The sequence below is a fragment of the Callithrix jacchus genome, chromosome 15 (genome assembly GCF_049354715.1).
Source record: "Callithrix jacchus isolate 240 chromosome 15, calJac240_pri, whole genome shotgun sequence".
Lineage (NCBI taxonomy): Eukaryota > Metazoa > Chordata > Mammalia > Primates > Cebidae > Callithrix > Callithrix jacchus.
Window position 1 is genome coordinate 97,592,252 of NC_133516.1, and position 283,387 is coordinate 97,875,638.

Here is a 283,387-nt window from a genome sequence, read left to right on the forward strand (position 1 = left end):
GGTGTGGTGGACTTGGGGCGGGATAGCAGGGGGTGAAGGGATAGGGCAGGGATAGCATTAGGGGAAATACCTAACATAGATGACGGGGTGATGGATTCAGCAAACCACCATGGCACATGTATACTTATGTAACAAACCTGCAGGTTCTGCACATGTACCCCAGAACCTAAAGTATATTAAAAGGTCCCCCCCCCCCAAAAAAAAGGGAAAAGACTTACAGGAAGAATGCCACATGACAACTGGGGAAGAGAGGAAGTGCTGCAGCTGCAGAAGCAAAGGAATGCCAAAGGTCAATGGCCACCTTCACAAGCCAGTAAGAGGCAAGGTCAGGATTCCATGCAGAGCTGCAGAGGAAGCATGGGCCGGCTGACGCCTTGCTTTTGCAGGAGGCTCTAGAAAGTGTAAAAGAAAAAATGTCCATTGTATTAGGCCACCAGTTTGTGTTACCACATTAGAGAAACCCTAGAAAAAAAATATAACACCAAACTAAAATATTTATATTCTAAAGTGTATTTTAAGCACTGCAATTAAGAGTATTGAGTCTAATTTGAATAAACTTTTCTTTTTATAAATTTTCTGATTTTTTTGTCTTACATAACATAGAAATGCTAAAATAACAAGAAATTAAAACTGCCTACAATCTCAATATCCACAAAAGTCACTAACATTTTACAGTATTTGCTTTCAATATTTTGTGTATAAAATTTGTATATATTTTTATGAATGTGTATATGACTGCCCATTTGTGTATTCTGTATGTGAGAGAAAGAAAAGACATTGTGTAAATAACATATTACATTCCTCTCTCGCTCTTCTGTTCCTTTCTCCTGTAAATATTCAGAGAGCACTCTGAATGCCCAGGCACTCTCCTGGGTATGGGAATACAGTGCTGAATATATCAGGCAGCATGTACTGTTTTTATATGTTTTGCAATTTGACTCCTTATATAAAAGACACAGCCTAGCATTTCCAAAACTGTGTGTTAAAATGGAGCAACACAGGTTGCTATGGGAGAACATCCACTGGTACCAAGTCCCCACGGGGAAATTTGGGAAATATTTTAGGGAGGAAATCAAGCCTCAGCTGATGTCAGATGGATGAGCAGCAGTTGGCCAGGGAGAGAGAAGCAAAAGTTTTCAAGCAGAGGGAGCAGCTTAAATAGACTTGTGGGCAGCAGAGCACAGGACATATTTGACTAACACAAAGAAGCTCGGCATTTCCAGCATATGTGTAGAAGGGGGAGCAATGACAAGAGATGAGGTGTGCAAGGGCCAGGCCACGCAGGGTCTTCTAAATGCTATTTTAAAGTTGGATTCTCTTTAATTCGTTTGTTTATTTGTTTTTGAGACAGAGTCTTGCTCTCTTGCCAGGCTCCATGCTGGAGTGCAGTGGCGCCATCTGGGCTCACTGCAAACTCTGCTCCTGGGTTCAAGCAATTCTCCTGCCTCAGCCTCCCTCCCGAGTAGCTGGGACTACAGGCGCATGCCACTACATCCAGCTAATTTTTGTATTTTTAGTAGAGATGGGGTTTCACTGTGTTGGCCAGGATGGTCTCCATCTCTTGACCTCATGATCTGCCCACTTTGGCCTCCCAAATTGCTGGGATTACAGGCATGAGCCACTGCGCCCAGACTAAAGTTGGATTGTCTTCATACCGAGAGACAGAAAACAGTTCATGTAGACGAAATGAAATGATCAGATTTGCATTTTAGGAATATCTGTTGGGTAACCTGGGGAGTTACTGAAAAAGAGGAAGGCAGATGACATAACCCGAGGGAAAGATGATAGAATCCTTAAGTGGAGCATTAATAGGAGGAAAGAGAAAGTAGTTGACATTGGAATAGCAAACTTATTAGCTAAGTAAAAACACAGGGAGAGCAAGAGAATGATGGGGGTTAATCCCAGATTTCTGGCCTGGCCTACTTGCTGATGAGTGGTACCGGTCATGAGAAGGCACAGAAGACACAGGAAGAAGAGAAAGTTTGGGGTGAGTAAAACAACAGAGATGATGAATATTTGACGTTTTGAATTTGAAGTGACTTCAAGGCATCTACCTGGGTAGACATTCAGGGAATGTAGCTAACCCACAGTAAAGAATGTTGAGCCAGAGATTTGCATTTTGGACTTCTCAGTGATGTTTGACAGTGTTGAAGCTTTGAGACTAGACAAAAATGTCCATTAAGGATATGAAGACTGAAAAAACGATTGACTGAATTTGGAGGAGCACCCAGATTTCAAGGGCAGGCAGAGTAAGTGAACTTACACCAGGAACAGCAAAGCAGAAACCAGAACAGAGAAGATATCAGGAGACTTTGATGTTATGGAAGTCAAGTAGAGACTGCATGTCATGAGGGATATCATATATTTGTCATGATTCAAACAATTCGGTTCTGAAATAAGACTTAGAAGATCAGTGGAAATTTCAGAGAGTCTAGAAAGAAATATATAAATATATATGGGAATGTACTTTATGATAAAAGCAACCATTTAAATTGGTGGCAGAGAAGATGCATTATTTATAACAGTAAATGATATTGGGTCAAGTAACTATTGTATGGGAATATGTATACAGGATATAATTTTTCTTTTCTTATAGCAATACGATTTCCAGATGCACGAGAAATGTACTTAATTACAAAGTAAGGCATAAAAATACTAGTGAATTTTTTAAACAGTGTTGGGCTGGGGAAAGCCATTCTAGGCATGACATGAAGGCCAGGAGCCATGAAGGAAAAACATCCATATAGGCAAATACAAAACATCTCTACAGAAAAAAACGACACAAAATGCAGATGAACAAAATATGAGAGAAACCTTGCAATATATTTGGAAAAGGACTATCACCCCTGAGCATGAGGCTTTAAAGAGTCAGCAATAGTAGTGTTTGCCATTATTATTATTTATTATTTTCATTTTCTTTCCAGTACAGCTTAAAGTCCCCTGTCATCATTTTAACATGTCTCTCACTCAGAAGCATCTTCAATACATTTACTTTTTACTGTCCCACACTCTTGGACTTTTGAATACGTATGATAGTCTGTATTTCAAAAGCACTTTATAAACAAATGTATATATTTTTAAAGCCCTCAGAAACTAAATTTTAATATTCTGTCTATGTAATTCAAAACATGCCTGAGTTAAGAATTTTCCTACTCTGAATCACATAGTAAGATAACGGGAGGCTTTTCTAGCATGCTATGTTTTATGGACAGACACCAATATCAGTTAGTTTGCATGATTCCCCTACATGAATCATTCTCAGGGGTAACTTAGGTGCTTAAAGTGAATAAACCTCGGTTCTGAAAGAGATCATACAACTTCTTAACCTTCCCACCACGGTTTTCACATATTACTGGAATTAGACATCATTTATAATATTTATTCATTGTAAAAAGTCTCTGTCTTACAAAAGGAACATGTAATTCAAGAAACCATTTTAAACTAATATTTCATGATTCCAGTTTATTGAGTACTTAAAAATCTGTGCTTTTGAATCTCACAACAATCTTATGAGCAATGAGAATATAATTTTATAAGATCCTCATTTTACAAATGAAGCTGGTACGATTAATATAAATGATATAAATTGCCTAAGGACATTCAGCTAGAAAAACATCAAGCCTAGCACTCTAGCCTGTTTCATTATTTTTATTCTATCTTGTTTAATTACTTATATTTTTTGATCCCATGGTTACTATTACCTTTGCCTTTACAAAAGAAAGAAGCAGAGAGAGTGAACGTACATTAATTGCCACAAGATATTGTATCAGAAGACAGAATCGAATAGCATTAGAGTCATTGCTTTCTAATTATAAAATATAAACAGCAGAGAATCTCTAATTTAAAAACATATTGATTATATTTATCAAGATCCTTGTTGCTTTTAGCAAATATTACCCCTCCAAAATGGAGGAAATTCTGAAGGACAGTTCTACAGTGATCAGAGATTTTCTTGGAGGACCTAATTCCTGCTGCTAAGAAGGTAACACACTCATCTTTTCAAGCCCTTGGTTTCCTGACACATCCTAACTGTAGCTAATAATTCTTTCTCAAACATGATCATGTTGGCCTCTTTGACTATAGAAATTACAGAGGAAATTCATTATACTTTAGGAACTTGTTTTTTCTTTACATTTCTTTCTTTATTTTTTTAAAGCAAATGTACCAACCTCATGGTGTAGGTCATGTTGATGGAATAGCTAAAGAACTTTGTCTCCTCCCTGAAGAAGCTCACAGTGGAATGAAAACCATCAGGCAGCTCATTCAGTAAAGATAGCAAACACATGTATACATCAAGGAACGCAATACTAAAACAGATGGCACTAAGCAATCTCTTACAAATCCTCCCAAACCTATCAGTGTACGAAGTTTAATTATTACCGTGGACAAGACGTTCGTGCTAAAGTGGATCTAGAATTTCACCTACTTTTCTTCCTTACTTGTTTCATAATTTCCACTTTATATTTTAATTCATTCTTTTCCCCTTAGTATAAATGTATATATTAAACTGCTCGATAGATAACTGATTGAAGTAGGATTGTAGCCTTTTTTTCACAACACGTGATTTTGGGTAAATCCAAACCAATGCAACAGCAATTTTAGAAAAAAGCCACAACGGACACTATACCTACCCACATCGATAGTTATTCTTTCTCTGCCTGTGAACGTGTGTTTCTTATAATCACGTAGTGACAGGAACAACAAATGAGTCTCCCAAGGCTGCCAAGCCTAGAGCTGTCAGTGAGAGCTACAAAAACGGAGCCCCTGTGTTTGTGGCTTCCTGACTCACAGCCATGTTTTCAACACTTCTCATGATCAGTTGGGTTCAGTATCACCTATTATGTGATTTGCTGTTTAAATTCCCAAGTAATGCGAGCCTAATATTACCCTTAAACATTTCTTATTCTCCTTATTCACTTGTTTATCTACCTGTTCTTGAAAATAACTTTTCTTCCTCAAATAACCTTTTTAGCTTCACTTGAAATAAAGGTTGAGTGGTAATGAATTAGTCAGGGCTGTTTACTAACCTTCACAGCTCACTGAAGGTCTTTGGTAACAGAGGTATAGCTAAATAGCTAAATATAAGTAGAGGAGGGTGAATGTGTGTGCATGCCTGTATTTGTTTTTTAGTACTTTTTTCGCTGGTGCAGAACAAGTGCAACATGAATCAGGAAAAAAATGGAAATCACAAAGACTCTAAGATGCTAATATGCTGTGGCTGATGAGACATAAAAATCTGACCTGCCAAGCCACTGACAGCCTGCTCTCCTTTCTCCTCGGATGCTTTGCAAAGTGTCAGGACAGTGGCTGAAGCAGAGAAGCAGCAGCTGGATTCCCCTTCACGTTAATTTTACCTTCCTGAAATTTAACCACTTATCTTCTAAACTATTTTCTCTCTCACTTCCCCTCCAACACACACCAAACGCTCTAAAGCTACATCATCCTCAGAAACCCTTTCCCTTGTGTCAGGCCCAGTTTTGTCTTGATGAAATGTTTTAAGGATGGCAACCAATGGTTACGTAACAATCTCTCCAACTCAAAATTCAACCAAAAATTTCAGGATGCTTTACTCTGAAAAATAAAAATAAACTATGTAAATATTAAGACACATCTAATTTAGGCTGTGATGAACAAGACAACTGGTCGGTTAAATCAGCAAACTATATACCGTGATCATATATCTTATACAAAACAAACTACGTGTGTGTGTGCGTGTGTGTGTGCACGTGTGTGCATACTCTGAAATAACATACATAAATAGGCTAACAAAGGGTAGCATCCAATGGAGTGGGAGTATGTAAAGAATTCTTCTTTGATAATATAATAAATTTTATATTGTGCCTTAATTCTTATTATGTATGAACGTTTTGAAAGAAGCATAGATTATTTTTCTATCGAAAAATTAAGAATATGGAATTACATAACCAAAATTGAACGTATTACTAATGACACAGGAAGGCGCATAATTTTTTTAAGTTATCTGACCAGAAATCCTGACCCTCAGACATGCTACAGGCAACACTCTGAAATACAAACAGTATTTCAAAAAGAATAACAAGGATAAACATTTAGAATATGAATATTTTTATCAATTCTAATAACACATGAAATATTTAACAAAGAGTTTTGCTTCTAATATGCAGCAAACCTCTAAGTGAAGGGAAGAAAGACCGTCAAATATAAAAATTGTAGAAGATGGCACCATAAAAACCCCAGAAGGAAATCTAGGCAAGGAGTAGGCAAGGACTTCATGAACAAAACACCAAAAGCATTGGCAACAAAAGCCAAAATAGACAAATGGGACCTAATCAAACTCCACAGCTTCTGCACGGAAAAAGAAACAGTCACTAGAGTGAATCGGCAACCAACAGAATGGGAAAAAATTTTTGCAGTTAACCCATCTGACAAAGGGCTGATATCCAGAATTTACAAAGAACTCAAACAGATTTACAGGAAAAAAACAAATAAGCCCATTCAAAATTGGGCAAAGGATATGAACAGACACTTTACAAAAGAAGACATCTATGAGGCCAACAATCATATGAAAAAATGCTCATCGTCACTGGTCATCAGAGAGATGCAAATCAAAACCACATTGAGATACCCTCTCACGCCAGTTAGAATGGCGATCATTAAAAAATCTGGAGACAACAGATGCTGGAGAGGATGTGGAGAAAAAGAAACACTTTTACACTGTTGGTGGGAGTGTAAATAAGTTCAACCATTGTGGAAGACAGTGTGGTGATTCCTCAAGGCCTTAGAAATAGAAATTCCATTTGACCCAGCAATCCCATTACTGGGTATATATCCAAAGGACTATAAAACGTTCTACTATAAGGACACATGCACACGAATGTTCATTGCAGCACTGTTTACAATAGCAAAGACCTGGAATCAACCCAAATGCCCATTGATGATAGACTGGATTGGGAAAATGTGGCACATATACACCATGGAATATTATGCAGCAATCAGAAATGATGAGTTTGTGTCATTTGTAGGGACATGGATGAATCTGGAGAACATCATCCTCAGCAAACTGACACAAGAACAGAAAATGAAATACCGCATATTCTCACTCATAGGCGGGTGATGAAAAATGAGAACACATGGACACAGAGAGGGGAGTACTAAACACTGGGGTCTATTGGGGGGAAAAGGGGAGGGCCAGCGGGAGGGGGAGCTGGGGAGGAACAGCCTGGGGAAAAATGCCAAATGTGGGTGAAGGGGAGAAAGGAAGTAGAACACACTGCCATGTGTGTACCTATGCAACTGTATTGCATGCTCTGCACATGTACCCCAAAACCTAAAATGCAATAAAAATTTTAAAAAAAAATTGTAGAAGAAAGAAGTAAAGGTCTTTTAGAATTTTCAGAAATTCAGTCACTGTTAGAGATCTGAGGCCTCTGTGCAGAAGGTATTTGCTTTCTTACCCACCTAAATTGTCCTTACATTGAGCTTTAAGAAAAACTTTGACAGATAATAATTATATTTGTGGGGTACAATATGATGTTTTGAAATATGTTTACATTGTTTAGTGATTAAGCTAATTAACATACACATTGTTTAGTGATTAAGCTAATTAACTCACATATTTGTGGTGAGACCGTTTAAAATCTACTCTTTTAGCAGATTTGAAATGACGCAGTATTGCTGACTGTAGGCATCACGCTGTGCAATAGAGCTCTCGAATTGGCTCCTGCTGTCCAGCTATAAATGTTTACCCTTTGAACAACATCTCCCCTTTCCCCATCTTACCAGTCCCACATTCTCTGGCGACTACCATTCTATTCTCTATTCAAGGAGCTTGACTTTTTTAGATAACACGTAGCTTAATTCGGGGTTTTAAGCATGGAGTTCATAGTTCCCTAAAGCAGCACTTCGTAGAGAGAATTCAGGGAGTCTGTGAACTTGGGTGAGCACAGTTATTTCTCTATTTTTATCTAAATCTAACTGAAATTTAATATTCTTCCAATTACAAATGTCAACACCAACCCTGTTGCATCCGCAGTACCAGCAACTTTGGCACCATAAAAAGAAACCACAGGTATTTCTACATCATCTTACGGTTGTTGCATAGATCTCAAAATGCTATCAATACTTACGCATATTACCCCCTCAGAACTACACTAGTTGTTATGTCTGTTGCTAGATCTTATTTGTAATGCTTTAATAAAGCAGTAAAATTTGTTTTTAAAAATGTTTTGGCAACTGTATTTTATTATTCTTGATTCCCTTGAAACGCCATGTATTTTATTATATGCATCCAAAGATATTATCCTAAGAAAAGGCCTGCAAGCTTCGCCAAATTGCCAAAGAAGTCCATGGCACAAGAAAGTTAAACCCTCTTGTTGCCATTTAGTGTGAAGCAGCCCGTTCTCTTTAGATTCCTTTCCCGTTCCCACGTGGCCCTGTGGGTTCTACTGTCCAAGCCCTTATCATCACACTGTCATCTCAGTTTCTTGTCTACTGCCCTAATGACTGACATAAAACAGATGCACAAGAAAAGATTTCGCAAGTGAAAAGCAACAGCAACATGAAGGAACTGGGTACCCAAGGTAAAAAGAGAATTAATATGTGAAATAATCCGCAGCCTTTTCTGGATGCAGTCCCTATCAATACTGTTAACAGAACTGAATACTGACAGTTTGAAACTACTTTTATTGCCCTAAATATTACACTAAAGCTAGAAAATATTCATATTCTCCCAGTAAACAACATTTCTTTCTTATAGCTGTAACATATTATCCTTCTATTATATTTACAATATTATGTCTTTGGCCAGAGTTGTAAATATATGTATGTATCCACATAGACACATACATACATATCTGACTATATATGTTTATGCATTTTTCTCAATCTGCATTATAAACTCTTCTGGTGTAAGTAGTAAGGCTTGTCATGCAATTTTTTAAAAAACATGTTTTTTTTTTTTTAGTTTAACTGGAGGAGTGACAATCTGCCAGAAGCTGAGTGACGACCTCAGTTCAATTTTGTAGGTTCTCTTTATACTTAAGTATAACTGAAGATTCTTCTATCTCCCTGCTCACCCTTGACAAGAATTGCCTTTTGTCCTCCACAGGAAAGGAGGTCCTTGTAAAATACACAAACTTTAAACAATAAAGTAGCCAAACTTAAAAACACTTTTGAAGAAGAGAAGAAAAACTAATAATATAGTTCTGAAGAGACCAAATGTACGTTTGTTTGTTAAAGTAGAGGAATAGTCTTTGTTCCAAGAAGTAAATGAGATACTAACACTGGAAAGGGGGCATCAGATTTGTTCAAGGAATAAAGTGTTGATGCATGTGTTCGTTGAATTCCCAGCAATTAGAACAAAAAGTTCTATTAATGATTGAGAGGCTAGTTTCTTCAAGAGGAAAGTGTCTTTTTATTTTGAATCACTGAATTCACCACAATGTTTGATACCATATTTTACACATTGTAGGTACACAGTGTTTGTTAAAGTGAGTCAATGGTTTATTGTCTGAACCCACTTCTCATCACTGAGAAGGTATAAAACAGGACCACATAATGAAATAACCTCCAGTTACTCTTTTTGAGACTCAACTGCTGTGAGACACACTTAACACATGCAGATTCCATCCACTACTAGTAAGACTTTCTGAAGAGGCTACATGCATTAGCAAATCTATTGTAAAAATGGCGAGACCCACATGACTACATTTTTTAGACATACATTCAATTACTAACTGCTTTGCAAAAATTATTGCAATTTTTTTGTCTTAACAAGTATTGCAGAAGATCAAGTTTTTAAATTTTCCTTTGCCCGGCAATTGGTATTGTTAGCGCCATGTTTTCCCAGGCATTTGAATCAAATTTGTGTAATAAAATCTACTACTTATGCTATATTCTTCTCAAATGACCTAATTGATAAGAAAACTGAAATAAAATAACTTCCATAGTGAAAAGGGGTTTGGACCAGGACTTCAATATCTTGGGTTCTAACACTAATCAATCACGTGACAGTATTTCTGTGTATGCCATGTGTACTGTTATATCCCCTTGAATTTCTAAAATTTTTTGAAACTGAGAAGTCTGAAAGGGAAGATAAAGTTGTTACGACGGACAGTCATCTGGCTCGGTGCCGTCACAGACATCACTTCTAGCTCCTTAAGCATAACTACTTTGAGTCCCATTTGACATCACATGTCAGGACAGGATCAGTAAAGCCCCAGATTATAACCAGTTAACTCGACCTGGAAGCAATGCTCATTACCCAACAACTCAGTTAAGCTTATTAAAAGGTTCAAAGACAGCTGACACACATGCACTGATATTTCTGAATATGCACAAAAAAAACATGTAATGGAATTATCGTAAGTATAAGCAAGAGATGTGACTAAGACATACCACGAAACATTTATGTTTTAAAAATTATATATGGCCAGGCGTGGTGGCTCACACCTGTAATTCCAGCACTTTGAGTGACCAAGCTAGGTGGATCGTATGAGGTCGGGAGTTTGAGACCAGCCTGACCAACGTGGTGAATCCCCATCTCTACTAAATAAAAAAAAATTAGCCAGGCGTGGTGGCACATGCCTGTAATCTCAGCTACTTGGGAGGTGGAGGCAGGAGAATCACTTGAATCTAGGAGATGGAGGTTGCAGGGAGCCAAGGTTGTACATTGTACTCCAGCCTGGGCAACCAGAGCGATAATCCATTAAAATAAAAATCATGTATATGCTTCTGGAAAACAGAAATCTATACAGATTGAACTGGAGTACTAAAATTAAAGACATCCTGCTTTGGCTACATTTAAATCTGGGGAGCAAAGAGACATGAGGACCGTTAAGAAAAGAAATTGCAGCTGGAAGCAAACATCACTGTGTTGATCATGTGAAAACCTGACCCGCACAGGCCAGTGCGTCAGCCTACCAGCACACATGAGAGCAGCACTGCCAAGGACATCCCTTCTGTCCATTTCAAGGGCTGCTATCCTCTAACTTGGCATTTCTCAAGGTTTAGTGTGTGTAAAAATCAATCTGAGGATTCATTTTGAGTTTATATTCCTATACCCATCACCAGAGATTCTGATTGGACAAATCTAGAGATCAGGACTTTGACAAAGCTACACTTCACTACTCTCCATTAAAAATAAAAATCCTCAGCTGATCATGACATGAGAATTCTGGCGATCATATTTTGAGAAATGCCATTCAAATGTATGTTGGAAAAAGAGAGGGTCATGGTGCTGGATCCTTCTCTGTGGCTAGGGTGCCCCGTAAACCTGAGTCAAATACGCTGCCCCTTTGTCTCCAGCTACTAGGTGTGCCTTCACTTTAGTTCTGAAAGTGACTGTCTTTCAGCTCTGAAATATCCAGAACTACTACTTCTTGATGATCCCAGAGACAGATTGCTGCTCGCTCTGCAAACGCATGAATGAATGTGAGCCAAGTCACATTTGCCTCTATTGCCTCATCCCTTTGTTCTCAACATCACTCCCCTTAAGATTGTGCAAGCCTGTAATCCCAGCACTTTGGGAGGCCGAGGCGGGTGGATCACGAGGTCAAGAGATCGAGACCATCCTGGTCAACATGGTGAAACCCCATGTCTCTACTAAAAAAATAAATAAATAAATAAATAAAACACAAAAAATTAGCTGGGCATAGTGGCGCGTGCCTGTAATCCCAGCTACTCCAGAGGCTGAGGCAGGAGAATTGCCTGAACCCAGGAGGCGGAGGTTGCCGTGAGCCGAGATCGCGCCATTGCACTCCAGCCTGGGTAACAAGAGTGAAACTCCGTCTCAAAAAAAAAAAAAATTGTGCAGGTCTATTAGATTTCAGCAAAGGAGTGGTAACTAAAGGCAAATACAGCATAGAAAGGGGGACTGTCAAACCTAGGAACACGAAACTGATAAATCTTTTAGAAAAGTTGCATTTCGGATTCATCTAGATTCTTTGTTTCCCTTTCATTCATGACTGCATTTTCCAAGTGTATAGGTGCACCTCTTCCTAGGGAAACTATGGCATCTGGTCCTGCCCCTCAATATAATGCACTGGATACCACAATCCTCAAAAGTCCAAAATTTCCAAAGACCGAATTGTAACATTGGTGATGACTGTGTCTGTGGCATTTGCATACTAATTGAATTGAATTGCTTTCTAATAATTTGCAATCTCTTTGATAGCATGGATCCTACTCTTCTCCCCTTTTAAACCCTCATACTGTAGGCTTTCACATGCAATAGTCCTCATAGATGACAGTGCAATTCAGTGTCCTGGAGACCTGACAAACAGAAGCCAGGATGGGTTTATCATCACCATTATTATTTTGCCCTGAAGAACGAATGTTGTATTATTAGCCCCAGAAAGTTAATGAAGCAGACTCCTTGGGTATTTCCATCAAGGTCACTTCAACACAACAAATAAAGAGCCCAAACTACGTCACATAAAATGACAACCATTTTCTAAGGTTTCGCTTAAAGAGTAGAAATAATTGAGTGGGTTCAATGCTATTTTTAAGTGTTATATATTCACTAGGAATTTACAAGGAGTCTCGTAACTAAAAGTACAGGAAGAACAAGTAAATCCCCTTAAAGAACATTGAATCCTATGACTACCAGAGAAACCACTGATCTCAGCACATTTTAATTCCAACTGGCAGTGTTTGCAGGCCTTGTCACGCTGACACTGAAGAGCTATCGGACAGATATTTCACTCTGACCTCACTACGTAGTCATTGCGAGTCTACTCGATGAGTAGACTACTAAAAGGAGAGGAAGTAATTGCTAACTGAGGTGCATATTTCAAGATGCAATTGCATCAGAGAATATTGGAATAAAGAGTTTTACAATCTAATAAGACTTTATTGGTACACCTCTTCATAGGAAAACTATAGCATCTGGTCCTTCCCCCGCCCCCACTGGATACCACAATCTTCAAAAAGCAGTGTGAGTCTGGGCAAATACATATAAATAATAGAATTTATTTGATTAATTTTGGAGTAGGCCTTCTGCTAAATTGCTTATATGGATGATTTGAGTTGCTAAAATCTGTTTTCTTCTCAGATAATTTCCATAAATTTTTTAATGGGGACTATAAATTAGAAAGTGCTGAATATAGTGTCTGAAACATAACAGGTACTCAGTAAATCCTCAGTCCTCTACCATATTACATAATTTTGTGTCTAATCTAGTTCTGTAGGTTTATGTTTTTAAGGTATACAGATTGCCAGAATTTATTTGTGAAATCACTTTCATGCAATGAAACACAAATACTTTGCTTTAGTAAAGCTAATGAAGGTGTAGGGCTGTGTGAGTATGATGCCAACATCATTTCATTTAGAGGATTCAAATAGAGCCAGTCTCTGAAGTAGATTAAATAGATAGCAACCTGCATGGCATGTTTTTGAGGAACAAAAATGGTTTTCCAAAATAGCTTTGCTAATTTGCATTCTCAGCAACAGTGTACAAGAGTCAACTTTTCCCCCCACATCCTCACCAACACGTTATCCTTTATCGTTTTGATAGTAGTTTTGGATAGTACTTTCTACTTACCCGATATTCCCCCTACCATCCTATCTAAAATCATCGTCATCATAAATGTCTATTGTGGGACCTGATATTTACCGTGAGTCAGTAAGTCCTCTCTCCAGCACAATGCTCTCTCCTGGCTCCCTCTTCTTCCCTTTTTTAACTCTGCTCTTCATGCAGAGTGAACTGGAGGAGATTCCCGGGCAGAAGAGCACCATCAATCTTCTCGCTGCTGTTTTAGGGGGCGCAGTGGGTTGCTCGGATTCCAGTGCTGGGAATCAATAAACTGGGCGTCCACTCAGAAACCCAACTAGAAAGGTGGTAATTGTAAAGACGACAGATGGATAAATTTATAACAAAGGGAAGAAACCAGCCTAAAAAGGCTGAGAGTCCCCAAAATCAGAACCCCTCTCCGTCTACAGGGGATTACAGTTCCTCGTCAGCAACGGAACAAGCCCTGATGGAAAAGGACTGTGTGCCATTAACAGAAGTAGGCATCAGAAGGTGGATGATAAGAAACTTCTGGGAGTTAAAAGAACTTGTTCTAACCCAATGTAAAGAAACTAAGAACTTTGAAAAAAGGTTTGACGAAATGCTAACAAGAATAGACAATATAGAGAATATAAATGAACTAATGGAGTTGAAAAACGCAACACAAAAACTTAGCGAAATATGCATAAGTTTGAATAGCCGAATTGATCAAGCAGAAGAAAGGATATCAGAGGTCAAAGACCTACTTAATGAAATAAAACGAGAAGAAAAGAATAGAGAAAAAAGGATAAAAAGGAATGAGCAAAGTCTCCAAGAAATATGGGACTATGTGAAAAGACCTAATCTACGTTTGATAGGTGTACCTGAATGTGACGGAGAGAATGAATCCAAGCTGGAAAATACCCTTCAGGGTATTATTCAGGAAAACTTTCCGAATCTAGCAAAGCAGGTCACTATTCAACCCCAGGTAATACACAGAACACCACAAAGATATTCCTTAAGAAGAGCAACCCCAAGGCACATAATTGTTAGATTCACTAGGGTTGAAACGAAGGAGAAAATACTAAGGGCAGCCAGAGAGAAAGTTCAGGTTACCCGAAAAGGGAAGCCCATCAGACTTACAGCAGATCTCTCAGCAGAAACCCTACAAGCCAGAAGAGAGTGGGGGCCGATATTCAACATCCTTAAAGAACAGAACTTTCAGCCCAGAATTTCATATCCTGCCAAACTAAGCTTCACAATTGAAGGAAAAATAAAATCTTTTATGAACAAGCAAGTACTCAGAGATTTTTATTACCACCAGGCCGGCTTTACAAGAGCTTCTGAAAGAAGCAATATACACAGAAAGGAACAACCAGTATTAGCCTTTCTAAAAATATACCAAAAAGTAAAGAGCATCAACATCAACAAGCATCAACATGAAGAAGAATTTACATCAATGAATGGATAAAATAGCTAGTTAACATCAAATAGCAGTAACCCTAAATTTAAGTCGACTAAATCCCCCAATCAAAAGACACAGCCAAAACCTAACGATATGCTACATCCAGACCCATTTCACATCCAAAGATACACAAAGACTTAAAAGGATGGAGAAAGATTTACCAACCAAATGGAGAGCAAAAATAAATAAATAAAAAGCAGGAGTTGCAATTCTTGCATCTGATAAAATAGATTTCAAAGCAACAAAGATATAGTGGTAAAAGGATCAATGCAACAATAAGAGCTAACCATCCTAACACCCAGATACATAAGACCCATAAAGAGATTTAGACTCAACGAGACAGAAAATTAATAAAGATATCCAGGACTTGAACTCAGATTCGGAACAAGTAAACGCAATAAATATTTACAGAGCTTTCCATTTTAAATATACAAAATATACATTCTCCACCTTAAATACACAAAATATTGATTGGCCATTATTAATACCCATTTTTAGAATAAAGCTATATTCCCGTTCTCTCTCCTTTTCCTTCCTCTTTCTTCCTCTCCTTCACTCCTTTTTTTTCCTTTCTTAAAAAAAAAAGAAAAAATCCTTAGCCATCATCTCTTCAAACATTGTTTCCCCATTAAAAAAAAAAAGACTCTGATTTCCTTGTTGCAAAAAAGTAAAGAGAATTATGTATTGCATTTAATTGGTAGGTCTATTAAGACTCTCTTAACCTAGAATAGTGAAAAAAAAAAAGCAATGGGTTTCAAGTGCCTCACCGTTAAAGGTAAATACATACAGAAGGCCTTGCACAATGTGTCTCTGCCTGTGTATTAGAATGATCTCAAATGATTTTAAAAAATAGAAAAGAAAAAATAACTTCTTACTAGTGTTTTTGTTTCAAGATCATACACTAGCTTGGCAGGTAAAAGCAAATATAAAACATTTTAAAAGAAATATATTTTATTATATAGCTGAGTATATGTAGCCCTTATCTTAACCAGTTTCATTCATGTGTAATCTTCCTCTCAACAAATTTGTATATTTGTAATCCGATATTAAAATAGAACCTGCAATAGTGATATTTAGCCTTTCTGCTTTTGAGGAATATAAAGCACCAAGCAATTAAAGAAAAGTTGATTTAAATACCATGCAAACGTCAAGAAAATAGTAAAAATTTTGAAAAACAAAATAAAGAAAATCAGTATTTTTTAGGTAACAAATATAGCAGAGTATTTTAGAATTTAAAATGATCCAACACAGTCCAAAGGTTGTTGTTCTAAGTAATATTCAATGACAATAAATATATTTATAAAATTTATATAATATGTAAATATATGTAAATATGTATTATATTTATATATATATATATATATATATATATATATATTTTTTTTTTTTTTTTTTACTGAGACAGAGTTTTGCTCTGTTGCCAGGCTGGAGTGCAGTGATACTATCTTGGCTCACTACAACCTCTGCCTCAGGGGTTCAAGCAATTCTCCTGCCTCAGCCTCCTGAGTAGCTGGGACTACAGGCATGTGCCACCACCCCCAGCTAATTTTTGTATTTTTAGTAGAGATGGGGTTTCACCATGTTGGCCAGGATGGTCTTGATCTCTTGACCTCATGATCCTCCCAAAGTGCTGGGATTACAGGCACAAGCCACCACACCCAGCCAAAAAAAATATTTTATAAATCAACTGAAAGTTATCATTATGTGATTTACCCTGCCAATCAAATACATTTAGAAAGGAATAATTCAGTCAGTAGACTGTTACTTCCCTGCTGCTGCAGACACAGTTAGCCCCTGAGCAGCCAGGTCTGCCTTCTTCCTTTTAGCACATAACTAATTCTGAGTTTTATTCAGAAGTCTTCCTATCCAATGTGACTCATCCAAGTGTAACATTTTATTTATTTGTTTATTTTCATAGATTTTGGGGGAGCAGGTGGCATTTTGTTACATGAGTAATTTCTTTAGTGGTGACTTGTGAGATTTTGGTGCAACCATTACCCGAGGAGTATACACTGAACCCAATATGTAGTCTTTTAACCCTCATCTTCTTTCTCAGAGTCCCCAAAGTCCATTGTGTCATTCTCATGCCTTTGTATCCTCATAGCTTAGCTCCTCCCACTTATGAGTGAGAACATATGATGTTTGTTTTTCCATTCCTGAGTTACTTCACTTAGAATAATAGTCTCCAGTTCCATCACGGTTGCTGTGAATGTCATTAATTCACTCCTTTTTTATGGCCGAATAGTATTCCATCATATATATGTATACCACAGTTTCTTTATCCGCTTGTTGATTGATGGTCATTTGGGCCGGTTCCATATTTACTCACAGGAACAAAAGTCATCATAAGGAAAAGATACTTGCACATGCATAGTTATAGGTGTAACATTTTCATCTGTCTTCCAGTATTCAGGCAAAAGGTGGTCATGATGATCCACATATATCCAATGAGTTATGAGGGAAGATCTGGTGGAAGAATTCAGAGAGAACTTTCTGTGCTCTTAAAAAGAAACACACAGGAAGAAAAGGCACTCCTCTGCTGGAGGTTTTCATGGCTTTTACGATTTTAGAATTTTGACAGCCACTTTGCAACCATTGCAGGAGGTAAGGTGCCATGCTAAAATGGCCAAGTGGAAAGACGGAAAGAACTTACATTCATACTATGCCATTTAAGCGCTGAAGGAAAAAACCTTAGAAATGCTCTGGCACAGACTTTTCTGTTATCTGTAAACTTTTAGAATTATTAATAAATGAACAAATTTCTTACTGCTCAAAACGTCCTGAAACACAGCTCCCTATAGAAACTTGAGTATATACAGAAAAAAACTAAACACAAAAATATTTTTTATAGAAACTATTAATATTTCTTGTATTTATAAATTCTGTATTTTACTCTAAATTTATATAATTTTTCCTGCCAATTTTTAATTTAATATTTTAAGATTTTCCTCATGCTATTAAAAACTTAGAAATACAATTTTCAAAGCCTATTGTTATACCATAATCTACTTATTTCTCCTTTGCTGGCTGTTAAATGCCCTTCCCTGTTTTCAAATACTAATAACTCTGATTGAAGTCAAGTTGTAGTACAGCTGAATTGTTCTTATGGGTTGTCTGCTGCATTCATTTGTACATCTAACAAATGTCTATTGAGTACGTACCATACAGTGAATACACTGAAATGCAAAAATGAAAGAAATGATTCTTGCTTATAGAATAGAATAAACTATGGCATAGGAGGAAACCATTAAAGCAAACATGAAAGATTTCTAAGAGACTTTAATAGTTTAAACTGGGTAAAATCAAAATGATAACTAAATGAAAGAGTTCTATACCATTAAATTGTATAAGAAAGTGAATTTTTGCTATAAAAAATCTAGAAAAAAAACAATAACAACTTCAAACGAGATTCAAAGAGTCCTTTATGATAACTGCCAGAAGTGGGCACCATTTACTGTCCCTATTTCATTTTAGATATTCTTATTTTTATAGAGTGCTGTATCACATAATGACATTTTCATCAAAGGTGGACCACATCTACAACAGGGATCCCTTAGATGTTGCTGAAAAATTTATTGTGCCTGGCGACAGTGCAGATACTGTAACATCACAGTGTAACACATTACTCGTGTTTGTGGTGATGCTGATATAAACAAATCTACTGGGCTGCCAGTCATATAAAAGTATAGCATGTACAGTTATGTACAGTACATGATACTTGATATTTGCAATACTTGGTAATGATAATAAATAACTTACTGCTTTATATATTTACTATACTATACTTTATATCATTATTTTAGGGTATACTCCTACTTATGAAAAAAGTTAACTGTAAAACAGCCCCAGGCAGGTCCTTCAGGAGGTATTCCCGGAGACAGCACTGTTATCACAGATGGCAGCTCCCTGTGTGTTATTGCCCCTGAAGAACTTCCAATGGGATAAGATATAAAGGTGGAAGACAGTGATATGGATGACCAGTTCTAGGCTACCGTGTGTGTTTGTGTCTTAGTGTTTAACAAAAAAGTTCAGAGACTAACAGAAAATTATAAAAATTTTAAAATAAATAAATCTTCTAGAATAAGCATATAAAAAATATTTTTGTATGACTGTATACTGTGTTTCGGTTTTAAGCTAAGTGTTATTACAAATGAGTCCAAAAGTTAACAAATTAAAAAGTTATAAAGTCAAAAAGTTAGAGTAAGCTAATTTTAAAAGTTTAATTTACCATGAAGAAAGAAATTTTTAAATAAATGCTGTGTAGTCTAGGTGTACAGTGTATATGAACCCTACAATGTTGTACAGTAATGTCCTGGGCCTTCCAATTCACTTACCACTCACTCACTGACTCATCCAGAGCAACTTCCAGTCCTACAAGCTTCATTCACGGTAAGAGCCTCATATGGGTACACCATTTTTATTCTTTTTCATGTTTAAAACTTTTCAATAGAGTCAGGATCTCATGCCATTAACCAGGCTGGAGTATGGTGGTGAGATCATGGCTCAATGCAGCCTCTTCCTCCTGGGCTCAAGCAATCCTCCTACCTCACCCTTCCAAGCAGCTGGTATTACAGGCACACATTCCAATGCCTGGCTAATTTTTAAAAAGTTTTATACAGACTGGCTGTGACAATGTTGCCCAGGCTGGACTTAACTTCTGGGCTCAAGCAATTCTCCTGCCTTGGCCTCCCAAAATGCTGGGATTATAGGCATTAACCACCACAACCAGTGTCCATTTATGTTTAGATACATCAATATTTACCATTTTGTTACAACTGGCTACAGTATTTAGTACAGGAACGTACTGTACAGGTTTGTAACCTAGGAACAATGGGCCATACTGTACAGCCTAGGTATACGTAGGAATACCATCTAGGTTTGTGTAAGTAACACGCAAGATGTTGGCACAATGACAAAAGCACCTAAGAACACATTTCTCAGAACATATTTCTGTCTTTAAGTGCTGCATGACTGTATATTCTTCCCAATATATAACACCAATTTTAAGTATTTACAACTCTTCACTGACCTAAAGTGATTTAAGAAAAATGAGCCAGTATAGGACTCAAAAGTAAATTCTGACTATCTAAAACCAATAATTGTAAATCCTTTCCTGCAAACCAAGCTTACATCTAATTAGTGTACAGCATTACTCTGGTGAGTGGTTTTGGCCCAGCAGTTGGTATATGACTTCAGCTGACTGAGTTAGAATAGAGGAGAAATCATGAATACGGCGTAGTTGGTAAGTGTTAGTAGGTGGACGAGGATACACGTTGCCCCTTTTCTGCTTGCAGCTATTGTCATCCTCTGGGGAAAAATATTTAAATGAGCAAACTAGGACACCAAAGGGGATGGAGCTAAAGAATCATAGTCGGAAATAGAATTAAACATCATCCTGTGTTGTTTAATAAGCCACCTGAATTCCATCGCTTCGAAACTTGCAACTAAAAATTGATATGATTAATTTCCCAAAATATTTAGGAAGAATAAGGTAAACTTTAAATCACCAAAAAATATTTTGGAAAGTCTTCATCTAAGAAAAGCCACTTAAAGTCTAGACTCCTTGATAATAATTTATATAGTATCTATGCTGTTCATGAGATAGTAATAACAGTCAAAACACATTATTTCCATGACCTGTAATTAGAAAAATTTAAACAAGTAAAAAATAGTAAGGCATTTACTATATCTATGAATATCAAATTTTATGATTCAAGGTGTCCTATTAGGTGAAAGCAAAAAATTGTTTTGGCAATATAGGAAGCATGTGATTAAAATGGAAATAGATGCATATATGCCAAGATAGAGACAAGCAGATGAATAGGTTAGCAGATAGACAGATGAATGGGAAGATGGGAAGACGAATGAATCAGTAAGTATGCTAATGGATGGTCAGACAGACAGAAAACCAATAGAAGTAACAGATGGACAGATAGCAATTCAAAGAGACAGACAGACTTCCTGCTGGGTAGAGACTGATACACTCAACAGAAATAATGTATAATGTAGACGATAGGCAGGAAAGCATGGAGGCAAGAGTGGTGTCAATTACCCAGAATATGTGTGAGACTTTTTTTTAAATAGCATGTACATATGTATGTATTCATGTATTTAGTGAAAACACTGCAGCAGTATACATTTTAATTTCCTTTATGCACCTGAAACTAAGGCAAAATAGCCTGTAAAGCTTTACACGGTCAGGAGTGGCAGAACAGAAGTATGATGTGAAGGCAGACCAAGTCCAAACCCACATGGCTCGGCATTCCATCAGGCTTAACAACAGCACAAGACAACCCAGACAGGTTATCACAGCATAACAGCAGCAACAGAAAACCCCATACAGCAGCCAATGCTGTAAACGACTAGTTGTTGAAAATTATATTTAAATCAGGAAATTAACAGTTAAGTCTACTGCTCTGATAAAGATCTAAATCAAGTGAGGAAATGAAGCAACATCAGGCCACACTGTTTATTTTGCCTTTGGAGGTAATTTTATTAATACTAGTTGTTTATTTTTACAACTGGAATTTCATGTTTTAGAACAAGGAGAAAGGTGACACATTTAGATATGTCATATTATAAGAATTTTTATTTTAATATTGAATTACTCTAATACTGTTAGCTAACGTGGTCCATACTATTATGGCAAATATCTATTAAATTAATCTGTGTTTTGACTAAGCACTACATACACTAACACATTAAGTAATGTACTATGAAAACATTCACAGTGACTATTAAAATGTAATTAGAAACAATAGTTCCTTTGGCTACTGTGTTTTACCCCAAGTCTAATGGTACTCCAGAGGTTACGTCAGCAACAGTTACCCGTCAGCTATGGATTAACATTGGCTTTAGCTGTGAGCCAATCACCATAGAAAAGTGCTTGTTATGAAATGCACAGGGCCAGAGTTTTTATTATGGAGTCACTAATCTACAGACTGTTTGCTCGTCTGTTTGAAAATCCTAAAACAGTGGAAAGCTTACTACTGATACTACTACTACATTATGAAATATTCTAAGAACACATGTTGAGAAGTTATACAAAATTATACATAGAGCTCTGACTGGTGAACTAAAGCAGACGTAGATAGTGAGGTCCCTCCAAATAATCTTTACTGAGATTCCCAATGTTTTTTCCTAATTCAGCACACAGAACAGATTGTTCGGGGTGTGATTTAATGATTTCGTCCATCAGTGATTTACTGCACGGATACATCAACATTTTGACAAAGCCTTTTTCTTCCATATTTGAAAAGGGCTAACATATGGGATGGAATAAGGAGTAAAGTACCCAGAAACTGACATTATAGTTTTGTTTTTTGTGTGTGTTATTTTAGTTGTTACATTTATTAACCATTTACCAGTAATGATTACACGTACACACAGTGGTATGGACTAGACAGGCTGCTTGTGTGTAATTTCTAGCCTGCTAATTGTAATTCTGTTCTTTTCTCACTCAAAAAAAAAAAAACAACCTGCATATCAGGAAGTGAATAGTGGAAGTGACATTATTACATAATTAATTTGAATCCACTTTGATTTAAAAAATTGTGATACTTTAAAGCTTTAGGTCTTTAACCAAGACGTCACATTCTCCTTGCTTTTCCTTTGCCACCTTTTCTACTCCTTCTTGGTTTCCTTTGTGGGTGTTTCTTACCCCACAACATCACCTGCATCTCTTATTGTTTTTGTGTCTCAGAACCCCATCCCTGGAAAGCTTATCCTATCTATTTATACCTAATTTCTAATTCTCATCTAGTCCCTTGGCTTTAAATAATGTGTATATGTCAATGACTCTCAAATTTCTATCTCCAGCTAGACCTTTTCCCTGAGCAGTAGATTTCACCCAACACTGGTGGGTGTGTCTTATAGGAAGCTGCTTCTGCCCTGTCCCTGTTTTATCTAGTCCTCAATTTGGTCTGGTGCCCTATCCCCACCTCCAGAGTTGAGTCCTACCTTCTCCCTCACCAACTGCCAAACATGCTTATTTGGTACTATTTCACCTCTCAGTAAATGGGAATACCATTCTCCCAATTGCTTTGGTTCAAATTTCTGGAATCATTTTTCCTGTTCAGTCGGTAAACCACTATCTCCATCTACACGTCTAATAATCATTTCAAACTTAACATGTCTAAAACCGAGCTTCCAATATTCCTTGTGCCACCCTATGCATAACATTGTTGCAGGACAGGCAAGCAGCAAAACTGGGGCTTAGCTCAGGAGGCTTCTTGACTTTGTCCAGGAAAGAATTCAAGGGTGAGCTGGTGCTGTTAAACAGCAACTTTTATTGAAGTGGCACAGTACAGCAGCAGCAAACACTGCTCCTTGTGGAACAGGGCTACCCTGTAGGCAGTGTGCCCAAAATAACAGCTCAGAGCCAATTCTGCCATCATATTTAAACCCACTTTTAATTATATGCAAATTAAGGGATGGTTTGTGCAGAAATTTTGGGGAAAAAGGTAATAACTTCCATGTCATCAGGTTGTTGTGATGGAAAGGGGTAGTAACTTGTAGGTGTTGTCATGGCAAAGGCAAACTGACATGGCACATTGGTGGGTGTGTCTTATAGGAAGCTGCTTCTGCCCTGGCCCTGTTTTAGCTAGTCCTCAATTTGGTCTGGTGCCCAAGCACCACCTCCAGAGCTGAGTCCCGCCTTCTCCCTCACCACCTGCCACACACGCTTCTTTGGTGGCCTTTCACCTCTCAGTAAATGGGAGTACCATTCTCCCAATTGCTTAGGTTCAAATTTCTGGAACCATTTATTATTCCTTTCCATATCCCATTGTCGTTTAATCCTACATTTGATTATAAATCCTGTTGTCCGTGCCATCAAAGTCTATTGTATTAGTCTGTTTTCACGCCTCTATGAAGAACCACCTGGGACTGGGTAATTTATAAAGAAAAGAGGTTTCATTGACTGACGGCTCTTCATGGCTAAGGGGGCCTCAGAAAATTTACAATCATGGCAGGAGGCAAATGAGAAGCAAGGCAAGTCTTACATAGCAGAGGAGACAGGGAAGGGGGAAAGTCCACACTTTTAAAATAACCAAATCTCGTGAGAACTCACTATCATGAAAACAGCAAGTGGGAAGTCTGCCCCCATGATTCAATCACCTCCCACCAGGTACTTCCTCCAATCTGTGAAGATTACAATTTGAGATGAGATTTAGGTAGGGACAGAGAGCCAAACCATATTACCTATTAAGAACATAACCACTTACTGCTCCAGCTAGTCCTACCACCTTTAACCAAAACATTATCATTTCTTCAGGATTATTACAAAAGCCTCCTAACTGTTCTCCCTAGTTTCCTTTTAAAATGAAAGTTAGATTATAACGCTACTTTGTTTAAAAGTCTCCAAAGTCTTCCCAGAGCATTCAGAATGAAACTCAAGGTCTTCCAATGGCTTGCAAAGTGTCATATACAGGGTACTCTGTGACCTCTTGAACTGCTCCAATTACAAAGGTCATGTTTCTGTTCCTCTAACACCTCAGGTCTCTCCCACCTGAGAGGTTTTATATCGTTTCTGCTGAACATGCTACTCTCTAAGATGTTTATATGGTCATATCCCATCACTTATTAGGCCTTTATTAAAATGTAACCTTCTCAATTAAAGCCTTCCTCAATCACCCTATAGAAAAATGCAACACTCCATACATTCTAGTATCTCATTCAAACTTTTTTCTCCATTTTCTTCTTAATACTTACTGCCCTTTCATGAATTTTCCATCTTATTTATGTTGTTTATAATATCAGTTTCTTCACAGTATAAAATGATTTTTTGTGTGAAGTCTTATCTTTGATCACTGTTATCTCCAATATTAAAAAAGTGCCTGGCACATGATAGAAGTGCAAGATCTGTCAAATGAAAAATGTACTAATTAACACATTCTTGGCCTATTTCACAACTGTTGGTGGAAATTACTGTTCTATATAGAGTTTTCTCATTCATAATAATGGTTTGATTCAGGATTTATTTAGCTCTTCTATAATTTCTGCCAGCAACATATTGCAGTTTTTAGCCCTGCATATATTTTGTGTAACCTAATTATTTCATATTTATTGATATTATAAATTGTAATTTAAAAATTTAATTTCTAATTAATCAATGCTAGAACATAGATATATGTTTGACTCACGTATACTTACATTGTATCTTGCAACTTGACCAGACTCATTTATTAGTTCCACTAGCTATTTGAAAATCAGGTAACCTGCAAATTAAGTCAGCATTTTCTCATAAATATGTATGCTTTTGTCCCTCCATCCTTTTTTAAAAAAAGTAATATCTTTTTTCCCTTGTTCCAGATCTTAGGTGAAAAAAACAGTCTTTCTCTACTAAGAGCAATGGTAAGTATAGGCATTCATAAATGGCCTTTATCAGGTTAAGAGCAAATATAAATTCTGTGATTAATTTTCTGGGAGTGATTATATATAATAAATACTGGATTTTTTTCAAATGATTTTAAACATCTATTGAAATAATCATGCATTTTTTTCTTTAGTGTGTTATTATTGATTACTGTGATTGATTGTTTTAAATGTAGAACCAGACATGCATTCCTGGAATGAACGTTATTTGGGTGTTATCCTATTCATAGATTGCTGAATTTGATTTGCTAATATTTGATTAATTATTTTTGCATCAGTATTCATGAGAAATAATAGTCTTGAGTTTTCTTATAATGTCTTTGATTTTGGTAGCAGGCTGGTCCTGGCATTATATGAAAGAGTTTGCATAGTGTTGTATTATTTCTTGTTTAAATGTTTGATAACATTTATTATTAAAGCTACCTGAGCATGGATTTATATGAGGGGAGTGGGGAGATGGAGGGTGGCTTTTACTACAAATTTGACAGGTATATAGATTTATTAAGACTATTGCTTAAGTGGACTTTCGTAATTTGTATCATTCCAGGAATCACCCAGTTACCTATGTTAGTGAATTTTTGGTCATGAAGTTTTTCAGAATACTCTTATTTTTATTTTAATGTCTGCAGCATTTATTTTGATGTACCCTTTTTTATTACTGATACTAGTATTTTTTTTTTTTCTTCTGATTTCCCTGTGTATTGATCTGTTCAAAGAATATGATTATAGTTTTATGGATTATTTCCAATTTTCTTCTGATTTATACTTCATTGATTTTTGCTCTTATCTTTACTATTTATTTCCTTCTGCTTCCTTGGTGTTTGATTTATTCTTCTCTTTTTTCATTTTATAAGAATGAAAGCTTAAAACATTGATTTAATACCTTTTATAACAAATGTAAGCATTCTATAGTACTTTAAAAGTACCCCAAAAATACTATTTTAATTTTCATTCAACTTAAAATGCTGCATTTTAATCTAAAATATTTGTAATTTCCATTGTGATTTCTTCTTTGACTCATATTATTTAGGATTGCATAATTTAACTTAAAGTATGTTAGGATTTTGTAGTGGACATATTTTGCTTTACTATTATGAACTCAATATAGCTTTGTCTTTGAAATGAATTGAAACCCTTGTGATTATGTAATGTTCTTTTTTATCCCTAGCAATATTGCTGTTTCTTACTTTGCCTGAATTAAAATAGTTCCATACCTCCCCTGTCACATCTCTCTTTTTAATTTTTTACTTGGCACATTATACATCTTAATAGGGTAAAATTTGATGTTTCAATATATAAATATGTATTCAGTATATAAATAATCAAATAAAGGTTCTCCATCACCTCATGCATGTATCACTTCTTTGTGTTAAGAGCATTCAAAAGCCTTTCTTCTAGTCATTTTGTAATCTATGATATTCTACTGTTAACTACAGTCAATCAGTGCAATAGAACACAGAACTTACTCCTTTTCTTAATAGTAACTTTGACCAACCTCTTCCCATCCTACCCCCTTTACAACCACCTCCCCACTTTCTGGTAGTCATGGTTCTACTTTGTGTTTCTATAATATCAACTTTATTTATTTTTAGAATCCTCCTACAAATGAGATTGTGTGGTATTCATCTATCTCTGTTTGGCTTATTTTGCTTATTATGATGTCCTCCAGGTTTATACATGTCACAAATAACAATATTTCATTTTTTATAACCAAATAGCATTTTGTGGAATCAACTTGTATATGTAAATAGATGAATAGAAATAAATGTGCTATATATCCATTTACATATACAAGTTGATTCCAAGTTAGCTATTGTAAACAGTGCTGCAATAAACATTGCATATAGGTATCTCTTCAACATATTAATTTTTATGTTCTTTGAATCTGTTTCTAGTAGGATTTCTGGATCATAGAGTAGCTTCATTTTTAATTTTTTGAGTAACTGTCATACTATTTTCCAGAATGGTTCTACTAGTATACAATCCCACTAACATTGTGTAAGAGTTCCCTTTTCTCCATATCCTCATCAATACTTGTCTTCTTTTATCTTTACCTCAGGAAATGTTCTTGGCAACTTGGTCACAAATCAGCTAGTTGGCTGTAGGTGTGTGAATTTATTTTTGGGCTCTCTAATCTGTTCCAATGGTCTGGGTGCCTGTTTTTATGCCAGTACCATGCTGTTTTTGTTACTATGGCTTTGTGGTATATTTTTTAAGTCGGAAAGCATGATACTTCCATCCTTGTTCTTTTTTCTTAGGGTTGTTTTGGCTATTTGGTGTCTTTTGTGGCTCCACATAAATTCTAGGGTCAGGTTTTTGAAAACAGGAACAAATTTAAGTACTTCTCTTCTGTGAATATGTCTTTTATTTATTTTATCTTGCCTAACTACGCTAGCTAGAACTTTCATTATTATTTTGAATAGAAGTGATGAAAGTGAACATTCTTGTCTTATTCTTCATCTTAGAGAAAAAGCCTTCAGCTTTTCTTCACTCAGTGTGAAGTTGAGTTTGTTATATATTTTTATTGTATTGAGAAACATACCTTTTATACCTATTTGTTGAGAGATTCTATTATACCCATTTGTTGAGAGATGTTGAATTTTGCTGAATGCTTTTTTCAGTGTTTCAAAATGATTATATTGTTTTTTTCTTTCTATTCATGTGGTGTATCACATTTACTAATTTTCATACGTTAGATCATTTGTGCATCCTGGAGTAAGTCACACTTGATCACAGTGAATAATCTTTTCAATGGGCTGTTGAATTCAGGTTGTCAGTATCTTGTTTAGAATTTTTGCATCTATATTTACCAGAGATCTCAGCCTGTAGTAGTCTTCTTTTTTGTCATGTCTTTGTCAGGTTTTAGAAGGTAACACTGGCCTATCAAATGAGTTTGGAATAATATTTTTCTCTTCAACTTTCTGATATACTCTGAGGAGAATCAATATTCATTCTTCTTTAAATGTTTTATAGAACTCTGTATAGATCTCAGATCCTCAACTTTCCTTTGATGAAAGGCATTTTATTACTGACTCCATATCCTCACTCATTTTTAGTCATTTCAGATTTTCTATCTCCTCATAATTTAATCTTGGTAGACTATGTGTCCAGGAATTTATCTACTTCTTCTAAGTTATCAAATTTGTTTACATATAATTATTCAAAATAGTCTCTTATAAGCCTTTATATCTCTGTGGTATCAGTTGTAATGTGTCCTTTTTTAATCTCCGGTTTTAGAGTGTTTTGTATTATTCTACCTAAAGCTTTGCCAATCTTTTTTTTCAAAACACAAACTCTTCATTTTATTTGTCTTTTGAGTTGTTTCAGTCTCTATTTCAATTATTTTTGCTCTAGTTTTTATTATTTCCTTCCTTCTACCAATTTTGGTTTTAGTTTGTTTTTGTTTTTCCAGTTACTTGGAATACAATGTTAGGTGGTTTATTACAAATCTTTCTTTTTTATTGATATTGGCATTTGTTGCTATAAATTTTGCTCTTAGAAATGCTCTTGCTCTGTCTTGGTATAATGTTTTCCCATTCTTATTTGTCTCAAGAAATTTTTAAATTTTTATTTCAATTTCCTTATCATGATGCCTCTGGCTTTGTTCCTTTTGCTTAGAATTGCTTTGGCAATTCAGGCTTCTTTTTTATTCCATGTGAATTTTAGACCTTTAAATTCTGTGAAAAATGATTTTGGTGGTTTTATATGAATAGCATTGAATGTTTAAATTGCTTTGGGCACTATGGACTTTTAAACAATATTGATTTTTCCTATTCATGAGCATGGAATCTGATATATTTCAGTAGTGTTTTGTAAGTCTTGTTGCAGAGATCTTTTCTCATTCTAAGCTGTATTTCCAGGTTTTTTATTCTTTTTGTGGCTACTGGAAGTGGGATCACATTCTTGATTTGGCTCTAAGTTTGGACATTGTTTGTGTATAGAAATGCTACTGATGTGGGTACACTGGTTTTGTTTCATGAAACTATACTGAAGTTGTTTATTGGTTCTAGAAGCCTTCTGTTAGTTTAGAGGTTTTCTAGTCATAGATTCATATTGTCTATAAAGAGATTGTTTGACTTCCTCTCTGTTCGAATGGCTTTTATCTCTTTCTCCTGCATGATTGTTTTGGCTAGGGCTTCCAGTAATATGCTGAATAGGAATGGTGAGAATGAGTATCCTTCTCTTGTTCCACTTTTCAAGGGGAATACTTCCAGATTTTGCCCATTCAGTATGATGTTGGCTGTGGATTTGTTTTAAATGGCTCTTACCATTTTGAGGTATGTTCCTTTGATGTCTAATTTATTGAAAGTTTCTAACATGAGGGAATGCTGAATTTTATCAAAGACCTCTTCTGAATGTGTTGAGATGATTATACAGATTTTGTTGTTAATTCTGTTTATGTGGGAAATTACATTAAATAATTTGCATATGTTAAAACAACCTTGCATCTGAGAAATAAAGCCTACCTGAATGGGGCTAATTTGCTTTTGTCTAACTTCAAACTATATTACAAGTCTATAGTAACCAAACAGTGGTACTGCTACAGAACACACATAGACCAATGAAACTTAATAGAGAACACAGAAATAAAGGCACACATCTACAACCACTTGATCTTTGATAAAGTCAACAGTTATAAACAATAGAAGAAGGACTTTCTATTCAATATATAGGGTTGGAATAACTAGCTAACCATGTGTCGAAGATTGAAACTGGACTCCCTTCTTAAACTACAAACAAAAATTAACTCTAGGTATATTAAAGATTAAATGTAAGACCCCAAACGATAAAATCCCTAGAATAAAATCTAGGAAATACAATTCTAGACATGGACTTTGCCAAAGAATTTATTACTAAGTTCCCAAAAGCAATTGCAACAACAAAAATCAACAAGTGGGACCAAATTAAGCCAAAGAGTTTCTTCAAAGCAAAAGAAACTATCAACAGAGAAAACACAACCTACAGAATGGGAGAAAGTATTTGCAAACTATGCATCCAACAAAGTTCTAACACCCAGAACCTATGTGGAACTTTTCAACCAGCAAAAAGATAAAATAGCCACATTAAAAAAAAAAATAGACACGGGACATTAACAGAGACTTCTCAAAAGAAGATATACATACAGCCAACAAGCAATATGCACTTATTATTACTATCATTAGAGAAATGCAAAGCAAAACCATGATTAGAAACTATGTCACACCAGTCAGAATGGCGATTATTAAAAAGTCAAAAAACAACAGATGCTGGCAAGGTTGCAGAGAAAAGGAAACACTTATACGCTGCTGGTGGGAATATTAAATTAGCCACTGTGGAAAACAGTGTGGAGATTTTGCAAAGAACTCAGATAAGTTCAAAGCTACCATTTGACCCAGCTCTCCCACTATTGGGTATGTACTCAAAAGAAAATAAATTCTATTAAAAATACATATGTAATTTTATGTGCATTGCAGAATTATTTACTATAGCGAATACATGGAATAAGCCAACATACTTATCAATGGTGTACTGGATTAAGAATATGTGGATACATGCAACATGGAACGTCACATAGTAATGGAAAAAGGATAAATTCATGTCCTTTGCAGAAACAAGGACGTAGCTGAAGACCCTTATTCTAAGTGAAGTAATGCAGGAACAGAAAACCAAATACCACATGTCCTCACTTATAAGTAGGAGCTAAACACTGAATATACATGGATATGCAAAAAGAAACAATAGACACTGGAGAGTGCTTTAGGAAGAATGATAGGAAAGCAGAGTGTGGGTTAGAAGGGTACCTATCAGGTACTATGTTCACTTCCTTGATGATGGAATCATTTGCACACCAAAACTTCAGCAATATGCAATATACACATGTAGCAAACCTGTACATGTATCACAACCTAAAATGCTTTAAAAACTGTTTTCATTGATCTATTGGCTCTTTAGAAGCACATTGTTTATAGCTATGTATTTTTACACTTTCCACATTGTTACTGTTGTTGTTTTCTAGTTTTATACCACTGTGGTTAGAAAAGATAATTATAGAACCTCTGTCTTCTTAAATTTTGTTCAAGACTTGTTTTGTGGTATAATATAGGATCTACTCTTGAGCAAGTTCAGAAGAATATGTATTTCACAGTTGTTGGATGGAATGTTCTGTAAATATGTTAGGTTCATTTGGTCTATGGTGGAGTTTAAATTCCAAGTTTCTTTGTTGTTTTTCTGCCTGGATAATCTAACCATTGTTAAAAGTGTGGTATTGAAGATCTCCACTTTTATTGTATTGTGATCCATTTCTCCCTTTAATTCTAGTAATACTTTATATATCTGGGTGCTCCAGTATTTGGTGCAGATATATTTATAATTATTATACTCTCTTGCTGAATCAATTCCTTTATCGTTATGTAATGACCTTCTTTATCTCTTTTTGCTGTTTTTAACTTAAAGTCTATTGCTACTTCTGCTTACTTTTTATTTCAACTTACACGATCTATCTTTTTCCATTCCTTCACTTTATGTTTGTGTGTAATAATGAAGTGAGTCTCTCATAAGAACAATATAATTAAGTCTTTTTATTTTCATCCAGCCACTCTCTATCTTTAAATGGAAGATTTAATCCATTTTCATTCAAGGTTATTATTGATAGGTAAGGATTTATTCTTCCCATTTTGTTAACTGTTTTCTGGTTTTTTGAAGGTCTTTTGTTTCTTTCTTCCTCTCTTGTTTACCTCTGTGGTTCGGTGGTTTTCTATGGTGCTAAGCATTGTTTCATTTCTATGTATCCTTTATGTGTCTGCAATAGGTTTATTTTGTTGTGATTACCATGGGCTAATATAACAAGTTTTATAGTTAAAATAGACTATTTTAAGTGGACGGCAACTTAACTTTGGTTGTGTAAAAGTGCTAGACATTTTCCTTCCCCTCTCACAATTTATATTTTGTTGCTTTATTTCTTTATCTATTGTATTTCCAATAGCTATATATTGTACTGTGATTGTTTTTGACCATACTGAGTTTAAACTTTTATACTAGAATACAGAAAGATTTACCAGTGCATCAGTACACTAGTGCATCACTGGGGTATATTCTGAGTTTGATTTACGAATTTCACATATTTTTATAATAGTAATTACTGTCCTTTCATTTTCAGTTATAGCACTGTCTTAAGTATTTCTGGTAGAGCTGCTCTGGTAATGATGAATGCTTTCAGCTTTTGCTTATGTGTAAAAATCTTATTTCTCCTTTGTTTTTGAAGGATAGCTTTGCTTAATATCGTATTCTCGACTGTCGGGGTTTTTGTTTCTTTTTGCTCTGTGCACTTACATATTAAATTTTCTTCTGTCCTGACCTGCAAGCTTTCTTCTGAGAAATATGTTGACAGTCTAATGAAGAGTCTCTTATTGTGACCTGATGATTTTCTCTTGCAGCTTATATCATTCTCTTTGTCTTTCACTTTTTATAATTTGATTATAATGTGCCTCAATGAGAACCTCTGTGAGTTAAATCTATTTTGGAACTTTTGAGCTTCCTCAATTTGATGTCACATCTCTAAATCTTGAAAGGTTTTCAGCTGTTATATTGTTACATAATTTTTCTATGCTGCTTCCCATCTTTTCTTATTCCTAAACTCCTATAATGCAAATATTTGTTCTCTCAATGGTTTTTCAATGTTTTTTAGGCTTTCTTTATTCTTTATATTGTTTTTGATGATTATTTTCCCTGACTACATTGTTCTAAAAGACCTGTGTTGGCATTCAGAAATTTTTATTTCTACTGAATCTAGTCAATTGTTAAGGCTCTTTATTGCATTTTTTATCTTACTCATTACATTTATCAGCTCTAAGAATTCTGTTTGGTTCTTTTTGTGATATCTATCTTTATTGAATTCCTTATTCAGATTATGGATACTTTTCCTGATTTTTTTAGTTGCTTTTCTGAGTTCTCTCACATCTCACTGAATTTCCTTAAAATCATAATTTTAAATTTCCTTTGAGGCATTTTGTAAATGCCCTTTTTTTGGGGCAACTGAAAACTTATTGTTTCTATGGGGCTATCATCTTTCCTTGCTTTTTGTGTTTCTTGTGTTCCTAGATTGATATCTGTGCATTTAGTAGAACAATCACTTTTCAAGTTACCCAGAGTACGTTTCTTAGAGGCTTTTTTCTATAGATGGGTTTTAGGGTATCAGTTCAATTTGGTGCATTGGCTTTCATTCTGAGTAAACTCAGTAGCATGGTCCTTGTGCAGTTTCTTCATCTGTAATCTTCATCACCAGTGTCTACAATTAGTTCAGTTACCTTAAATGCAGAAGTTTTTGAAGGCAGTGGTGTGCTTTTGCTGGGGACATGGGTGCTGATTTTTTATGGGCTAGGTATGTGAGCAGGCAAAGGGCCAATAGGCTACCCAGTGGGCTCTCTGGGGAGGTAGGAATTGCTGCACACATGGACACAGTTGCCTAGGAGGCTTTGTAGGAGTCTTCTATGGAAAGACAGAGCTGCCGCCAAACACAAGCTGAGCATGACAGTGCAGATGCAGCTGGGCCAGATACCTCTGTGGCGGTCTCCCTGGGGATGTTGGGCTGCCTCTAGAACAGCTATCAGGCCAGACATGAGTATGTATGGGTACAATGGAGTTGTATGCTTAAGAAGGTGAGCCACTGCCAAATCAGCTGTCAGGCTGAGTGTAGGTGTGCATGGGTTGGGTGAGGCTGGGTGGCTGTGTGGCAGTTTTCTCAGGGAGGTGGGACTGCCACTGGGCAAGCTGTTTGGCCATGCATGGGTGCATGTGAGCTTAGTGGGCCAGCTGTTGTTCAATAGCTTCTCTGCTGTGCAGGTCTGCCTGTTCTCTGAAAGGGTGCGGTGCTGCATGGGTTTGGACATTTTGGTCTCAGTTGTTTCATCTTGCCTAAGTTCTGGTCATGGTGCTACAGGCACGTGCATGAACATGATGGAATAATAGTAGGGTCTCAGGGATGGAGGGAGTCAGTTGCCACTGGCTCCTAGAGCAGGGCACATCCTAGCAGGGAGTTTGGTTTCAAGATGGTCCCATGCCACAGTGGCTCAGGTTGTGAGGATGGGGATGCTCAAGGTGGGCTTCTACTCTGATGCAATGCAGCTACCTGTACTCCCAACTACTCTCTAAGGTGGAATCAAGGTCTACTAGGACTTGGAGCCTCTCCTGTAGCAAGAATTTCTGGCATTTGTGGCAGCAATGGGGATCTCCAGTTTATCTCTTCTTTGTGAGAAGTCATCTCTGACTCAACCTGACTTTGGTAGAGAGACAGTTTGTCAGAGGCAGGATACCTTGCTCCTTTTCTATCGTTTTACTCTGAGATATTGTGCTCTGCAGGAATTTTGCCACTCCCCTGTGCTCTGTAGTGTGTTTTCCCAGTCACTCCAGTCAAATATAGTCGGTCATCTTGCTGACATCACTCCTCTGTCTCCATCTTTTAAAAAAAATATAGTATTGCACGGTAGAAGAGAGAAGATATACATTCTTTAAAGTTTAGCTTAGGGCTAACTATGCCTCTATAACTTACAGTCACATTCACTTTAAGCCTTAATAATGCACTTATTGGAAATGTTTTACGTGTTATAATAGTTGTTTGAAAATGGCGAATTATCCTCTTTGGTTAATCCATCACTTTCAAACCATTGCAATGCATAATTTGCCAATGTTAAACAAAGTTCAGCTGAACCTTTTAATTAGCATAAGAATGCTTATCATATAACAATAAGTCACAATGTCTATCACATCATAATAAGCAAATTACTTATTTAACTGAATACTTTCAATATGTTTTTGTTAGAGAGTGTATGAAGATGCTTACATTTTTTAAATTATATAGATAAAATATAGTTTATAGTCTTCTGTTATTCAGTTCCTCATAAGTACAATAACTGAAGTGGTTAAGATAGTGGCTATATATACAAAAAGAGGAATATATTGTCAGCAGAATTTACGTCTTTTGGAAAAGCATGTTTAGGCCTCATACATTCTGTAACTCTCAGAGCACCTAGCAGTCCATGTCATCCTGGCAATTGTAAATGAACAAGTTGACTTTGAAGACATAAACTATGGCTGATATTCCTTATCATCTATGGCACCACCTAGCGTTTGTGTATGTGGCAAGCGTTCATTGAATCTTTGTTGATGTGAGTGAATGAATGAGGAAGAGGAGTGTGGTAGGACCGCAGAGTGAGATCTCTGCGATTTAAATTACTAAATATCAATTTTCATGAATCCTGTGTCATAGACTAAAAATTCCCATATACAATAAAGATGATCTTAATAAAAAAAAACAATTCGGGCTGGGCGCAGTGGCTCACACCTGTTATCCCAGCACTTTGGGAGGCTGAGGCAGACGGATCACAAGGTCAAGACACCGAGACCATCCTGGCCATGGTGAAACGCCATCTCTACTAAAAATACAAAAATTAGCCCGGCGTGTTGGCACACACCTGTGGTCCCAGCTACTTGGGCAGCTGAGGTGGAAGAATCGCTTGAACCCAGGAGGCGGAGACTGCAGTGAGCTGAAATTGCGCCATTGCACTCTAGCCTGGAGACAGAGCAAAACTCCGTCTCAAAAAAAAAAAAAAAAAAAAAATTCAAATTCATCTGCAGAATGAAAGTAAACAGGTTTTTTTTTTTTTCCGACTATATGTAGGCAAGGAAGTCCGTCAGCATTTAAACTGTCTTCCTTGCAACAGAAATTGATTTAAATGCTGTTGGTTCTGTGATGTAGTGGAATTAAAAATATTTAACCATTAGTAGGAAATATTTTGGTGGATACAATTTTCAACAAGTGGCCACATGTAATAAAAGACCATATGAGGATATCCCCTGGGGAAGTATCTACCTATTGGAGGAAGCCAGACCTCAGGGTGCCAACAGGGTATTAATCATTAGCCTGTTTCCCTTTTCAAAGTTGAGGCCTGCTCTAGGCAGAGGAATTACTTCTAGTGATGGTGGTCATTTCACAGGGGTCATGTCTGGTAGGTCCTTTGGCTGGAGAGTACCAGGACAGCTCACTAAAAGTATTCCCCTATGAGAAAAAGGAACACTTTTACACTGTTGGTGGGAGTGTAAATTAGTTCAACCATTGTGGAAGACAGTGTGGCGATTCCTCAAGGCCTTAGAAATAGAAATTCCATTTGACCCAGCAATCCCATTACTGGGTATATATCCAAGAGACTATAAATCGTTCTACTATAAGGACACATGTACACGAATGTTCATTGCAGCACTGTTTACAATAGCAAAGACCTGGAATCAACCCAAATGCCCATTGACAATAGACTGGATTGGAAAAATGTGGCACATATACACCATGGAATATTATGCAGCAATCAGAAATGATGAGTTTGTGTCGTTTGTAGGGACATGGATGAATCTGGAGAACATCATCCTCAGCAAACTGACACAAGAACAGAAAATGAAACACCGCATATTCTCACTCATAGGTGGGTGATGAAAAATGAGAACACATGGACACAGAAAGGGGAGTACTAAACACTGGGGTCTATTGGGGGGAAAAGGGGAGGGCCAGTGGGAGGGGGAGGTGGGGAGGGATAGCCTGGGGAGAAATGCCAAATGTGGGTGAAGGGGAGAAGAAAAGCAAAGCACACTGCCATGTGTGTACCTACGCAACTGTCTCGCATGCTCTGCTCATGTACCCCAAAACCTATAATCAAATAAAAATTTAAAAAAAAAAAAAAAAAAAAAGTATTCCCCTAAGTTACTGTAGGGCTAGGCCAGTGGAGGGAGGGATATTTGAAGGGCTTGGTCCATGTTTATTTACCAACCAGAATAAAACCATTTCAGTATTTTGAACAATCAATATAAATGATATCATTATGTATCAGTTTAATATCAGTCATATGATCGGTTTGTGTGATTATGTATACTTGACAAGTGTTTAGTTAAACATGTTTTTACTACAGAAATTTTGAGAGCTTTAAATTTACTAGTGCACATCGCAACTCTTGAAGAAAAAATATGAGTTATCTGGTTGTTTTCTGACTTACTTGGACACGGAACCCTTTTTTTGTTTAAAATTGTGTTAATAAATTGTGCACAGAGTCTATGAAAAATTTAAAGTAATTCGTGTCATAACACTGAAATTTCAGTGATTTAACACAAACCTTTACTTCTGCCTCTCATCACAGTCTGAGAGTGTTGGGTGCTCTTCTGGGTAGTATTCTTTCAAACAGTTATTCAGGAATCTGGACCTTTCTGTCTTATGTTTTTCTTTACATTGCAGCAGCCTTCACCGAAGATGGAGTCATGTCCTGAATGTGCCCTAAAAGTCCCTCATAGTAAACAGAAAAATTTAAAGTCAATTTGGCCCTCATTCCTAGTTATTCCCGGGGGAAACAATCCTCTTTTTTATCTATAAAACACATGTACAAAACATATATTATTAAAATGTTTAAGAACAGAGAATTTTTTTTTTTTAATTTTTTATTGGATTATAGGTTTTGGGGTACATGAGCAGAGCATGCAAGACAGTTGCGTAGGTACACACATGGCAGTGTGCTTTGCTTTTCTTCTCCCCTTCACCCACATTTGGCATTTCTCCCCAGGCTATCCCTCCCCACCTCCCCCTCCCACTGGCCCTCCCCTTTTCCCCCCAACAGACCCCACTGTTTAGTACTCCCCTTTCTGTGTCCATGTGTTCTCATTTTTCATCACCCACCTATGAGTGAGAATATGCGGTGTTTCATTTTCTGAAGAACAGAGAATTTCAAGAAAGAAGTCAGCTTCTTGTATGTCCTATTCTGCCTTTTCTTATAACAAATTAAGCTCAAGATATTTTACAAGCACAAATAGCTCAAAATGTATCATTTGTTATAAAGAAATAAAAAGGTTCTCATCGTTAATATTTATATATATGTTTGTATATACATATGTCTTTGAGCATGAAAGTGTAAAGAATATGCAGAGGCTTGCAAAACAGTTATGAGGATTTTCATTTTATACAAGAAAAGCATAAACACTTTTTGGAAAAGAAATGTAAAACCCTATAAGTCAAAAACATAATTATCTTATTACCTCCATATCTCCTTTGATCTTTGTACCCTAAATAACATTCTTTCCCAGGTTTCACATTCTAAAACCTAAACCCACTTCAAAGAAATGTTCTACCAACAAAACCATTACATATTTCAGATTTAATCTGTATGCATGTTAATAATGTTGTACTCTCTATCAAGCTACCCTTCAAAGAATAATTTGTTTGCAGTGAAAAGAAAGGCAAAATTTTTCTGCTAATAAAATCATGTAGTGTAAATTGCGCCATCCTCCTTCCAAACTGTGAGATCCTCTAGGTGGTTAAACTACTCTAAAGATATTTTTTGGTAAACAACTATTATCTCCTCAAGCTGACTCCAAAGGACTCTTGAAGTCAGCAAACAATCTAGTCACCTGGTTGGGAAGCAGAAACCGGTCAGCAAAAGAAATAAGTTCTCCGGTCAAAGGAAGCTCACTGGGATTAGAAGAAACTAATTTACTTGAAAGCAAGAAGGTGACACCTGAGTCAGGAGGAGATTAAACTGGGAGTTGGAACTGAGTTGGTTATTATACGGGACAAATACTCTTCCTAATGTAACTCTGCTTAACAAACTCTATCATCACGTACCTCCAAGGCACGTGTTGTATACAAAAACACTATCGTGCTGTAGATGACTTATTTTTTCCTGTGACACATGAGAGAAAGAGGTGGGAGTCAGACAGACTTTCAGGGCTGCAATGGGCCTAGTTCTTCAGGGAGTCACATGAGGCAGGAAGAAAACTGACCTTGGCCACTCTTAGGCTATTCTTCCTTAGTTATCTGAGAACATGTGATGCCTGCCTTCGCAAGTGTGACTCCATGCAGAGTGTAATGACTGACATATTTGAGTAAAAGATTCTGACCGGAAAACAGGTTTCCCTCCCTAAATTCTTTAGCTGTATGCTTTGGGGAAATATGGAATAGATTTTTTAAAAGCCACCAAAAGACCAGGCATGCCTGTAATCTCAACACTTTGGGAGGCCGGGACAGGTGGATCACTTGACATCAGGAGTTCAACACCAGCTTGGCCAACATGACGAAACCCTGTCCCTACTAAAAATACAAAAAAAAAAAAAAAAAAAAAAAAAAAAAATTAGCCAGGTGTGATGGCACATGTCTGTAATCTCAGCTACTTGGGAGGCTGAGGCAAGAGAATCACCTGAACCCAGGTAGGTGGAGATTGCAGTGAGCCCAGATCAGGACACTGCACTCCAGTCTGGGTGACAGAGTGAGACTCCGTCTCAAAAACAAAAACAAAACAAAACAAAAACAGAACAAAACAAAAAACCCACCAAATAATGGAAAAAAAATCATGCACCAAGCGTATTGTACATGCTGATTTGTTGTCAATGCTTTTAATGGATAGCTTCTTTTTACTTGAATGCTTCATATTAAATATTGATATATCTCTTTAATTTTTTGTTGTTTTGACATTTGCTTGCTATTTCTCCATCCTGCCTCAAAGCAACTGGAGCATAGATTATACCGATAAGTAGGGTTTTGCTCCATATTTTAATTTCGACTTAAGAAGGTAGCTTCTATTCTCCCTGTCACTGCTTTGTTTAATCACATTTGTCTCCCCCACGTACGTCCAAATGAACACACTCCATTTAATCAGTGCTTGTGAACCAGAATGTGTTTTCAATAGTTAGACACCGGTGTCATCACTAGTTTCAGCAAAAACAAGCATGAAAAAGAAAACAGTGTGTTCAAATTTACAAAATTCACTTCTGGCATTAGCTTTTACAAATTACTAAGTTTGAACCCACTGCAACTTCTGGATGAGGACCGATAACCAGGACGGGACAGAGATGAGTTACTTCTCCTCTTTCTTCTGGTGGGTTCTACAGAGAATATTTTTAACCTCTCTCTGAAAATATGAACTTTTGAACAGTTATTTTTCCACTCCATTCCTGCCCATTTTGAAAGTTGAAAAGTTGTGGATAACACACTGAATTTTTTAAACCCGAGAACTGAGAGGCGTTACGTAAATCACCAGTGCCCCCTAGTGTCCGAAATAAACAACCTCTTAGAAATCACAGCTGCAGTAGCCTTGCTCATGCAGCTGCTAGAGTCTTTTGTTAGAAGAAATGTGATTTGTTTTCGTTATATCTTGGTATCCAAAGAGTTTAAGCTTTTCTCATAAATTCTTTGGAAACAGAAATGCTGCATTTTTCAGTACAGGCGATATTTATTTCATAGTTATCTCTAAAAGCACAATGAAATGCAACTATATTCTTGAAGGGAGTGAGAATAGAAATATTTTTAAAAAAAATAGAAACAATTTCAGCAAGTTTATTTCTATATTTAAAGTGTAATGCCACAAAGTTGATACAGACCTACTCTTTGTATCTGTGTATGTGTGTGTGTGTGTGTATATGTGTGTGTGTGTACATACATATATTATATATTATATATATGTGTATGTATGTGGGTGTGTGTTTTAAATTAGTCTCTAGGAAGATGTGAATGTGACCTGTTTTTACTAATAGGATAATTAATTCAATCTCTAAAAATCTACAGAAGAGGAGACAAGTTATACTTCTTGTCCTGGAGGGAAAATAAATACGACAGTTTCAAGAGATTCTACAGGCAAAACCATCTGTTTAAAATCATTCTGACTGTAGAAGCTGGCAATTCTTGATCTCAAGGGATATAGGCTAAAGGATGGAGATGGACTCTTTTTAAAAGTGATACCTCTTCCTAGAGGTTCCTAAAGACCTGAAGCATGGTACATTCCTGCTTCCTACCAGGCGTCCCTCACCCACCCATGGACTGAATCTCAAGGGGCTCTGCTGATTCTGTGAGAGTCAACAACACGTGGACTGCTGCAGAGGAAGCAATAGTCCTTGAGGTGTTGTGTTCTGAGGACAGCAATAAGAATGAAAAAATCGCAGGAGGAGGATGACTCATAATCTCAATGAAAACATTAAAATTTGTTTAGTTTGGCCAGAGAGAAGATAATACTAGTGAGCCAATATGTGAAGCATAGAGAAGTTGTTTTAAATGGTATAAATAAAGGATGAAGGGGACAATGAACCAATAAATGTAGAGTGATTTTCTGAAAATATTTTCTAACCTGAAATTTAGGCAACTATGAAAGTGTTAACAAGGAGGAAAGGAAGTGTAAATTCCAGGATTGAAATGCTAAGTCAGAAGGTAGCAAGAATCATTGTCTTCAAAGGTGCTTTGCAAATGCTTGAGGATGCAACAAGACTGTCTAGAATGGACTGAGTTTTAACAGCAAAATTAAACAAGTAGTCTTCATTTACAATTTTTACATTAATCCTTCTGTCTGCACTGGAGTTTCTATCTGCTATTTTTTCCTTTTTCTCTTTACATATTTTACCTTTCTGGAATACCCTGTCCTTCTCCAAATTATTCATTCTACATATTTATTTTTTCCACAGAAATTTTTCTTTCTGCCCTACGTCCATGGTCCTCTATGCAGGTGTTTTCAGTGTCCTTAGAGAGTTGCACAGTTAGCTTATAGGTTATGACAGCAGCATATGCAGCCAACTGCTCAGGTTTCAGTGGTTCTGTCAAGTCACACACGTCACTCAACTTTGCTGCGTTTCAGTGAGTAAAGTGGGAAAATGATTGAGAAGTTGTGCGAATTAAATGACTTAACACAGCCACTTAGAACAATGTGTTGAATAAGAGAAGTACCATTAAAATGAAAACTATTTTTTATTTAATCTTTACTGTAATACATTGTGATTAAATATGTGTGTATAAAATTAAGCAAAAAGGTCTTTGTATAATTACCTTATAATGTCTAACACATCCTATGTTATTCTCATATATTTCCTAAAAAGCCTGTGGTCATGACCCACTAAATAATTGTTATGTGTTTTTATTGTTTCTTGACCTAAAGTTTGATAAACAAGTCTTAGGATATAAGTCTTAGGCTAACGTTTCTGGGATGTAAAAGGGAAATAAGGTGCCCGGATATCATACTGGGCACGTCTAACAAATATCGTGGCTCTGGAATTTCTTTTTAACATTTTAAGTTCACTATGTAACACTAAGTCTTGTTGTGGACCCAGAATGTTTTTATTTTACTATTGATAGTAGCAATAACAGCAACAATAAAACTGTCATCTTACCAGAGTTTCCACATCCAAAGATAAGCAAATGACGGAAGGTTCTACTATCCTGTAAAAGGTTATTTTAGAAGAAGTAAGCCTGTGGCTCCAGAACATCAGCAATGCCAAGCAGATTTAGTTAACTTAAGAGCACTTGGTTCCTCCTCAAGGGGTAGGTTGTCATTTCTTTCCCTTCTTTCCTCCAAAACAATAAGACGATCAACTGAAAGGAAGATCCCTATGACTTTGTGTGTATGTGTGATATTAGAGTTATAAAATTCAGTAAAGATAAACATTTGCTTAATAAAACTTACATTTTTGTTTTAAATATATGTTTATATATAAGCAATAAAAATTTATTTCTTTATGGGTGGATCTCAGGATGGCTACTCAGGGGTTAAATTCAACTAGTAACAAAGCTGTCTTTTCTTTCTCATGAATTTCTCTTATTCTTTCCAAATTAACAAAAAAATAAAGATTCAACAGTAGGCCGGGCGCGGTGGCTCACGCCTGTAATCCCAGCACTTTGGGAGGCCGAGGCGGGCGGATCACAAGGTCAACAGATCAAGACCATCCTGGTCAACATGGTGAAACCCTGTCTCTACTAAAAATACAAAACATTAGCTGGGCATGGTGGCACGTGCCTGTAATCCCAGCTACTCAGGAGGCTGAGGCAGGAGAATTGCCTGAACCCAGGAGGCGGAGATTGTGGTGAGCCAAGATCGCGCCATTGCACTCCAGCCTGGGTAACAAGAGTGAAACTCCGTCTCAAAACAAACAAACAAACAAACAAACAAGATTCAACAGTAATATTCTAAAAGATTGGGGGTGTGCCTACAATCAAACGAGGAAGACTCAGTGTGATGGTAATGCTAACAAACAAAACCTAGGCCTGGCCAATGTGGCTACTGGTACCCTGCAGAAGCTTTCCCCAGCCTGCGGGATTTCCTGGGATTCGCGAGGGAGACTACTCTTAGCGAAGCCACATTCTGAAAAAGCCTAAGTTATAGGCTGCCAACTCTGGACAAAGCCCCTGCTCTCAACGATTCACCATCAGGTCCACAAAGCTCTGGACAAGAATAGAACAAGATGAGTAAGAGACAACTGATGTAGGAATGAGCTAACTACAAAACATGCTCCTCGATAGCTCTCTCTATTTTCACTGTCCCCTGCCCTGCAGACACTGTATAATTAAATTCCATATATGCAACTCTCTGCTGACTGGATACCTCAATGACTATCATTTTCCAGTCAGAATGGGGCATCTTTCTGTCCTTTCCTAGAAAGTGTTAATGTACCTCCTTTGCTATTGCAGACTCCAATAAGATGTGATTTTCAGATGTGATCCCATTGGCTCTTAAAGATCTGTCTGATATGCTAATTTCTACTGTGTTATTCAAATATTCTCTTGCCAGTGACTGTGACTGATATATTTTGCTTTGTAACTGAAAAAAATGGCTTTCATCTTCTAAGATAACCTAATAAAACCCTAAAAAGCAGCTAACCTGCAAGAAATGATATGTAGATGTCATGATATGTTCAAATTCTAAATTGAAGCATGGGATTGGGGTTTAAATAATAAATTTGTGAATTTACCCAGGCCAAATAGGTATTGATGAATTAATTTTGTATTTTGAAACGTTGGACAGCATGTTTCTTGGTTAAATTGTTCCTTGATAAATAACAATAGCCAGGTATCGATGGCTTAACACACCAAAACTTGATTTCTTTTTATGCAATATGTTCAACATGGGTTTTTCAGGGATTTCTGCTCATCATAGTTGTTTGGGAATCAACTGTCTCAACAGACATTCCCATCATTATCAGAGCCATAGGAAAGAGACCATATCAAATTGCTTAACAAAGGGACACCTAGAAGTAACATATGCCAATTCTGCTCATATCTATTAACCAAAGAAAGTCCAAGTGTCACGCCTCACCTCGGAGGATGAGACAGTGCCAAAACTACTATCTGTCTAGAGGGAGAATGGGAAATATTTAGCAAATAACCCTAATGCTTTTCTTATTCATTTGGTGACCAAGAATATTAATGCATGCTCACATTGCTATAAAGAACTATCTAAGACTGGGTAATTTATAAAGAAAAGAGGTTAATTTATCTCAGAGATCTGCAAACTGTTGAGAAGTCATGGCTGGGGAAGCCTCAGGAACCATGGTGGAAGGCAAAGCGGAAGCAAGTACATCTTCACATGGCCAGCAGGAGAGAGAGAAAAGAGGGAGGTGCTGCACATTTTAAACTACTACATCTCACTCACTATCACAGAGAAAGCAACGGGAAAATCTGCTCCCACGATCCAGTCCCCCCAGGTTCCCCTCCTAACACTGGAGATCACAATTCAGCATAAGACTTGGGTGGAGACACACGGCCAATCCGTATCACCAAGACTTGTTCAGTGACATCTCATTTCAGTTTCTACTTTCCATTCACTGGTTGACATAGTTTATGATCTCATTTCCATTTTTGTTTGTTTTTTTGAACAAGAATCTTGCTCTGTCACCCAGGTTGGAGTGCAGTGGCATGATCCTGGCTCACTGCAATCTCCACCTCTTGGGTACAAGTGATTCTTCTTCCTCAGCTTCCCAAGTAGCTGGGACTACAAAAATGCACCACCATACCTGGAGAATTTTTTGTATTTTTAGTAAAGACAGAATTTCACCATGTTGGTTTTGAACTCCTGATCTCAAATTATCTGCCCGCCTCAGCCTCCCAAAATGCTGGGAATAGAGGCATAAACCACTGTGCCCGGCCCTCATTCTCATTCAAACAGAATATAGAAAAGAATTTAATTTTACCAACAACTCTGTACCTTGTACCCAGCTATACTGTCTCACTTACAACCCAGTGTATTTTATTTTATATCTTCATGCTTCTCACATTTCTCCTTCTGTAATCTTCTCTAGTTGAACACCCCACTCTCTCATAGCCATCTCAAATTTTACATTCTTTAAAAGGCTTCTTAGAAAGCCACACATACTTCCAGCTCATGTATAATAATGCCTTGCTGATGATACTTTATATATATTTAACAAGAACTTTGTGTAGAAGAACTAATATGTAGTTGCCCCTAATTTCAAATCCCAAATACAGTCATATATAAACATACATTGATTTCTAAATATTTATATAAAGGTCTTGTTAAATATCTATCTATCTATCTATCTATCTATCTATCTATCTATCTATCTATCTATCTATCATCTATCTATCTATCTCCATTAGTGTCATTATTGATATCTAATTATTTAATTTTTATAAAAATATAAGCTCCATAAATGGAAGAATAATTCTTGTAGAATAGTCTTGACTGTATACTACCATTCACATTTCTATGCTTGTATTTCTATATTTTTGGTCTCACGGCCAGAATACTATCTGAACTCAATAAAAGCCAAGCAAATCTATTAATTTGTCCCAAGAAATGTAACTAACAGGCATTCCTGATAGTCCATATTAGAAAGAAAATCTATTTTAAAAGAATGAAGATACAAAATTTGTTGTTAATATTGACTTGAAGAAAAATGGAGTCAAGAGCATTATGATCATTGCATCCTTTTTCAACACTCCCTTTCCCAAAGCTGATGGCATCTTTCTTGGGTGGTGCATGACACAGCCTGAGAGCTGTACTCTTTGCTAAAACTCTTCCAGAATGTGATTTTCTTATTACTTACCATTCAACAATTCCTATCACTCAGTTCCCTGCTTTTACCACTTGATAGAGTCTCCAAGTTTACGGTTGTTATTTGTAATCGGTGAGGCTCCTTGTTTTCTATTGTTTTCCAGAAATACCATCTCAGTCTCACCTGAGATGACAGAGACAGGGCGCCTACCCCTAATGGCAACTGTAAGAATTCTATTATCAGGGATCAAAACCAATAACTTTACTCTCACTGTTCATGGGGGGATGTATTCTCAACACTAAGGGCTAATGTCTTGATAGACAAGAGTTCTCAAAAGTATGCATGTGTGTGCAATGATGAATGGAAGATGAGAATGTGTCCACTTGCTTTTAATCACTTATTTGCATTAGCACCACAGGGCCATGAACACAGCCCATGTTTTGTACAACATTCATTTCCTGGGAGTCCTGCACACTTGTAATGCGAGGAATTTTAATATAGAGCTAAAGAAAAATGCAAGGACAGTTCACTTATATATCAAACTAATTGCAGTCACCCCTACTATTCCAAGTTCCAAATATAGTCATTCAGCTCATATAAATTAGAAATTTCTACCGTATAAGTGTATAATTTCCTCAGTCTATCCTGTCTTAATTTACAGTCTTATTATGATTAAGTGTAACTATTAATGACATAATATCTCCTTGTCTTTTTTTTTTTTAATCACAGAATGCACATGCTCAGTAAACAGGAACTAAAATCTCACCAGAGATAACTCAATTGTTTTCAATCTGGTCTTGAAATAAATTGAATTCCCTGTAGCTCTGTGTTTATCTTTGAAATAAGATCAGAAACAATAAGCTCAGGTCCACTCTAGAGGAATATGAAAGATCTCTTAGACTTCTAACAGGAGAAGAGTTTCGGTTGCTTTTTCTTCCCCCTTCACTAAAACCATATCTTTTTTGTATAGCTGTTATTCAGGAATGAGCTCAATTCTTTAGCATCATTTCCTTCTTGTCAGGATCCCCTGGAGATACCCAATGAAATGGAAAATATTTGAACTTTCTGTAAGACTGGCTGGTGCATATGCTGCTAGAGTAAGAGAGTTCCCCTGTGTAAATTAGAGTATGGGTTTTGTGTACCGCAAGAAACTAAGAGAACATATTGGTTCTATCTTCTTACCATCTTCTTCCTTTCTAATATCAACTAATTCTTTCAAATATGCTTTTTCCTCCATGTACCTCATGAGGAACTAACCTCATGATACCTTAGCAGGAGTATCATGATGAGATGACAGTCATGTTCTTGCCTGTGACCCTTGAATATGACAGATCTGGGGGAGAGGAGGAAGGGGATGTATAATCATTAAGATGGGTCTTCCTACAGCTTCTAAGGAAGGTTTCCTAGCTCTTAGGAAAACACGCTGAAAGAAAGGGTTTCTTTTTGCCTTTGGGCAGCGCTGCTTCTTGATGTGACCCAGGAACTGCTGCAGCATCCTGTACACAGGAAAGGAAACCTGAGGGTGGCTGGACCCAGAAACCAAAACAATCAGACCCTTGAGACCCTATTGAATGGTTAGTCATATTGATCCTGGGCTGGGCCTGTCCTCTTATTCCAGCTTTCAGCTATGCAGGGGAATAATTCCCTTGTCCAAGTATTTAACATCAGATTTAGGAACACTTTATTTCTGTCTCAGTGTCTTTGCTCTTACTTTTGGTTCTTGCTCACATGACTCAATGACAAAATCATTTCACTGTCTCATTGGTTCTACTAATGGTTGCCAGATAAAATACAGGGCATTCCAGTAAACTTACATTTTAGATCGACAATGAATCATTATTTTACAATAATTATGTTCCATGCAGTGTTAGGGACACATGAATATGAATAATTATTTGTCATCAATCTGAAATTCAAATTTAACTAGGATGAAACTCAAATTTAGAATATCCTATAATTCTGTCACAATTTAGCAATTCTAGTTCTATTAGAACAATGTTGGAAAGATTTTAAAAATTACTTCTCAACGCCACACATCTACAACCATCTGATCTTTGACAAACCTGACAAAAGCAAGCCATGGGGAAAGGATCCCCTGTTTAATAAATGGTGTTGGGAAAACTGGCTAGCCATGTGCAGAAAGCAGAAACTGGACCCCTTCCTGATAACTTACACTAAAATTAACTCCAGATGGATTAGAGTTGTTTTTTTTTTTTAATTTTACTTTGGGATCTGGGGAACGTGTGCACATCCTGCATCCCGCAGGATTGTTGCATAGTTACATACACGCCATGGTTGTTTGCTGTTTCCATCCCCCCATCGTCTGCATCAGGCATTTTCCCAGTGTTGTCCCTCCCCAATCTCCCCACCCACTGCTGTTCCTCTCCTCTCTTCCCCTCCATTGCCCCACCTGCCCCAGTGAATGTTGTTCCCTTTCCTGTGTCCAAGTGCTCTCTCTGTTCGTCACTCACCCCATATAAATACCATTTGACCCAGCAATCCCATTATGGGGTATATACCCAAATGATTGTGAGTAATTCTATTATAAAGGCACATCCACATGGATGTTCATCGCAGCACTGTTTACATTAGCAAAGACTTGGAACCAACCCAAATACCCATCAATGATAGACTGCTTAAAGGAAATGTGGCACATATATACTATGGAATACTACACAGCCATAAAAAGGATGAGTTCATGTCCTTTGCAGGGGTATGGAAGAATCTGAAAACCATCATTCTCAGCAAACTGACACAAGAACAGAAAAACCAAACACCACATGTTCTCACTCATAGGCGGGTGTTGAACACATGGACACAAAGAGGGGAGCATCACACACTGGGATCTTTTGGGGGCTAGGGGAGGGATAGCAGGGTGGGAAGACTGGGGAGGGATAACATCGGGAGAAATACCTAATGTAGGTGACCGGGGAATGGAGGTAGCAAACCACCATGGCATGTGTGTACCTATGTAACAATCCTGCAAGATCTGTGTATGTATCCCTGAACTTAAAGTATAATAATAAAAAAAGGAAATATATAAAGGGAAGAAAGGGAAGTAAGGAAAGATGGGAGGAAGAGAGAGAGAGAAAAAGTTACTTCTCAATAGCTAGTGGGGAGTAACATAAAAGTGTCTGTGATTTGATTAATAGGCTTCTGATCTGATTCACAAGGCATTTGGGGCTGAAGGGAAAAGAAGCTAACTCAGATTTTTATTCAAAAATATAGATATAGTAGTCAAAATGCATGTATGCAAAACCAAATACATAATCACCTATTATTTTGGAAATAAGCTAAAAAGGGGGGATTTCCTTTAACACCAATCTTGCATTACTACTCCTAAAACACGCTTATGAAAGGCATTGCAGTGGTCCCCCGTTATCCATAAGGAATATGCTCCAAGACCCGCAGTCATGGAAAGGTGTCCCTAAAACTACAGATAATACTGACCCCTCCAGATGCTGTTTTTCCCTATACATACATATCTATGATAAAAGTTCAATTTATAAATTAGGTACAGCAAGAGATTAATAGTAATAACTAATAACAAAATGGAACAATTAGAGCAATATTCTTACATCACGACTCTTGAGCTGTGAGGCCATTACTAAGTAAACTGAGGCTTACTTGAACACAAGCATTGCTGCGCTGTGACAGGTGATAGGTTAACAAAGACAGCTACTAAGCAGGCTGATAAAGGGGACAGCTACGAAGTGACCATGAGGCAGCAGGTAGCATGCATGACTTGGATGCTCTGGACCAAGGGCTGATCCACAGCCTGGATAGAACCAAGCCAGACGGCACAAGAGTTCATCAAGCTACTCAGAATGGCATGCAATTTAAAACGTACACATTTTTGTTTCTGGCATTCTTAATGTTTCTGAACAATTTGACCACAGGTAACTAAAAGTGCTAAATGCAAAACCACAGGTATGGGGCCTGTACTTATAAACTAACTCCTACTGTTTTTTCAAGCCAGGCTCACATCTGTTCAGATAGATCCCTGGGTTGGAGATCTCCAGACATGTCATTCAGCCTCTGCGTCGGTGAAAAATAATTTGTCACATTTAATGAAGAGAGATTAGGGAAGGAGTTAACTAGTTTACTCCATTAGTAAAGGTGCATGAGAATGCGATAAAGTTCTGTGTTTGAGGCCCAGAAAATATAAACAGAAAAAAGAAAATTAAAAAATGGGCATGGATTTTCTTACTTTTGCAAGTGTTTTTAAAGTTTTAAGCAATGTTCTTAACCTTAAATTTTTAATGTCTAAAGTGAGAAAACAACTTGTTATATAAGATTTTTTTGGTGGATGTAAAAGCACTTCATAAATAATAAGCCCCAGTGAAATTACAAGTTAGCCTTATGAGTACCACAGTTAAAACAGGTTCCATTAACATTGTTAAGTAAAGCACTCAAATTCTGGAAATACTGTCAGTGCACAGAACAAGTTTATTTCAACTTTTCTTGCAAAGAATCCATTTTATATCATGACTTCCCTCTTAAAGGTCAATTTCTTTTGTGCAGATTGTATTAGCAAATTATCCTGTGATGCAGATGCTCCCAACAGCAGGAGTAGGTCCTATTAACTCTGCAAATGTTTTTCCAAAGAACAAATATGGAACTTATTTCTTCTATATTAATGACATTTGAAATTTTTTTCTTAACTTTGCAAGTAAAGATTATTCGACTTATTACATTTGAAACTTTGACCTTCTAATTTGATATTGACTTTCAGCATTTACCTGTAGAACTATAGATACATTGGAATCCTTTATTAAAAGCAATTCTCCTGTCATGGGAGAAATAAATGGAATGAGTTATTAAGTTCATTGTAAACCCTGGATTATTTTAGAACTAAAAATGCACATTACCTGCAAGAGCGTGTGGAAGCTAAACTGTTTTTGAGATCTCAGAGGTTTACAGAAAGAAATGTTTGTAAATTGTTAATCAGGATAAACACATTTCAATCAAACACATAGAAATTGTAATTGTTCTTTAAAACTCTTAGTTTCAAGATATTGCCAAAGTAAGTGATTATCTTCTAATTACACAATTTTTCTTGCAACATTTCAGTTCCAATCAACATTGTTATGGGACGAGGATACAGAACAAAATGAAATACGTTTATGAACATAAACAAATCTAGACTATAACCACACCTGCATCATTTCTAGGACCTTTCCCGCTCTTTGCGCAAAGGAGAAAAGTTGATCAATTTCAAGTTTTTGAGTTGAAATGTGTTTTTCCTAATAGTGCAATGGTATTGTTTGAGGAAAAACGTTAATGCAAACTTAAAATACATTTGTGAGCATGAAAAACTCAATAGCAACTTACTTTATTCGATTTCATTTACAGCAGAAGGAAGGAAAGATAAGTTCAAAGATGATATTTCTAGATATTAATACATACAAAACTAAAATTAAAAGTTCTCTAATTCATAACAAAACAATTCGTTGAGAAAAATAATTTAAAACTGTTTGCCAATGTCAGCCATAAAATCTTCAGTTTAAAGGCTTAGATATGTGATATTTGGACATGCTTTTGAAAAAAGAAATAGAAAAGAAAAGCCATAGAAAAAGAAAGTACTGGTTTTGTAAGTACAGGGTCGTAAGAAATGTCCTTCTTGAAGAAAAGGTTTTTGTACAGAGGATGGAGATAATGTATGTATCTCACAATCTCAGTATTGAGAGAGAGAGAGATGTGAGAGAGGAAGGAAGGACGGACGGACGGATGGATGGGAGGGAAGGAGTGGGGAAGGAAGGGGGGGAGGGAGGGATTTAGTTAATCACAAGTAGGCAATTTAATCATTGACCACAGAGATGCTAATGACTGGTGTGAGTTTACTGTGACCAATGTGATTGGCTTGTACATCTAAGTGGGAAATCCCTAAAAGCAGTCAGTAAGCCTCTATAGAACTGAGATTTTCAAATTCTTAGATTTCAGCAAGTAAGATCCTTTGACATCCCAGTAGCAATTCTATGACATGGCATTCACACTGCATTGCACTGACACTGCCTTCATGTTGCATTCTGTGACATCCAAGTAGCAATAAGCAATAAAACTAGACCTTAGTTCCTAAACCACAATGTATTAAAAGAACGTACAGTTACTTGGAGAAACTGTTGACTCCATGGTTAGGTAAGAGATAATACAAAATTAGCTTGAACAATTTTCTTATTTTGGAAAGTAATATAGTATTCAAAACATGATAGGGGCATGTCAAAAGGACATGGGAGGCTGCTTGGAGGCTTCCAATGGCCAAATCTTTTTTTCTTGAGATGGAGTCTTGCTCTGTCACCAGGTTGGAGTGCAGTGGCACAATCTCAGCTCACTGCGGTTCAAGTGATTCTCCTGCCTCTGCGGACCAAGTAGCTGGGACTATAGGTGTGTGCCACCATGGCCAGCTAATTTTTGTATTTTCAGTAGAGACAGTGTTTCACCATGCTGTCCAGGCTGGTTTCAAACTCCTAACATTGTGATCTGCTCGTCTCAGCCTCCCAAAGTGCCGGGATTATAGGCGTGAGCTACCGCACCCGGCCCCAATGGCCAAATATAAAAAAAATTTTAAATAAATAGTAAACATAGTCTAATATAATCTATAAAATGACAACAACAAAAAAGAATTCACCAGTTTATGCTGAAAGAATAAACAGTGTTGAAAGAAAACGCCATGCTCACAGTAGAATGCTAACGAGTAAGTATAGAAAGAAGGCAGGCTACAGAAAAATCATCTCCCTGTAGTAATGTTTGACCTAAGCAAGTATCATCATGAAGAGTAAAACGAGCATGGGAAGATTTTGAGTAATAGAATATTTATGTTCTCGAGGTATCTCTCTGCAAATTTATTATTAATTACAAGGGAAATAAGGTAACATTTCAGCAAAGCAGCCTTGACTACACCACCTTAACCATTTATCAACTTAATATAAGAGTTCAAATAGACCTCATTTTCTCACCATGCACTGAGAAGGAGAAATCAATTCTAGAATATTCCTGCCTAAAAGGCATGATCTGAGCCTAACTATGAAGAAACATTATACAAACCTAAATTGAAGAATATTCTACCAAAGAATTGACCTGTACACCTCACAAAGTCATGGCCATGAAGACAAAGGGGAACTCAGGAAGCGTTCCAGGTTAAAGGAGACGGAAGAGACGTGACACCCAAATGCGACGTATTCACCTGCAGTGGATGTTGGACTTGCAAAAAATGACTGTAAAGAACATTATTGAGATAATTAAGTTTGATTATAGATTACAAATGAGATATGCAATCTGTGTGAAATGTTTCCGATTTTAATAATTGTACTGTGATTATAGTCTTAATCTATTTGGGGCTGCTATAACAGAATACCTAAGAGTGGGTAATTTATAATAAACAGAAATTTGTTGGTTCCCAGTTCTAGAGCCTGGGAAGTCCAAGATCAAGGCACAAACATCTGGTGAGGGCCTAAGAGAATGAACCCAGTCCTATGTGCCCTTTCTGTAAGGATATTCATCTATTCATAAAAGCAGAGTCCTCATGACCTAAACACCTCTCATTAGAATCTACCTCCCAATACTGTCTCATGGGGGATTATATTCTCAACACACAAATTCTGAAGGATCAATTCATCCCAAAGCATTCTGTTCTGACCCTTCAAATTTATTTCCTTCTAACATGCAAAATGCATTTATTTTCAAAGGTAGAAATAGACAAAAACAAAGTAGTAACAGGTCCCAAGCATGTTCATAGTACAACAGGGTGAACAACACTGAATTCTAAGGCTTGTGAGTAATCTTCTTTGACTCTGTGTTATACCATCCAAACACTCCGGGGAAGGGTTTTGGCCCCTTCGGCCTCAGTGATCCCTGAAAACTACTGTTAGAATGACATGGCAATTGTTAGCAATACCCCACTCCTGGTCCCAGCCCCTGTGACTTTGCTGGGCTCAGCCCACATAGCAACTGTCACAGCTTGGACTCATGCTTGCAGCTCTCCCAGGCTGGTATTGCACCGTGGTAGCTCTGCAGTTCTGGGGTCTTTAAGGTGGCTCCATGCACATGGCTTCATCAAGCATTGCCCTGGCAGGACTCTCTGGGGTGACACTGCCCCCGTGGCCAATATCTGCATCATTCATTAAATCTAGATGGAGAAAACCATGTCTCCAATTGCCATGCATTCTGCATGATTATAAAACTAGCACTCCATGAATGCCACTAATGTTTATGGCTTGTACCTCTAAAGTGGTGGCTAGAGTTACATCTGGGCCTGCTTGAACCACAGCTGCGGTGGCTGAGGAGGGAAGGAGAGGTGGCTTTGGGCAGTGAGCACTGAGGTCCCATGGGCAAAATGGATCTTTCCCTCAAAACCTATCTGGCCTTAAGGCCCTGGTAATCTGGGCCCATAATGGGAGTAGACCCTCGCCACTCTGAAATGCCTGCAGGTTCACACCCATTTGTCATGATGAATGGCACCTGGCTTCCACCTATACTAGTCTTCTGATCAAACAGTCCTTTAGCCACACCCCTGTTTTGTTTTCCTCCTAAACAGGACATTTTATTCTTTACAAGGCCAAGTTGGGATTCTTCCAAATCTCAGCATTCTTCTACTCTTTGGATCATAAATTTAAAGTCACTTATCTCTTTTGCATTTTACTATATATAGTTAAGAGAAGCAACAAAAATCCCTCAATGTTTTGCAGCTTACAGATTTCTTCAGGCATATATCCTAGTTCATGGCTCTTAAATTCTGCCTTTCATAAAGCCCTAGGGCATGGATACAATTGAGCCAAGTTCTTTGCCACTTTAGGATAAGTGAAAAACTTATTCTAACAAATTTAGAAAAGCCACTGCCTTTCCTCCAGTTTCCAATATCTTATTCCACATTTCCTTCTTCAGTATAGCCTTTACTTTCTGTATTTGTTAGTATTCTGTTCATGACTATGAACAGCTTTTATCTCCCTTTCATCTCTCACTAGCATTTCCCTTAATGCTCAGCTCACAGAAATGCAGGACTTTTAAAGCCTGCTGCTTCATATTCTTTCAGCTTCTACTCATTACCAAGTTCCAAAACTGCTTTCACATCATCAAGTATTTGTTAGCAATGCCCCACTCCTGGTACCAATTCCCTGCATAGCTCATTTTGTACTGCTATGACAAAACACAAAATAATGAGTAATTTATAATGAACAGAAATTTATTGTCTCATGTTTCTGGAGTCTGGGAAGTCCAAAATCAAAGCACTGGCATCCTGTGTCTACCGAGGGTCTTCTTTCTGTGTCTTTACATCAAGAAAGGTAGAAAGAAAAGAAGAAATAAACGTTGGGTCCTTACATGGCAGAGTGAAAGAGCGTGAACTGACTCCCAACAGCCTTTTATTGTAACAGCATTGGACTATTAATGAAGGCAGAGTCTTCATGATCTAAACACTTCCCATCAGGTCTGATCTTTCAATACTGTTGCCTTCAGGATTAACTTTCAACATGAGGAATGGAGGGGACAAAAACATTGGAACCACAGCAAGTATGAAACAACGTTGCTTTTCTTAAAAAACGGACAATGAATGACTCAGGGTAAAGTGGCATTATCTGACATTTACTCTCATATGATTCGGGGGAAAATACAACACAGACAAGGAAAGTGAGAGAATTATGCAAAAAATGAAAACAATGTTAATAAATCTGAGTGAAGAGTAAATGTAAGTTCTTTGTAGCATACTCAGACTTTTTAAAATAAGTTTTAAGTCAAAATTTAAATTTACCAAAATTCAGTTTCTATCTAGCTCAATAAGTGCTGGCTTCATGGATGTGTAACCTACACTGTCATACAGGGCTCATGTGCAGAAACTCCCCACACTTGACTTAATGCTGCCTTGTTGCTGTCTTAAATTTCTTAATCATCTTATCTTTGAATTGTATTTTGTAAGCCAAGTCGTTTGGAACAGTGGGACATGTACAGGAACAAAGAAGGTAAGCACAATATGTACAGACATCCCTGCTGCCATATAAGCATACAGTGTTCACGGTGTCCCGAGAGAGCCTAATTCCAGTAGACCCACCATGCATGAAAATTCAGTGAATTGCAAAGCAAGTACAAGTGAGGGAGTGACTTCTTCAATGACGTAAGTGTGCTAACAACCCTGAGATGCCAGGTTTTCCTTCTGAACCAGGGCTTGGTTCAAACACAGGGAGAAGGCAATGACATTCTAAGAAACAGAATGGACCAAGGAACCCTGTTATATTTCTCTTATTTATGATATTCCTATACTAACCAAACACCAAAGCTGAAAGTAACGCCATGGAAGGAAAAGGAAAGATAGGGAACTCATTGATCCTTGTTTTTTTCAGTCCTTTCTTACTTAGCAAGATAAAGGTAAAGCATGTTAGTAGACAGTGCACATTTCAAGGAGCTAAAAACATTTGAGTCAGGTTTGTGTAGTATTTCTACTGTTTTAGTAACAACAAAATTAATATGTGCATATGAGCTACTAAATATGAATTATGTAACTTTGGTTATTCTGGATATGACTTAAATGCTCTTACTTTTGCATTTAAAATTTGCATTGTACGCCACAAATATAAACAATAAAAGCTATGCTAAAATTTTAAAGGCTAACTTTTCTTAATTTAGAAAAACATTAAATAGCAAATATAACCCCTGGAAAATCAAGAAAGAAACTGCAGCAGCAGAAAAAAAAACTTTACATTTGAATACCTTTTATTTTTCTTGCTTTTTGAAGAAGTGACCTCACATTTTTAATGTTGCACTGATCTAGAAATGTGCACACTCAAACCCTCTCCTCTAAAGGTGACATGGATGCATTGTGTCAGGATCTCATTGTGACTTCTCTATCACTAACAGCATCTGTTTAATGTTTTCCCATAAAAACGTACGCAGTTCTCACTGCTCTGACTGCAGAGACAACCTTATTCATCTGATTCAGCTTCAAACACGGCACAAAGATATGGGTCTTTGGTATTTATAAAAATTCATAAAACACATTCATTTTTAGAGTCCACCATTTGTGGAACAATTCTTAAAACCTGGATCAAATCCAGAGAAGAAAAACCAAGGAAGTGAATGATTTAACCATTTGTTGCCAGAGGAACCACTGAAATAATTATTTTGTGTCACAAGTGGAAAAATCTGGGTTGGGAAGGAACATGCAAAGCTATCCCCAGTTATAATACATGACTGCAGTAAGAGTAGCTGCTGCCTATTACTGAGTGTTTGCTAGCTGCTGGACTTTCTGCCAGGTGCTTCACTAATCTTTTATTTCCTCCTTGAAACAATTTTTTGATGTAGATATTTTTTACCTAGTTTTGTAGATAAGAAAGGGGCATGGAGAAATGGAAGGTCACACAACTCGTAAGACGTACAGCTGATAATTAAACTTCCATCTGCCCGAATACCAAATCTTGGCTATTCATCTCTACCCTACAGCCTAAGGGCATTTGGTTAGAAGTTGAAGAAGCAAATTGACAATAATCAGAGTAGAGATTATTGGGAGAAATATTTGATTTCAAGATAAAAGCGTGGATCATTTTTATAATCCTGGTTTATGGAACAACACTGAAACCCTGGATCAAATCTAAGGGAGAAAACCCAGATAAGCGGGAGACTTCGCTACCTGTTTCATGAAGAACCACTGAAAGACCATGGAAACACCAAAGCATTCTTCAAGGTGCCAGTAAATAGCATGCATTGCCTCTCAAAGTTACGGGCTCACTGACACTACTAGAAACAGCTTGACTGAACCTTGCAAGAACATTTGTTAGAAAAGGCAATAGAGTTTTAAAGACATAATCAAGGGTGACTGTAGGCAAAGAACTTGAACTTGATTTCTCTTTTATCATTAAACCATTGTGAGATTTTAGAAAATGATTTAACTTCTCGAAGACGAGGTTTCTTCACCTGTGAAATAGGAATAATAATGCAACATGAGTTGCTGTGAAGATTGCACATACAGTGACGATTTTGGTGCTCATGTATGTGACAAGGGCAGTGGTGGGAAAGGATTTCTACTTTGATTGAGGAATGGGACGAGATAATGTTAGAACTTTTTTCAATTACGAATTTTTATAGAAAATGGGTCAACATCTAAAACTGAATTTGGCAGAAAGTTAAAGGCAGAAGTTAGAGATAGACATGAAGATAGGAACTGGGATTTAAACAGAAACCCCAGGCACGGGAGGAGAATAAAGGCAGGATATAAATACCACACACAGTATTTCAGCATGAGGGAAGTGACTGTCCCTGAGGAAGGCGAAGAAGGGCTGAAGTTACACATTGGTCTCTAGCTATGTTCTCTAATGTGACTCTGGAGTCACATGGCTATATAAATTTAAATTGTTTAAAAGTAAAAATTTAAAGATGAGTTTTTCAGCTTGCTTGTCACATTTCTAATTTTTAATAGATGCGTGGACCTATTGGTTGCTATATCGCACACAGAAGACGGAGAACGTTTGCATCCTTGCAGAAAGTTCTATTGGACAGCATGGTCTTCAGAAAAAGGCCAAGTGCTACTAGAGCCTCAGACTAGATACCTATTTTCTCTTCTTATTACATCTACTCACTTAATTTCCCCTTCCTTTGCTAACTATTGAGAAGAAAACCAAGACAAGCTCTGTGGTTAGCAGAATTTTAAGAGAGCTTACTAAATTTCCACCACAGGTATGCCATCCTATGTACCCTTAGTACATAGGCGTGTGAGTGGGTCTAACCTACTCAGAGAGGCCCCTTTCAAGGAGGATCAAGAAGTAAGAGAAAGGAGAAGCCAGTAATTCAAAGCAGCAGGGACATTCTCTTGCCTTCAAGGAGAAAATGGCAATATCATGGAGAAAGCTGCACAGCAGGGAATACCAGGCAGATTCTAGAAACTCAGAGCAGCCCCCTGGTCAACAGTAGGCAAGAAAACTGGGGTCTTGGTCCTACAATCAAAGGGAAATGAATTCTGTCAACAACTTGAATGGCCTTAGAAGAGGACTCTGACCCTCAAATGAAAACCCAGCCATGATTAACACCTTGATATCAACTTTGTGGGACGCTAAGCAAAGAACCCACCTGAGCCCTGCCTGGGCTTTGGACTTAAATTTTAAATGGGTATTGTTTCAAGCCTCTAAATGTGTGATGCATTTGTTAAACTGCAATAGAAAGCTAACACAAGCCACCTGTAAACACAGTAACATACAAACACATATGTGAAGCCCGTTCATCATGCACTGGTTATCAACTTGTCTGAGGATGGTGAGACCGAACACTCATGCATGTAAGTTACAGGAAGCAGATGTATTACCTACAGATAGGCAGCAAGGGCAGCAGAAACCCAGGACTCACTGTGAGTCAGTTCCCCCAGGCTCAGGAGAGCTGCCTATGCATGCCACCTGCACCACAGTGGGGGGAGCCTGAAGGGACCTCAGGGACAACATAAAATGCTGGGCAAAAGTGTTGAAGTTTCTAGGGCAGAGAGCGCCAGTCCCTTCCTTATCTCAGGATATAATATTATCAAAACACGCTATAGTTTTTCTTGAGAACTGCAAATGAAAAAGGGGAGAGAAATGGGTCAACCTAAGGCCACCCAGAGAACTGTCCCGTAACAAACCAGACACAGAGATAAACTAACCCACACTCATACACGCTCACACTCACACACGCACACACACACACACACACACACACAGACACACTTTTTCTCCTTTAAAGCACACAAAAATATAAATTTTAAAAACATAATGTGCTTTTGTTTTAGGATAAAAGTTTGAATGAAAGTATGTTCAAAGTTTTGCTGCTGGCATTGGCAGAGGAACAGAGAAGAGGAACTCCAGGATTTTTACATTTTCTTCAAATAGTCAAATGTACTCGATTCTCAACAATTCTGAAAAAGAAAAGAATAATTTTTTTACTGTGACAAAGAGAAGCTTTCAAAAGAGTTTACTGGTTGCTTAAGATACCAAGTTATCCCACATCAGGGTTGAAATTGTTCTATTTTCAGGTTAGATATCTGTACTCCTAGAGCCCCTTTTGATGTGTATTGTGTTATGTCACAGGAGGGTGAGAAGGGAAGGGGTCTCATGAAAATCTACTAACTTAACACAAGCTGATCTCTCACTTTTTAATACAAAACAGACCTGAAGAGAATGAGCTTGTTATGAGACAAGTTTGGACAGGAAGGAGAGAAGACGGAAAAATCAGTTAAGTGTTTGCAGAGCAGGTAGATCAGGACGGGCCCCTTGGGGAACAGCCTCCCCCTGAGAGAGAACAGCTGGAACACACGCCAGGCATCCAGGGGCAAGGATGAAGCTTCCGAAAGGGGAAGTGAAGAAGACTGAGACGAATTTTACCTGCTTGGGAATTTTGCTCACTGCCACCTGTTGTGTAAACACCACCTTTTGGTCACATACACAGTATCCCGCCTTAGAAAGAAAACATCTAAAGATGTCTTGCTGCCCTAAGTGGTTCCTGACAGGAACCTGACGAAACCTTGAGGAGAGGAGATATTTTGAAGAGAGCACAAGAACCCAGTTGACTTTGCCATTGAATGAACTCTGCACAGCTCTTTGTCAGGGGAAAGATGGAAGACGGATTCAGAATCTATACATGAAACACGGTTGCTGGGAGAAACCAGCTTCTAATGGTTTCCTGCCATCCCTTTTGTAAAGAAAAAATATCTCTGAAGGGAATAACTTCTCAACAATAGTATCATTGTCATCTAAGCAATTACAGCAGACAGAAGAGGACAAGTGTGAAATATGACTGACCAGTCCTTTGAAATAAGCTTCTGAAATTCTAGAATAGGCACACTGGGTAGCCTATTAGTTTATTTTAGTTTAATTTTAGTTTACTATAATTAAATTTAGTTTACTATACTTTAAATAAATTTAAATTTAGTTTACTATACTTTAAATAGAACACAACATTAGAAATGGGCTGTTCTCTAATTTTTCCTCAGGTGGGTTAGCCTTGCCTGGCCATGTGCACCTTGCAGTCAGAGGTTTATTTTCTCTTGAATCCATCTTAAAACTATCATGCTGGGCAGGAGATCGAGGGCCAGTGGAAAGCAGCAGCTGATCATGATGATGATGATGATGATGATCATCATCATCATCATTGTGTCACCCAGGGCTGGAGTTCAGTGGTGCGATCTTAGCTCACTGCAGCCTCCGCCTCCCAGATTCAAGCAATTCTCCTGTCTCAGCCTCCCGAGTAGCTGGGACTACAGGCGCATGTCACCATGCCCGGCTATTTTTTGTATTTTTTAGTAGAGATGGGGTTTCACCATACTGGCCAGGCTAGTCTCAAACTCCTGACCTTGTGATTCACCTGCCTCAGCCTCCCAAAGTGCTGGGATTACAGGTGTGAGCCACCGCACACCTGGCCACGGCTGATTATTTATTCATAAACACTGATGTCAAGGGTCAAGACTAATAACTCGTTAGGGGCAAATGACACAAGGTCATCTTTATACTGACATACCCACCATGACACCCACATACTACTCAAATGGAGAACTAGCCTATGGGGAACGTGATAAATGTTTCTGGTCTTCCCTATTCCCGGAAGAAAAGAAAAAAACCCAAAAGACAAAAAGCAGCATTTTTTTTCTCCTCAAGCCTCATCTTGATTCTACCTTCAAACAATGTGACATCTAATTATGCTATTAGAAGAGGAGCATTTCACCAAGAGTGAGAATGCAAGACTGGCATAATATTTGCTTTGTAAACTGGGGGTTACTTGTTCAACCCTGTATATGCATTGCTTCCTGGTAACTGTGTCACATGCTTCAGTCAAAAGTAGCCGCAGCATACACTTTAAAGAACATACATCGTCATACATCCGCCAAACAGCTTCTATACGACAACTTACAATTTTCAGACTAACTATGAGATTCCTGGGAACATGCAGATCAAAATAAAGAAGCAGAAAATCAGATAGGTGGACAAAACTAAGGCAGATGGAGGAATTCTTGGCTGCAATATCATTCATAAAACAAAAGAATGACTACAGAATGCCATTTCAACGGGAGTATTCTTCCTTCCCCAGAATACACATTCCTGGGTGCATTTACAGGAGGTAGAATTATATTTTCCCTGCACAGCTGAACCCATCCTGGAGATCAGACATATTACAACTATTTTGACCATGAAACATAACTTAAATGTTTTTTCTTCTAGATACCTACAAATAAGTTATTATAGATGGCACCATTTTAATATACTTGCAGGATACACTTAGAGTTTTCGGAAACTATCGATAATAGAAAGAATGAAAGCTTGAAATTTCGGAGTACCAGACCTTATTGCCTTCAACATAAAGCCTAAAAGAAATAGCATAATCCTCTTCCCGCTCTTCTGTTCGACACTGTATTTTACTGTATCAGTTTGTTTTGCTGCGTAACATATTAACCCAAACTTTGTGACTTATGCAACAATGATTTATACTGCTCAATTTCGTGATTTGGAGTGGGTTCAGCTGGGTAGTATTTCTGGTGTCAACGGGGTTCACTTAAATATCTATGATCAGCTGCCAGATTGGCTTGGAGAAGGCTGTGTGGGGATGCCCTCAGCTGGAAAGGTTGTCTTTCCTCCACATGGTTTTTCATTCTCCAGCAGTTCAACTCATGCTTGTTCACCCAGTGGCTGGGCAGGTTTCCAGGTGGGTGAAGAGAAACATCAGGATCTTTTATGTCTACACTCAGAACTGGCACCTTTCTTCTGCCACTTTCTGTTGGCCAAGTAAGTTACCAACTCACTCCTGATTCAAGGGGTGAATAAATAGACTCAACCTCTTGAAGGGAATATCTAAAAATAATGTTAATTTGATGGATCTAGGGTGGGGAATACTTACAGCCATTTTTGCAAATAATTTACTACACACCCTGGATTCTGGATTATTTACCGTAATACTCTGAGTGAGTGATATTCTCCCTTACCGCCATGCTTTTACATACATGGTGACCTCGTCTATATTTTCACTGCTTCTATTCTCCAATGCCTTTGACATATACATCAAGATGAGGCCAATATTACTTCCATTAGGAAGACTCCTCTGAACTACATGTTTCCCTCCTCTGAGCTCTTGTAATCCTTAGTTTGTGCATTCTTACAAAGAGGTAGGAAACTTTTTCTAGCATTAAAATGCCTCTCATAGTTAAGAGAAAAATTAAGAAATTAAAAAAATTTATTTTCATAACACAGAGAAAGTCTCATACATAGTATTTAATACATGTTTATAAGCCAATCAGAATGTATTAGATATTCATGCACAGTTACCAGCGGTAGTGAATCGGTATGTATTTTGTAGGTATGAACTTTAAAGTCTCTCTCAGCCAAGACTAAAACGTGAAATTTCATAAAATTAGTCCAAATAGTCACTACTTTAAAAAAAAATCAGAGCAACTGAACTGTTCTAACCAATAATTTCTTCTCCAAAAGATAAAATTGGCTCCTTAATGTTATCAACTAATTCAGACACCATAACTTATACAGTGTGTTAAATAAGTAACGGGCCTGGCAATCAGTCCTGAAGGACTCCATTTCCCACTTCTCCCTGAGAATTTGCTACAATTTACTGCTATCCTACATATTTTAGGCTACGACCAGTTTTCTAGCTAGGCTGGCACTTAGACTGAAGTCTAGCATTTTGCTCATTAACTTCTTGTATGATAGACTGTCAAAAGTCCCATCTGAACTCCTGTTAAATTACATCTACTTCTCTCCCCTAATACAATTACTTGGTCGCTGCCATGGCAAGCTATAAATTGTCTGATAAAACCCATTTTTCCTTTCAGTGACCTAAAATACAAGTTTCTGGTTTTTTACTTAAAATCGCTTGTTTCTCATAAAGGAGTTCAATATTTTGGTGGTTTTAATTCAGGTATTTACCCTCTTAACTTTCATAGGTAATACAGATGCATAATATACATGCTTACACTACCTCTCTCCCCAAATTGCCTGACACTCACTTATTAATGGTTTAATATTTTTAATTAGAGACAAAAAAGTTTAATAAAATCATACTTCCTGAAAGGTTCAAACATTACATCACTACAATTGATGTATGGGACAAAAAATCAATTTTTTCTATGATTTGATGAAGTTTCTCACTGTAAATTTATCGGAAAAGTACAATTTCAATGAGCAGTGGAAGATTTGATGTCCCAACAAATTTTTTTTTACAACTTCCCTTTTTGCTTATTTTTGGCCAATTTTTGTATTTTTAAAAAATGTTTTAATTCTTATACATGTAGAAGTTACAAGTACAGATTTCTGACATGCATCTACATAGTCGGGAAGTCTGGGCTTTTAGTGTACCTATTACTCAAACACTGAACATTGTACCCAATAGGTAATTCCTCAAGCCTCATTTTCCTCTCACCATCCCACCTTTCGTATTCTCCGATGTCTATCATTCCACTTTGTGTGATACTGTGTACCTATCGTTTAGCACCCGCTTATACGTGAGAACGTGGTAATTCATTTTCTGGTTTTGAGTTATTTAACCTAGGATAACAGTCTCCAGTTCCATTCATGTTGTGGCAAAATACATGCTTTCATTCTATTTCATGGCTGAGTAGAATTTCATTGTATACGTATCTCGCATTTTCTTTATCCAATCCTCTGTTGATGAACACTTAGTCTGATACTCTATCTTTGCTATTGTGAATAGTTATGCTTGACTAATTTTAGTATTTATTAATGACTTATTATTTTTTATTGTAAATATATTTAAAATATATATATATATATTTTATTGCATTTTAGGTTCTGGAGTACATGTGAAGAACATGCAGGATTGTTGCATAGGTGCACACATGGCAATATGGTTTGCTGCCTCCATCCCCATCACCTATATCTGGCATTTCTCCCCATGTTATCCCTCCCCAACTCTATACCCCCCACTTTCCCCCCCAGTCCCCCCCCACAGACCTCAGTGTGTGATGCTCTCCTCCCTATGTCCATATGTTCTCATTGTTCAACACCTGCCTATGAGTGAGAACATGTGGTGTTTGATTTTCTGTTCTTGTGTCAGTTTGCCAAGAATGATGGTTTCTAGATTCATCCATGTCCCTACAAAGGACAAGAACTCATTGTTTTTATGGCTGCATAGTATTCCATGGTGTATATGTGCCACATTTTCCCCGTCCAGTCTATCATTGATGGGCATCTGAGTTGGTTCCAAGTCTTTGCTATTGTAAACAGTGCTGCAATGAACATACATGTGCATGTGTTCTTATAGTAGAATGATTTATAGTCCTTTGGATATATACACAGTAATGGGATTGCTGGGTCAAATGGAATTTCTATTTCTAGGTCCTTGAGGCATCGCCACACTGTCTTCCACAATGGTTGAACTAATTTACACTCCCACCAACAGTGTAAAAGTGTTCCTATTTCTCCACATCCTCTCCAGCATCTGTTGTCTCCAGATTTTTTAATGATCGCCATTCTACATGATGGTAGAGATGGTATCTCAATGTAGTTCTGATTTGCATTTCTCTAATGACCAGTGATGATGAGCATTTTTTCATTTGTTTTTTGTCCTTATATATGTCTTCTTTTGAAAAGTGTCTTTTCACATCCTTTGCCCACTTTTGAATGGGTTTGTTTTTTTTCTTGTAAATCTGTTTTAGTTCTTTGTAGGTTCTGGACATAAGTCCTTTGTCAGATGGGTAGATTGCAAAAATTTTTTCCCATTCTGTTGGTTGCCAGTTCACTCTAATGATTGTTTCTTTTGCTGTGCAGAAGCTCTGGAGTTAAATTAGGTCCCAATTGTCTATTTTGTCTTTTGTTGCCAATGCTTTTGGTGTTTTAGTCATGAAGTCCTTGCCTATGCCTATGTCCTGAATGGTTTTGCCTAGTTTTTCTTCTAAGGTTTTTATGGTGTTAGGTCTTATATTTAAGCCTTTAATCCATCTGGAGTTAATTTTATTGTAAGGTATCAGGAAGGGGTTCAGTTTCTGCTTTCTGCACATGGCTAGCCAGTTTACCCAACACAATTTATTAAACAGGGAATCCTTTCCCCATTGCTTTTGTCAGGTTTGTCAAAGATCAGATGGTTGTAGATGTGTGGTGTTGCCTCTGAGGCCTCTGTTCTGTTCCGTTGGTCTATATCTCTATTTTGGTCCCAGTACCATGCTGTTTTGATTACTGTAGCCTGTAGCTTTGTTCTTTTTGCTTAGAATTGACTTGGCTATGTGGGCTCTCTTTTGGTTCCATATGAAGTTTAACGTTTTTTTTTCCCAGTTCTGTGAAGAAGGTAATTGGTAGTTTGATGGGGATAGCATTGAATCTATGAGTTACTTTGGCAGTATGGACATTTTCACGATTTTGATTCTTTTTAACCCTGAGCATACTAATGACTTTTTAAATGTACTATCATATTGTCCCTTAAATTATTTATTGTTAAAATATAACTTATAGATAAAAATCACCTAAGCATGTTATCTACTTCCTAGGTTTGTCTTAAGGGGTAAACACAACACAGGTAACGCATAAGCACATAACCTGGTGCATCATAAGCATTCAATGAATGCTATTTATTAAAATTAATTCCTACTTTATATGATAATTTCTTACAATAGCTATACAGCATTTTCCATCTCATTTAATTTGAAATGACAAAATTATCTTCATGAAACCCTTGTAAAGCACTATTTATTTTATAATTCTTCATGACCTTAAAGTACCAACTTTTTTCTCCTTTGGCTAAATATTTATTCTTTAATCTCTCTAGATGTATATTCTAATGCCACAGCATTTTTTATTTTATTTTACTAATTTATTTTTGAGAGAGAGTCTCTCTGTTGCCCAGGCTGGAGTGCGGTGGCACAATCTCAGCTCAATGCAACCTCCACCTTCCTGGGTTCAAGTGATGCTCCTGACTAAGCCTCTCAAGTAGCTGAGATTATGGGCATGTGCCACCATGCCCAGCTAAATTTTAGTATTTTCAGTAGAGATGGGGTTTTACTGGGTCAGCCAGGATGGTCTCAATCTCCTGACCTCGTGATCCACCTGTCTTGCCCTCATAAAGTGCTGGGATTACAGGCATGAGCCACCATGCCCAGCCCATTTTTTCAATCTCAAAGCTAAGGTGCATGGCAAGTTAGCCAAGTGGCACATTATAAAGATGGCATTGACCAGGCGCGGTGGCTCGCACTGTAATCCCAGCGCTTTGGGAGGCCAAGGTGGGTGGATCGTGAAGTCAAGAGATCAAGACCATCCTGGCCAACATGGTGAAATCCTGTCTCTACTAAAAATACAAAAATATTAGCCAGGCATGTTGGCATGGGCATGTGGTCCCAGCTACTTGGTAGGCTAAGACACAAGAATCGCTTGAACCTAGGAGGCAGAGGTTGCAGTGAGCTAAGATCTGGCCACTGCACTCCAGCCTGGTGACAGAGTGAGACTCCATCTCAAATAAATAAATAATAATAAAATAAAGATGGCATCAAATACCCTCTATATTCACAGAATTGGATGTTCCCATATTCATGAGAAATACAGGCCAGGGTTTAAGCCAGCTCCTGTTTCTGAGTCCTGAATTAGACCCACCTTGTACCATGATGACTGGTATTGCTTCCTGTACATGGCCTTGAGCTGGTTTCCTGAAGCATAAGCTTTATCATGCTTTAAAATTATGTTTTAAGAAGAAAATCTTTGGAATTTTATTAGGTTTAAAATTTGACATGGTTATTTGTAGCTATGTGACGCTGGGCAAGTTACACAACCTTTCAGTGTTCCTTTTCTCATTGGTATAAATGGACGGCTAGTCATTTTGGAGAGGGCAAAGACAAAGTTATAGTGAGGAAGATATAATCCAGACTGGGTGAGATTGAAATACAAAGGAAATATTTGGGAGGAGACGGCGGAAGTACAGGCCACTATTTTAATAATTGAAGAAAAGTATCAAAATAGATAAAATAGAAGAAAGCATGAAGCTGAATACGTTGGGATTGTTTTTGCATGTGTGGTGGTGGTTTTGTTTTTGATTTTCTTAACACTGAGTCTTGCTCTGTCTGCGGGTTGGAATACAGTGGTGTGATACCGGCTTATGGCAACCTCTGTCTGCAGGGTTCAAATGATTCCTCTGCCTCAGCCTCCCGAATGGCTGGAACTACAGGTGCGCCCCACCATGGTGGTGGTTTCCTTTCTCTCAGAGGCCAAGATGACGAATGTATGTATAATCTGCACGCACATAGCATTGTCCCCCCTTGTTGGCAGTCTTGCTTTCCAGGGTTTCAGTTACCTCACAGTCATCCTCAGTCTAAATATATTAAATGCAAAAATCCAGAAGCAAACAATTCATAAGTTTTAAAGTGTGCGTGTTTTTTGAGTAGCAGGATGAAATCTCTGGCCATCCCATCCTGCTCCCTTGGGGCGTGAACCGTCCCTTTGCCAGTGTACTCACGCTTTGCATACTCCTGTCCATTAGTCACTTAAGAGTTGTTAGGGAATCAGATCCACTGTCACACTATTGTAGCCCTTGTGTTCCAGAAACCCTTACTGTATTTAATAATAATCCAAAGTACAATAGTATTCATGCTGATTATTTAGATATGCCCAAGTGAAGCCATAAAATGCTTCCTTTAACTAAAAAGGTAAAAATTCTTAATTAAATAAGAAAAAAAGTTTGCTGAAGTTGCTAAGATCTATGGCAAGAACAAATCTCATATTCTTGAAATTGTCAAGAATGAAAAAAATTCACTTGAATTTTAAAAGTTACAGGTACAGTGAGTCATTAGTGCTTAGTTAAGATGGAAAAGGCCTTAAATTTGGGGATAGGAGGCATCAACAGAAACTTGTTCTAATTGGTGCAATCTGGTTCAGTATATCTGATATTTCAGGCATCCACTGGGGGCGTTACAGAATATATCCCGTGGGTAAGGAGGAAATACTGTATACATGAATGTATGTGCAGTTAGAAAAGCGAAAATAAACAGAAGAGAGAAAGTAGAAAATACAAAAGCAAAAGACTGTTCCTAGCGGGAAGAACAAATGGAATGAGGAGCAATGGTGTGTGAACTAGTTCAGGGAGAAGGAATTCCTCTAGTGTAAGTGTAGACGTATAGTCCTGAACTGTGAAAGGTTCAATTTATAATTTTCCAATTTGACAGTGCTGCAGAATCAGCACGCATTCAGTAAAAGCCACACCTCAAGTATCCACACAACCATTCCGGTTTTCACCTCCAGCACGGTATTCAGTAAGTTACAAGAGGTACTCGACGCTTCATTATAAAATCAGCTTTGTGTTTATACGACTGTGCCCATTCCTAGGCTAATGTAAGTATTCTGAGCATGTTTAGGGTAAGCTAGGCAAAACTATGATGCTCAGTAGATTAGGTGTATTAATTGCATCTTTGACATACAACCATAATAAATACCATAGACTGGGTGGTGTAAACCACAGAAATTTAGTTTCTCTCAATTCTGGAGGTGAGGATTCTGATATCAAGGTGTTGGAAGCGCTGGTTTCTTCTGAGCTCTCTCTCATTGGCTTGTTGGTGGCTATCTTCTCCTTCGATCTTCACGTAGTCTTTTTTTTTTTTTTCTGTGCATGTCTGTGTCCCAATCTCCTCAAGTATAAAGACATTAGTTATACTGAATGGAGACCCACCCATATGATTCCTATTACTTTAATTATCTTCTGAAAGGTCTTATCACATCCTGAGGCACTGTGGGTTATGACTTCAACATATAAATTTTGTTGGTACACAGTTCAGTCCATAACAACGTGTAAAGGCTGAAAGGATGGTGGAGATAATAAAAGGTTATTGTGGATTAAGTCGAAAGGTGAGAAGTTTCTGCTTACTAACTTCCATCTTCTTTCTATTAAGGGCAGCTGTTGTCTGTGGAAGATGAGCTGAATTTAGAGACCAAGTATAGGAGATTTTGAATTGCCCAGGCCTATATACCTGCAATGCTTTCTTTCCAGAATGGTCGTTCCCTGATGTACAATGGCTTGTTACATCAAATAATTAAGTTTTTACTTAAATGCTACCTCTTCAGGGAGGACTTCCTATTTTATCTAAAATTATCCCCTCAATCTTCCAAACCTTTAATCTAGAATAGATTTGATTTGGCATAGTAATGAATTCCAGAAATGATACAATTTGTTTACTTGGTTAAAAATATACAATATATTGGGATATATTATATTTGGTCTTAACGTTTCTCTTCATGCAAGTTTAATGATGGGAGATCTATGTCTTATTTATTTCTGCATCAAATGGTACCTAGACTATTTTAGGAATGCAGTAATTATTATTGTAAGGTAATCAACCAATCCATTGAGCTAAAAGATACGGAAGTTCACAATGTTATCAAATGGTATGGATGAATCAATATTTTCTTTTTTTAAGATGGAGTCTTGCTTGGTCACCCGGGCTGGAGTGCAGTGGCATGATCTTGACTCATTGCAGCCTCTGCCGACCAGGTTCAAGTGATTCTTCTGCTCCAGCCTCCTGAGTAGCTGAGATAACAGACGCATGCTACCACGCCTGGTTAATTTTTGTATTTTCAGTAGAGATGAGGTATCACCATGTTGGCCAGGCTGGTCTTGAACTCCTGACCTCGTGATCCACCCACCTTAGACTCCCAAAGTGCTGGGATTACAGGTGAGACCCATCACGCCCAGCCAAATCAATATCTTTTACCTACATAAGTTTAATAGAAAAAAATCTGTAATTTCACCTTAATGAAGTATGTTCTTCCTGGTTTTTCTTTTGAACCTTAGAGACAGCTACAACAACTTCATTGTTTTATTAAGATTCTGATTACATGTTGGCGATATAGATAATTTTGGTGTTTTTAATATCTATTCATTAGCAAAAATAGACAATTATATGTATATAAAAGAAACTTTAAAGAGTGGGGCTTAGCTCTGAAGGAATATATCTGCAAAGCAAATCATTCTTCCTAAACACTCACACATATTCACAGATACGCATAATGAATAATTATAAAGAACATGGAAGACAAGCTTTCTTTGTATTAAAATCAAAGTTAACTCTTAATATAGACCTTTGTATGAATTATAGCTTTTCTGAGAAAAAAGTTTAAAATAAATATATTTAACATTGTAATAAATAGCAGAGCTTGGTGGTGGTTTCATAAAAATGTAACATTACCTGTACATTTTCCTATATGTTTAAACATTTTTTTGAGATGGAGTTTTGCTCTTTTGCCCAAGCTGGAGTGCAATGGCACAACGTCAGCTCACTGCAACCTTCCCCTCACAGGTTCAAGGATTCTCCTGCCTCAGTCTCCTGAGTAGCTGGGATTACAGGCACTTGCCACCACATCCAGCTAATTTTTGTGTTTTCAGTAAGGATGGGGTTTCACCAAGTTGGCCAGTTTGGTCTTGAACTCCTGACCTCAGGTGATCTCCCCACCTTGGCCTCCCAAAGTGTTGGGATTATAGGCATGAGCCACCATGCCCAGCCTAAAATATATTTCAGGACAAATAATTAAGTTTATGATACTTTTAAGTTCTAACTTTATGGGATGAAAGACTTGGATTATATTGTAGAGATGTGTCAATTTCTCAAGACCAATACCTAAAAAATTTAAACTATCCAGCCCAGATTTGCCTCATTTAACTATAGTTGTGATATCCCAAAGAAAAAAGAAAGCTCTTAGGAAATATTAAGAACAAGAATGATGACAACTCTGCCCATTCTTTAACCTTACAGCCAACTCCTCTCTCATCAATTTCAAATGCACCTTCCTACACACATGGACTCTAGTTTCCCCTATAGGGAACCATGTTGCATGGTTAAACCAATGACAGGTCAGCTTCTGATAGTAACCAATTCTAGTAAAGACCATGGGATTTTTGAGTCAAGAAATTCAGCTTCCCCTGGCTAGCTATGTAACCTCAGTCACTTTATTTAGTCTCCCCATGCCTCAGTTCTCTCGACCCAGTAATTTTTTTTCCATGAGTCAGCATGAATTGAGGCTCACAGTTTGTAAAGTGCTATTCTACTCTTATGTTTTAACATTTTATATTTTTAGGTTTTTACTATAAAAACATTTGATAAACATGACTATTCATAATAAAACATGCATACAATTATAAATGGATATGATTATACATAAGTATGGGACTCTGGTTTCCTTATGTATATAAGGATTCTATAACACAGTGGATACCAACATGGTTATGTTATCAAGTTTCTTGATAAACATTGCCATAATATTTATAAAGGTATGTAGCACATTCACTAAATAATTATTTTTTACAATTGCACATATTTGTGGGATACACAGTGATCTTTTAATACATATACGTAATATGTAGTAATCGAATCAGGGTAATTAGCATATATATCTATCCCCTCAGACATTTTTCATTTGTTTATATTGGAATGTATATATACAGAGGTCTATATATATACAGAGCTAACGAACACTAGAATGTAATACTCCTGTCTAGTTGTAACTTGTATCTATTAATCAACTATACCTATTCTCTCTCTCCCCTTTCTCCTTCTCAGTCTCTACAAACCACCCTTCTACTCTCCATCTCTATGAGCTCAATTATTTTAGCCCCCTCAGAGTGAGAACTTGCAATAAGAGTCTTTTTGTTCTTGTATTTCCATGTCTCTTGAGTTAAAACATGTAAATCCTCATCTTTGAGTCTGACTTCTGGATTACCATTAAGATCAATATTTTGTACCTAAAAGATTAAGGACCACACTCTGGGTTTCTGCAAACTGCCAAAACAAAAGCCTCCTTGTCATTCTTCCTGACAACCAATCAGTCTCCACACATTTCTGGGAACTTAGGCTATCACCAGGCACCATCAGTAGAAATAGGAAAAGAGCATATACACACGTTTTTACTAACTTGATAATAGAGTTGTTGTGAGCCTTAAGATTGTCACTTAATATGATTACTCCAATTGTTTTTCAGTTATCCACCTATAAAAAATGCCCAAAAAAATTCAGTCAAAGTGGATTGCCATGAGCATAGCAGCTTTATTGGACTTTACTTTTTACAGTAAGAAAGATCACCATAAGTATCGAGTATGTGACTGGATCTTTGGTAGGACTAAACTTGTGATAAATTAAGATACTTTTGTGTGTGTGTTGCTGTATCCCTTATACTACACAAACAGGAATTTGAAAATTAATGAGAATCCATCCATGAACTGTTTTTTTTCTCCGAGACAGTCTCACTCTGTCACCAGGCTGGAGTGCAGTGGCACGATCTCAGCTCACTGCAACCACCACCTCCCTAGTGCAAGTGATTCTCCTGCCTCAGCCTCCCCAGCAGCTGGGACTACAGGTGTGCGCCACCAGGCCCAGCTAATTTTTTTTATTTTAGTAGAGACATGGTTTCACCATGTTGGCCAGGATGGTCTCAATCTCTAGATCTTGTGATCCATTCACCTTGGCCTCCCAAAGTGCTGGGATTACAGGCATGAGCCACTATGCCCAGCCATCCATAAACTATTATTCCAAGTTGCATGGCAAGAGATAATAGGAAAAACGTCAATAAAAAAAATGCCCTTTTTTGTTTGTTAGTTGCTTTTGTTTTCTGCTGTTAAGATCGGGCATCATTTGAATAACCAAGTTCATAGAGGAGACTTAGGCATTATGGATGACTTCCCTGTGTCACGCCCCTTTTTACACAGTTCTTCATTTCATTCTAATAGCATTTCTAGGAAGCTGGTATTATCATGCCTTCTTTATAGATAAAAAAACTGACTGACAACATATTAATTTATTTTTCTGTGACCATACAGCTAACCAATGGTTATATAACATTCAAACTCTATTCTGTTGAACTGCAAAATCTACATTCTGCTCGTTAAACAAGTGAGCCAATTAAAATATCCAAAACGCAATACATATTACTGTTTCTCTTACACAAGTTTCAAAGATATGACCAAGAATGAGGTTGAAATAAATGTTATCTCCAAATTCCATTTCAATGTTTCCATTTTGTTTCCCTAGTGGAAAACATCACCTATCCTATTGTATAATTCCCCAGTCTAGATAATTGAGGGTTCTATTAAATGCTCTATTGAACAGCAAATCTTTTCTTACATAAAATTTATTTTCTCTTTCACTTAATTGTACTTGGTGATAAAATTTACATTCGATTTATGTATCTTTAGTGCCTAGTCAATTATTATGGTGTTGTCAGAGCATCTCTATTCTTATAATAATTTCCCAAATGCAGCATTTAGCAGTGTAGTGGGTTAAATAGTGATTCCAATAGTATATGTCCTAGTGCTAATCCTGGTAACTATAAATATGATTTTATTTGCAAATAGTATATTTGCAGATATAATTAAGTTTAGGATATCACAATAAGAGCATCTTCATTTGAAGTGAGCCCTAAAGTCAATGACCAGTCCTTATGAAAGAAAGAAGAGGGATATTGGTCACAGAGAAAGGATGAGGTGAAGAAAGATGGAGACAAGTGTTAGAGTGATGCGTCTGCATGCACAGGAATGTCAAGGATTTTCAGCAACCACAGAAGCTGTGACATCGTCATGGAATGGACTTTCTTGGGGCTTCCAGAAAAAAAATCAACCCTGGTGACAACGTGATTTTAGACTTCTAGGCTTTGAACTAAGAGAAAATAAATGTCTGTTGTTTTAAACTGTAGGAGTTCAGTCAGGGTGGCGGGAGAAATTGTAGGAAAAGGATGCAAACCTTGGAAGGCCAGGAGGGTTTTGCAAAAGCCTCAGAGGAGTTTATGGCTGAAGGCAGCCTAATCCTTTTACCTTAAACTAACAGTACAGAGCAGATAACAAAGGAATGTAAGAGAGTTTATCGAAAGAGCTTGTTTACTCATATGCTCCTAAGACTGATCTTTGAATATTCATAGGTGTATGACTGCTCTGTACTCCGGGGAGTCAGCAAACTTGATCACCCACAAATGCTGTTTGCTTTAGGCCTTTGTCATTAAATCTGTACTAAATAAAGGCCCTTGGGACCAGCTGGTGGGGCATGGCTGCTGACTCTTTACAGCACCCACCTGAGCAACTGTAAGTGGCCTGGTCCCCTAGCCTGCACTTTCGCTGGATTTTTGGGTCTGAGTGTACTTGTACATCCATGGCTGGGTCAGGGTCTGCGGGTCAGACCTGACATTAAACTACCAACTCTGCGGTCATTTGTTTTGGCTTCTCTAGGAAATACAGGCAGATTTAAATTACCTTTTTTAAGGCAGAAAAAATACATTTATCTTAGCTACTGCCTCAATTCATTCAAGAGTGCAAATGAAATGATTTATTTATATGAATTGCAAGTTCATATTAGTAAAAGTTTCATTCTTGTTGAGAAAAGTAGATCTCAGAGAAATAGAACAAATCTTATGATGTCATTATAGGCTCTTATGAACCTGCAACTAGAAATTTTCAATAACAAAATCAGGAAATCCAAAACTTGGTGATAAATTCATAATAAACCTAGTATCTCTTTGTAAATTTTAAAGAAAATGAGAAACATTGGAAACAATGATATTAGGACATTTGTTATGTTTGTAGTTCTTTGCATTTATTATCTAATTAATCCTTGCAAAAGCCTTATAAGATAGTCCTCTTATTATCCCTGATGTTTCTATGAAGAGACTAAAGTGAGATTAAGAAATTAGTTCAAGCTATACAGCTAAAAGAAATGAATCTCAAATGCAAACTTAGGCAGTTTTTTCTTAACCTCAATTATTTTATCCATTTTGTCATCTGAGCCACCTAATTTCTGAGAATGTGGAAAGTCCAAACATCCATTAACCAACAAAATATTCTGAAAATAATCATTCAAAGATGGAACTGAATAAATAAAAGAATGCCAAATACACAAAATGCTGTATGCATTTATACTTATATGAACTGAAACAAGGATCCAATACATCTTGTGAGCAGACTGGAACTAAGTGTATGACTTAAAACATTTCCTAAATGTTTCATTTGGCTTTTTTATGCCATGTTAAATTTTCTTCCTACTGTGTAAAATGCTGGGAGTCTATGCCAATACAGTCTGAAAATAGAGTCATTGGAGGCTTTACAACAAACCCCTCCAGTGGTGGAGACTGGCACTTAGCCTGCCTCTAAATGCATCTTTTATGTGTGATTACTAAAGATGAGAAAGATAATGGAAGAAGCAGACCAAAAGCTAATCTGAAACAAACTGAGAATAAAGAAGTTATCTTCAGTCATCTATGTTAACCGGAATGTTCCCTAATTTAACTTAGGTCGTGTTTTACAAAATGTGCTGGGAGAAAGGGAGAGATAATGGCAAAGTTTGAAAACTCTCAATTGTTGTAAGATTGTTTTAAATTTTAAAACATACGAATTTTCTGGCCCGATCTTCCATCTTTTTGACTCCTTCATTTCTCTCTTAACCATTAAGTGGAGAAAATCTTGAACCTGTGGAACAGCTATGAACTGCTAGGTAATTTGAATGTGTTAAGTATAGAATTCACTTTAGAATTAACTTTCTTCTATTATCTTTTTTTTTCTTTTTCTTTTTTTTTTTTGAGATGGAGTTTTGTTGTTGTTACCCAGACTGGAGTGCAATGGCATGAGCTCGGCTCACGGCAACCTCCGCCTCCTGGGTTCAAGCAATTCTCCTGCCTCAGCCTCCCAAGTAGCTGGGATTACAGGCACGCACCACCATGCCCAGCTAATTTTTGTATTTTTAGTAGAGACGGGGGTTTCACCTTTTTGACCAGGATGTTCTCGATCTCTTAACCTGGTGATCCACCCGCCTCGGCCTCCCAAAGTGCTGGGATTATAGACATGAGCCACTGCGCCTGGCCTGTCTTTTTTTCTCTATAATCTCCCATACTTCCACAAAGCTAAATTTTCTAGAATTTAGATCTCATTTAAATCATTCATTTTTTTCATATTTATATATGAGATCATTTATGTATGAACTCCTGACACATCTCTTTAGAGGAATGGTAACGAATGCAAGATCTGACATCAGAGACAGTATGTTTGAATCACAGCTCCAAAGTCACCAACTGGGCAGCCTCATGCAAATCAACCTGTTTAAGCCTCAGTATCTTTATCTGAAAAATGGGAGTCTGAATAATACGTTTGTGTTTATAATCAATAGAGTAATAACATGCTCACTTCTTAGCTTAAGTACTTGTGTAGTCAATACTCAAGAAGTTAGTGGTAGTTTTTAATTATTTATTGTTTTTAATATTACACATTATTCATCATCTGTCCTTTTCACATCTTTACAACTAAACTTTATTATTCATCCTTTGCAATTTCAAGACAAGCCATCCCATTTCATTGTTTTTTGTTTTGTATATGCTACCTTTGCCTAAAACTCTCTTCCTCATACCTTTCATACGCTCACATATGTTTACACAGTGAACTCCCGACACATCTTTCAAGATTCAATTCAGTTATTCTTTCCTCTGGGAAAACTTGAGGAAGTAGAGTTCCTGGCTCCTGAGTTGTGCTAGTGCAGCACTTGGAAGCATTTCTGTTTGTGCACTTCTCTTGCAGAATCATACACATTTTGTGGGGGTCTGTTTCTTCCAATATTGAAGAGTCTATTCTTCTTGCTAAAGAAGACTATTTTTCTAAAGAATAGAGTCTTCTTTAGCAAGTAATTAGTCATATTAATCTTTTCCAATACCTGGAACATTTCCTAGAACATTGGGTCATAAGTAAACATTTCGTTAATGAAAATAAATAATTTATGCTATGTAAAAGTCCATTTTGGTACTAGTTTTGACTCCAATAATGAAGGAGTAGTTTTTATCAGACTAATTCTCCTAGTAAGAACACCTATAAAAATTGAACCAAACATTTAAAAAAACATTAACCAAGTGAAGGCACTAGAAAATGCCCAAAAGCAGCGAAGAATTGGAGGCAATTCAATCTAGAAAGAAATCACATTGGGAGAAGATCTATGTTTATATGGCTTTTTCCCTGGGGCATGTCCCTGTCTGTGTGGTAAGGGGCACTTTAAACCCAAGCAGAAAACGAAGTCTTATTGGCTTGAAGTCTTAGAGGACAGCTTTAAAGGCTGCTAGTACAGCTGGAAATTGAAGAGAAAGATGCCATGCAGGCGGTAAGAACAGAGGGGCAAGCCCTGACATCTCAAACTTTGACTAACCTCTACATTGTACAAGCATAGGATAGACTATAACAACCCAGCAAAAAAGAACATCTGTCATCTGGAAAAAAAAATGAGCAGATAGAGAAAAAGAGTTTGAAGTTTAAGTACTGTTATGTGTGAGGGGGCTGAGAAGCAGCTTGGGCATTCTATTAAAGTCCCAGGATAATTTTAAGATGACATATTTGAGAGAAAAGATGAAGCACAGGAATAAGAATATCCTTAAGGCTAACAGCAAACTCCAAACAGATCATGCTAATAAAACATAAAATAAATCTTTCACATGTTCAGCATGATCTACCTTTAATTTAACTGCCAACCAGAGCAAAATTATCATTCTTTGGAGGAAGGTAATACAATACAAACTGTCTATAAAACATATAATCTCAATACTCAATATACAATAAAATATTACTGGACATGCAAAAAAAGCAGAAAAATGTGACCCATAGTTAAAATGAGTAATAATCAAAATAGACCTCAAAATGAAGGCAAGCTGCTATATATTTTATTTGTAGGTAAATTTATATCTTAAGCCAGGGAATAAATATTATCAGAGGTACAAAGAGATGCTTGATAATAATAAAAGGTCAATCTCAATGGGAAGACATAACAATCCTAAATGGTTATGCACCAGTCACAGGGCATTAAGATACCTACAACAAAAACTGTGAGGTCTACAGGGAGAAATAAACATAACTATACTATAAATGAGGTATTTTAACATTTTAAGTAATTGATAAAGTACTACAAAAATATCAGTAAGAATAAAGAAGATTTGATTAACACTATTAACTGTCTTTATCTAACTGACATTTAGAGACCATTACACCCAACAACCACAGAATACACATTATTTCCATGTGTTGATGGCACATTTGTCAAGATAGTTCATGTGTAGAACTATATGTCTTAATATTATTTCAAGATAATAAGTCTCATAGACTATGTAATGGGATGGCAAGATAATTAACTCAGAAGTCTAGAACATAAGAAATCTGGAAAGCTTCTAAATATTTAGAAATTAATCAACATACTTTAAAATAACCAAAAATCAAAGAATAAATCACAAGATAAATTAGAAATTATTTTGAATGAAATGCAATTAAAAGAAACATTGAACTACATAGAATGTAGCTAAAGCAGTAAAAAGATGGAAAATTATACTTTTAAGTGTGAAGATTAGAAAAAAAGAAAGGTTTAGACCAAAGTACATTATAACCACTCTCTTCTCAACATATTCAACAAATTTGCTTCCTTCTGATTTCATTGTACTTTCCATGATAAACTCTATCTCAATTGAACCTAGAGTTCTAAAATTCCTAGTTTCTTAAACTCAGTTTTAAGCATAAACCACATTGAAATTGATAAATGTGCTACAGAAACACATATTCACACCCGTTCCTCTTCATACCACCCATCTGTAATATTACTTACACACACAAACACACATATACATGTATATTTTTTAGGATAAGGAATACATGTTTTTACCATTGTGGCTAATATGAAATTCCTTATCATGGTTAATGTTTCTTGTCTTATACTTGAATATTTTTATATCACTTGCAATTTGGAAGCTCCACTTTCTCCTATATCTTGTGTGACTAGTTCAGGGAAAGAGTGACTTTAGTATCTGGATCTTCCCTCAGTTGGGTATTCTGTTTTTACTTTCTTAAAAAAAAGGTACCAGCTAAAAGAAATGTAATTATTCATTTATTCTGTTTTTAGAGTCCATCTGACTCATGCTTTGCAATATTCACAAACGCAGGCTGAATTCCATAAAATCACAACAGCACAGCAATGGAGTTGATAACTCAATTACCTATTAGACAGAAATCTCAAGATAGTGGGTGAAAATGTTCACTCATTTATTTCTAACATCTCCTTTTCAAATAGCCAAAATCAATGCTAGTAGCTTTAAATTTAGACAAATATTTTCTAATAGACTGAGTCATTTATAAAGATAGTTGCATATTTGTAACAGGAAGCTATGTACTCATTCACGTCTGGGGAGTCATGATATATCTATTATAAATCTATGAAAAAATATGATTTTAAAGTTGGGAGTGAAATGTTCTTTATGAATTTAGAGCTCAATAAATCTATTTTTCCTTTGTTACTCTAGTTGTGCTGTAAGAAAGATTCTAGTTTATAAAATTTTGTTTGAAAATTGCTTTATTATCACAGAGCAATAAAAAAGTAATTTATTAATTTACCAGATATTTGCTTCATTTGGATATATATGTGTATATAGTCAGGTAGCTTCTTAGTTAAAGGTAGTATTCAAATTATGCAGGATTATATGCTGTTTACTGTCTTACATGTGCATCTCTGGGCTGGTGTTTGATGAGCATCACTGTTGTTTTGTAAAAAATCAACTAAATTTTTAAAATTTCATTGTGATCTTGATTAAATATCCATTCTCACAGAGTACTGCCACCTATTTTTCCAAGTCCTTAATACTTGTCTTCCAACTTCAATTTCATCAGTATCTACAAACTACTGGCCCAATTGTGTCTACTAACTCTTGCCCGTCAATGTTGTTTCTTCATTCCTTACTCTGCTACCAGCCAGTGGTCCATAATGATAATCACAACTCTGAATATAACCTTCATCCCTTTTTTCTTCTGTCTCCTTTGAATACACTTGACAAAACCTGACAACTCAAGTTAAACCCCAAATACAATCTAATCTATGCCTGGACTCCAATACATAAATACAAATGGAGGAAAAAGACCTTACTACCTGGATTCATGTCAAATTTTTGACCATACAGCTAGAGAGAAAGATCAGGTAACCTATGAGGTGAAGCCCATCAGATTAACAGCACACTTCTCAGCAGAAATCACATAACCCAGAAGAGACTAGGGAGTAATTCAACATTCTTAAAGAAATGAAATTCCAATCCAGAATTTCATATCTGGCCAAACCAAGCTTCATAAGCAAACAAAGAAGTTACATCCTTTTCAGAGAAGCAAATGCTGATGGAATTTGTTACCACTGGACCTACCTTACAAAAGCTCTTGAAAGAAGCACTAAATATGAAAAGGAAAGACTGTTTCCAGGCATTACAAAACCACACTTAAGTACACAGACCAGTGACACTATAAAGCAATAAAAAACCCAAGTCAGCATAATAACGATCATTATATGATGACTGGATCAAATCCATACATATGAATACTAAACTTGAATGTAAATGGGCTAAATGCCTCAATTAAAAGGTACAGAGTGGTAAGCTGAATAAAGAAGCAGACCCAATAGCATGCTGTGTTTGAGCCACCCTTCTCACATGAGATGATACCCATGGACTCAAAATAGAGAGATGAAAAACAAATCTATCAAGCAAATGAAAAACAAATAAAAGCAGTATTGAAATCCTAATTTCAGACAAAACAGACTTTAAACCAACAAAGATCAGGAAAGACAAATAAAGGTATTACAGAATGGTAATAAATTCTGTTCAACCAGAAGACCTAACTATCCTAAATATACATGTGCCCAACACAGGTGCACCCTGATTCAAAAAGCAAGTTCTTAGTGACCTTCAAAGAGATTTAGATTCCCACATAATAAGGGTGGAAGACTTCAACACCCCACTGACAATATTAGATCACCAAGGCAGAAAATTAACAAAGATATTCAGAACCTGCATTCAACATTGGACTAAATGTACCTGATAGACATCTACAGAACACTTCACCCCAAAACAACACAATATACATTCTTCTCAGCACCACATGGCACATACCCTAAAATCAATCATCCAATGGAACAATCCTTAGTAAATCCCAAAGAATCAAAATCATATGAACCACTCTCTCAAGACATGGCACAATCAAAACAGAATTCAAGACTAAGAAAATCACTGAAAACCATACGAATTTCTCTACATGGAAATTAAACAACCTGCTCTTGAACGACTTTTGGGTACATCAGAAAATGAAGGCATAAATCAAGGAGTTATTTGAAACTAATGAGAATAAGTTACAACAGACAAGAATTTCTGGGACACAGCTAAAGCAGTGGTATTAGGGATCTCTGAAGGGCTAGGACTAATAAGATATATGTATATGTAAATATCAAAGGGAGTTTGTTAATAATTAGTTCACACGATCACAAGTTGTAATCCCATGATAGGCCATCTGCAAGGGGAGGAGCAAGGAACCCAGTAGTGGTTCAGTCTCAGTCCCAAAGCCTCAAAAGTAGGGCGGCCAACAGTACAGCCTTCAGCCTGTCGCCAAAGGCCCAGGAACCCCTGATAAACAACTGGTGTAAGTCCAAGTGTCCCAAAGCCAAAGAACCTGGAGTTTGATATTCAAGGGCAGGAAGCATTCAGCACGGGAGAAAGATGGAAACGGAAAGACTCAGTACACCAGCTTTTTCTACCTTCTTCCATCTGCTTTTTTCAGTGGCACTGGCAGCAAATTGGTTGGCGCACACCCACACTGAGGGTGAGTCTTCTCCTAGTTCATTGAATCGAATGTCGACCTCCTCTGGCAACACCCTCACAGACACACCCAGAAACAATGCCTTGCATCTTTCAATCCAATCGAGTTGACATTTAACATTAACCATCACAGAAATGTTGAAGCAGAAATGTATATAACTAAACAACCACATCAAAAAGTTAGAAAGATCACAAATTAACAATCTAACATCACAACTAAAAGAACTAGAGTAGTGAGAGAAAACCAATTCCAAGTTAGAAGACAATAAGTAACCCAAATCAGAGCTGAACTGAAGAAAACTCAGACATGAGAAACCATTCAAAAGATTAACAAAGCCAGGTGCTTGGTGTTTTTTTTTTAAATTAATAAGATAGACCACTAGCTAGACTAATAAAGAAGAGAAAAAAAAGATCCAAATAAACAGAATTAGAAATGACAAAGGGGATATTACCACTGACCCCACAAAAATACAAATAATCACCAGACTGCTATGAACACCTCTATGTGTAGAAACTAGACATTCTAGAAGAAATGGATAAATTCCTGTACAAATACACCCTCCCAATACTGAACCAGGAGGAAATTAGATCCTGAACAGACCAATAATGAGCTCTGAAATGGAATCAGTAATAAATAGCCTACTACCAACCAAAAAAAGCCCAGGACTAGACTGATTCACGGCTGAATTCTACCAGATGTACAAAGAATAGCTGGTACCATTTCTCCTGAAACTATTCAAAGAAACTGAGGAGGAGGAGACTCCTCCCCAACTCATTCTATGAGGCCGGCATCACACAAAATATGGCAGAGCCACAACGACAGAAAAGAAAACTTCAGGCCAGTATCTTTGATGAATATTGATGCAAAATCCTCAACAAAATACTAGCTAACTGAACCCAGCAGCACATCAAAAAGTTAATTAACTATGATCAAGTAGACTTTACTCCTGAGATGTAAGGTTGGTTCGACATATGCAAATCAATAAACGCAATTCATCACATACACAGGACTAAAGACAAAAACCACATGTTCATCTCAATAGATACAGAACAGGCTTTGATAAAATTCAACGTCCTTAATGTTAAAATCTCAGTATTAAACAAACTTCAAAATAATAGGAGCCACCTATGGCAAACCCACAGCCAACATCATGGGCAACAGAATGAGCAAAAGCTAGAGTGTCCCTTCTGAAAACCAGAAAAAGACAAGGATGCGTTCTCTCACCACTCTTATTCAATACAGTGTTAGAAATCCTGGCCAGGGAAATCAGGCAAGAGTTAAAAACAAAGGGCATCCAAGTAAGAAGAGAGGACTCAAAGGATCCCTGTTTGCAGATGACGGAATTCTATAGGTAGAAAACCCTATAGTCTCAACACAAAAGCTTCTTAAGCTGTTAAACAACTTCAGCAAAGCTTTGGAATACAAAATCAATGTACAAAAATCACTGTCATACCTATAAACCAACATCAGCCAAGTCGAGAGCCAAATATGAAATGCAATCCCATTCACAATTGCCATAAAAAGAATAAAATACTTAGTAATACATCTAACCAGTTAAAGTTCTCTATAGTGAAAATTTAAAAATACTGCTCAAAGAAATCAGAGATGACACAAATAAATAGAAAAGCATTCCAGGCTTATGGACAGAAATAATTGATACTATTACAATGGCCATACTACCCAAAGCAATTTACAGATTCAATGCTATTCCTACCAACTACAAATGCCATTTTTCACAGAACTAGAAGAAACTATTGTAAAATTCATATAGAAACCAAAAAGAGCCTGAATAGCTGAGGCAATTCTAAGCAAAAGAAATAAAGCAGGAGGCATCACCCTATCCAACTTCAAACTATACTACAGAGTTACAAAACCAAAGAGCATGGTATCAGCGCACACACACACACACACACACACACACACACACACACACAGACACAGACACATAGACCAATGGAACAGACTAGAAAACCCAGAAATAAGGCCACACACCTATAGCCATCTGATCTTTGACAAAGCTGACAAAAACAAGTAATGGGGAAAGGATTCCCTATTCAATATTAGGGCTAGCCAGTTATGCTGGGATAACTGGCTAGCCATATGCAGAAGATTGAAACTGGACCACTTTCTTACACCATATACAAAACTCAACTCAAGATAGATTAAAAATACAAACGTAAAACCTGAAACTTTAAAAACCCTCGAAGACAACCCAGGCTATACAATTCTGGACATAGAAACTGGCAAAGATTCATGATGAAGATGCCAAAAGGAATTGCAATAAAAGCAAAAGCTGACAACTGGGATCTAATTAAACAAAAGAGTACAGTGAAAGAAACTACCCACAGAGTGAACACACAACTTACAGAATGGGAGAAAATATTTGCAAATTATACCTCTGATGAAAGTCTAATATCCGCACTTATAATGAACTTAACCAAGTTTACAAGAAAAAGCCAAAAAACTCCACTAAAAAGTGGGCAAAGGACATGGACAGATGCTTTTCAAAGGAAGACACACATGCAACCAACAAACATATGAAAAGAAGCTCAATATAACCGATCATTTGGCAAATGCACATCTAAACTATAATGAGATACCGTCTCACACCAGTCAGAGTGGTTATTACTAAAAATTTTTAAAAATGACAGATCCTGGCAAGGTTGAGGAGAAAAGGAAATACTTACACAGTGTTGTTTGAAGTGTAAATTAGTTCAACCATTGTGAAAGCAATGTGGTGATTCCTCAAACAGCTAAAAACAGAACTAGTTTTTGACCTGACTATCCCATCACTCAGTATATATGTAAAGGAATATAAATCATTCTATCATGACAGATGTACCCCTATGTCCACAGCAGCACTATTCATAGTAGCAAAGACATGGAATCAATCTAAATGCTCATCAACAGTAGACTAGATAAAGCAAATGTGGTATATATACACCATGAAATACTATGTGGCCACAAAAAGGAACAAGATCGGCCAGGCATGGTGGTTCATGCCTGTAATTTCAGCACTTTGGGAGGCCGAGGGGGTTGGATCATGAGGTCAAGAGATCAAGACCATTCTGGCCAACATGATGAAACCTGTCTCTACTAAAAATACAAAAATTAGCCGACTGTGGTGGCATGTGTCTGTAGTCCCAGCTACCTGGGAGGCTGAAGCAGAATAGCTTGAACCTGGGAAAAGCAGGTTGCAGTGAGCCAAGATCACCCCCCCAAAAAAGGAACAAGATCATGTCCTTTACAGGAACATGGATGTAGCCAGAGGCCATCATCGTAAGCAAATTAATGCAGGAGGACAAAACAATGCACATTCTCACTCACAAGTGGAAGCCTAAGGGTGAGAACACAGACACAAAGCGGGGAGCAATAGACACGGGGGCATATCTGAGGGTAGAAGATGGGAGAAAGGAGAGGGTCAGAAAAATAACTATAGAGTACTAGGCTTTGTACCTGGGTAATGAAATGATTTATAGAACAAACCCCCATGACTGAGTTTACCTATGTAACAAAACTGCGTGTGTACTTCTGAACCTCAAATAAAGTTAAAAGAAGAAAATGTTAATTTCAAATTTTGTTTCTTGACCATAGATTTCAAGAGAGCACCTAGGCTTTATTCTACCTCGCCATTATTCTACCTCTCACCATTAAATTTCTCACTATTCAAAATAAAAATGTAACATTAAACCTCCAAAAACCTGTTTCTTTTTCAGCCTGTGACCTCAATTTCTGTTTACTGAGGAAAAGTGATCAAATTTCACCTCATTTTACAGCACCAAATATGTAATATTTAGTATTTATATATTCTTTTTACTTCTAGTTTGATTAATAAATGACCCTATTTAAAGTTAACTCCTATTTGGACACTAGATCTTATGTCCTCTAATTTTCTTAAGGACTTTATTTCCTCTATTTTTGCAACATCAATGCAGTTATTTTTTTCTTTTGAGATGGAGTTTCACTGTTGTTACCCAGGCTGGAGTGCAATGGCGCGATCTCGGCTCACCGCCACCTTCGCCTTCTGGGTTCAAGCAATTCTCCTGCCTCAGCCTCCCGAGTAGCTGGGACTACCGGCACGCGCTACCATGCCCAGCTAAATTTTTTTGTATTTTTAGTAGAGACGGGGTTTCACCTTGTTGACCAGGATGGTCTCGATCTCTTGACCTCATGATCACCCGCCTCGGCCTCCCAAAGTGCTGGGATTAGAGGCTTGAGCCACCACGCCTGGCCTGCAGTTATTCTTAAGCGTATATTCTCCTCTGTTACTCCACAGGTTTCTCTCTCTGTAAGAAGCTCTTTTTAAAAATGTCTTCTCTATACTACTAGTATATCTCCCATTTACTCTTCAAATTACTCCAACTTTGCTCTTCCGCTCAAGTCTCCACTGATGTTACCCCAGTGATCAGTAAATACTTCCTTATTGCCAATCCAGTGGAAATGTCTCTGTTCCCATTTTACCTTCTGTTAAAGGCAACAGAGATGATGAGGTTGCTCCTGCTTAGGCTTTTAAAGCTTCTTCCTTCCCTTTGGTCATGTGATCTTTTACCGGATGACCTTCCTCTCCCTTACTCCAATTACTGGAATGCTTTAGGGTTTGGTTTTGAACTTTGTTCTCTTCTCAAACAATATTTTCTTCCTGGGTGGTTAAATTTTCATGAATTTAAGCAGCACTATATACTATAACTCTAAAATGTATGTCTCTGCTTTTTGTTTTTTTAATCCTCAACACCAGATTCATACTTCTGCCTATTTGACCTTCCCACTATGATATAGTTGGCTCTTGCTTATTTTTAAGATTCATTGTAAATGTTAATTTTTTAGAGAAGTTATTCTCTGTAAAATACTTTTTTTATCTTATCATCCTACTTTATTTATGAAAAGGTACTTATCCCAATTTAAAATAAGTTTATTTATATGTTCTTTTCTTTCATTGCTTACTATCCTATCCTCTTGAAAGAATATATTCTTCTTGAGAGCAAATGTTTTTGTCAACAGGTTTGCCACCGTACCTTCAGAATCTGTGAGTATCTAAGATACAGAAGGAACTCAGAAATGCTTGTTCAAGGAACACTTTGGATAGTATGTGCATGAGTTAAGTTCTAGTATTCATCAATTCATCAATTCTAGTGAAAGTTCTAATGATTTCATAAACTAGAACATCTGCAGATTTTAAATATTATAAAAACACAACTTGCTCATTTAGCAGTATATGCCATTGTTTTCAAAGTCCTAACTTGCTCTGTCTGATGTGGTATCATGGTCTCTGTGGAGGCATAAATACAGGTAATTTTACACCGTTTCCGATATTTGTTTATTCATTTAGGAATCATTGCTTTATTTGTCAAGACAACTATATTCTGTAAATTTTAACCTCTATTTTTATAGTGAAAGTAATTCTTTTCATGTCTAGTTTAAGAGGGACTGTATTCGATATCCGCCAGTAAATGTGACTGAGGTAAAAGCTTCTGGAAACACTTTTAAATTTATATGTGAAGACTGCATAACAAATAAACATAAAAATTTTCTGGAAATTCACTTCTATTTGAATACATATTTTTATATAGATTAATAAGTAAACAAATGTTGCCAAACATACTCCCAAAAATATACATCTGCAGTATGTAGAAATGGGTTTTTTAACTTAAAGTGACCGGCTTTAAAAATTAAAAAGACAATACAAGGTCATTAATGGTCCTAAACCATAATCTTCTCTCAAAGTTTTAGGTATTTCATTCCTCTATTTAATTAAACAAAGTGTATATTCCAGTTGAAGTAGATGATTTTAATATTATTTATGAGTCTAAATAAAATTAAGCAGAATCTAAGCAAATGTGCCAATTATACAGAAAACAATAACTAAACCTTCTGTGTTAATCACAGAGCATATTTTATAGGGTTTTAGGTATCATCTTCTTTTGTTTCATTTTCACTCGCTAACAACTTACTTGGTATCTACAAACTAAACTGCTAGGGGGGTAATCACAATCTAAAAGTCAAGTGGTCATTGCTTACTACAGAAAAATTAAAATGTGTTTAAAAGTATGAGATTCACAATATTGTCAAAATAATCATACTGTCCAAAGAAAACTGCCAATTCAATGCAATTCCCAACAAAAAAATCATCAAAATTCTTCATGGAACTAGAAAAAAACTGTCCTAAATTCATATGGAACCAAAAAAAAACCCCACATACCAAAAGCAAGACTAAGAAAAAAGAAAAAATCTGAAAACACCACATTACCTGACTTTGAATTATACTACAAGGCTGTAGTTAACAAAACAGCATGGTACTGATATAAAAATAGGCACATAGACTGATGGAGCACAATAGAGAACCCAGAAATAAAGCTATATACTTACAGCTAACTGATCTTTGACAAAGCAAACAAAAACATGAACTGAGGAAAGGACACTCTATTCAATAAATGGTTCTGGGAAAACTGGCAAGCCATAGAAGAATGAAACCGGATCCTCATCTCTCACTTTATACAAAAATTAACTCAAGATGAATCCAAGATTTAAGTCTAAAACCTGAGACCATAAAAATTCTAGAAGATAACATTGGAAAAGCTCTTCTAGATGCTGGCTTAGGTAAAGAATTCATGACCAAGACTCCAAAAGCAAATGTAAAAAAACAAAAATAAATAAATGAGACCTAATTAAACTAAAAGGCTTCAGCACAGCAAAAGAAATAATCAGCAGAGTCAACAAACAACCCATAGAGTGGGAGAAAATTTTCAAAACTCTGCATCTGAAAAAAAAAAACCTAATATCTAGGATCTACAAGGAACTGAAATAAATCAACAAGAAAAAAGTAAGTAATCCCATCAAAAAGCAGGCATAGGGCATAAATATACAATTATCAAAAGAAGACATACAGCTAACAAACATATGAAAAATTGTGCATCACTAATTATCAGAGAAATGCAAATTGAAACCACAATGTGATACCACTTTACTCCTGCAAGAATGGCAATAATTAAACAGTAAAAAAATAATAATGTTGGCATTGATGTGGTGAAAAGGGAACACTTTTATACTGTTGGTGGGAATGTAAAGTAATTCAACCACTATAGAAAACAGTGTATTAGTCTGTTCTCCCACTGCTATAACGATACTACCTGAGACTGGGTGATTTATAAACAAAAGAGGTTTAATTCACTCACAGCTCTGCATAGCTGGGGAGGCCTCAGGAAACTTACAATTATGGCAGAAGGCAAAGAGGAAGCAGACACCATCTTCATAAGGCAGAAGGAGAGAGACTGAGCAAAGGGGAAGTGCCACACTTTTAAACCATCAAATCTTATGAGAACAGCAAGGGGGAAACTGTCCCATAATCTAATCAACTCCTACAAGGTCCCTCCCTGGACACATGGGGATTGCAATTCAAGGTGAGATTTGGGTAGGGACACAGAGCCAGATCATATCAACCAGTATGGAGATTCCTTAAAGAACTAAAAGCAGAACTACCACTTGATCCAGCAATATCACTGCTAGGTATCTAACCAAAAGAAAATGAGTCATTATATGAAAAAGACACATGCACACGTTTTATAGCAGCACAATTCACAATTGTAAAAATATTAAACCAACCTAAGTGCCCATCAACCAACAAGTGGATAAACAAAACTTGGTATGTACACACACACACCATGGGATACAACTCAGCCATAAAAGGAATGAAATAGTATTTTTGCAGCAACTTGGATGGAGCTGGAAGCCATTATTTTAAGTGAAGTAACTCAGGAATGGAAAACCGAATACTCTATGTTTTCAGTTATAAGTGGGAGCTATGTTATGAGGATCCTAAGGCGTAAGAATAATATTATGAACTTTGTGGACTCCAGGGAAAAGGTAGGAGGGTACTGAGGGATAAAAGACTATGTATTGAGCACAGTGTATACTGCTTAGATGACAGGTTCACCAAAATCTCAGAAATCACTACTAAAGAACTTATCCATGTAACCAAAATCCACCTGCATCCCCAAAACTATTGAAATAAAAAAAGAATGAATAAAAGTAAAAGAAACAAACTATCCATTCATTTTCTATTTAATATTTTTATTTCTAAACATTATTTCAGAGTCTTTAATAGCCTACATAACTCCTTATTTCCAAATTTCTATTACCCATGAAAACCTGTGATACAATTAATCATGTAAACAGTCAAACTTGAAACATTAAAAAAATCACTGGACATACTAGGGAGGCAGGCATTGAGATATGAAGGAAGTCTGAAACAAAAATAAAATACAGTGCAAGCCAACTTCAAAGTTTTTGCTCATGAGTATAGTACAATGAAATATTTCTTTATTTCATTAACGTCTTCATTCGTATGGGTTAAAATGAGCAGAAATTGTAACACTTTGTAGCAAATTCAATTCTATGGAAAGAAGGCATGACTGTGGCTTCTGTGTAAAATAGAATAGTCTTTCTGAAATAGACATATAAAGTAAAATATTGAAGAAATAAAGATTTACCACATAGCTAACCTTAGAATCTGACCTCTGCTCATCTTTCTAGATTGATTTTTATTGTTATATTCTTTCACACTCAATGCCTTGGTCTTATTGACATAATTTTTGTACCTGAGCCTCTTTATTCTTCTGTCAGTTTTCTGGCTATTACTTCTACAACCTTCCTCCTAACCCAACTTTTCCTGGGTTAATAAGTAACGAGTAAGTGTTAGTTACCCTTACTTCTCAGCTCAGGCGTGATTTACTTCTCTGTCCCACCCACTGCCCAGTCTGGATCAGGTGTTCCTCAAGATACTTTTATTTCAACCTGGACTTACCTTTCTCATGGCACTAAGAATGTTATTTTAATCATCTAGTTACTGTTTCTCAGGATCAGAAGACAGAGAATATTTGACATTGTTTTTATTCTGAGCTCCAAACTCTTATGTAACCGCCTCGTACATGACAATACGCATGCAGCAAATGATTATTTAATGAATGTTTTGTGCATAGGTGCCAACACAAGTGGCAATAAGACAAAAATGGGATTAGCCAATTCATCCAACAGGAAGTGAAATTAAATATATCTTGTTTACTACACAGACTGAAAAAGTGAAAATTAAGACAAATTTGTACTTAGTTTATTCAAAGAGAAAATATATTAATAACTTTATTCACTAACAATTATGAGATGAAAATGTTATCATGCATGACTAGTAGGAATGTAAATGAAAATCTATTTTTGTAAAAATTACTGTAAATATCAAGAACCCCAAAAACCATAAAAATGTTCATGACCATTTGACCCTTTCAGAGAATTTATTGTCCAGAAACAAGCCAAAGGATGGAAAACCTTTTATCTGCAACGTAGGGCTCATTCCTGAGCTACAGGCACGTCTACCTTGCTGACAATTAGACAGCTCTACAAGCGCATTTGGCAGGTATTCAAATTCGACATGCCTGAAATTAAACCTGTTCCTCTCTGGAAACGTGGCTCCTGGTTATGTAACTAGATTGATTATCTTTCTAGATTGCCGGAGTACATTCCTTCTTACCTAACACAACCACCATCCACTCAACTGTCTACATGAGAAACCTGGGAATTAGCTTCAAATCCCTCCTCTCTACTTCATTGGACTCATCAATTAAATACAAAGCTCCTTTCATTTTACCAATTCCAATTGTTTCTTTCCCTCTCCTCTTTCATTATCTTTGCCCAAGGGTCTAGTATCCCTCACTTGAATTGTTTCCACTGCCTGCACTTTTCGCCTATCAGTTCTGTATTGTATAAACCAAAAGATCCTTCTACAAGACAAATTTGTCATGTCATTCTCCTGAATGAACCTTTCCAGCATTTTCTTATCACTATTTCTTACTGCTTCTTTTTTTTTTTTTTTTTTTTTTGAGACGGAGTTTTGCTCTTGTTACCCAGGCTGGAGTGCAATGGTGCCATCTTGGCTCACCGCAACCTCCGCCTCCTGGGTTCAGGCAATTCTCCTGCCTTAGCCTCCTGAGTAGCTGGGATTACAGGCATGTGCCACCATGCCCAGCTAATTTTTTGTATCTTTAGTAGAGACGGGGTTTCCCCATGTTGACCAGGATGGTCTCGATCTCTTGACCTCGTGACACTCGCCTCGGCCTCCCAAAGTGCTGGGATTACAGGCTTGAGCCACCGCGCCCGGCCTCTTACTGCTTCTTAACTTGGTTTAAAAGGCAAGAGAGTCCACTCTAGGACTCTTCCATACTTTTTATTCTATGTGCTAGACAGGTTCTGCATTTCTTCTTGGTTTTGCCACTTAATTTACCTACAATTTGGAAGGGTATACTCATCCCATCTGTCCATCTGGCTGATTCCTACCCATTTGTAAGGTCCCTGTTTAAGTATTACTTCCTCTGGAAAGCCTTAGTAGACAATATTCCTTAGCACAATGTACCTCTTCTCTTATATTATTTGTAATAATAAATGTTTTAATTAATCATAAATTAACTTTTTGAACTTCTAGACTCTAGGAAGGCTAGCATCATTTATATGATGTCTGTTAATGGATGCTTAATGCCTAGAGCATTAAGAGCATGGGAAATATTTGCGGAATAAAAGAATAATGCAGTCATCAAAACATAATATATACATATATATGCAAATCTCAAGTATAAGTTATGTATAAGATTAAGATATCTATATCTTATTCTTACGTAAGCTATACATATATGTATATATGCTTATATAAGATATATACATGCATATGTTATATATATACATATAATATATATATTGGGAATTGTAATGTAAATCCCATTATATATACTGATACTTACACTTAAGATACACATATGTATATTTAAGATCAAGTGTATATGTACATATATGTATATCTTAAATATGCATATGTTAATCTTAAATATATGTATATATATTTAAGATATACATATATGTACATATACATTTGTCTTTTGACAATAAAAGCAATCACAGTCAATATCAGAAATGATACAGAAAAGCAAGTATTCATATTTTGGAGGAAATGTGAATCACTTCAAATTTTAGATTAAGTAACCTAGCAATGTCTATTAAAATTTAAAAAACGCTCACTCTCTTTGAAGTAGTAATTTTAGTTTTGGAAATATATCCTGCAGACATGTAAGCTCCAATACATGAGAACCTATACAAAGCATTTATGAAAGCATTGTTTGTAGTGGACAACAAAATAAAAAGAAAAATAACAAATAAAAAATGCTATTCCTTGTAACACACATATATTCATCATTGAAGATATGGTTAAATTATTTTTTAAGTTTTGTTTTTAATTGAACCATAATAATTGCACAGCCAAGCACAGTGGCACACTCCTATAAAGCACCTACTCAGGAGGCTGAGACAGGATGATTGCTTGAGCTCAGGAGTTCCAGACTAGCCCCGGAAACACAGCAAAATGCCATTTCAAAATACAGGCAAACAATAACAAAAAATTCTTCATATTTACGGCATATGTCATGTTTTGATACAGGCATATACTGTGTATTAACTAAATCAGGATATAGCATATCAATCACCTCACATATTTATCATTTTTCTTCAGTGAGCACATTCAAAATCATCTCTTCTAGCTATTTAAAAATACACAGAGCATTATTATTATTATTATTGCTTTTATTATTATTTTTAAGTCAGGGTCTCGCTCTGTAGCCAGCCTGGAGTGCAATGGCATGATCTTTGTTCACTGCAATCCACTTCCCAGGTTCAAGCGATCCCCCTGCCTTAGCCTCTGGAGTAGCTGGGACTACAGGCATGCATCACCACGCCCGGTTAATTTTTTGTATTTCAGTAGAGACAGGGTTTAACCATGTTGGCCAGGATGGTCTTGATCTCCTAACCTTGTGATCCACTTGCCTTGGCCTCCCAAAGTCCTGGGATTACAGGTGTGAGCCACCGTGCCTGGCCACATTATTCTTAACTATAGTTCTCTACTGTGAACTGGAACAACAGAACTTATTTCTACTATCTAATAGTAGATAGCTTTCTATCCACTAACCAACCTTTCCCCATCCATCTCTCTACTCTCCCTAACCTCTAGTATCTACTCAATAGGTCTATGAGATCAATGGTTTTAAATTCCACATATAAGCTACATCATGCAATACTTGTCCTTCTGTGCTTGGCTCACTTCATGTAACAAAATACCCTCTAGGATCATTTCTATTGCTGTAAATGAAAGAACTTTGACTCTTTCTAATGCCGAATCGTATTCCAGTGTTTATAAATACAACACTTAGAGATAGGAGACTATTTTAACTCTTTTTCATGTGGATATCCAGTTTCCTAGCTGAAAAGACCATCCTTTCTCCAACATGTGTTTTTGGCAATTTTGTAAAAAATAAAAGTAAAAAAATAAATAAATAAGTTGGCTGTAAATGCTGAAGTTTATTTCTGAATTCTCTACTATGTTCCACTGGTGTAGTGTCTGTTCTCAGGTCAGTACTTTGATGTCTTGATTTCTATACCTCTGTAATACATTTTGAAGTGAGGTTGTGGGATGATGCCTCCAGTTTTACTCTGTTTGTTCTAGATTGCTTTGGATATTCATGGTCTTTTGTGGTTCCATACAAATTTTAGGATTCTTAATCTATTTCTGTGAAGAGTGTCACTGGTATTTTTTTTTTTTTAATTTCTGAAGGTATATTTTATTTATTTATTTTTTTTAAATTTTTTATTGGATTATAGGTTTTGGGGTACATGAGCAGAGCATGCAAGACAGTTGCGTAGGTACACACATGGCAGTGTGCTTTGCTTTTCTTCTCCCCTTCACCCACATTTGGCATTTCTCCCCAGGCTATCCCTCCCCACCTCCCCCTCCCACTGGCCCTCCCCTTTTCCCCCCAATAGACCCCAGTGTTTAGTACTCCCCTTTCTGTGTCCATGTGTTCTCATTTTTCATCACCCACCTATGAGTGAGAATATGCGGTGTTTCATTTTCTGTTCTTGTGTCAGTTTGCTGAGGATGATGTTTTCCAGATTCATCCATGTCCCTACAAACGACACGAACTCATCATTTCTGATTGCTGCATAATATTCCATGGTGTATATGTGCCACATTTTTCCAATCCAGTCTATTATCAATGGGCATTTGGGTGATTTCCAGGTCTTTGCTATTGTAAACAGTGCTGCAATGAACATTTGTGTACGTGTCCTTATAGTAGAACGATTTATAGTCTCTTGGATATATACCCAGTAATGGGATTGCTGGGTCAAATGGAATTTCTATTTCTAAGGCCTTGAGGAATCGCCACACTGTCTTCCACAATGGTTGAACTAATTTACACTCCCACCAACAGTGTAAAAGTGTTCCTTTTTCTCCACATCCTCTCCAGCATCTGTTGTCTCCAGATTTTTTAATGATCGCCATTCTAACTGGCGTGAGATGGTATCTCAATGTGGTTTTGATTTGCATCTCTCTGATGACCAGTGACGATGAGCATTTTTTCATATGATTGTTGGCCTCATATATGTCTTCTTTCGTAAAGTATCTGTTCATATCCTTTGCCCACTTTTGAATGGGCTTGTTTGTTTTTTTCCTGTAAATCTGTTTGAGTTCTTTGTAAATTCTGGATATCAGCCCTTTGTCAGATGGGTAGACTGCAAAAATTTTTTCCCATTCTGTTGGTTGCCGATCCACTCTAGTGACTGTTTCTTTTGCCATGCAGAAGCTGTGGAGTTTCATTAGGTCCCATTTGTCTATTTTGGCTTTTGTTGCCAATGCTTTTGGTGTTTTGCTCATGAAGTCCTTGCCTACTCCTATGTCCTGGATGGTTTTGCCTAGATTTCCTTCTAGGGTTTTTATGGTGCTAGGTCTTATGTTTAAGTCTTTAATCCATCTGGAGTTAATTTTAGTGTAAGGTGTCAGGAAGGGGTCCAGTTTCTGCTTTCTGCACATGGCTAGCCAGTTTTCCCAACACCATTTGTTAAACATGGAATCCTTTCCCCATTGCTTGTTTTTATCGGGTTTATCAAAGATTGTATAGTTGTATGTATGTTGTGTTGCCTCCGGTGCCTCTGTTTTGTTCCATTGGTCTATATCTCTATTTTGGTACCAGTACCATGCTGTTTTGATTACTGTAGCCTTGTAGTATAGTTTGAAATCCGGTAGTGTGATGCCCCCCGCTGTGTTCTTTTTGCTTAGAATTGACTTGGCTATGCGGGCTCTCTTTTGGTTCCATATGAAGTTCATGGTGGTTTCTTCCAGTCTGTGAAGAAAGTCAATGGTAGCTTGATGGGGATAGCGTTGATTCTGTAAATTACTTTGGGCAGTATAGCCATTTTCACGATGTTAATTCTTCCTAACCATGAACATGGAATGTTTTTCCATCTGTTTGTGGCCTCTCTGATTTCGTTGAATAGTGGTTTGTAGTTCTCCTTGAAGAGGTCTCTTACGTTCCTTGTGAGTTGTATTCCAAGGTATTTTATTCTTTTTGTAGCAATTGCGAATGGCAATTCGCTCTTGATTTGGCTTTCTTTAAGTCTGTTATTGGTGTAGACAAATGCTTGTGATTTTTGCACATTGATTTTATATCCTGAGACTTTGCTGAAGTTGCTTATCAGTTTCAGGAGTTTTTGGGCTGAGGTGATGGGGTCTTCTAGGTATACTATCATGTCGTCTGCAAATAGAGACAATTTGGCTTCCACCTTTCCTATTTGAATACCCTTTATTTCTTTTTCTTGCCTGATCACTGGTATTTTGATAAGGATTGCATTGACTCTACGGATTGCCAAAGAATCAAAACATTCTACTAGAGAAAATCACTTAACCACAAAGGATGACACTAAGGAAAAAAGGGAGAAATGATCTACAAAACAAGTAGCAGAAATGTAAGAAAATAACAGTATGTGTCTCTGCTTATCAATACGTACCTTGATTGTAAATGGTTTAAATTAACCAATTACATATTCTCACTCATAGGTGGGTGATGAAAAATGAGAACACATGGACACAGAAAGGGGAGTACTAAACACTGGGGTCTATTGGGGGGAAAAGGGGAGGGCCAATGGGAGGGGGAGGTGGGGAGGGATAGCCTGGGGAGAAAAGCCAAATGTGGGTGAAGGGGAGAAGAAAAGAAAGCACACTGCCATGTGTGTACCTACGCAACTGTCTTGCATGCTCTGCTCATGTACCCCAAAACCTATAATCCAATAAAAAATTGAAAAAAAAATAAATAAATAAATTAACCAATTAAAAGACAAAGTGGCTGAATGGATTTTAAAAATGACTTAATTATCTGCTAGCTACAAGAGGCTCACTTCACCTGTAGGGACAGACATACACTGAAGGTGAAGTGATAGAAAATATATTCCATGCAAATGGAAAGCAATGAGGAGCAGGAGTGGCTACACTTATATCAGATAAAATAGACCTTTTTAGCAAAAACTGCAAAAAGAGAAAAAGAAGGTCATTATATAATGATAAAGTAGTAAACGCAGCCAGAATATATAATAAGTTATAAATATATACACAGCCTACCTCCGAGCTCACCTAAACATATAAAGGAAGTATTAAAAGACCTAAAAGGAGAGATCAATTGCAATACAATAATAGTAGTGGATGGAGTTCAACAACCCACTTTCAATAAGGGACAGATCATCTAGATAGAAAATCAACAAGGAAATATCAGAACGAAACCAGATTCAAGAGCAAATGGCCCTAACAGATATTAACAGAGCATTTCATCTAATAGCTGCGGAATATACATTCTTAACAAGACATGGAACATTCTGAAGGACAGGTCATTTGTCAGGCCACAAAATAAGCCTTAACAATTTTCTTAAAGTCCCTCCTGCCCCACCCCGTGCTCTTCCTCCTTAGGAGAAATACCTAATGTAGATGACAGGGGGATGGATGCAGTAAACCACCATGGCATGTGGATACCTACGTAACAATCCTGCACCATCTGCACATGTACCCCAGAACTTAAAGTATAATAAAAAAATAAATAAGGATTTAAAAAATATTTTAATAAAAATCATAGCAAGTATTTATTACCACAACAAAATAAAACTAGAAATCACTAACAGAAGGAACTTCAGGAACTAAGAACTATACAAATACATGAAAATTAAACAATATGTTTCTTCACAATGAATGGGTCAATGAATAAAATTAAAAAGTTTCTCAAGAAAAATGAAAACAGAATCACAACATACCAAAACCTGTGGTACAGAGTAAAGGAGTTCTAAAAGGGAAGTTTATAGTAATAGATATCTACACCAAAGAAGGAGATAATCTGAACTACACTACTTAATGTCGCATCTCAAGGAACCATAGAACAAGAGCAACTAAGCCCAAAATTAGCACAAGAAAAAATAATAATGAAAACCAGGGCAGAAATATAATAGAGATTAAAAGTAATTTAGAAGACCAACAAAATGAAGAGGTGGTTTTTAAAAAAAGATAAACAAAAGTGACCAACCATTAGATAAACTAAGGAAAAGAACATGAGACCCAAAAGATGAAATCAGAGGCGAAAAAGGAAATACTACAACTAACACCACACAGACACAAAGGATCGTTAGAGGTGTTTATGCACAACTATATGCTCACAGATTTGAAAACCTACAAGAAGTGGGTATATTCCTGAACACATACAACCTATCAAAGTTGAATCAAAAAGAAATAGAAAACTTGAACAGACCGATAAAGAGTAATGAGATTGAATCAGTAATAAAAGTACCTCCCCCCACAGCACACACAAAAAGCCCAGGACCTGATGACTTCAAAGCCAAATTATAGCAAAAAACTAATACAAATTCTCAAACAACTCTGAAAAAAGTGAAGATGATGAAATTATTCCAAACTTGTTCTTTGAGGCTAGCACTCTCCTTATACCAAAACCATACAAGAATACAACAAATACAACTACAGAATAATATTCCTGATGAACAACGATGGAAAAAAAAATCTCAGAAAAATACCAGTAATCTGAATACAATAACACATTAAAAAGATCATCCACTACAACCAAATGAGATTAATCCCAGGCCTGAAGAATGGATCAACATATGCAAATCCAGAAACAGTATATCACATTAATAGAATCAAGAATAAAAACCATATAATCTATTCAGTAGACATAGAAAAAGCATTTGATAAGTTTAACACTCCTTTATGATTAACTTAGCAAGTTAGATATACAAGAACTGCATCTCAACATAAATATAATAAGGCCCATATATGACAAATTCACACCTAGCATCATGCTGAATGGGGAAAAGTTAAAGGTTTTTCTCTAAGATCTGAAAATAGACCTGAATGCCCACTTTCACCTTTCTTTTTCAGCATTGTACTGGTTGAATTAATTTACGCACAAATTACATTATCATTATGTAGCCATCACAAACAAAAGGATGGATCAACTTAGAGACTTAGAATCATGTTTCAAGAAATGAAGTGAATAAAGCAAGATCATATGGAAAAGAAAGTAATGACAATATAAATAACCACATAGATAAGTATACATATATATACATAAGAAATGAAAATAATATTCAAATTGCTGGCATTAGTTTTCACAAAATGTTAGGATTAAGAGGCATAAGGAATGATTATTAAATTTCCCATTATACATCTCTGTATTGATTTATTACAAAAATCTAAGGAGGGAAATATGCATGTGAAAACAATAAATGGTATTAATAAAATAAAAATCATGGTCAAATAGGAACAGCTCTGGAGTGCAGTTCCCAGTGAGAAGAACTCAGAGGGTGAGTGGTCACCACATTTCCAAATGAGTTTTTACTGCCCACAGACCAGGAGATTCCTGGGCTAAAAAGCACCATGAGTTTCCAGCATGGCTGTTTCAGCCCACTGCAGGTCTCTGCACAAAAACTCGCACCAAATCCTGGCGGCTGTTTCAACAGGTGCCTGGAATACCTGGGATACAGAGCCACCCATTCCACTGAAGAAAAGGTGACTGAAACAGGGATTCAGGTGATCTGGCTCAGCAAGTTTTACCCCAAACAAAGACCAGCAATCTGAAACACTGGATAGAGAGTTTTGCGACAAGTGCAGCTAGACCCGGGACAGTCCAGCTTGGTGGGGGGAAGGGTATCAGCAATTTCCAGGCAGTCTACCACTACCGAGGCAGTCTGCCTTTACTGAGGCAGATCGTCATTATCGAGCTAGCCAGCCATTACTGAGGCAGTTCTAATAGGAAGTTAACACAGCAGCTGGGCAGAGCCCACAGCAGCTCAGTAACGCCTCTGCTGGCAGACTGTGGCTAGACTACCACCTTGCCAGGCAGGGCATCTATGAAAAAAGGCAGCAGCATATCAGGATCTTATAAGTAAAGCCCTACCTTCCCATGACATTTATCAGTTCTGCAGCAGCAGAATTAAATGTACCAGCCAGAAGCTCTGACCAGAACAATGGAGCTCCCAGCTCAGCACTTGAGTTCCTATAAGGGACAGACTATCTCCTCAAGCACCTCCCTAACCCCTGTATATCCAAAGAGACATCTTGTAAAGGAGAGCTCAGGCTGACATCTGGTGGGTACCCTTCTGGTATGAAGATAATAGAAGAAGCAACTGGGAGCAACCCTTACTGTTCTGCAGCCTGTGTGGGTGATCCCCAGGCAAGCGGGGTCTGGAGTGGACCTCCAGCAGGCCTAGAGCAGAGGGGACGACAGTTAGAAGGAAAACTTAAAAAACAGAAAGAAATAACTTCAACATCAACAAAAAGGAAGTCCACTCAGAGACCCCATCTGAAAGTCACCAACTACAAAGACCACAGTTAGATAAATCCATAAAGACAAGAAGAAACCAGCACAAAAAGGATGAAAACACCAAAATCCGGAACACCTCTCCTCCTCCAAGAGATCACAACTCCAGACTAGGAAGGGAACAAAGCTGGATGGAGCATTAGTCTGATGAATTGACAGAAACAGACTTCAGAAGGTGAGTAGTAACAAACTTCTTTGAGCTAAAAGAATATGTTCCAATCCAATGCAAAGAAACTAAGACCCTTGAAAAAACATTAGCCGAAATGCTAACAGGAATCAACAGCTTAGAGAAGAATATAAATGCCCTGATGGAGCTGAAAAACACAAGAGAACTTTGTGAAGCATACACAAGTTTCAATAGCTGAATTGACCAAGCAGAAGAAAGGGTATCAGAGATTGTAGATCAACTCAATGAAATAAAATGAGAAGGCAAGATTAGAGAAAACAGAGTGACAAGAAATGAATAAAGCCTCCAAGAAATATGGGATTATGTGAAAAGACCTAATCTATGTTTGATAGGTGTATCTGAATTTGACAATGAGAATGAATCCAAGCTGGAAAACACTCTTCAGGATATTATCCAGGAGAACTTCCCCAAACTAGCAAGGCAGGCCAATATTCAAGTCCAGGAAATACAGAGAACACCACAAAGATATTCCTCAAGAAGAGCAACCCCAAGACATATAATCATCAGATTCACCAGGGTTAAAATGAAGGAAAAATTGCTACAGGTACTCATAGAGAAAGGCTGGGTTACCCACAGAGGGAAACCCATCAGATTCACAGTGGATCTCTTGGGACAAACCCTACAAGCCAGAAGAGAGTGGGAACCAATGTTTAACATCCTTAAAGAAATGAACTTTCAACCTAGAATTTCTTATCCAGCCAAACTAAGCTTCATAAGTGAAGGAGAAATAAAATCCTTTATGAGCAAGCAATTGCTGAAAGATTTTGTCACCACCAGGCCTGCCTTACAAGAGCTCCTGAAAGAAGAACTAAACATAGAAGGGAACAACCAGTACCAGCCACTCCAAAAATGTACCAAATGGTAAAGAGCATCAACATAATGAAGAAACTGCATCAACTAACTGGCAAAACATCCAGCTAGCATCAAAATGGGATCAAATTCTCACATAACAATATTAACCCTAAATGTAAATGGGCTAAATGCTGCAATCAGAAGACACAGACTGGCAAATTGGACAAAAAGTCAAGACCGATCGGTGTGCTGTATCCAGGAAACCCATCCCACATGCAAGGACACACATAGCTCAAAAGAAAGGGATGGAGGAAGATTTACCAAGCAAACGGAGAGCAAAAAAAAGCAGGAGTTGCAATCCTAGTCCCTGATAAAATAGACTTTAAAGCAACAAAGATCAAAAGAGACAAAGGCCATTACATAAGGGTAAAAGGATCCATGCAACAAGAAGAGCTAATGATCCTAAATATATACTCACCCGATACAGGAGCACCCAGATACATAAAGCAAGTTCTTAATGACCTTCAAAGAGACTTAGACTCCCACACAATAATAGTGGGAGATTTTAACACTCTGCTGTCAATATTAGACAGATCAATGAGACAGAAAATTAACAAGGATATTCAGGACTTGAACTCAGATCTGGATCAAGCAGACCTAATAGAAATCTACAGAACTCTACACCATAAATAGACAGCATATACATTCTTCTCAGCACCACATCGCACCTAATCTAAAATTGACCACATAATTGGAAGTAAATCACACCTCAGCAAATGCAAAAGTACAGAAATCATAACAAACAGTCTCTCAGAACACAGGGCAATCAAATTAGAACTCAGAATTCAGAAACTAACTCAGAACCACACAACTTAATGGAAAATGAACAACTGGCTCTTAAATGTTCACGAGATAAACAATGAAATGAAGGAAGAAATAAAGATGTTCTTCAAAACTGAAGAGAATGAACACACAACATACCAGAATCTCTGGGACACATTTAAAGTAGTGTCTAGAGGAAAATGTATAGCAATAAATGCCCACATGAGAAGCAAGGAAAGATCTAAAATCGACACCCTATCATCAAAATTGAAAGAGCTAGAGGAGCAAGAATCAAAAACCCTCAAAAGCTATCAGAAGACAAGAAATAACTAAGATCAGAGCAGAACTGAAGGAGAGAGAGACACAAAGAAACTCTTCAAAAAATCAATAAATCCAGGAGCTGGTTTTTTGAAAACATCAACAAAATAGGCCACTAGCCAGATTAATAAAAAAGAAAAGAGAGAATAGATGCAATAAAAAATGATAAAGGGGATATCACCACTGATTCCACAGAAATACAAACTAACATCAGAGATGACTACAAACAACTCTATGCACATTAACCAGTAAACCTGGAAGAAATGGATAAATTCCTAAATACTTGCATCCTCCCAAGCATAAACCAGGAAGAATTTGAAACCCTGAATAGACCAATAACAAGGGCTGAAGTTGAGGCAGCAATTAATAGCCTACCTACCAAAAAGAGCCCAGGTCCAGATGAGTTCACAGCTGAATTTTACCAGACATACAAAGGGGAGCTGGTACCACTCCTTCTGAAACTATTCCAAACAATACAAAAAGAGGGAGTCCTTCCCAAATCATTTCATGAGACCAACGTCATCCTGATACCAAAACCCGGCAGAGACTCAACAAAAGAATAAAACTTCAGGCCGATATCCATGATGAACATAGATACAAAATCTTCAATAAAATACTGGTAAACGGATTGCAACAGTACATCAAAACACTTATCTATCACGATCAAGTAGGCTGCATCCCAAGGATGCAAGACTGGTTCAACATACACAAGTCTATAAATGTAATCCATCAAATAAGTAGAACCAAAGAAAAAAGACACATGATCATCTCAATAGATGCAGGGAAGGCCTTTGACAAAATTCAACAGCCCTCTATGCTAAAAACTCTCAATAAACTAGGTACAGATGGAACATATCTCAAAATGACGAAAGCTATTTACAACAAACCCACAGCCAATAACCATTGTATGGGCAAAAACTGGAAGCATTCCCTTTGAAATCTGGCACTAGACAAGGATGCCCTCTCTCACCACTCCTATTCAATATAATATTGGAAGTTCTAGCCAGAGCAATCAGGCAAGAAAAAGAAATAAAACGTATTTCATTAGAAAAGGAAGAAGTCAAATTGTCCTCTATTTGCAGATGACATGATCGTATATGTAGAAGACCCCATCATCTCAGCCCCAAATCTCCTTAAACTGATAAGCAACTTCAACAAAGTCTCAGGATACAAAATCAATGTGCACAAATCACAGGCATTCCTATACATGAATAACAGACTAAAAGAGAGCCAAATCAAGAGCAAACTGCCATTTGCAATTGCTACAAAGAGAATACAACACCTAGGACTACAACTAACAAAGGATGTAAAGGACCTCTTCAAGGAGAACTACTAACCACCGCTCAAGGAAATAAAAGAGGACACAAACAAATGGAAATATATTCTATGCTCATGGTTAGGAAGAATCAACATTGTGAAAATGACCATACTGCCCAAAGGCATTTACAGATTCAATGCTATCCCCATCAAGCTACCTAGTATCCTCTTCACAGAACTGGAATAACCACCTAAAACTTCATATGGAACCAAAAGAGAGCCCACATAGCCAAGACAATCTAAGCAACAAGAACGAAGCTGGAGGCACCATGCTACCTGACTTCAAACTATACTACTAGGCTACAGTAATCAAAACAGCATGGTACTGGTACCAAAAGAGAGATATAAACCAATGGAACAGAACAGAGACATTGAAGGCAACACCACACATCTGCCACCACCTGATCTTTGACAAACCCGCCCAAAACAAGCAATGGGGAAAGGATTCCCTGTTTAATAAATGACATTGGGATAACTGGCTACTCATGTGCAGAAAACAGAAACTGGACCCCTTCCCGACACCTTACACTAAAATTAACTCCAGATGGATTAAAGACTTAAACATAAGACCTAGCAACATAAAAACCTTAGAAGAAAACCTAGGCAAAACCATTCAGGACATAGGCATAGGCAAGGACTTCATGACTGAAACACCAAAAGCATTGGCAACAAAAGACAAAATAGATAAATGGGATCTAATTAAATTGCAGAGCTCTGTACAATAAAAGAAACTCATTAGAGTGAACCAGCAACCAACAGAATAGGAAAAACATTTTGCAATCTACTCATCTGTCAAAGGTCTAATATCCAGAATCTACAAAGAACTAAAACAGATTTACAAGGAAAAAACAAACACATTCAAAAGTGGGCAAAGGACATGAATAGACACTTTTCGAAAGAAGACATATATGAGGCCAACAAACATGAAAAAATGCTCATTATCACTTGTCATTAGAGAAATGCAAATCAAAACCACACTGAGATGCCATCTCATGCCAGTTAGAATGGCGATCATTAAAAAATCTGGAGACAAGAGATGCTGGAGAGGATTTGGAGAAATAGGAACACTTTTACACTGTTGATGAGAGTGCAAATTAGTTCAACCATTGTGGAAGACAGTGTGGCAATTCCTCAAGGACCTAGAAATAGAAATTCCATGTGATCCAGCAATCTTATTACTGGGTTTATACCCAAAGGATTATAAATCATTCTATTATGAAGACACATACACATGTATGTTCATTGTGGTACAGTTTACAACAGCAAAGACTTGGAACCAACCCAAATGCCCATCAATGATAGACTGGACAAGGAAAATGTGGCACATATGCACCATGGAATACTACACAACCATAAAAAACGACGAGTTTGTGTCCCTTGTAGGGACATGGATGAATCTGGAAACCATCATTCTCAGCAAACTGACACAAGAACAGAAAATCAAACACACCATGTTCTCACTCATAGGAGGGTGTTGAACAGTGAGAACATATGGACACAGGGAGGAGCATCGTATATTGGAGTCTGTTGGGGGTGACTAGGGGAGGGACAGTGGGGGCCATGTATGTACCTATGCAATAATTCTGCATGATCTGCACTTGTATCCCAGAATCTTAATTACACACACACACACACACACACATCATATTATTTTCTAAGTATCTTGAAATATGCTACTTTTACAATATGTATTTTAGAAGTAGAAAACATAACTAAAACAATGATATCTTACATCTAAGTTTGTTGAAACGGAATCTCTAAGTCTCTCTGGTCATTTGTTTGTCAAAATTTAATTTCATCTTGCTCTATATATCTTTTCATCGATCAAAATCTCAGTCCTCTGTAATCGTTCCCTGACCCTTTAAGCCTCCTGCTTGACTGTCTGCCTCCTGAGTACATGTCTTCCCCTAAAGTCTCTCTCTATTCGGCATTTATTCTCTTACATGGCACATATCTCAGGGGGCAGGGGTGGGGTGCAAGTTTTTGTTTTTTTTTTTTTCCATTTTCCCCATTGTAGCTTTCTACAGCTCTACTCTCCCTTATTCACATAAAACAAGCAACAGGAAAAAGGGAAAGGAAAGGAAGGAAGGAAGGGAGGGAAGGAGAGAAAGACCACACATACACACTTATCCTATCCCTCCTGCTTATGACTTACCAAATTTCTGTAAATTTGTCTTTATTTAACTGAAAACTTGAAATCTGTCTTATATTTTCTTTTTCATTCCATTCATATAATCATTCTCCATTACTTCAATACCAAAGGGTGCTGGGTGGATTATCAGATTCTTGACTGAACTGTTTCAAAATTTTTATTTTTTGCTCTGTCTCTGCTACCTACTCTCCATACTAGAATCTTTACCCCTGCTGAAATTAGAAATCACATAAAATCTGTATCCTGATTACCACTTCTTATTCCTCAGGCTCACTTACTCTTATTGTCACCATGACCATGGTTCATCTTTCAGTTCACTAACTCTAGCACTTTTTATTAACCATCGTTCCTTTCTTCTTCTAACTTTCCTCACTTAGCTTAGACAACAAGGTTTATCATTACAAAACTGGCCTTGAAAATAGCTTCAGTTTCCTTGCCACTATCTTCTACTTCCCCGATCTGAGTAAAAGGCGTACTCTGGGTGACCCTCCTACTAGCTTTCTTCTTTCTACCTTCCTTAACCCAATGAACACTGTAGGAGAAAATTTACTCTTCAACCTACACCGATCTTGCTTACCTTTCACCAGCGGGTTCAAGAAAATACTTTTCCTGAAATCAGCAGCAGCTTTTATGTCGCTGAACTGAACATACACTCTTCAGTCTTCATCAGATATTTTAGTAAAATTCAATGCTACTGATTGTTACTTCCATCTCAAAAATCTTTTTCTCCTTTTTTTCCCCACTGCTTCACTGGCTTTACCCTCTCAGTCACCTTTTCCAGAAACTTCCTTACAACCTCTAACTGCTTCAGTGTCTTGGGATTCGGGTCTTGGCTCTCTTCTTGCTCCAAATTGTGTTCCTAGATGATATCCTTTTAGATGTCATTGAGATGCCCCAAACCCACTGGAATCTAGTTCTAATCACTTTTCACTCAAACATAAATACTCAGTTACCAAGTTCGGTATCGTTTGTTTCTTTTTTGGATACATCCCATCCTGAAATAGTCATCTTTTTTTAAATCCCTAACTTGCTTTTACTCTAATCTCCTTCTACAGTTAAATTGCTCTTGTATCTAATCAGTTTTTCAATGCCACACCTAAGTAAGGAAAGGACCAGAGGCTACTCCCTTTCTAACCCCACCCTCCCACCTTTTCTGCGAGGTAGATGGAAAATTGAAAGTACTTCTGAGTGGTTGCTTTCCACAATCAGACATTTGCATAGGAGTGTAACTTTGTAACTTCACTTCCGCCTCTGATTGGTTGTGGAAAGCAACCAATCAGACTGATTGTAGGTCACTACTTCATTTGCATGGGGTGTATACCAAGTGGCCAGTGGAAAACCTCTAGATGGTATTTGGACCCCAGAAGATCCTGCAACCAGGACACTTGAGCCGCTGCTCTTGCCGGCTCCCACCCTTTGGAGTGTACTTTCATTTTCAATAAATCTCTGCTTTCATTGCTTCATTCTTTCCTTGCTTTGCTGCATTTTTTAACCAGTTCTTCATTCAAAACATCAAGAACCTGGACAACCTGCAGACAAGACCCTCCAACAGCAACAACATACTCATTTGTTCTTCTAAAATATTGAAAACTTTATAAAAGTAGAGTCTTCGTTTTGTTTATCCACATATGTACCCTGTAAATCAATTCAATGTTTAGGTTCAAGTTCCTGAGAGTATATTCATTTCGTTGAGTTCTTGATAGTATTTTGTCTGTTGAATTCCTATAACTATATCCAATACTGATTAAGGATGAATGGCATTAATTTAGTTAACAGCCAAAAGAAGAACTTGATTTTTTAAAATTTCTCTAGAGGCTAGTTGAAGAAATGAAAATGATAAGATATTTAAGGGGAGACAAACAAGATATATTTAACGTGTTAAAATATTAAAACCTAAGTAAAAGATATGTTGCACCAGAATATAATCTAACCCGATAAGATCCCAATTATCTATTACAGAAATACATTTCAGATTGCATGTATGAATGCTAATTTTAGAAAAGAAACATTTCTTCCATCTTTCTACTCACTAAATTCTAAGCATAGGAAGTGTTCATATATGTTTCGTTTCCTTAATTATGCAGAGGTATTTTACATTAGGTCTCTAATAAAAGCCAAAGCTCTACCTTGATCTTTTAGTTATTCATACTAATATATTCATATTAGTATATTATGTTATTTGAACTAATATGTTAGTATATTATTCATATTAGTATAACATACTAATATGAATATTAGTATATTAGTATGAATAATAACTAAAATTGTAAAATGTGTCTAGTGATTTTAACACATATCTTGAAAATATAAAGTAGTCATCATTTATACATTCAAGGAAAGGAACAAGCCTTGAGCATAAACATCTTACTTATATGATTTTATGATTTCCTATCATGAAAGTGATGATCGTGCCTCACATACTTTCTGGGAAAGCTAAAAATGAAAATGCACCAGTCATGGTTTATTTGGAAATTCATCTAGAAGTCTTTCATGACTGAAGAAAATCAGCAGGGGAAATACTCAGATTTTTATTAAGTGCCTGATGGCCGTTAGTGCTGGTGAACGTGTTACAGACCTACTCATGAATCTAGCCCATCCCACAAGGAAACTACTATTTTTTTGTTATTATTTCATCATAGCACACTGGGATGCTATTCAACTTAATTCTAGACTACAGGTAACTATGTTACAATCTTCTCTCTCAAGAGAATGACTTACTGTAGAATTCCTGGTCACAAGGATAAGTGACCCAAGGTTCATATTTTCAAATTAACTATAAACTATGGTAAAAAAAAATTCCTGAATTAGAAACCAAAATGAATTTTATTTTTCTATTTCCTATCTCCTCTGCTACTTCCACATTGGGAAGGAAGTTCCTTTACTTTTTTAAGACTCCTTTTTTTTTTTTTTACTAAAAAGAATGTCTACTCTATCTCTTTATTATTTTTCATTTATTCAAAAAAGCAAATAAACACATAACATACATAATGTAGAGAAGACATATGAAAGTACCTTGCAAAATGTAAACACTACTATTCACACAGCACATTATTATTATTTTTTTTTAATTTTTTATTGGATTATAGGTTTTGGGGTACATGAGCAGAGCATGCAAGACAGTTGCGTAGGTACACACATGGCAGTGTGCTTTGCTTTTCTTCTCCCCTTCACCCACATTTGGCATTTCTCCCCAGGCTATCCCTCCCCACCTCCCCCTCCCACTGGCCCTCCCCTTTTCCCCCCAATAGACCCCAGTGTTTAGTACTCCCCTTTCTGTGTCCATGTGTTCTCATTTTTCATCACCCACCTATGAGTGAGAATATGCGGTGTTTCATTTTCTGTTCTTGTGTCAGTTTGCTGAGGATGATGTTTTCTAGATTCATCCATGTCCCTACAAACGACACGAACTCATCATTTCTGATTGCTGCATAATATTCCATGGTGTATATGTGCCACATTTTTCCAATCCAGTCTATTATCAATGGGCATTTGGGTTGATTCCAGGTCTTTGCTATTGTAAACAGTGCTGCAATGAACATTCGTGTACATGTGTCCTTATAGTAGAACGATTTATAGTCTTTTGGATATATACCCAGTAATGGGATTGCTGGGTCAAATGGAATTTCTATTTCTAAGGCCTTGAGGAATCGCCACACTGTCTTCCACAATGGTTGGACTAATTTACACTCCCACCAACAGTGTAAAGTGTTCCTTTTTCTCCACATCCTCTCCAGCATCTGTTGTCTCCAGATTTTTTAATGATCGCCATTCTAACTGGCGTGAGATGGTATCTCAATGTGGTTTTGATTTGCATCTCTCTGATGACCAGTGACGATGAGCATTTCTTCATATGATTGTTGGCCTCATATATGTCTTCTTTCGTAAAGTATCTGTTCATATCCTTTGCCCACTTTTGAATGGGCTTGTTTGTTTTTTTCCTGTAAATCTGCTTGAGTTGTTTGTAAATTCTGGATATCAGCCCTTTGTCAGATGGGTAGACTGCGAAAATTTTTTCCCATTCTGTTGGTTGCCGATCCACTCTAGTGACTGTTTCTTTTGCCGTGCAGAAGCTGTGGAGTTTCATTAGGTCCCATTTGTCTATTTTGGCTTTTGTTGCCAATGCTCTTGGTGTTTTGTTCATGAAGTCCTTGCCTACTCCTATGTCCTGGATAGTTTTGCCTAGATTTCCTTCTAGGGTTTTTATGGTGCCAGGTCTTATGTTTAAGTCTTTAATCCATCTGGAGTTAATTTTAGTGTAAGGTGTCAGGAAGGGGTCCAGTTTCTGCTTTCTGCACATGGCTAGCCAGTTTTCCCGACACCATTTGTTAAACATGGAATCCTTGCCCCATTGCTTGTTTTTGTCAGGTTTATCAAAGATTGTATAGTTGTATGTATGTTGTGTTGCCTCCGGTGCCTCTGTTTTGTTCCATTGGTCTATATCTCTGTTTTGGTACCAGTACCATGCTGTTTTGATTACTGTAGCCTTGTAGTATAGTTTGAAATCCGGTAGTGTGATGCCCCCCGCTGTGTTCTTTTTGCTTAGAATTGACTTGGCTATGCGGGCTCTCTTTTGGTTCTATATGAAGTTCATGGTGGTTTTTTCCAGTTCTGTGAAGAAAGTCAATGGTAGCTTGATGGGGATAGCGTTGATTCTGTAAATTACTTTGGGCAGTATAGCCATTTTCACGATATTAATTCTTCCCAACCATGAACATGGAATGTTTCTCCATCTGTTTGTGTCCTCTCTGATTTCGTTGAGCAGTGGTTTGTAGTTCTCCTTGAAGAGGTCCCTTACGTTCCTTGTGAGTTGTATTCCAAGGTATTTTATTCTTTTTGTAGCAATTGCTAATGGCAGTTCGCTCTTGATTTGGCTTTCTTTAAGTCTGTTATTGGTGTAGACGAATGCTTGTGATTTTTGCACATTGATTTTATATCCTGAGACTTTGCTGAAGTTGCTTATCAGTTTCAGGAGTTTTTGGGCTGAGGCGATGGGGTCTTCTAGGTATACTATCATGTCGTCTGCAAATAGAGACAATTTGGCTTCCACCTTTCCTATTTGAATACCCTTTATTTCTTTTTCTTGCCTGATTGCTCTGGCTAGAACTTCCAGTACTATATTGAATAGGAGTGATGAGAGAGGGCATCCTTGTCTAGTGCCAGATTTCAAAGGGAATGCTTCCAGTTTTTGCCCATTCAGTATGATATTGGCTGTTGGTTTGTCATAAATAGCTTTTATTACTTTGAGATACGTTCCATCGATACCGAGTTTATTGAGGGTTTTTAGCATAAAGGGCTGTTGAATTTTGTCAAATGCCTTCTCTGCGTCAATTGAGATTATCATGTGGTTTTTGTTTTTGGTTCTGTTTATGCACACAGCACATTATTGTATGCTTCCTTACTCTGTCTGTCTTGGCTAGGTTGCTGCCCAGATATGTTAACAGAATGTAGACTATTGAAGATACATACTTTGAGAATCAATATTTCTGAATTTTCATGATGTTAACATGATGGATCAAAATTTGAGCCACTTTAATAAAAAAGTTCTGAGTTGACTAAAACCTTTTTTTGTACATTTTATTTTTTGAAATGACATTTATATGTTTCAAAACTGAAAACTACACAAAAATATAAGAAATCATGGTCTCACATCAAGAAGCATTTATTGTCTCCCCATCACCATTATATTGAGTTTCTCTAGTCAAACAGAATAGGATAGATATATGCATATGAGATTTATTATGAGAATTGGCTCATGTGATTATGGAAGCCGAGAAGTCCCACAACTTGTGTTCTGCAAGCTGAAGAACTAATAAACCAAGTTGTACAATTCCAGCAGAATCTGAATGCCTTAGAACCAGGAGACCCAATGTCTAAGGGCAGAAGAACATGGATGTTTCAGTTCAAGCAGGAAGGGTAAATCTGCCCCTCTTCTGTCTTCTTATTCTACATGGGCCCTCAACAGATTGGATGATGCTCTTTCACAATGATGAAGGCCATCTTTACTCAGTCTACTGATTCAAATCCTAATCTTTCCTGGAAACATTTTCATAGGCAAACCCTAAAATGAGGTTTTATCAGACAAAAACACCCAAAATTAAGCATCACAACCACCATTCCCCGAGGTAGACTAATTTATTAGTTTCTATCATAAAATCCCAGGCTTTCTTTGTATAAACACAAACAAATATATATTATTTGCTCTCTTTTTTATGCAAAGGTAGCAATGCTTTGGGCTTAGATTCCATTGAGACTGAGATCACTACCCCTTATTTTACTTAGTTTGGATTTGTCTGACTCACCTGGCCATCACCTTCTCTTGATGTTTAATAGTTCTGAAACCATTTGCTTTAGGGATAGCACTTCTAGGGCAGAAAGTTGATTTTGCTTTTCAACCCACATTAACAATCTTTTAATAGTTAAGTCCATTTGTATTTATTGAAAAAGATATATGAGTCTTTCAAATTTTATGTTATAAAACAGATGGCATACAAAATAGAACATTCATGCAAATGATTACATACTTACGTGAATGTGTATATGTGAAGTTACATATATAAAGTGTATATGTCCATATGTATGTGTGTGTGCGCATGTGTGTATGTACCTGTGAGGCCTGTTTGTCTCTTTTTGCAGTTCCTCTGAAATTTTGAAAGTTTTGCATTTTTTTAGTGGTTAATTTTATACTTATACTTCAATATAACACCCTTAAACCTTCCCCCTTTAGATGCCATCTATTTGTTATTTCTCACGACAGACAGTAAAATCAGCTCCAATCCTCTTTCCGTTATCTCATCTCCTTTGTCATATAATTACTTTTCTCAATGATTATGTTTGTTCTCTTAAATGTGCTGAAACTTACGCTACTCAGTTTAAGCTACATTCTTTAACCCAATCCTTACTGGTAGATAATCAGTTGGTTTATGTTATTTCCAGTATTTGCTCTCCTTTTCCCTCAATTCTTGTTAGTATTTCAATCATTTCTACATCTCAGAGCACATAAAACTTACATTCCATTTTCTAATCTTTTAGCTTCACTTTGTTTACTTAGATTTGCAATTAAATATATTCAATGCTTACTACTAGTTTTTTTTTGTGTGTCTTTTTTTGTTTTGTTTTTGCTAAACTATCCTTGATTCACAGGAGCACTTTAGAACTTTTCTCAAAGAGAGCTTCTGAAAACAATATTCCCAGAGTTTTGCATTAAAATTCTCTAATTGTAGACTTTACATTTAAAGAACAACTTGCTTGTGTATAAATCCATATGGGACTCACATGTCCTGTGAATACCATAGTATATATAAAAGGAATTACTGAATCAAATATTAAAAACAAATTTGACATGCAGTTTTTAGTACCTATATGTGAAGTACTGAGTTAGGTGCTGAGATTATTTAAAATAAAAAAACGAAACCAAAAAACAAACCTGGAGGAGACATGTCAACAAATAATCATAATATCTAAGAAATACTACTAGTAAAGGAAAACAAAGTATTTGGGGAGTAAAAATACAGGAACAAATAGTACAAATAAAGGCAATATTTATTCTACTTAAGAGAAAAGGCAAATACATGCATCTTATCAAACTTAATTGCAATGTGCAATATTCTGATTTTAAATATCTATTTAATATTTAGGTATCTATTAAGTTGAAAGAGCTGGAGTACAAAGAATACAGCAGAACACAACTTTATTCTTCCCACTCCTACTTGGTGCCCTTTCAAACTAGCTTTGTGGAGCCTGTTCTTCCTTTCCTCTCGGGTGAACTCCCTGACAGATCCCATGATTGTTCCAATTACTCTCATTCATTCATTTTAATATCTCTTGAGAATCTTTTATTTTCCAGGTGTAGGTGATACAGCAGGAAACAAAGCATGAAGTATAAACAAATAACAAAAATTCTTTATAGCATGTAAGACGGTAACAGGTGCTCTACAATAATGAAGATAAAAAAACGAGTTGTATGGTCAGATGTGGCCTCCCAAAGTGCTGGGATTACACACCCAGCACTTTGGGAGGCCAAGGTGGGTGGATCACGAGGTCAAAAGTTAGAGACCAGTCTGGCCAACACAGTGAAACCGTGTGTTTACTAAAAAACAAAATACAAAAAATTAGCTGGGTGTGGTGGTGTGCTCCTGTAATCCCAGCTACTTGGGAGGTTGAGGCAGGAGAACTGTGTGAACCCAGGAGGCAGAGGTTCCAGTGAACCGAGATCAGGCCATTGCATTCCAGCCTGGGCAATAGTGTGAGACTCCATCTCTAAAAAAACAAAATAAGTTGTATATAGACCTATTTTAAATGGACTGGTCTAGGAAGATATCTCCGAAAAGAGGTATCTGAGACTTGGAAGAGTGAGTTAGTGAAGAACTCCGAGAATATGAGTGGGTGAAAATCATTCAGGACAAAGGAATCTGCCAGTGCAAGTCTCATGGAACAGGTGTGGTGTGTTACTGAGGAGCTCAGGGAAGCTGCAGCTGCCTGAGTAGAGAAAAATGATGTCAAAACAGCATCAGGATCACAGAGGACTTTACAGGTTATGTTATAAAATTTGGATTTTACTGTGAAAGAAGAGGGAAGCGTTTGTAAGATTTTGAGTAAACGGCTGACATGATCTGATATATTTTAAAAGGATCATCCTGGCTACTGTGTTGAAAAGTAGACAGGAGATAAGAATTTAAATAAGGAGAAGACAATTAGGAGGCTTTTAAATTAATGCAGAAGAGAAATAATGGTGATTCAGATGAACACATCAGTGGTGTCTATGTTGAGAAATAGATTCTTGATATTATTTGCAGGTAAAGCCCACATGATTTCCTAATAAACTAGATGTGAGATGTCAGAGAAAAACATTAAGAATGACTAGGATTTCCTGACCCAAACTCCTGAAGAACTGCAGATACTATATACTGAGACAGAAGAAGACCAAGAAAGAAACAGGTTTAGTGAGATCACAAGAGTTAAGTTCTGGTCATGTGAAGTTGAGAAGCAGTGAACATTCAAGTGACTAGGTTGAATCCACGTGGAGTCCAGAGGAGTGGGCTAGAATAGTATAGTTGTCAATCGTAATTATAAATTAGATTTAAAGTCATGGGACTGGATAAACTCTTAAGAAGTGAGTACAATTAGAGAAGGTAGTTAAGACTCAAACCCTGAATCCCTTCAGAACTTAGACGTAAAGAATTCGGGAAAGCTACAGAGACTAGGAAGAAATAGCTAATGCTGTAGAGAGAAAACCAAAAGGGAGTTACGTTTTGGAAGTCCAATGAAGAAAGAATTCGAGGAGGAATGTGGTGTATCATATGCTGGCTTTGGATAAAGTAAGATACCAAGATGAGCACAGTAGATCTGTGAATGTTTGGAAGTTATTCGTGACATTGGTAAGAACAATTTTGTAGAATGATACGGGTAAAAGCTTGGCTGATCTAGAACTCTAAAAAGAGAATAAGTGAACAGATACTGAAAACTCTTGGTTTGTCTGTAAAAGGAAGTAAAGTGCTCCAATCAATTTAGTTGTTAAAAAAAGGGCAATTTCAATTATTAAAACGTCATTCTAGGTATATAAATACTTCCAGTTCTAACCCACAGTGCTTCAGTGGCACAAGGGGGATGTGGGTGGGGGGACTTCTCTGTTTCCTTGACTCTCTTCTACTATGCTACTCCACTAACTGGGGGCAGGGGTGAGAAAACCAAAATATTTCTCTGTAACAAAGAAAGTGGGACTAAAAGCCAGGCAACTTGTAACTGACAGGAAAAGGAACATTCTGATTATAGGTTCTGTATTTGTTACATTGTACGACGGTATTAGTTTAAAAAAGGCTCTGGTCTTTAGTATTACAGTGGTGCAAAAGTAATCATGGTTTTCACCATCACTTTTAATGGCAAAAATTGCAATTACTTTTGCACCGACCGAATGCCAGTCTTACCATTTGATAGCTCTCTTCAGGGCTATCTGTCGTTCTTCTGTAGCAGAACAACATGGGAGGAACATCAGAAAGCGGAAACTATTCTTGACATTTTCCATAGTGGGCGGAACGAACATCAGAAAGCGGAAACTATTCTTGACATTTTCCATAGTGGGCGGAACGAACATCAGAAAGCGGAAACTATTCTTGACATTTTCCATAGTGGGCGGAACGAACATCAGAAAGCGGAAACTATTCTTGACATTTTCCATAGTGGGCTATATGATGGGAACATCATGAAGGTAATGAACTTTCCCCACATCTACACATTTTGAAGATTCAGGATCTCGCTATGGAAGAACCTGCTATGAAGTCAATATTCTGGAAGGCACTGAGTTTCATGATACAAAGTACAGGGAGAAAAATGAGTTGTACTAGGGAGAGCATTCAAGGGAAGCATTTTCTTTATTTTCTTCTCATAATAAAGAAGAAAGCAAATGCTAGAGGGAAAAACAGTACATAAGAATATGGATTATATATACATATATTCTCTTAAAACCAGAAGAAATTCTCCAGCTTTGTTTGGTTGATTTCCTAGATTTTTAACTCTGATATTTCAGGCGAACTACCACTAATATTGAGAGTACACATATAATAAGCAAGATGTTTATCCCTTAAAACCATTTTTATTTTGAAATTCTAAGATATCATGTCTATTTTACCAAATTCAGAAAAAAATATACATTAGAGAAATATTGAAATATACCACTTTTATATGGAACCGAAATTCGAAAAATCAAAATGTCACGGGTCATCTCAAAGACTAGCATTATATTGAAAGCTTACATGCTTTAGCAAAAACACCGCTTGGCATTAAACCATTTACTGTAGGGGTGTGAGATGGTCCTTCTGTAGGAAATGGTGCCAATGTTATTAATGACCTATCCCAAAACATAAGCAAGAAGAAATAAAGTGAATTCAGTTACCTTCATTCAAACCTTACAAGTTTATGTTAAAAATACCAAACCATAAATGATTTTCCAAAGAGGAAAAATGTGGACATTCCCAGTAGCAAAAATGAAAGATAGTGTAACCCTTTCTTTTTTTTCTTTTTTTTTTTTTTTGAGACGGAGTCTCGCTCTGTTGCCAGGCTGGAGTGCAGTGATGCAGTCTTGGCTCAATGCAACTTCCGTCTCTCGGGTTCAAGTAATTCTCCTCCCTCTGCCTCCCAAGTAGCTGGGACTGCAGGTGCACACTGCCATGCCAGGCCAATTTTTATATTATTTAGTAGGGATGGAGTTTCACCATGTTGACCAGGATGATCTCAGTCTCTTGACCCCATGATCCGCCTGCCTTGGCCTCTCAGAATGCTGGGATTACATGTGTGAGCCACTGTGCCTGGCCTATCTTTTCTTATAGAAAATCTCTCTAGATTAACATCACTGTATGAGTCACCAGGATAGCTAATTCAAAATGTAGGAGGTCATTACCCATTCCTAGAGAATCTGATTCTAGAGGTCTATAGTGGAATCAAGCTGCTTCCTAGTTGATTCTTATTTCTAGTGAAGCCATCTAGTAACTAGAACACATACTCCCTAACCTCAGTCTTTGTATTGTGTACATGGATACCATGCAAGGATTTAATAACATAATTTACCTTATAGTTAAATAATTCTTAGATATATGGATAGATAAACAGAAAAACAAACAGAGAGGAGGCACAATCTTACATACCAAGCTTATGATAAATGGAAATATTTCATTAGTGATTTCATAATTTTACATGTATATATTCACAATTTTGGATTGCAAACTAAAACACCATTAGAATTCAGCATGTGCTTCTCCCATAAAGCATTGCTGTATAAATGATTTATATTTAACAATTGAAAAATAATGCTTCAGAGCATAAATATTTCCAATGAGATGTTATCAAAGGGCATGCCGCTAACTACAGGAATACAGCAATGAAACTTAATATGCATAGTGAGTAAGATTTGTTTTTCCTATGAAGCCGTAAGTAGACAGAGGGAATGTGGAGACTAAGAAATCAACCCGGTATTTGAAATTTACAATGAGTCTGGAATAATGAAAATTGATTTCAAAATTTGGAGATCTGATCAGGATGCTGGAGAGAGGGGGGCATTTTAGCAGATGGCAAGTATAAATTAAAATGTAATCTCAGTACCTGAACTTTTGTGGAATCACCTATTAGCTAAAACTCAACTATAAAATCTAATTACATTTCTTTTTTTAAAATGTTGATCAGTTATTAAAAATTTAGTGTGTAACTACTAGGAATAGTAGATAAAGACTCAGTGCAGTAAAACTAACCATAAATCGTGTGTGGCTCATCTGTTCAATCATCACGCTTCATGATTATGAAGAAAATGTGCACAGGTTCATTTGTGACTAACTGGCAAAGTTCTCATTACAAAAAAAAAGCTCTAAACTGAAAAATGTTCTTAACTGTCTCTTAACTGGACTCAATTGCTTCTCTGCCATGAAATTATTTTTTTAAGCAAAAAGTTGATTGAACACTTTCTTTTACTGTTATGCTTAAAATAAAAACACACAAAACTGATCAAGATGGCAATCAAGTTAATTCAAAAAGACACTTTCTTATTTGTTTGCCACCTGTAACTGCCACAGAGACTACCTCTATCGGAGAAGACAATAGAGGAGGAAGATCTAAGGTAAGGTTTGAGTTAATTGGCTATTTTTAAAGTTTCTTTAGACAAATGCCCTTTGGTTTGCAAACACAGTTTAAAGTACCATTAGTTGAAGCTGTGCAGAGTTATACAGGGAGAAGATGTTTCCTTTTAAGGTGAACGTGGTTTTAAACTTACACTGTGACTTTATTTGAAATGTGGCTAGTTTCATCCAGTCTAAATTGGAGATACGCATCATTGTCTCTTTTTGCCTCAGGGCAGTACTGGAAATGAGATGTTTCATTCCAATGAATTTTCCCAGTTGAAATTGTGTAAATAAATGGATTGGGAAAGATTTAATGAAATCATCAATAGCCTGAAGCCAGCAAGTGGCCCAGTGCTAACCATTTGGCATAATCAACTGTCTAAGAGATTGAAAGTCATAGGTACTGAGATTTAAGGTTACCCTCAGCTAAACAGATGGGCATTTAGAAAGGGGTCGGCATAGAATCTTCATCTACACAAGCTAGGTCAAATGAATTGATAAGTGATCCGGGGCATTTTAATCAATACAAATAAGCCATTAGGATAATTCAGATATTTCAATTTATATTTTCACAGTGGAAAAAATATATTCGAATTCAAGAGAACTTAGTTTTCCTTCTGATTATATTATAACTCACCGGTTGTCCTTATACAAACCCAATACTTTATGCCTCACTTCCCTAGCAGGGAAAATTTGTACTTGGAAAAGAACAGTAGTTCCCTTACTCTTTTACTGATAATGTTAAGGTTTCTCAAAACACAAAAGAGAAGCCACAAAAGATGAATCTGGGAAGTTTATCTCTGAATCAGCTGGCGCAGTAGTGCATTTGTGTATCGTACCTTACATTTCCCTATGAAGGAGAGCTGCCGCTATTAAATATTTAAAACAGGAGCAGTCTAAATGAGGATTTCTAAAATAACTTCCACATCTGATGATAGCATGGGTGTCATGTAAATATATATGACATAAAATATACAATTTATATAAAATATATATTTATATGAATTCAATATGAATATAACAATATATGCTTATATAAATATACTTTTATATATTTATATGAATTAATTTGAGATATATTTTTATAAAATATATATTTATATTTTAAATATATTGATATAAAATATAAAATTCTCAATTCTACCATGAATAATCTTTATAGACAATTCTTCTGTAACATAAAATTTTCATCAATGCCAATAAACATCAAAGACTGAGCATCACCAAAAGAGGAACAAAATGAGAGAATAGAGTGTAGATAAACTATGAAGGACCTCCATTTTGTTTGGAGGAAAATCAATATGAACATTTGTACGCATTCAAGAGCAAGTAGGAAATGATGCTGCTATCTGATACCTTTTGCATCGGATGGGATGCAAACAGAAATGTATATATGAAAGTGACAAAACATATCCGTGGTGCCAATTAATGCTTCAAATTATTTCTAAAGCAATGTTTTAAATTTACCGTGACTGTTTACAAGGATGTTAAGAAATGCTTGACCTAAATGTTTTGGGCTGATGGACTGTTTTATTGAATGCTGTTTGAAATGAATGAGCTTTGTCAGAAACATTTTGTTGTTGTACAAAGACTTTCACTGCATAAAATTTTATATATATTCAAAGAAAATCTAAAATCCAGAGTGTGATTCTTTTTCTAAATGTGATAAGAAACTAAAATGACATTCTATCGGAAGACATCTCATTTTATGGCAATTCAACTAGGTGCAGAAAACTGGGATGACGCTGTAACTTCATGTAGTCAAATTCCAATTGTTATTTAGTGGGAAGTTAGTTTTTAAAACCCCACAATCTAATCATTAACTGGAATGTTGAAAATAAGATTCTCCCAAAGAATTTTGTTTTTATTAGAGGATATAAAATAAATGTAGTATAATTTTAGGCATTAAGAAATTATGCCCCAAATTTTGTTCATCCTCACATATCTTCAATATCTAAAATGGTGGAGGAGTCCTTTCAACACTGCCAGTTTGTTATCAGTGATGGCAACAGTTCATGTGGTTTTAACAAGACAATCACATAGGCACAAAGAATTGTGTTTTGCTAAAAATAATTAAAAAGAGTAAAAGTATTGATTTATTGATTTGTTTAACTGACTCAACTGAACTTCGGGATATTTCACAAACTAACTGGAAAGGAAATTGTGTTTGAGTCCATGCCCTTTGAAAGAGCCCACTCCACTTTGTGACAAATAATTTTCATTTTGCCAATTCCTTAAGATAAATGTGGGTGGGCAGAGCCCCATCAAAAAGTGGGCAAAAGATATGGACACTTTTCAAAAGAAGACATTTATGCAGCCAACAAACATATCAAAAACGGCTCATTATCAATGGTCATTAGAGAAATGCAAATCAAAACCACACTGAGATACCATCTCATGCCAGTTAGAATGGCAATCATTAAAAAATCTGGAGATGGCAAATGCTGGAGAGGATGTAGAGCAATAGAAATGCTTTTACACTGATGGGAGTAAAAATTAGTTAAACCATTGTGGAAGAAAGTGTGGCAATTCCTCAAGGATCTAGAAATAGAAATACCATTTGACCCAGCAATCCCATTACTGGGTATATACCCAAAGGACTATAAATTGATTTATTATAAAGACACATGCACATGTATGTTCATTGTGGTACTGTTTACAATAGCAAGGACTTGGAACCAAACCAAATGCCCATCAACGATTGACTGTATAAAGAAAATTTGGCACATATACACCATGGAATACCATGCAGCCATAAAAAAGGATGAGTTCATGTCCTTCGCAGGGACATGGATGAAGGTGGAAACCATCATTCTCGGCCAACTGACACAAGAACAGAAAACCAAACACGACATGTTCTCATTCATAAGTGGGTGTTTAACAATGAGAACACATGGACACAGGGAGAGGAATATCACACACTAGGGTCTGTTCGGGGGTGGGGACCAGGGGAGGGATAGCAGGGGGTGGGGAGATGGGGAGGGATAACATTAGGAGAAATATATAATGTAGGTGGGAGGGGGGAATGGAGGCAGCAAACCATGGCATGTGTATACCTATGCAACAGTCCTCAAGATCTGCACATGTACCCCAGAACTTAAAGTAAAATAAAAAGAAAGAAAAATCTCTAATCAGAACAAATTACAGGATTCTGTGAATCAGACAGGTGACTTTTACTATAGGTGAGAATATATTACTTAGGATATGGAAATACATTGTCAGCTGGAACTCTTAAATATTTAAGATTCATTAAAAGGTAGGCTTCATAAACGAAACAATAGATAAAATGTAGATTCAGTTAGTTATGGGGGAGAAAAATGAAGTGTTGACCTTAAGACAAAGAAGTGTATTCAGACTAAATTAACCTAACATTTTCCACCTGGTCATCCAATGCAGATTGCAAATCCTAGTTAACAAGAGCTTCATTTTAGCTTCTTGGGACCAGGAGATTGCAACAATCCAGGAAATAAAGAAAGGCTTTGCCTCTTTAGGAAGGCTCTGACTCACCACAGCTGAGCAACCAGAAAGTCAGCTGGTTAAGGAGCAGGTTTGGGCAGGTCCTCGTGCAGCGGTGTTTGCAGCTAATCGATCACAACCGGTTACAGATGTCTTTGTTCCTTTTCCACTCCTACTGCTTCATTTGCCTAGCCTTTAAAAGGAAAAAAGGTTTGAGCTTCAGGATTGTGACATATCAATAGATTAATGTCATCATTCTTCAGAAAATTTTTAAAATAAGATTTAGATCAGGAAAAAATGGCTAGAAAACCTGAACCTACACCGAGAGACTACATCAAATGCACTCATGCAAACCTAAACCTCCCTGTGAGGTTTCAGTATTTAGCTATCTTCCAATTTTTTTTTACTTTGAAATATGTCTAAAAGATTATTGCTAAAAATTAATAAACCTGAGTCTCAATCATAACTCTATCATATTCTTCTAATTACTGAATGAAATTTCTTTTCATTTTGCTTATCTCGCTCTACCCACCACACGATAGACAAATTCCACGTCAGAATCACATCTCACTAGAATCCAGTATTGATGAGCTCCCAAAGCGGCAGCAAGGAAAGGGATTTTCCTTTCCTCTTACTCGATCTCTAAGGCAGATGGTTGATTCATTGCACCTGTAACCAATTATCCATTCAAAACAACTGATTCTTCACAGTAAATTGTGGCCTTGCCAATCTGAGAAGCAGGTGCATAGTCAATGGCTAAATTGCAAAGTGGTTGGATACACAAGATGAAATCATCCAAATACAAAATTCTGTCAGATAAACGTGTGGAAAAATATGATCAGTTATAATAATTCCATTCTAAATTAAGAATTTAATTATTTCAAGTTTTGAATCACAGCTCTGAGAATTTTATTTTTTTGATTCTACTATTTGGCTACTGAATTAAGCAGATGTGTTTTCAATGAAAATTAAAAAACAAGACTTCGAATTTTATTTTTCTTTCTAGAAATAATAGGTTTGATTACAATAAATATATTAACACATATTTCATTATATAGGAATCCATTTAATGCATCTGCTTTAAAACAGACACCCTTATGTGAAAGATTTAACTTCCAGCCAAGGCACCTAATTAATTTTATTGAACTGGGTATAGTAATAGCCACTCTCATTTTATAGAATGAAAATCTATGTGGTTTATTTTATTACTATAGTGCTAGAATTGTAGACTTCATAGACCTGGACCATTTTATCACAGAAAATTACTCAGTTAAAAAAAAATTTCACCTTTCTCAGGTATGTCTTTTGAATACAGGGTAAGGGTCCATAGACACTTTTTCTGGGCAGCAACCTGTCTACACAATCCAATCTAAATTTCCCAAATTCTGTCTATATTTTCCATCAGAATTGTTTGGTGGTATGTGTATTAGTCCATTTTCACACTACCTGAGACTGGGTAATTTATAAACAAAGAAGGTTTAATTGACTCACAGTTCCTCATGGCTGCGAATGCCTCAGGAAACTTATAATCATGGTAGAAATCAAAAGAGAAGCAGATACCTTCTTCACAGGGCAGCAGGAAAGGGAGAGAAGGCGGGCAAACTGCCTCTTACATAATCATCAGATCTCGTGAGAACTCACTCAATATAATGAGAACAGCATGGGGAAAACAACTCCTATGAGCCAATCACCTCCCACCAGGACCCTCCCTCAACATGTGGGGATTATCATTCAAAATGAGATTTGGGTGGGAACATAAGAGCCAAAACATATCAGAAAGGAATGACTTTCAAGAAGAGTATCAGACCCTGTTTAGTTGCCACCAGGATCTTATTCATACCTTCCCATCCCTGAGGTTGGCCTGGAGGGTATTTATATGAGTACACCATGGTCACATTCCTGTAACAAATGCAGAATCGTCAAACAGCTCAACCAAAACCCTGTTTGTAGGAGGAGATACTATATGAAAGGTAACCAAACTCTAACGGGTAATTCAAGTAGCATCACTATCCTACTATTCTAGCCCAAAACCCAGGATAGACACGTGGGAGGCATCTTTAAAGTCATCTCTCCCTTTCCACAGCTCACATAGCTCCAATCCTTTAGATACTATTTTCCACATTTCTAGTGTTTTCATTCTTACACCCATTTTCCTTATGCTTTTTTCTCCCAACTAATTTATTCACAATATTCACACATCTCTTTACTTATTTACCCAATAGATACGGACCAAGTATCCAGCAGGGGCCAGGAATGAGAAAGAAAATAGAGAATGCCGAATAAAGCAAACATGTTAAATGTTTTAATGGAGTGGCTACTCCAAGGCAGATGTGGACAAACGCCTCAATAATGATAATTTCATCCTGATCCACACCTGAGAAGTAGGAAGGCTTCCTAGGATAGGTGAATGTCAAAACCAAGACCTGATGCTGAGTCCCTTCTCTAATTAAGCACAGAGATGGGAAATAATTCTCAGGTGGTGGGAATTCTGTTTCTTGTCTCTTCACTTTCAATGCCAACCTTCATAGTGCTTACAGAATTATGTCTTTAAGAATACTTCAGGTCACCATCATCCTCCATGTAAATATTCCCCATTGTCTACTGAAGAAATTACAAACCTGAGCTTAATTTCCAGTCTCATTCTTTTTCAACAAAGACACTATACTTCAATTTCCCTGTCGTATAAACTCTTTGCTGCAGCAAAAACAGCCTTTTTTTTTTTTTTTTTTGGTTGCTGTTGCTTATTCTAGCAACTTATACTGGAAAGTTCCTACTTATCACCTATATTTCTGTTAAAATATTATCTTCTCTGAAAGTTTTCCTTTACCCCTCCATTCAGGCTTAGTTGCTCATTTTTCTGATATTCCCCAGCCCATCCTTTGCTCCTTTATTATATATTTTATTCTGCTTCCTATATGAGTTTTTCTTTGTAAGTGAAACCTAGGCTGTGCTAGCCACATAAATACCCCATTCCACTTCTCCAAGCTTCCTAGTTTCACATCCCAATCTACAAAGACTTCTTCCCTTAGACGGTGAAAATGGAATTGCCCGCAATTTCCTGTCTCTCTCCAAGTAGCAGGGAAAACTTGAAACCAGACACCTGCAATGATATTTCTCACTAAGCTCCCCTTCAGCATCGAGAATCTGACCTTGCAGATACTTTATTTCTCTTCTCTCCCCCAGTGCCCTGAGTCTCCTATCATCCCGTTTCATCCCTACTCTCTAGTGCTTCCGATGAACTCCCATCAAGAATTGCAGCTCCTCTGCCAGAAATCTAAGAAAACTTTCCAGCCTGGGTAACAAGAGCGAAACTCCATCTCAAAAAAAAAAAAAAAGAAAAAAAAAAAGAAAACTTTTCTCCAAATATAATAGTTTTCACAAAGATGAACTTGCCTATAAGAGATTATAGATTTTTTAAAACATTCCTTAAAAATGTATTTGCTTTGTGGGGTTTAAAGCTCCCTTAGATAAGAAACTCATACCAGGTTAAGGGAAACGGGGCTTTTTCTAACATTCTTCTGCTCTTAGAAGAACGGTCCCTTAGGAATTCCTTGACATTTAGGATTGTTAGAGAACCCTCCCCAAGGATTGCATGGATGCCCTTCACCTCAGCCTAGGATCAGGGTGTTAATATTTGAAAATAGCTAACTCTTAGTCAAATTATCCCTTTTACGGTTGCCCTAAGGAATATGACATGTCTTTTTGCAGCTCAAACCCCTGGGAATTCTGTGACTGTTGATACCCCAAAATCATGGGCATAGGCTCTGATTACACACATCTTCCTCTGCAACCTGATTATGCCTAATTCTATTTTGCCAGTGCCTCTACCCTATGGAAATCATGTCTATGATGATGCTTTGTGCACAGCAGACATCTAATAAATGCGTAATGAATTGAAATGCCCAGGAAAAAGGCATATGGCACAGATGACTAAAAAGTGAAAATCCTCTACAGCATACTACATTGCCATTTAAGGGGGAAAAACCTTGTTAATGTACACGGTGACAAGTTTATGTCCTGAAACATGAGATCTGATTCGCTTTTTATATTGTAGTTCTCATAACTACCAGTTTTATTGCTGGTCATAAAATTATCCAGCTCATTTTGAAATTTAGCTGCAAAGCAGGATCCTTCAATCTCCTGTGATTATACCAGTTTATATGAACGTATGACTCCATGTTAGGGGGCTTCCTTAAATTAGGATTTGGGAACTTTAGGAGGTACAATGAAGAAGTCTCATTTGAGATTTTAGGGCTGGGAACACACTGGGCATACCTGGCAGTGAGCAAAAGGCTGGGTGTTTTGCCTGGATGGTATCCTGTTGGTTGAGATTTTTTAGTCCTGATAGCAAATCATAAATTCAGGTTTTATATCTTAGTCTTAGTATCAGTTCTGTTATTTTTCTTTCTTTCTTTCTTTTTTTTTGAGACAGAGTCTTGATCTGTCACCCCAGCTGGAGTGAAGTGGCAGGATCTCGGCTCACTGCAACGTCCGCCTCCTGAATTCAAGTGATTCTCCTGCCTCAGCCTCCTGAGTAGCTGGGATTACAGGCATGCACCACCATGCCTGACTAATTTTTTTTTCGTATTTTTAGTAGAGATGGGGTTTCACCGTGTTATCCAGGGTGGTCTCGATTTTCTGACCTCGTGATCCACCTGCCCCGGCCTCCCAAAGTACTGTTATTACAGGTGTGAGCCACTGCACCTGGCCAGTATACGTTTTGTATCTCATTCTTCATAGTCTTGGGCTGTGCCCCTGACCAGGTGTTCACAAATACCTGTCAGTCACTAAAAACACGGGGGAACAACTTGAAGCAATTTTTTTGATAGAAAGGCGTTGAGCCTTACAAGAAGTTCCAGGGTTATTCTGTAGATGAGAAACTAGCAGCAACACCCTAGTATTGAAAAGACAGAGACTTTTAACAGACTGTGGAAGGGCTGACATAGCTCAGATCCTCCTCTTGCCTCATTTGCTGCTACGAGATCTGTGATCCATTTGAGAGAAAATTAAGCACTGAAAGATATTCATAGCCGGGGAACTTCTAAGCAAATGACCTAGTCCTGATGTTCCTACGCTGCACAAATATGATTTTATTTGTGTCTTTGCTTATCTACATCTTCAGCATCACTTCTGCTCAAGATAACAAAGCTCCAGTTATATGAAAGATAATATGGACCTTGGGCATTTTTCCCTCATATAAAGGTAATTACTTTAGATGTGTTTTTATTTTAACTTAGACATCTTTCATTCCTGTATTATATTTTTAGGTACATGAAGAATCTCATGGGTAGATCACCAACAACTCAGATTACAGAGCAGACACACATGCACACCTGTATGTGCACACACACACAAGCATCTTTTGTTTTATCATTGCAAATAGCTCTTCTTTATGCACAACGTCTTCTCCTCCTCATTTTTTCAATTACGCAGGCTTCCCTGCCCCATACTTGTTAGAAACATTTAGAAATACAAGGGGTTTGATTGGCTCTATGAGATTATCCCCTACCATTGATCTGATCAATGACTGGAGGAGAATGCAGAGTGTCAGGGGTCAGGATCATGGAGGAGTCTGCAGCTGTTGGAATGTTGGGATTTGTGGTTAAGGCTAATGTAAATTCCAGGACTTCTAGGGATTGGCGCAAAGGACAGAGAGTCTTCATTGGACTGGTCCGCCTACCGACACATAAAGTCACATGGTAGAAAATTTTTCCCATTAGCTTAGGTTAGAAAAAAAACTGCAGCCTTCTTACAGACATAACATGAAAGGAAATCTCCAATATGTGTCTTTTCAAAATTCTGCCTGCCCTTCCTTCCTTATTGCACAATCTCTTAAATAAGATTGAGTCAGAGCCTGGTTTTATTCCTAAGTCCAGTTGCAGTAGAATGATGGCTAATTGGGGGAAATGATATTTATGTAACATTTGCTGCATCTGTGAAACAGACCTAACTGCCATCTTTATGGTGAAATGGTACAAAAGCAGTGTCACACGCTGGTCATGTGTCATTGCATCTGGGTTCTTGTCTCTTCTAAATTCTTCCACCCTCTAGGATTCTGCCTTTCTGAGCTTCAAAAAAAATCTCACCAATTGTTATAATTAGAGGACTTCGGGTAGGCCGGGATCTTTATAAATATACCGAAGTGGACTTATCTCAGGTTTCCCTTATTTTTTTAATTTTCAGACTTCTTGGGCATAACACAAAAAAAGACAGGAAGCCTCACAGATTTTGTATCAGACAAAATTTTTTTTTGAAATACAAACTAGATCAACTCTTTTTCCCAAAACGAGGAATGTCTTGCTACCTCTCTTTTATTTGTTGATTTTCCAGTTCGCAGTAGTTGGGACACCTCCTTCTATTTCGAGTCCCCCTGGATTTTTCCTGCTGGTTGAAGAAACTCACATCAAAACAGACATTGCCTAATAGCAGAGCACTGAACTGTCTATGCAAACACAGATTATAGCTCTGTATTTACTGTTAGCATAAAAGCATGCTTAATGGAGAACCGTGAATTTACACGGAAAGAGAAGACTACAGAGTTTCCATAAAGTTTTTTTTTTTTTTTTTTTTTGCACTTACCTCCCTTTACCTTTGTAAAGTAGAAAACTAAGCTCCTTTTATATCAACTGGGTATTTATTGGCATATTAATACTTAAATTAATTACTAAGAATTATTACTAAAATGGAGAGATGGAGAATCAAAATCTTTTCTACCCAGGTATATTAATCAAAATATGCAAGTTGTGGTAACAAACAATAATCTCGTGGTTTTACGCAGCAATGATGAATTTATCGTGCTCACAGCTTCTGCTATGTGTCCAGCGTAGTCTCTCCCTACTTGCAGTGAGGAGCGTCACCATCCTGTAGCTGCACCATCTGCAATATTGAGCTTCCTTGATCAATAAACAAGAACAGACTGTTGGAGGCCTCATCCTGGCAATTCAACACCATGGCCTGTACGTGACAAAACCTACCTCTGCTGGCAGCCTTTGGCAGAAATTGGCCACATGGATAAGATTAGATGCAAGAATAAATTATGTGTATCGTCTTATTTGCCCGGAAAGAGAAGGAAAAGCAATATGGGTAAGCACTCCCTGCCTCTGTGATCTGCCTCTGTGTTTCTCAGACTCCATTTTCCTGTTCAGAGCCAATGTTCTGTGGTTAGTAAGATCCAGGTGGGGAAGTGGAGATATTACCAGGGGAGAGAGCCAGCTGGGGTGATCTCAAGCAGTTTTTTGATATCTCAGAAATGGTGGTAGAATTAAAGTCACCAAAAAAAACCAAGCCCTCATCTCCATTGCTGTTCTATTTCATTCCCTGCTGCACATATGCCTCATAATCTGAAGCTACAAAGGAAACTCCTTAATATGCTTCATGGGACTACAGGATTAATAGCATTTGCATATAAAAATATTGTTTAATATTTGCATTTTAATATGTAATATGTAATCCTCAATTGTTTCTTGAGTAATTATTCTAATATTGTCTCTACTATTTTTATTACCATTTCTACTGTTATAATTACTACTACTATTAGTGAATATTTATTGATGGCCTACTGAGCTAAACAATTTAAATATGCATAATTTTTAGAAGAAACATACAAAGTAATTGTAATTTTCCCCGTTTACTGCAAACAAATTGGACAACAAAGAAATGTATAATTTTTTAAATAATCAGTCCAGATCCATCTGACTCAAAAGTCCAGGCTGTTCAACAGTATGGGGAATATCGAGGGTGAAAGGGACTTTTTCTGGTCATCCTGTGTAATCAGCTATCTTAATACCTAAGATTCTAGGGTAGGAGGGTAGCCGTGCGAGTTGCTGAAAAAGTTTCACACGGAACTTAACACGTTTTGGGGATTTGAGTGTTTAGTAATGCCAACATACAACACTATTTTTTTTTTTTTTTTTTTTGAGATGAAGTCTTGTTTTGTCACCTAGGCTGAAGTACAGTGGCTCGATTTAGGCTCACTGCAACCTCCGTCTCCTGGGTTCAAGCAATTCTCCCACCTCAGCCTCCCAAGAAGCTGGGATTACAGGCAAACTCCATCATGCCCAGCTAATTTTTATATTTTTAGTAGAGACAGGGTTTCACCATGTTGACCAGACTGGTCTCAAGCTCCTGACCTCTGGTGTCAATTACTTTTCATTGCAAAAACTGCATTTATGTTTGAACCAATCTAATATCTCTAGTTTGTTCACTGCTAATCTCTAGAATCTAGCAAATCAATGTTTGTTGTTGACTATTATGTGGGACTTTTACTCAATCCATTATAAAGTGCAAAGAAATTTTAGAGTCTATTTATTATTAAGTGAAATTTCATGGAGTGTATAAACTGTCTTTACTTTCACTGATCTTTTCCTGAACAATCTCTCAATTATCCTAACTTCTCTGTGGCTTGCTTAAAATAAAAATATGCAACTCTAAATAAATTATTCATAAATTATTATGATAGGTGCCTATAAAGAAAAAATTGACGTTTAGAAGAATACATGTATTTATACTCAGGTTTTTTTCTGAATACATTTGAAATAATATATAAAACATATACACTATAACAGGATAGAGACATAATAAGAACAAATAAAAGGGAAAATAAGGTAAATAGAAAATCAAACTCAGGGCAAAGTTACCCAAGAATATACTGGGATTTTTAAAACAGAAGTTTTGAATTTGACCGTGAGCTTCCTAATAGACAAAACAAAGTAGAAGATACGATCATTTTATAATTCACTAAGTTTATAAGGAGATGAAATATAATTGGCCAAATAAAACTGGGTTGACACAGGAATAAAAGTGCTCACTCAGAGATCATGTACTTATTTAAACCATGTTCTCAATTGGTTAAATATTTTTTAAATTATCAGGCCGAGGGGACTCAAGATGGCGCTGTGAGAACAACCCAGGATTGGAGCCCGCGTTGAATTCGCAAACGGTGAGTCAGTGCTGCATTTCCAGACTGATCTTTGTTGCCCACAGAACGGGGAAACTCCCAAGTATAAAAAGACACGGGACGCCAGGCAGTAGGTCTGCCTGGCGAAGCCGGCTGCCGGGGCGGCGGCGGCCGGCCCTACCCAGCAATCCCCACAGGGCGCGCTTGTCCGGGTGCCTTGTTGAACCGGCGACCTGAGACTTGAGAGGGCTGGACTTGAGACTGAACGAGACTTGCACAGTAGCCCAGCCCAGGGGATTGCAGGGACAGATCGCTTGGGATACCCAGTGGGACGAACAAAACCGCGATTTCAAACTATCCCGGGCAGACGGTCCGAGACGCTCTGTGGGGGAGGGGCGTCCACCACTACGGAGGCAACCTGCCCCAACTGATATACACGCCCACTGCTGAGGCAGCCAGCCGTTGCCGAGGCAACCCGCCCCAACTGAGATACACGCCCACTGCTGAGGCAGACAGCCGTTGCCGAGGCAACACGTCCCTACTGAGATACACGCCCACTGCTGACGCAGCCTGCCGTTGCCGAGGCAACACGTCCCTACTGAGATACACGCCCACTGCTGACGCAGCCAGCCGTTGCCGAGGCAACACGTCCCTACTGAGATACACGCCCACTGCTGACGCAGCCTGCCGTTGCTGAGGCAACACGCTACAACGAAGAGACTCCGCCGCAGGGCGTGGCGGAGACCACAGCAGAGCCGGCAGGAACAGCGCGAATCACACAACAGCAGGGCGGAGCCTCGGCAGCCAAACAGTGGCTAGTCTGCCTTTGAGCTGGGCAGGACACCTGATCGGACATCCAAAAATAAAGCCCAAACCCCTCAACACAGAGCATTTGAGAAAAAAAAAAAGGGTTGTTTAATGAGCTGTGTTGCAGCAGAATCAAACATAGCAGCCTAACAGCCCTGAATGAACAACAGAGTGCACAGCTCAGCAATTAAACCCCTATAAAGTACAAACTGTCCCCTCAAGCAGCTCCCTGACCCCTCTATATCCAAAAGACTGTCATTAGGCAGGCATCATCCTGGGACAAAGAGAGCAGAAAAAGAAACTGGTAGCATCCCTCGCTGTGCCACGGCTACTAGAGGTGCACCCCAGACAAGCAGGGTCTGGAGCGGACCTCAACAGTCGTACAGCGAAGGGGCTAGACTGGTAGAAGGAAAACCAAGCAACAGAAATACTTCATCATCAACATTCTGGGTGTCCACTCAGAGACCCAAACGAAAAGTCAGCAACTACGCAGACGACCAGCGGACAAATCCACAAAGATGGGAAGAAACCAGCGCAAAAAGGAGGAAAACACCCGAAACCAGAACACATCGCCTCCTAGAAAGGACCAAAACTCCTCACCAGCAAGGGAACAAAGCTGGACGGAGAATGACTGTGACGAAATGACGGAATTAGACTTCAGAAGATGGATAATGAGAAACTTTTGTGAGCTAAAAGATCATGTATTAAATCAATGCAAAGAAACTAAGAACCTAGAAAAAAGATTTGAAAAAAGATTCGAGGAAATGATAACAAGAATGGATACCTTAGAGAGGAATATGAATGAATTAAAGGAGCTGAAAAACACAATACGAGAACTTCGCGAAGCAAACGCAAGTTTCAATAGCCGAATTGACCAAGCAGAAGAAAGAATATCTGAAGTCGAAGACCAACTCAATGAAATAAAACGAGAAACCAAGATCAGAGAAAAAAGCGCAAAAAGGAATGAACAAAGTCTCCAAGAAATGTGGGACTATGTGAAAAGACCTAACCTACGTTTGATAGGTGTACCAGAATGTGACGAAGAGAATGAATCCCAGCTGGAAAATACTCTTCAGGACATCATCCAGGAAAATTTCCCCCACCTAGCAAGACAAGCCAACACTCAATTGCAGGAAATACAGAGAACACCACAAATATATTCTGCAAGAAGAGCAACCCCAAGGCACATAATCGTCAGATTCAACAGGGTTGAAATAAAGGAGAGAATACTAAGGGCAGCCAGAGAGAAAGGTCGGGTCACCCACAAAGGGAAGCCCATCAGACTCACAGCAGATCTCTCGGCAGAAACACTACAAGCCAGAAGAGAGTGGGGGCCAATATTCAACATTCTTAAAGAAAAGAACTTTCAACCCAGAATTTCATATCCAGCCAAACTGAGCTTCAGAAGTGAAGGAAGAATAAAATCCTTTGCGAACAAGCAAGTACTCAGAGATTTTGTCACCACCAGGCCTGCTTTACAAGAGCTCCTAAAAGAGGCACTACACATAGAAAGGATCAATCAGTACCAGCCATTCCAAAATCACACTGAATGCTAAAGAGCTTCAACATAATGAAGAATCTACAACAACTAACAGGCAAAACAGCCACTTAGAATCAAAATGGCAGTATCAAATTCACACATAACAATATTAACCCTAAATGTAAATGGACTAAATGCACCAATCAAAAGACACAGACTGGCAAATTGGATAAAAATCCAAAACCCATCAGTGTGCTGTATCCAGGAAACCCATCTCACATGCAAGGATACACAAAGGCTCAAAATAAAGGGATGGAGGAAGATTTACCAAGCTAATGGAAAGCAAAAAAAAGCAGGAGTTGCAATTCTCATCTCTGATAAAATAGACTTTAAAGCAACAAAGATCAAAAGAGACAAAGAAGGCCATTACATAATGGTAAAAGAATCGATACAACAAGAAGAGCTAACGATCCTAAACATATATGGACCCAACACAGGAGCACCCAGATACATAAGGCAAGTTCTTAATGACTTACAGAAGGACTTAGACTCCCACACAATAATAGTGGGAGACTTTAACACTCCACTGTCAATACTAGACAGATCAACCAGACAGAAAATCAACAAGGATACCCAGGGCTTGAACTCAGACCTGGAGCAAGCAAACCTGGTGGACATTTACAGAACTCTCCACCCCAAATCCACAGAATACACATTCTTCTCAGCACCACATCACACCTACTCTAAAATTGACCACATAATTGGAAGTAAAGCACTGCTCAACAAATGCAAAACAACTGAAATCATAACAAACAGCCTCTCAGACCATAGTGCAATCAAGTTAGAACTCAGAATTCAGAAACCGACCCAGAACCGCACAGCTTCATGGAAACTGAACAACTGGCTCTTGAATGTTGACTGGGTAAACAATGAAATGAAGGCAGAAATAAAGAAGTTCTTCGAAACCAATGAGAATGAAGACACAACGTGCCAGAACCTCTGGGACACATTTAAAGCAGTCTCTAGAGGAAAGTATATAGCAATAAGTGCCCATATGAGGAGAATGGAGAGATCCAAAATTGACACCCTATCGTCAAAATTGAAAGAGCTAGAGGAGCAAGATCAAAAAAACTCAAAACCCAGCAGAAGACAAGAAATTACTAAGATCAGAGCTGAGCTGAAGGAGATTGAGACACGAAAAACCCTTCAAAAAATCAATAAATCCAAGAGCTGGTTTTTTGAAAAGATCAACTAAATAGACAGACCACTAGCCAGATTGATTAAAAATAAAAGAGAGAACAACCAAATAGATGCAATAAAAAATGATAAAGGGGAAATCACCACAGATTCCACAGAAATTCAAACCATCATCAGAGAATATTACAAACAACTCTATGCACATAAACTAGTAAACCTGGAAGAAATGGATAAATTCCTGGACTCCTGTGTCCTCCCAAGCCTAAACCAGGAGGAAGCTGAAACTATGAATAGACCAATAACAAGGTCTGAAGTTGAGGCAGCAATTAAGAGCCTACCTCACAAAAAAAGCCCAGGTCCAGATGGGTTCACAGCCGAATTCTACCAGACACACAAGGAGGAGCTGGTACCATTCCTTCTAAAACTATTTCAAACAATCCAAAAAGAGGGAATCCTTCCCAAATCATTTTATGAGACCAACATCATCCTGATACCAAAACCCGGCAGAGACCCAACGAGAAAAGAAAACTTCAGGCCAATATCCATGATGAACATAGATGCAAAAATCTTCAATAAAATACTGGCAAGCCGATTGCAACAGCAAATCAAAAAACTTATTCATCATGATCAAGTAGGATTCATCCCAGGGATGCAAGGCTGGTTCAACATACGCAAGTCTATCAACGTAATTCACCACATAAACAGAACCAAAAACAAAAACCACATGATTATCTCAATTGACGCAGAGAAGGCATTTGACAAAATTCAACAGCCCTTTATGCTAAAAACCCTCAATAAACTCGGTATCGATGGAACGTATCTCAAAGTAATAAAAGCTATTTATGACAAACCAACAGCCAATATCATACTGAATGGGCAAAAACTGGAAGCATTCCCTTTGAAATCTGGTACTAGACAAGGATGCCCTCTCTCACCACTCCTATTCAATATAGTACTGGAAGTTCTAGCCAGAGCAATCAGGCAAGAAAAAGAAATAAAGGGTATTCAAATAGGAAAGGTGGAAGCCAAATTGTCTCTATTTGCAGACGACATGATAGTATACCTAGAAGACCCCATCGCCTCAGCCCAAAAACTCCTGAAACTGATAAACAACTTCAGCAAAGTCTCAGGATATAAAATCAATGTGCAAAAATCACAAGCATTCGTCTACACCAATAACAGACTTAAAGAAAGCCAAATCAAGAGCGAACTGCCATTCGCAATTGCTACAAAAAGAATAAAATACCTTGGAATACAACTCACAAGGAACGTAAGGGACCTCTTCAAGGAGAACTACAAACCACTGCTCAACGAAATCAGAGAGGACACAAACAGATGGAGAAACATTCCATGTTCATGGTTAGGAAGAATCAATATCGTGAAAATGGCTATACTGCCCAAAGTAATTTACAGAATCAACGCTATCCCCATCAAGCTACCATTGACTTTCTTCACAGAACTGGAAAAAACCACCATGAACTTCATATGGAACCAAAAGAGAGCCCGCATAGCCAACTCAATTCTAAGCAAAAAGAACACAGTGGGGGGCATCACACTACCGGATTTCAAACTATACTACAAGGCTACAGTAATCAAAACAGCATGGTACTGGTACCAAAACAGAGATATAGACCAATGGAACAAAACAGAGGCACCGGAGGCAACACAACATACATACAACTATACAATCTTTGATAAACCTGACAAAAACAAGCAATGGGGCAAGGATTCCATGTTTAACAAATGGTGTTGGGAAAAATGGCTAGCCATGTGCAGAAAGCAGAAACTGGACCCCTTCCTGACACCTTACACTAAAATTAACTCCAGATGGATTAAAGACTTAAACATAAGACCTGGCACCATAAAAACCCTAGAAGGAAATCTAGGCAAAACTATCCAGGACATAGGAGTAGGCAAGGACTTCATGAACAAAACACCAAGAGCATTGGCAACAAAAGCCAAAATAGACAAATGGGACCTAATGAAACTCCACAGCTTCTGCACGGCAAAAGAAACAGTCACTAGAGTGGATCGGCAACCAACAGAATGGGAAAAAATTTTCGCAGTCTACCCATCTGACAAAGGGCTGATATCCAGAATTTACAAACAACTCAAGCAGATTTACAGGAAAAAAACAAACAAGCCCATTCAAAAGTGGGCAAAGGATATGAACAGATACTTTACGAAAGAAGACATATATGAGGCCAACAATCATATGAAGAAATGCTCATCGTCACTGGTCATCAGAGAGATGCAAATCAAAACCACATTGAGATACCATCTCACGCCAGTTAGAATGGCGATCATTAAAAAATCTGGAGACAACAGATGCTGGAGAGGATGTGGAGAAAAAGGAATGCTTTTACACTGTTGGTGGGAGTGTAAATTAGTTCAACCATTGTGGAAGACAGTGTGGCGATTCCTCAAGGCCTTAGAAATAGAAATTCCATTTGACCCAGCAATCCCATTACTGGGTATATATCCAAAGGACTATAAATCATTCTACTATAAGGACACATGCACACGAGTGTTCATTGCAGCACTGTTTACAATAGCAAAGACCTGGAATCAACCCAAATGCCCATTGATAATAGACTGGATTGGAAAAATGTGGCACATATACACCATGGAATATTATGCAGCAATCAGAAATGATGAGTTCGTGTCGTTTGTAGGGACATGGATGAATCTGGAAAACATCATCCTCAGCAAACTGACACAAGAACAGAAAATGAAACACCGCATATTCTCACTCATAGGTGGGTGATGAAAAATGAGAACACATGGACACAGAAAGGGGAGTACTAAATACTGGGGTCTATTGGGGGGAAAAGGGGAGGGCCAGTGGGAGGGGGAGGTGGGGAGGGATAGCCTGGGGAGAAATGCCAAATGTGGGTGAAGGGGAGAAAAGCAAAGCACACTGCCATGTGTGTACCTACGCAACTGTCTTGCATGCTCTGTTCATGTACCCCAAAACCTATAATCCAATAAAAAATTAAAAAAAAAAAAAAAAATTATCTTTTGTAGAAGAGATTGCTTTCCAGGACATAGAAGAAAATTCTTAGCATCTCGTTCTTTTAAAATCACATCTCAGTTTTGAAATAAAACCATATTCAAAAATTACCCATAATGAACACCAGACTCATTTTTAAATGGCATTTGATGACTTCCAACACCCAAATCCATCTTCAGTGTCTCTATAGATGATAGAGCATATTCAAAAAGTGAGAGACAGACTTCGAAGGCCATTTTCAAGGAAGTGTTCAGAAATACTTTGAGTGATGTTGATATCATAGGAAGACACACATAGGCTCTTAAGCTGAATACTTGAGGGAGATAATGCTTATTGTTGTTACTCATGTGACCAAACAATTATATTAGATTATGATTGTACAATATATGGCAGACTAGAGTAAGCACTGTGATTGCATAGTTTCTTAAGTGGCTTGAGGGTAGAAATAATCAGTCCTAGCCTTCAATAAATATATTCTTAGGTTTTTGCATGCTTCTGTGTACAGATATTTATTCTCCTTAATGAAATAAAAATTCCTTTAGCGAAGAAAACATAGTTCTTATTTATTTTTACCCTTTGCACTAGCAAAGTTCCTATTAGGTGCCAGCAAATACTTGTAGATAAACAAACTCTTGCTCTGATTGCCTTAAACACTAGCAAACAGCCTGGCTCTCCTGTCACATGTCACATGTCACATGTAGACGTGGCCTCACAACGTATTTTCACATATTTTTTTCTTGAAAAGGCAGCAAGTTAATAAAAAAGAGATGAAAAATATATTAAATGTTTTTATAATGTCCTTCTTCCATGCCTTGGGTAAATGCTAATCTGAGATTCTGTAATCTGCATGACTAGTATAAATGATGGAACACATAATTTTCTGATATTATTTTCTCAGGCCATTAAGCTCTGCCCAACCTTTTAAGTATAGTGAATTGGAAGATAGTATTCCCACCATTTCAGGAAATTGGTAGTGTCACAGCCCAACAACTTGAGAAAATAATGTTATTTTAGATGGGAGGTAAAAACAAGAAATGGCAACACAGACACTATGTAAAGGCTCAGACAGGAAATCATAAACACTTGCCCCTATGATGTAAAATTTTGTCGATGTGGGAAAAGCAGAATAAAGAATGTCATTGTGATTTAATTAACTAATGAGCTTTCTTTTTAGGTCTCTTATGTATATGAGCAACTGTAAATGTTAACTCTGTTTTTTTTTTCATAAATGAACACTTTCCTCTGATGGCAGGGGTTGGGGGCTGGAACTGCTCTGTTGACAATGGAAGTCTACATTGAGATTATTTAGAAAATAAGTGCAACGAGAGAGGTAAAGGCCTGTTTAATGAAGACGATTTAACAAAAACCACAAAGGAATGTATTACACAAACAGATTTTAATATAGAAAAACGGAATGTGCTGGAAGAGTGATTTTTAGACTTGATGATCTTTCAGAGGGAAAAAGAGTGAGTACAAACTCTGCAACCTGTTGGTTCTTCCTAATTAGATGTATGACAAGAAGGGAGATGATAAAGCAGTCTCCAAGTGAGCGCTGGTTTCCTAGCAACCATGGCTCTAGTGGCTTAACCAGGTTTTAAATACAAACAACCAACCTCAGTACTAAGCCTGAAAGGAACATTAAATAAATATCATGGGGCAAACAGTGCAATTCTTTCAAAGAAATGCTCTTCTGAGGCTGTGGGCTGCACTACCAGTCTTTAAAGCCCGCCTCTGTGCTCAGGTCCCTGCAATCAGCTCTAAGTCAGCATTAAGTTACATAATGCCTAGACTGTCCCTGCTGCGCTGATGACCCTACTCATTTCCTGCCTGAACACAGGCTACGTGTGGCACAAACAGTCTTATTTGATTGTGAGTATATTCTTTATAAGCTATTTTTCATAAACTTTCAGTCTCGTTCAGTAGTATCTTTTCCATTTTCCAAAACACTATCTCAAGAGAGTCACTCAATCTAATATTCTATATAATGTCTTAAAATAGCACAACCCTTAAACACAGCATATGTTTTCAAAACAGGTCTCATTCATACAATTGTTCAATAGAAGGATTTGAGCAGAAATTTAAAATGGGTCAATATGCCCCAATACCCTATGGGCAACTATTTCTAGAAACATGACTAGAAATAGCTTTCTAGAAATAAACTATTTCTAGATTTTCTAAATTCTAGAAACAAATTATTTCTAGAATTTCTAGACAAATTATTTCTAATTTGGGATCAAAACCTGTGGAAAGGAAGGGTAGCGAGGGAGGAAGGAAAAGAAGCAGTATTGGAAAATGAAGAAAATTGGGCTGTATCAAGATCTAGCAAAGACCACAGCCAATATGAAGGGCGCCATTAAAGTTGTTTTGCCTGCACCAAGGATGCCAGAACTTTATGTTTATGCACTGAGCCTCCATTGGATGAAAGCTGTTAGGTAGCAACGTGATCTTGGACAAAACGGCTCTTTCCAGGCCAAGACAATTTGCAGAAAGAATCAAGAGCTGAAGTCTGTCAGGTAGTATTGCTCCCAGAAGCTATATAAAATAATACCTCACTTCTAAAGGAGAATCCAGGCAATACATAACAGCCCCCACGGTATTTCATCCACTGTACTGCTCAGATATATTCCTTTACATATGTTCCGGCTTGGAACAACAAGGCTTACAGTTATGATGAGCTTTTTTTCTTAACTGTGTTGACTTATAGGAAGATTTATGGGATGAATTAAGCCCATGTAACTACAGCCAATGTTAGGGCTGTAATTAATCCTCGGCATCGCTCTCCTTTATCCAGGAGGAACAAAAATCAAACCAGTGTATGTTTTAAAATTTTCCTTATCTTCAACTAGCACCTCACCTGGTCCTGGGTCTGCAGTCACCGTGTGTCTCCAAGACTGTGGCTGCTGTACTTCTCCATTTATTGTGGAAATTGGGTAAGGGATTCTGAGGTATGCAAGTGGATCGCCTGGGAGACAAACCCAGAATTCTGTTTTGTAACAGGAAACGTCAGCCTTACTTCCCTCTGATGATCAGAGTCCATTCCTTGCCGGGATTGTGACTCTGTGTGTTTCGTGCTCGTCCCTTATCCAAAAGAGTTCAAGACGACCAGGAGAAAACCACAGCTTATATGCAGTAGGACTCTTGCTGTGTGCATGGTAAAAGAGGTTTCCCTTTGGGTATCAGAAGTTTTAATCTGCAAAACACAATTGTGTACACAGCACAAAATTCCCATAAAGAACAATTAGGAGTGATTAAAAAAATGTGTGCCGACAGAAACACAAATAGAAGTGACATCAAATATGGCCACCCTTGCTTCAATCCCTTGATTCTCCAACTCATGTATTCCACCTGTTAGGGACGGGAACCTATGCAAAGGCTGTCTACTCATATAGAGATGGGCGAACTATGGCTTTCAGGCCAAATCCATCTTGTTGCCTGTTTATATAAAGTTTTACTGAAACACAGTTAAAACCATTCATTTATATATTATTTAAAGCCGTTCTTACACTACAATTGCAGAGTTGAGTAGCCGCCACAGAAATCATATGGCCTGAAAACCTCAAATAATTTTTATCTCACTCAGTGTGCCACCTCTTGATTTTGTGTGTATATCGCATCCTGGAGAGTGGTGCCCTTCTTTGGAAGGAATCGTCTCCAAGCTAGCACCTCAGTTTACCTTCACCCGTCCATTGTGTTGCTCTATCACACTGACAGCTTCGGGGTGGTATAGTGTGGAGCGCGGCCAGTGGATTCCATGGTCATGTGCCCACTCCCACCCTCTATTTCTGTAAAGTGGGTGTCTTGAACTGACATGATGTTGAGTGACACCCTCTTCCGGTGAATCACTTTGTAAACCCTTGGTTAGTGGTGCAGGTTGGCATCCTGCAGTCAGAAAAGGCAAACTCATACCCAGAACATATACCTACTGATGGGAAAATGAATCACTGACATTGGAGGGGAGAAGGGGTCAAATGTAGTCACCTTGCCATAAGGTGTCCGGTTGGTTTTCTTGCGGATGGTGCTACATTAGGGATAGATTATTTGTCTCTGTGGCTGACAGGCTGAAGGTTCGTTAGTGGCAGTACAAAGATAAGCCCTGATGAATTTGAGCCCATGTTCTTGAGTCCATGCATAGCCCGCATCCCTGTCACATGGCTATTTCCTTTCTGTGCCCTTTGTGCAAGCAATGGAGTGGCCAATGACAGAGGCTGGCTGACATTAATTGGCTAAGTCATTTTGTCTATTTGGCTGTTTAGTGCCTCTTTCATAAAGCCAGCTTATTGGTGGTATTAGCATGCAATATAAAAATGCTGACATTTTATGTCCACTACCCAAGGGATATCTGTGTGCCTCTATTCCATTACTCATTGTCCCCTGTATTCCATTTTCCATATTTTTCTTCTTTCAGCCCCTGGCCATCTAGCCAAGCCATTTATTCCTGCTTATAAATCTCTGCATATTCCAGCTTTGGGCCGCTTCTCTTTCCTCATAAAATGGTTGGACAGGTATAACAAATGCAGCTTGCCCATCAACTTTCTGTCACCATTGTGTCTTTGATGCCTCATCCTCCCTCCCCCACCGCTTGAGTAAGACAGTAGCATAATCTTGGCCTATTTTTGGCTTGACCATCAATTAAGACAACATATTTGTAAATAAAGCTTTGCTTTATTCCTCCTCAAAATTCCAGTGTGGCCATAAATGAAAGCAGAGTAACAGGTTCTGGTACAAAAGTGAATGACACGGTGGTGGAGTCAATGGTTCGGGGGGAGATAGAAGGGTTATCTTAGTCATCTGCTTAAGATTCAAGCTTAAATCATGTCTTCTGGCATTGCTTATACATTATGACAGATATTCTACTTCTATATTAAAATAGATTTCTGATGGATGTACTTCTCTTAATTCCAGATCTAGTTTCTGAGGAAAACTCTGACTACATGATCATTTGATGAACCATAGTGAAGCATTCTATCTCTACCAATGTCCAGTGACAAAAAGGAGAAATGTTCAAAAGGCATATAATTCTTTGTAGAGCATTGCTCCAGAATAAACTATTATGTTTCTTCTACTGAGACACACCAAATGCTCCGTATGTTTTTTCCTACCACAGGTATCTCCAAGACAGTATAAGGCCTAAGAGGCAAAGAGGCTTGTGCTGCAGTCTGGCCCCACTACAGACCTTTCCTTCTCTGAAACCACTCACATCATACTTTAAATGGGCTGAACCATTTGTGTGTGTGCATCTTTTGTAATTGTCTCAGGGTTATTGTGAAAATTGAGATGTGTAAATACGTAAAAGTGTTTTATTTTGAGGTATAAATTAGCATATAAACATAATAATTTAGTAACTTTTTTTTGAGAAGGAGTCCAGCTCTGTCACCCAGGCTGGAGTGCAGTGGCATGAGCGTGGCTCACTGCAACCTCCATCTCCGACGTTCAAGTGAGTCTACTGCCTCAGCCTCCCGAGGAGCTGGGATTACAGGTGCCTGCCACCACGCCTAGCTAATTTTTTTTAGTAGAGATGGGGTTTCAATGTGTTGGCCAGGCTGGTCTCGAATTTCTGACCTCGTAATCCTCCCACCTTGGCCTCCCAAAGTGCTCAGATTCTAAGCGTGAGCCACTGTGCCCAAGCATAATTTAGTAATATGTTTTAATTCAAACATATTGTACCTAATTATTACTATTTATTTTTCTGATTTTGATGTGACATGTGAAGTTTTATCCTTCATTATAATTGTGAGATGATGCTACGTTACATGAACATAGATTCTTTATTCAACTGCTTCCCGTGGCTTGATGGGGATAGCATTGAATCTGTAAATTACTTTGGGCAGTATGGCCATTTTCACAATATTGATTCTTCCTAACCATGAGCATGGAATGTTTTTCCATCTGTTTGTGTCCTCTCTTATTTCATTGAGCAGTGGTTTGTAGTTCTCCTTGAAGAGGTCCTTTACATCCCTTGTTAGTTGTATTCCTAAGTATTTTTTTCTCTTTGTAGTAACTGTGAATGGGAGTTCCCTCATGATTTGGCTCTCTGTCTGTTATTGGTATATAGGAATGCTTGCGATTTTTGCATATTGATTTTGTATCCTGAGACTTTGCTGAAGTTGCTTATCATCCTAAGAAGATTTTTTACTGAGGTGATGGGGTCTTCTAAATATACAATCATGTCATCTGTAAATAGAGACAGTTTGACTTCCTCTTTTCCTAATTGAATACTATTTATTTCTTTTTCTTGCCTGGTTGCTCTGGCCAGAACTTTCAATACTATGTTGAATAAGAATGGTGAGAGAGGGCACACTTGTCTAGTACTAGTTTACCAAGGGAATGCTTCCAGCTTTTGCCCATTCAGTATGATATTGGCTGTGGGTTTGTCAAAAATAGCGCTTATTATTTTGAGATGCAATCCATCGATGCTTCGTTTATTGAGAGTTTTTAGCATAAAGGGCTACTGAATTTTGTCGAAGGCCTTCTCTGCATCTATTGAGATAATCATGTGGTTTTTGTCTTTGGTTCTGTTTATGTGATGGATTATATTTATAGATTTGTGGATGTTTTCTTAAAAAACTTTGACCAAAGATTTGATGAAAGTTAAGTTAATGAAGGTCTTAAAATAATAATTACAGTGGGAGAGATTTTAGAGATATCTCCTCCCCAGAATGATTTTTTTTTTCACCATTTCAAGTGGTAAAAAAAAAAAAAATTGGGGGATGGGAAAAAATAGAACCTAGCCATAGAATTCTCCACATAGGGATGTCACAAAACTGCTCCAAAACATGTCAAATATATCTTGGCTTATGTTCCAGAATTTTTAAGATCATTAACTTAATGTGCTTAAGTGCCTTAAAAAAGAAATTGATTATTTTCTACATTTCCTTTTAAGGTTATATTCTGATTTCAGTCTTTTCAGATTGATGAAAACCTATTTGCTATATACTGTGGATGCCATTGAACATCATAAAGTAATATATCCAGCATTAATAAGGAATTTATGAAAGTGGAATAGGGTCATATATTTTATTAAAATGAAGGGATTTCACTTCTAAATGCTAACCATTAGGAGCATAACCAATGTGTTGGGCAGAGCGTGCTTTAATTTATACTCAAATAGAATTGGTCTTTTTTTTTAAAAATAAATTGCATTTGTGACACAGAGACCTCTTCTCTTACTCAGAGAAATTGGAAAAAGTTTGAGATCTTTGTGTTCTGCCCAAGCATTCTAAGAGATTTGGCAATTTCCATCAGTATCCAAGCTACTTAAAAAAAATTCACCATCCTTTCTATCTCCACACCTAATTATTAAGTGTCAATCAAAACTGACAGTAGGACAACAAAGCCACACAATTACATGGAAGGATGTACTTTCAAATGTCATTCTAAATTTATGAAATTGTACAGTTTTCCAGTCCTCTTATGAAAATGTCAAAAAGCACTGAACACAATTTTTTTCTCTAAGTGGTAAATACAACAAATTCACATCCTTAATGCATTCATTAGTTATTCTTACAAACAGTGATAAAAATCCTAGAGTCAAGTTCCTGTCTTTTCACTTGTTGAGGTGAAGATGCTCATTTCATATCTATCGGACATCTCAACACCTATGAAAAGTGACAAGTGTTAAATCATATTAATGTTGTTGACTTATCTAAATAATTTATTATCTTAACAAAACATTAAAATGTCATAGAAGAAATTAAAGATAAAAATCTAGCCCATTCCCAAGCTTAGGTGTCTAATTCCTATCCTCAAAAGTGATTTGGATAAACTGACTAAAAGATAAATGTATTATTAATCATTTTGGCTAATTCTTTCAGACATAGTCTGAGAATTTATATGTGTGTGTATATATATATATATATAATTTATGGGTGTGTTTATATATAAATATATATAAACATATATGAACACACTAGATCAAAAACTAAATCCTGCTCTGCAGTGTTTTCTGATTTTAACATTTACATATAATTTTACTTGCTCATCAATGATAGACTGGACAAAGAAAATGTGGCACATATATACCATGGAGTACGATACAGCCATGAAAAGCAATGAGTTATGTCCTTTGTAGGGACATAGATGAATCTGGGAACCATCATTCTCAGCAAACTGACACAAGAACAGAAAATCAGATACAGGATGTTCTCACTCACTGGCGGGTGTTGAACAATGAGAACACATGGACACAGGGAGGGGAGCATCACACACTGGGGTCTGTTGTGGGGGAGGGCTGGGGAGGGAGAGCAGGGAGTGGAAAAGTTGGGGAGGGATAACATGGGGAGAAATGCCAAATGTAGGTGACGAGGGTATGGAGGCAGCAAACCACCTTGCCTTGTATGTACCTATGCAACAATCCTGCATGATCTATGCATGTACCCCAGAACCTAAAGTACAATAAAAAAATATATATATATATATATTTTATTTTTACATATAATGCTGACTCATTCTTCTAAATAGCTGCATAATAATCTAATGTATGTTAGTTTCTCAGTTTGTTTTATGAGTCACTTAGGTGTATTTCAAGTTTTTATATTAGAAACAATATTCCATATTTTTTGATCTGTACCTTTGATCCTGTATCTTTCTTCTCATGCCTCTGTGAAGGGATGTGGAGGATAATTTCTTAGTTGGAAATTTCTGTGTCTAAGCATTTATTTGTTTATAATTTACATTAGTTAATTTAACATTATATTAGTTAAATATGACATATTTTTAATATAGTTTACCTATTATACTTTTTTTGGGGGGGTCAGAGTCTTGCTCAGTAACCTATGCTGGAGTGCAATGGTGTGATCTTGACTCACTGTACCCTCTGCTTCCTGGGTTCCAGCAATTCTCCCGTCTGAGCTTCCCAAGGAGCTGGGATTACAAGCATGGCCCACCACACCTGGCTAAGTTTTATATTTTTAGTGAAACGTGGTTCCCCCCCATGTTGGCCAGGCTGGTCTTGAATTCCTGACCTCAGATGACCCACACGCCTCAGCCTCACAGATTGCTGGGATTACAGGTGTAAGCCACCATGAGCAGCCATATTATACATTTTAAAAGTTTAAAGTTAATCAACAATGGAATGCAAGATAAATAATCATGTTTTAAAGAAAACCTAAACAGAGAAAATGATTTGGGAAAATAGTTGATAGGCAAACATTGTAATTAACTTTTTTAGAGAGCACAAACTAATGAGAATAGCAATCACTATTTTGTAAAATCTAAAATGAAAATAAACTAGAACTTGAGTTGTATCAAGATAACAAATTGTTAGAAAAACATCTATAATGGATGCGGTAATTTCTTGAGTTTTCAGCATTTGGAAAGCAACCAAAATTATTTGATGCCAAATGAAATAACATATATGTCATCCATGTAGATAGTAATTAGCCAAACATTTGAATGATTCAGGTTCAAAGCCGTTGAAACGGAAACATTTCTTGAACATGTGAATTATTTTTTCCATTTCAGTGGTTTTGACATGATAATGTGAAGTAAACCTGGAACAAAGCTGATAGAGACCTCTTAATTTCAAACCATTTTTGTTGATATAGAAGAAACGTATTTCAGTAACATATTGTTTTCTCCTTCACCATTTTTTTTTTTCCTGAGACGGAGGCTCACTCTGTCACCCAGGCTGGAGTGCAGTGGCGGGATCTTGGCTCACCGCAAACCCCACCTCCTGGGTTCAAGCAATTCTCCTGCCTCAGCCTCCCAAGTAGCTGGGATTATGTGTGGGTGCCATAACATTCGGCTAATTTTTTTTTTTTTTTATTTTTAGTAGAGACGGGGTTTCACCATGTTGACCAGGATGGTCTCCATCTCTTTACCTCGTGATCCACCCGCCTCAGCCTCCCAAAATGCTGGGATTACATTATATGTATTTATTATCATAAGCACATAATTAAGGAAGAACCACGTAAAGCTCTCTCTCCTGTGTGCACATATATTCAGCAAGTTTCTAACATTGATAATGATTTCATTTATCATGAAGATTAAGATCATCTTAGATGATCAGCATCTGCCTGGTTCTAAATAAAGTTTCAGCAATAATACCTAAAACAGTATTCATAAAGGAGATTACTATCTCTTTAACAAAACATAAAACATTTTTTCCAGGGCTTTCATTATCAGTTCCTGAATGATTTAGTGTTCTTGCTTTTCATTCTGACACATATCTGCACTGCTTTTATTCTGACACATATCTGCACTGCTTTTATTCTGACACATATCTGCATTGCATTGCAAGTGATAAGAAGAATTCACTTATCACTTCACTAAGATTAAATTGAATGCACTTACTACATGGAACATTGTATATTAGGAAGAATACATTGGTCAACATTTGAGTCTGATTCTGTGCCTAGCATTGTGCCAGGTTCTACAGTATATAGATATAGCATATTGGCCCATCATTTCTAGGAGCTTCCAAACTATCTTGGGATAATGACCAACAAAGGAAAAGGTAGACAGCAATAATAAATGACATATGACAAATGAAAGGTTATAGATGCACTATAGATTGTAAGGGAAGGGGTAGCACCGTTTCACAGAGTAATTTATCTAGAACCGACCCTTGAAAATGAATGGGATTCAGACTTGCAGAGGAAAAAGAAAACATTTTAGGTGTGGGTAATTGTGTGAATAACGAAAGGCAGACTCTATAAGGCACATTGTAGGGGATTGGTTTAGGAAGATTGAACAGATCCATCTGACTGAAATAGACCTTTATAAAACTTGTATGGTATGTCCTTGGAAAATTGTGGGAGTCTAGGTCATTTTGGATTACAGGGACATTCTAGCCCATAGGGACTTCTAATACAAGTCGAAGGAAAAAGTACCCTAACTTAAGGGAAGAGGTAAAATCTTGAAAGGACTTTATTTTAGGTGTTAATGCATAGAATCCTTTAAAAAATTAATCTAGGTATGTGAGGTAATATGGATTGTGTGATGCATAATACTTATACCTAAAATTTAATCAGCACTTACCGCATAATGGGCACTGTGCTGGACCAACATGGATAGTTTCATCTTCACATTACCCTTAAAGACTTCTAACAATCCCCTTTTACTGGGGAGAAGCTAAAGCTAAGATAGATTCAAAATGGATCCCCAAGGTAGCCCATTTCTGAGCTAGAATTTAAATATAGGCAGTAAGTATTTAACTCAGAGTTCTGGAGTCAAAAGAGGGAGTTAGTAGGTCATTAAAAGTAGTCTTTTGTGACAAATTGCTGCACCGTGTAGCTATAGCAGAAATAAAGAGGAATGAAAGGGTGTTGAAGACAATGTGAAGGAAAGATTAGTTCAAATTGTGCTGTGAAAGTGCAACACATTAAAGGAATCGTATTTTTTCACGCTGAGGATGCATTAGCATCACATGCATTTTCTCTGTCAAAACTTGCCTCCTCCTTTTCTTGAATTACGGGGTCACGCTAACAATAGCCAGTTATCCTAGGCTGGTTTGAAAGGAAATTCAAAATGAAAACAATTTGCAGATAGCTAAGAATAAGCTCATTTTGTCAGATTGCTCTGTTGGTAATGGTTTGGTTCTGCATGAATAATTTCTCTCCAATATGTATTTGGTAGAAACAATACAAACCAGTTTTGCAAATAGGCCCCTTAAGAAAATGTTAGCATGTTCACCTATGTTCCTAAAGGTACCTTTCCATCTGATTATTTTTCTTCCGTTTCTTTCGGAGTAAGGAAAACTGCCCAGGTAAATCTGCAATTTCATCTGAAACAGTTTCCTATGGAAAAGTAACAATAACAGTGAGCTCATTGTCTAATTTTTGTGAGCTCTCACCTGTTATTTTAAGAGACATACTTATTGAATAACTTAAATAAGACTTAATTAGAAATGCGAATATGTAAACTTGAAGTAGACATTTGAAAATCATTAAACATGGCAAAACATTTTCTGCCCTGAAGTCTCTGCGAGGGCATATAGAGTGTGTTTGATAAATATTTATTGTTGAATGAGCAATGTGATATTAACTTGGATGTAAGTTCCAACTCTTTTCCATGCATATATATATATACTTTTTTTTTTTTTTTTTTTTTTTTTTTTTTTTGAGACGGAGTTTCGCTCTTGTTACCCAGGCTGGAGTGCAATGGCGTGATCTCGGCTCACCGCTACCTCCGCCTCCTGGGTTCAGGCAATTCTCCTGCCTCAGCCTCCTGAGTAGCTGGGATTACAGGCACGCGCCACCGTGCCCAGCTAATTTTTTGTAATTTTTAGTAGAGACGGGGTTTCACCATGTTGACCAGGATGGTCTCGATCTGTTGACCTCGTGATCCACCCGCCTCGGCCTCCCAAAGTGCTGGGATTACAGGCTTGAGCCACCACGCCCGGCCTCCATACATATTTTAAGTGACTTTATGTAAAATTTATTTTAGATAATCAGATAAAAATAATTCTGTCCAACAACATTTAATTAGAAATGTGAGTCAGGAACACGTACTCATCTGCTTCACACCTTGAAACAGCTTTGCATTTCACCGTAAGATTAATCTTTCAGAATAATCTTACGTGAGCTGGCATCTGTTACCTCTATGATCTCACCTCTCTCCCTCTCACTCACTTTGCTCCAGTTTCACTGGCCTCTTTGCTGTTCCTCAAACAAAGCACCATCTTATGTTCAGATGTTAATACCGACCAGAATTTTTATCGAAACTTCCACATTCATTTTCTCTTCTTCAAGCATCCTCCAGAAGGCATTGATGACGCCAACTCTGACCATTCTTTTTACATATGATCCCCCAAACTGTTCCCAATACTTCTTCTATTGCTTTACTTATTTATGCTTTGACAATATTGTCTTCTAACATAGTAGAAGCTTATATACTATATCTTAATAAAATTGTATGATGCTACTAAAATGGCAGCGAGAATGCTTGTTGGCTTTGTTCAGTGTCGAATCCCAAACATCTAGTAGGCTTTGAATTAATATTGGTTGAATGAATTAATGAAAGCACTTTTACATTCTCCAACCATAATTAATCTCTAACTAGCCACCTTGTGTGTCAGACCTGCAGGGTAAAGACACAATAACTTTTTCTAATTTGACAATCTTTTACCAGTGAAACATTAATAAATATAGTTCTGCAAGGTAATATTTCTGCTAAGTAGTTAAAACAATTATGAAGGAAGTACTGTTTTATTTTTGAAGCCTGATGTGTTGCTTTATAAAGTGGTCATTAAATAAGATGAAGTAGTCACCCTTTTGAGTCATCCACAATCCTATTATCTTTGCCAAGAGTAGATGCCGAAGAGTGTATCTCTGAGACAGAGAGGACCAACATAATTATCTGAACTTCAATGATCTTTGAAACTATATCGGTCTCTACTTTGAATAAAGCTCCTCAATGGCTGGACACTAATAAATTCTCAATAAATATTTGTTGATACAAGAAAGCATTTCAGAAGCGCCTTTTCTCTAGCATTCATATAAATACCAAACATTTACACTTGAGCTTCTGAGATTGAGAAATATCTCTGATGACTTTATTTTTCTCTTCTAACCAATGATGAATTTTGGCTACATGACATCTGAGCTTCTTTTCTACCAACTCTCTATGATTTTACCATTTCTGCTAGATTAGACAATTCATTAGATAAAATAACACTGGGAGAGAGATTGATGAGTTGTGGTTTTTATTTTTCCAGCTTGTCATGCTTCAGTTATGCTCCTCTTTAGTCTGTGGCTTAAGAAGTTGTTGCTTTCAGTTCAGTTGAAACTACAAGCACCATATTGAAAGAATTTTAGCAGTTTCTCCTCCTTGTTTTAATATACCTGCTCCCCAAAATAGTTCTATATAATGAACAGATACTAAACACCTGAATGGATTTCATCAATAACAAGGAAACAACACGTTCTACTATTTTGACATCTATGGCCAGTGCAAAATATTTTGATTTAGAGAATTGTATTATGTCTAAGGAAGGCATTGTGAACCAGAGACATAGCAAGAGCCCTAATTTGGATCGTTTCCTTTAGAGAATCTAATGAAAAACTTCCAGAATGAGAGAGAGTTAATGAAAGAATATTTCATCAAAAAACATTTCCATAACATTATTTTTCTGTCACCCCTTTGCTATGATCTTAAATATGCAGACTTGATTCAAAACTTTTCCTTCATTCATTTCATCAAAAAAGTTGTCATGATGAAATTGAAACATCAGATTGTTTTATTACTGAGTTATTTCAATAGAGTTCAGTGAGAAATAGAATTTATTGGAGGTCTCCATACTCCCACCATGAGTATCTATTGATGTTCACAATGACTCACGAGAGTTCATTCTTAGAATATGATCATTCTTAGCTGCATTTTGGCATAGATAGTAGATTATAGGGGGAAAGAATGGCATTAAGCCTCCTCTCACAAAAGCAAGCACAGAAAAAGAACAGCAGCAAAACCCCTGGAAGTACACATATTCCTTCATTGGCTCTCAAAATCCACTTTCCCTGATGAAGGCAAAATAAATAGGATTTCTGCTTTCTAATAAACTAGTTCAGTTTATATTTATTTATTTTTCCAAAAACAATGCTAGTCTCTAAAACTGTGGTGTCCAGTAGAAATTTCAGCAATGATGTAACTGTTCTAAATCTCCACTATCCCATATGGTAGTCAGTCACCACATGTGGCCATGGAGGACTTGATGTATAATTAGCATGACTGAGAAACTGAATTTATAATTCAATTTTAATTAATTTGAATATAAATTTATACAGCTACAAGTGGCTAATGATTACTGTATTGGACAATGAGGTTATAGAGATATATCTCTGAGTGGGATCAATGAGAAAAAGCTTAAAGACAATTAAAAGGCAATTAATAGGTAACTAAAATAGCAAAGAATAAGAGAGTCACCTTTCCAATGTTACTGTTTTAAATGAAGTGAAAGTGATTGGCAGTGGTAAATACCCAAATCTTAGTGATAAGACGGGAGCAATACTTGTGTTAAAATACTTCTAACCAGTATCACTTGTGATGCACAGTTGACCCATGAACAACACAGGAGGCATGGGTGCCAAACCCCACTGCAAGTGAAAAATCCACATATAACTTTCACACCCCACAAACTTAACCACTAATAGCTGACTGTTGCCCAAAAGCCTTACAGATAATATAAACTGTTGATTAATACATATTTTGTATTTTATATGTATTATATGGTAGATTCTACAATAAAGTAAGCTAGAGAAAAGAAAATGTAAAAAAATCATTAGGAAGAGAAACTATCTTAACTATTCATCAGGTGGAAGTGGATCATCATAAAGGTCTTCATCTTTGTCATCCTCACATGGAATAGGCTGAGGAGGAGGAAGAGGAAAGGCTGATCTTGCTGTCTTAGGGATGGCAAAGGCAGAAGAGGAAAAGGTGGAAGGGAGGTAAAAGAGCAGGCACACTCAGTGTGACTTTACAGAAATACATCATCATTTCTGATGGTTTGTGTTTTTCATTTCTCTGCATTAAAAATGTTTCTATACAGTAGCAATTCTTCCACAATTTGCTTTTGTCTACACCCATGGGTGCATAAAGGGTCCCTGTCATAAAAAAGTCAAAAGTAGACTTAAATAATCAGAACTGTTCTGCCAGGTTGTCTAATGTCAATTAGTTTTCTTACATTGCTTCTTTTTCATCTTCCTCATCATCTAGCACTGGTCTTGAAGCACTCATCTCCATCAAGTTGTCTTCTTCTAATTCCTCTGGTGTGTGGTCTATTAGCTCTTCAATATCCCCAACATCTGTATCTTGAAACCCTTCACTCTTCACTATTTTGCCATATCCACAGTACCTCTCATGATTTCCTTGATTGGTTGTATGTAAATCCTGTGAAGTCACGCACAACATCTGGACACAGTTTTCTCCAGCAGGAAGTTGTTTTGGGCTCGATGGCTTTCACAGCTTTTTTTATAACAATGATGGCATCTTCGATAGGGTCATTCTTCCCAACTTTCATTATTTTCTCTCCATTGAGATTCTCTTTTGTAGAACTGGCAATCTTTTCCATAGGGTACTGTGTTTAATGAGCCTTAAAAGTCCTTATAACCTCTGACCTAGAGGCGGAATCAAAAACATTGTGTTTGGGGCCAGTAGCCCACATTAGTTCCTACGGTGTTGAATTCACTTGGTTCTGGATGGCCAGGGGCATTGTCCAATACACACACAAAAAAAACTTTAAAGAGTGGTACCTTACTGGCAAGGTACTTCCTGACGTCAGGGACAAACCACTGATAAAATCCAGAAAAAGGGCTTTTGTTGTCCAGGCCTTCTTGTTATATAGTAAAAAACAAAAATCAAAAAACAAAAAAAACCTGGCAGCCAGTGTTTATCTTTTCCCTTTAAATCTCATGGGTTAGCAGCTTTACAGACAAGGGCGGTTTTATCATAAAACCAACTGCATTTACAAAAAACAGTAGAGTTAGCCTATCCCTTCCTGCCTTAATTCTTGGGCTCACTGCTCTTTCTTACTAATAAATGCCCTTTGTGGATTTTTTTTTTCCAGCTTAAGACAGTTTTGTCTGCACTAAAACCTCTTCAGGAAAACATTGTTTCTTTTCAATGTTATTCTTAATGGCAGCTGGGAACTCACTTGCTGCCTCTTGGTCAGCAGATGCTGCTTCTCTTGATACCTTGACACTGTAAAACAAAAACTCTTTCTAAAATTATCAAGCCATCCTTTGTTGAAATTAAATTCTTCAGCTTTAGAGTCTTCACTTTCCTTTTCATTTAAGTTATCATATAATCGCGGTGGCTCAAGCCTGTAATCCCAGCACTTTGGGAGGCCGAGGCGGGTGGATCACGAGGTCAAGAGATCGAGACCATCCCGGTCAACATGGTGAAACCCCGTCTCTACTAAAATTACAAAAAATTAGCTGGGCATGCTGGCACGTGCCTGTAATCCCAGCTACTCAGGAGGCTGAGGCAGGAGAATTGCTTGAACCCAGGAGGCGGAGGTTGCGGTGAGCCGAGATTGCGCCATTGCACTCCAGCCTGGGTAACAAGAGCGAAACTCCGTCTCAAAAAAAAAAAAAAAATAATAATAAGTTAAGTTTTTCTCAAATCCTAGCAGAATCTATTAGTATGCCTTTTCTATAGCAATCTTGTGCTTATGTGAAATCTGCAATTGTAATACAAGATAAAAAGGTATTTTGCAAAATGGGCTCCTGCTAGCATAGATGCATCCATGTCTTCACAAATTTTCTTTTCTCAAATAATGGTCCTTAAGCTGAATTTATTTATATTGAAATGGCAAATATAGCAGCAGACCTCAATCCATAGTACACATCGAGCAATTTAACTTTTTCTCCTCATGTCATGACTTTTGTCCGCTTCAGAGAACTTCCAGCATCACTAGTGGCAAGGCATATGGGTCCCATGGGATTATTATTCAAGGGTTACAGTATTGCACTAAACATGATGAAAAATAGAGAACCAGAATAGATCACCTTTTACAGCCATACACAATCTACTGGAAAATGAACTGCTCACATAGAGATGATTAGCTTGACACAGCGTTTTAAGTGAATATTTGTGATATGATTTGGCTGTGTCCGCACTCATAATCCCCATGTGTCATGGGAGGGACCTTGTGGGAGGTAACTGAATCATGGAGGTGGATTTTTCCTATACTGTTCTCATGACAGTAAATAAGTCTCACTAGATCTGATGGTTTCATAAAGGACAGTTCCCCTGTACACACTCCTGCCTTTGCTTCTCCTTTGCCTTCCGCCATGACTGTGAGGCCTCCCAAGCCATATGGAACTCTGAGTCCATTAAACCTCTTTTTCTTTATAAATTACCCTGTCTCAGGTATTTCTTCATAGAGGTATGAAAATGGACCAATACAACTTGTAACACTGGAGCTCACCACGATAGCAACAGGAGATGGTTACAAAATTGTAATACACTGTGTATGACAATTCATTTTATGCAGTTGTGATTTGATGTTGCATCTTTACATTTGCTTACATTTCTCTCCACTTGGTCCTTAAGCGTTTGTGTACATAAGTTTTAATAAATATTAATTTTTATAATCAATTTGTATATAATTTTATGGCAGTAAGTGATACAAGGTTTACAGTATTACACTAAACACGATGAAAAATAGAGAAACACAATAGATCACTTTTTACAGCCACACGATCTGCTGGAAAATGAACTGCTCACATAGAGATGATTAGCTTGACACAGCATTTTAAGTCAATATTTGTAATATGATTTGGCTGTGTCCCCATATGTAGACTAGTACCTACATATATTTCATGCATTTGTGACATGCATTTCTCCTAAATTTTTTCAGTATTTCTAGAATATGCAGTTTATCTGTGAGTGTTCATAAATTGTCATAAATCTCCAAAATATTGTCTAATATATTTATTTCTTAAAATCTGCATATGAATGGACCCATGCACTTCAAACCCATGTTCAAGGATTAATTGTATATGTTCATCCCTTTAAGAAACATATTAAAGTGTATCAGAAAGTGCTCTCCATGAGAAATCTCCTCAGCACCTTTAAAAAACAATCCCTCAGGTTTGGGCACATCTAGTTTTGGCACCATGAGTGGCATCACCAGGAATTTGAGGGAAGTTAATTTTAGTCAATGTAAAGAAGACATTTCTAATAATTATGTAATTTTTAAATGGTATTATAATTTCTTCAGCTCACTAAATTGTTAAAGCAGAGATTACATGATAGATTTGAGGAACAGTTGAGGATGACCCATGTATCATGAAAAAGTGGGTTAGAAATGGAGCCAGTGTATGCTTTCTACCCACTTAGGGCTTAGTTGCCTCATATATAAAATGATCATAGTAATGTTATCAAAAGGCAGAGGACTAGAATGTTCATTTTAAGAACCATGACTATTAACCTCCCCTGGTCAATGAATTCATCTCATAAATTATCATGAATTAAACTTAGTTTGCTTTTTCTACTGATGTAAATGATACCACGTTACATAGTTGTTATAGATTAAATGAGGTACTAAAACTTCATTTGAAAATGAAGAGTAAAACTATTAAACTGAAGTGAAATAGAAAGCTCTTAGCCCTTCATTGTAATTTTCCACCTTTTAATGACACAAACTCACTAAATAAATTGATTTTTGAACATAAAAGTGATAGATAGGTTATTTTTATTTTTATATCCCTTCACACCTTACCTGCTTGTAGCCTCCAGCTATGCATAATCTCCATGGCTGTTTGTATTGTTGTCATTATTGTTCAGGAGAAGTTCTTATTCCAAAGAGTAGGACGAGAAGGACAGGAAGGACAGGAAGGATGGAAGGACAGAAGGAAGGAAGGAAGGAAGGAAGGAAGGAAGGAAGGAAGGAAGGAAGGAAGGAAGGAAGGAAGGAAGGAAAGGGAGGGAGGGAAAGAGGGAGGGAGGGAGGAAGGGAAAGGGAATTTGCTAATGTTCAAGAAATAATGTGGTTTAGAAACTATAAATGTTGAATTTGCTTTTAATGGTATAAGAGAAATTATTAAACCAAAGTGACTGATTATATTTGTAGGAATTCTGAAATCTTACAACAGACAGAAAGCCACATTTGCGTGCAGATCATTGTATTTGTGTCATCTCATTTTACCTTACATCATTTTATGTCTCAGTTAAGGTCATTTGCAGTGCGCTGTATTTCAAAGTGGAAAATCAACTTTATCAAATGGAAGAAGTAACTGAGCTTATCCAAGATACCAATTTAGCTGCAATATGCTTTATTTTAGAGCGATCTGAGGGAGAAGATGGTGTGGTTGTACAAGGATGGTCTGGCTCTTCAGGAAATGAAAATTTATAAAGAAAGAGAAGCTTGATTATCTAATTAGAGAGAAAAAAGGAGCAAGCTGAGGAGGAAAGTCAGAAAGTGTGGCAGCAATAAGTAAGGAATCCTCTAAGTAAAATGGTCTAATAGCAGATATTTCAAATACATTGAGGAAAAACACTGAAGGAAGACAGACAGTAAATTTAATTTATTTGGATGGTACTGAAATTCAAAGGCATGCAGGAACATGGTGACAAACATGTCAAGAGCTAATCAACAGTCTTAACATCAGGAAAATTGACCTATTTTTCCTTCCATTGAATTTAAATGTGAATAACTGTTTTCTGGCACTTGCATTATTTCCTTTGAGAGAAGATCAGGGAAAACTGCTTAACTAAACTCAACAGAATTTGGTTAGTATCACGTTCTCCTTCCACTAATAAAGCATTCTGAACATTCAAGAAAATATAAAAATATATTTGGCTTATTTTAAATATTTTGGGGTAGTTTCCAAATAAATTGAAATAATGCTGATGTATTTAAATAATTCTTTATTTCATACTATCAATGTTCCATGAGGTAAACAGGGTGAATACATTATCATGATTTCATTTTAAAGAGACTTAAGGCACAATTAGGATAAATGAATGAGGTAATAATAAATGTTCATGATCACCTATCAATAATAAAAGAGTTCCTTTTATTCCTTTCAAAAGGGGAAAATAGAGTTTTCTTTAAGCATTTCACCTATACCTTCAAATCCCATTTTCTAATATTCTCTCAGAAATGTGTGCCTGCCATAGAACTCAGATACCATTTGATGTAAATATTATTACTATTTGGGAAATTCAAACAAACAAACAGGAAAAGAAATATGGAGGCAGGGAAATTATTTTATGTTTTCCCTTCCCAATATTCTCTACTTTCTTTTTTTCCTTGGTGTGTTGTTTTATTGTTTTCTCCTGCCAATGGAAATTGCAGGGGAAGGGTCAGTGTGTGTGTGTGTGTGTGTGTGTGTGTGTGTGTGTCTTCCTTGGGTTGATAAAACCAAACCAAACAGATTTCTGTTATCCACAGTACTGCTAAGTCAAAATTCACATTTTCATTAGGTTACAGGAAATGTAATAGACCATGACCTGTAATCAATAATAAAATTAGATGAAGGGGCTTTAATAATTATATGTTCAGTTTTAGAGAGGCAGCCAAGGCTGTTTTCATGGTAAGGCATTACTAAATGTCACTATTTCTCTTTCTGTCCTAATTCTCTGTAAATTTGTATTTGAAAAGCTTCAATTATCTAATGAAATTATTTGGAAATTATTCATTGAAATAAGTAGTTTTCCAAAAAGCACTCTAGTTTTCCCTTTCATACTGTCAGTGAAAATCTGTTCTTCAGCAAGGTTCAATGTACATCCGTGAATAGCCCTGGAGACAATTCTTCACCCTTTGGGCAATTTTTCACAGCAGAGGACAGTACTGTTTGAATTTAAATGATGTTGCACTTGAGGCCAATGGTAATAAGCTAGCTCTCAACTAGACATTCATTAGATATTTTTATCATCTGAATATAACCCTAGTACTTGATGCTTGCTACCACAGCCTTCATGTGAATTATAAATATAACATTACAGTTTCTTTTTAGAGGAGAAACAATATTTCTGATGTGAATGCAGAAATAGATAGAGTTAAATGCTATGATCTGTTTACCAAAGTGCCTGCCATCAGAAGAAAGCAAAATGTTTGCAAAATGAGAATTGGCCTGACCACTTGTTTAAAAAAAATCATTGTTTACACTATGAGATGCATTTCTGAATAGAGAATTAACCTATTAGCCCAATGTCAGATAAAGCTTCCAACTAAATACCCAATTACTCACTCAGGAGACCACTGCCAAAATCATCTGGGCAAAGGCCTCTTTGAATAGACCAGCCCGAAGGTCAGCAGTGGAGGTCTATGATGCAATAAGGGAAAAAAGAAATTTACAGAGAGTTCAAAGCCCTCTCATTATTTCCCTAACATCAAACAACAACAAAGAAACTTTTCAGTCTACAATTAACCACACATCTACCACAGCAGATTATAACTCCACCAGTGGGATTGTATAGAGAACATGTCTACTACCAGTAGAATGTACTTACCCTAAGACAGTAAATTAAGTCAAGGGTAAATACGTCTCCCGTGCTAAGGTATCCTGCCCTAGATGTAGGTGATTGTCCACGTGTTGATATCACTACCTGCTGTATGTACATGACCGATTCTCTGTGCTGGCCAATTTTTTTAGTAGAGGAAAAAGCCAGTGGGATGCATCTAATTTTGGTAATGAAAGCCCTGACTATGCCCTCTGCTCACTTGATGCATATATGCATAAATGTGTCATTGCAAAAAATGTGTTTAAGTAAAGGTTATCAGCCTTTAAGAATTGTAATGAGACCACCAGGTAAAGGAAAATGTCACAACTTATATGCTATGCAAAGTTCCCCTTTCTGGAGGCATCACCCTAAATCATCTCTGCTCTGTAAAGACTTGCACAGATCTGCTGTTTTCTGTACTTTGAAATATTCCTCAGATTCCCCAAGCTTCCATTTTTTCCTATTAAACTTCAACCTGCCTGGCTTTATGTTATTTCATAGTAAATCAAATGCTGAGGGAAACATGAGAATTAATTTTAAAAGAGGTGTAAACCTCAACGACAATGATAATCCACAGGAGTTCCATTCTAGTCACAAATTGACATTCAGGCCAGAAGACTGACACAGGAATTTTTGGTGCGGCTTTGCCAGCCAGAGGTCTCCATGGCCTGATAACCCTGCCTTGGCCTCTCTCAGCCCTGGGATCACTGTAGGAGGCACCCCGCTCACTTGGCCTCCCAGGTGGCTCCTAGCTTACACTCTGCCCTGGATCCGGTGCTTACTGTAGGATCTGTACTCAGCTTGTAGCTGGGCCAAGCATGCTGCAACCTGCCTTCACCTTGGGTCCTGCATCTGGATGAGAGGAACATGCTGGCACTGAACAGAGATGCCAGTGGCCCCAAAGCCCCCAAAGGGGTGTTACAGCATGCTAACAGCTCTTTCAGTCCCACCGTCCACAGCCTAACAAACAAGAGTGTGTTAATAGCTTTTTCGGTCCTGTTGCCCCACTCCAGCCTGTGGCTCCCAGGCTGGCCTGGCCCCACTACTGGGGTCATGTGGGGCGGCCATTGGCTGCCCACAGGGGGCAGAGGGTCACAGTGTTACAGTACTTTTTGTACCTGCATTCAGCAGGTCCCAAGTTTTTGTCCCACATCTAAGAAGAATGAAGCTATGCTGAAAACCAAAAGGTGACTAGGGCTGAGAGTTTTATTGACCAACAGCTCTCAGTAGAGAGGAGATCCAGAGAGGGCAACATCCCTACCCAGAGTTGCATAGTCTCCCCGTCCAAAGGTAGGACTGTTCCCAAAATGTGTCCGAGTTCTGGGCTTCTATGGGCTTAGAATCGGGGAGTGCATACTGATTGATTTCTGAGTATGCAAGAAAGGCTAAAACAAAAGCATTACTTAAAGGTGGGCATGACAGTCTAAAACCAACTAGGGAAGATTAGGTATATGTAAAATAGGTGAAAGGTGGGATCAATCAGAGGAAAACACACCAAACCGGAAGAGAGGTTCTTAATCCTCTCTTAGATAAGTCCATGGATTTATCTAAGACTCGTAGCTTGGATTTCAGGCTTTAAACTGTCGTTGTTTTGAAGGTTGGATTTCACCAGGAACCTGCCCCATCTGCCTACTCATTTGACTGCCTCCTGCTGCTTTCAAAAAGATCATGAGTGAATGCATAGTTCCCCACATGCAGATTACCTGATGATCTATACATTGAAAATATCAGAAAATTGATACTATCCTTGCAAGCTCTTGGCGAGTTCTATTATATAGTTAGAACTTTGATCTCAAGGATCAAATTGTTCAAATTTTGACTTTGCTATGTGTAGGTTAGATGACACTGGGCAGATTATTTAACCTAAGTCTCAACTACTTGTGTCCAAAATGAGATAACAATAGTGTTTATTTCAAATGGTAATTGAGAGTCATGAAATGATCCCAGTTGACTCGTTGTAACAGGGACCTTAAGGCCCACAGAGTACTTAGCACTGTGCCTGGTAAACAGTGAGCATGCATTAGTGTTGATTTTTATAAAAATTGTTGTTATATTGCGAACTAGACAAGATGCAGATATTCTAATCAATTTCCCTATTTCTTCCACATACCACTTCCTTGGCGGTCAATCTTCTTAGCTGCTTTAACTAATTAATCAATGCTAGGCATAATCCAGTTTTAGTGAAGTCCATAGATATAAATCATGGGACATTTATGCTCTAGCCTAGGGGTTGCTAATGTTTTTTTCTGTCACTAAGTGGATAGTAAATACTTCAGGCTTTGAGAGTCAAATAGTCTCTGTTGTAACTAATCAATTATACCACTGTAAGGCAAAGTAGCCATAGATGATACAGATGACACAAAAATGAATAGGTGTGGCTAGTCTAACAAAGGTTAATTAATGGAAATTGAAATTTGAATGTTATATTATTTTTGTGTCACAAAACATTATTCATCTTTTTTTTTTTTTTTGCAAAAAAAAATTTATTTTTTGAGAAGGAGTTTCACTCTTGTTGCCCAGGCTGGAGTGCAGTGGCACGATCTTGGCTCATTATAACCTTTGCCTCCCAGGTTCAAGTGATTCTCCTGCCTCAGCCACCCGAGTAGCTGGGATTACAGGAGCCCGCCACCATACCCGGCTAATTTTTTGTATTTTTAATAGAGATGGGGTTTCACTATGTTGGCCAGGCTGGTCTTGAACTCCTGACCTCGGGTGATCCACCTGTCTCAACCTCCAAAAGTGTTGTGCTTACAGGCCTGAGCCCCAGGCCTGGCCACAAAAATTAAAAAAAAAAAAACAGGATTAGCTTGCTGGCTACACACATGGCACAGGTGAGATATATTTGACTCTCAGGCTATGGTTTATCTAATTCAGTTTTAACCCATTATTTGTGTTAACACTTTACCTGACATATCTTGTATTTCAAGAAGAAGTTATATATAAATGCTTTCAAAATGATTGACTATTTAGTCGTCAAATTAATAAAAATGCCATAATAATTGCCTAGTGTTTTGTGGTTATATTAACATTCCTAAGAGTTAACAATGTTAAATATTCAAAATTTGGCACATTCCTTAATTTTATTTTCCCTGAAAAGCAGAAATAAAGTAAAAAGCACTTTAAACATCGGTACTGTGGCTGCTCAGTGTTGTATAGAGAACGTGAACCTACTTGATGGGTTTAATGAAATATCAACTCTGGAGTTGTCAAGTGAACTCCAGAACTGAGCTAGATAATTGGAAAAATAAAAACATCTGTCCAGAAGAAGGAACTTGATCTTGACCCAGACAGGGGAAAGCACTGAACATGGATAATCTGATAATATATTTCAATTTTGATTTCCAACATCATCTGCTTGATTGATTATGTGGCTTCATTTGAGGATATGAAATATTTGATGTTGAAAAATTAACAAGGGAGAGATTTGCCCAATGAATAAAGGAACTCTATTGTTCTGCAGCTCTGATCTTTGAGGAGTATCCTGAGGGTTTCATGAATATATTTTATCAAATGTTTATATTTCCTAGAAGCTCTTTAAATTGGAGAATGAGGAAAGGAAATGAAGATACCTGGGAGAAAAGGAAGGAAGCATAATAAATGTAAATTTGACCTATATAAATTTATATTTAGAAAGTCCAGAGGCTGACAGTCATTGATCATTCAAGAATTTGATCTCTGCCATATTAATTTTGAAGAGATGCAAGTTTTGAGAATAGATTCGTTGACTAGAAGAACACCCGTAGTTCCCTAAAGCAGGTGTTAGCAAATTACAGCTCGAGAGCCAAATTCACTTTCATCCTGTTTTTGTAAACATAGTTTGATGATAATACAGTCATCTTCACTTATTTGCGTATCAACTATCACTGTTTTTGTGCTACAATGACAGAACTGACTAGTTCTGACAGAAATCACATGACCCACAAACCTTAGGAGTATCTAGATCTTTACAGAAAACGTTTGCAGATCCCTGCCCTAAAATCTTACCACAAGCCTGGTTTGGAGATAAGAGCACTGCACCACAAGAAAGATTACTAGAAATGCAAAATTCCAGGCTCCACTTCAAGCCTATTCAATCAGAATCCATCCTTTAACCAGCTCTTCAAATGATATAATGACACACACATGATTGAGTAGTACTGTCTTGAAATAATTTCTTTTTATTTACAAATACATAGAACATGGGTTCAAAAGGGGATATAATGTTTGACATTTTCTGGCATATATTTGTGAGGTGATAGGGTTTGGCTGTGTCCCGCCCAAATCTCATCTTGAATTGTAATTCCCATAATCCCCACGTATTGAGCAAGGGACTTAGTGGGTGGTGATTGAATCATGGATGTGGTTTCTCCCATGATGTTGTCATGATAGGGAGTTCTGACGAGATCTGATGGTTTTGTAGGTGTTTGACAATTCCTCCTTCACACACACTTTCTACTGCTGCCTTGCAAAGGTCCTTGCTTCCCCTTTGCCTTCTGCCATGATTGCGTGTCTCCTAAGGCCTTCCCAGCCATGTGTAACTGTGAGTCAATTAAACCTCTTTCCTTTATAAATTACCCCATTTGGGGCAGTTCTGTACAGCAGTATGAAAATGGAAAAATACATGAAGATTAGACCCTACTTGTTGTCCATGAGTTTTAAATCTTGGTCCTCATAAAGATTACTTTGCATAGTACACAACCCAAACTTTTTTTGTTTTTGAGATGGAGTCTTACTCTGTCACCCAGGCTAGAGTTTAGTGGCACAATCCTGGCTTACTGCAACCTCTGCCTCCCAGGCTCAAGGATTTCTCCTGCCTCAGCCTCCTGAATAGCTGGGATTACAGGAATATACCACCACGCCTGGCTAATTTTTGTATTTTTAGTAGAGACAAGGTTTCACCATGTTGGCCAGGCTGGTCTTGAACTCCTGACCTCAGGTGATCTGCCCACCTCAGCCTTCCAAAGCGCTGGGATTACAGGTGTGAGCCACCGTGCCCAGCCCACAACCCAAACTTTTTATGTGGAGATTATGTTGAGAAGTCCAAATGAAGGTTGAAATATCTATAGGAACAGAATATTCTGAAAATATATAAATTAGAATCTCTATGAGTCTTGAAAGAAGGTGTTCTTTAAATTGTCAACAGACAATGCATGTACTAAAACTAGTGTGTGGTTCACATTCAAAGACTATCTAATTGAAATGCTACTAAGCTACAATAATAATAGTTTTTAAAACTGTCTATAGTTTATACTTTAATCAGTCTGAAGAATTTCTTTATTCTCTTAATCAGATATAAAGACAGATCTTGCATCTCATTAGCATACATACTGTTTAAAATGGAAAATAGAGAAGTATACTTATTGGATGATGGAAGTATAGCTCTATTTAATAGACATTTCACATTTAGTATTTTATTATTAAACTCAGTTCAGTATAAGTGCACATTTTCAATGTCATGAATATATGGCATGAATGATGTGAGAAGCAATTTGCATTTATATAGCACCTTTCAAAGGCTTAGGAGAGCAAAGCAAGCATAAATGCTTGTGTAACTCTGCAATTAAGAATTCACTTCTAATTACTCCTGCTTAAATGTACAGTCTCTTTTTAATCACAACATTTTTACACCTGTGGTTAAGTGCTCTGACAGAGCCTGAACCTTATCTCTAAAGTATGCAGATTGCATGGCTGGGTTTTGTAATGAAGGCTTACTTTGCCCGTGGGGAAAAGATCACAGACATGTAACACCAATAACAATATTAAAGACATGGTTAAATGTAAAATCATCATTCTCTTGGATAATCTTATCATCCAGATTAAAATACACACAAGCTAATGACCGTCCAGCTCCGGAGCATACTTAGATTCAGGCCCAGGTGTATTTCTGCAGGAAGTTAAGAGATGAGATCTGTAAACCACCTTGTAAACGTATGCTTGCCTGTAGTAAATCTTTAGCTGCTGGAGCTACAGTTGCTAACGTGTGAGATTCCTAGTTCTCTTGTATAACCAAGGGACTAGTAAATAACATGGTGTTAAAAAAAATTGATATCCTACTACTGGGGGAAAGCACAATTCAGCTGCAACATATGTTTCTGGAAAGCTGTAGCCTTGTAAATGGAGCTGAGGAAAGGAAAGCAATTCTGGAAAGGTGGTTGTTCCTAAAGAGCAGGCCCTGGTGACAGCCATCTACATACCTGACTGCAGTAAAGCCTGAAGCCTCATTTTCCGAAGCTGATTGGAGAGAAGATTTATTAACAACCTATGGCGATCTGGGGACCGGCGTAACACAAATAGACAGGGTTTTGTTCCTGAACCTTGAAAGGCTGCCAATATACAGCAAAATTGGGTATACCTAGAAGCAAGCAAATCTCAACAATTCATAGTCAACTGTGAAGAATTAGAAGTCAGAAGTTTTTGGATTTTTTTATAAAGTATTTAATTACGTGAAAAATGACTTGGAAATAGACCATCTATTTCAAAATCGGGTATTGAGCTAGTCCAAAATCGCACGTATTGTGCATCTCTCCACTGATTAAAATAATAGCAATAGCAGTAACAACAGTGATAATTACGTAGGTGTGCTGGGAATAAAAGAACACTTTCTGTACTCAGGAAAATCACAGGATAGGGAAAAATGGGAGAAAGAAGTAAACAGAGTGATGTGGGCTTCTATAAAGCTTCTGCAGCGTGCTACGAAAGTAAACAGGAGATATTTCATTCTGTTACTCTTTGGAAAAAAACTTCAGAGCAGAAAGGCAATTTCAAATATCAGTACAATTCTACCAGCCATAATACTGGTGGAGAAGGAGTAAATATCAAAGAGTAAGAATATTCACACAAATTCTTTATGTGACCCTGGGCTTTATACAAAAGCATTGCAGGTATAGCATATTAATTAGGAATACCACCTCAAAAGTCAAATTATCTCTATTTCTAACGGTGTTACTCTGAACAACTTACTTAACCTGCTTGAGTCTCAGTTTCTTTATCTATAATGAGGAAAAATATAATATGCTTTAGAGAAATGTTGTGAGGACTCAATACTTGAAGTGTCTAGAATTTTGACACATGACTAATATTCAGTAAATGTTAGCTGTGGTTTCTTTTTTAAATTTTTGTTTCCTTTAAGCAATGTTCCTTTTAAGTAATTTCCAATATATGGTGAATGAAGCAGAAAAATAAAGCTCCCTGTACTTTAGGAAGTCTGTCTGTTTCTAGCATTAGGAGCAAAAGGTAGTGGCACTGCCATTTGAGATAAATAAAATGTAACATCAACCACCATCTTTAAGCCTGCTTTATTTCCCATCACATTTTTCATCATACATATCTTGTCTTTACAATAATCCTATGAAGCACGATTATTATTATTCCTATTTTACAAATGAGGAAACTAAAGCCCAAAGATAAAACAATTCTCCAGTTCCAAGAGCCATTGAGGCCATTATTAAAATTTGGGTATTCTAGCCAACACCTGGATGAGTAAGAACCCTTTAAGAGACACCAATTCTTAATCACTTTACTGAAATGTTCTTAGATAGAGTTTGGTCCAAAATAATCATTCTTCAAAAGCTGAAGCCTAAGGGGAAACTAGCTTACATGTCCAGCACAGTTCGTGGTCTCAGAATTATGAAAGGCTCACCGAACTAAAATTCTAAAATGCTAAGAGAAAAGCATATTTTTAATCACATGGGTCTACAAAAAGTCAACAATTATGTGAAAGCAGAAATTCTGGGAGATGAATGATCAACAATACCAATTTTCAACAAGACATTCTCTATTGACTCTTGGAGACTTGGCGGTACCATAGTAACAGCCAAATGGTGTAGGAAACTCCAGGAGTTAACATCAATTCTGAGGAGACAGACGCTGAAGCCTAGAGCTAACCAAACCTGGGTGACTTTATACATGACTTCCACATACAACTCAGACTTTCAAAGGTAATCAGAAAAGAAGTGAGAGGAGCCCACGTGCCATGGCTGTGGCATCTCTCATAGTCCACAGCACAAAGAGCCAAAACAGATGGAAAAAACATTATATTAAAATGGTAGTGAGTTAAAGGCTAATTTGCTCGTTTATTTCATGCTGCCAACCAGTGGAGCTATAGATTCATGCAGTAGTGTGCCTTTATTTGCCCCGTTTAAAATCTTACTACGTGAATAGTAGATTGCAATTGCACGGGAAGTAACTTGGGCTTCCAGAGTCGGCTTGTTGACTAAATGATACTAATTCGAGTCTCACCTATCATTTCTCTGACCTAGATTTGGAAATGCTTACCTGGACCCAATAATTTTGTTTCAGAACTGACATTCTTCATTTAAAGAAACTCCAGGAGTTAACATCAATTCTGAGTCAAATTTGTGCTTTATTTTTCTTGAGTAGACAGCACCTTACTCTCACTGCAACGTTAGGGAGATACAGCAAGTAGGTAAAAGTTGGTCAGAAAACCCATGTTTTTCTTACAGATTAACAAGGCACAGACATATCACTCAGGGAGTTAGAAACAATCACACATGACTCACACCAAGCATTTTAAAGCCGAAAAATTTTCACAATAGTATTCTACTGTTTCTCTTCCCTTCTATTCACATTCAAATATTCCCCCTTTAGCTGGCTGGTTATGGTAGGTTCGATTATTAAAGACTTTGGAAGCTAAGAAAAAGTGTTTATATATGAGACGTTAGGCAAAAGACAGCCTTTGCAGATTTCTGAACAAAGGAATAGCTGAGGAGTGTGGAACTAAGGGGAACTTCAGAGTGGCAGGAATCTGTTAGATGAACTGGAATTCAGACGGGAAGTCAAAATTGTAATCCAGATCACATAGGGATTCTTAAATATTTTCCTGTATCAAATAGATTGACTACTGGTTATTAAGAGGTAGAGATTTGTGTTCAGTTCAATCTAACTAACACTGATACTGTGCCGTCTGTGGGTCTGAGTGTTTTGCCAGCCATTTAAAACATGGAGACGGTCAACTACTGGGCCTTTCTTCAGGTTTTCTCAGTTTAAAAAACAAAATCAACAGCTATATGGGTAGTTTTCTATGTAGAACACTTTGGCCAAGAAATTCTGTAGAAATGTTTCATAAAACTTCTTTTCATCTGAAGTTGCTCATATTCTCAGAATGGCAACTAGAAGGCTGAAGAGAAGATAAATTGAGGGAGAGTCAGATTATGAATCCACAGAAATTTCCACATGGCTAATAATTTAAAATTCCAAAATCAGAAAGACATACACTGGATTCCTGGTTCTGTCATACTTTAGCTGCAGAATGTTGTATTTATCAGGGTAAAATGGGGATAGCAAGGCGATTCACAAAAGATTTTCTGGGTACAGCAAACTAGAAACTTCTATGAAAATTATCTAGAGTAGTATTTGGCCCAGAAAACTCTCAGTATGTATCCGTTTACTTCCTCTCTCAATATTCAAAGAAAAAAATGGAAGCATAAATTAGAATTTCCAGACCTAATGATCTTCCTTACAATTTCACACATCAACAGCTGATGTAGCCACTATTTTATTCTCACTCACAGCCACCAGCTTCCTACATGCATAGACAACTCTCTTACTGTTTTTGCATATTTTACAAATCACTTCGGTTCACCAAGAACCAAATTTTTATCCACCTAAAGGATAAAAATCACTTTAAACAAAAAAACACAATATAAAACCATGTCTCCAGGGACAGAGAGCCCAGACTAGTTCTCCACATTAATGCAAAGAGAAATCATTAATGCTCACTACAGGATAACACTGTAAGGAAGCATATGTTCTTCTGCTTGATTCTGTTCTTTAAAATGGAATAAAACGAGACTTGCACTTACAAAGTCTCCCCCAACTTTAAAGGAACTTTCTACATTGCTATGTAGGTTTTTATAATGTTAAATGTTCTGTTTTTCCTTCCTTTTTTCTTATCTTTTCACCATGCATGCCGGCGCATGGATTCCAGTGTTTAGCAGGCCAGTTGCTGTCTCCCCTGAGACAGTGACCTCACTTCTCCTAGGCTGGGTGTATTTATATGAGAATGGACAACGCTAGGCTATGGCATAGTTGTGAAGATTAAGTGAGATAAAATCCTAAAATTTCTTTGCATAGTTGTCTGACATAGGTAAAAATGCTCAATAAATATTAGCAGCGATTCTTAGCTATTATTACCAGGCAGAGGGAATGGATGTAGTAACACCTATGTGAATTCACACAACGTTTGAGCTCTCGGCAGTTCTTTCATGCGTTATATTGATAGAACGCTAAGAATCTCGAGGCTCAAGTCCACTCAGAGTTCCTGAAATTTGGACCTAAAATTGAGTATTTTACCTAAAATTGGATGAATATTTAGACGAAAACTGAAAAGCCGGAGACATTAGGATATATACATGGGAAAATACTGGTCAAGATAGTGTAAAGAAGGCTGGGCACAGTGGCTCACACCTGTAATCCCAGCACTTTGGGAGGCCGAGGTGGTTGGATCATGAGGTCAGGAGTTTGAGACTAGCCTGGCCAAGATGGTGAAATCCCATCTCTACTAAAAGTACAAACATTAGCCAGGCACAGTGGCGGGCACCTGTAATTCTAGCTACTCAGATGGCTGAGGCAGGAGAATCGCTTGAACCCGGGAGGCAGAGATTGCAGTGAGCCAAGATCCTACCACTGCACCCTAGCCTGGGCTAGAGAGCAAGACTCCATCTCATTAGAAAAAACAAAACAAAAAAGAGATAGTGTACAGAAAAGAGATGTGAACACATATCTTTAGTGGAGATAAACGGATTGTTTAATGCATTCGTAAAAATATGTTATTCTGTACCGACTATAAGCAGCGTGATATCTGCTATAAAATGCTCACAGATATTTCCAATCACAGTTTCTAACTTATTGCCTAGCCAGCCAGCCTCAGGAAGGTGACAGGCCTGACACATACTGAGGTACGTTTCCTAAAAATGCCTCACAAAGCAAGATTTTAAAAATTGAGCTTTTTTATAAATAACAATTACAGATAACTTTCAGTGGAAGAGAAGCGCTTATCACAAAAAAGGAAAACTCCAGACTGAGTAGTAGGTGTCAAATCAGAAGACTTGGGTTTTCAGGTGTGTGTGTATGTGTGTGTGTGTGTGTGTGTGTGTGTGTGTGTGTGTGTGTGTTTAATCTGGGCAACCTTTGACAAGTCATCCAGCCTCTCTGAGCTTCAGTTCCTTCCCTGTCTTGACAGGTTACTGTGAGAAGCAAAATGAGATGGTGAGGGTGAAAAGACTCTGTTAACAGCGTTCATAACATCACTACTCCTTTGTATGCGACAGATACCTGCACCCAGTTGCCATAGACATACAGAAAGTGGCTCCTGCTGTATTCTAAGATTTCTTCTGATCCTCTTATTTTTGAATTTCTAATATCCACACTTATATCTGGTCTTGACTTTGTACCTCTAATTCCCTACTGTTTCCCATGCCCCCATATCATTTAGTAGCAGACATTAAATGGCATACTACCAAGCTCAGACCCACAATCCCAGAAGAGATGGTGTTTAGAGGCTGACCTTTGCCTCCATGAACACTCTGCTAGCCAACACTTTGGCTCCAAGCTCACTCTGTTAGCCCCACCTCTGGGTCACTCCTCTGGCTGTCTATTAGTAACCACTAACCCAACCCAGCCCCACTGGCTAGGAAAATCCTACGGAAAATAAACCGATACTGTTATCTCGATATGTCCATGAGGTTAAATGCAGGAGAGCTGGTAGCCAAAAGTCAAGTTCATATGCATTGGTCTTCACAGTGAAGAATGTCTTTAGCCGAATACACGCCTGGAGTCAATACCAACTGTCTCAGTTTTATCTCCCTTAGCTGTCGTATTCTACATCATTCCAGTTCACAGAACGCTCCACAGCACAGGGAAGAGCATTCAGAATACATTTCTCCTGGGACTTAAGTCTTAGACCTAAAGGTATGTGCTCAAAAGGCACAGGTAGGAGTGGAGTAAGCAGCTTACAGGTGGATTACTGATTCTTAGAAGGATCTCACATACTAGAAATGGTACAGACCATCCTGAGGACAGAACACCTAGCTGGGTCACAGTGACAGTCTTTGTCACACTGCCTGTGGCTCATAAATTCCAGTTACATCAGGTTGGAAGGTAATGAAGAAAGCTCAGTTTAGCAAGAATTTCCCTTCCAAATATGTGTTAAAAGTCTCTATTATAGGTCAGGTGCAGTGGCTCACACCTGTAATTCCAACACTTTGGGAGGCTGAGGCAGGCAGATATGAGGTCAAGAGATCGAGACCATCCTGGCCAACATGTTGAAACCCTGTCTCTACTAAAACTACATAAAAATAGCTGGGAGTGGTGGATTGTGCCTGTAGTCCCAGCTACTCAGGAGGTTGAGACAGGAGAATGCTTGAACCTGGGAGGCGGAGGTTGCAGTGTGCAGAGATCGTACCACTGCACTCTAGCCTGGGCAAAGAGAGAGACTCCATCTCTAAAAAAAAAGTCTCTACTACAAAAGACCACTCTGCATGTCTACAGGGCTCTTGTTTAGGATTGGATTGGGCATCCTTTTCACACATAGCAATCTTTCTCACCTCTCCTTCAGGAAATCCTGGGAATCACTGGAGTTACATTATGTACCCCAGCTAAGCATTAACTTGTGAAATATTGATCTAGTCACTTTATCTTCACTTCAGTTTGCCCTTTTGTAAAATGAAGAGTTTCCTTCGATCTAAATGTCTGTGATGATATTCGGCCTTATGATAGCACTAAGAATTAAACTATTCTTATCTTTCAATGAATGATTTCATGTTTGGAGTGAATGAACCTATTCTGCTCAAGAGAATTGCACATCTCAGATTTTGAGTGCTCTGCAAAAGCATTTTACGGATCAGTGACTGCCAAACTTTTCCCAAACCAGCACACTAAGAAATGAAACATATTCCCATTAGTAGCAGTGGCTCACCATAGTATTCATGCATATGGGTTAGGCTGGTTAGGTAACAAATGTATGTGTGGGCTGAAATTCCCCAGGTAATTCCTATATGTTCCTTTCATGGCATATTGAGAATCACTCTTACAGACTAAATTTATTACAGAAACACATAGACTGCAAAACTTTCAAAAGAAAAGAACTTCCAAGTGGCTAATCTTTGACTAAAAGAATTAAAAATGAATCTATTCCAGGTTGCTGACTGGACCTTCTCACATAAAGTCATTAGACAGCATCCGCGCAGCAGACTAAGGTACGAGTATAAATCCAAAGAAATAAAAATGTGAATGCAGAAGGCTTTACATTTTAAGCTTTGTTTCTTTTTTTTGAATTAATTAGAAAGTCAATCATACTTGATTTAACAAATTCATTAATACAGATATGTGGAAGCAAAAAACTTGGCAGCCTCCACTTATACTTCCCTGCTTTACTGAAGGTAATATTTCCAGCGTGGGATGTGTATGTCTTCATCATTTTGTATGTTCGCACAAGCACACGGATTTGGTTTTGACAAAAATTGGCTAATACTATTATATATTTACTACTACGTGCTTTGTGCTTTTAATATGGCTTCCCTTTCAGGTTATTGTGTACATAGTGATAGAGGTAAAGATGTAGGTACAGATAGAGAGGTAGAGAGAGATGAGAGAAACAGAGAGAGAGTATAGAATATATTCATTAGAGAACCATTTCCTCCTGATGGATACTCAGGCATTTTCAGCTTTATTTGTTAACAACAAAAATTACTAACCCGGCGTGGTAGCTCAGCTCTTTGGGAGGGCGAGGAAAGATCATCACTTAAGCCCTGGAGGCAGAGGATGAATTGAGCCATGACTGTGCCTCTGCACTCCAGCCTGGGTGACAGAGAGACTCTGTCTCAAAAAGAAATTACTTAAAGAAATATCTTTATACATCTCTCTCATAGCCTTATAAAATGAAATTACTTAAATAAATATCTTGATATATTTCTCTCATATCCTTATATACTTTTCTTTTATTTCTGTAGGTCAGAGTCCCAAAAGTGGTATTGTTGGGTGAGATGTTATGATAGTTTAAATTTTAAATAATTTAATTTATTTAATGTATTAAAGAAAGCCAGATTTTTTCCCAGAGAAATTTGTGCTGACTCATAGTTTCACAAATAACATATGAGAGGAAACATTCTATTTTTTTTTTTTTTTTTGAGACAGAGTCTTGCTCCGTCGCCAGGTGGATCACGAGGTCAAGAGATCGAGACTATCTTGGCCAACATGGTGAAACCCGTCTCTACTAAAAATACAAAAATTAGCTGTGCATGGTGGCACAGGCCTGTAGTCCCAGCTACTCGGGAGGAAACATTCTTTTATATCCTCCCAGCAATGGATACAATAATTTCTATAATTTTTGCTTAAGAGTGAAAATGGCAGCATCATCGCTGCCTACTTGCGATATTTGACAAGTTTATTTGCAATTATTTTTCTCTAAATTACCGGTTTGTGCTTATTTTTACACTTAGTAGCATATTCTTTCCTTTACAATTTGTGAAAAATTTTTGTATACTGAACACATTTCACTTTTGTCTAAATTAGTAACAAAAATTTATTTTGAGACAGATTTTTTAAAACTTACAATAACAAAGCTTTCTATGTCTACTTGTAATTCAAAATCTTGATTTTTTTTCTTAATTATATTGAGGATCATCTTCATATGTAAATGAGCATTCACATAATTTGACTATTCACCACCTGTAAATATAAAGACCTTGCTAATTATTATGTGATTGCACAGATTAACAACACGTTTGAAATAAAATAATGTTTTTCTTCTCAGCCTGCAAATGTAACATATTAAAAATAGTTTCAAAGAGCTAATATGACACCCAATAAAAAAAATAATGAATGGATCTTCCTTGGGCAATCTTCCTTACCTATTCAATCAGAATATTTTTAAAAACAACAGTACTTTCATTTTCTTTTTCATTAATGTTGTAATTTAATGCTCTATTTCAGTGAAGTTTTATTCCTTCTCCCATTCTTCCTTTCCCCTTTCTCTCACTACTTTCTTCTTTCCTTTTTTAACAATGTTACTCTTTTTATGGAATATTTCAGTTTCAGTTATTTTCTTCTATTTTTCCTGTCTTTATTTTTTAAATCACTTAATAAACATTCCTTCAAAAGAAGAAAAGCTAAGAATATATATTCTGTCCTTTTAGAAAAAAAGTATTAATATCATCCACATTCAAAAGACAGGTAAGTGACAAACTTTAAAGTATCTTAGACACATTGGAGACACATAGATTAACTTGATAAGATATCACTTCATTGTTTTCTAAATGTATGAGTTAAAGCAGGAAGTATTATTTCAGAGAAAAGAAGAAAGATTAATGAGGGTAACAGCAATGATGAATTGCATGTGCCTGTGATAAAGTCTGTTTGCAAAGAAGTCTAGATCCTATCAATCTAATGAAGACACATTAAAACAAAATCCAAGGACTTGCTTTAAAAACATAAATTTTTCAAAGTTTTGTTCCATTAGATATATTTTATTTTAGATTCCCATCATTTTTAACTTACCAGAGTTTGAATTATGAAATATTGGGTAATCTTTCTCTTGTCACATTTTCATGACCTAGATATAAAAACTATATTTATTATTATATTATTCAAAGAAGGAGAGATTTTTCACAGAGAGACACCCGTAAGATTCTTAGGTATTTATCACCATAGCAGATTGACCCTAAAAATGACATTATTCTGGAACAAGGCACTTAAGACGGGTCATAAAAATAAATAAAATGATACCTCAATTAAAGGTCAGGACATGAATCTACAGAAAAGTTGGTGCTTTATACAATCGGCCATCACAGAAAGGACAACCAAAATATCAAGAACCAACTCTACTGGGTAAGTACATTGTGAAGTTCTGCGCAGCAATATTTGCCATTCAACACATTTAAAGGAACTTAGTATCACTCGTAAAATTTTGCAGGCATATAGACAAGGATTGTGATCCTCCATTAAGTGTAATGATACCTATTATTGTTGTTGACAGTGACTGAGCACTTACTAAGTGCCTAGCACCTAAGGAATATATGAGATTTTCCAGCGGGCACCCTAAGAAGGCCACTGTAATGAATCTGACTCTGTTCATTTTATAGGGAGGAGAAGCATAGAGAAATTGACAGACCTCCATACAGAAACAATACCTTGGGCTCATAAGAGACAACATCTACGTCTTTGGGCTAGTCTAATGATGGAAAGCTGTAACGCCTGATTCATTGTGCTTCAAAAAGTTATGATGACTGGTACCCTAGGAAAGTAATGGATCCTCCCCATTCTAATAAAGATAGGAGTCATCTTCAGGCTTTTTCCTCAGTAGCCTCAGTGTTACATAACTTGGGCATCATGAAATGAGAATGAATAAGAAGAGAGAAGAGAGAAGAATAGGGAAGGAAAAAAAAAGACCTATTTGAATTTTCCTGAAATTTTACCTGCTGTTATAATCAGTGTCAGTACACATGCGTCCCGAGCAATAGACAGAGGCAAGTCTGAAATAGTCAATGCTTGATGGTAAGACCTATTGAAAGACTGGGGCCATAGTTTCAAGGATTTCCTGATCAATAATCAATAGCTAACAGTATTGTTAGGAAGGCCAGGCAAGATAATAATGAATTTCTTGAACATGTGATGGAAAAATTAAAAGTATTAGTTGATGGTCACAGAGATATTTACTAATGAAGGGTTAGAGGACTGTATCATGTGTAAACAATATAATATATATACATATACACATACAATACCTGCCTCCCCTCCCCCACCACACACACACATAGGTAAAAAGTACATTCAGCTCTCTACTCTGGCCTCATATTGAAAGTGACAACATTGTGTATTAAATCAAATATAAATTTAATTAAATCCAAATTTACTATCTTTATGAGGCTGATGAGTTGCAACTTAATTTAATTCAATTAAAGCCAAATTTACTATCTTTATGAGGCTGCTAAGTTGCAACTTCTGAGTATCATGAAGACAGATGACAAAGCTCCACCATAGGCTGTTTTGGAAAAAAATATAACCCAAGAAGCAATGCTATAGACATAGAATTATTACACTGTTCTCTGCAAGAGATAGTCAGATTTCTTTGTATAATTCTAAAATATATTTGAATTTATCACAGCTCAAGGGGCCATTTTCAGAATTAAATCAGGTTCTTTCTTTTTCATTTCAGATTGGCTTTTATCCTAGCTTCAAGGAGAATTATCACGTAATTTTGATGAAATATTACCTGCACAGTTGTAACTTATATAAATAACATGTGCAACTGCCTAGGTAAAAATCTTTCCTATATTTGTGACAAGCTTAATGGCAAGAGTTATTAAGCTATAGCTAGGCCCAATTTTCTATATTTGGAAATATTTATGGTATGATGAGATGCAAACACCATTAGAGTTGAAAATAAAACTTTTTTTTTTTTTACTTTTTATTTTGAAATACTGAGCTTACAAAAAGTTTCAAATTTAGTAGAGTACAGCTGTATAGGTTTAACTCCACTTCTCCTAATGCTAACATCTTATATAGCCACAGTAGAATGATCAAAAGCTGGAAACTAATATGGATGAAATCATGTTAACTAACTACAGACCTTATTCAAATGTCACCAACTTTTTTACTGACGTCCTTTCCGTCTGTTGCAGGATCCAGTCTAGGACCTCCACATTGTATTTAGTTGTGACTCTTTAGTTTCCCCCAATGCAACAGTCTTTCCTGTCACTCATGAAGTGCGCCATTCAGTTATTTTATTGAATTTGTATTTGTTTGTGTCTCCTGTGATTCGATTGAGGTCATGTATGTTGACAAAAATAGCACAGAAATGGTACGATATGCCCTTCTCCTTAAGTTATACCAATTAAGGGGTACATTATGTTGATATATCTCGTGATATGGTGATGTTAGCCTTTGTCATTGGATTGTCACATCTGTCACATACGTCTACTGTCAAAGTTAAATCACATCTTATAAGTATGTTATAAATACTGTCATACTGGCTTTTTGTTGCACAAATTATTAGTTTTGACATTTGGTATTTCTTTACCACGTCCCCACTCTTCTATCTTTTTCAACTCCTCTTTATTTTCTGGCACCAAAACGTAATCCAGGAGCCTCATAAATGTTTGCCCCGGTTCTAGAATCAATCATTCTTCAAAGAGCTCTGACTTCCATTATTTAAGGATAGACTTTTGAAACTATAATCTCAACATTAAGTGCCATCCTTATCACAGAGTTTTCATGGCAAAAATTAGGAAACATATGTATATATACTAACGAACCCATGCTTATATATACATTTACATTTAATCCATATCTATGCATCTGTGTATGTATGAATGCATGCATCTATCTGGCATCTATCTATCCATCATATCCCATGAGTTGATATTCCCACCTCGTATTCCAATCCAACAGTTTTTTTAAGCCTTCCCCTTGGTCTCATTTATATTGTTTCGCCACCAGTGAGAAAGCTAGTTCTCATGATCCATAATACATTTGCTTATTTGTTTAATCTTGGTATACACAAAGTATTTTCAGAATTGATAACCCATGCCCTTGCAAAGAAATCATGCAAGAACTAGAGGACTGTACTGGAGTAACTAATTTCTTTAGCCTAACAGTATAAAGTCAAAATACTGTTTTACGAAGTTTTTAGGTTAGTTCGTTTCTTCCCAACTCTCTTCAGTCTGGTTATGTGTGATGGAAGACCTAAAACTTAACCCCAGTGTTACACGCTACTCTAGCATCTAGTAAAATTGGGAATGCTCAAATTCCCAGCATCCGGTTCCCTGCTCACTCTTCCCTGAAAAATAAGTCCTGTAGTCAAATCATCTTATCAAAGGGAGCAGGTGCAGTTCCTGCTGATCCCTGAGTGGGGGATTTCAGTTGTCTGCCAGGCCTCAGAATAAGTCAAAAAAGCCAATCCCATCCTTGCATGGGAACCAGGGATTTCTACATGAGTTGGTCCATTTTACCTTTGAAAAATTTTTTTGCTTGTTTTTAATGTTCTTATTTTATTAAAGTCCGGATATTTTAGTAAGTTTTATGTTTGATTGGTTGTGAAGAAAGGCTGCTAAGTCTTCTTTGTCATGTAGAACCCTACGTTTTCTTTCTCCCTTTACCACCTGATTGCTAAAAAGTCCTTCTGTCTTCCTTTATAGCTTTCTGGTTCTCCCCTAGAAGCTATGTCTGTTGAGGATACCCCCACCTTTTTTTTTTTTTTGAGATGGAGGCTCACTTTGTCACCAGGCTGGAGTGTGTGGCACGATCTCGGCTCACTGCAGCCTCCCTCTCAGGGTTCAAGCAACTCTCCTGCCTCAGCCTCCCGTGTAGCTGAGAAGATAGGCACATACTACCAAGCCCGGCTAAGTTTTGTAATGTTTTTTAGTACAGATGGAGTTTCACCAGGTTGGTCAGGCTGGTCTCGAACTTCTGACCTTGTGATCCACCCACCTCAGCCTCCTGAAGATACCCCTTTATTCATGTGTATGTTGCCCATATCCTGTAGCTCACAGGTTTTTGTTTTTTGGATTTTTTTTTTTTTCTGAGACAGATTCTCGCTCTGTCATTCAGACTGGAGTGCAGTGGTCCAATCTCAGCTCACTACAACCTCCGCCCCCTGGGCTCAAGCGATTCTCCCTCAGCCTCCTGAGTAGTTGGCATTACAGGCACCCACCACCATGCCTGGCTAATTTCTGTATTTTTAGTAGAGACAGAGTTTCACCATGTTGGCCAGGCTGCTTTGCAAGTCCTGACCTCAAGTGATCCTCCCACCTTGGCCTCCCAAAGTACTGGGATGACAAGCATGAGCCACTGCACCCAGCCTGTAGCTCTTGCTCTAACTTACACAGATGCTTTTGTAGTATTTTCAGGCCTATGCTGGGCGTAGTCTTTATACAACAATTTTACGTTAACATTAAGTCCCTCCATTCTCTAGTTTCCCATTAGTCTTCCCCACAAGATTTTATGGTCTATCTTTCATGCACCGAGACTCTGGAGGAACACCAAGGATGGGGTCAGAAATATGAAAGCTCATACATGAGAATGTGGTATTGTTTTTCTTTTCATTCATAATAATTTGAACATTCCAGGATTCTCTATCTTCAAGTTGTTCTGAGGTGAATATTTCTGTGCAGCTTCCTTTTTCCCTGCTTGTATTTTTTGTATAATTAATAAAAGACAGCTAGCTATAGGTGGCCACCATTGCCTTCAGGCCTCAGTCACGCTTTACAAGATGTCTAAGATTATATAATTTTCTATAACTAATGTTTCCTGTGCTGACTATTTAATATCCCCACCTCTGTCTAAGTCATTAGGGAGGAGAGAAATCCTGCTACTGACGATTTTCCAGAAAAGCTGAATCAGAAATGACTTCATGTAGATATGCCTAAGAAAAAAAACAGTAGCGATATATTGGAGAGTTAACCCAACCAGTTCTCTCTGCAAAAGTTAAATATTAATCCTGCCTGACAGCATTTGGAGAAGAGAAGAAGGCAAAACAAGTAATGAATAAAAAGAATGTCTTCTCATGCATCCATTCCTTCTACTTGTGTGCTTCTGAATATTCCGTTTCATGAAGCACGCAGAAATGAATATTGAAGTAAGGATCCATTACAGCAACTGACATGCAGCAGCAGATGACTTGTTAACCCAAGTGAGCTTGCCGTGGAATTGTTTCAGGGCAGTAATTGTTCATTTTCTGAAATCAAAGAGTCTGATGATTTTGACAGATTTCCCATTTGTAGATGTTATCCGCTCCCAGCTGACAGTAGCACTAGTGAAGAGTACATCTCCTTAAATTCAGATTTGTCAGTAATAGGGGCTGATAAGGCCTTTCTTCTCTTTGTCCTTTGGCTATGGAAGGCAGCTCTGATGTCAGATTGCCCTGCACTCAGTGCACCAGTTAAACAAGGGTACAAATTTTAAAATATGTGTTTCATCCTTCATCCATCAACCTCTGGGAAAATTCATCACGTATTCTCTACTGAAAATGATTTATAAAAATGATTTATGTGCTTCACATGTTTGTAAGTCTGACATCATGCAGTGCAGAACATTTTGCAGATGTACAAATTGTTACACAGGCAGCCTAAAATGCTATTAGCAATCTGGTTGAATAGGAGCGAAGATGGGATAAATTTATTACAACTCAAAGTTGATTACAGAAGTTAAGGATCAAGAATTCTCCGTATTCTGTTATCAGCTTCTACTCACAAACAGCAAATGGGAAAAGGTAAAAGTGAATACCTGAAACGTTTGGGGGTCGGTATTAGGTAACCAAGAGAAAATGGAGTCTTTACTATATATCTTCATTATTTTATCAAAATGATGTCTAATTTCTTGACTCTAACTAAATTAATGATATACTTGGAAAATTATTTCTGCAATATTTAAAGTAATACAACTGCTCCTAGGTATCACTCTTCAAGACACTAAAATGAAACTTGGAGCCAGTTTAGTCAAAGACATCAGCCAGCCATTGTGAAATAGCAAAAAGAAAAGGTTTTCTCAACTGATTCAAAGAATTGTTCATGGAGCAATTAAAATATTTGACTGACAGCCCAGAGTATCAAAATGACCAATGTACCTGTAACCTGACACACCAAAGCCCATAAAAGTGACATAAGAAAAAACTTGTCATTTTAAGAATATCTTATGAGGCAGTTGGATTCTGGAGGAATTGTAAGAAGATGTAACACAGGCTCAGAAAATGGTGTTTTCTATTCTCACATTAAGCTTTGGAAGCCAAATTGACATTGCCTACTTGGGATAATGCTAAAATGTACAGTTTATCTGTACCCTTCAAGAAAAGTCCAGTAATATAAAAATTATCAGTTCACGGAAAAGAATGCTTGGGAATTGTTTTATCAGTTTTGCTTGGTATTTCAATAGATCGTTTAGTTCTTTTTTTTTTTTTTTTCCTGAAACCATTTCTTTTCAGGATAAGATGACAGCTATGTGCTTGTGAAGAGGATGCATTTTAACCTATTTGTTACCAGTCAAACTTATGGGAAACAGATGACTACAGTGAACACTTCTGCTTGCAAGTTTCTTAGAAAGAAGTATACATTTTACCTGTCTCACAGCCTCCTTTATCACACTCTTACTAAGTGTATTCTTATCCAAATAAAACCTCATTTCACTATTTTTGTATACCATAATTTTGAGCAATAATCTCCTTTAATTGATCTGTGAATACCCAGTTGCTTACAAACTTCTGCTGTCCCGAACTATGAGAGAGTAAATTTCTGTTGTTTTTAGCCCCCAAGTTAAAAATAATATGTTACAGCAGCCTTAAGAAACTAATACAGTGTGAAACCATTTTGTCTTTCACCGTTAAGTGTGATATGAGCTATAGATTTTTAAAAAATAAATATAGGGCCTGAGTTTTAAAAGGAAATATGCCAGGGAAAAGGAAAGAAGTCTCAAGCCCACTGGGGAGAGAGATTCCCCACATACAGTAGGTCTACCAAAGGCTGCTTTCAATTCGGTTAACTAGGACAAAAGCACAACCTGTGGAAAGTTAGTGAGAATATTTTCCAGGAGCAGAAAACTTTTTAGAAGCATATGTTCCCACAGACACAGTAGCCAAAGTTGGAAGAGTCACGCTCTCAACTTCGCAACTTACCACAGTGCTATAGTAATCAAGACAGTGGTACTTGCCATGTAGAGCAATGGAATAAAAATGAGAAACCAGAAGGGAGTTGAGACAATATGTTCTATTAATTTTCAGTGAGGGCAAAACCCTCAATGACAACCATTCAGTGGGTAAACAGTCTTTTCAGCAAATGGTACTGGAACAACTGGTATAGCCATGACAAAGAGTGAAGTTGGACCCCAATCTCAAACCACATATAAAAGATAACTGAAAATAGATCAAAGACCTATATGTGAGAACGAAAACCATGAAACTCTTTGCATCAAATGTAGGTGAAAATCTGTGACTCTCAATTGGGCAACAGATTTTTAGATATGACACAAAAACCACAAACAACAACAACAACAAAAGATAAATTGGACTTTATCAAAATTAAAATCTTTCATGTGTCAAAAGACACTATCGAGGAAATGAAAAGACATAAACCAAGAAAAAGTACTTGCAACCCATATTTGATAAAAGTCTAATATCCAAAACATATAAATAACTATTATAATGCAAAAGCAAAAAGACATGTAACCCAACTAAAAATAACAAAGTACTTGAATAAACATTTCTTCAAGCACATACAGATGACCATGAAGCACATAAAAAGAGTCTCACCATTATTAGTAATTAGGGAAATGCCAACCAAAACCACAATGAGGTACGACTTCACATCCAATAGGATGGCTATTAGGAAAAAACAGACAATAGTAAGTGTTTGTGAGAACGTGAACAAAACTGGAACTGTTATACATTATGGATAAGGATGTAAAATGGTACAGCCACTGTAGAAAATAGTTTGTCTAAGTCTTCAAAACGTTGAATGTAGAATTACCATGTGACCCAGTGGAATTCCACTACTAGTTATATCCTCAAAAGTACTGAGAATATAGTCACCTAAAGCTTGTACATAGATGTCATAACATCATTAATTATAATGGCCAAAATGGAAAATAATCCAAAAATCCATCATCTGATGAATGTATATAAACAAATCATGGTATATTCATATAATAGATATTATTTAATAATAAAATGGAATGAATTATTATTATATACTACAACATAGATGAATCTTAACAAAGTTATACTATAATAAGAAAGCCAGGGCTGGGCATCATAGCTCACACCTGTAATCCCAGAACTTTGGAAGGCTGAGGCAGTAGGATGACCTGAGGTCAGGAGTTCAAGACCAGCCTGGCCAACATGGTGAAATCCTGTCTATACTAAAAATACAAAAATTAGCCAGCCAAGCTGGCGGGTGCCTGTAATCCCAGCTACTTGGGAGGCTGAAGCAGGAGAACTGCTTGAACCTGGGAGGTGGAGGCTGCAGTGAGCCGAGATAGTGCCACTGCACTCCAGCCTGGGTGACACAGCAAGACTCTGTCTTAAAAAGAAAAAAAAAAATAAAGCCAGACACCAAAGTCCTGGCATATTGTATCATTCCTCTTATACAAAGTGTCCAGAACAGACAAATATGTGGAGACAGAAAGTAGATTAGTGGTTGCCAGGGCTTGGGAGTGCTGAGGGGAGAATTGGAACTACTTTCTAATACATACAAAGTTTCTCCTGGGATGATATAAATATTCTAAAATTAGTAATGATGCATGTACTACATAATGAATATACTAAAAATCACTGTAGTATTAAAGAAAGCATATGCCTTCTTTGAGAATTTCTACTAGTAAAATTTAATTCACATTGGGATTAAAACTATAGTACCGATCATCCATGCCAAAACAGAAAAACTTTAATTTAATGTAAGTAATAGGAAGCCTTTCTTAGACTTACTTTCTTACACAAATTTTGGTGTAAACATTAATTTTTAGCAAGGAAAAGAAATAAAAAGCATAAACCTGAAAATAATATTAAAGGCACAAAAATGCCTTTACTCATAGATGAAATACTGTGCTTTATACCTAAATATTTCTTAGTAATTTACAGAAAAATCTAGTAGAATAAATAAATTAACATAGTAAAATAACATAATACAGGACAATATAAAATTCATAGTAATCCGATAATGCTGAAAACAAACATCCCAAAAATGAAATTAAATTACACATACAATTTACAATGGCTTCAAAGAATAAAAAGTTCTTAGAAAAATAAAATTAGTACACCACCTGCAAGACAACTATGCTAGATTAATGAAGCCCAGTGGTGTGCTGGAGTCCACGTCACTGGCTTTCCCAACTTCATGCTCAGTCACATCACACTGGTAACCAGAAATGGTCAATGTAAAAGAATTTACACCATGGTAGTGGGAAAATGCTACACATGAGAATGCTGTATTCTGGAAAGCAAGTTGTTAAACATTCACCAGCATATGACTGAGAATACTTAAATGAAGACATATACGATGTGCATAGATTAGAAGTATAATATTATTAAGGAGCTCACCATTTACAAATTATAGATTCAATGACCATACATATCAAAATTCTAACAGGTTTGTTTGTAAAAAAGCAAAGTTGTTCAAAAATGTATGTAGAAATACAAAACACCTAGAAAAGCCACAACAGAATGATAACAGGAGAATAAAAATGAAGGACTTATGTGTCTTATTTTAAGGTTTTTATAGAGTTATAGTAACTGAAATAACAGAACAGAATACAGAGTCCAGAAGCACACATATATGATCAACTGTTTTACAACAAAAGTGTCATCATTCAATTGGGTAAAAAACATATATTTTCCCCAAATGCTGCACTGAATATTGATATGGATATTTAAAACTTGAGTACTATCTCTCAATATAAAAATAATAAGAATTCAAGATATAATATAGATCTAATGATAGAACCTGGAAGAAAAAACATGAGAAAGTCTTTGTGACATTTGGGTAGGCAAAGATTTCTTAGAGCCAAAAATGAAGTAATTATTTTAAAAAAATAGACCTTTTTAAAACTAAAAAACAAACTCTGCTTTCCAGAAGACAATGTAAACAAAAAGAGTAATATCTTTACGTGTTCTGATATTACTCACATAATTTCAGAACATACAAAGAACACCAATAATGCAATGATGAAAGATATAAAAAGCAATAAAAATGAGCAAATGATTTCAACAGGTACTTATCAAAGTATGATAAAACAGTAATCAATATGCATAAGAAAAGGTATTTAATATCATAAGCCATCAGATAATCATATATTGAAATCACCATGAAATATAATTTTTTTTTTGAGACAGTCTTTCTCTGTCACCCAGGCTGCAATGCAGCAGGGCAAACTCGGCTCACTGCAACCTCTGCCTCCTGGGTTCAAGCAATCTCCTGCCTCAGCCTCCCAAGTAGCTAGGATTACAGGCACCTGCCACTACGTCCAGCTAATTTTTGCATTTTTAGTAGAAACAGGAGTCTCACCATGTTGGCCAGGCTGGTCTCAAACTCTTGACCTCAGATGATCTGCCTGTCTTGGCCTCTCAAATTGCAGGGATTACAGGCATGAGCCACCACGCCTGACCAAAATGCAATATTAAATTATTGAAATGGCTGTATTAAAAAACACTGACAAACTAAATGTTGTGAGGTAGTAGAGCCACTGAAACTCTCAGACATTACTTATGGAAATGTTAGTACAAACACTTGGGAAAACAATTAGGCAGTTTCTCAATTAGTTAAATATTTAACTCTGATGTCACAATTCCACCCCTAGCCACTTACCAAAGAGAAATAATAACATATATATTCACAGAAATATGTCTCATGGCATATTAAAACATAGGAGAACATGAAACCAAAAAGTTGGAAGAAAGACCTAAAGGTTTTATGAAAAAAATAACACACCAAAAATATATCAACATATATATATGAAAGTGAGGTTAAGGAAAACAGGAAATTATTAGAAGATCCAGCATAGACCTAATAAGATGTCACATTAAAAAAATAATAGCTAAGAATATTCCAAAACTGAGGAAAAAATCAATGATCAGATTTAAGATTTCTATGTCCTATGCAGGACAAATAAAGAAAAAGCTACCATCAGACACTGCAGTGAACATGCAGGTGACTGAAAGCAGAGCTAAGATTTAGAGGCAACCTGAGGAAACTGCAGTTTGGTGAGACTTAAATATTAATATTAATGATGACAGCAAAAGCAAGAAATGGTATCTTCAAAGTGTGAGAGAAGAAAGCATATGATGTTTTTCAACAATGAGAGTGAAACAATAACAATTATTGACAAAATTTGGAGTTTACCTCCAGAAAACCTTTATTATTCATTCTTGAATCACCTCTAGTGATGAATGAATGAATGAATGAATAATAATGAGCAAAAATCACAATATGTGAACACAAATAAAAAATGTGAAACAATAATGTATAATTTGTGGGCCCTCCAAAGAAAAGCAAGAAATATATTTGGACAAAAATAGCATGCAAACTGGAAGGAATTAAATGATGGCAAAGGTCCAGATGCAGTGGCTCACGCCTGTAATCCCAGCACTTTGGGAGGCCGAGGTGGGTGGACTACAAGATTGAGAGCATCCTGGCCAATATAGACAAGTGAAACCTGTCTCTACTAAAATACAAAAAGTTAGCTGGGCATGGCAGTGGGTGCCTGTAGTTCCAGCTACTCAGGAGGCTGAGGCAGGAGAATCACTTGAACCCAGGAGGCAGAGATTGCAGTGAGCCAAGATTGTGCCATTGCACTCCAGCCTGGCAATAGAGCGAGATTCCATCTCAACAAAAAAGAAAAGGATGGTAAAATATTCTGAGATAAAATATTGAGATGTCTGTTTTGTTCAAGAAGATTGTAAAGATAGTAATCAATTTTAGATTTTCTTAAAATTTCCAGAATAACTACTAGATGAATATAGATTAAATGATACTAGAACAAAACTAGGATACTACACTAAAAGAAAGCACAAAACTTTCAAATTAGTAATGGGAAACAGAATTTGTAAAATTCACCATGAAGTAAGCCATAATCATGAACCAGAAACTAAGCAAATTCCATCATTTAAAAAAGAAAAATAGTTTCATGCAGACCATTCTCTGAAGTTGAATCCCTGAACAGACCAATAAAAAGGTCTGAAGTAGAGGCAGCAATTAATAGCCTACCAACCAAAAAAAGTCCAGGTCCAGATGGGTTCACAGCTGAATTCTACCAGACATACAAAGAGGAGCTGGTACCATACCTTCAGAAATTATTTCAAGCAACACAAATAGAGGGAATCTTCCCTAACTCATTTTATGAGACCAACAACATCCTGATACCAAAATCCGGTAGCAATACAACTAAAAAAGAAACTTTCAGGTCAACATCCATGATGAACATCAATGCAAAAATCTTCAATAAAATACTGGCAAACTGAATGCAACAGCATATCAAAAAATATTTCCATCATGATCAAGTAGGCTTCATCCTGGGGATGCAAGACTGGTTCAACATCTGCAAATCTATAAATTTAATCCATAAATAGAACCAAAGACAAAAACCACATGATTATCTCAATAGATGCAGAGAAGGCCTTCAACAAAATTCAACAGCCCTTCATGCTAAAAACTCTTAATAAACTAGGAATCGATGGAATGTATCTCAAAATAACAAACAACAAACCCACAGCCAGTATCATACTGAATGGACAAAAACTGGAAGCATTCTCTTTGTAAACTAGTACTAGACAAGGGTGTCCTCTCTCACCATTCCTATTCAACATAGTACTGGAAGTTCTAGCCATAGCAATCAGGCAAGAAAAAGAAATAAAGGTTATTCAATCAGGAAAAGAGGAAGTCAAACTGTCTCTATTTGCAGATGACATGATTGCATATTTAGAAGACCCACTATCTCAGCCAAAAATCTCCTTGAGATGATAATCAACTTTAGCAAAGTCTCGGGATGCCAAAATCAATGCGCAAAAATCACATGTACTCCTATACACCAATAACAGACACACAGAGAGCCAAATCATGGTGAACTCCCATTCACAATTGCTACAAAGAGAATAAAATACCTAGGAAGACAACTAACAAAGGACATGAAGGAACTCTTCAAGGAGAACTACAAATCACTGATCAAGGAAATAAGAGAGGACACAAACAGATGGAGAAACATTCCATGCTCATGGTTAGGAAGAATCAATATGGTGAAAATGACCATACTGCCCAAAGTAATTTGGAAAAAATTACTTCTTCACATAACTGGAAAAAAACACTTTAAACTTCATATGGAACCAAAACAGAGCCCTTGTAGCCAAGATAATCCTAAGCAAAAAGAACAAAGCTGGAGGCATCATGCTACCTGACTTCAAACTATAATACAAGGCTACAGTAATCAAAACAGCATGGTACTGGTACCAAAACAGAAGTATAGACCAAATGAAACAGAACAGAGGCCTTGGTAGTAGAGCCCCACATCTACAACCATCTGATCTTTGACAAACCTGACAAAAACAAGCAATGGGGAAAGGATTCCCTGTTTAATAAATGGTGTTGGAAAAACTGGCTAGCCATGTGCAGAAAGCTGAAACTGGAACCCTTTCTTACACCTTATACAAAAATTAATTCCAGATGGAATAAAGATTTAAGCATAAGAACTAACACCATAAAAATCCTAGAAGAAAACCTAGGCAATACCATTCAAGACATAGGCCTAGGCAAGAACTTCAAGACTGAAACACCAAAAATAATGACAAGAAAAGCCAAAATAGACAAATGGGATCTAATTAAACTTAAGAGCTTCTGCACACACACACACACAAAAATCATTAAAGTGAACCTGCGACCAACAGAATGGGAAAAAATTTTTGCAAGCTACCCATTTGACAAAGGCTAATATCCAGAATTTACAAAAAACGAAAATAAATTTACAATAAAAAAAAACAACCTTATTAAAATGTGGGTGAAGGATATGAACAGACACTTTTCAAAAGAAGACATTTATGTGGCCAACAAACATATAAGAATATGCTCATCATCACTGGTTATTAGAGAAATGCAAATCAAAACCACATTAAGATACCATCTCACACCAGTTAGAATGGCTATCAGTAAAAAATCTGGAGACAACAAATGCTGGAGAGAATGTGGAAAAATAGGAACACTTTTACACTGTTGGTGGGAGTGTAAATTAGTTCAAACATTGTGGAAGACAGTGTGGTGATTCCTCAAGGACCTAGAAATAGAAATTCTATTTGACCCAGCAATCCCATTACTGGGTATATACCCAAAGGATTATAAATCGATATTATAAAGATACATGCACATGTATGTTCACTTTGGCACTGTTTACAATAGCAAAGACTTGGAACCAACCCAAATGCCCATCAAAGATAGACTGGATAAAGAAAATGTGGCACATATACACCATGGAATACTATGCAGCCATAAAAAAGGATGAGTTCATACCCTTTGCAGGGACATGGATGAATCTGGAAACCATCATTCTCAGCAAACTGACACAAGAACAGAAAGTCAAACACTGCATGTTCTCACTCATAAGTAGGTGTTGAACAATGAGAAGACATGGAGCCAAGGAGGGGAACATCACATAATGGGGTCTGTTAGGGTTTGGCGGACTAGGAGAGGGATAGCAGGGGGTGGGGATATTGGGGAGGGATAACATTAGGAGAAATACCTAATGTAGGTGATGGGGGATGGACTCGGCAAACCACCATGGCATGTGTGTACCTATGTAACAGTCCTGCAAGATCTGCACATGAACCCCAGAAGTTAAAGTACAGTTAAAAAAAAAAGAAATTGACAACTGAAAGGTAATTAGAATAAATACATTGTTTAGAAAATGAGATACTTCTAAATGCTAACAAGTCAAGGAATAATATTATAGATCATATCCTATAGACAGCAGCTTAACCTAAAAATGCTCATATTAGAAAAGAAAAGGATTGAATATAAATGACTTAAACAACCAGCTTAAGAAACGGGAAAAGGAGCAGAATACGTTCAGATATAAGAGCAGGAAGAAACACTAAGTGTAAATATCAGCGAAATAAAACACTGTGTCCATTAATAACAAGAGGTGTTGGAAGTGTTGCTCTGGACTGACAGCTGAGGCTGGGATACCACACCCCAAGGTAGTGCAGAGGCGGATGATGCTGAGCACCATTTCTGGTCATGGAGACGGTGCTCAGCATGATCAACTGTACAGGTCATTGCTTTCTCATATCTGGAGCTGCTGGGAATAGGTGTCCACAGACTGAACAAGGCTGAAGGTGGTGAGAGAACAGACAGAACCTAGAGTTGAGCTCAAGATGCTTCCTTGTGCCTCTGTGGCTGAAAATAAAGAAGCACTAGGTGCCACCTGCGACTGTGCTTTTCCACCTGCCTAGGAAAACAAAGTACTCCACAGACCTTGCACCAGGTCTGACTTACAGCACTGCGCATTGCCCATCTTTACCCAGGCTTTCAGCGGAGTGTTCTCAGCCATTGCTAACTGCTTGAAATATTTATAGCTGAACAGCGGTGTTTTATGATGTATATGCTCCCACAGGCCTGGTGAGTAGCATGGCTTCTAAATTTATTGAATTTCAAAATAGATTTATATATTTTCTTCTGGCTATGCTTTATTGGATGCTTACTTCTAAACCAACACACAGAAGATGGTGCCCTGTCTGGAGGGTAACTTGCCAATCACTGCAGGCTAACAAGCTAAGTGAGAAACAGCAAAGCATTTCAAGCTGAATAGAAATTTATCTTCAGATAAGCACTTCTTTACAACCGAGAAATGTCGAACGCTTGCTTATGAGCGAAGTGTGCTTATAAATGAGACGTTTGCTTAAAGCTACCTAGTAAATAGAGGTGGTGATTCACAATGTATGACCAACATATAGAAAAAGAATTTAAATTGTGAAGTGTTATGCAAAATATTCCAGTCTGCTAAAAATATTGATGCTGGCTTTTAAAAAAATAGATATTCAAAAGAAAACAAAAAAAGAAGAAAGAAAACAGAAGGATTTTTGAAACTCACTATTTCTGAGATGCCTCCTTGATGGGTAAACCCTTCAGCTATATTGTAGCCATTTCTGTGAATTCAGCCCGCATTTCTGACTACAGAGGAGCCGAAGTCAGATATGTTTTCAAAGACCCTTTCAAAGTATTCCAGTCTGCTACCAGTCTACCACCAGTCTGATGAAAGGCAGCAAACTACTATACTGTGTTATATCCTAGAAGTTTGAAACAACATAGAGGTTTATAAAAGGGCTTTCGGGAACACTTGTCTGCACACTTTAAACCACCAAAAATCTTGCATGCCCCTGCATGTATGTGTATACGAATATACACATGTGTATGCATGTATATACTCATAGACATATTCATAGATATTCTTTTCACAGTAACAAGGAAGAAAACCATCTTTGCCATTGTTATTCATAAAAACTCTTATTGTGGTTGATGTCTCTTTATAATAGAAGTATTTCTATTTCACCTGGAGATTGAAAGTTATATTTTCTTCGAAATCTTGAATTACTGGAACAGGGAAATAGGGATTTTGTTGCTTGAGTCTTTTTTTAGTCGGGCATTTGATTATTTCCTTCTAAAAAAGAACATTTCAGAGAGTAGAAAATAGTTAAACATATGGGGTCCAAGGTCTTTGAAAGCGTATCTGTAGTCACAAATGCAGGCTGAATTCACTGAAATGGCAACGACATAGCTAGGGCTTTACCCACCAAGGAGATATCTCAGAAATACTGAGTTTCAAAAATCCTTCTGTTTTCTTTTTGTATATCTTTTTTGAAAAAGCCAGCATCACTTTTTTAGTAGTTTTAAATTTGAAGAAAAAAATTGAATGAATGAATCAAGTCATTTTCAAAGGCCAATTGTATCTTCAGAACAGGAAGACTTTATAACTCACTCATTTCTGGGAATTATGACATGTTTTCTAAATGTATGAGGGGAAATAATAGCTCAAGGGCCAATTTTTGTATGAATTTAAAGTTTTATAAATATCTATTTTATTTTATCCTCTGACAGTACTGTAAGACTGTTTCAGAATTTCTTTACTGTCATAGAATAATCAAACTTTAATTTGATAAGCCATCAGCTAGCCAGGCGCAGTGGCTCACGCCTGTAATCCCAGCACTTTGGGAGGCCAAGGTGGGTGAATCACAAGGTCAGGAGTTTGAGACATGGTGAAACCCCATCTCTACTAAAAATACAAAAATTAGCCAGCTGGGGTGGTGCGCACCTGTAATCCCAGATATTCAGGAGGCTAAGGCAGGAGAATGGCTTGAACCTGGGAGACAGAGGTTGCAGTGAGCTGAGATTGTGCCACTGTACTCCAGCCTGGGGGACAGAGTGAGATTCTGTCTCAAAAGAAAAGAAAAGAAAAGAAAAGAAAAGTCATCAGCTATTTATTTCATTGGCATGTGTATTATTTCTTCTCAGTCGTCACCTGAGATGGATGTGATAGGTAAATGCCTTTGGGCACTATATGTTATCTATAATTTTTTTGTGTGTATATCTGGACTCTAACAGACCTCATTGTTCTTTTTTCATTAATTTAATAGATTTCTTTTGTTCTCTGACTCTGAATTCCATTAGATCACCATTCCTCCATTCTACAACTCAGAGGCGAAGGAGAAGAGTGTATCTTCACCCTCATGGCATATTTTGGCGGCTCCTTCAATTGATATCCAAGGCATACCAGATAATAGCCAACCAGCATATGATACTAGTTTTCTATTGCTGTATAACAAATTACCACACACGCAATGACTTCGACAGTACTCATTAGTTCACAGCTCTGGAGGTCAGAAGTCTGTTCTGGAGTGACTGGGTGTCAGCTCAGGGAATCAGAAGGCTGAAATCAAAGTATTAGCCTGTCTGAGTCCTCATTTGGGGATTGGGAAGTCTCCTTTGAAGCTCATTCTCCTTGTGAGCAGAACGCAGTTCAGTGTATCTGGAGGACTGAGCCTCTAATTTTTGCTGTTGCTATGCATCTGCACGGGCTTCTCTTAGTTCCTAGAGGCTACCTACATTTCTTGCCATATGGCTCTCTCTAACTTCAAGTCAGAAATGCTGTGTCAAATCTCCTTAGTGCTTTGAATATCTCCCTCCAAGGAGAGCCCAGTCTCTTTTAACAGCTTGTCTGAGGCTGGGCATGGTGGCTCACACCTGTAATCCCAGCACTTTGGGAGGCCAAGGTGGGCAGATCTTGAGGTCAGGAGTTTGAGGCCAGCCTGACCAATATGGTGAAACCCCGTCTCTACTAAAAATACAAAAATTAGCCAGGCATGGTGGTGCTGCCTGTAGTCCCAGCTGCCTGGGAAGCTGAGGCAGTAGAATCACATGAATCCAGGGTGCGGAGGTTGCAGTGAGCCAAGATCTGGCCATTGCAGTTCAGCCTGGCAACAGAGAGAAACTCTGTCTCAAAAGAAAAACAAACAAACAAACCTCACCTGATTAGGTTAGGCTCACCCTAGGTAAATTTTTTTTAAAGTCAACTGATATGGCTCCTTAATTACAGCTGCAAAATACCTACCCAAGGGGTCCCAGATTTGTGCTTGATTAAACAACTGATATGTACAGGACCATCTTAGTATTAACAATTGGGGATCTGGGGGTCTATCTTAGAATTCTGTCTGCCACACACATATTTGAACATTTTCTTAACAGCTGCTATCACCTCCAGAAGCAACTTGTGCCATCTTCGGATAAACATAAAACCAGTTTCTGCCTTGATTATTAACTCATTGAAGGCAGCAAGCATGTTTCACTTAGTGTGGCATGCCAGGAACTCACACCAATCTTTGCACAATAAATGATAGTTCGATAGATACATAGAAACTCACATTGTTTAAAAACAATGTTTGCTAATTTAGATTGTTTCCGTTTGTTGACTTGAAACCATTCTGCCATTTGGAGCTAATTTCTAATCTGTCTTTGAGATTTTTTATATCTCCAGACTACACATTTCTAATGTCATCAGGTTTTCAACACAGATATTGCTCAATCGCCAATGCCATCTTGGTGATTTGATTTAGTTTTACTGCTTGCAACTGGACACAATACTCTGGATGATTTTTGCAATGTTGTGATTGTTTTATTTGTATAGTTGTATATGTGTTTCATTTGTGCATATTATAATAGACCTATCATCAACTGGGCTTGAACTCCACACCTCTATAAAGCAGTACAAGATGATAATAGCATCTTTAGAAATCACATTAAAGGTTGACTTATTGAGCCTATAATCTATTAGATTTCTTAACTTTCTGAAAACATGTACTGCTATGAATCATGGCCTCTCAAAAGTATTTTTAGATACAAAGTGTACTGATCCTTATTAAATAGATCAGTACACTTTGTATAAGTGTACATTATTAAATGTCATCATTAAATATGACCTTCCATTTCAAATCCTTTAAGAGTGCTTGAGATCCTGATTGTGTCACTGAATGTATCACTGGTGCATTCGCTCTTTTGTTCCTTTTGCCTCGTGGCCCTACTGGCTGCATATCATGTGGCATCTACATCTTCCACTTACTCACATATGCCATAAACTAAAATGTGAACTCAAACAGAACCAAGGAGAACAGTGCTCTGGACTTTATGTTGGCGTTAACTCAACAAGCATCACTCAGCTAGTTGCCGATATACTGGATTATACTATGTCCCAACAGACCTTTCCATATTTTAGTAACCTTAACTTTTAAACACATATCCAATTCAGATAAATTCAGATAGCAGTTCTCTCACCAGTCAATTAAGTTATTTCAACATACCTCATCAAAGACAAAATTATTATAAAACATGTATTAAGGAATTTATTTATTTAACTTCAGTTCTGAACTGATCATTGAATTAGGAGTTTATTATGTCTTTGTTCTTGTACTTTGAAACAGATAAGAACTGCCTATAAAAGGCATATTTGAGATATAACTTTAAAATGTGAATTTGACCATAAGATGAGATAGGAAGAACTAATTCATTTGGTAAAAATTATATAACAAATATAGACAAATATAATTTACAGATCTTTTCTAAAGCATCCATATATGATTTTTGCTGAAATTTACATACCTATTATTTAGCAATTAACCCAAAATTTATATTTTATTCTTACTAGCATTCTATTACACATATTTAGTTGATGGATTGACTTAATAACTCATTCAGTCATCAACTATTTATAAGGCCCTAGTATAAGTAGTATACCATGCTCGGAAATTTATAGTTAATTTAATGAACATTAATTATAATTTGTAATAATTAAAATATGTAACTATAAACTTGTAATTGATATCTAGCCTGGGCATCAGGCTACTAAAAAATGTCTTTGCAGAACTGGCAACTTTTGAGTTATAATTTAGACCATAGTATGTGTGACAAATATGGAACAGAGAAATAATGAAGGTGAAGAGACAATTTAAAGGTAGACAGAATTTTTCAGGCAAGAGACAATGAGAGTATGAATTTAAGTGTGTGCTAGAGAATCCATCTTTAGAAGCCAGATGTGAGACGTTTGATTGGAGTAAATACTCACTGAATATGAGGGATAAGGAAATGGAATAAATCAAATATCCTCCAGGTTAAGCAGCATGTCTAGGAGAAGGAGTCCTTTGATAGAAACATGGGAATTAGGAAGACAGACTTAAGTGGAAAAGACAATTATTTTCAATTATTTGAATTGAAATGATAGAATATGTATGTTATCATTACATTTTTAATTTCCTTCTTATGCATGGATGATTCTTTCCATGCATAAGAGATCCTGACATTGGAGAAACAGTACTGTATGATGTTTAAAAGCATGGGCTCTGGGCTGGGCGCAGTGGCTCACTCCTGTAATCCCAGCACTTTGGGAGCCCGAGGTAGGCGGATCATGAGGTCAAGAGATCCAGACCGTCCTGGCCAACATGATGAAACCCCATCTCTACTAAAAGAACAAAAAAGTAACTGGGTGTGGTGGTGCATGCCTGTAGTCCCAGCTACTTGGGAGGCTGAGGCAGGAGAATTGATTGAAACCAGAAAATGGAAGTTGCAGTGAGCTGGGATCGCACCACTGCACTCCAGCCTGGAGATAGAGCGAGACTCTGTCTCAAAAAAAAAAAAAAAAAAAAAAAAGCATGGGCTCTGAAATCCAACTGTACTGGAATTCTGACTCTGTTCTAACTAGCTAAGGAATGTTGAGCAATTGCTTCATAACATGTACCTGCTTCCTCATCTGTAAAACGGAGATTATTGCAAAAGTGTCTATCTCATATTCCTCTCATGAAGAATACATGAAATAATGCAATTTAAAACAAAGCTTGGTCTATAACGCATCCAGTCAGTTTATAGCTCCACCTCGACTAGACTCTTGAATGCCAGACTTAAATGTCCCGCTATCTGACGTCTAGCATAAACACAACAGGAACAAAAATGAACGTATTAGTACAATCCTTCTTCATTTACCTAAAACTAAAACAAACTTGCTCCTTCTGCTGCATTCCCTTCTGGAGAAGAAAACCTGAAAGTCTTCTCCCCGTGCATCAATCAATGAGCATATCCTGAAGACTTTATCTCCTTAATCAATCTCTGATCTGTCCTGACTATTCTTAGCCAAGGTCACTCTTTTTGTTCAGGTCACATTAACTCCCCTGTGAGCACTACAGTAAGCTCCCCATTTGTCTGTGGTCTTCGTATCCACTAAACATTTGAAATCTCTAAAATCCAAACCTCATCATAACATTTCTCTGAATAGAAAAGCTTGCCACTAGCCAAGAGAAAGGTCCTCTGTTTGTTCTGCGTGCTCGGACCCCTGTGTGTCATTACGCTACCAATGCAGTCACCATCTCCAGCCACAGCACAGCCGGTAGTCCTTAGACCACAACAATCTGTCATCTGCCGCCTATCACAGTTGAGCCTATTTCCCTTGCTAGTAATATCCCTTTCTTTTTTCTCCTCAGTCCTTTTACCTAGGAATTCATAGGCCTTTGTCAAAACTCATGTTAAGGGTCACATTTTATCTGAAACCTTACCAATTAATCCTTCTGTCCTCTGTCCAGCACTTTCTATGATCTGTCTTCTCTACAGCCTTCCTTATATCCTTCCTATTTGCCTATGGGAGCACATGTTACCCTAATTAAATTAACACATTTAAATGTCTGTTTCACTTTATTAGACACTAACCCTCTCAGATACACTTACATTAACTTGTAACACAGCGGGGTACATGGGACACCTAATACATGTTCATTGAATAAATGTTTGATACTTAAGGGGACTTTGTAGCTAATTCAAGATAAAGTACAGTAAGGATCATAGCTATAGTTTTCATAAAAGAAAAAAATTGAACTAGAAAGATTAGGAATGGGTTTGAGTTTCCAGTTACTTTATAGATTACTAAGATTAAAGCCATACAGCACACTGCTAGAAAGAACACATTTTAATACAGAAACACAAATGGGTTCGTTTTTAAGTTAAAATAATTTGATGATTGTTATAAACGCCAACCAAATGTTTTTGTACCAATTATTTTCTTCAAATTTTTATCACTGCTTTTTGAAGTAAAAATGTCAACAATAGAATTTCACATGCTCTTATGTTTCTCCTCAATGTAAATTTCTACTGGTAAATTCTGCCTGATTAAACACCTAATAGCTTCCCATTAAGTAAGTTTTCGGGGAGAGAAAGAATTCGTTATAAGGATTTTTCTCCCTCAATTATGCCCTTCTTTCCATAATAGCTGAAGAGACAAAAATTGTCATGAACTTTGAGATCTTATCTCAAAATATACACACTATATTTACTGCCTATAAAGTTTCAGCTCAGCCAAAATATTTCCTCCTCTTCTCCCTTTCATTTTGAAAAATTTTGTTTTATTCCAACTCAGTCAATATTTTAATCAGAGGAAATGTAGATGTACTGACTTTCTCTAAAAATAAAGGCAAAATTTAAAAAATATCATGATAGTAGTACAATACAAACATTACATAACAATGAAAATACCTCTACACAAGAATATTCATGGCCAGGTACGGTGGCTCACCCTTGTAATCCCAACACTTTGGGAGGCTGAGGCGGGCAGATTACCTGAGGTCAGAAGTTTGAGAGCAGCCTGGCCAACATGGCAAAAACCCCATCTCTACTAAAAATGCAAAAAAAAAAAAAAATTAGCCAGACGTTGTGGTGGGCACCTGTAATCCCAGCTACTTGGGAAGCTGAGGCAAGAGAATTGCTTGAACCCAGGAGACAGAGATTGCAGTGAGCCAGGATCGTGCCATTGCACTCCAGCCTAGCAACAGAGTGAGACTCCATCCCCCGCCCCCACCAAAAAAAAAAAAAAAAGCCAGGTGAGGTGGTTCACATCTGAAATTCCAGCACTTTGGGAGGCTGAGGCTGGCAGATCACAAGGTCAAGAGTTTGAGACCAGAATGCCAACATGGTGATGCCATCTCTACTAAAAATACAAAAATTAGCCAGGCGTGTGGTGGGCACCTGTAAACCCAGCTACTTGGGAGACTGAGGTAAGAGAATCACTTCAACCCGGGAGGCAGAGGCTGAAATGAGCCAAGATCGCACCACTGCCCTCCAGCCTGGATAACAGAGAAAGACTCCATCTAAAAAATAAATTCACTAATTAGGCCAGTAACAGAAAAGAGTCTTTCAGACCATTTAAATCTTTCTAATACAGATTCTTGATTATTCTGTGGCTCTGAGTCATAGAGATCCAAATTAATTTGTAGGTAAACACAATCAGTATCTTGGTCCTTTTTTAAAGGTCAAATAAGTCATTGCCAATGTTGTACATTTCTTGGTTAATGGCATAGAATTAAATTAAAATACATCACATTAATGGTATTATCATGCTCTGTGATTGAATCACTTTTAAAAAATGGTATTGTTAATTAAAGTTATGCACTATTGGTTATGAAAATGCCCAGACTGACATAGAAAGCTCAGGAAATCTTTTTTCTCTCCACAAATTACATTGGGAGTAAGTGGTAGTATTCAAGAGATTTAAAAAAAATCTGCAAGATGAGTGCCTTAATAGTTTGCAAAACTACGACATCAGATAACAAGAAACAGGTTTATAATAAAGAGTGAAGCTGTATCCCATGTCCTAAAGACTGCCCTACTTTTGGCCTTATTTTCAATGTTGAACATCTCAAAAGAGTTCTCTAAATTGTTTACTTCACTCAGTATCTACTCCTCAGCCCACTTCAATCTGGATTTTCTCTGTTCTGTAACAAAGGACCACTTGTTAAAGTGGTAGATAACTATCTTCATGTTATGAATCAAATGGACCTTCCCACAGTATACTGTTGAACGGTTCTTTCCTAAGTTTCTGAGACACTGCATTTCCCAAAGTTTCTTATTCAATGTGGGCTACTCTATTTGAGTTTCTTCTGCAGACTTTATCTTTACTGCTTGGACACCCCATGTTAAAATTTTTAACATGTGGTCATAGGATACTCTCTTTCCTTTGTTGTTTGCCTATGAAATTTAACTCTATGGCTTCATTAATCACTGGTCCTAATACAGTGTTTATATATATATATATATAATTGTACTTTAGGTTCTGGGGTACATGTGAAGAACACGCAGGATTGTTGCATAGGTACATACATGATGGCAATATGGTTTGTTGCCTCCATCCCCATCACCTATATCTGGCATTTCTCCCCATGTTATCCCATCCCAACTACCTACCCCCCACTGTCCCTCCCTAGTCCCCCCACCACAGACCTCAGTGTTTGATGCTCCCCTCCCTGTGTCCATGTGTTCTCAATGTTCAACACCCACCTATGAGTGAGAATATGCAATGTTTGATTTTCTATTCTTGTGTCAGTTTGCTGAGAATGATGGTTTCCAGGTTCATCCATGTCTCTACAAAGGACAGAAACTCATCATTTTTTTGTGGCTGCATAGTATTCCATGGTGTCTATGTGCCACATTTTCCCTGTCCAGTCTACCATTGATGGGCATTTGGGTTGGTTCCAAGTCTTTGCTATCGTAAACTGTGCTGCCATGATAGTGTCTTAAGCATGGTACCACCAGCCATCCTGTCCATTTTAACCACTACCTTTCTCTAAGATCTGTCTCTTCTTTTCCATTGTAACCACAGTCACCAGAGTCCAAGCCACCAGTGTATCTTATTCCTAGTAATGCAAGATACATTCTAATTGGCCTCCCTGCCTTCTTGATTTTCCCTAATGAGTTTTCTACACCACATCTAGAGTGATCTTTTCAAAATGTAAATGAATACCATCACGACCAAACCTTGAAACTTAGAAAAAACTTTCTACTGATTTTAGGATTACAATAGTATTTTACCTTGCCCTTCAAGCTATAAAGTCTTGCTCTTACTAACCTCTTTAATTTTATCCCACACCAAGACTCCACCTCAGTCTCTGTGTTCCAGCCACACTTTCCTTCATGTCTGTGAAATCACCCTGCTCCGGCTCCCACAGAACATTGCAGGGCTCCCCTCCCCACTCTTCGGCCTGTTGATTCTTCCCCATTCTTTAGATGACAGCTCACTCATCACTTACTAGGAAACTCCTATAACTACTCAGATATCCCTACATGTTTTTGGGGCAAGTTGCAAACTTACTTAAAGGAATTTTAGAAACGAAAACTGACAAAATGCAAGCGAATGTGCCAATTTACCAAGTCTGCTTTGTTTCACCACCTCTCTCTCACATGACCCTATTTTTTTTTCAGTATTTGCCTATTTTAAGTATCTAACCATTGCTAGGCTTAATTAATTTCTTGTAGACTCAATAATCTAAATTTCAATTATAGCATATTATGTTGCAAAGTTATCTATGTCATATCAAATAATGAATTTGGAAGGGAATTCTCATAGTAATCTTTTTATACAAATAGTATTTCTCTGTTTCTAATCAGTCCACTCTTTTTTTGAGTGCTCTAACCTTTTTTCTCCCACTTGGTTAAGTCCATTCAGGTAGAAACCCTAGTAATTGACTAAGCTAGCGAAGTGGATTTGCAAGGACAAATTTTCATTGTTTTTTTTTAATTGTTATCATAATTATGTATTACAAATTTTAATCTTCACAATATTACACTGTCCCCCAGATGCCATATCAAGTTGAGGAAAATATGTTTTTAAAAATAAAATATTTGAGTCTTATCACCAGAAAAATGTCTACTAGTATAATCCAAAAAAAATTTATCTTATACAGACAAAAAAGCTTTTTTAGTTTCACCTTGTATTTGCAATGCCTAGCTGAATGGTAATGTGGCAGGCAAGCTCTCCCCTACAATTACAGGGTATGCCGGCTGACAGTCTCACAGAAAGGCCTGCATTGCACCCCAGTTACACAGACAAATTTCCACAACACTGCCTTAACACTGAGCAGATAGTTAAACCTGGGGAAATCGGTGCCCAGGCATCAGAACTAGAAATGAAACACATGGTCAGTATGAGCCTTGCATGAGTTTCTTCCTTACTGGAGCAAGCCAAAATAATAGAAACAGTTTTACATTTCTACTGTGAGGACTTGTCCTGTTGACAGAATCTGAGACAAGTCAAGGTAACAGAGGCAGTTGTTTGAATAGATTCATTGGCGAGTCTAAGGCAGCTCTCCAGACAAAGCTGTGAAGGAGATAAGATAGAAATAATCACTCTGGTACCACAGTAAACAGGCCTTGAAGGAACTGAGGCCCTTTTAATCAAACTTAGCAAGGATTTTTTTGCCTCTGACCTTCTAGTTGAAACAAAATTAGTTACCAATAGGCTTAGGCAAACGCTACACTGCAGGTGGCATATAACACCAACCTATATAAGCACTAACAAAATTGTGACATTTTGAGTTGGTCTGGTGGAATTATCTCTGGCTTTCTCCCTGTCTCTGGTTACAATAATAAATTCTTTTCTTTCCTAGTTTGTCTGCTTCTCACTATTGGGCCTTGGGAAAATGCATCCAGACCTGGTTTAATTCCAAGAACAGTAAGGACAGTATTCAACTTTAAAAAATTTTTCTCATGATGTTATCAGAATACCAGCACTTCGGTCTAGGCCCTGCTGCTCCCCACATAGAAAGCCAATCACTGAGACAAGAATTGTCAATGAAGAAGGCTTTAATCACATGCTGCGGCAAAGGAAATAGGAAAACAATGTTGAATCTATCTCTCTGACTAAAATTAGGGGTTCATACATAGCAGGGAAGAAACGTCACCATGTGTGGCAAAATAGGAATTGGGGGAGGTAAGAGAGAGGAGTTGGTCAATAGTAATCAGATGGTCACTTGAGCAACCATGATGAGTGAGGGGTCTGACATCTCATTGTCCACATGCAATCTAGTAAGTTTCAGTTCCTTGATATGGCAGGGGAGTCCTGATGGTTGGCTTTCTGAGAAAGGAACTCAGATAAAACTAATGTAACTTTCTCAAGTTTAAAAACTAGGAGGGTTAGTTTCCATGTTTTTTCAAGAGAAATCGTAACACCAGTTCTATGGGACTATTGGATGTTTTATTAATGTATGTGTAATATTTTATGAGACTGGTGTTCTATGGAATATACTCCAGGGAAGTTTGTTCAAAATATATTAGAAGAATGCCTTTACATCTTTGGCATGTATAAAGACTTAGCACATAGTAAATCATTTTAAGAATCAACTAAGACTTTTTCATAAAAAAGTTACAATTAAACAACACACCCAGCTAGTTTTGCAGAAAGTGATTTATTTAGGCAGAGAGAGAGAAAAAGGAGAAAGAAATAGAAAAGAGAAAGAGCAGCTTCCACGAGGTCGTGGAAGAGGATCCAGACACAGAGTCTGCCGGGATATGGGGGACAGGGATGTTTAGCCTGAGAGGAATTCCTGCCCCATTTAAAGTTTTTGGGCCTATGAGAGGAGTTCCTGTAAACTTCCACTGGAGTGACTGATCTTTTGATTCTTCCTTGCACAGGCGTGAAAGTTAAACAAAGACCTCTAAGATCCGGGATGAAGAGTTGGGGGGAGGTATGGCGCCGGGAAGTTCTTGCCTTTGAAACTATGCCCCCTTATGGACCCAGGAAGAGAATACCTTCTCTCAACATCATCGTGTACATAAAAAATTCAAATTAATTTTTAAACATCTCCTAAATTAATGAGTTAAACATGAATGCAGAAGAGAACCTAAGCATACAGAAACAAATTGTATCTCTATATAGCAGCAATGAACACATGGACATCGAAATTAAAATACCTTACTACTTACTGCAGTCTGAACAAATGAACTACTTAGGGGTAAATCTAACAAAATATATACAAGATTTCTATGGTGAATACTACAAAATGCTGACAAAAAAATTTAAAGAAGACAAACTAAATTGAGAGACATACAAACTTCACAGACTGGAAGAGTCAACATACTAAAGATGCCAATTCTCCCCAAATTTAACATAATTTTAATACAAGTTATATCAGAACCCCAACATTTTAAAATAAATATCTACAAGCTCACTCTAAAATTTATATGGAATGGTAAAATAACTAGAACAACTAAAAAGAATTTTGTAAAAGAAGAATAAATTGGGAGGAATCAGTCTATCCAATTTCAAACCTGTAGATAAAAATTAACTCAAGTCAAAACTCAAAAGATGCTTAAATGTAAAATAAGACTTTTAGTTAAGATTGAGGGAATGTATTCTCTACTTGGGTCCACAAGGGGACGTGCTTTTAAAGACAAGAACTTCCCAGGGCCATGCCTCTACCCATCTCTCCATGCAGGAGACTAGAGGTCTTCGTTTAACTTTCTCTTGCGTGGGAAGACAGACTACCCAGGTGAGCTCCCTTTGTTTAGAAAAGCCCGTGAGAAGCTATGGGAGGACTAGCGGCCAAACAACAAATCAGATGTCAGAAATCAAAGGTCAGTCATTCCAGCGGAAGTTTAAAGGAACTCCTTTCATACGACAGAAAACTTGAATGGGGAATAACCCCCAGGTTAAAAATCCCCTTCTTCCACATCTGGGTGGACTCCGTTTCTGGATCCCCTCTCGCCACAGTGTGGGAGCTTGCTCTATTTATTTCTCCTTCTTCTCTCTCTCTCTGACTAAATAAATCACTTTCTGTAAAACTCCTCGGGATCTGATATTTACTTAAACGAGCTTCACCACCTGGCGGGGCCCTCTCCCCCATTCTTGGATGAAGAAGGCACCAAGGGCCTGTAAGAACACATCATATTGGGGAGCGACCTGAGCCCATCGTGTGCAATTCGGTCATAAGATCATGGGAGAAAAGCTTCAGTATCTAGGGCTAAGCACAAAGTTCTCGGGATTTTGTGATTTATACCAAAAGCATAATCCACAAAAGGAAAAGTTGATCAACTGCAGTTCATCGAATTTAAAACATTAGCTCTGCCACAGCTCCTATGAAGAGGCAGAGAAAACAGCTACAGAATGGGGGAAAGTATTTGCAAACCAATTAAAGGCTGTTATCTAGACTGTATAAATAACCCTCAAAACTTAGTCAACAAAATAAGTAATTCAACTAGAAAATGGACTTAAGATATAAAAAAAATCACCAAAGATAATATGTAAATTGAAAACGAATACACGGACCAATGTTCAACAATTTATAGATTAGGAAAATATGATTGAAATTAATGACCTATTACTATACACCTATCAGAACGGCTAAGATAAAATGTGACAATACCAATTGCAAAAATACAGAGAAACTGGATCCCTCAGACATGCTGGTGAAAATGCAAACAGTCACTCTAGAAGAAAGCTTTTCAGTTTCTTAAAAACTAAACACACTACTACCACATAACTGGTGATTGCCTGATATCCTATATTCAAGAGAAATGAAGACTTGTATCCATACAAAAACATGTACGTGAATGTTTATAGCAGTTTTATTTGTAATAGTTAAAACCTGAAAACAATTCAGATGACCTGCAACAAGTATATGGTTAAACGAACTGTGATGCATTCATACCATAGAAAACCACCGAGCAAGGAAAAGCAACAAACCATAGATACGTGGAATAATCTGAATAAATCACCAGATAATTATGCTAAAGGAAGAAAGCCAATCCCAAAAGTTTGCATACCATTTAAATTCACTTACATAACATTCTTGGAATGACAAACTATAAAAAGGAGTAGATTAGGTTGGGCACGGTGGCTCACGCCTGTAATCCCAGTACTTTGGGAGGGAGGCCAAGGTGGGTGGATCACAAGGTCAAGAGATCGAGACCATCCTGGCCAACATGGTGATACCCCATCTCTACAAAAAATACAAAAATTAGCTAGGCATGGTGGCACACACCTGTAGTGCCAGCTACTTTGGAGGCTGATACAGGAGAATTGCCTGAACCCAGGAGGTGGAGGTTACAGCAAGCTGAGATTGGGCCACTGCACTCCAGCCTGGTGACAGAGCAAGACTCTGTCTCAACAAAATAAAAAAATTTAAAAAATTTTTTTAAAGGAGCAGATTAATTATTGACAGGAATTAAAAGGAAACAATGGGGACAAAAGACGAATGTGGCTATAACAAAGTGCTATGAGGGGCGGTTGTGATGAGGACAGTGGACTATATCTTGGCTGTGTTCATGTCTATAGCCTGCTTTCAGGGTTTGTCAATACTTCCACTTGGGGAACCTGATCAAAGAGTATATGACGTTATATTTTTAACTCCATATGAATCTATAATCTATATCTAAAATATACAAATCTATATCTAAATATATAATCTATATCTAAAAATATAATTTAAAAATACTATTAAAAGAGTAGGCAAATAATGTCTAAAAACAAGAAAATATTTTTGAATGCTATTAGTAATAAAAATGCTACAAATTCAAATGACAGTGAGCCACTATTTTTTCCTATTCATTTTGAGATTTTTTTTTTTGAGACAGAGTCTTGCTCTGTCACCCAGGCTAACGTGCAGTGGTGAGATCTCAGCTCAATGCAACTTCCATCACCTGGGTTTAAGCAATTCTCCTGCCTTAGCCTCCCAAATAGCTTGGATTACAGGCTCTCGCCAAGATGCCCGGCTAAGTTTTTTATTTTTAGCATAATAAAAAACTTTAAAAAAAATTTTTAGTATAATAATAAAGATGGTTTCACCATGTTGGTCAGGCTGGTCTTGAACTCCTGACCTCAAGTGATCTGCTCACCTCAGCCTCCCAAAGTGCTGGGATTACAGGCATGAGCCACCACACTTGGCCTTTAATTTTGAGAAAGTTTTTAAAGGGGGTGAGACTTGTACTTTTCAAAATCATTAACATATTATAATTTAATTTTATTTTCTCTTTATCAGCAAAGCATTAATTAATAGTACAATGCACGTCCTTTTAGACTCATTGAAACATGGTAAATATGATCTTTGACAATTTAAACATTCACACCTTTGTTCATTCTTTTATTTAATAAACATTTATCCAGAACACACTATAATCCACAGTACTTGGCCTTAGAAACTCACGAAAAATTTTTATACTGAAGTTTAAAATCATTTAAAAATGGGGGAGTAACACTGTGTACCTACTTTCTCATCGGTAAAATAATAAGTTCAAATGGACACCCTCTAACATTGGCCTTAACATTTTATAGTATTTAAAACTTACATTACCTGAAAGGACTTCGGAACATCTTTTGTTCCTAAACAGGTGGGACCTGTACTTTTATACAGTGCTGGTAGCAATGAAAAATCATGACAGATCTTCTGGAAAGCAATTTGTCAAGAATATTAAATGTGATGTTTTTTCTTTTAATCTGTCAATCTGATCCAAAGCTCAAAACGTTTTCTCTTAGTTCTTTCCTAAGATTCTATATGAATGAAATTACAATACTAAAAAATTATAAATCTCTTCTATAATTATGAAAAGATTTTTACGGAGAATAAATTAAAGAAAAAAAAAATAAGGCTGAATTCATCAGTAAAGCTCATCTTAATGTCAACCAAAGAGTAAGATAAAGTCCCCAGAGGGACCGAGACAAATTCATATACACAAGTAACTGACACATATCATAGTCAATAACTGGAAAAACAAAACAATGGTTAAACCGTTGCACGTTCATATAATGACAAACTATGTAGCCAATAAATATGTTCTTTCAAGAATCTATAATGAGAAAATGTTAATCCCATAATTGTATAATGAGAATATTAGTAATGATTTTTCTGATGAATTTTTGTTAAAAATGTAAAACCAATAAATGATTATACCTCCAAAAAATAAGGTAAACCAAGCTTATTAGCAGTTTCGGTAGCCCTGAAGGTCATCACAGAAACAGATTCACTACACACACACACACACACACACACACACACACACACACACACACACACAAGTATTCTGACTCGCTCAGAGTATTTTCACATTATTTTTTTTCCATTTTATTGCAAAAGGACCAAGAGAGAATATGTGGAGAGTAGAATCAATCATACATCCCAATATTCCTTGGATGGTTTTTTATTTCTCCTCTTTAATACCTTTCTTCCACAACAGACGGTTGACCCTTGGAGTGCCTTCTAGGGACTGTTATGACCTCTTCATAGAAGACTATCACTCAATGTTTTTTAAATTAAAATATTAATGAATGGGAGCTTAAGACATATTAGTTTTAAAAGCATATTAAATTTGGATAACACTTAAGAACCAAAAGAATGTATCACTGTTGGTGGAATTGCTGGCACCCTGGTGCATAAGATTACTTAGAAGGTATAGCTGTGCAGTATTTCTTTAAAATTGCACCACATAGACCATTCCATTCTGGAAGATGTGTAGATGTTTCACATACTGATAAACAATGTGTGGCTGGATCAGCACAATCAATTCCCATTACTGGGGAAGTAATTCAAATCAATTTCAATGTGATGGTGAGTCAGGATTATTATAAGGTATATAAAGGGATGTACAAAAAGTAGCATCCATAAGGCCAATAAAATGTATTTTAATACAACCTGATAATAAAGGCATTATAAAGTAACTGATTCACCTTGAAAAGATTTTTATGGAGAATAAATTAAAGAAAAAAAATAAGGCTGAATTCATCAGTAAAGCTCATCTTAATGTCAGTCAACCAAAGAGTAAGATAAGGTCCCCAGACGGACCGAGACAAATGCAGAACTTTTTGAAAAAAATCATGTATTTAAGCAGAGTCAATTCTAATAGCTACATCTGTACTGGTCTCATGGGGTTTCGTTCACCAAACAAAATTAAAACTTTGTTTGATCAGCATTATGAAATCAGTCAAACTCCACGGTGGTTTGAGAACTATTCAAATCCGCCGGGTAAAAAGGGAACTTACCAGGAGCTCTGTGAGCTTCCTTTATCTCCTTAACTCCTTCATTCCAAATGGAACGCTACTCTTTTGTTAACTTGAGAAAATGACGAGACTAGAATGAAAATAGCACCAGGTAATTCTTGGCTATTTTCCCATTTCTCCAAGTCCTGTAACTCATCACAACTTTCCTTGTCTATTACAGAGGTTCGGGAAGGGGTTTTGTAAGCTGTTGTCCTAGGAGACCAGGCATCATTTAACATGCAGGTACTTAAACCTGTTCCCGGCTGAACAGGAAGAGACAGATTCTGAGACTCTACGGTGGGTGGTATTTGTTTTGCTTAAAATGCTTCGAGCGTTCAGTCTCTGGAAAAACACAGGAGAAAAGATCATCTTCAACATTTTCTCTTTTCTTTCCGGCAATGCCATTCTTAACTCAGTGAGTTAGAGATGGGCAAGCACAAATAACGTCTCAGCTTTCTCAAAATGCGAACAGAAGATAAAAATGTTATTCAGTGAAGCTTAAAATTTAATGTCATTTTACAAAACAAAACCCATGAGTTTCTAAGCGGAAAAAATTGCTCTGCATGAAAATGCTGTAAATGTAATGCAGATAAAGAGAGACATTGAAATGTAAGTGATCCACTCCCTAACAGACTCCCCTCATCGACTCATCCCTCCTCCGCACCTGCTTTACACAGAGAACAAACAGAGATTTGTTTAAGACGCTTGTATTATTTTCCTTCTAGAGTATTCTTTCGGTAGCGTGCTTAAGCAAGAATATGCATAAGGAGAAACGATAAATCGGAAGGAAGGTTAGAAGAATTACGCAAGATAAATAGCATGAAGGAAAGATAATAACTTTAGGAAAAAGAAAATGAAAACATTTTCTAAATGACTTTAACTCATTCTGAAACCTATAAACTACCATTCATCCATAAAACAGTGAAGTAATGTACTTAGAGATCTCTAGTAAATATATACTGTATGCTCCATTTGTGTCATTTTAAATATCAACTTTTTTTTTTTTTTTGAGATGGAGTTTTGCTCTTGTTACCCAGGCTGGAGTGCAATGGCGCAATCTCGGCTCACCGCAACCTCCACCTCCTGGGTTCAGGCGATTCTCCTGCCTCAGCCTCCCGAGTAGCGGGGATTACAGGCACGCGCCACCACGCCCAGCTAATAAATATCAACTTTTAAAGCAAAACTGAAAAATTCCCAGTTCCAGAAGAGTCATCTTCCCTCAAGATACAAATGATCCTTGAAGAGGCGCACAAACGTTTTGTAGTAAGTCACCTCCATTTTAAATTCAAATCACCAAATTTCTGATCTGCTGCTCTCAGTCCCTGCACTTTCATCATCTTTATCCCACCTTCCAAGAGAGAAACCAGTGGCTGGTGCTTATTAGCACAATTTGAAGACTCTAGATAGATACTTTTGAAGAATTGGCCTGGCGTTAAATCCACCTCCCTCCTCCTCAGCGCCCCCCCCCAACACACAATTAGAAGGACAGATGATGTAGTGATAAACAAATTTTCCTGGGGAAAAATTAAAAGTGCTTTTTAAAACACAGGTATAATTTGCCAACTCTTTCTCATCAGAAACTAGTCATGGCACTACTATTAGAATTATTATTTTTTGCTGCTTGAGAAATCCCTACTGTCTCTAGCTTGCCTTTAGTTCTCAAGAGAGGCCCAAATTATTAAATGACTCTAATTTTGGTGATTTATTTAAAAAAGGAGATATTTTCATTGGTTTCTTATTTTTATAAACTATTTCCATTGAGATTAACTGCAAAAGAACTTGGGAGCTGATAAATAGAGGGATTTTTCCTCCTTTAGGGGAAGTAGCAGTATGTTGAAAGGGGGATTATTTTTAAAGTTTGATGTGTTTTTTGTAGATATTCTTTAATAGTTACAATTTAGAGACTATTTTCATCTACAGTAAGTCCCATTGGTGAAATCCTAAATCACAGTTATCAGTTCCAAAACAAGTTAGGAATTAAGACACAAATAATTATTTTTTCAAAGTATAATTTGTTGAGTTGGCGTCTGAGCTCAAACAATAATTTCAAACAATTTGAAAGCAGCTTTTATATAATTTCATGCTCTATGAAAAATCCATTTGGAAAGTCATGTGTAGCATTTGTTTTATAAGTAGTGCATTCAATGGGTACATCCCTGTTTTTTTCCATTATTCAACTGCTGCCTAGCGTATTTCTAGGAGGAACAAAAAGCTGTCATCATAGTAACCACTAGGATGTGGTTTCAATGGGAGACTATCATTCAGGCATCTGTAACTATGTTATATCAGAGAATCTAAACAATATACAGAAAGAGCCTACTGGAAATCAGAAGATGTGCTTCATTACGGCAGAGACCGCATATAAAAATCTGGCTTTCTCTGTACTTCTTTCAGAAGATATTCACACGTGTATTTAATGGAAAATGTGCTAAACGCTAGGAACGGGAATTAGCCTTTGGTCAGGTTACCATGCTGTTTTATTTGCTCTTTAACTCAGATACATTAACGATAAAGTTTGAAGAAAAACCTATATTAGCCAACTATGGAGGTTAATTGTTCTTTAAGCAAGACTGAAAGAAAATGAGAATGCTGAATGTTTTTCTTCTATTTCTTGTTAATCGTGTAATTTTAAGTATTTATTGCTACACCGCTCTAAGATTGTCCTATCCTATCTATAGTTTTCAACATTAGCATAAACATGTAAGAGTGAGTAATGTATGAATTTTTCTTGAAGGATAGCAATCACCAGAATAAGAGTTATTTAGTTAGTTTTCCTGGCTAGTATGCCCTGATACGTAAGCCCCATCCAGACTATAACCTCTATAGCTCATGGGTTACATGTATTGCTTTGTTCTGAGGTTTCACAGTTTACATGAAAGACACTGAGTGTATATGTTTGTGTATGTTAACATGCTGCTGACCACGATCAATAAAAATGCATCAGTGGAAACAGAAAAGTCAGTTATAACTACTAATTGGAAGTCAAAAGCCTTCACTTTGTATATAATCAAAATTATTGAAATTGACAAAAGCCAGAAAAAAATATGGTATGCCTTTCTCTAAGAATTTAAAACATGATACAGGATAAGTGTGAGGATTACCAACTTATACAGAAATAACCAGAGCAGAAATTGGACATACATAGTCAACACTGGCTCTCACGTACAGAGCTGTGAGTAGAGCCAAGGCCATTGCTCTCTGGATATTCTGGCCTTCCTCTGCATTCTTTGGTGACTACATATCAGTACTTTATCCATCAGGAACACATGTATTACATATTATATTCATTACATAGCATGTCTGAGGAGGACATAGTTTCAAGTATTAACATAGGACAATAAATCCTTTTCAACACACGTAGATTATCCAAAAATTACTTTATCTGTAAGTTTCTGACATCGTAATAATTTTATTTTGCTTTTAACCTTACAGACATGGATGTGGCTTTTAGAGATTGGAGTATAAAAATAGGGTTAGGAAGGGGATGATATTCATTAATTAATTATACTGGGATTACTAACCACAAATCTCTTTTTAACAAAGGAGGAGTTTAGAATTATCCGTGCATTTCTCTCTGATATTATATGCAAAGCAGCTGACTCCTTGCCTGGCACATTGTTACATTATATTGATGATTTCTAGTAAGAACTAGAAATTTATTTCTGTCTTCATAAATATTTGTAGGATTGAAATATCTTACTGGGCTTTTAAAAATAATAAATAAGATCTGCAGCATTTTAAAACATTTATTTCTAACTGGAAGTCTTTCTACAAGTATTTCTGGAGTTTTTTCATTATGTGCCAATTCTTTTCTTTTTCTCTTTTTTTTGAGATGAAGTCTCACCCTGTCACCTAGGCTGGTGTGCAATGGCATGATCTTGGCTCACTGCAACTTCCACCTCCTGGGTTCAAGTGATTCTCTTGCCTCAGCCTCCAGAGCAGCTGGGATTACAGGCACGTGCCACCATTCCCAGCTAATTTTTTGTATCTTCAGTAGAGATGGGGTCTCACTATGTTGGCCAGGCTGGTCTCAAACTCCTGACCTAGGGATCTGTGTGCCTCAGCCTCCTAAAGTGCTGGGATTACAGGCATGAGCCACCATGCCCAGCCTATGTGTCAGCTCTTATTACATTAGCGTAATCTATACAGCTCAGTCCAGAAGTAAAACAGAAATAAGGCATTGCAATGTGACACTGATGGTAAAGGGATGCTACGATTACTTTAAAACAGCCTAATAAGAAGACTGAGGCAGGGGAGACTCAAGTCAAGAGAAAGCAATAATATAAAGTTCCCACAGAAAAGAACAGAAAGCGTGACCATTCAGAGAACTGCAAACAGTGCAGGGATTTCAGAAACTAAATGAATGATGAAAAGCTACATTTCAATGATATACATGTAAAGATCAATCAAGGCTCAAAATTACTGAAATCTGGAAAGCTAGATTAGCTATGGCAATATAATTTTCTACATGACAAAGAAGGAATATGGTTTAAACTTGAATAAACTTGTGCCAACCAAATATTTGGTTGTCAACTGATCTTCAACAAAGCTGATAAAATTAAACAATGGGGAAAGGACTTTCTATTCAATAAATGGTGCTGAAATAATTAGCTAGCCATATGCAGAAAATTGAAACTAAACCCCTTCCTTACACCATATACAAAATATATAAACATACAAAAATCGACTCGATGGATTGAAGACTTCAGTGTAAAACTCAAAGCTATAAAAACATTAAAAGATAACCCAGGCAGTACCATTCTGGACATAGGAACAGGCAAAGATTTCATGATAAATATGCCAAAAGCAATCGCAACAAAAACAAAAATTGGCAAATGAGATCTAATTAAACTAAAAAACTTCTGCACAGCAAAATAAATAAATAAATAAAATCAACAGAATAAACAGACAACCTACAGAATAGGAGAAAATATTTACAAAGTATGCCTCTGACAAGAGTCTAATACCCAGTGTCTAGAATTAAGTTAAACAAATTTACAGCAAAACCCCACTAAAAAGTGGGCAAAGGACATGAAAAGGTACTTCTTGAAAGAAGCCGTACATGGGGCCAACAAGCATATGAAGAAAAGCTCAAATCACTGATCATTAAGAAACACAAATCAAAACCACAATGAGATACCATCTCATACCCATTAGAATGGCTATTTTTAAAAAGTCAAAAAACAACAGATGGGGTAAGATTTCTGAGCAAAGGGAATGCTTTTATACTGCTGATTGGAGTGTAAATTAGTTCAACCATTGTGAAAAGTAGTGTGGCAATTCCTCAAATAACTAAAACAGAACTACCATTTGACCCAGCAATTCCATTACTAGGTATATGCCCAAAGGAATATAAATCATTCTACCATCAATATACATGAACACATATGTTCATTGCAGCACTATTCACAGTAGCAAATACATGGAATCAACCTAAATGCCCATCCATGGTAGAGAGTATAAAGAAAATGTGGTACATATACACAATGGAATACTACGCAGCTGTAAAAAAGAATGAGGTTATATCCTTTCTAGGTGTATGGATAAAGCTGGAGGTCATTATCATCAGCAAGCTAATGCAGGAACAGAAAATCAAATACTGCATGTTCTCATTTATAAGTGGAAGCTAAATTATGAGAATTCATGAAAACAAAGAGGAGAACAGCAGACACTGGGACCTACTTGAGGGTGGAGGGTGGGAGGAAGGAGAAGATCAGAAAAAATAACTATTGGGCATTAGGCTTAGTGCCTGGGTAATGAAATAATCTGCACACCAAACCCCTGTGACGTGAGGTTTGCCTATATAACAAATCTGTACATCTATCCCTGAATTTAAAAGTTAAAAAACTAATAACAAACAAAGAAATACTTGTGATAAAACTAAACAAATTGCTTATGAAGTAAATTTAAAACTGCACAATATATTTTTAAAATTGTGCTTCTTATGTCATTACTGTTCTTATGCCATTATGATTGAATTATCATTTGTTGTATCAGTTTATAATTTTTCTTACTGAAAATAAATATTTTTTTTTTTTTGAGATGGAGTCTTGCTTTGTCACCCAGGCTGGGATGCAGTGGTGTGATCTTGACTTACTGCAACCTCTGCCTCCCAGGTTCAAGAGATTCTCCTGCCTCGGCTTCCTGAGTACCTGGCTATACAGGTGAGCACCACCATACCCGGCTAATTGAAAATAAACTTTTAACAAAAAAAAAATTTCAAACCTATATGATTACATCAATTCATCATTTTAGAGTATTTAATCACTAATATGATGTATTCTTCACCAAACTTGTAATAACCATCATATTAAATTATTCTTGGTATGATTTAATTTGTCATTCTAATGCTAAAAGATAATTGTTAGTGGCTGAAACTGCAGATTCGACACTAAATAAGCAGAGTGGGTTAATGCCATTTTCTACAATGCACACAAACAAAGTGTGTGTACAGGTTTAAAATACTTTTGTTTGTACATAGGAATACATATTCTCCTTAAAAGCATATTTGCCTAGGTCTAATTGAACTTGTTGACATTTAGCTTGTACCGAAAATACTGCCACGCAGAATATCACAAAATTATTTTAGCACAATTTCTTTGGGATCTTTTTTTGTGTGTTCCTAATATTTCCCGAAGATAAAGGGCACATTAATTATCTTTATAACTAGGGAAAAAATACCTGCTAAAAAGTAATCAGATTTCATATTAATTGGAGAGCTTACACTGTGGTCCATTGAACAACACTGAGCTCATGAGACTTTCTGAGCACAGCCAAAACAATTCTCTTTTGTATCCTTTAATTTTTCTACCTTGATGGAGAATTGTTAAACTTCAAATTATTTTTCTGATTGACATCTTTTTTATTTTTCTTATTTCACTTACAGGAAATTCTAGCCTCTTGCTATTGTTAGCAAAATTGGACAAGCAGAATTAAAGAAAATGGTTGTGCTTTGAAAATTGCTTTTATTTCAATAAATGGATTTCACCTCCAACGAACTAAAATGAAGAATGATGATTTTCTGGAACACTTAAAAGACTAAGTATCCAGGGAGAAATTTAAAATCCTGGAGGATGGCTAATATAATTTATCATATGTATCTTAAAACACAGAAGATTTGTGATACAAAAAAAAAAAAAAAAAACAGAGTTGACAAATCTAAGTAAAAAAGGTTTCTTTTTTTTTTTTTTTTGAGATGAAGTCTCGCCCTGTTGCCCAGGTTGGAGTACAAAGACACAATCTAGGCTCACTGCAACCTTAGCCTCCCGAGTTCAAATGATTCTCCTGCCTCAGTCTCTTGAGTAGCTGGGATTACAGGCACTGGCCACCACACCAAGCTAATTGTTGTACTTTTAGTAGAGATGGGGTTTCACCAGATTGGCCAGGTTGGCCTTGAACTCCTGACCTCATGATCCGCCCGCCTCAGCCTCCCAAAGGATAAAAAGGTTTCTAACCAAGTAGCTAACTTGCAAAGATACCAAAATATGTCATAGAACAACAAAAACAGTTTTTTTAAAATTTCTCATTACTTGTCTTATAAATTAATTGCATTCTTTGCAAATAAAATATTAATGAAGCAATCCTGCCAAGTAAAATTAAATGTAGCAATATGCAAGTTGCTCTGCATTTAAAAAACATTGACTAGTGGCTGGTGGAATTGGATGGTGGAGAGTAAGATAATATTTGTACAAATGCCAAAATCATTTCCCCCCCTTTTTTTTTTTAACTCAAGCCATTAGTGCATGCAATGAAGATACCAGATTCTTCATTCAAATACCCTGCTAAACTTTCACAGGAGGGAGTAGAATGATACCTAAGCGCACCATTGGACCAGAGGAACTTGATGGCTATCCAACATGTTTGTGAGTAGGAAGAGTGGCATAGAGACAAAGGCAGGTACAACCAGTGCTCCCTCAATACAGGATGTGCATATATCCAGGTAAAATGTTTATTGCCTAAAATGCTCGGCCCCAAGACTAGTCCTTGTTCTGGAGAAGCAGGACTAGTCTGCAGTAACTGTCCTTGTAAAGGAAGAAAGTAAATATAAGTTGTCTACAACTCATGTTTTTCCCTTATTTATAGATGTGCAAAAGAAAACTCGTATCACAATGCCTTCTATAAATATTTTTACCAAAACAATTATTAGTGTAAAAGTAAAAGTAACCATGACTTTTTATTTTTTTCTGAAATGGAGCCTTGCTCTGCTCTCCAGGTTGGAGTGCAGTGGTGTAATCTTGGCTCACTGCAGCCTCTGCCTCCCAGGTTCAAGCAATTCTCCTGCCTCAGCCTCCCGAGTAGCTGAGACTACAGGTGTGTGCTGCCACGCTCAGCTAATTTTTGTATTTTTAGTAGAGACGGGTTTTCACCATGTTGGCCAGGATGGTCTTGATCTCCTGACCTCGTGATCTGCCTGCTTCAGCCTCCCAAAGTGCTGGGATTACAGGCATGAGCCACTGCACCTGGCCTATGACTCTTTCATGTGGAAATATATAAATAAAATTTTTAAATTTGGGCTTTGATTCGGAGTTTGGAATAACAGTAGCAATTTGAATTAGTTTATTTTTAAATAAATATTAGAGAAAGTTCTGAAGACGAGTGCACTATGGTGGAAATTACGGTAGAACTAACAGGAGCCCAAACTTTTAGTCCTAACTCTATTGTGTGACCATAAGCTAGTGACGTCAACTTTTTGTGCAACAAGTTCATTATCTTCATTAACTCTAGAGATTTGTATATATTAGGCCATCAAAAAATAGTTAAATAAAAGCCCTTTCTAAACAACTCTGTTTAGCAAGTGTAAACAATACCAATACTTTGAAAAGATAAATATCAGCAAACTTAAACAAATTTCAAACAATGCTCTAGAAACACTTTGCCTTTAAACAAAGCATGTCCCAATGGATAATTATATAAATATACAAATAATATTTTGTATGCTCTTTCATATCAATTGCCCCTGTAAGCATTTGCATATGAAGAATAAAACTGAAATTATAAAATGTTTTTGTATACTCACTAAATTATACTCTATTGAAAGCAGGTTACTAGTTTGGATAGTAAATAATGATGTGTATTTGTTTTAGTCAACATTGGTAATGATATAGATCAAGATAGCTTGGGAATATTATTATGTATTTCTGATGATAACCATTGGTAGGTTTAAAACAATCTGTTCAAAATGAAAGAATATATATTTAAATCCTGTAGAGAAAGCATGAATTAAAAGGAAAATGAAATACAATACTTCATTTAGTTGAATATAATTAAAATCTTGTCTATTTGAATTCAAACTTCACTCTCTTCTAGGAGTGCTCTGGATCCCAAATAAACAAAATAAGAAATGGGGGGTGAGGGAACTTTTGCAATAGCAGAAAAATGCTTTCTAACCATCTAGCAATAGGAAACCGTGTTAAAAGCATGCCACACAGAGAAGTTCAGCGATCTGAGAGCAGGGAATATTTACTGAAATCTATGTAAGAAAACATCGCTAGCTGAACCATGAATAAAGCACAGCATTCCTATTGTAATAGCTAAGTGTTAGGTGATGATTCACCCACTGAGGAACATCTGGGCTGTTTCCAGGTTTGGCTCCTGTGAATAGAACTGTGTTGCACAATTATGTACAGGGTTTCCTGTGAGCACAACTTTTTCTTTCTCTGGAATAAATGCCTGGTCATGCAATTGCTAGGTCACGTGGTACTTGTACGTTTAGTTCTTTTTTTTTTTTTGAGACGGAGTTTCGCTCTTGTTACCCAGGCTGGAGTGCAATGGCACGATCTCGGCTCACCACAACCTCAGCCTCCTGGGTTCAGGCAATTCTCCTGCCTCAGCCTCCCGAGTAGCTGGGATTACAGGCACACGCCACCATGCCCAGCTAATTTTTCGTATTTTAATAGAGATGGGGTTTCACCATGTTGACCAGGATGGTTTCGATCTCTCGACCTCGTGATCCACCCGCCTCGGCCTCCCAAAGTGCTGGGATTACAGGCTTGAGCCACCGTGCCCGGCCATGATGAGTTCTTAAAGAAGGCATAAGTTGTCTGGTAGTTTGTCTTTCGTGCTCTTCATTTGGGTTTCCTCAGGGTAATTTTTAATTTTGATCAGCTCCAATTTATTGGCTCATGTATATATCATGCTTTTATGTCACATCTAAGAATTCTCCTAGCCCAAGATCCTGGATATGTTTATCTTACTTTTATTTTTTAGGTTTTATAGTTTTACATTTTCTTGGAAGTTTGTGATCCATTTTGAATTAATTTTTAGGTAAAGTATGAGGTTAACGTCAACATCCATGCTTGCCTACAGATACTGAATTGCTCTAGCACCGTTTGTTGAAAAGGCTATTTTTTTTATTGAATTGCTTTTTCATTTTGTCAAAATTCAGTTGAGAATTTTTGTGTAGGTCCATTTCTGGGTCCTGCATTCTGTTCTGTTGATAAATGTTTCTGTTCTTCTATTTTGATACAGTGTGATATTGGATATATCACACACACAAGAAGGCTAATAGATATCTTTCCAATATCACACTACATAGCCCTTATGTTGTCTTAACCCTGGCAGAGAAGGATAGTGCCTCCACCTCATTGGTTTTTCTGGCAGAAGTCCCAATCAATTCTCCTTGTTTGCAGTGTCAGGTTCCCCTGGTATGGTCAGAGGGACTCCCATTAGACCCAAGGACAGGTAAATGGGTTGCCTGAGCTGTCTTCACTTATTATTTCGAGTGTCCAGAAATGCCATATCTGAGTGAGCTTCCTCTGGGAGGTGGGAGTGTTCAGGGTGCTCTGGTGCTGTGTCACTTCTTTAGCTCTGGGGTCTCAGGCCAGCTCACTTTCCTCTAGCATCTTTTAGAGTAATCCTTTGGATGTTTCTTCTGCTTTATAGCTGTGCTTAACAGGGAAGAACAGGGAAAAACGGGCACACTATTTCGTTCTGACTGAAAGTTACGACACTATGTATTTTAAGAAGTTAATCTATATTGCGATGCAGGCAAAGGCGAGACGCGGCTCTAAACGATGGCAGCTGCTTTCCCGGAGAGGAACCGGAACCAGCTGGCTAGCGTGACTCTTCTCTGCTCACTACTAGCACGAGGCTTCCCCAGAGCTCACCTTCTCCAGAAGAGTGGAACATCAAGGACTCTGATCGCATTATTTCCTCCACATTTCCATTCCATTTCAGAACACATAGCCCATTCTCAACAGTGTTTGAAAAATGGAAATCTACTGTTGATCAACTGCACAGTCTGAGAATTATTTTTAAATCATTTTTCTCTTAATATGACATCACTGACTTAATATATGGACAAGAATGCAAGCCATCATAATAATTGTTATCCCACATTGATTTATTATTCAACCATTTATCATAGTTTTAAACCTTATCAAAAAGACACAAGTTTTACTATCATTTACACCTGGACTTTGCTCAACCGTCAATAAATCTCATGCCACATCTGATGAGTTGTCAACAGTTGTTTTGACTGAGACCAACGTGTGTGATTGGAAATAAGCTACTTCCAAGTTGTTCATATACCTGTTCTTTTTTTTTGAGATGGAGTTTCGCTCTTGTTACCCAGGCTGGAGTGCAATGGCTCTACCTCGGCTCACCGCAACCTTCACCTCCTGGGTTCAGGCAATTCTCCGGCCTCAGCCTCCTGGGTAGCTGGGATTACAGGCACGTGCCACCACGCCCAGCTAATTTTTTGTATTTTTAGTAGAGACGGGGTTTCACCATGTTGACCAGGATGGTCTCGATCTCCTGACCTCGTGATCCACCCGCCTTGGCCTCCCAAAGTGCCGGGATTACAGGCTTGAGTCACCGCGCCCGGCCCATATACCTGTTCTTAAAACAGCAAGGACTAACTTCTTTGCCCTCCATTAACCTCGCATACAATGAATATGTTCAAGTGAGTATGCGGGTCGGTGGTCTGCGGAGTCACTAGTACATAAATTAGAACTAGTGTTCTCAGCGGTGTTCAGTCAGAGAACACGGATCACAGTAGGAGAGAACATGGGTTTCTTGGGACCAAGCATGAGCAGAAAGAAAAATGCTAGATCCATAGGCTTTCAAATTAATTTGACAGAAAAGCAGATACGTTATTGTGTTCTGGTGTAAAGTTATATATGCGTCTTTTAGTAGTCAAAGAAAAAATGTGACTTCTAGGACCATTTTAAATAAAATAAGTGGCAGGACAAGCCCTACAGGGCTTCACCACATAGTCATTCCTGTGCCTCACAAGATCAACCACATGTCTGTATCTTCATCTTGGTCTCCCATAACAAAACGCCAAGGACTGGGTGGCTTAACCAATAGAAGTTTACATTCTCATGGTTCTGGAGGCTGGAGGTCAAAGACGAGGGGGCCATGGTCAGTTTCTGGTGAGGTCCCTCTTCCTGACTTGCAGGTAGTTGCCTCTTTCTGTGTTCATACATGGCAGAGAGACTGAGGGAGAGACCATGCTGCTTTCTTAAAAAGGTAATAATACCATCATGAGGCTCCCGCCCTCATGAGTTTATCTAAACCTAACTACCTCGCAAAGGCTCCATCTTCAAATACCAGCACATTAGGGTTTAGCCCTCAAATATGTGAACTTTGGGAGACAAAATTCATCCCATAGTATTCTGCAGATTTACAGGTGCTGTCATCAAAACAGTCTGCGACATTAACGCTAGACGGATTAGTATTACTAGTCCTACACTGAGGGGTCTGTAAATTATAATTTATTATATAGAATATATAATGGTATATGGATAGTAAAACCTTATAGGAAAACTACACACACTACCAAAAAATGTAATGATAAATGATTTGCTACATGAAGAGGAACTTTCATTATTTAATAAACTCAGAGTACACGTTTTAATAATGTCAGCTTGTACTAAAGCAAAGTTTTCCTTCCTTTGGCACTCACCACTCCTCCCTAACTATAAGCATATCCAACAAACCCCTTCCAAGTATGGAATCTCTTCTCAATCCCGCTCTCTCTTGTAGCTACTAATTTCTCCACTGCTGGGGCTCTCATCTGCAGGGACGGTCCTTCTTTCACTTTTCTCCCCTAAAACCTCTATAACAAGACCACCTGATTCCAAAGCCGGAAAACTCAGCTTTTCAGGTTTACATATGCACATCACTGATCCTTTTGTGTGTGAAGTTCTCCTTTTTCTTTTTCTTTTTTTTTTTTATGAGACGGAGTCTTGCTCTGTAGCCAGGCTGGAGTGTAGTGGCGTGATCTCGGCTGACTGCAACCTCTGCCTCCCGGGTTCAAGCATTCCTTCTGCCTCAGCCTCCAGAGTAGCTGAGACTATAGGCACCTGCCACCACGCCTGGATAATTTTTTTTTTTTGTGGTTTTAACAGAGGTAGGGTTTCACCATATTTGCCAGGCTGGTCTTGAACTCCTGACATTGTGATCTGCCTGACTCGGCCTCCCAAAGTGCTGGGATTACAGGCGTGAGCCACTGCGCCCCACCTGTGTGTGAATTTTCTTGAGTGAATCCAGGCCTAGACAGCCTAAGCCCTAGGAACATAAGCAAAGAGCTGATTAGACATCCTTCCCCTTCATTCTCTGATAACCTCCAGGCTCACACAGGACCAATTCCAGATTAATGTGTGTTATGAACAAGCATGGTCAGGCTGTCCTAACATTTTCCAGGCATGGGCAAGAGTATGAATGGACATCCTGCTTGGATCTAGAGGAACATGCATGGGGATAACTGGATGGATGGGAGTGGGGAAGAGCTTTGTGTAGGCACTGGACATGAAGTGATGGCTTCTACGATTGCTGGGTATGGTTTGCAAGGAGAGCCCTGGGTGGAAACATCCCCTTAGACCCAGAAAATGCTTGGACCTAGAGGAGGAGCGCAGTCAGAAGACAGAAGAGTGGTACCCTCCACCACATGCAGACCCAGTGCAGGAGCCCTGGTTCGTGGTGGCACTTGCCATGGTTGTCTCTTCGTTATTCTACCTTCTTAACCTATTGCATTAAATGTCTTGATACATAACCTTAGTCTGCAATATTACCACCCTTCTTGTAATTTAGGGGCCATTTAATTTCCCTTCCTCATAACTTTCATCTTTTACTGACAGCATCTCCATTCTCTGCCTGAAGCAGCTAACAGCTAAGCATGGAAATGAGAGTGTATCATGCAGCGCTGCACAGTGAGGTCCAGGGTAACCTGTGGATACCTAATGACATAAGGGTTCTAAGTGGAACCTAATACTATAAAGGTATTCAGAAACCCTGGAGAGCCTCTTCCGTATCTGAAGTAATATTGCCACTTCCAATTCTCCAGCATGCCCTTCTTAATTCCCAAAGAAAATGCGTCTCTAAGGGGGGAATGTCAGTTCCCATGGATGGGCAAGACACTGCTCTCAGGATGACGAGCTTGGCGCACGCTCCCCAAATCCCATACCACAAACAAGCTTCTATTTTTACCATGTTTGATCACAACAGAAAGTGTTTGGAATCATGAGAATGTTGGAAAGGAAAAAAGAAATCATTAGCTGCTACTATTTTCTGTTTTAATTTTAAAGTAATATAGGTCGTTCTACCAATCTTTTTTTAAAAATACTGTATTAGCAGTCAAATATATTATAGATTATCTAAGAAACATGTAACCTCTATCTAGAAAAATCAGTGTTTTAAGAAATCTTTGCCTGGTGTAGTTAATGCAACAAAAAGAGGCAAGTGGAATTCTGCCCCTCACCACTCTTCGTTTGGTGTGGAAGAGGCATTGTCACTGATTTTGATGGCAGGAAACTGCGATAGAACTTGATCTGTGGATCGTAGGCAAATTTAGAAATCCGTCCATTTGTTAAGCTATCGGTTAACAGACCCATTCTCCATACTAATCTTATTTATAAAAGGCACATTTTAAAATCCACCAGCCAGAGAAACAGCTGAAAACTTCAGACGTGAGTAAGCTTGACATGCTGCTGGAAGAGAGCAAAAGCGGAAACCAATAACTTCCTCTTTACCCTCTCCCACAAGAGGAAAACTACCTTGTCAAACAAGTGCACCAGGAAAGTGAGAAACCACGACGTGTTACTTAATGCTTCCGAGGAGTATTATTCCAAACTCCGCAGACCTGCTGTTGCACAAGGCATGCGGAAACTCTTCGGATTTCAATCAAATTCTCTACTGCAATTCTAACGAAGTCCCACTGAGTCCTAGTCCGGGCTAAGGTTTTTAATTTGGATCTGAAAGTAGCTATGAATATTTTCTTTCTGTTACTTTTCTTCTTTGCAGAAAAAAACTAATGTTGGGGTTTCTAGTGCAGCAGATGTCTGCTAGAAGATAAGAATACATTATGCGTAATCAATTTATTTTATTATAATCACTGAATTTAAGTTGTGTTTTTTTTCTGTGTCCTAAAGAATATTAATCAGTGAAATTTATCATACGTAAAAATTTAATACAGAAAACTCTTTGTATTCATAAGCATGAAGTGATTGAAATCATGGGAAATAAGTAGAAACTATAAACCATATATCATGGGAGTCTACCATGATATATGGTAGTCTACCAATAAACCATGGCGTCTGGGTGTGGTGGCTCATGCCTGTAATCCCAGCACTTTGGGAGACCAAGGCGGGTGGATTACATGAGGTCAGGAGTTCGAGACCAGCCTGGCCAATGTGGTGAATGAAACACCACCTCTACTAAAAATACAAAAATAAGCTGGGTGTGATAGCACATGCCTGTAATCCCAGGTACTTGGCAGGCTGAGGCAGGAGAATTTCTTGAGCCTGGAGAGACAGAGGTTGCGGTGAGCCAAGACAGTGCCACTGCACTCCAGCCTAGCTGACAGAGTGAGCTCTGTCTGCTCACTGTCTTTTGTTTGTTTCTGTCTCAAGAAACAAACAAATCATGGCATGAAAACAGTTTAATAGGCTATTAAAAGGAAACTGAAAGGAGACTTGGAAATTTCTTTGTCAGGCATTCAAACATTACACATTTCCTTATTCAGCATCAACCTTTCACAGCATATGAGAACTCCAGTTTTTCCTATAAAATAAGCTTGTATACAGCTCTATGCCTTTCTCAAAATTGTTCCCATGGTTTATCCTTGTAAAAAACCTACTCTAGAATGCAAACGAATGGTTAAAAATGTTTATTTTATTTCAACTCTTTATTTTATTATTTAGGATTTTTGGTTCTGTAATTCCAAAACTTTTACCTACCTCTGACTCAGCTGTTCCACCTTGATCTATCACCACTAGGACTCAGAAAAAAAGCAAAGAACCTGTACGCAAAAGGAACCAGGAAAATTATTCCTAGAGAAAGGAAGCCCAGCAGGAGTTTGACCGAGTAACAAAGTCTTAGTAATAAGAGAGTAAAGGAGGCAAACCTAAATAGTAGTGTTTTTTTCTTGCCTAAGCTTCTGGTGAACTCATATCTTAAATCTTGAAATTGGCATGTGACAACCTAGCTGGCGGGTTGATAGGTGCAGCAAACCACCATGGCATGTGTACACCTATGTAACAACCCTGCACATGCAGCACATGTATCTCGGAACTTAAAGTAAAATAAAAATAAAAGAAATTGGCATGTGACTAAAAACTGAAGGCACAGTGTGCTAGTGGCAAGAAACCAGTGAAAGTGACAGCAGAGGCATTCTTGGGTGGTAGTACCCAGTAAATGCGGCTTGGCAAACGAAGTACTGGACGGAAGAAACCGTGCTAGAACCAGGAAAACCAGCCAGCTGCAGACTGGTTTATAAATACATAGAAGATACTGCTTAGGGACTTTAGCAACTCTTGATAGAACTTATGTTATTATATGGGGTTGAAGTCCTACATTAGCATGTAGGGCAAAAACTAGGAAAACGTTTACAGATTTTCTCATTAGAAAGAGAAGGTAACACTTCTGTACTTAACCTCAAAGATTCCTACAAAGATGACATGAGATTATAGATGAAAGCGATTTACACATGAAAATGTCATCAACTGCTCTATGACACATAGTAGTTATACAGCAAATAGAAGACGGCAAGGAAGAAAAGGAGAGGGAGGGGAGAAAGTAATAAAAGCAAAGATATTTATTTGTACGGTTATTATTAAGCTTTTAAGAAACTAGTCAAATTCCCCATGGAATCTTCCTGCAGGTGCTGTTTCATCTTAACCAAACCTTCTCTAACCTTGTCCTTACTTGGTGCTGCCTTCCTCAATCAGCACTTAAGTGGGACCGTCCTAACTCTGGTCATCTATGAACCACAGAATTTATGATAGCTGCATTAAAGTATCCACGTCTCTCTGTTTTGTATTTTAGAGCTTCAAGCATTGGCAATGCCTGGTAAAGCGCTACAGTCAATTCTCAATAACTTACCGCACAATCACTGGATGAAGGTTAAAGGATTTTATCTTAGTTTGTTTGAGCTGATACAACAAAATTTCTAAGACTGGGTGATCTATGAACAGAAACTAATTGCCCACACTTCTGGAAGCTGAGAAATCCAAGATCAAGGTCCCATCAGATTCAGTCTTTGGTAAGGGCCTGCTCCTCACGTATGGCACCTTCTATGTGTCCTCAGATGGAAGAAGGGGTGGACAAGCTCCCTCAGGCCTTTTTTATAAAAGCAATAATCCCACTAATGAGAGCTCCACCCTCCTGATCTAATCAGGAGCAATACTACACACACACACACACACACACCCCATCTTGACCCACACAACCCTAGGCAGCTTGTTTACATATGTAGAAAGCAAAATAAAGGTTCCCATTCAAATTCTCTTAGCCTATTAAGAATAGATAGTAGTCTCTTTCTCTAGGTTAATCTACTCACAGGCCTTTGTTACATCTGCTAGCTAAAATAAACATCATGGCATTGAGGATTCTGTGTAAGCAGACAAATTCTGGGGGGGGACACAAACATCACGTAGACAGTAAGAAGACTACTGACGTGTGCACGAGAAAGACTGACTTTCGAATCTCAACACTGACACTTAGTAGATGTGTAAATTTGGCCACATTACCTAACTTCTCGGAGCCATTTCTTATATAAAAAATAAGGAAAATGAACAGTGCTGAAATTGTAGTTTGTGTTAATATATAAAAAAGAATGCACAACATATAATTGAAAATATGTTAGGTAAATTTGAATTTAACAATTTTTTTAACTAGCATTCTTTGACTTGTATGTATACCAAATATGCCCCAAAAGACAAAGATAATAGTGTCAGAATACAACATACTCCCAGGTAAGAATTTACCTTCAAAATATATTTTAAAGTTGGATCTCCACAAGCACAGTAAGAGCAGGACCTGCCTGCGTATAATATGTAAATATGTCTCATCCATGAATTATTTTATGTATATGAGTTTTGTGTCCTCAAATAAATTATGAGTTTTCGTGGGCAGCAGTTACATCTTATACTCTCATATATTATTTGATAAATTACGTATTTCTGGGAGCAGATTTTCAATACTATGAATTCATTCCTTCATGGATACAAGCAACTGTCTAGGAAGAGACAAATTGGAACCCACAGCATTAAACTCTGTAATTATATGGATAGGCAAGTTTAGGTTCAGTTTCTCGATTACTTTGTCATTTCTCTCTTTTTCCCCTTTAACATGGACATAGGACAAAACTTTGAACTAGAGTCACTATGTGGCAAAATAATGATCAACGACATGCGTTATATCCTTCTAACTGGAGGGGGAGAATATTATAATCACATAATCATTTCAAGAGAAAAGCCACAAGATAGCCACAGCATGCACGTATGTGTGTGTGTATGCAAAACTTTTCACTTAACTCAAAATAACACTGTCTCTAAAGACTAGGATTTTAGAAAAGTTTAGTTTTACAATTCTTCCAGAATAAAGAGACATTTTAAAAATAATCTCTTTTAGAATTACAATTAGGGTTAGGCTAGGGGCAGGCTGAAATGTAAGTATCTTCTGTCTACACTTACAATGACACTTTTTCTATTTCCTGGCCTATCACATCTAACTCCTCCAGTGTTACATATTTTTCTTTTCTTTTTTTTTTTTTTTGAGACGGAGTTTTGCTCTTGTTACCCAGGCTGGAGTGCAATGGCGCGATCTCGGCTCACCGCAACCTCCGCCTCCTGGGTTCAGGCAATTCTCCTGCCTCAGCCTCCTGAGTAGCTGGGATTACAGGCATGCGCCACCGTGCCCAGCTAATTTTTTGTATTTTTAGTAGAGACGGGGTTTCACCATGTTGACCAGGATGGTCTCGCTCTCTTGACCTCACGATCCACCCACATCCAAAAGTGCTGGGATTACAGACGTGAGCCATCGCACCCGGCCCTGTTACGTATTTTTCTAAGTGAAAGGAATATAAACTCTTCCCGTAGTCAAACATGTCCTGAGTTTCTCTCTTACCAATCAAAATGAAAGGCAAATTAAAAAAAAAAAAAATGCTTTTTAAAAAGAATAGTTTCAGAACCCCTATCCAGTTGTTTAATTGACACATGGGACAACTATATTCCCTTAACTATTGTTCCTTACGTTATGGACTCAAGAACAATCAGTCTAAAGTCTTGGCATGCTTTAGAGAGCTTCTGCTTCCTGTTCTCACCCTCCCTAAGCAGAAGTGTTTCCACTACTGCTCTGAGCAAGCTTTCTCCCTAGATAAAGCAGATCTCTCTGAGACCTGTCCTCTCTGTGTTCATCAGCATATCTGGTTTTCTCCAAATGTTCCTTCAATCCTTATCTTTGTCTTTTCAATTTTTTAAATTCCCTACTTTGAAAATTTAACAGCAAATTAGGACACTTGCTATATCTTATCTCATTCCAAAGGAAACTGCCTGGACCACAGTTTCTGTTGTAGAAGAAGCCATTATGAGTAAGTCTAAATTGGATGCGTATTGGCTTCTGACCCTAGCATTGGCTTGGGACCTATGACATAATATGGTATGCAGATGGGTGGGGATAATCAGAAATTCCTTCTCTGGAATTTAAATTGAGAAATTTTATAAGACGGTGGCTGGCAAAAGCAGGAAATAAAAGAATGCATTTAGGAGATACAAGAGGTAAAACTGAGGTTTTGACAGGTAAAACGTTGTAAAAAGAAATTATGAGTAAGGAGAAACTCAGATATAGGAACAACAAACAAGGAAAAACCAACCCAACAAAAAGAGAAAAAAGGAATAATCTGATGAAAATACGATTATTTTCAGGGTGGGGTTCCAGAGTAGAGGGGGCCACTACAAGGAACAGAGCTATATTACTGTGAAACACGAGAGTTAAAGACAAGAAATCCTGTTTAGACATCTATCTGTGTTCTTGCCCAACCAGGATTTGTTTCCCTTGAGGAAACACAAGGGAAACAAGAAGTTGCTTACCAGCCTCTAATTCATTAAATGACCTTTACCACCAGATTATAAGCATCTTGAGTTCTGATATCACGTCTTGTTCTTTCTCTTTTTTTCACTTTTACCCAAAACCTATCACTAAACAATATTTCTCACATAGAAAACGTCCCTTATGAGATTCAAAACAAGTGAAAGGCCTTAAAAATTAATTATGTGCAGAAATCTACAAGGTAATGATTCCAAGTCTTGTTATTTCAGTTTATAAAGTAACAAGGAATGCAATTTAACTTCTAACATGTTTATTTCCCCCTTTTGTCATTAGTATTCAGGCTTGACAATAATAACTCACAACATAGCTGGAGCCAAGTAACAGAAGACTTCAGTCCACAGATATTTTAGTCGGATAAGTGGCAAGAACAAGTCAAAGATTGTTTATGCCAAGAAAAACAATACCCTCATTTCAGATACAAGAAGAAGAAAACGAGAGTAATACTACTTGATTATCTCTTCCTACCATTTATTCTTTCAAATGGAAGAATGCCGAATACAAGTTAAGAATTTTTAGGTGGAAAAAAATTGTAATAGTATAATATGAGTAAATTTGCTAGTTACAGAAAGATTTCAGAATAATTCCTTAGTAGTTTCGTACTCTACAGAAACGGATAAAACAGAAGTAGCAGTCCTGTGGAAAGCTGAAGACAGTTATTCAGTTCCCATTCAGCTTCCTCTTCTTTCAAGTAATACTGGGTTCTATAGAGTTTTCAAGCAGGTCATCTTTATCATCCCTTTACTCACTGTGGTTGGTTGAAAAAAAAAAAACCAAATTTTCCCCATCCTTCTCAGGTAATTTTCATGACTTTACAATGGCTTGTGTTTAATGGCAGAGTGAGCCAAAGGATCGAAGATTTATTTGGCTCTTGTTAGCTTGTATCACAATAGTGAGAGAATGTTCTGGCTTACAGACAAGGAGGAAGCAATAAATATAGCCATGTCTGACCTTCAAGAAAGGTTTTGATTCTATTATGAGTGCCATTTTACTTAGCAAGCCAGAAAGTTAATCATCTTCATTATATAACAAATGGGGGCTATTGGAAGCTCACCCTTCTAATTCATATAATGCTGGACCAAACAGAGTGGCCCCTTGTGCTCATTTACATATCTTTAAGGGAGTGGGGGCAATCTAATTGATGTCCTATTTTGATGCTCTCTTGAAGTAGAGCCTCTAAGCTCCTGAGCTCCTCTGGCTTATCAGTCAGTGAACCAGGGTGTACCTTTCCAGACTGAACCTTTCTGCTGCTCTTCCTTATACTAGTATAACATTTTTATAGGATTTGTATAAGCTTTGCCCATAAAAATACAGGAAGTAAAATAAGAGAATATAAAAATACAGGAAGAAAAATCAGAGAATATAACAAACAGAGGCATTTTAAAATCACAGAGACTTACCGTTCTTAGTGTCCCTGGAAATTCGCTCACTGATTTAAGTTCCTAACTTGATTATCCTAAGTTTTAGTTGCTAACTTGATCTGCATCTAAAACACTCCCTTTTGGTGTCATTCATTTTCCAAGATTAACTACTGAGAAGCAACATAGGTGAGGTAACGAATAGCAAAAGAGGGTGGGAGGAAACACTGAATAAACTGTGGGTTGTATGTCTGCATTTTGACTGAGACTCATCACATAAGGTCACATGTGGAATTTTCCACTTTTGTCTTGTCGGTGTTCAAACACTTTCAGATTTTGGAGGATTTCCGATTTTAGATTTTCAGATTAGGGATGCTCAACCTATACTTCTAAAAGCTTAGCTAATTACATGGATCCTCTACAATTTAAAACATGGATTATATGTCCTTCAGCATGGTCCATTCCACCTCACGTAAGTAATGCTCTGGGAGGTGTACAAGTTTATATTTCATGTTTTTTGGTTTTTGTTTTCTGTTTTTTTGAGACCGAGTCTCACTCTGTCCCCCAGGCTGAAGTGCAGTGGCGAGATCTCCACTCACTGCAACCTCCACTTCCCAGGTTCAAGTGATTCTCCTGCCTCAGCCTCTGAGTAGCTGGGGACTACAGGCACGCGCCACCATGCCCAGCTAATTTTTTGTGTCTTTAGTAGAGACAGCGTTTCACCGTGTTAGCCAGGTTGGTCTCCATCTGCTGGCCTCGTGAACCACCCACTTCTGCCTCCCAGAGTGCTGGGATTACAGGCATAATCCCTCCCGCCTGGCCAGGTCTCACACCGCTTTATAGCCCTCTTTGTGCCTGGCATTGTTCATTTTACCCTGACCTTACTCAATAATTTAGGGACAGAGAAGGATTTATACTCAGGATGCTGAGCTCAGAGTTTATATGAGGGTCACTGCCCACATATGCTGGGATGGAGCCAGGTTTCCCCGCCAGTCTAGACAATGAATGTGTCTCATCTATAGCTATAGTGAAACCCCTTTGCCCTACCATAAGCTAATTAGTGAAATGAAACTTTTTGAAAATTAATAGGATTTAGACTCTATATGCAATACCAGAATTTATAGTATAAATAAATAGGATAAAAAAACATAACTTTTTAACTCACTAAGGGCAAATGGTATGGCAGAGATTGCTCAGCAAGCTTGGACTGGAGACTATTTGCTATTTCACTTGTCTTTGCTTCCTAAAGATAAATTTAGTAGCATGGAAGAAATGCACATTACACCCTTTCAGTGCAACGATATTTCACATAAATTTGATTTGCATGAAGCCAATACTGTAAATAAAGCAAACTTATTCTGTGTTTCATTTTTTTTTTTTTAAAGAGTGATGAATGCACTTCCTGGGCTTATTTAAGCTTCCTGCATTTTATAACGTTTTCAGTAGGATGAATTAGCATGATGTGGTGAAATGGGATAGCAGATGCCAGAGAGAATTAAGACTTCATGGCCATACAAGTAAGAGAACTCTACATATAGCACAGAAATAAGAAAATCTGATCTTCCAAGCAGTTGCTAATCTTATTTTCTGCTCATATCTACTCTAGATGTTTATCCTGATATGAAACTTTTATGAAGTTTGAGTTTTAGGGTTCACTAAAGAAAAGACTGCCAATAAGGCTGAACCCTGCCCTATTTTATCAAAGCTTAGACAGACAAATGGTTATTAAAAAGCTGAAATAAAAGGAACGCAGTATCTCAGTGAACTGCCATAAGTAGGATTCCCAACCCAAAGACCAAATATTGAAAAGTCAAACCTAAATATGTAGATGTTTGCATGCATGTGCCTATGTGCACATGCAAATACATGTATGTGAAGAGAGGAAGAAAAGAAGAAAGAATGAGAGAGAGGTGGGAGAGCTTCCGAGACAAAATTGGGAAGAGTAAAAGTGGAAGAGTAGCTTCAGATAGATTTGGTCTGGAGGTTACTTTGTGAAAGTACAATTAGAGAAAGACAATGACTGCAATCACGAACTTCATTATCTTTAACAGTTAAGCAATTGTGGAAAAACACAGAAAGTATTTTAAGTTTTATGCCCTATAAACCATGCAAAGGTTATGAAATTCAGAATTTGTACTTATGTAGAAATATAGACATATGTTAATGCCTTATATTTAAGACTATGTTGAGCAGATATATATTCTATAGTAAATTAAAATATAATGAAAAATAGATATAGAGACTCATGATTGAACGACTTTGTAAAACAAACAAAGGAAACAAGCAGCCCCTCTCTTTCTCCAGCTAATACTCTCATCGTCACTGGTAGGTTAGCATCACAGTAAAAATGTCAGCAATTATTTTAAACCGAGAAGCAATATAATTCCGTTTATTCTAGCCAAGAAAATAAATCACTATATTTAAAGGTATAATGAAAGAATGATTAAAATTGATGGCTGGTAATGCTTTGTATTCATTACACTATAAATTCCACTTAATCCCATTTGCTTGGAGAGGAGAGTAAGGCTTCAAGACATTGAGTAACTTATCCAGTCAAAAGCAAATGACAGAAATGGGATGTGAATTCAGTTTCCTGCCGTTCTAGAGCAGGAGTCTCACACAAATTACCCTACAGCAAATTCATTAGGAAAACAGGCTGTCATTGGCCAGTCAAATGTTTAAAAGAATGAAAAGCCTTTTAGCAGGGCAGGTACGTATGCTCTGTCGACCCTATTCTGATTATCGAGTACTACATTTCAAACTACGTTGGCCGGGTGCGGTGGCTCACGCCTGTAATCCCAACACTTTGGGAGGCCGAAGCAGGTGGGTCACAAGGTCAGGAGACTGAGACCGTCCTGGCCAACATGGTGAAACTGTCTCTATTAAAATACAAAAAAATTAGCCAGGCATGGTGGCACACGCCTATAGTCCCAGGTACTCGGGAGGCTGAGGCAGGAAAATCTCTTGAACTCAGGAGATGGAGGTTGCAGTAAGCCTGCCCCTGCACTCCAGCCAGGTGACAGCGTGAGATTACATCTCAAAACAAACAAACAAACAAACAAAAAATGAAAACAAAAACAAGAAAACATACCTCCACATATCATGGCTTAAAACCACTACTCCTTTATTGGGCTCACATTTTTATATGTCAGAAAGTCAGAAGTACTCAGGTGGGTGGTTCTTCTCTACCTCATCTGCTATTAACTGGGGTCAGCTGGCGCTGAAAGAGCAACTTCCAACATGGCTTCTTCATTCCCAAGTCTGGAACTTTAATTCTCCCTGGCCTTTCTGTTTCTATCACAGCCTCTCTCCTCCAAGCCCTCTCCACATGGGCTTGGGTGTGAGCAGTCACACTTATTAAATGTTGGCTAGTTTCCAACAGGCTTCCAGGCCAGTTAAGAGCTGTGCCTGTTACTGGAAATGTCAGTTCTGCATCCTCTATTGGTCAAAGCGGTCTGGGACTGTCTCAGATTCAGTAGGTGGAAAAGTAAACTCTACCTCTTGATGGAAGAGTTACAACAGCTCAATGCAGATGACAGATGTTGTGTTCCTCTTTGGAAAAGATAATCTGTCGCAAGCCCTGTAACTTCAAATTGCCTTAAATGTAATACCTTCAGATATCAAAAATACTTGCCAACCACACAAGGACTAGTGTATATGACCACACAGTAGAGATGATTTTTCTATCTACTATTAAATCATCTTCTCCTAATCTTAAATACTAGTTATATACACATAAGAAAAGAAAGTAAATATTGAAAATAAATATAAAACAAATATGCACAAAATTACAAGAAGAATTTAAAATATTTTTATGGAAAATTATATTAAAGTAAATAAAAAGTAATGAGTCAGGAATAGTGGCTCACACCCGTATTCCCATTATTTTGGGAAGCTGAGGAAGGTGGATCATTTGAGCCCAGGAGTTCGAGACCAGTCTCTGCAGCATGGTAAAACCCCATCTCTATAAAAAATACAAAAATTAACCAGGTGTGAGGGTATGTACCTGTAGTCCCAGCTCCTCAGTGAGGTGGGGGCAAGGGGTGGCGTGGGAGGATCCCGTGGACCTGGGAGATTGAGGCTGCAAGGAGCTGTGATTGCACCACTACACTCCAGCCTGTGTGATTAGAGTGAGACCCTGTCTCAAAATAAAATAAAAATAACAAAAACTATTAAAAGTAATTTGTTTTAATTGGGGACACAGTACTCCCTACTAATTAAAAATAACAATTCAGAAAGACCAGGAATTTTGTATTCTAATTTGGCACTTAATAGAGGTATGCACTTGAATATATTAACTTGCCACACTGAGACTCCATAAACAAGATAGTATACATAACATTCTTAGTATAGTGGCTGGCACAAATTGAATCAGGACTCAACAAATTTCAGGTATATTTATTTGGAGGATGGCCTGAGAATTTTGTGTTTTTACACAATTCTTTTTATTTATATATATAAAGTTATATCACCTAATACAGACTTGACAATCATAGGCCTATTTTAAAGACTTTTCTATCCAAGCAAAAGACGGACACATTGCATTAATTCAATATGTATCTCTGTGTAGATATTTTATTAGAAACTAAGGAAAGTGCCTGAACACTGAAACAGCATAGTCAATCCTCATGATTTACAGACTGCGCAGATTTTGTCTACTTTGAAATTTATTGGCAGCCCCCAAATTTGTACACCATTTCTGTGGCCATTCTTGGACATGTGCAAAGCAGAAAAATATTTGAGCCACCTGGCATGCACATTCCCAGCTGCAGACCATGTCTACCTTCTTATCTCAGGTCTCGTCGTGTAAACAAGTGTCCTTTGGGGGCCGAATTAGTGCCATTCTTTTTTAATTTCTGTGCCGTTTACTGGTGCTTTGCTATTTAAAATGGTTCTCACCATTTTAGGGTAGTGCCAGAGGACTGCCTAGTGCTCCTAAGCACAAAAAGGCTGTAATGTGCTTTATAGAAAAGTATTTGTGTTAGATAAGCTTGGTTCAGGCATGAGTTTTCATACTGTTGGCAGTAAATTCAATGTTAATGAATCAACAATATGTATTAAGTAAGGCATCTTTAAACAGAAAGACACATAAAATAAGGTTATGTACTGATTGGTTGAGCAAAATGTGAACATAAGCTCCCAGGAGCCTAACCCTAGCTTTCTCCCAGAAATGATGCTTTAGTACTCACTAATTGAGCATTTGTGGTAACTTTATAGAATATGAGCACCCCAAATAATGAGAATTGACTGTACTTGATATTTCAATACTCACAATTTATCTGGATTGGTATATGTAATATAATGTAAACAGAGCATTGGAAAGAATAACTGATAGATATAGGTACAAGACAATATACAAGAAGTCAATTATCCGGAACTGATTTATGGTAGGTATTTGGAACATGGCCTGGAGGCTGAAATTCAGGACAGGAGGCCCTATTCAACAAATGGGGATGGGAAAATTCGATAGCCATGTGTAACCATATGTAAAGAATGAAACTGAACTCCTGTCTTTCACCATATAGAAAAACTAGCTCAAGATGAATTAAAAACTTAAATGTAAGGTCTGTCTGAAACTATGGAAAGAAAATCTAGAAAAAAAAATACTGAGGACATTGGCCTAGGCAAAAAATTTATAATTAATATCTCAAAAGGAACTGCAACAAAAATAGAACTGGAAAAATGAGACAATTAAACTAAAGCATTTCTGAACAGCAAAATAATCCACAGAGTAAACAGACAACCTACAGACTGGGAGAAAATATTGGCAGATTATACATCTGAGAAAGGACTAATATCCAGAATCTACAATAAACATAACTCTAAAAGAAAAAAACAAATCACACAAATAGAAAGTGGGTAAAGGACATGAGCAGACATTTCTTAAAATATGACATACATTTTTGCAGCCAATGTTAAGTTGTCATTGGTTTAAAGTAATGGGTTATAAGATGCTATTTGCAAGCCTCATGGTAACCACAAATAAGAAAACCTACAACAGATATACAAAAAAATAAAAAGCCAGAAATTAAAACATACCACCAGAGAATATCACCATTACAAAAGGGAAGACAGGAAAAAGGAAGTAAGGAAGAGAAGACCACAAAACAACCAGAAAACAAAAAACAAAATATCAGGAGTAAGTAATTGCTTATCCATAATAACATTGAATGTAAATGAACTAAACTCTCCAGTCAAAAGTAATAGAGTACCTGGATTAACAACAACAACAAAGATCTGTTATCTACAAGAAACACACTTCACCTATAAAGATATAGAAATGAAATGAAAGGATTAAAAAAGATATTCCATGCGAATAAAAAATAAAAAAAGAGCAGGAATAGCTATACCTATATCGGACAAAATAGATTTCAAAACAAAAATATATAAAAAGAGATGAATTAGGTTATTATATAATGATAAGGAGTCAATAGGCTATTGGTTATAGTCTTATTTCCTACCAGTCAATAGATGAATGGCACTAGAAAGCAAATGAACCTAATAGATATTTACAGAACATTTCATTCAATGACTGCAGAATACACTCTCTTCTCCTTAGCACATAGATCAATTTCAAGAATAGGCCATATGTTAGACCACAAAACAAGTCTTTTCAAATTCGAAAGAATTTAAATTAGATCAAGTATCTTCTCTGACCATAACGGAATAAAACTAGAAATCTGTAGCAAGAGGAACTTTGCAAACTATGCAAATGGATACAAATGGGGGAAAAAATGCTCCTAAATAATAGGGGGGTCAATAAATAAATTAGGAAGAAAATTTTAAATTTTGTTGAAACAATTGATAATGGTAACGGCATTCCAAAACCTATGGGATACAGTAAAAGCACTACTAAGAGGAATGTTTATAGCAATAACTGCCTACATTGAAAAAGCAGGAAACTTCAAATAACCTCCCAATGCACCTTAAAGAACTAGAAAATGAAGAGTGAATCAAACACCAAATTACTGTAGGAAAACAAATCATAAAGATCAGAGCAGAAATGAATGAAATTGAAGCCAAAAAATATATAAAAGATCAAAAAATACAAAAAGTTCATTTTTTGAAAAGATAAACAAAATTGACCGACCGCTAGCCAGACTAAAAAAGAGAGAGACAAGGCCCAGATAAATAAAATCAGAGACAGAAAAAAAGGAGACGTTACAACTGACACTATAGTAATAATCCAAAGTACTATTAGGGCCTACAATGAGAAACTACATGTCAATAAATTGAAAAATCTAGAATAAATGAATAAATTCCCAGACACATTCAACCTACCAAGATTGAAACATAAAGAAATCCAAAACCTAAACAAAACAATAACAAGTAATGAGATTGAAGGCATCACAAAAATTAAAATGTCTCCCAGCAAAGAAAAGCCTGGAACCTGATGGTTTCATTGCTAAATTTTACCAGTTAAAGAACTAATACCAACACTACTCAAACTATTCTGAACAACAGAGGAGTAGGAAATATTTACAGATTCATTTTATGAAACCAGCATTATCCTGATATCAAAACCAGACAAATATGTATCAAAAAAAAAAAAATAAAACTGTAGGCAAATATCTTTGGTCGCTATCAATGCAAAAATTTTGACAAAATGCTAGCAAACAAAAATTCAACAACACATTAAAAAGATCATTCATCATGTTCTGTTGGGATTTATCCCAGGGACGCAAGCATGGTTCAACCTATGCAAATCAATCAATGTGATATATATTATATCACAGATTGAAGAACGAAAACCATATGATATTTCAATTGATGCTGAAAAGCATTTGATACAATTCAACATCCCTTCATGACACAAACTCTAAAAAAACCTGTATAAAAGGAATATTCCTCAACACAGTAAAAACCGTATACAAAAGACCCATAGCTAATATCATACTGAACCTGGAAAAACTAAAAGCCTTTCCTCTAAGACTTGGAACATCTTAGAGGATGCCCACTTTTACCACTGTTATTCAACGTAGTACTGGAAGTCCTAGCTAGAGTAATCAGACAAGAGAAAAAAATAAAGGGCATCCAAACTGGAAGGAAGTAGTCAAAGCATCCATTTGCAGATTATATAATCTTATATTGGGAGAAACTTAAAGACTCCACCAAAAAAACTACTTGAACTAATAAACAAATTCAGTAAAGTTGTGGGATACCACAATATCAACACAAAAATCAGTAGCATTTCTATTTGCCAACAGCAAACAATCTAAAAAAGAAGTCAAGAAAGCAATCCCATTTACAATTATGAACTTAAATACCTAGGAAGACACTTAAGTGAAAGATCTCTACAATGAAAATTATAAAACATTGATGCAAGAAATGTAAGAGAACACAATGAAGGAAGAGATATTCCATTTTCACCAGCTGGTAGAATTGATATTGTTAAAATACACACACTACCCAAAGCAATCTGGAGATTACATGTAATCTCTATCAAAATACTGATGACATTCTTCACATAAACTGAAAAGAGGATTCTAAAATTTACATGGAACAACAAAAGATCCAGAATAGCCAAAACCATCCTAAGGAAAAAGAAGAAAACTGGAGGAATCACATTACCTGACTCCAAAGTATGCTACAGAGCTATAGTAACCAACGCAGCATGGTACTGGCATAAAAACAGACAGACCAATGGAACAGAATACAGGACCCAGAAATAGATCCATACATTTACAACGAACTCATTTTTAGCAAAGGTGCCACAAACATTCACTGGGGAAAGGTCAATCTCTTCAACAAATGATGCAAGGAAACCTGGATACCTATATACAGAAGAATGAATTTAGACCCCCATCTCTCACCATACACAATAACATATATAAAAATCAAATAAAATGAAATAAATACTTAAATCTAAGACCTCCAATTATGAAAGTACTAAAATAAAACATTGGGAAAACTCTCCAGGACATTGATCTTTGCAAAGATTTCTTGATTAATACTCCACAAGCATATGCAACCAAAGCAAAAATGGACAAATGGGATCCCATCAAGTCAAAAAGCTTCTCGCATAGAAAAGGAAACAATCCACAAAGAGACAGCCCACAGAATGGGAGAAAATGTTTGCAAACTATCAATGTAATATATAAGAACATCGAACAACTCTATCAGAAAAAGTCTAATTTGATTTTTAAATGGCAAGAGCTGAATAGATATTTCTCAAAAGAAAACATTCAAATGGCAAATAGGTAAATAATAAGGTCCTCATCACTGATCATCAGAGAAGTGCAAATCAAAACTGCAATGATATATTATCTCACACTAGTTAAGAGGGATTTTATTCAAACAGAAAATAACTAATGCTGATGAAGATGTGGAGTAAAGGAAACCCTTATACACTGTTGATGTGAATGTAAATTAGTATGACCATCATGAAGATCATGAAGAACTCTGTGGAGGTTTGTCAAATAACCAAAAATACGACTACCATATGATCTATTGATCCCACTGCTATGTATATGCCCTAATGAAAGGAAATCGGTATGTTAAAGAAATGCCTGCACTTCCATGTTTATTATAGTACTATTCACAATAGGCAAGATTTGGAAGCAACCTGTGTCCATCAACAGATGAATGGATAAAGAAAATATGGTACATATATACAATGGAGTACTATCCACCCGTAAGACAGAATTAGATCCTGTCATTTGCAACATGTCTGGAACTGGAGGACATTATGTTAAGTGAAATAAACCAGCACAGCAAGGCAAACTTGGCATGTTTTCACTCATATGTGGGAGCTAAAACTAAAACAATTGAACAATAGAGAGTAGTATGACTTCCATGATGATTACCAGAGGCCAGTAAGTGCAGTGGGGAAGGGGGATGTAGGGATGGTTAATATATAAAAACTTTAGTTAGGTAGAATAAATACAATAGTATTTGATATCACAGCATGGAGATGAGTCAACAATAATTTATTGTATATTTAAAAAAAACTAAAGAGTATAATTGTGTAGTGCAAAGAAATGATAAATGCTTGAGGTGATGAATACCCCAATGACCTTGTGATTATTACATATTATATGCCTATTTCAAAATGTCCCATGTACTCCACAAATATATATATATATATATAAGATGTACCTATAAATATTTAAAAATAAAAAGAACACATACAAGTGTCCAACGAGCATCTGAGAAAATGCTCAATATCTTGAATCAGAGAAACGCAAATTCAAACCACAATGTGATACCATCTTACACCAATCAGAATGGCTACTATTAAAAAGTCAAAAAACAACCAATGTTGTCAAATGTGTCAGTCTGTTTGCACTGCTGTAAAGGAATATGTGAGGCTGAGTAAATCATAGATAAAAGAGGTTTACTTGGGCTCACAGTTGAGCAGGCTGTGCAGGACACATGGTACCAGCATGTGCTTCTGGTGAGGGTCTCAGGAAGCTTCTAATCATGACAGAAGGCAAAGGGATACCAGGAAGCCTCGTGGCCAGAGATGGAGCAAGAGACAGAAGAGGGAGTTCAGGTTCATTTATACAGCCAGACTTTGAATGAATTCATAGAGTGAGAACTCAGTCATTACCATGAAGACAGTACCAAGCCACTCATGAGAGATCCACCCCCATGACCCAAACATCTTCCACCAGATCACACCTCCAAACACTGGGGATTACATTTCAGCATGAGATTTGAAGGGGACAAACATTCAAACCATATCATCAAGGATGTAGAGAAAAGGGAATACTTATACACTGCCGATGGGAGGAATGTAAATTAGCACAACCTCTATGGAAAACAGTAAAACTAAAAATAAAACTACCATTTGATCCAGGCACCCAACTACTGGGTATTTACCCAAAGGAAAAAAAATTATTATGTCAAAAAGATATCTACACTTATATGTGTATTGCAGTACAATTCCCAATAGCAGAGTCATGGAATCAACCTAAATGTCCATGAAAAGATGACTGAATAAAGAAAATGTCATATATATACACCACGGAAGAGCATACAGCCATAAAAAAGAATGAAATTGTGTACTTTTTAAGCAACATAGAGGAGCTGGAGGCCATTATTCTAAGCAAATTAATGCAGGAACAGAAAACCAAATACTACAGATTCTCACTTAGGTAGCAGCTAAACAGTAGGTACACATTGACATACAGAGGGAAATAATAGACACTGGGGATTCCCAAGGGACAGGGTGGGAGATGGGTGAGGACTGAAAAATTACCTGTTACATAAATGCTCATTAAGGTGATGGTTGCACAAGAAGCCAAACTCCACTACTATGCAATATATCCATGTAACAAATCTGCTTACGTGCCCTTTAAGTCTATAAAATATTAAAGAGAGAGGGCCTCTACACAGCAGAGCTTTGTCGACCCCGCGCTTCCCCCAGCCTGTGCCTGCTCACCACCTTGAGCCCGGCCTCATATATTCATAGTTACTGAGACATTCGAATTACGGCTATTGAGGTAGGGGCTGAGGATTGTAATTGGTGAGGCACAGAAAAGCAAGAGCTAGCTAAACGTAATGAGAAGTTAGCTCTGTGAGGTTGGAAATCAGCCAGAGCTAATTTGTGCTATCTGAACCTGGAAACGTTGATGATTGGTGATGTGGTTAGACCATTTTATCGTAGAGTCACAAAAACCATTGTGACATGTCCATTACAGCCAATTTATGCATCAACAGGAAACAAGGCAAAAATCAGAATTGCAGCTATTAACTCCTTAAACATATTCTTACTTTTCTCCCTATTTTGACACGTGTGTCTCCCCCAGTCTGAGAGCAGTTTCCAGTTATTCATGCAACATTAATTACTTGCTTTTTGTAAACATTAACTGTTGGAGGTTAAAAGATAAAAGGTTCTGCTGCTGCTGACTTGGAACCCACAGTCTAGTGAGAAAGACAATTCTAACATAATCTCATAACACATGCTTATGAGAGCAGGTTTGAAAAATAAGTCCATTTTTACCATTTCAGCAGAAAATGGCAGAGTGGAAATGTGTCATAATAACAGAAACTGACAAATGGATGTGAGTCAATTTATAATTTAAGATGGTAGTGATCATTCTGAAACATCACTGCAATGATTTTTAAATTCTAAAGTGCATTTTAATCTCCTGAAATCTTGTTAAAATACAGATTCAGATTCCAGAGCTCTGGAGTGGGACCTAAGACTGTGCATTTCAGCAAGGTCCTAGGTACTGTTAATGCTGCTTCTCTGCACACCACACCTTGAAAGCCCATTGGTTCATGAGCCCTACCTTTATATATTCCATTTCAGTAGTCCCAGAGCGGGCTGAGGTATCTTCATTTTAACCAGCACAGCGAGTTATTCCAGTGCAGATGGTGCTCAGATAACACTTTCATAAAGCATTGATTTATGAGCTCATAAGACTTCTTCATTAGCAGTCTCTCCTTCCAAGATTAACACATGTTTTCTAATTCCTGCCACCTGGACATTTTTAAGACACCTTGTTAATTTAGGGAGATGCAAAATAAAGCTGAAAAATAACACATTATGCTCAAAATTAAAGTGGAATTTAGGAGACATGGTCAGATTTACTTTTTCCAAAACAAATATTTACTCAGAATTCATTACTAGTTCATGCCTCAGGTGTTGTACCAGGTGCTAGGGTTACAAAGAGCGAGAAGAAACTATCCATGCTCTTTTAAATAAGCTTGTTTCAAAGGAACAAATATGTACTGAATGCCATGCCAGACATAACGCTAGGCACAGAGGCACTGCACAGTCTGGCAGGAAGTAGTCTTCTTCGTTTGGAAAATATTGCTTAAATAACGGAAATTTTCTCCTTGGTTTCCTATGATTAGCTCTAAAGTTATTCTGAAGACTTCAAATACTGTGCCATATATAACTTCTTATATGCCCATCTGAACTGTGGCCACCTAGTATGCAAAATAAATAAGCATGTATTCAACAAATCTTGGTTGCATTTAATATAACTAAATTTCTAAATTTCAAAAATTACTGAAATGCTTATCAAAGATAAAATAGCAATTCAAGCTTGATACTGTATTACAAGACTTGTCTTTACATGCAAGCAGCCAATAAGCTATTAAAAATGCTCAGCATCCTTCATCATTGGAAAAATGCAAATCAAAACCACAATGAGATACCATCTCACACCAGTCAAAATGGCCATTAAAAAATTCAAAAATAACAGATACTGGCAAAGTTGCAGAGAAAAAGGAATGCTTAGACACCGTTGGTGGTAATGCTGTGGACAGCTCTTCAGAGGTTTCTCAAAGAGCTAAGAATTGAACTAACATTCCACCCAGTCATCTCATTACAGGTTATATACCCAAAGGAAAATAAATCATTCTACGAAACAGACACATGCAGTAGTATGTTCATCACAGTGCTATTCACAGTAGCAAAAATGTGGAATCGACAGTGGATTAAAGAGAATGTAGTATATACACACCATGGAATACTACACAGCCATAAAAAAAGAATAAAATTATGTTCTTTCCAGCAACATAGATACAACTGGAGGTATCCTAGGTGAATTAACACAGGAACGGAAAACCAAATACAGCATGTTCTCACTTATAAGTGGGAGCTAAATATTGAATACACATGAACATAAAGATGGGAACGATAGACACTGAAACTACTAGAGAAAAGAAAGAGTGATGAGAGGGATGAGGGCAAGAGCTGAAAAACTATCTACTGGGTACTATGCTCACTACCTGAGTGACAGGACCATTCCGACCCCAAACCTCAGCATCATGCATTATTCCCATGTAACAAATCTGAACATGTATTCCCTGAATCTAAACTAAAAGTTGAAATTACTTTTTTTTAAAACAAGAAATGTCTTTATGTGGCCTGTTTTATTCCTGATATTCAAATTTCTACAATAGTCTTGATTTTTTCTCTTCCATGTTAATAGAAGAATAATTAATTAAAAGAATGCAAAACATATAAAGCCATGCTTTTCTTCCCCTCCCTGATTTTACTTCTAAATCATCTCTATTAGATTAGAGCAAAGGAGACTCTACATTTAAAATTGCTTTATATTTCGTAATGGTGCTATACCCAAACAGTAAGTTTTTTGTCAGATGGCTGTGTCAAATATTGGAAACAGGGCAAAAAATCCCAATAAAAATCATTTTAGTTGCAAATAAAGAACATAGTTTCTCCTGGGCAAAGTCTGTGATCTGTGACATTACTAGCTCAAGAAAGGTATACTATTCTGTTTTCATTTATGTTCCAGACACGATCAGTTAACCTTAAAAACACCAAATAAATGCCACCAAAAAGAGCTCAACCTCAAGTTCCTACAGGAAATGATTTCAGGTCCATTTCTGTAGTTATTACCAAAATAAGAAATATGGGTGGTTATGGGTAAAAAAGTCACTGCAGAGAGGCTGGACTGACGAGAATGGGAAAGCAACACACAGGAAGAAAGCTGCAGCCATACTCAGAAGCGTGACTTGTAAATGCTGCCCAAGGCAGCCAACTAACTTTTATTTTCACTCTGACTTCGGCCTTACAGGTCTATAAATTCTTCCAGCCACAGGATCTCTAATCTTAAAATGATTTCCTAGATATGAGTAGAGAACAAAGTTTTCTCTTCAAACAAGGTTAGATATAGCATGATTTCTTATTTTTGTTCAAACTGATATATTAGGAGACTCAGCCTTGACCCAGGAAATAACAAGGGGGTTGGAGGGGCATAACGTTTCCGTGTTCTTATCCTATGTCAGCCAATAGTTATTTCATTTCACGGCCAGTTAAGTAATGAAAGACCTATATATATATCCCATCCCATCCAAAAAAAATTAAAATTTTATTTACATCATTCAGTTTTTAAAGATCACATTAGAAGGGGACCATTTTTATCATTCGCAAACAAAAGAGAGACTATCTCAATGCATGCATACAGCTCTACAAAATAATGGAAAATAATGACCTGCAAATGATGGGGATTAGGGCCAGGTGCAGTAGCTCACACCTGTAATCCCAGCACTTTGGGAGGCCGAGGCGGGTGGATCACTTGAGGTCAGGATTTTAAGACCTGCCTAGCCAACATGGCGAAACCCCATCTCTACTATTATAAAACACAAAAATTCGCTGGGCATGGTGGTGCACGCCTGTAATCCCAGATAGTCAGGAGGCTGAGGCAGGAAAATCTCATGAACCATGGAGATGGAGGTTGCAGTGAGCCAAGGACTGCACTGTACTCCAGCCTGGGTGACAGAGAGAACGTCTCAAAAAAAAAAAAAAAAAAAAAAAAAGAGAGAGATGATGATTAGTTTTCATATAGGTATGCCAATCTATCAATTCGAATTTTCAAAATTCTCTTCTATATTACACTCAGAATTATGTGTCCTTCTGTGCAACTCCCCACCTCAATTTGTAGTAACAGTTAATTGTACCTCAGATATTTTTACCATTATGTTCACTGCATATTAAGATGAAGAATGGCTAATAAAATCCCCAAGATTTATTATTTAACCTTCTGCGTTTTGTTTTTAATATAAAAATTATTATAGAGAATGTTACTTGATTATTTCCCACATTTTAGGGGAGAATATAACAACCTTGCATTTTAACACTGAAATATGTTTAAAAGTAAAATTTGAAATACGCTAATGTAATTATACTGACATCTTTTGTAAGTGATAACACATAATTGAATGGCTCCTGGTACCAGAAGAATCACAACTATGGAAAAAGACAAAGAGCCTAATTTATCCTGACTAATCAGGATTGATGTTAATTAAGGAAGAGTGTAGGATAATGACTTCTCATTACTACCTGATAGATGGAAACAGATCATTCTTCTAGGTAAAATAGCAATTAAATAACGTTTGAAAAAGGATTTATTTTCTGAAGACTTTCTTCTATAAATGGTGAAGTATTCACATAAAGGTCTTTTTGAGACATCAACTAGAAAAAAATAGATTTCATCAAAGGCTGTTTATTCTTAAGTAGTTTGTCACAATTCAATGGATATGCACAAGAAAAAAGCGTCTGAACAGGTGGTAATCAGAACGAAATTGACTTGCATTATTCTGTGGACTGTTTTGCATTAAGAACAGAGTCCAGTGAAGTGATTAAAGCACAAGTTCAAATCCTAATCCCTTCATCAGCCAGCTCTGTGACCTGCAGCCAAGTGTTATAACCTCACTAAGGCTTAATTTTCTCACCTGTAAAAATTTTAAAATAATAGAAGCTGCTTCACAGAGCTGTTTCAGGATGAAATAAAATTATCTGTGCAGCATTCCTAGCACAGAGTGAGGCATGTAGAAAGAGCTAAATAAATATTAGCTACTGTATAAGTTTTCTCTTGGCATGTAACAAATCACCAGTAACTTAGTGGCTGAAAACAGCACTGTTATTATATCACCGGCTCCATGTGTCAGTAGGGCTTGGGTTTGCTAGGTCCTCTGCTCAGGAACTTTCCAGAGGAAATTAAGATATTAGCTGGGGCTGCAATCTCATGTGGGGCTCAGGGCTTCTTCCCAGTTTGCCAGTTGTCAGCAGAATTCAGTCCCTTGCACTTTGGACACCAAGGCCTCTAGCAACTGAGGTGTCCCCCGTTCTCTGCCAAATGGCTCTTCTGTGGCATGGGGGCTTGTTTTTCAAAGCCAGCGAGTGTGCATCTACACTGCATTCTTCTACTAATCTTCTTCCATCTCTGACTTCTCATTTTTTTAAATCTTTTTATTTGGAGGGGTGGAGTCTTGCTTTGTCACCCAGGCTGGAGTGCAGTGACGTATTCTCAGCTCATTGCAACCTCCGCCTTCAGAGTTCCAGTGATTCTCCTGCCTCAGCCTCCCAAGTAGCTGGGATTACATATCCGCCACCATGCCCAGCCAATTTTTCTATTTTTAGTAGAGACAAGGTTTTGCCATCTTGTCCAGGCTGGTCATGAATTCCTGACCTAAGGTGATCTGCTCACCTCTGCCTCCCAATGTGCTGGGGCTACAGGTGTGAGCCACCATGCCCGGCCCTAAATTATTTTTTAAAAAACCTCACCTCGTTGGTTCAGGCCCTCACAGGATCTTTTGATCAATTTAAAGTAGCTGATTGGGAACCTTACATCTGCTAAAGGCCTTCATCTTTGCCATTTAATCCTGAGAATGATATTCCATTATAGTCAGAGTTCTCCCCTGCACTCAATGGAAGGGGATTCCTATCAGGGAGTACGACTTAGAGGTTCATCTTAGAATTCTGCCTACCAAAGCTATAATTGTATTATAATTTTATAATTATTACTAAATATTAACTAGAGTGTTTATTTAAAATGAATCCGAGCCAGGTGAGGTGACCCATGTCTGTAATCCCCCCACTGTGGGAGCAGAAGCAGGTGGATGACTTGAACCCAGGAGTTCAAGGCCAGCCTTGGCAACATGACAATACCCTATCTCTTCAAAACATACCAGAGTTAGCTGAGTGTGGTGAGGTGCACCTGTACTCCCAACTACTTAGGCTGAGGTGGAAGGGTCATTTGAGCCTGATAAGTTGAGGCTGTAGTGAGCCGAGATGACACCACTGCCCTCCAGCTTGGGTGACAGAGACCCTGTCTCAAAATAAAATAACATAAGTGTCTGAGATTATGATTAGATGGACCTTAACAATTCTTCAAGCACCTGCATTTTAAACTTTCATTGAGTATACCATTTGGAAAACAATAATTTCTTAAGGATTTAGCACATCATCTCAACAATTTATTCAAGGTTGCTTCTACCAGGTGTTTACATCACGGTGAAAAATAATAGTAGTAGTGAAAATCCAAATAACCATAAAATTATAAAATATCCAAATATAGGCCTAAAAGGCACTGCTTTTTATATAGTTATAAGCTAAGTTGCAGAAGCATCTCTGAAAACTGTAACTCAACAGTTATGGAGAAATTTTAGAAAAATAATAATTACTAGAAATCCTAGATGATCAACACACCTAGATTGCCAAAGGCGATTATTACCTACAAAATAATAAGATTTTTCATGTATACATATACACACAAACTGATCTGGAAAAAAACACTATTTGCAAAACAAAACAAAAAAACTGCAGAAGAATGTTTGTAATGCGTAGCTTTGATTTTGAAAGAAATAAAAAGCCTTTGCATGATTAGCAAGATTAAGCAAAATTAAAATAAGAAATGACATAATGGTTAATTTATGGCTTAAGCTATAGTTAGGGAACAAACTATAGTAGTATTTTGAGAGAATATAATTGTAAGGGAAATGGCTGCATGTTAGGAGTAGACGGAGACAGCCTTCTGGCGTAGCAGGACTCAGTGGGTTTGGAGCGCAGGCACACCACTGCATACATTGTGTAATCATTTCATGTGAGGCACATTAGGAAACCACTCGGGCGAGCTCCTGCTTGGCTCGAAGCCATTATTGTCTGTAAAAAGTATAATTACCCTGCTGCTGATGTACATATGGCTTGCACCCAGGCTTGCCTCCAAATAGAGAATAAACCATGTCAAAACTGCTTACCATTCCTCAACTGTTTCTCCAGCTACCTGCCACTCACCCACCCACCCTGCTTGGACCTTAGCCTGGGCTGGAACCTGACACTTGGCATAAGAATAATTTTCAAAAATAATTATCAAAACTATTGAATAATGGAATCCTTAGATTTCTGGTTGGTCCATAATAGGTGTGGCAATTAGTTCCCTGCAGGGAAAAAAATTTAGGCCAAGAAAAACAACAGTTATTTCAGAAACTCCGACAGGCATAGGTATATAGCAGAATCGATTGGATGAGAATCTATTTAACTGCATGGAGAGAAAGAATCAAATTATAGAAGTTAAATGTGTCAAGGTAAGAAGTTTAGGAAAGTATATTCAGGTCAAAAAGTCCTTGTAGAAAAACAGAGCAAATAAGGAGAAAGAGACAGGAGAGCTACAAAATAATTTACATTTTTGCTTCTACAAAATGAAATGGAATCTGGCCAAGTAGAACTCAAGTCTTAAGAGCTGCACATTCACCTCTCCTAATAAACTTGGTAGAAAGTTCTTCATTTCATGGGAGTGATTTATAATGAGGGAAAATCTCAGGCAAATTGACTAACCCTTAATGCTAGAACCTGGTCAAACTAGGCTCATGTTGGAGGAAAAACTCAGAAGTCTTCAGGGGCTTTGTGAATCATATTAAAAGTGAGATCATTTAAATATGAGATCAAAAATATGATTTATGGTATAATATAAAAGAACTTGATTAAGCATACATGGCTGTGATATTCCAGATATTGAGTGTGCCTATAATTGATGACATTGATTTAGTTATGATCAGTACTATTGAATTAAATAGTCTAATTGCATATTATTTCACTGGGTCTTCCATTGGGCTTTCCTTCCTTAAGGAACACTGTCCAGGGAAAACATGAGAGAGAGATCATTCTGTCGGTCACTGTTGTAAACAGGTTTGGATTGTCACGAATTCTGTTCCCAATATCTGCCAGGGAGAGGTTAGAGTAGCATAAGAAACACTAGGAAATCATTAGAAGAGGCAAAAAAAAAAAAAAAAAAAAGATCCTTCTCATAATCCGGTCTCTTTATTTTGTAAAACTTTTTTTTTTTTTTTGAGATAGAGTTTCACCCTAATCCCTTAGGTTGGAGTACAGTGGTGGAATCTCAGCTCACTGCAACCTGTCTCCTGGGTTCAAGCAATTCTCCTGCTTCAGCCTCCCAAGTAGCTGAGATTTCAAGCATGTGCCACCATGCCCAGCTAGTTTTTGTATGTTTAGTAAAAATGGGATTTTGCCATGTTGGGCAGGCTGGTCTGAAATTCCTGACCTTGGGTGATCCACCCACCTTGGCCTCCCAAAGTGCTGGGATTACAGATGTGAGCCACCGTGCCTGGCCCTATTTTGTAAGACTTCACACTGATTACATTGTTGATGCATCTTTATCACTGAGGTTGGCAGAATAATATCCTTCCTCCAAAGATGTCCACACCCTAATCACTCAAACTTGTGACTATGTTATCTTACATGGCAAAGGGGATTTTGCAGCTGTAATTAAGGTCACGGCCTTTCAGATGGAGAGATTAACCTGTGGGTGGCACACAGATTATATTGTGGATGGCAATTAACCTAATCACATGAGTCTTTAAAATATTATTTCCCTGGCTGTGGTAAGAGAAAGAGATGTGATAATAAAAGCAGAGTTGGCTGGATGTGACACTGTTGACATTGAATCTGGAGGAAGGGGACATCCGTTGAGGAGTGTGTGGAGCCTCCGGGTCTGGAAGAAGCAAGCACAGAGGCTCTTCTAGATGCTCCAGAGAAAAAGTCCTGCCAACCCTTCCATTTTATCCCAAATAAGACCCATATCAGACCTGTAACCTACAAAACTGCAGGATAATGCATGCAGGTTGTTTTAGACATTAATCTTGTGGTGATTTGTTAGAGCAGCAATAGAATATACTACTTCCTAAGAAATTTAGCAAAAACCATTCTACCTGAGTAAAAAGTAGTTCTTTCAGCAGAGGATCAAACGAAATGGTAGGAAATAAGGAAGAGGGAAAGAAAGCCAGTTATTTCTCCCATCTGTTCTTCCTTTCGACCAGTTCCAACTACAACGCCTCCATTAGGCTAACTGCGCTCTCAGGGCACTTGGAAGAATAGAACTGTAAGGTGTGACAGTGAAGAAATCCCAAGCTGAAGAATTCAAAAAATCTGAGTTTGAATTCTTCCTCTCTCACATAGAGGACTTATGGCATCGAGCAGAGTATTTAAAGAGCCTGATCCTGAGTTTCTTTATCTCCATGATGAAGATAATTACCTCCATAAGGGTTGTCAAAATAATCAAATGAGTTCATATTTAAATAATGTCCAGTGCATAATATATCCTGAGTGAATTTTAGCTACTCATTATTACTACTTTTTCTGGTGAGTTACATAAACTATAAATAAGTTATATGAGTAGGGTCAAGTTCACATTAAGAAAACCTCAGGAGAAAGGCTAAATTTCCAGAACTCTAGCGTCTACTTATTTTTTCACTATTGCTTGCAGCCTCTATTAGTCAAGATATGTGTTATTACATAAGAGAGTTCCTGCTGGGCACGGTGGCTTACCCCTGTAATCCCAGCACCTTGGGAGGCTGAGGCCGGCTGATCACCCAAAGTCAGGAGTTTGAGACCAGCCTGGCCAACATGGAGAAACCCTGTCTCTACTAAAAATACAAAAATTAGCCAAGTGTGGTGGTGCACACCTGTGATCCCAGCTACTTGGGAGGTTGAGGCAGAAAAATTACTTGAACTTGGGAGGCGGAGTTTGCAGTGAGCTGAGATCGCACCACTGCACTGTACCCTGGGCAACAGAGCAAGACTGTTTCAAAAAAACAAACAAAAAATGAGAGTTTCTCAAATTGCCATCTTAAGCGTAAAAATTCACAAAATATTTCAGCACATTTTTATGCTCTTATTATGGCAAGATTTCAATAGTATTCATAAAGTGTGTTCCTAAAGGACTCTAGAAAATGACGTTTAAAATACTGTTCATTACTACTGTCAAATGCAGTATTTATGGGTTACCATGATGTGTATCTGGGTGACAAATTTTTAAACTCTATATCTTATCTAGAGTGTCCCCAGTTGGGTTCCCTAAAAGCAGGGCATAAATTAGGCTTCTAGTGGAAGTGATTTAGTGGAGGTGTGCTTTCAGGAGTCGAGTGATGCAGGCAAGCCAGGGCAGCGGGAGAAGCTAAATGCAGACGTGGTCTGTCCCGGAGATAAGTTTCAGCTTGGTCCCACGGAGAGTTACAGAGGAAGAACTGCATGACAGACGTGGGCTCATCTTGAGGCATGGAGACCATCTTTGTACTCCAGCTTCATTTAGTCAAAAGGGGGGCTCAGGTGAGTCTCTAAAAGTTAACAGGTTCAACACTAGAAGTGAACGCCCTAGGATAAGGAAATTGGGGCATTCACAACACCATCTTCTATAGAGGATTATCCCAAACGTCTGGATCAGAATTAGATTTGAAATTCATGGTTAAACTACCAGTCTCTAGAAGTGACCTTAGTTTTAAATCACACTTTTCCCAGAAGAATACAGATGTATCAATCTTAAAAATTAGGGGCTAGGGTTGTGGGCAGATTTTTGAAGGAAGACAACCTTAGAACAAACCAATATGTAACCTAGGAAAAAGTCATTGCTAATTATGATAGAAACCTCAGTATTGATTACATGCTCTTTCAGGATACACAATAATTTCAAGTAGCTGATAGATCATTACACCCTGAAAAATGTGAAAAATATTGATTTTAATTTGCCTTTTAGCAAATATGTAATACAAAGAGACTTCTAGACCTATTATGCATTATGTATCACTTTTTATGATTGCATGGTGTGTGTGTATATATACATACACATTAAATAACCAGGTGTCCCATGTGAAGCCTGAGAGGGAGCCCTTCAACACCACATCTGATTATTCAGTAATATATAACACACGGTGACCACAGTGAGGAATGTCAGTGTTACTCAAATACCTCCTTCTTGATAAGGAGGGTTAAAAAAAAAAAAAACACAACTAACCATTGCGGACATAGTTGATTTTTATTTTGTAAAGGATAATAACCCTCTTTCTGATATAACTATTAACTTCTTTTAAAACTCTGTCATCATCCACTAGAATCTTCCTCCAGCTTCTTATCAACCTTTATCTCTTCTGATCAACCTTTATATTTACAGGAACAAAATAAACTTGTCTTTATCTATGGGCATACCTTAAAATTATCTTTTACTAGCTAGGCCACTGGCTCAAAGAGTAAAACACTATAAGTCAATTTTCCTAAGTATTAATCTCATCTTTGCATAATTACAGAAACATAATTAAAATAAGGTGATTTTTATTTTTTAGATCCTTGTTCTTTTTAATGGGATATCATCAATAAATACAGACTTAGAAATGAGTCAGTGATGGCCGGGCACAGTGGCTCACATCTGTGATCCCAGCACTTTGGGAGGCCGAGGTGGGCTGATCACCTGAGGTCGGGAGTTCAAGACCAGTCTGACCAATATGGAGAAACCCAGTCTCTACTAAAAATACAACAAATTAGCTGGGCATGGTGGTGCATGCCTGTAATCCCAGCTGCTCAGGAGGCTGAGGCAGGAGAATCGCTTGAACCTGGGAGGCAGAGTTTGCAGTGAGCTGAGACAGCACCACTGCACTCCAACCTGGGCAACAAGAGTGAAACTCTGTCTCAGGAAAAGAAAAGAAAGAAAGAAAGAAAGGAGTCATTTGTAAAATCATATATATTATCACTGATCTTTGAAAATAACATTTATTTATGAATTCGTAAACCACAAATATTCATTCATTGACATATATATTAATGCAATCTCAGTATGCTGGATAGTCTGTTTCCAGGTAGAAACATGTGGCAAATAACCAGGACGTTTTCTACAACACAGACTAGATTCTAAAATCAACATGTAAAGCAAAATAGAGGGAGTTGCTGAGTAACATCAAAAGTGCAAGACCTGCCCTGGGAGTCTCCCTAGTTCATCATCTCATCCCATACTCTTTGTTAAAACTTTAAATGAATTAAGTGTTTGGCACACTGATATGTGGGATGCACCGAAAGTAACTGAATGTGGTCATCGGAAATTTGTAACACCTGTCACTGTACATGATTATCAGCTTTAAATCCAACACAGAACAATTAGCTTACAATAGTTATAGTTGACTCGAGTCCACTTTATGGTTGACTGAGTAACGCACATTCATCAGTAAATTAGACTCCAAGTAGATGAACAAGATAAAGGTTGCATGTCCGAGTGCTGATAAATAAAGTAAAAACATAGGATTTATGGAATGCCAAACCTATTTCTGGAAGCAATGTGGGCCAAATAGCCTTCATTACTGTCTCTTAACCAGCAGACATGTCATAGATCAGGCAAGAGCCTGAAAATAAAAACCTACTTAACTCCAGCCCCTGGCTTACGACTGATAAGTTAAAAGTAAATAATCAGATGAATAATTATTAATAGTTAGCAGAAAGCATCATCTTCCCATTGCCACACAAGACTGTGAAATGTTATAAAAGCAGAAAACCAACAAACTCTATTGTCCCTCATATTTTATAGACGGCTTTGGAATCAGAAGGCCCCATTATGCTCTCTCAACTGATTAGTATTTTTAATTAAAAGTTATGGTTATGCTCCTCAACAAAAACTTTACTATAGAGTTTCTGCCATGGTAGAAAATATTTGAAATATTTAGTAAGGATATATTTATTTGGCAAGAAAATAAAAGTTACATCAGTCTATAATGGTGTATTTTTATACATACTCATAAAAGGTTTTAGGTATAGACATGTGTTCTGGTGAATGACTTGGAATTGCCATAAATATGATGTTGAAAAACATGACAGATATTTGTGTACTGATGTGTTTGAGAAGCTGAGAAATAAGAAACATTAGACGATTGTGTAAAGGCCAGAATAACTCAGTTACAACATCCTACAAGTCTGAAAATTTAGTAGAATTGATCCAAGCTCAATCTACATTTTAGGTTATAGACGTAAAATGTACAGTCTTATGCTGTTAAGGGCTAGAAATCTGATTAATTTAAATCTAGCAGTAAACCTTAGAAGTGGACTGCTATGTTTATATTTCCTACCAAGGTTACCTCCCCCCCCAGTATCATGGTATCTGAGAAACCAAATTCGTAATTCTAATGTTTTCTGGTCAGTGTGTTTATGGTCTCAATGAATATTTTATTGCATTCAAGCAAAGTAAAAAATGGATGGGTGCCTTTGAGTTTCTAGAGACAGACTGCTATCTCTCTTAGATAATATATTTGGGAAAATATTAACTACTGAGAAGTTTTATTTCTCCCACCACCATTTCTTAGGTTTCTTGAATCAACTTTCAATATATTTTCATCACATGCCACATGTTCTAGCATTTTCAATGATTACCTTCTCCACTGATCATTGCCTGATGCCTTATAGCCTAGCCAGCCTCCCAAATCTCAACAAGAATGTCTACAGCTCTCAGTACAGAACTCATTACTTCTGGAAAACTTCCTGAAGATAGCTAATCTCATCCTTCTAAGTTCTCATTGCTTGCAATAACAACATGACAGTTCTTGGTAAGTGTCCTGGTTTGTGTTTGATTTGTACTTTAGACCTGTTTTTAGGGTCTTTCAGTGACAGTCGAGCTAATAACTCCATGGCCTATGGATTTCCAAAGAAATGTATAATATTTAATTGTCATTCTTATTTATTGATGAAAAAAGTATCTCTTTTATATGAGATTTGGTTCTGAATTGTTTATAGAGAAGGTAGAAAATATTTCTTAGAAGGTTGATGCAGAACTTATATTTGTGTATATTAATGTCTTTCATTTTTTATTTTAAGCATTTCCCCTAAAAATTTTAAAACTTTTAAAGGGAATTTCATTACTTTGGGGCTTTAAAACTGAATATACTTTTGTTCTTTTCATGACTAGTTAAGACCTGTAACCTCACCTGATGTTGAGTTACCTTTGGTTTATGGGCATTTGGAGGTTTGTTTCCATCTGAGTTATAACCCCTCATTGGCATCCTTCTGATAGACATGCTGGGAATGAAGGAAGACCTCAAATCCATCCAGGGGCCTATGTTGCTGTTGATATTTTTTCTCCTCTATAAAAATGAAATCAACACCTATGTATAATATATTTGGAATGTCCTACAACACAGATTTTTTAAAAATTAAAGATTGTGTATTTGATTGAAACTATATAATCCTTGTTCTAGTGAGCCAAATTCTAAATTCTAAGTATTACCAGAATGGTTCAAAAGGTTTTATACACCTAAATAATATACCTTATTTTCACTTAAGTACCGCCTGTGCCCATGGCACTGTACAATATTCTCCAGGTGGAGAATGCAAAATAAATAGAAAATGGATCCTACCATTGAGAAATCAACATGCACATGTATAAAATAAAAAGCCAATGAGTAAAAACTATCTATACGTGAGTTCTGTATGATATGGTATAAAGTCAGGCCAAGTCCTTAAGGGTTACAGAATACATATATATAACTTCAAAAAAGCACAACCAGCTTCATCACATTGAAGAAGACCCTCTAGGCCAGCACATAGACAATGATAAGCTGCAAGAAAAGACAGGCACTATAATAGTAAATTCAAGCCACATGGTTTCCCTGAGTCGTTAGCACTGGAAAATACCTGCATTATGAATGAGGCTGCAGGAGCTCAAAACAGACACTCAGCATTCATACAGAACTGAAACTTCAAAATGAGCTAGTGGAAAAGTACTGGAGAGCTTTAGTGGGGGTGGACTGGTCACCGTGATTAGGCCATATATATTTGCTAGTTAGCACTTATCAAAATTAGGCTCCTACTCTCCCACAAGGATTGGGAGAGAAGGGCACTATTATTGATGACATTCCAAAGGGATGGCTCCCAGATCCTTGAAAAAGATATTCCCGGGTGGGACAACTGGAAAGACGATGGAAGATGATTTATATCTCAAAGGGACAGACAAAGAATTTGCAATTATTAGTTTTCTAAAGTAAATATTCTAAGAAAAGGGAGGTCAGGGGCCTATAATCAGGAAGAAATGTGTCAAACGTTTAGGCATGCTGAGGGGAACCTAAGGCCATCTTGGAGTGTAGTCAATCTAGGCAAACAAAGCAATATTAGTTTCATTATGTATTTAGACCCATAGGAGGAGGCATCTTGGTCTTTTTAAAGCTATGTAATATTTAAAGCACATATTTTAATGAGAGTGCAGTATTTTTACACATATGGCATATTCCACATTTCCCTCTGTCTGTCCTGTCCTCTTCCCTAGTGAGTATCTCCTACTCTAATTATTGCTGAGAATTTCCTGGGCCCATTCTCAATCATCACCGCTCACAGTTGATCTCAAGTAGCCACTGAATTTGGAAGCTTCAGTTGCTAAAGTTACCTAAATTGACAATTTCATACCCAAGACACTCATGTGAACCTTACAAGGTTTTGAGAAATGAATGTGATAATGTGTTGTGAAAGCACATGGCAGGGACCCTGGAAAATAGTAGTTAAGAGATGGTTTTCATTGATTTCATTTCTTATGCATTTATTTCACTTCCTACTGGCCTTGTCGCTCTTCTTTCTCTTCTTTTTTCCAGGCTTCCAGCTCCCCATCTCTCACCCTCACCCGTGGGAGTGTACCACCCCTGCTAAGAGCAGCACACACCTCTCTGGGTCCAGGAACTCAGCAGTCTCGGTGCCTTTGCTCTCCTCTCCGAATCTGCTCTTAGTCCTACCCATCATACATGCACATTCCAGTTCTGATTCTCTACTGCAGCTTTTCATGCTACTTAGCACTGAGGGAAACAAGGCAGACCAGCCTCATCAGCTACAAGAGTAGATTCATCCCTGGCATCCATAAGGTGATATAGGTGTCAGCTCCTTGGCACATCATACACCTGAACAAACATGCACAGAATGTTCTGAATATTATGATTCTGACAAAATGAAGACAAAGGAAGGAAAGAAAAACAGAAAATGCTACAGGGTCCAAAAAAAAAAAGGATAGAAAGAAAGACAAATGGAGAAATACGATGATCATTACTTTAAGCATTAAAAGTAGGAGAAAGCTTTTCTGAGTTTTTTGTTTTGTTTTCAAGAACTCAAGGATTAGAGGTTACAGCAGGAAAAAGAGCAGAGAGATAGTACTAGGTGTCAAGCTGCCTTGGGGAAATATTGAAGAACATACATTTGGTATAACAATAGGAGGGGCTGCATCTAAATTGCTTTTTATTTTCTTCTTTCTTCAGTTCTCCTCTTCTAAACTCAAGGAATGGCAAAATTATTCAATCCTTGGTTAACGGATTAAAGTGAGGCCACTGAGAATATTTTTGTCCTGTCTAAATCTCTTTTACTCTTTCCTGTTGTTCTACCTATTCTCTTACCTTACCTCCCATTTCAAAGTAAAGTCTCCCCCAATTATTTTTATCATCGTCCTTTAAGCCTTCTTAATTGTTCATTCCTTTTCATCCGTTTTCTGTTCCTATAATTAAGATCCTTTCTCTTCAGAAGCAGTATCTACTATGCGTTCAGTGGAGTAAAGAATGTTTGTCAGCCTAATACATATAACAACTCTATCATAAATACTTGAGAAACTGTATTATGATCTTGCATAACATGTACTCAGAAATATTTAATATATATAGAATAAAAGTGATGGAATAAAAAGAACAAATGCTAAGTACAAGGGAACACGGTCACATTTCTTGTGCTCTCTCTGCCATGACAATAACTTCATGAATGTGTTCTAATGAAGGATGGACCGAATAACGACCCAAATAAAATTTTAATTTTCTTTCATTTTAAGTCTATTGAGTCGTTATTACGCCTAGCCCTTAAAACGAATAAAATACTGCTTTCCATTATACACAAAAGAATTACATTTGTGTGAATGCTATTTTGCAATTATTCTATAGATCTCTGCTGTGACACTCAAGGAGTTCCAAATAGTCAATACAAAATGGGACTTTGTATGTTGAGGAAGTCATATAACAATAAGCAGGGGCGGTTCAGAAAGAATATTCATTGCAGGAGACATTGAAAATGTGTTTATGGAAGAATTGATCACAGAGACAAAACTGCTATTTTTCAATGGAATTGGTGCACTTTTTCCATTAAACCTGTAATGACTCGGATCCAAAGCATATTTAATTCGCGGATCCCTGCTGTAATATTGTGTCAACATGTACTTAGGGAGTCTTCAGAGTATGGATCACTGCAGTGATAGACTGTTATGGCCCCTTGTCTATCAAGTTAATGTAGATTATCATAAAACACGAATACAGGGGTTATTGATAAGATATTTCATAGCTTATACCATATAAGAAATTTCTGTCAACCCCTTAAGATTATCAGTAGTAAAATTAACAAAAAACCAGAATTAGTTATTAAGACATTTTAGAAAAAATGTTTATAAGACATAAGCTTTCTCCAATTTCATTCTATGCTTGGATGATCATTTCATTTTAACATTGATCATTTATCAAATTCTATTTTATTTCATTTCATTTTATTCATTTACTTATTTATTTATTTGAGACATATCTCCCTCTGTCACCCAGGCTGGAATAAAGTGATGTGATCTCAGCTCATATTTATTTATTTGAGACAGAGTCTCCCCCTGTTGCCCAGGCTGGAGTGCAGTGATGCCATCTCAGCTCATTGCAACCTCCACATCCTGCACTCAAGTGATCTTCCTACCTCAGCTGCCTGAGTAGCTGTGGCTACCAGTGCACACCACCATGCCCAGCTAATTTTTGTATTTTTTGTAGAGATGGGATTTTGCCATGTTGCCCAAGCTGGTCTTGAACTCTTGGACTCAGGACATCTACCTGTCTCATCTTCCAAAAGTGCTGGGATTACAGGCATGGGCCACTATACCCAGCCCTTAAACTCTATTTGATTGTAAGATATTCTATGCTCTGCTGCATCTTTTGTCCATTAATATGGGTTATTTTCTTACACTGTTTCATAGGAATAACATTGCTTATATGAGGCTGAATAACTAGAGAGTGGGAGTTCTGGTGAACTAAACAACTCTGATGAATTAAACAAGGAGACTACAGGTGGTTTACTGAGTTTGATGCCTCCCCTCCCCTAGGCAATGGCAAGATATGCTACTTTACATTTAGTCAAGAGTTTTTGCTGGCATCTTGTAATTATTAATAGACATTACTGAGCATCCTCCTTTCTCTAAGAAAAGTACAAAAAGACTCTATTTGATAATGTATGTGGCACACTTTAAATTCTCCATAAAAGTTCAGCCTGTCCTCAGTTGATAGTTATTCCAAGAATAATTTTTGCATTATTAAAAATGTCAATGAATAATAGCCATGAGGAAAGATGACATGACAATATACACCAACCACTCTTCCCCTTTGCTTTCACTTCCATCTGACTTCTACTTCAAACTTATAAGGCAGATCTGTATTTATTACTTGTATTTGTTGATAAATAAAAATGGAACAATAAAAAAGAAACGACTGATTCATACAATAACACAGATGAATCTAAAATGCCTTTTAAGTGAAAGAAGCCAGATGAAACATCTACATAGTATATGAGTCGCTGTAAGCAACATTCCTGAAATGGCAGGACTGTAAGGATGAGTGACAGATCAATTGTTGCTAGAGACAGGGGACAGGAAAAGCTGGGGGACAAAAGAACAGTATGAGAAAAATTGGGGGTGATCAGATATTTCTATACATTATTGTGGTGGCGGAAACATAACTCTGGATTTCCCAAAAACCACGAGACCTCCAAAAAAGTGATAAATAAATTTGGCAGATGGCATTTAAACAAGTGATCTAGAGTAACATCACCAGTAATAGCACGTATCTATGTTTGTATCCCTGATATAATGTGGTGAGAAATGATAGCTGTACTAAAAATTCATAACTTCAATCTAATCATAAAAATATATCAGACAAATCTAAATCAAGTAATATTCTACAAAACACTGTGCAGCACGCTCTTAAAATTGTCAAGGCAGGGCCAGGCACAGTGGCTTATGACTGTAATTCCAGCACTTTTAGGCTTAGGTGAGCTGATCATGAGGTCAGGAGTTCTAAACCACCCTGATCAACATGGTGAAACCCGTCTCTACTAAAATACAAAAAATTAGCTGGGCATGGTGGTGCACAACTGTAGTCCCAGCTATTCAGGAGGCTGAGGCAGGGGAATTGCTTGAACCCAGGAGGCAGAGGTTGTAGTGAGCTGAGATCGCGCCACTGCACTCCAGCCTGTCAAAAGAGCAAGACTCTGTAACAACAAGTCAAGGTAATGAAAAACGAGGAAAGCCAGAGGACTGTCACAGATTACAGGAGCCTCAGGAGATATGCAACGAAATGCAATGTTGGAGCCTGGACTGGACCCAGGAACAAAATAAGGACATTAGGACATAAATTAGTACAAAATAAGTTTCCTAATTAGTACATAAATGAGGAAAGCCAAGGGAAGTCTGGAATTTAGAGATTAGCATGTGCCCTGTTAATTTCCTAGTTCTGATAACATTACCTTGGCTATGTAAGATACTCACATTAGGAGACGAAAGAAAATGGTGGGAAGGATGTAGTATCTTTGCAACTCTTCTGTAATTCTATAATTATTCAATAATAAATCATGTTTAAAATCTAATGAAAGGATGTACCATACTGCAGGGCTAGATTCTCATGTGCATGAAGTTGCCATGAAGCTAGGGGAAACCAATAGTCACAGAAACGTGACATTGTTTTCACTGAAAAAAAAATACCAGTAATAACGTGATTTGGATTAAATACTGTCTCATCCCATCTTTTTCATACATTTATAAGACTTTAGAATTAGAACCCGTTTTCTGGTGCATGTTTCTAAAAGCAACTAGAAATATCAACTGCACTAGTTACTGTTATTGTTCTAACTTCAGCATAAACAGATGATTGACCAGTTGATATAAGCAGAAATCGTAAGATGCAATCAACCCTCTCCAAAGTATTCCTCTCAAGGTCTGTTCCATGCCTCCATTCCCAGAGAGAATCATGGATTCACAGAATGCTTGAGTTATGGGAGACCTTAGAGAAATTATTCAAATCAGAAATTATTAACTATTTGAGTGCAGAATTCCTCAGTGTTTTACGGTAGCAGGGAAACAAGAATGAGGCCACGTGAGCATTATTCAAATCCTGAATGCCCAGCTGCGAAACCTCTTCAACCACTGCTACCAGATTTTACTTAAGTTTCTTCTGTTTGTCCATTTAGACTCTTTGGAAATTTTTGTTCAAATGAATAATTCCAAGCCTGAAAGATCTTAAAAACCATTGCTCTATGTCAAGGTTTTTTTTTGTTTGTTTGTTTGTATTTTTTAAAAAAGAATATCAGGTAAAGATGTGAGGTGACTTGTCCACGGTCAGACAATGTTTTAATGGCTAAAGTTCCAAAGCTAGAACTCCCGAGTTTTGGAGCACTATTTCTTTTTCTAGAACCTATATTCTAACTCATCTTATCTCCACAATGTGGTAACTATGACTTTTAAATAAATCTCCTTAAACTAAAGAGTGTTCCAGGTCAATTGAGGGAAGAAATGTTCAAACCTGATACAATTGTACAGGGAAACCGATTATTCTCACCTTATTGCAGTGGTAATCAATGCCTGCATTAATCACTGAACACACACGGATTTACATAGCTATACAGAGACATACTCAGAAAATTGGTGAACAGATTTAACCTTTTTATATGTGTGTGTCCTGCTCCGCTTCCTAGTAAATGGAAAATTGTGTCTGAGAAAATGAATTCCTGGTCTGAATTAAAGGCCTATTAGAAAAATGTGCTGTTTCTCCACAATCCTAGACCCTTAGATTACATATGAAAATTTAACTCCCCAGTGTCTCTTATGCTCAAGAATAAAACTAACCAATGTTTTGATGGCAACGACTAATCTCATAATTTTTAGATTTCCTGAAGGATGGGCTCCTAGCAGTGAGAAAGAGAAAAATACCTGGTGACAGCCAGGAGCTGGCCAGCACTATTCGCTGGGCTTTGCCGTATAAGGAATTGGACCAGCACTCGTGGCTTCGCCATGGTATTCTCCTGTCGAATATAAACAATTTCACACGACACCAACATGAGATAAGACCACTCTGCTTCACCCATGGTCTTGTTTCTTCCCAAAACAAGAGCACTGAACAGTTCTGTCTGATGACAGATAACATCATACACATTTCCAACCATAAACAAATGATCAAACATCTGTTTTTCCTGGCTGATGTGAATAATTGCTGCTTCTTACCAAACAGACTTGCTTCCTTCTTTTTAGTTTCTAGGTAAGAATTTCTAAGATACACACGTAGTGTTACCCCTGCTTTCTGATGGTATGCCATCCAGAGCCAAGCCCTGCTTCCTAGAATCCTCTCAGAAAGCACCCAATAGAACCAAGATTCTGCAGGAAGTCTTCCCTTACTCAGGGCCCCATGGCTCCCCGTAGTGCATGCTCCCCTTGTTGAAGTGAGTCGAATAAACCCAACTCCCTTCAGCAACAGGTGTATTCCTGGTGGCCTTTGGCTGAAGGGCATTGACAACAGTGTAAAAACAAGCAAGTTCATATACAATTTACCTGTATAATAAACCTGCACATGTACCTTTGAACTTAACATAAAAGTTAAAAAGAAAAAAAAATGAAGGAGGTCTGTAACATTCTTGGAATAAGAAATATATAAGTGGCTAGAGGCCATTCTGAATGTCAGTCCTTTTCCTAACACCCTCCCCACCTCCATATGAGAAACAATTAAAAAAAAAAAAAGCTGCACTGGCTCAGGCCCACAATCCCAACACTTTGGGAGGCCAAGGCAGACAGATCACTTGAGGTCAGGAGTTTGAGACCAGCCTGGCCAATATGGTGAAACCCCATCTCTACTGAAAATGCACAAATTAGCTGGGCGTGGTGGCGCATGTCTGTAATCCCAGCTACTCAGGAGGCTGAGGCAGGAGAATTGCCTGAACCTGGGAGGTGAAGGATGTAGTGAGCCAAGATCACGGCACTGCACTCCAGCCTGGGTGACAGAGTGAAACTATGACAGAAAGTGGGGGAAGGCGGGGGAGAGAGAGAGAGGAGAGAGAGGAAGGGAGGCAGGATGGCAGGTAGGCAGGAAGGAAAGAGACAAGAAAGAAGAGAAAAGAAAAGAAAAAGCTAACAAGAAGAAACTGGTTATCTCAGGAGTCAAAGTCTACAGGTTCTGTCAACTCACAGGCAGTCCCTGCCCTCTGCTTTCCCGGTCCTGAGCACTCTAGACCTGGGTGCTAGCCCACAGTGACTGCGCTATGGGGACAGGAAAGACCATGTTCAGGGAAGTTAGGGTATTTCACTGAGCTGCTACTTAGTCTTTTTATTTGTTTGTGTGTGTATGTGTTTTTTTTTTTTTAAATCAAGTATTACTGTTTTAACAAGGTTTATCCTGTGGCAAGAACATCTCATATAGTTTAAACACAAATTATTTACTTGGCTATTTCTACTTTTAGCAAAATTATAGTCAATGTAGATGCCTTGCATGGGGGGGAAATGACGAAAAACCAGAGTAAAACTATATTTCCTACTATTCGGACAAGAAGTGGAAAAGTTCTTGCATTTGGGAAAGAACAGCGCTATGGACTCATGTCTCAAAACAGCAAGCACAATGTTGTATTATAATAAGATAATATTTGGGGGTATTTTTAGGAGAAAACATTTTGGATTCACAAAAATAAGCCATTTGTTTGACATGAATAGACTCTGTCTGCACAATCACACAGGCTTAGTTTAGGATCTCAGTTGGGTCACAGGTTGTAATTACGTGTTGTTACCTTGAGAAATGCACTTAATCTAAGTTCACTGTCTAGCTTCTCTTCTCTGGACCCAAGAAAAGAGTCAGTGTTCTCTAAGTTTTTTGACTGTGTACTTGATTTTGGAAAACTCGATATTTCTGCCTGCTCCAGTTGTATTCTAAACAGTTTGGAGTTTTTTGGTGTTAGAGACGGGAGTAATAACTCAACTGCTTTAGAAATGAAAAATTCCCCAAACTACTTATGTGTTCTCCCCAAGCCAGAGAGGTATCCGTTTGCTTTGTGCTTGTCCTAGCCTCCCATAGAGCTATGCCATCACCGAAGGAGAGAACTTCCTCTCATGGAGCACTGGCCTAGCAGGTCCTTGAAACTACCCAAATCACCATTTCAAGTCCAATAATGACTTGCTGTGTGACCTTGCATTTTGCAAAGCAGCTGAGGGCCTACCAATAACAGAGGGTGAGCCCTCAAGGTAGATGGCTGGTTAAATAAAAATCTAAACTTGTCTAAGGTTATCACTACATACTTCAATGATGGTCTCCTGCTTGGTCTTCCAGAACAGACTAAACCGTCCTGTTTTGATAACTTAGCCTCTTCTAGTAATCTCTATTTACAGCTAGCAACACTTATTCACTGACTGGCAAGCTATGCAGAGGAACATTACCAAATTCAACCTGTTAAGACAGCTGTGCTCTGCTTCTGTCCCCTCCTCGCAACTCCATTATTCCAGAATGTTTTTATCCATACTTACTATTGAATAGTCTGAAGTATATTACAGTCTATAAAATGGAGGGAAAGAAGCAAACTTTTTTCTTAATCGATTCATGAAAGTCATTCATTATTGTAAGGGTTATTGTCTTGTGAGGTTTATCACTGAGTTAAAAATGAGGAAATTGAGGCTAGCACAAAAAGAGTAAATGCCAATTTATTCAGCTCCTGGGCTAGGTTCCATGGTCCCAGGGAAAGAGGCCAGGGAAGTCACACTTCTCTCCTCTGGGCGTGGGGTTCTATAGGGAGTGAAGGCATTTGATTGGCTGTGGAGAAACAGGACGTGGATGTGGCAAGCTGCTATAGGTAGGTAGGCGGGATTTCCGGACGGAGCAATGTGCTATTGGGCAGGTTTTGGTGGGGCTTTCTAAGGGAGGTCTAGGTGCCGAGTGCAGAGGGGATTTCCAAGGCGGGGCTAGATGATGGGCATATTCTGGTGATGTAATTTTCAGGCAGGGAGAGGGATGGGCGTGTCGGAGCTCCCTGCGAGGCAATCAGCCTTACAATTATCATATAAAAGGGATCAGGTAGATTGTTTTAAAAAGCCACCATCAAAACATTTTGTTCTCCTTTTCCATGGATATCTGCATTTAGGAGAGTGAGAAATTCCTTTCTCCATATGCCTTTAAGTGGTCGGGTCCCAAAAATTTAGGAAAGGCACGAGAAATTAAATTAGTGAAAGAGACTTTCATATGAAAGGATGTAAGATCTGCAAAGGTGGCGGCAAGGCACAGTAAGTTATTTAGAAATTCATTAATTCACTCTTTGAATGCTTAGATTAATTGCATCAAAATTAGTGTTTGCCTCTGGAACAACTAGGTGGTGATAAATTTATTAAATGTCTTTTATCCTGACAAATCCTAAATTGCCAAATGTTGCTTTGTTTATGTGTGTAAATATATGCAAAGTAATTCAAACTTTACTTTGAAAGTCTTCAACTTTATCACTAAAATTGCCTGTCAGCCACAGAAGAGACAAGGAGGTAATTTGTTCATGGTTAGAAGTGGAGCCCAGGGAGACGTGATTAACCTGGCTAAAGGCATCGGGGGGTTTCTACATGTAGAGAAATAGATTAATGCTGGTCTTTCACGATCCTTCAAATTATAATTGCCTTCTCCTAATTGGCTAGGTTGAAAACGTTCTGTCTCTTATACCTGACAAGAGCCAATTTATTAATTCTTCCATCTTAAACATGTAGGGTCAAACAGATACCTTAGTTTGGTATATATCTTAGAGATGGTGGCCATATGCTACCAGATCTGTTATGTCATTTAATGGAATCTCAAAACTTCTTGTCCTTAAAAACTTAGAGAGACTGTGCCATAAACAAGCTTTGTAGGCTCAATAAACAGTATGTGTGCATGGGGGTGAAGGAGGGAAGTACCCCTTGCTTCTCTGAAGGTTCACTGAAAAATCAAGTTGTAAAAAGCAGATGAACTGGAGAAAAGGCATACAAATTTAACAGGTATTCATGGGAGTTTTCAAGATGAAAATTAAAAAATACAGAAAAGATTGTCAATTTTTATGCTTAGGTGCAACAAAACATGGAAAGTCGTACAGAAATATGGTTGGACAACAAGGTTGTGATCTAATACTAATAGACTGGGTAGGGAAACCCAGCAATACCTGTCTAGATTTTTCTTGGTCTCTGTGAGCATGCATTCTTTCTCCTGGGTATAGGGTAGGACCAACTCTGGAATGGGGTCTTATGACCTACAGTCAAACAAGTAGCTAAGATATTTTCTGTATATGCGCAGGTGAAGGAAAATAGTAATTTTTATTTTTTTTTAGACAGAGTTTCACTCTTGTTGCCCAGGCTGGAGTGCAATGGTATGATCTCGACTCACTGTAACCTTCACCTCCCAGGTTAAACAATTCTCCTGCCTCAGCCTCCCAAGTTGCTGGAATTACAGGCATCCTCCACCATGCCCAGCTAATTTTTGTATTTTTAGTAGAGATAGGGTTTTGCCATGTCGGTCATGCTGGTCTCAAACTGCTGACCTCAGGTGATCTGCCTGCCCTGGCCTCCCAAAGTGCTGAGATTACAAGCATGAGGCACCACACCCAACCAGGAAAGAGTCATATTTTTAAGTTTTATTGCTGGTTTGTGGAAAAAGGGATTCTAGTTTCTATGACATGCCTTGAGGAAAACGGCTTCTAGTTTCTATGGACAGTCTTAGGAGAGAATGGGACTAAAGAGACAGGAGGGCTGGAGAAGGTCAGAGAAATATTTTCTTCTGAGGCTTCTGCTGAGGGCTTCATTTTGATATTGTTTTCGTAGCCCCAATATATGCTCCATATATAATAATAATTTCTCATATATACCGAGAAAGTAAATACTAAGCACTTTGTTCTGAGCACTTTAATTGTAATAATTTATTTAATTCTCAGCACAACCTTACAATTTAAGTACTATTGTTGTGTTCCTTTTTCAGATAGTGAAGCTGAGGCATAAAAATCTTGGTTAGCTTACCAAAGGCCACACACCACTAATAAGTAGCAGAGCCATATTTAAATCCAGGCAGCACAGTTCCACAGCCTACATTGATATTGATAGACTGCCCTTCTTACAGTAAAACAAGTATTTTCCCAAACTGTGTAGATATTGCTATGACTGATCAAAACACAAATTCAGGAGAGACGGGTACTAATTCTCAGAAGCCGATGGATGTCAGCAGTATGACCACTTTTATCTTGCAGCTGTTTGAAATTATTTTGGTCTTTAAATGAGTCTCAAAAATCTGGAAAATGTGGGCCTAGCACAATTCATCCAACTTGGTGAGCCTCTTCTTCACCTTTCAAGAACAATCAGAGATGGAATTTTCCAAGAATAACCAGTGGGCTCTGGTTATTTTCGGAGAGTAAAGATCACCTGGGCTGGATGCAGGAAGGAGACTATGAAGGAGTGAGCTCCTGGAAGTGAAGGCGACTCCAGAAGAGCACCTGGCCTGACCATAAAGAGGGAAGCAGAATCAGGATAGATGCGTCACCTACACAGGGATCCACGGGTCACTAAAGCAATGCTCGCACAGCATGGGTCACCGCTGATTCTAAGGCATCCAGCCATCATATGTAGACTTAAGGACTTTTGTCCACCCTTGCCTGCAAAGGGTTGGATCTTTGGATACTCAGGAGAAGGATGTCCCACTAGAACTGTGAAAGGCACAATCTATGTACTTGGTGGACAGGGCAGTGATGAGAACCAGCCCTCCATTGTAACTACACGACTATAATGCATTACTATTACCTTCGAAATACCTGACGATCTTGGTAGAAAACCCTTTTCTTGGGCAAAAAATAGCCAGGATAATGTTCTTATTCCCTTAAGTATAACTACTGTTTGTACACCTCTTTCCTATTTCCCAGAAATGTGGTAAAGATTTTATTTGCATAATTAACAGAAAAACAATTATGTATGTGAAAACAAGGGTGAAGATTTTCATACAACACATGAAAAAGTATGATGGGTTTGGATTTTGACAGACTGTTCACAACATGATTTTAATCACACCCCCAGCTTATAGACTCCAGTATAGAGGGTCGAAATGTATGTTTAACAGAGTAGGAAGAAGCATTTGCTACTAACCCAGCTATAAGACTATTCTAAACAAGTAATGGCCACCATGCCTAGCACTCCTCACATTCCATTTGCGTTTTCTAATGTAGGCAAGGGTAATGGAATTGCTGCACGTGTTCTTTTTGCTTGTATCATTTTCTTCACTTATTCCAAAACTTATCATTAAGGTCCCCTATCGTTTAGTCCAATCTTTGCCTGCTAACTAGTCTATGACCTGAAAATGATATAAATGACTAATCAGCCTAAAATGATCCATGTTAAACCTATTTGTTTCATTTCTATTTGGCTTTCTTGCCGGGTGAGCTTTTGTGCCCTTGTGAAAACTGGCCATTTTATCTGAAATGTGTTTTATTTCTAGGTAATGGACTATGCCAGCTTCCGTTTCTTATGGAATTCACAGACGATAGTCCAGCATAGAAAGACGTTTCTTACATCCTTATTTGCTTGTTCTTTCCCACTATATACTTAAACACAACGGACATCCCAATCTCTACTTATGTCTCTTGACTTCAACAATTGGGTTTTCAATTTCTACAGGTTTTCTTTTACGTAGCACAGATATTTGCTATAGAACAGTCATTTAGTCTTCCACTCATGTAGCTATGAAGAAAGAAAGTGCACCTATTCCTTGAGGCTTTCTCAGTTAAGTGAATTTGGCTCTGCCTTCCCAGCTCTTAGTTCTTCCATTAGTGTTCGAGAACACTTCAGTGAAATTTACTTGTAATCACTGTAATGGAGGCACTCTTACTCTCATTTTATTGCTGAGAGTTTTAAAACTGGGTTTTCAGGATTGTAATTATGAGTTTTCTCAGAAAATTCAGATTCAAGCTCCCATTATTGTTATATTGATTTAGTTGTATAAAAGTCTGAAATAGTTATATATATATCATTATCGCTAATTAGTCTGGCATAAACTATGATATTTTTATCACTGATAGAGTTGTATGGTTAGAATTATTCCCAACGAAGTGGCTCTAAATGATTGATACATGATATGTCAAGATTCTTAGTTTTCAATTACAAGTTAGACTCAGTAAAACTTTTCTTTTTTAAATGTCTGAACAAATGTGTATTTTTTGGAGCCCATGGGGCTAGTTCATTAGCAGATACAATGAAATTATTTTATTTTTCACTGTCACTCACTTTGTAAAAATAATTGAATTTTTAATTTCAATCTATCAGTCTCTGGGTGTGAGAGATGTTCTGCCTATGAACTAATTCCCATACTTTTAAAAGTAAATATTTGCTCAACTAGATGATATTTAAATTAAAATAAAACATTTAAGATGTTTGTTTCCCGTACATACTTCTGGTCATGGAATCTCAAGATGAAATAATTTTTAAAACTTATTTATAAATGAGAATACAGCCCCCAGTAACTAGCCTTTATCCGCACGTTAGTGACATCACTAGACCAGTTAATACTGAGCTTCTGATTTCTGAACCCGGGTTCTTTATATGTCACTTTGCTTCAGAAATCTGCAAGGGAGTGGGTGTATGTAAATTTAGACATTTACTTTAAATGACAATTTGAGTTTATAAAACATGGGCATTTCATCTGTGAGCAAAGAGTCACAGCTAACCTCTCAGTCCAAACTTCTATCATGGGATTATAGCAGAAAAAAGACTGTACAGACACAGAGTCGAGGCATAAAGAAAATAAACTACCTATGTTTCCCAAACCCATATACTAGCAAATATCTAATGCCAAATATCTAAACACTAAGAAACTGGAAAAGATGTGCTGTGAATATTAAATTGTAATTAACATATGGTTTATATGTTAATTACAATTTAATAGTTTATATGTTAGTTACAATTTAATATTCACAGCACATCTTTTCCAGTTGCTTAGCATGTGACCTGCTCCACTAGCTACAAAATCCACCATTTCCTGCTTTCTTATTTTTTAAACAATGTATATCCACTTTTCTGTAGCAAGGTGTCTGTATCTTATAGATTCGTCTCAAAAGATAAAGGAAACTGACGTTTTGTTTTAGTCAAAGATGTTTCAGGTAGTATACTAAACATTTAATACAGAATATTTCATTTACTTCTCACTGTAATCTGTGACATAGTATCATTCCCTTTTAAAGATAAGAAAAATGAAACCTAAGGTTATATGGATGACATAATATATAATAGTAAAAATTTAGAAACTATTTTAAAGTTGAGTAAACAAGTCAATTGTGGTAACCTCACTTTTAGTGTAGCCATTAAAATGATGACCATAAAAAATAGAGTGACAAGAAAAAAAGTATGGGCATATTATATTAAAAGGAATATATGCAGGGAGAGGAGCAGAATGGTGGGATAGAAGGCTGAATCAATTGTCCCCTCCCTCCCCCTGGAAGGAACACTGAATTCAACAGCTATCTACACAAAGGATAGCACCTTCATAAGAACCAAAAATTAAGTGGGCACTCATAATATCTGGTTTTAACCTACTGAAAATGGAAAGAAAAACAGTCTTGAATTGCTGAGGCCACCCATCCCCCATCTCCCAACAGTGGCTGCATGGTACAGAGAATCTGTGCAACTGGGGAGAGAGAACACGGTGATTGTGAGACTTTGCATTGAACTCAGTGCTGCCCTGTCCCAGGGAAAAGCAGAACCAAATTTATATGCAGCTGATGCTTGCCCATGGAGGGAGCATTTGGAATGGCCCTTGCTAGAGGGTAATCACCTATCACAGCAGTCAGAACTTGAGTTTTAGCAAGCCTTGTCAGCACTGGCTGGAGTGCTCTGGGGCCCTAAACAAACATGAAGGGCCGTCTAGGACACAAGGACTGCAACTTTTGGGTGAGTTCTAGTGCTGACTTGGGATCAGAGCCAGTGAATCTGGAGGGCACGTGACCTACTGAGACACCAGCTTGGGCAGTTAAAGGAGTGCTTGCACCACCCCTCTTCCAACCCCAGACTGCACAGGTCAGGGCTCAAAAGGGACCACTTCTGACTCCTTCAGGAGAGAAGCAGAAGAGTAAAAGGGACTTCCGTCTTGCATCTTGGATACCAGCTCAGCCAACAGAAAGCTAGGGTACTGGACAAAGTCCTGAGGTCCCCATTCCAGACCTTAGTTCCTGGCCAACATTTCTAGACACACGCTGAGCAGAAAGGGAAGCTGCTACCTTGAAGGGAACAACCTCATTCTGGCAGGACCTATCACCTGCTAACTAAAGAGACCTTGGACCCTGAATGACCAGCAGCAATACCCAGGTAGTAGGCTGGGGGCCTTGGGTGAGACTCTAAGATGTGCTGGCTTAGTTATGAGTCAGTACATTCCCAGTTGTGATGGCTATTATGAGAGATTCCATCTGCTTGAGAAAAGCAGAGGAAAAATTAAGGGGACTTTTTCTTCTACCTTAGTTAGCAGCTTGACCACAGGGAGGTAGAGAACCAGGTGGACTCTTGGGGTCCCTGATTCTAGGTCTTGGCTCTAGGGTGGCATTTCTGGAGCTGCACTGGACCAGAAAGGAGTCCATCACCCTAAAGGGTGAGTCCTAGGCCTGGCAGCATTAACCACAAGCTGACTGAAGAGCCCATGGGTCTTAAGTGAACATTGGTGGAAGCCTGGCAGTACTCCCCATGCATCTGTGGTAGTAATGGCCAAGGGATGAGGCTCCTCTGCCTATGGAAAGACGAGGGAAGAGTGGGAAGGACTGAATCTCATGGTTTGAGAGCAAGCTCAGCAATGGTAAAAGAGAATACCAGGTAGATTTCTAAGGATTTTGACTCCAGTCCCTATCTCCTGGACGGCATCTCTGGATCCAGCTGCAATGTGGGAGAACTTACTGCCCTGAGCAGAAGGATATAAGTCTATCTGCCTTTGCCATTGGCTAATTGTACAATGCCATTGTACAAATTGCCATTGGCTAATTGTACCTTAGGGCCTTGAGCAAACATAGGCAGTAGCAAGGAAATGGTTACTATAGGCTTTGGGAAGACCCAGTGATGAAATGGCTTCAGGACTGACCCATGGTCATTTAAGCAGTGGTAGTCCAGGTGGCTCAGCATAGAGCATGAGACTCCATTTGTTTTGGAGAAAATAAGGGAAGAGAACAAAAATCTCTGCCTGGCAATGCAGAGAATTTTTGTATCCTGTCCAAGACCACCAAGGCAGTGCCTGTATGAGTCTGCAAGAATCCCAGTGTTAATGGGATTGGTGTGTTACCTAATGAAGATATGGGTTAGATAACACCTAAGTCCTTTTAAATACCTGGAAAGCCTTCCCAAGAAGGACGGGTACTGATAAGTCCAGACTGTGAAGACCACAGTAAATCCCTAAGTCTTCAATGCCCAGAAAGCAATGAATACCTTTAAGTATCAACACCATCCAACAAAACATGCCCTTACTAAACGAACGAAATACGGCACCATGGACCAATCAAGGAGAAAGAGATATGTAACCTTTCAGACAGACAATGCAAAAGAGCGGTTTTGAGGAAACACAAAGTGATTCAACATAACACAGAGAAGGAACTCAGAATTCTATCAAATAAATTTAACATATTGAGATAATTAAAAAGAATTAAGCACAAATTCTGGAGTTGAAAACTGCAGTTGACATCATGAAAAACACATCAGTCTTTTAATAGCAGAATTGATCAAGCAGAAGAAGTAACTCATGAACTTGAAAACGGGCTATTAGAAAATACAGTCAGAGGAAACAAAAGAACAAAGGACACCTATAAGACCTGGAAAATAGCCTCAAAAGGGCAAATCTAAGAGTTATTGGCCTTAAACGTGAAGTAGAGAAAAAGATGGGGCAGAAAGTTAATTCAAAGAGATAATAACACAGAACTTCCCAAATCTAAAGAAATATATCAATATTTGAGTACAAGAAGGTTACAAACCACCAAGCAGATCTAACCCAAGGGAAGAATACATAAAGGTATTTAATAATCAAACTCCCAAAGGTCAAGGACAAAGAAAGGATCTTAAGGGCAGCAAGAGAAAAGAGACCAATAAAAAAAAATGGAGCTCCAATATGTCTGACAGTAGACTTTGCAGTGGAAACCTTACAGACAAGGAGAAAGTGGCATGACATATTTAAAAAATCTTCTGAAGGAAAAAAAAAAACCTTTACCCTGAAATAGTATATCCATTGAAAATTTCCTTCAAACATAAATGATAAATAAAGATCTTTCTAGACAAAAAAAAAAAAAAACAAAAAAAAACACAAGCCAATAGACTTCATCAACACTAGACCTGTCCTACAAAAAATGCTAAAGGGAGTACTTGAATCAGAAAGAAAAGGATAATTAATGAGAAATAAGAAATCATCTGAAGGTAGAAAACTTACTGGTCATAGTAAGGACACAGAAAAACCACAGAATATCATGACACTCTAACTGTGGTGTGTAAACCACTCTTATCTGAAGTAGAATGACTAAATGATAAACTAATCAAAACTGATGACTACAGTGACTTTCAAGACATAGTGCAATCAAACATAATTAGAAACAACAAAAGGTTAAAACTCAGGGGAATGAAATTGAAGTGGACATTTTTTATTAGTTTTATTTTTGCTTGTTTGCCTGTTTATGCAAAGGTCAAATTATAATCTGCTTAAAAAATGGTTTATAAGACAGTGTTTTAAGCCACATGGAAACCTCAAAACCATATAAAACAGTAATGCAAAAAGTAAAAAGAAAGAAATTAAATTATACCACCAGAAAAGCAAACCACCTTCACTAAAAGGAAGACAAGAAGGAAAAAAAGAAGGAAGAGAAGAATAGAAAACAAGACAATGTTGGAATAAATACTTATTAATAATAACATTTACTGTAAATGGACTAAACTCTCACATCAAAAGACATGAAGTGGCTGATGGACTAAAAACAACAAGACCCAGTGACCTGTTGCCTACAAGAAACTCACTTCACATATAAAGACACACATAGACTGAAAATAAAGTGATGGAAAAGGATATTCCATGCCAACAGAAACCAAAAAAAAGAAGAGCAAGAGTCACTGTACTATATCAGAAAAAATAGATTTCAAGAAAAAAAAAACATAAGAAGATACAAAGCAAGTCACTATATCATGATAAAGGGATGAATTCAGCAAAAGTATATGATAATTGTAAATACATATATACACCCAAGACTGAAGCATCCAAATATATAAAGAAATATTATTAGAGCTAATGAGAGAGATAAACTCCAATACACAATAACTAGAGACCACATACTTCAACAACACACTTTTGGGATTGGACAGATCCTCCAGACAGAAAATCAACAAAGAAATATCAGATTTACTCTTCACTATAGAACAAATGGACATTATAGATATTTACAGAACGTTTCATCCAATGACTATAGAATACACATTTTTCTCCTCAGCACATGAATTATTCTCCAGGATATATCATATGGTAGGTCACAAAAGAAATAATAAAACATTCAAAAATTTGAAATCATATCAAGCACCTTATCTGACCACAGTGGAATAAAACTGTAAATCAATAACAAGAGGAATTTTGGAAGGTATTCAAACATATGGAATTTAAACAATATGCTCCTGGAAAAATGTCTTCAAACAAATAATAACAGAAACGTAGCAGAACAAAACCTGTGGGATATGTTTCTGTTGCTTCTGTTCTCATACTAAAAGGGAAATTTATAGCTATAACGACCTCAAAAGAAAAGACAGATTTCAAGTAAACAACCTAATGATACATCCTAAATAATTAAAAAAGCAAATGCAAACCAAAACTAAAATTAGTAGAAGGAAAAAGTCCTCATGATCAGAGCAGAAATAAATAAATATGAAATGAAGAAAACAATATAAAAGATCAATAAAACTAAAACTTTGCTTCTTGAAAAGATAAACAAAATTGATGGACCTTTAGAAAGACTAAGAAGAGAGAGAACACTGAAATAAATATAACTAGTGATGAAAAAGGAGACATCACAACTGATACTGCAGAAATTTAGATCATTAGAGACTACTATGGACAACTATATGCCAATAAGTTGAAATCTTGAATAAATGGATAAGTGAAAACCTTGAATAAATGGATAAATTTCTAGACACATACAACCTACCAAGGTTGAACCATGAAATACAAAACTTATACAGACTGAAAACAAGTAACAGGATCAAAACTGTAATAAAAAATTTCCCAGCAAAGAAAAGTCTGGGACCCAATGGCTTTGCTGCTGAATTCTACAAAACATTTAAAGAACAACTAATATCAATCCTACTCAAACTATAAAAAAAATAGAAAAGGAGGAAATACTTCCAGAGTCATTCTATGAGGCCAGTATTACCCTTAAATCAAAACCAGACAAAAATATCTAAAAAAAAAAAAAATAGAAAAGTACAGGGCAATGTTCCTGAAAAATATGGATGCAAAAATTCTCAATAAAATAGTAGCAAACAAAATTCAAACACATTAAAAAGATAATTCATCATGACCGGTTAAGATTCATCCCAGGGATACAAGAATGGTTCAACCTATGCAAGTCAATCAATGTGATATATCACATCATTAGAATAAATGGAAAACAATGTGATCATTTCAATTGATGCTGAAAAGGCATTTGATAAAATTCAATATGGCTTCATAATAAAAACCCTCAAAAAAAAACGGATTACAGAAGGAACATTTCCCAACACAATAAAAGCCGTATACAAAAGACCCACAGCTAGTATCATACGGCAGGGGGAGAATCTGAAAGTCTTTCCCCTAAAATCTGGAACTTGCGAAGGATGGCTGTTATCACCAGTTATTCGACATAATAGTGGAAGTCCTAGCTAGAGCAGTCATATGACAGAAAGAAATCCATGACTTTTTTTTTATTAGTTTTATGACTTTTTAAAATTAGTTTTTAATTTGGATGCCCCTTTAGGGCATGCAAATAAAAAAGGAAGAACTCAAAATAGCCAAAGCTATTCTAAGCAAAAAGAACAAAACCAAAACAGTCAGATTACCTGACTTCAAGCTATATTACAGACCTATAGTAATTAAAATGGCATGAAACTGGCATAAAAACAGACACATAGACCAATGAAACAAAATAAAGAGCCCAGAAATAAATCCATTCATCTACAGTGAACCAATTTTCAACAAAGGTGCCAGGAGTATACTTTGGAGAAAGGACAGTTTCTTCAATGAATGGTGCTGGAAAAACTGGATATTCATATGCAGAAGAATGAAACAAGACCTCATCTCACCCCCATATACAAAAATCAAATCAAAATGGATTAAAGACTTAAATCTAAGACCTCAAACTATCCAACTTCTAAAAGAAAACATTGAGAAGACTTTCCAGGATATTGGAGTGGGCAAACTATTATTAAGTAATATCCCACAGACATGGGCAACCAAAGCAAAAATGGATAAATGAGATGACATCAAGTTAAAAAGCTTCTTGCACAGCAAAGAAAAGAATCAACAATGTGAAGAGAAAACCTACAGAATGGGAGAAAATATTTGCAAAATGCCCATCTGAAAAGAGATAATAACCAGAACATATAAGGACCTCAAATGAATATATAAGAAAAAATCTGACAATCTAATTAAAAAATGGGCAAGAGATCTGCATGAATCTTTCTTGAAAGAAGACACACAAATAGAAAACAGTCATTTGAAAAGATGTTCAATATCATTGAGCACACTCCAGATCCTGTTGAGAAGTTGGGGGTTAGGGGATAGATATTGCTGGGTTTCCCTACCCAGTCTATTAGTATTAGATCACAACCTTGTTGTCCAACCATATTTCTGTACAGCTTTCCATGTTTTGTTGTGCCTAAGCATAAAAACTGACAATCTCCTCTATATGTTTTAATTTTCATCTTGAAAGCTCCCATGAATACCTGTTAAATTTGTATGCCTTTTCTCCAGTTCATCTGCTTTTTACAACTTGATTTTCCAGTGAACCTTCAGAGAAGCAAGGGGAACTTCCCTCCTTCACCCCCATGCACACATACTGTTTATTGAGCCTACAAAGCTTGTTTATGGCACAGTCTCTCTAAGTTTTTAAGAACAAGCAGTTCTGAGATTCCATTAAATGACATAACAGATCTGGTAGCATGTGGCCACCATCTCTAAGATATATACCAAACTAAGGTATCTGTTTGACCCTACATGTTTAAGATGGAAGAATTAATAAATTGGCTCTTGTCAGGTGTAAGAGACAGAATGTTTTCAACCTAGCCAATTAGGAGAAGGCAATTATAATTTGAAGGATCGTGAAAGACCAGCATTAATCTATTTCTCTACATGTAGAAACTCCCCGATGCCTTTAGCCAGGTTAATCACGTCTCCCTGGGCTCCACTTCTAACCATGAACAAATTACCTCCTTGTCTCTTCTGTGGCTGACAGGCAATTTTAGTGATAAATAAAGTTGAAGACTTTCAAAGTAAAGTTTGAATTACTTTGCATATATTTACACACATAAACAAAGCAACATTTGGCAATTTAGGATTTGTCAGAGATTTGTTAGGGGAGGGATAACATTAGGAGAGACAGCTAATGTAGATGACAGTTTAATGGGTGCAGCAAACCACCATGGCATGTGTATACCTGTGTAACAAACCTGCATGCTCTGCACATATATCCCAGAACTTAAAGTATAAGAAGAAAAAAAAAGTGGCACATATACATGATGGAATACTACACAGCCATAGACGGAACAAAATTGTGTCCTTTGCAGCAACATGGATGTAGCTAGAAACCATCATCTAAGCAAACTGACACAGACAGTAAACTAAATACGGTATATTCTCACTTATAAGTGGGAGCTAAACATTAGGTACATGTGGTTGTACAATGGGAAAGATAGACACTGGGGAAAACAAGAGGGAGGGAGAGCGAGGTAAGGGTTGGAAAAAACTAGCAATCGGGTACTATGCTCTCTACCTGGGTGATGGATTCATTCATACTCTAAACCTCAGCATCATACAATATGTCTTTGTAACAATCCTGCATATGTACCCTTGATTCTAAAATAAAAGTGGAAAAAAGGGGAAAAAATCCCCCTGTAGTAAGAAAAATAGTTCAGTAATCCCAGGGGTTTGGGTTACAGGTAAAGAAAGAAGAGAAATATAAAAAGACGAAGAACCTCAGAGAGATGCTGAAAGCGAAGAGCATTCATGCTTTGCTAGTGTTTCCTCTAGTCGCTTATACACTGTGGTGAAGAAGACCTTGAATTCCAAAACAGGAGAGGTGAAGTTGTTGGCTCTACGGTCAGGCAATTAAAGATAGCAATCCTTAGCAACACGGTAGACCTGAGGATGGTGCTTCAGAGAGAGACTGAAAACAACGAAACAAGAAAAACCAAAGAGATGAGATACCAGCATAAATCATTGAAAAGCACAAGTGTTAAGGCAGTTAATCTAAATGTATTAATGTGGCCTCATGTTAGCAGAATAGCCCTCCTGCAGATAATTACAATAGCTGAACAAATGTAAACAGAAAGAGATATTGAACTCGCTGAGAGTGATAAGAAGCAGCAGAACTGAAAGAGGGTTGGTCATTGAAGAAAAGGACACACACAAGGTAGAACTAACATCTATGTGGCTTCCTCCGAATGACACTACAAAGTGTGCATAAGATCGGCAAATAGAATGTAAAGATTGGCAGTTTTTATTTTATATCACATTATTTTGTTTTGCTTTGTGGCTTGAGATGCTTAAGTAGTCTAGGCTATAATAATAGGTAGATACCAAGGAGAGAAATCTTGTATAGAAGGGACCCACAATGGAGGAAGGCCTGAAATTGTCATGTACTCTCTCACATTCTTGGCTGGCCACTGAGTGATATCAGCCTAAAGTAATCAAAATGGTCAGAATCTAATGTGAAGGTATTATTCAAGTAAAAATTTAAGGATGACCCACCAGGAAACTCCAGTTTCCAAAGGAACCTTCAAAAGAGTAGAGTCAACATTCCCAAGGAGGGAAGTTAAAGTTTCATTGACATGGGCAGAGGTGGGGGAGCTTCTGACAGGATTACAATGCTTTTCATCGAAATGTAATTTGTAGCTGAAGCATTTTGATTGGTGATAGGCAGTGTTTCATTTGGGGAAGAGTTCATGTCACATTCTTTCTAATACAGGATAAGTCATCAGTTTTCCATCATCTTGTCTAAGCAAAGCAGGAACAACAAAGGGAAGTGAATTCATAACAAGGATTATGAATTAAAAGGCAGGAGGTTTTTTGATCCTGATGTCATTTAATTCTCTCTAGTCATTGAACGGAAGAAGAAAAATCAGAAAGCGAGTTAATCTATAATCTGAAAACGAGAAGTTGTAACTACATGTGACTCAGAGCCCGTTCACATCTATCTCAAGGCTTAAAGTGTTTTGGGAGTTTCAACACCTTTTACATTTTATTTATTTCCGCAATGGCAAAGAGGGAGGACTTGAAGAATTCTAGAGGAAAACAGCTGGAAGGCTCTGTGAACTGAGCAGAGATTGCACAGTTTTCCTACCGTATGAAAATGTGCAGTGTAAATCCTTCCAGGTTAGAAAGGCCCGGGTAAATACCTCAGGCTTGCCACAGACCTGCCCAAACAAAACACAAAAACAAGACTCCACAAGTTTAATGTGATTAGCAAATAATTTGACTCTGACAGAACAAAGGCAACACTCTTCAGAGGAAAATAACAGAATTAATCGTTTCTACAATCAAATTAGAATTTTCAGGAAAAATTTAGCAGAAAATCGAAGACTTAGAAAAATGTTACTAATTATCACAAGCACACACATACATACACAGAAAGCACTTAGCAGAAATAAACAAAATATGACTAAGAGTTGAAATTACCAGACAAGAAATTTAAAATAGCCATTAAAAATTCGCTCAATGTAGTAAACAAAAAATATATTTATAATGAATAAACATTAGAAAATCTTAGCATACAAATGGAAAATATTTTAAAAACTGAATTAAAATTATAGAATTAAAAATTACACTATATAAATACTTTCTGTGATGGGAATAAAAGCTGATCGGAGAGGAAGAACTGGTCAAAGAATGATTCACAAAAACCATTTATTTTGAAGAACTGAGAAACAAAGGATTGAATAATAAAGATTAGATTCTCAGTGAACTGTGAAGTAATATCCAGTGTAAAAGATACAGAGTCCTAAAACAAAAGGTAGGAAACAAGGGTTAAAATATATATTCCATCATCTTGTCTAAGCAAAGCAGGAACAACAAAGGGAAGGAAAGGGAGTGACCAAAACTGTACCACATTTTGTGACAATGTCAACTTGCAAATTCATAAACTAAGTCCAAGCAGGAGTCATACAAAGAAAACTCACACCTAAGCATATTGTTGTCACACTGCTGAAAAACAAAGATGAAGACAAAATCTTAAAAACAACCAGACATAAAAAGATAAATTACACACAGAGTAAAAATATGAATGAGACCTGGCTTCCCACCAGAAACAATGAAGGCTGGCCAGAACAGCACCTCTTAAGTTCTATAAAACATGTCAACCCAGAATTACTTTTCCATTAAAAATGTAATTCAAAAATTAAGGAAAGGTAAAGTCATTTTCAGGTAAGTTATAATTTAGAGAATTTATCACCACCAGATCTGTATTATAAAAAAAGAAGTGTAATAGCCAAAGATCAATATCTGAGATGAAATATGAATGTACAGAAACTGCACTGACAATGCTAAGTATGTGAGTGAATATAAAAATGAAAATTCTCTCTGAATTCATTGAAAAGATATTGCTGTTTAAAGAAAAAATGTATAGTGTTAAAGTAGTGGCTGTGTGACGTATGTAAATATCAATTACATGAAAGCAAAGCAAAAAGAGAGAAGGGTAAAGTAGCACAATTCTAACTTTAAGTAAACTATGTTGAGTTAAAGATACATATTTAATCCCTACCGCAGCCTCTGAAAATAACACAAAAGCATATAGTTAAAAAGTCAATGGAGAAAAATAAGCTGGAATATTAAACTAGACAATTAAACTCATTTTTAAGAAGATGGAGGCCGGGCACAGTGGCTCCCAGCACTTTGGGAGGCTGAGGCGGGTGTCATGAGGTCAAGAGATCGAGACCGTCCTGGTCAACATGGCGAAATCCCGTCTCTACTAAAAATACAAAAAATTAGCTGGGCACGGTGGCACGTGCCTGTGATCCCAGCTACTCAGGAGGTTGAGGCAGGAGAATTGCCTGAACCCAGGAGGCGGAGGTTGTGGTGAGCCGAGATCGCGCCATTGCACTCCAGCCTGGGTAACAAGAGCGAAACTCTGTCTCAAAAAAAAAAAAAAAAGAAGATGGAAAAAATACAGAGAAACAAAACAATAGGTGGCCTACGTAGAAAACAAATAGCGTAAAGCTAGCCAATTTAAAGTGAGTCATTAACTAGACTAAAGGTGAGTCTCCTCCAATTAAAAGGAAGAGATTGTGTAAGTTGGTAAGGAAAGTAAAATTTGCTTTCCATAAGGAAGGTACTTGAAATATAAAGAGTAAGTTTGAAAGAAAAAGAAAAAGATATGCCACATAAATACTAATATAAGAAAAATGAAATGGTTATATTACTAATATAAGACTTAGCCCGCTTGGCACAGTAAATATTGCCAGAAACTAACAGAAACCTTTTACGATGATAATAGAGTAAACTCATTACGAAGATATAACAATCCTAAATGTGTATACACATAACAGCAAAGCTTCAAATCGCAAGAAGCAAAAAACAATAGAAATAAAGGGAAAAGTGGATAAATCCAAAAATCATAGCTGAAGTTTTTAAAGCTTCTTTCTTAGTAATTGGTGGACCTTGCTGGACCAACTATTAATAAGTTCATAGAAAATTTCAACAACAATATCAAACCACTCATCCTAATCAACAATCATAGGACATTTCACCCAACAAAGGTAGCAAAGTCATCTTTAAAGTATATATGAAATGTTTGGTGAAATAGACCATATATGCACAATAAATCTTATATTGCAAAATGTTAAAATTAATTCCCATCAGAATTAAAAATGAATAACAAAGTCAATTTTTAGAATTAATAATGTATTTTAAAGCCTCATATAAAGAAATAAGATAATCTATTTAAAATTATATGCATTTAAGAAGAAAACACAA

General features: G+C 37.3%; 1 long non-coding RNA gene across 1 annotated transcript; it reads right to left on the reverse strand.

Moving 5' to 3' along the window:
* Positions 1-220: 220 nt before the first annotated feature.
* LOC144579645 (uncharacterized) lies at positions 221-124,540 on the reverse strand. Its single transcript, XR_013527780.1, has 3 exons — positions 124,446-124,540; positions 123,006-123,147; positions 221-392 (listed from the first exon to the last, which is right to left on the reverse strand). It is a non-coding gene; the product is annotated as an uncharacterized LOC144579645 (long non-coding RNA).
* Positions 124,541-283,387: the final 158,847 nt, after the last annotated feature.